Here is a 286,968-nt window from a genome sequence, read left to right as displayed (position 1 = left end):
GGGGGGGGGGTGAAACCTGGAGAAACCTAGAGAAAGTGGGATTTGGGGAGGGAAAGGGCATGGCATAATTCCATACAGCCCACCCCCCAAAGTAGCCATTTTCTCCAGGTGAACTGATCTCAGTGGCCTGGAGACCCGTTGTAATTCCAGGAGATCTCCAGCCACTACCTGGAGGCTGGCAACCCTACTGATGAATGAACTGAGCTTGCAGGGTGGGGGTGAGATGAAGGCACTCTCTAGCCCTTCCATAAAATGAACACTAGGATACGAGCCCAGTGGCCCCTTAGAGACCAATGAGACTTTCTGAAGCTTTCGAGAGTCAAAGCTCCTTCGTCAGATACCATAAAATGAGCTGCTCACCTGTGTTACTCTTCTCCCCAGACTGGACTATTATTTAGTTGTTCAAAGCTCATCTTTCCCACCCTCCCACCCATAAAAACCAACCCTCTCGGCACCTTACATAAAGTTTAAGCAACAACTGGAAAATGACAATAAAAAACAAAGCCAGTGAGCAGCCCCCAGTCTGCCTCTTCAGCGGCTCATAAAACCTAATGAAGCCATCATTAATTAAAAGCACCAGCAAAGACAATCAGAATTTTAAAACAGCAATACAGAAATCATTACTTCATTTATATCCTTCTTTTCTCCCCATTGGAGAGCCAAAGCAGTTTACATCATCCTCCTTGGGAAGGGACAGGGGCTGTAGGCTATGCTGTTGGGTACTGTCTGCTCATGTAGATATGCTCCTGCTGGGCATTTCAATGTTGCTAAAGATGTCTTGTTAATTACTTACAGTTTAATTCGGAAAGATTTCATCTATGTATTTGGCTTAATGCTAGTTTTCCAATTTGCAGCTACCATACCCTACGGTATCTGTTTTCATTGAATGTCTCAAACTGTAGATCATACTGTATTTTTTTCTGGGAATGTCCTAGCTGTTGATTATATTGTATTCACTTGCAGTATGTAATCCTGCTTGGATCTCAGTGAGAAAGCCACGCTGTAAATAAACAATAATAACAGTAACTTCAACAACAACCCTGTGAGGCAGGCTGAGAGAATGACTGGCCCAAGCTCGCTCAGCAAGCTTCCACGGCAGTCTGGGGACTGAAACCCTCAGGCTACACCGCAGAGGCTCTCGACAATAGAAAGATGCTGATATAAATGTGGTTAATCAGAACTCCCAGCTATTCATATATTCATCAAGTCTTCAAGCAATATTGTTAACAATGAGTTCAACACTGAAAATGTACTGAATTTCACGAAAAATGGTATCCTTTCTTTGAGTATTTGGAGAATAATAATATCTGGTCTAATTTGAAAGTATATAAATCTATATTTGAACTGTTATAATGAATATTTACAATTGTCAAGTGTTTCCATCTATGTTACACGTTGTTTCCTCTTCATTTTTTTGAAAATGTTGTCTGTTACTTACCAATTGTTATTAATTACTTGCTAATGGTTATCTGTTACTTGTTCTCTATCTGTTAATCAGTAATAATAATAAGTTTAAAAATCTTCCAATAAAAAAAAAATGTGGCTCCTTCAATATGTGCCCTGACCTGGATAGCCCCAGTAAGCCTGATCTCATCAGCTCTCAGAAGCTAAGCAGGGTCAGCCTTGGTCAATAATTGGATGGGAGACCTCAAACGAAGACCAGGGATGTAAGGGATGCACCTCTATTAGTCTCTTGTCATGAAAGCTCCACCAGGGGTCGCCATAAGTCAGGTATGACTTGAGGGCACTCTTCACCACCACCTTCAATATGTACTTTGCAACTGTTGGATTCCTGCCTGTTGTGGGGGGACACATGATAGCAATCAACAAATTTATGCTTGGATTGGAGAGAAAGAACTTTTTCTCCCACACTCTGGAGGAAGAGCATGGCCTAGTGTTACGGCATCTGCTCTGAAGGCAGAAGGTTCCAGGTTCAACCCCCACCCCCAGCACCTTCAGTTAAAAGGATGAGGTAGCAGGGAGGGTTGCCAACTCTGGATTGGGGAATTCATGGATGTTTGAGGGTGGATCTTGGGGAAGATGGGGCTCGGGAAGGGAAGAGGACTGGAGGGACCTGAGCAGGGTATAATCTCATAGAGTCCACCTTCCAAAGCAGCCATTTTCTCCAGGGAAATTGATTTCTGCAGTCTGGAGATCAGTTGTAGTCAGGGCTTTTTTTTCTGGGGAAAGAGGTGGTGGAACTCAGTGGGTTGCCAGCACAGGGGGCAATTCCTGGTGGGAGGTGGTGCCCCTGGTACCACATGCACGAAGTGCGCACACGTTCCCTGGACCACGCAATGACATCAGTTTGGGTCAGCTGGAACAAGGAGAGAGTTTTTAAAAGTTTAAACTGCCCTTGGCGAAAATGGTCACATGGCTGGTGGTGTGGAGGGCAATCTCAACTCCCCTCTGTCTGGAGATCAGGGGGCGGGGCCACCAGCCATGTGACCATTTTCAAGAGGTGCCGGAACTCCATTCCACTGCATTCCACCTGAAAAAAAGCCCTGGCTGTACTTCTGGGAAATCTCCAGTGGAGGTTGGCAAATCTAATAGCAGGTGATGTGAAAGACCCTGGAAAGTAGCTGCCAAACCAAGGGCCTCATTAAGTGTTAGGCAGCTTTGTGCCTTTAATACTAGTTGATGGGTGATGAATTTAAGACTGACTACAGGAAGTCCTTTACACAGTGTGTCATGCATTTGTGGAACTCGCTGCCGCAGGATGCACTGATGGTCAATGACATAGATAGTGTTCAAAGGAAATTAGAAAAATACAATAAGAAGTCCGTCAATGGCTGTTGTTAGACTCAATGGAAACTCCATGTTCAGAAGCAGCATCCCTCTGAATTCCAGTCCCCAGCAGGGGGTGGGGGCAGCAACAGAGAAAGGCCTTTATGTTCTGTCCATATGCCCAGAGGCATAAGGCAGCACACAGGGCATTGGCCTAGGTAGATATTTTCTGATCCAAAAGGTCTTCTTTATGTCCTGTCCAGTGTTTGAAGCCATGGAAGTCTTGCCAGGAAAGATGGACAATTCTATTTCGTTTGTGCCTGAAAAATCCAGAGAATTTTTTTTCCTGCCATCCCACCTATAAAGAACCTTCTGCTGGTGTCATTTTAACCCTCAGACTTCTACAGGCTCATAGGTCAGCCACTAGAGGGTGCTATGGTCACGAATACATGGGGCAGGTGTTAAAATCCAACCCAAAGGTGCAGCGTAGAAGAGCAAGCTGTGGTGAGAAAAGAGGAGTTTGTGCCTATGTGAGCCTCATTTCAGCACCAGAACCTCTTTCCAACGCCAGGAGTCAGCTGTGAAAACATCTGATTGCTTAAAAGGGAGTGCCTCTGAGCACACACAGAGTGTTTTCCCACCATGGTTGAGCTACAACTGAAACTTTGCACTGTGCTTAAATTAAACAAACCATCAATTACATGAGCATAAATCTGAATTAAAATTGGAGGCATGCACAAAATAAACTTACATCTGGATAAAAGGTGATATTGGATACAACAACTATAAGTATACCCAGTCCCCACAGGAGTCCACCCCTTCTGTTTCTTCATGAGTCCCTGTTCTGCACATCACTCTTGATATGACAGGAGCCCAAAGTAAATGACCGCAGCTGCATCTCTGGACAAGGAACTTTGCTGCCTCTCTGTCTCAGGAGTGAGTGATTAAATCACACTCAGTGCAGAATAATGGCAAAATGCCTTTCTTCCTGTCTCAACAAAGACAGGAAAAAACCCCCCACAGAGAACCGATCATGCTGAGCTGCAACAGGCAGCCTCCTCCAATACTTTGGGTTCATAGCAACCATGAATGAATTTATTTTTCCTAGCATTACTAGTTCTCTTACACATCTTGGGAATCCCCACATTATTCAGTGATAACAGATTAGTTGTCAAGCAGACATCTTCCCAACCAATGGACTAGCCATTTTCTTCCTCCCTCTTTTACCCCTGTTGCCGAACAGATTTGCTGGGATGAACTAGAAGTCTGTTCCCATCCCTTTCTCAAAGATGGCAGCCGACGACCTTGGCGGCTAAATACAAAAATGCTGGAAGAACACAGGTCCTGCTACAACTGCAGTCTCCAGCTGCCAATTTTTTAAATTCTGCACGTGTCGAGGAACGGAGTGATGCTTTTAAGAAACAGATAGAGCCATCCCTCTTTTTTTCTTCCTGTCTCCAAGACACCAGCCCATGAAAGTGTTCCGCTCTCCAGAGCAATCAGGAGCCAGAACATAAGGTCAACGCCGCTTGAAAACAGCGTCCCCTCAAATGATTTTTAATCTCAGCGATCTGAGGGAGACGGTCACAAGCTTCAAATGGAACTTGTCCTCCGCACAGATCTGCTGATGAAGTGGCAGGTGGGTGGGGGGAGCAGGTGGGGGGGCAGATGCCTTGTAATAATAACCAGCAAGTACATGGTCAGAGCAAGAAGTACCTTCTTTGCAGAGCAAAGATTAAAGGGGAAAAGGGCCCTCTGCAAATTAAATGTATTTCTTGATAAAATATGGATATCCCTTTCATTTTTATAAAACCCAACCACCTACATGTGCACCCAAGGCAGATATTAGCAATCCATGGAAGCGGATAATTCCACTTTTTTTAAAAAAAACTGCCACTCTGTATCTATTACATGTTTATCCCATCCTTCCTCCATGGTGCTCAAGTAGCGTACCTGGTTGTCCCCTCTTCCATTTTACCCTTCCAACAACCCTGTGAGGTAGGCTAGATTGAGAAAGAGTAGATGGTCAAGGGATAGCCAGTGAGCAAGAACCTGAGTGGGGCACTCTAACCAAGTTGGTGCTCATGTGAGTACTAATATGGAGTATGTAAAGGTAAAGGTCCAGGGCAATTGATCTGTGTGGTCTGGAGATCAGTTGTAATTCCAGGGCCCACCTGAAGGCAGGCACCCCTCTCTGGGACTCAAATGCTGATAGAGAGGAAGGTGAACTTCCCTCCAGAAGGAACTCCCCTGTCGAAATTACAGGCCCCATCTAGGGCTGCCAGGTACCCCAGTGGGGGATTCCCCCCCATTCACAGGCTGGCAGACAGAAAAGGTGAGGGAACAGGCCTCCTGGGCGTGCTCACAGGGTAGCATGACGATGTCACTTCCTGGAAGTGACATCATTATGCAGGCCTGGGGACCAGAAGCAGTCCTGCACTTTGCAGTGGGCCGATTTGGTCCCCAAACAATTTGGGGCCCAAATTGGCCCACCACAAAGCACATGAGTGCTCCTGTGCATTCATAATGACATCACTTCCCAGAAATGACATCATACCACTGCCCCAGGAGTATGCACTTTGCTAAGACTTGACCCCCCCTCCCGAGAGGGTAAGGGGACCTGGTAGAGATGCCAGACCCCGGCCAGGGGCAGGAGATTCCCCCGCCCCCCACACCCTGCCCCTGTTTACCTGGCCAGTGGGGGGGAGTGCACCTTCCATGTGTGCTCCCCTGTGGCGCTGTGTGTTCCCCTGCGCTGCAGCCACCTGGATTGGGCCCATTTTGGTGCAGATTGGGCCTGTTTTGAGCCGCTGCAGAGTGTGGGAGTGCTCTGCAATGGCCCGAAATGGGAGTGCTCCACAGCAGCCCGAAATGGGCCTAATCCGCACCAAAACGGGCCCAAAACGAACCCAATCTGGGCCAAAATGGGTGCCTTTTGGGCCGCTGTGGATGGCCAGAGAGCTTCCATGCTCTGCAGCAGCCGAAATCCAGCCCCCTGCGGAGCGTGGGCATGCTCCCAGGGGCCATGTGATGATGTCACTTCCCGGAAGTGATGTCATCGTGCTTGTGGGAGCATGCACACACACTTTTCGCACGTGCACCCCATCCCCGCAGGTAAGTGCCAGGCCCCAATCCCCCGGCGGGAGGTTGAGGGGGCCTGGCAACTCTAGGACCTGGCAATCCTAGACTCACTTTCCAAACACAGCAACTACAAAGGAGCTAAATTAAAAGGCTGCATTGTTCACAGAATCTCTTCCTGCTCACAGAAGTTTGCTGTCTGATGCTGGGACGGTTTTGCTTCAAAGAGCCTTGGCGGGCTTTGATGGCTGATTGACGCAGGATATGTTCCATATGCCTGACGAGAGAAAGTGAAGAGACAGAGAGAACTTTTTCTCTCCTTATGAAACGTTTCAGGAGATTCAGGAGTGATAAGACAAAGGACTTAGGAGTGTGATGCATAATTGTTTTAGGGAACCCGCTACCACCATGTGTGGTAATGGAGAGACAGCAAACATGGGAAGGTGGAAAACACGAGTATTCTGTCACCTCTAACCAGGTCCTGAGATGGCTTTAAAGTGGGATTGGATGCGTTCATGAAGGACGGGTCTGCCAGTGGCTACGAGCCATGATGGCTAATGGGCCGTCCATGTTCAGGAGCAGTTTGCAGCTGAAATCAGTTATTGTGGAGGGACCTTCCCATCGGAGAGGTCTGTTGCCTAAGAGAATGCTGGACTAGATGGGTCCTTTGTCAAATCTGGCAGGGTCTTATGGAGCTATAGAAAAACAGCTTCATTGCTGGAATGCAGCCAGTGAAAGAGACGGAGGTTGGAGATTCAACAGCTCAGAAGAAGCAGCCTTGTCCAAAAGGTTTGCTTTGGGGGGGATTTCTCTATCTCAATTTTATCTTACTCTTCCTCCGAGGAAGTTGGGCCATCATGTACCTGATTCTTCCTCGCTCCGTTGTATCCTTGTAACAACCCTGAGAGAGAGGTTAGTCTAAAAGCTAGTGGCAGGACACGGGCACTCAGTGCATCCATGGTGGAATGAGATTTGAACTCAGGTCTTCTTGATCCTAGGTGGGCACTCGACCCACTACACCAGGCTGGCTTGCTGTGCTTGTGCTTTGAAAACTCTCTGGGTATTTGGCCAGAAGATAGGTCTATTCAACGAGCATCAGTAAACAGATATTACCCAAAAAGAGACCATCCGCTTCCCCTGTTCTTTTCTCCCACAGAACCCAACCCTGCAGCATCCATCTTGTCAACTTCCTGCGGTTCAGGGAATGGGGCAAGAGTGCGGATAACAATATTTCTCCCAGTTATTCACAGGAGACCCCCCTCCCACCCCCCAAAAATATCCACCAGGAGAGATAAAGAGACAGCCAGACTGCAGGCTGCGCGAGAGATAGACAGAAACGAAGGAACAGGAGACAGGAGGAGATGGAAAAGCTGTCTGCTATCTGCAGCAGACGCTTCCTCTGTCCCCTTTCATTCCCAGTGGAGGCTGGTTTTCTAACACAGAACAGAATCCTATCTTCTCCTCCCGATGCAAAGGAGACAGTCTCCTTGATCTCTTTCGCTTTGCTGGTGCCAAGTACAAAAACCCTCTTCAGCAAAAAGCTGGTAAAGCAAGGATTCCCTGAGGATGGAGAGGTGCACTGGAATGACCTTGAAATGCCAATTTAATTATTGTTTTTTAAAATATAAAAAAGAAAGTGCTTAGATGCATTGAGGCATAGCGTTTCTGGGGAGCTGGAAGAGCTGCCGTACAACAGCTCACGCCGTGGTTTGGCGCCAGCAGTGTGCAAGCCCCTTGGGGGTATAAACCAGTCTGGTTATGCTTGTGAAATTCTGTACGGCAACATGTATGCTGGTAATACAATGACAATAATAATAATAATAAATTCTGCAAGGGCTCATTGCAAAACATTGATCTTTTGTAAGTGGAGATCCTAGGAGCAGAGGAGACATGCTCCACAGAGGAGGCCATCCAGTACATGCGGAATGGAAGTTGTAGGATCAAAGCCATTATTATTCTTTAATAGCCAATCCCTTGGGTACACATGCCAGTGTATAATTGAACCAGAGTTCAGTGCAAGAGCCTGTTTTGGATGCTGGACACTGCTGTAGAGTGCCCCCAAACATGCACAGAGTGCGTTGCCCTCAACACTACTCACAGCCACAACGTCCTTCCATTTGTGTGAGAAATAACAGGAAACAGATTTGGAAGATGCAGGGGGCCTTGGAAGAGCCGTAACGAATGGAATTAGAATAAATTCTACAAAGAGTGTTGAACTAAAATGTCCCTTTTTATCTTTGGGAGGCACATTTTCTGCAGTGTCAAAGATGCCTTCTCCCCCCCCCCCCGCCCCAGTACTCTGAATGAAAATGTTCTTGTTCCTTTAAATTGCCTTCGCTTGCCCTCGTTATCCATCTTTTTGCTTGCCTTCAATGACATCATCACACAGTTAAATTGAGAGGAGATACATAGTGCCTTGGCTTTATCACACCTGATTTGATGTGATCACTCCCATGTCTACCAAGGATACACAACAGTAGTGTGGGGGGTGGGGGGGTGTCTGAAGAAGATGGGAGGGGAGGTGAATATTATTACACTCTGGTTTGGGGGAGAAATTTGTTTGCTCTGACTCAACATTGCAAAATTGGAGACTATTCAACGCAGCGCTGTGCTAAGTGATCCAAACTGAGGAATAAATTATGCAGAATAAGAAAATAACATTCAAAATGTGCTTAATTGGCACGATTAATTTGCAAGTCACAGAATCCAGCTGTTCTTGGCACAAAATCAGGACTAAATTGATACTGAATGTCAGTTTATTTTAGCAGGAAGCCTTGCCTATGATTGTCCAATTTGGTCTATGATGCTGTAAAGTTTTCATTTAGGTACCCAGAAAACTCCTTCTCTTCCTCCCTCTCCCCCTTTCTCTCCTGCCATATACCCCCTTTCATTCAATGTGGCATAGACCACGCACCAAATTCCCTTCATCTCAGAATTCCTTTGGAACCCTGAGGCAATTTGCTTGCACAACGGCGTCTACGGCGGCACCATCCATGTGCGTGACACATCAAAAGAACTTCAGTTCAAAGGCTGCTGAGCAAACAGAGACCCGTTTTCCTTTAACAAAAATCACTTATCTTCCACTTAAATGATTTGGGGAAGGGAGAATGTTCGCTTACCTTTTTAAACAATATCTCTCTCTACTGGAGGGCAATTGATGAAGGAATGGAAAGGGAAGAATGGTGCAGGCAGGCACAGATCAGTTAAGGAATCCATGTCTGAGAAACCAATAACTTGTAGGAAGAAACTTTGTATTCTTTAATTCATTAATTTATTTAGATATTTATAACCCATTTCTTCCCTCAACAGGGACCCAAAGTGGCTTACAACATCATTCTCCTACCTTTATTTTATCCTCACAACAACAACCTTGTGAGGTAGGGTAGGCTAAGAGAGATTTACTGGCCCACGGTCAACCGGCAATCTTCTATGGTAGAGTGAAGATTTGAACCTGGGCTTCCAAGATCCCATTCCAAACCTGTAACTAGGGTTACCAGATGTCCAGTATTCACCTAGACAATCTGATATTTGGGAGGACTGTCTGACGGAAACATCCCCCAAATACTGGTCACCTGGCCCCTCCATTCCCCTTCCTCTCCCCCTCCCCATTGCCCAGCTTGACAGCTCAGCTGCCTATGGCTGCACGGTGTTGCAAAGCCTGGGGAAGTGGCCAGCAGCCTGAGCAACCAGCCTTCTGCCCATGGCGCCAGTGGAAGTGGGCTGCCTGGCTGGCCTCCTGCACACAAGAGTGGCCGGCCAGCCAACCGGGTCCCCCAGAAGTGGTCAACATGATGATGTCACTTCCTGTAGTGATGTCACTGTGCCTGCTGGGAGCATGTGTGCATGCTACACACGTTTGAGAATATAAAAGATAAGTAAGTGTACTTCCCCTGCCTGGGGTCCAGTATTGTTCTGGACCCCATCTGACAATTCTACCTGTAACCACTACACCACATTCAGGATGCATAGAGTCAAGGTACCAAAAACAACATTTTGCAAAATGCCACCCCCATCCGCCTGCATAGCCCCCATAGTTTTCCTCTAGGGAATGATAGAGATTGGAGGTGGCTGGGGACACCTTCTTTGGGGGGGGCATAAAATGGCCCCCAAAGTCCAATCTTCATGAAACTTGGAGGATCATTTTAGGACTGATAGGAGTAGGTCTCTAGCAAATTTGGTAGAATTTAGTTCAAAAATGGCTCCCCCAGGCCCCCGGAAAGTCCCGAATCGCATTTCCCATTGTAAATAATGGTCAAATTTTACTGAAATTGGCTCTGTATTGCCGAGGAAGATTTGAGCATGCACAAAGAGAAGATGCATCATTTATATTCTTTGTCTTGGAGGAAAAGGGAAGAAACCCGTGCCAGTCCAAACACGGGATTGACTGCAGTGTGGCTGAAGTGTGCGAATAAACAGGAAAGTTACGGAGGAAACACGTGCAAGTATAATCATGTTCTCTACACGTGTAATTCATCTCGTGTCATTCAGCTCTGAAAAAGGAGTCAATTTCTACCCCCCCCCTTTCCCCCCTCACTCCAGCCTACCAACCCTCATGGCTGTTTCTCTGCATGGATCCCGCAGCCCTTGGAGTAACCTTTCAGTGGATCATCAGAAGAGAATGTAAGAATGGAGATCAACGCTGGAAACCTTCTCTGCACAGATGCTTGGATACATGTCAGAGTATGGTATTGGGTCTATTTATACAAAAAGAAGAAGAAGATTGAAAAAAAATGGGCACCACTGATGAGAAACATTTGGGGCAAGGAAAGAGAAGACGGTGTGAAGATAAGATCCAAAGGTTCACTTCATACAAGGAAAGTCAAAAAGGAGAGATTCAAGTCAAAGGAGCAAAGGTAAGGAAATGGAAGCCCCCCCTTGTAGAATCCCCTCTGCATATCCAGACAGGGTCACCTCCATTTGAGAACATTTCCCCCCCCCCCGCCCCATCTTCTCTCCTCTACCTCCAGGAAGCTCTTTTCCAACAAACGTATTAGCCTTGATTTTGAGTTATGACTGTAATTGCATGCTCAGGACCCGCTCCAGTATTAAATTATTACAGCAGGACTTAATTACACAGCGAAGGTTGGCACAGATTCACACTTACCTGCATGCGTATGCAGTAATTCCCTCATCAGCCGCATTTGTGGGGAGAAGAGGGAAATAGAAGAGGGTTGGGGGTTTGCATGAGATCTCAGGGGGCTGGTTGTCACAGAACTCCTTCTGTTCAAGCCATGAACATAGCTTGACTCCAGGCAAAGGATCAGGAGAAAGAGGAAGGGCATTGTGTCCGACAAAGAACTGATCTAGAACTCAACTTCCATTAAAAAGATCTGTACTTCTCTCCTTAGACTGGGATAAAAGGTCTTTCTATGCAATAGGAAAAAGGATTAAAGACTGGCCAGATAGAAAAAAGGTAACAACAACAACATTCGATTTATATACTGCCCTTCAGGACAACTTAATGCCCACTCAGAGCAGTTTACAAAGTATGTCATTATTATCCCCACAACAAAACACCCGGTGAGGTGGGTGGGGCTGAGAGAGCTCCTAGAAGCTGTGACTAGTCCAAGGTCACCCATCTGGCTTCAAGTGGAGGAGTGGGGAATCAAACCCAGCTCTCCAGATTAGAGTCCTGCGCTCTTAACTTCTACACCAAACTGGCTCTCACTACACCAAACTGATGCATGTGACCTGATGCATGTGAGAATAGCTTTGAGCCAAGCACCTGGGAAGTGCTAAGCCACTTCTTACCCCCTGGGGAGCGGTCTGGCAAGAAGGAACAAATTCCTTTGAAGTGTTCCCAACAAACAAGTTACCAGCAGAACTAGAGGATCTTCTCAAACTCATCCAAATTTCACCTGCAAATGACCTGAAGTGGAGCCATTGCATTATTCATTATTCTGTTTTCAGTTTCTTAATTTTCATATCCCCTCCTTGCCCAACATTATCTATGCACACATACACGTGGATCAGAAAGACACTGCAAAAAAGCAATTGTGACCATACCTATGGCTGCCTCCAAATTCTTTTTGTGTGGTGTTTTGCTGATGCGCACATGTGCTCCTGAGCAATGGTAAAGCACCACAGAAAACCCTGACACAATTGTATTTGTCTAAATTAGGCACATCCCTTGCTTTTTGGCAAGGTTTTAATAATACACATGAGCAAACACGTAGCCAAGGAGGGAAGAAATGATGCAACTGAACGGAAGGGAGTCGAAAACCGCATGCACGATGCTCTCTACAAAATTATGGAATAAAAAAATGGTACAGTGAAAGATTCCTAATGCATTGGTTTGACTTTGGAAATCTGAACAAGTAATGTGGAAATCCAGAATCAAGGAAGACATTCAGATGAGGACAATTTCAGAATGTATCATGTATTTGATTGCACTACTTGGTATAAGGGTAACCTTTAAAATCCTTGTTCATTCTGATCTCTAATCTGAAAAAAAAAATCAAATTCTTAACTGATGAACAAAGACCGGCAGTCACAGAGAAGATAGCTGCTTTCTGCATCTACACCTCACTGGCTACCGTGCTATCATTATACTATAATAATAATAATTTGCAATTGCATTTTCTTGTGCTGGGCAAGACAATTCAATGGTGAACTATTCCCATGGAAAGGTTCAACCTGAGCATTTGGACCCCATAGGCAAGGCTGTCCAGGGTGCCCAAGCTGTTTTCTTTGCGAAGACCTAACTGCTAAAAAGTTAAATCCAAAATGCAATAAATGGACCACTCAAGAATCATACTCTGAAACAGGTTACAGTTTAGTCACACTAAAGGTTGTAAATTTCCACAAATGCTTTAAGTGCCCAATATAAATTGCAAAGTGTTAATAAATATATTAATCCTACTATACAAAAGGTGAGCCGCATTGGCGATGACTCACTTTTTATTCTTACGCAGGCACATTGCCAACAACTCTGGTCTTGTGGTTGCTGCGAAGTGCCCACTTACTGCTGGGAGGGGGCCCGCTGCATCAACGGCCTAAGCATTCCTCCCTGTGCTTTTCCTCAGCGCCCTCCTGCTCTGGCTTCCAGGCCGCTGCAAAGCTCCCACTTGCCACAAGGAGGGCCCCGCCAAATCAGTTTTCTAGAGCCCCTTGCATTTTTTCACACAACAGGTGTTGTGCTAGTAAATACATAAGTCAAATCCATCTATAACCAATTGTCCATATAGCCATGTCTTCAATTAAGCTGTCAACATGTAAGCCTATTAATATTTTCCTTGCTGAATGCTTTATAGTGTTGTAATTTGTTTCTTATTCTTTTTCTCACAGGGTAGGATACGCCATCCCCACGGCGCTGCATTTTGGATTTAACTTTTTAGTAGTTATGTAGTCACGGTAATTTTTTGCTTCCTATTCTGGTGAACTTCCATGATTCTCCTTTTCATTGTTGTGCTGTTGTTGTTTTCTGTAGGAAGGCAGCACCTACCCTGCAGAGAGGTGGGGGGACAGCAGGCTCTCTACAGAGGCCAAGGATACCAGCTGATGGTTAAGCCAGGTGGGGGGCAGCTGGTCTGTTCGACGCCCCCCGGTGGCTGATGCCATAGGTGAACAGACCACTTCGGTCTGCAGCTCAAGACAACTCCTTGTAAATGTTCACATGATAATCATGCTGTAAAGATCCTTGATCTTCACAACGTATTTGGCATAACTGTTTACAGGATTTCATTGGGCTGTGCCTGCTTAATTGTACATTTGGTTTATATTATGACCCATGATCGAGGCAATCAAGCTGCAACAGCCGATGATGCAGCAGAAGGATGGATGCGGCTCTTCAGGCAGCTGTTTGGACTTCCCCACCATTAGCAGCAAGTCTTCTCCATGGCGGGCTCTGCAGAGAGAGCTCTTTTACTACATACCAGTCCAATTTCCCCTGCCACGGCCATGCTCTATAGCATCCAGGCTTCTCCGGATGACATGAAAGAGAAAAAGAAAGGCATTTGCCTTAGCACGACATTATCATGACTGTAAATCTTAGGATAAGATCACATGCAGAATCAGAGTTGGGGCCATCTGCTTGTATTTTGTCTCTCTCTGGGTTCTCAGGAAGAAAAAGGATTTTTCCCATGTGCTTGAGGTCCTTTTAACTGAAGATCCAGACCATATTCATTTGCTCTATGCCGAGCATTGATGTGCCGTGCCAGAATGGCTAGTATGCCAAAAGAAGTCAATTAATTAAATAATGAAGAACCTCAAAATACCCACGCGTAGGGGAGGCTACATCCATCCCTGTTCTGGTCTTGCCTCCTTTCCCTTGCATCAGGAATGAAAGGATCATTCAACCATTCCAGACACAGAGATGCAGCAGAATGTCATGGGAGTATGCCTGTTGTGCCTCTGTATGTTCCTGTTCTGAGCTTTCCTCTTTCCAAAAAAAAGGTGCGTTCATTCAGCGCATGAGAGTGTGTGATTACCCCAAGGCCACCCAAGCAAGCTTCCATGGCAGAATGGAGATTCGAACCCAGGTCTCCTAGATCCTGATCTGACACTGTAACTACTACTCCACGCTGGCTTTCATACATAAAACATAGCCTGGAATACTTGATTGCTGCCCAATCGTCATGACCCATTAGTGCAGAGGTCCCCAACCCCAGGTCCGTGGACCGGTACCAGTCTATGGCCTGTTAGCTACCAGACCGCACAGGAGGTGAGTGGCAGGTGAGCGCAGAGCTGGCTCCAGGGCCGGCAAGGTATGTGGTCACCTATCACTCCCAGATGGGACCGTCTAGTTGCAGGAAAACAAACTCAGGGCTCCCGCTGATTGTGCATTGTGGTGAGTTGTATAATTATTTCATTATATATTATAATGTAATAATAGAAATAAAGTGCACAATTGTATCATTCCAAAACCACCACCACCACCCCTGGTCCGTGGAAAAATTGTCTTCCACGAAACCAGTCCCTGGTGCCGAAAAGGTTGGGGACCGCTGCATTAGTGGACTAGGCAATTGGTAATATTTGGCCGGTCAGCTCATCCCAAGCAGAATCCACTATTGTTCATGCCATCCTTATGTTCTTTATAAAATTTTAAATGAAATAATAAAAACACAACTGCAACCGATTCATTATGACAACCATTTTCTGGTGCCTTAAAACTAGGGATGCTGCTACACTTCTCATCTCTACTCCCTGTGTTTCGGGGTTCTGAATTACCTGGTTTGCTTTCCAAAGTGAACAACACATTAGGAATCTCCCATTTTTCCATGTTATGGAGAGCTCTGTGCATTGTTTGCCATAACTATCCATTCCTGTGCCTCTTCCCTCCCTTCCCATTATAATATCAATATACATGGGGGGGGGCACTGCAAAGGAGCAATCGTGATGTATTCATCTACACAGTTATATCAAATTCTTTTGTTGTTGTTGTGTTTACTAATGCAAAGCATAGAAGCCTAGACGGCACAAAAACAATCATACCAATGCACTGAAATGGCTTTTTTGCAATGTTTTATCATGAGTAGAGGCGAGCATGAACTGAAATACGAACCAAAGTTCGTCATGAACCAGGCTGGTTTGTGGTTTGCAAACTGGCGGTTCATGGGAGCTCATTTCTCACGAACCATGATGAATTTTAGCCTGGTTCGTTTGGTTTGTATTTTGGTTTGTCACTGCAGACAGCCTGGCGCCGATCAACCAGTTTCCTAGGCAATGGGGGGATGGGCTCTCTGCACACCTTCTGCTAACCCAGAAGTGACGTTTTCATGAACCGAAGAAACCAGTTCGCGAACCGGGGCAAGTTTGTGAACATTCGTGGCTTGTGGTTCGTGAAATGCAACGAACCATGAACTGCACAGTTCAGAATGCTCCTGGTTCGTGCTCATCTCTTATCATGAGTATGGAGTGTGTGTGTATGTGCAAACTAACTGAAGGGACAGAAAACTGCAGACAAGTTTGCATGACTCCACTGCAGGATTAACTCTAGAAATTCTCCTGGTTCAGCCAGTGTGATGCCGAACAGAGAAATTCTGGAACAACAGAGGAAGGGAATTGGGTCAGAGGTGGAAGGATAGGATCCCTAATATTTGATCTCAGCCAATCACAGCCTGTCAACAGAGCAGCAATAACTGATCAGTCATCTGATAAGGATCCTACCCTCTCTCCTATCTTACAACCATTTCCCAGTGTTTTTTCAAAGCTGAGATTCTGGCTAGCAGCCACAAAGCCTTTCTCGTTCCTTTTATTTCCTCTCAAATTTTTAGTTCCTCCTCATTAGAAGCAAAGGAGAAGAGGTTAGATGTGTCCTGCCCCCATACCCCACTTCTCACGGGAGAGCCAGGACAAGATGCTAGTTAGCTGTACGCTTTGGCTGGAGTGTTTTATGCGAAGATGCATCCGCATGCTCCATCAGGAACTATCTGAGTGATAAATTGCACCAGCGCTCTGGGCGAAGGAGTCTAAATCCAGGGACATTCATTAATGTGCTGCTTGGAAATTAGGAACCAAATTACAGGGAGTGATATGGCAGGACTCTGGGTGAGCCAGCTGAGCGTCTGGGATTATTTATGTCTGGCCCCAATGCCCTTAGCAATCTCATGTATGAGTAATGAGGTGGTCCCATCGTTCTGGGGTAGCCACAGCCCCCCCCTTCCCAAACCCCGCCGCTGAGTTTGCACATGCTGCAAATTGCTTCTTAATTGTGCAAAGCAAATATATTTATTGTTGCATCACTCATTTCCTGCTCTGTGTCTACTCTCAGCAACAACTGCCAGCATGAGGGGTAAGATCAAAGGAAGCATTTTTGGATGGGATGGGATGCCAGCAGCACTGCTTTGGGTTTCCCGGCATTTCTTCACCAGCAACTGGTCCGGGTGTTGGAAAACTAGGCAGATTAACAAGAATCTGATATCGGTGGTCGCTGGAATGCTGCTAGCAGATGCAAGAAGGGGAACACTTCCTATTGTGTGTCCTGTCTGCAAAAAAGCCCAGCAGGTGTGTCAATTGCTCCCAGGTTCAAATATCAAAACAGCCCAAAACCTCTTGCCGATACAGTCTCTCCAACCACGAGAAAAAAATCTGCTTTTGCATTGGGTGCAAGGCATCCAGTGTCTTGAACCAGAGCCTCTAGTAACGGGGTCGAAGGAACCTTATTCCCTACACCACCAGTAGCCCTGGGAAGAAGAAAGAAATGCTGGCCTGAATTCTGCAGCACCGCAGCACCACCATTGGTACAGGCCAGAGGATGTACTGCGGCGTTGCAGCACAGCAGGGATCAGATGGCCTGAAGATCACCATCTGGCCTTGTTTAATTGCCGATTCTGGCCTCACTCCTCCATCTCTCTCTGCAGATTGAACTCTTCGGAGCTTGCTTGGATCTCTAGCAAGCTGCAGGCTTGCCTACGTGCCAGCTTGGATCTACCATCTCTGCATAAAACTTCTACCCTTCTCTGCTCCCTTCCCAATACCATCGAGTAAAGTTCACTATCACTCCTTTCTCAAATGTGAAAGAATGCCCCAACAAACAAGTATAAGCAGCAAATAGTTCTATTGGGTGGTGATTAGGAGCCTAGTGGCACAGAGTGGTAAGCTGCAGTACTGTAGCCCAAGCTCTGCTCATGACCTGAGTTCGATCCTGGCAGAAGCCAGGTTCAAGTAGCCAGCTCAAGGTTGACTCAGCCTGCCATCCTTCCGAGGTCGGTAAAATGAGTACCCAGTTTCCTGGGGGTAAAGTGTAGATGACTGGGGAAGGCAACGGCGAACCACCCCATAACAAAAGTCTGACTAGAAAATGTCGTGATGTGACGTCCCCCATGGGTCAGTAATGACTCGGTGCTTGCACAGTGGGCTACCTTTACCTTTTACCTTTACTCAGGTGATAGCAGGTTATGGGCCAGCTCTCCACATGCACCCCAAGGCATTCCACTAATAACTCCCTCATCAAGAGCTGCTACTGCTTCTATATACCTCCCTCTTGCCTCTGAGTTGGAAACGAAAGGGGGTCACAGATAGTATCCCGTTGTGAGGCTGGATTTTTCCAGGGCCATCGGTTAAGAGCCCTTAGATTGCTACCGCAGTGAGGACCCCCATCTCAAGATGGTAACAATATCTGCAAGAAGAATTTTCTACATAGCTAGCAGAATCTGATTAGTAGCTACCGGGAGATGGTCGGGGACCTGACAGCTCCTTCGGGGCAGGATGAAGGATGGTTTAATCATAGCCTCGATGTGGTCAGCTCACCTGCCAGGGGAATGATATAGAGATTCAGTCAGAATGTAGGAGGGAGCTGACAAAACGGTCCAGGAGGGGAATAGACACGAGTTTCCTACTAATTGCCTGAACTTTTCCCTTTCCTGTAAACGAAGGGAGGATATTATTACGGAAGAAGAGCTGAGTCAGTTGGTGAAGCCAAGGCTGAGCTATATAGGGCGAGTTGGGTAATGATCAGACTTAGTATAGGATCCTTAGTTTAGGGCTTAATGCTTCAACTAGGCCCCAGCCTTTAACCCATGGCAACAGTGAACCGACGTGCTAGTTGGAACAACCACTGTAGGGCAATTGCTGCTCTTATGGATGCAAGTTGGGAGGCACTGACAAAGCAGGGGATGTTTCAGACAAAATCATACAAATGTATGATTGCTGACTGGCTAGCAGCCCCTGAAGCAGGATGCTGATGACAGTGGAGGGAGCTAGCCAGTCAGCAACCACCAGCGTGCACAGTTCTGATTCAAGCAGTCCCCAGCTTCCACCGCTGGACAGAATTCCCCTATGATCATCCTACAGCGAGATACGGCAGTCCCCATGCTTCCCTGACTTCTGCTGCTACTCAAGACCCTTCCTAGTTAAGCCTGGATAACAATAAGTCACATGCCTTCTACCTAGGGTAGCCAACCTCCAAGTGGGGGCCCAGAGATCTTCCAGAATTCCAGCTGATCTCCAGATGACAGAGATCAATTCCGCTGGCTGCTTTGGCGGGTGCAATTTATGGCATTATATCCTGCTGTGCACCCTTCTCTCCCCAAACTCCACCCTTCCCAGGCTCCCCCCACAACATCTACAGGAATTTCCCGACCCGGAGTTGGCAACCCTACTTCTATCTTCCCCACATTTGGGGGGAAAGTGAAGACAATGTGTTAGCAGAGATAAGTAACATTCTTCCTACACTCCTTCTCTGGTCCCTATCTAATCACTTGATGCGACGGCTTTCCTTTCCTCCGTTCCTTCTCCATCCATCTTGCAATTGAATTGTATGACATCACTACTCAGAGAGTTCAGCAGGTCAGATTGAGATAAATTACTCCAGACTTGAGTGTTGGTAGGGAACTGCTGCAGGGTAGAAACTGTCCTTAGGTAGAGCCATCTGCATTCCATTTCGAACCGCATTTCAAAGGACAGGGTCACAATCCAACAGCTTCCTTTGTTAAGATGGGTCTGCCCTATTGCCAGGCAGAGCTTCAACAAAACAAAGGGAGCATCACTGATTTGTTCGTAAACTGTGAGAGGGGCACGCCACTCTGTTCAAATCATACTTTGCTTTAAATGATGCATTTTTGCCTTCATGGTAGCATTTACCATATTGGTGCCCAGGGCTTTTTTTCAGCAGGAACACGGTGGAACGGAGTTCCGGCACCTCTTAAAAATGGTCACATGGCCGGTGGCCCCGCCCCCTGATCTCCAGACAGAGGGGAGTTTAGATTGCCCTCCGCACCGCTGGAGCGGTGCAGAGGGCAATCTAAACTCCCCTCTGTCTGGAGATCGGGGGCGGGGCCACCGGCCATGTGACCATTTTTGCCGAGGGCAATTTAAACCTTAAAAAACTCCCCCCTTGTTCCAGCTGACCCAAAGTGACATGTCATTGTGCAGTCTTGAGTTCCACCACTGAGTTCCACCACCTCTTTTCCCAGAAAAAAAGCCCTGTTGGTGCCTATTCACATTTTACAGGCAGCAGTGCAAGAATGAATAAAGTATTCAGGATCCAGTTTAGAACATTCAATAAACACAAATTGACTTTGGGACACAGGTAGGCAAAATGGACAAGGCTGGAATAGTAGAGAGAGAAATACCATTCATCCTCTCTCTGCTACCCCTGAGCAGACTTGGATGCTTGGTGTGTGTGTGTACTGCAAATATTTTGCACATGCGCATTCTTGCACTGCTTTCCTACTGCGAACCCCCCCCCCCAACCTACCAGCCTAGTTAACAGAAAAAAACTTACCCCAAAACTGCTTTTCTTGAGGCTCAGGGGTGGCAGAGGGAAGGTGGGTAGGATTTCTCTCTCTAGTATTCCAGCCTTGTCCATTTTGCCTACCCGAGTCCCAAAATCAAGAGAATTTGTGTTTATTGAGTGTTCTAAACTGGATCGTGAATACTTTGCGCATTCTTGCACTGCTGCCAGTAAATTGTGAATAGGCACCAATATAGTGAATGCTACCGTGAAGGTGAAAATGCTACATGTACACTCAAAATGTAGCTGATTTTAAACAATATATGAACCTATGCTTGAGGGCTTTGGGGCATAATAATATTTAATTTATATACTGCCCTTCAGGGCAACTTAACACCCACTCAGAGCGGTTTACAAAGTATGCTATTATTTTCCCACAACAATCACCCTGTGAGGCGGGTGGGGCTGAGAGAACTCTTAGAAGCTGCGACTGACTTAAGGTCACCCAGATGGCTTCAAGCAAAGGAGTGGGGAATCAAACCTGGCTCTCCAGATTAGAGTTCTGCCGCTCTTAACCACTATACCAAACTGGCCAGCAAGTCAGTAAATTGTGCGCATATGCCTACAGCAGCAACTCAGCCAGTAGCCACACTTGATGCTACTGGACACAAAGCCGCTCTGAAAACTGCTGGTTTTAAATAGCGACTACCAATAATCATTAATGGGAGCACACGGGGTGCTCGACTCAAGAAACATGGGCCGTTTCCAGACGGCTTACCTTCTGCCGCTCCATGCCGCAACGTTGCGGCTCGTGCCGGAGAAAACGCGAAATAGCACATTTTCTTGCGCGAGTTTTGCGCAACATTGTGCAAAACTCACGCGAGAAAACGCGATATTTCGCGTTCGCCACAGCACGAGCCGTGGCGTTGCGGCATGGAGCGGCAGAAGGTAAGCCGTCTGGAAACGGCCATGGGCTTTGCAAGGAGAGTACATCCAGTTTTTGATCGTTTTATTTTCAAAAAGTAATCATCTTTTTTTTTTTTTGCGTTTTATATTCTTATACACCACCAAATAAAATAAAATGAGAAGTGCTGTGAAGCTTTGCCCTTGTTTATCTCTGGCTTCCTAAACTCCACACTGTTCCTTCATCAAGGACATTGCCTCAGACGTCACATCAGTTGCATTCAATGAATTTTTAGCATCTCGTTGTCAGTAAAGGCCATGCGTCCTTTGTTTACCAGCAGAAAAGAAATGGAGACCTCCTCTAGTGCCACAAATCCAGAGGGGCCTTGAGTGTCACATTATCATTCGCACCACAAAGAAACTTCCAAAGCCAAACAGAAAGCTGGGATTGAAACAGCGAAATGGGGTTTAACCAGGAAAAAAAACCTCCAAAGTATCGTTCATGACCAAACCCCAGCAAAACAACCTTGGAAATACCCAGTTTTTAAAACTTCCAACACAATTAAACCAGCAGCTATTAGCCAGGACAGCTGAAAGACACCTCCAGCTACAGACGCAGTCTACCTCTGAATTTATGGTGCTTTGGACAAACAGGAGGGAGAACTTCTGTTGCCTCCATGACTAGCTGTTTAATTAGGTGCTGTTTGATACAGGATGATTGGCTAGATCAGGAGTCTCCTTCGTAGAGATCATGGGTGACATGGCACCGACTGACAACTTTCCTGGCACCCGCAGAGTGTTTTTAGAAAGTGGGTGGGGCTTCTACCCAGCAGAGCTTCTGATTGGCCATTGGGGATCTGACTGCCTATGTAGACTTTTAAAAAGTTTCTTCAGCAGCGGCTGCCACCACAGCACAAAGAACTTCACTGTGTGACTGAAGGGAAGCTGTGTAGATGCAAGAAAACAACAGTATGTTCATTAGAAAAGGTATCTTGTTAAGCATAACTTCTGTCTGAAATGTTAAAGGGGGACAGAGTTAAAATCCCCTTATTATATGCAGCTGTTACCATTTCAGAACCTCACAGTGCAATGCCTAATTTGTTGCACGGAGCAGCAGGTTAAATTCATTTTTTTTGGAGACCACTGATGGAAACTCCACTTACATTTTTCTTGTACGTCTTTAGTCAAAAAGAAGGAGGGAAATTCCTCCCCTTGCTGTTAACCAGGTACATGCACCTGGGAAGCTGATTCAGATCAAGTTCAAACATTGGCCCATCTAGTTCGGTGCTGTCTACTTTGACTGGCCATGACTCTCTGAAGGCTCAGCCAGATGTCCACAAACCTTTAGCATGGATTGAATTTTTTCACTCAGTACATATGTTCTACTGCCAAGCCAGAGCCCGCATCCTATGTTATTCTGAGCCAGCTCCTTCATCCTTCTAGCCTTATTGTGTTCTGCCCTACTATTTGTGATCCTTCAACTGGAGATCAAATCTGGGAGCTTCCCCTCAGATAGCATGTGCTCTGAACTGTGGACTGTCCCACGTGGAAAATTGGCCCCTCTGATATCTTTATCTGCTCTGATGGGCAGAATTCTCCAGGATCACAGACAAAAATCTTTCCCAGCATCTGAGATCCTTTTCACTAGAAATTACTAGGGATTGAACAGGGAACCTTGTGCATGCAAAGCAAGTGGACAGAGATGAACTTTCAGAGATGTATAATGAGACTAGCAACAAAGCCTGTTGTGTTTAATAAGACAATAGGCTCTAGCAGGACCTCAAACAGGCAGAAATTGGGCTGGTGCGGAGCACAGGAGTACTCCAAGGGCCTGTTGCGCTGTTCGGGCAGCGTTCCTGCACGACAGGTGAAAATCTGGCCGGTGTGGAGTACAAGAGCACTCCAGGGCCTGTTGCATTCTTGCACCCCACGCCAGCCCGATTCGGCTTCAAACAGGCGGAAATTGGGCCAGTGCAGAGCACAGGAGCACTCAAGCACCCGTTGTGTCACCCCAGCAGCATTCCTGAGCCCTACACTGGCCCGATTCAGCCTCAAACAGGTGGAAATCAAGCCGGTACAGAGTGTAGGAGCACTCCAGGGCCTGTCGCGCTGCCCTGGCAGTGTTCCTGCATCCCATACTGGCCTGATTTGGCTTCAAATGGGTGGAAATCGGGCTGGTGCAGAGCACAGGAGCATACCAGGGCCTATTGCATCGCTGCAGCAGCATTCCTGAGCCCTGCACCAGCCCAATTCAGCCTCAAAGGGGTGGAAATTGGGCCAGTGCATTTGAGGCTGGAGAAGGCAGCGCAGGCGAGCTGGGCATGTTTGGAATACTGTACCTGCGCCAGGATAAAATGTGAGTTGTCACCTTTTATATAGCAGTAGACAAGGTCATTTCATAGAAAAAGAGCAGGAGGAACTCATTAGCTTAACTCATTAGCATAACTCATTATTACATGCCACGCCCCTTGCCATCTCTGGAAGTGTGTGATATGCATAACTGATTTGCATATGCCACACCCCCTGACATCACCTATCCCGGCTGTTTTGGACCCAATCCTGGCCATTCAGAGCTGAAATTGGGCCCAAAATGGCAAAAAGGGGCTGAAAATGGCCGAAAAGGGACCCGAAATGGTCAGAATTGGGCCACTGCTGAGCGGGAGAGTGATCCACCACCCGTCAGAGGCCCGATCAGGGCCATTTTGGCCCCAATCCAGGCTGAAACAGGCCCAAAATGGCTGCGAGTCAGGTGGGCGGGGCCACCTGACATGTGACCTCTTTGGGGAACTGCCGGAATTGCGTTCCTGAGCGTTCCCCCTCGAAATGAGCCCTAGAAGTAGAAGATGTTGAGGGATTCAGGCAAGGAGCCTTAAAGTATGCACAGGATTTCACAAATTATGTGAGAATTCCCTTCTTCTACCGATGAAACAATGGAAGGTATGGGAAGGTAAAATGGGACTATATCCCTCTCATACCAAAAAGATCACCAGGAGAGGTGCAATTTGGCTAGGGGTCAACCTCAGGTCAATGTCCCCCACTCTCTCTCCTGTGGATTTCCACAGGCTTCTCTCTCTTTCACTATCAACCCAGTACATTTTTATCCTGTTTTTCCTCTGAAGAGCTCAGGGTGGCACACGTGGTTTGCCCTTCCCTGTTTTACCAACACAACAGCCTTGTGAAGTAGGTTACTTGTAGCTCACTATTAGGGCCAAGCTACAAGTGATGAATGACACTTGAACGGCAAGTGTATTTCTCCCTGTTCACTTGCCCTCCACTTGTGCTCCACTCTATCCACTTGCCATTCAAGTGTCATTTGTCACTTGTAGCTTGGCACCTAGTCACCTGGATTGCTTTGTGGCAGTACGGTGATTTAAAACAGGGTCTCCTAGATCTTAAAGTCAGACACTTTAATTACTCCATTGGTTTCAGTCCCCAAATGATATAGTACCATAAGCGAACAGAACAGCCCAAGCCAAAACAAAAAAAGACAAAGAAGGGGATGCTCCTACACCTACAGTGCAGTCTCTGGTCCTAGCCACCTTCCACAGTTTTTAGTCCACTAGAAGTTTTGTGGTTTAATCTTCCATATCTGTTTGCCACCCTCAGCCAGTTTCTGCATGATGCCATGGGCATTAGCAGAACTAAAGAAATCAAACATTGTACATTTTCTTTTGGATTAGAGCTTTGATGGAAATGAGGCTTTCTCCCCCTGTGACAGCAGCCCAGGAGGAAACCGCTCACTGCCCTTGAACTGACGCTGCTCGCTTATCCTCTTGTACCTGATTTGTTCCAAACCTGCACGCAAGGTCCTCCCCAGCTGCCTTGTGGGTCCAGCTGGTTTTGTTTCCATTGTGTACAAAAGGCTGCTTTGCTTCTGTTCTCCTGCTGACAGGGAAGTGACTCAACCATTCAGGTCAGGGCCGGATCTCGGTTTTTGATGTGCAAGAGTGTTTGAAGCTTGCAAGAGAAGAACCAGTTGCTGCCGAGAGGAGGGTTGCTGCTGGAATGATAGCAAATTCAAACACCTGAAGAGCCCTGCTGAAACAAAACAAAGGCCGTCCTATTCCAACATCCTGTTTCGTTCAGGGCCGGCCAGATGTTTCCCAGAATCCCAAGAGTAAGGCACAAAGACAACCTCCTTCCCGTGTTGCTTATCTCCCGGCAACTGGCAATCAGAGGTACAATGCCTCGGAACGTGGTTCTATTTAGCCATTGTGGGTCACAAGCTATTGACAGAATTTGTCTCCTCCGTCTTGAAAGTCATCTAAACTAGCAGCCATTGGTACAGCCTGTGGTAACGTATGACGCATTTGTAACATGCTGTGAAAATGTTTAACATGTATCTTGAAAAAGCATCCCCCACCTGTTTCTTTTTAAAATGTATGTATGTTTGCACTTATTTTTATGCTTTATATGACATAAAATATAACATAAAAATCAGCACCCACTAGACCAGATGATTATACATAAGTGCCAATATACACTAAACCAAGCTATACAAAGCAACATAATTAAAATCACAAGATAAGCTTCTCACCCCTGCTGTGTTTAGCTCCCTACACTGAATTACAGATTCCCATGTTAGGTCAAATATGGTGAAAGCTGCAAATTGCTGAAAGCCTGTTAGCATAATTAATTTGTATAGATCTTTTATTGTTTGAGTCACAAATGTTAAATCTTGCTGCTGTTAAAATATTTACAGCTATGCTAAATTTACCCTTTGGAATCAAATACAATCTACTAATTCTGGAAGGCAGGGAATATCTACGCCAAGTCCTGATGACAGTATCCTTGAATCTATCCTCCGGAACCTTTGTACGTGAATACAACGTGCCCGCCCCCTACAAATAAATTTGCTTTTGTTAGAATGCCAAAACCAACATTTTCTGTCTAAAGTGTTACAGATTCCCGCAAGTTTTCCAAGAGAAAGGCGTTAATGATCCATCTTTTTTCATGAAACGAGCCAGATGGTGCCATCCTAAGCGGGTCTACTCAAAATCCTACCTGGGTCTATTCAATGTGGCTTACTCCCAAGAAAGTGGGCTTAGGACTGCACTGAAAGAACATGGGCCTATATGACTGAGGACACAGCCAAGGTCTTTTGATCATTTTTCAATGATTTGTTTAACTTAATTTACATTCCAACTCCAGTAAAATATGCTACGTATGTCAGGGGTCATTTCGTAGAAAAAGAGCTGGAGGAACTCATTAGCATAACTCATTAGCATATGCCACACCCCTTGACATCACTGGAAGTGTGTCATTAGCATACCTGATTTGCATATGCCACACCCCTGACATTACCTATCCCAGCTGTTTTGGACCCAGTCCTGGCCATTCAGGGCCGAAATTGGGCCCAAAATGGCAAAAAGGGACTGAAAATGGCCGAAAAGGGGCCTAAAATAGTCAGGATCAGGACACTGCTGTGCGGGAGAGTGATCCACCACCCATCAGAGGCCTGATCCAGGCCATTTCAGCCCCAATCCAGGCCGAAACGGGCCCAAAATCGCCGAGAATCAGGTGGGCAGGGCCACCTGATATGTGACCTCTTTGGGGAACTGCCGGAACTGCGTTCCGGAATGTTCCCCCTCAAAATGAGCCCTGCATATCATAAATTATATTTGCTCCCACCTGTCAGTCGTTTTGCAAACTTAGCTCTCTTTCCACAGTTTGGCCAGCAGATAACAAATTTATTCATGAACAATGACAGACACAGATGCTATAATTTCCAGAAGTTGACACTGAGTCAAATGACATGACCTTATTACTGATATTTTACTTTATTTAAAATGTTTTTAAGCCTACGGTCCCTAAGGTGGCGAACAATAAAGGAATTAAAACAAGATTAAAAACAAATATAAAAACAATGAAAAACCATTAAAACAGAACACAGAAATATGAAAAATGTTAGAAATACTAGTATTGTTTTGTTTTATTTATGATTGGTTAATTAAGAGTTGTATTTATAGGATGCTTACGCTTATATCTGTTAACGGCTTTGTGTGTTCTTGTAAAACTAGCAACAAAGCCCATTGTGGCAAAAAATACAACGGGCTCTAGAAAGGGCAGAGGGGCTTGGCCATTGCCCCCTCCCCAGCAACCTGATCTGGGTTGGGAGGAGGAGGACAGGGCAGCAGAGCTGGGCATTGCTCCCTCCCGAGCGCCCTGATCTGGGGCGGGGGAAGGAGGGCAGGGCAGTGGGGCTGGGCATTGCCCTCTCCCCAGAGCCCCTATCTGGGGGTGGGAAGGAGGGCAAAGTGGCCTGGCTGGGCATTGCCCCTCCCCAGTGCCCTGATCGGGGGTGGGGGAAGGAGGACAGGATGGCCCAGCTGGGCATTACCCCCTCCCCAGAGCCCCTGTCTGGGGCAGAGTGAGGAGGGCAGGGAAGTGGGGTTGGACACTGTCCTCTCCCCAGCGCCCTGAGCTGGGGGGGGGGCGGGAAGAAGGCAGGGTGTCCCGGCTGGCCATTGCCCTCTCTCCAGAACCCCTATCTGGCTATGGGAAGGATGGCAAAGCGACCCGGCTGGGCATTGCCCCCTCTCCAGTGCCTGATCTGGGGGGGGCAGGGCAGCCCAGCTGGCATTGCCCCCTCCCCAGAACCCCTATCTGGGGCAGGGGGAGAAGGGTAGAGTAGCCTGGATGGGAATTGCCCCCTCCCCAGCACGGTGATCTGAGGTGGGGGAAAGAGGGCAGGGCGGCCCAACTGTGTTGCCCCCTCCCCAGTGCTGCGATGTGAGAGAGGGCACCAGGCGCCCTGATGGGCTCCTGCTCCTAGTAGTGACCACTGCCATGGTCACTGCTGGGAGCGTGCAGGGGGGGCAGTTTCAGGCGGCTTGAAGGGCTCTTCCGCCTGGTAGTTACCTGGATTGGGCCACTGCCAGTGGGGAGCGAGCAAGGGGGGCAGCTCCATCTCCTCCACCTGGCAGCCACCCAAATCGCGGCCTTGGGCGGGGGAGAGCAGGCAAGCGAGGCTTGCCCCCCACCACGCCCCCTGCCCCTGCCCCTGCCCCTGCGCCTGCCCCCCAGGATCACGATTCCAACAAGGCCGGATCTGGCTGCTGCAGGCGACTGCGGGGATGGTGCCTGTTCCCAGACTGGCTGCTGTGCCTGGCAGTGACTCGTTCCTGCCCCGTTGGTGTGGGGTGGCCACTTCAGTGAAGCGACTCCCCTTTTATCCCCTAGGGGCGCTATACCACGCCTGCGCTCTGGAATAACCGGTGAGTTGTCAGGAATACACTTACAGAATTATGTAGTAAGATGTTGTTGTAATCCGCCCTGAGCCTGCAGGCTATAAATCAAATGAATGAAATGAAAAATGAATGAAGGGGAGTAAGAGTTAAAGAGAATAGATTGGAGAATACCAGACAAAGCAAAGGTCATCACCTTCTGATGGAAGACAGTGATAGAAGGGGAGAGAATTCCATGATTTTGGTGCCATGACCATGAAGTCTCTTTCCCAGGTTGCCACTGTTGGAAGAGGAGGATTCAGCGCTTTCCCTTTCCTCAGGTTTCAGAGGGGGACAAACCAAAGAGTTAGAAAGATAGAGAGGTCAGCTTACCGTTTACTGCTCTGACTGTCCTTTGCTAAGTAGATTGCTATTTTCAGGATTTCCTCCTCCTGACTTCCTCCCTCTCACTTCTTCTCTTCCTGGCATTGTTCCAGGCAACACCTCTTTTCTTCTCTCCTTCCTCCATCTTGGCAGGATGGATGCAGGACTTGTCCTAGCGTCCACGTCCATCTTTAGATTGGATAGGTAGTTAGGATCTGTCTCTCCTCCTTTCCTATCAGAGTATGGAGTTCCTGCAATAAAACTCTTATTTCTTTTCTAAATATAAAGCAAGTGTATGATTTGTTATTTTCTCTCCAGCAGAATGAGCTCACAACCACCTATAATCATGCTTCCTATGCCAAATGATAGACTCTGCAAACGGCCCAAACATGGAATCCTTTAATTAGGTTTCGGGGGTCTTCATAACGATTTATTTATCAGCCACCCATCTAGCTTTAAGTAGTAGGGGCACCTGAAATAGGCCCTCTAATGATGATAGTAGTGGTTGGGTAAGTTCATATGGGAGTAGGCAGTTCTTAAGATATACAGGTCCCACACCATATATGACTGTAAAGGATAATACCAGCACCTTGAATGGGGAATCAACTTGGGAGCTGGTGGAGATGAAACGACTGGAATGACATGGTCCTTACAACCTACTGCAGCTGAAATTCTGGCTGCAGCATTCACCAGTTGTAGTTTCTGGACACTCTTCAAGGACAATCCCACCTATAGCATCTTGCAATAGCTTAATCTGGATGTTACCTGGGCACACACCTGGAACAGTTGTGAACAGTTTGGAGTCTACAGTAGCAAGGCAAGGATATAAATCCTGCTTTCTTAGAGGTGCAGCACACAAAGCCTTAAGACAGGCATCCGTCTTGGAATGAACCCTGCCCTACTCCCACCTTCCCCAGTATCTGCCGCTTGGGTGCATGCCCTGAATAACGCCCAAGAAGTTGAGTCTCTTTGCAGTACTTAAACGGATACAACAAAAGCTTTGTTTGGAATCTTGCTCTCTTAACCACAGAAGCCAGAGGGCATAAATTATTACTTGAAGCATCCCAAATTTCTGACAAAGCATCAATTACATCATTATCTTGAGTACAAGTTATTTATTTTTTAAAACATTAATACCCTGACTTTCTTTTTGGCACAAGGCGGTTTACAAAAACATTACAAATTAAACTCAAATATTCCTTTCCTATCCATTTTCTTTACCCGAAATCCTACTTGCAGTGGCAGTTTAACAAAAGACTGTTCTATCGAGGTTGACCAGTGGCCCATCCATTCAAGAACAGTTTGTACCTAAAGGCCTAAAGTCCTTTCCAGAATACACAACTAATATGCCATTAAAACCACAGCAGAAAACAAAAAGGATATTAAGAAATGAAAGCCAATAACCAATTCACCCTCAAAACAGCAAACAGAAATGAATTAGCAATAAGATATGGGGGAAGGGAGGTGTCTTATCTCAGCAACAGAAAAGTATTTCCTTTGTTCTGAATCGCCTTCCCGTCAATTTCCTCGTGTCCCCAAGTTCTGGCTTTAGAGGGCAGAAAGAACACACGTTCTCTCTCCCCACTGCCTGTGTTGTGCATAATTTTATTAATCTTTCCTTGTGGTCCTACCCAGGCATTTTGTAGTGCATCAAGAGAGACCAATTACTGGACTAAGCAACCAACCTAAGAGCTAAATGCACAGGGCCTGCAGACCAGACCTCCATCTTCCCTCCTTGCTTTTCCCCAAGCGACTGTACCAAAAACAAATGCTCTTTCTCTCCGTTTGTGATATTCCCCATCCGTTTCACAGGTTTGAGATTTTGTCTCAACCTCCAGGCACTTGTTCCTTGCCAGCCAAGGAGACTTTGATCGATCGGAGCCAAGTGCTGTTCCTGTTTGGCACCCAGCGGGGAGGGATGCTCTTGAATCCTCAGTTCTCTTTCTGTACCGCTGCCAATTAGCGAAAAATGGACAAAAGGAGATTACCTTTTCCCAGTGACTTCTCTCCTGCTGGGTTAATATAGGATGGTACATGGCAGAAGGAAGGAAGGAAGGCTCAAGATCTGTTTGGAGCAGTTGCCAGATGCTTCTATAAAGGCTATAGGCAGGGCATTAATGAAAGAATCCTGTCTGGTCAATCCCTCTCCCCAGTATTTGGAATTCAGAGATACACTGTCTCTGCACATGGAGGTTCCATTAAGCCATCATGGATATTAGTGGATAAATAAAATGTTAACGATTCCTCCCTATTGTCCAGAGCCGGTGCATCCATCAAGGCCAGGCCAGCAGCCGCCTCGAGCGCTAAGGCACCGGAGGGGGCGCACGCCATGGAGCTCAACTGCCCCGTGCTGCCGCCGCCACTGCCAGCACACAGCTGCAGACCAAGTGCAGCAGGTGGCCAGGGCGGCACACGGAGCAACTGAGCCAGAGGACTGGGAGGATGCATGCACGCCGTCCCAGCGGCATGCCCTGGGTGTGACATCACATGCAATGATGTCATCATGCAGTCTGGGTATGTGCGCGCGCACGCGCTTGGTCGGGGGGAACACCAGCCCTGAAGCTACCTCAGGCGCCAGCCCTGCTCTTGTCATGCTTTATTTCAGATTTCTGTAATTCTCATCCTATCACATTGCTTATTAGACATCTCATCCTGTTGACTGCGTTGACACTGGAATCTACGTTGAGTCTCAGGTTCAAACTAGACCTTACAGTGGCCACGGGATCCAACTTATAGCCACCAATGCCATCTTAAGAGAAGAATTTGAACATTTAAAAAATGCTGTGAGGTCCTGGTCAGACCTGTGGCTGCTGTAACGTCTACTTTGGTCCTCATGGAGAAAGGTGGGCAATTAATGGATTAAAACAAATAAAAGACATTGACCCACAGCTGGCCACCTACTCTAGGCCAGCGATCTTCTATCTTTCCAGAGCCCAGATCTACACTTAGATGGGACTTCTTTCCCAGAGCCAGGAAGAGGGAAAACCAGAGTTATGATTTTCCTTGTGTCGAGCCAACCAAGAGATCTAGGGACAGGAGACCAAATTGAACATTAGAAGCAAGCAAAAGAATACTCATGGAGGAATCTTTGTCACCACCAAATGACCTCACTGTACTATACTGCCGCACCTTTTAGTGTGCAAGTAAAGACGCAGGGTGTGTGGCATCCCTGTACTCCATACATGCATACATGCACAGTAGCAGCTGGTCCTTCCAAAAGGCAAAAAAATTGCACCTCTATAGGGATTCATGGCTCAGCATTTGGCGCTCCAAAGCTTCGCCCCTGAGGATCCTTTCCCTTGAGGGCTAGAAACGTTTTAAAATGAAAATGGCTATTCTCAAGATTCTCCACTAATAACAAAGCCTTACCCCATGCTTCATAATAGCACATTTGCAACTTTCTTGATTCACAAACCTCTCTGGTGTCAGTCAAATACCAACCAACAGCCCAGTTTAAATATCCAGGAATGTCTAATAATGAAATAATTTCTCATCCAGTCTTTGGCTTGAATGAATCCTAGATTTTGTGCATTTAAATTAACGTCACATAATGTGTGCCATGCATGCATACATGCCACTCTTAACAAGCCAGCTGCGAGGCAGCAGCCAACAGTCCTCTGATCTATTTTGTAATTGTTCCTTCAGGGAATTGGGCTCATAATGCTGTCCACATACGTCCCAATCAAACGCAAGGGAGACACAAGCTGGGTTTCCTCTCGGTTTGCAAGCACTTCTCCTGATAGAAGCTATGTGTGTGGGGGTGAGGGCTGCAAAAGGGAGCTGTTCTATTTGCAAGCACCCTGAGCAAACGACGTGTGAAAGTGGCATCCTGCACCAGGAAAAAGTGAGTAGGAATGTCCAGAGATATTCAAGGGGTGCTTGATACTTAGTGCGCTCTCAGAGTGTAGGAAGAGCTGCTTCATTTTTATCTTGCTGTTATTTTAACTGTGGGTGCATTGTGCCCTTTAAATTTCTGCAAACTCCAAAACTTAAGGGCAACAAGTCAACCTTTTAAATAAGACCAGCATGGCACTTGCCAGATACTGGAGCACCCCCTTCCTATCATGTTTTTTGCCAGTAGTGATGATGGGCACTAGCATGATGCTGGCACACGTCACCATTTTTCTTCCAATAGCCTTTGAGGTGCTGGTGGGTAACAAGGCATAGCCAGGCGGTCTCCCGCTATAGCAGATAGTTGGGCATTCTTCCACCATGGCAAAAGACTTGGCAAACCTAGTTTAGAAGCAGCAGTAAGAACAATAGATCTTATGGAACCTTAAAAGCAAACTTCTCTCAAAGGGGCAAAGTAGCTTGTCATGTGGGCGTTACGTGCATATTGTGACACTGGAACACTCTAAAAGAAACTACCATTAGCTGTCAATATTGAAGACACGGTTAAGCTACAGTATCTGACAACCAAAATAGGCTTTTACCCTCCTTTGGAAAAGACACCAAACTTGTTTCATTAAATTAAAGGCATTTGTGCGAGTCAACTGGGGGGGGGGGAATTTACCTCAGGAACCAAAAGTTGCTCTCCTCTGATCTATAATTTACCTCAGCACAATACAAAGTCATCTATATATATAATTGGCTGCTTGCATTTTGTCCGCTTATTTTAAACTACCATTCTTTAATAACGGATGAGAAAGGAAAAGCACCATTAAGAGGCCTGTGCGTCACAGATATGAAGGAGGGCTTTCTTCATCTTGCTTACAGAACATCTTGCCCCCCCCCAGGTGGTTTTCCCCTTCCTTACAGCCCCATTAATGGCATTACTGCAGCTTGTCTTCGACCCAGGCAACAGCTGGTAATGGGCTTTTGATTTCTGTTTTTGCCTTTCACTTTGCCTACTGTGTCAATTTCCAATGCATTAATCTCTATTCAAGAGCAATTCACTGTTTATGTCTGGATATTGTAATTGTAAGGCCATTACGACTGCCGAACAGCAGTTCAAAAGGGAAAAGAAATATTTTTATTAATAATGCCTTGCTGGCTCAGCTGTAGGCATAAAAGTAAACCACTGGCGCCATCTCACGGCCTTTGCAAGAGCTGAAGTACAAACAAAATTTGACACAATATCTAAGTAAGGTCTCTCACTGACCGTTAGTGCAGAGTTCACTCAGATACTGTTCCAGAAATGCTGGATTCTGCAAGTCTAATTCTGTAAACTATTCAAATTAAACTGAGGAGTTTTTAAAATTGTATGCCTGGTGCAATTTTTCTAGTTCCACACAGGAAGATAAAATTTTATTGCAATCCATAGATATATTACTCAACTCCTCTTGCTGAATCTGGCCATTTATATCAGCAATTTGTTTCCAGCTGCAGATGCTGCTTGGGCATTTACAAGCAAGGCACGAAGAGGAGGTTTCTGCCTCTTGGGTACTAAGATGCCGGGGAAGAACATGACATATACAGAAGTGCCATTTAGCTCAGCGGCAGAATGTGTGTCTGGAATGGTGTCATTTGCCACTTCGGGAGCCATTTTGGGAGGGGCCTGAAAAAGCCAGATAAGTGTATTAAATGCTGTGAGCTATAACAGCTAATCCAATTTGAATTTCCGTTACTTATTTCATTTGTATCCCCTTTTTGTTCCCAACGGGAACCTGAAGCAGCTTACAACATTGTCACCTTCTCCATTTTACCCTCACAACTCCATAAAGTAGGTTCAGAAGAGCGTGTGATTGTTCCACGGTCACCTGGGCAAACTTCCAGGGCAGAATGAGGATATGAACCAGGGACCTCTGGATTCCAGTCGGACACTCTAACCACTATACAGCACTGCCTCTGTTCAAAACACCAGGAAGCAGCTATGTACAGTGGCATGCTTGGGCTTTCCGAAGCCTTGTTTCTGAAAAATGTACATGCAGAAGTGCAATTTAAAAGAAACCAGCACCAAGTAGCCCTTTACTGGAAACCTCTAGCCCCCTGCCACAGCAACAGGCTCCCCCCACCACTGCTGCAGCCTCCTGCACACGGCATTCCGATTCGTAACAAGCTCATCCTTCTGCTTTTTTTCCCCCAGTCCCTCCTAGAACGTAAGAGGCATTAATCTGTCTCCACCTCTGAACTCATTTCAGCTGGATTTATTAATAGCTTCCAAAGGGCTCTACCTGCTTTCCTTTTAACCTTTCCATTAATCACTTTGCTCTTTCAAACGGGATATATTTGCAATGAACGTTCATTTTAATTTGCCATTTTACTCCAGCCCCACTCCTAGGGGAGGGGAGCAGCCTGCATAACTTCTAACTCACCATTCAGGGGTGTATGGGGATTAGAGAGCCTGAGTCCAAAACACAGGATCCAACAATAGTGCTTCATTCATGGTGTTATTAAAAAACTAGAAGTGCGAGTCCATGGCTTTTGAGGGGGGCGGGGGGGAGATGTTCTAAGGCAGTTCTAAGGCACGGTTCCAACAGAAGCATAACAAGGGGGAAATGTGATATTTAAATTTGGGACCTGCAAAGATTTAAATACGTGGGTAAATGTAAGCGCCTGGGGCGTTTCTCTGCTCCTTCACCAAGATCTCTCACCAGGTACACAGAAACCTCAGCTGTGTCTGCACCCTGACCTCCTTTTGCTGCCTTTGTGATAAGCACTTGGCCAAGTAGTATTGTATAGTGGTTAGAGTGTTGGGACTAAGATCTGGGAGACCAGGGTTCAAACCCCCACTGTACTGTGGAAGTTCACTGGGTGACTTTGAGCCACTCATAGCATAACCTCCCTCACATGTTATAAGGATAAAATAGAGGAAGGGTGATGGTTGAAGCCACTTCAGGACTCCCTTGGAGAGAAAAGCAGGATATAAATAACTAAAGAAATCCACTGTTATACTGAAAGGAGACAGGACACAACTGCATGTTCTTTTACAGGAGGGGAATTCATCTGGACATTTTTTTGGAAAAGCATGTTTAAGTCCTCATGCATTTTAAGACCACGTGCCTACAAAAACTACATTTGTCTGCAACAGTCGGTGAAATTTCAGTAACCAAAGAGAACAGCTGAATAAGGTGAACCAGAAGATGAGTCATTCTAAAACATTAATGGCTTACCACTGCCTGCATACTGTAAATAAAGGCTAGGGAAAAAAGACAAGCCACTTGCTCCCAGCCACCAACATATAGGGTTTTGGTTTTTTTAAAAGCAGTGATGTAACATGTGACTACATTGTATACATGTGTTGACAAACAGATGCTTTGTACAGGCACATGAACCAAGTGAGTTGTAGACAACTGTAGCCCACCAGAGTACAGTAGATAGCAACACAGTTAGGCATTTTCTCACGTGTAATGCAGTTCAGACGGCTGGTACTGATCAAACATCCCCCACACCCCACTGCAGAGATGGTAGCTTACTTTTCCTACAGCAGTGGGATGCCATTTGTTAGCTAGGGAAGAAGTGAGTGCCACTTACACTTCAGTATCCTGGCCACATACTCTGACCACGAGTCTCACCAAACAGGAACCCAAGCGTCTGCTTTTGGAGGGGGATGCCTCCACACACACCAAACAAAATATACATAACTATGAACACAGCCCCAAGGGGCCCAGGAAATACCCTGAAAAAATAACAGGCTGCTTTATTGAGGAATAGAATTTGAACTGACAGATCAGAGGATGAGTAATACACTTAATACAAAGGCCTTCGGACAAAACCAAAATGCCTTTGCCTGCTGAAGCCTTTTAAAGTGACATGATGCACCTTAAATAAATTAAGGGGACTGTGGTACTCTTCTTTGTTGCTTCACTTCATGCTCTTCGCAAACTCCTCTCCCTTCTTGATGGAACCTTTTAGCTCCGTAACTGCCTCGGCCACCATCTTCTCTTCAAAAGGAGTTATCTTGCCAATGCCCAAGTTCTTCTCGATGCCATTTTTCTGGAGGGAAAGCAGTGGCAGAGAAAAAAAGTTGTAGGTTAAGCACACTGAGCTTTAGACATAACCTGGTCTGAAGGAATCATGCAGCTACGCATCCTTGACCTCTTAAATGCTGGGCCAAAAGCTCTTCTACAAGGTCTCATCTTCCTATTTTAGAAACATAGACAAGATTCTAGCCCTTACAGCTATGGAGATGCATGTTCAAAGTGGATGAATATAATTGCTGGGTCTCAAAAGCCAGAATAGGGCTGCAAAGGATTTCTACTGATTAGAAGAATAAACATGATGCTACCCCAAGACCCTTAAGCAGGTTTTTTTCCAAGTGGAACGGAGTTCCGGCACCTCTTGAAAATGATCACATGGCCAGTGGCCCTGCCCCCTAATCTCTAGACGGGGGAGTTTAGATTGCCCCCCCTGAGCCAGTGGAGATCAGGGGGCGGGACCACCGGCCATGTGACCATTTTCACCAAGGGCTATTTAAACTTTAAACACCCCCCTTGTTTCAGCTGACCCGAAGTGACATCATTGTGCAGTCCACCACCTCTTTTCCCAGAAAAAAGCCCTGCCCTTAAGTTAGAGCCTTGGTTTATCAAGGTCAGTATTATCTATGCTGACCAGCGGTGGATCTCTAGGGTTTCAGGTGGAAGTTTTTCATTTCACTCCTAGATCCCTTTAACCAGAAACTCAGCATGGGACCTTCTGCAGCAAAGCAGATGCTCTACCACTTAACTCTGGCCCCTTCCCTCTGAAGCCTCAAATCTTGCCCTTTGCCATGACTTCCAAAAACCACAAACAGGAACAGCGGTAACAGCCAAAGACTGATGTGTGATAGAAGGCACACAAAAACCTGTGTAATTTTTGGAGATTGCCAAATTTTGCTTTGGGAACAGTTTCAATTAGGTATTACAAAAATCAGAGGACTTACAAGAAGTAGTTTGCATTGGAAAGCTGCCAGCTCCTCTAAAACCATAGAGTCAGCTAGGAGCTGGAAAGCCAGCAGGCAACATTTAGATGAGTTTCTAAAGCATGTTGCCGTTGACTAGACAAGCTAAATCTACCCGTAGGCTCTTGCACACCTACATACTTGCACGTCCCAGCTATTCCTTTCTTGCATTCTGCAGATAAGAAATGGCAGGCAATGAATCACTCGGCCTACATACCCCTAGTAGCAGCGGCGTGGAGAAGTACGTGCACTCCGTTTCCTCTGATCGGACAAAAGAACATTCAATAACTCCTTCCTTCCCGTTCATGGCATCCAGGACAGAGAAAACAAACCGGGCGCCGGCATATGCCATAGAGAGGGTAGCAGAGCCTATTGGAGGAAAAAGAATATTAAAAGAACACTGGCTCAGGCTTCTGTTCTCCACAGTCCAATTCTGAAGTTACTTTCTGGGACTAAAATGGAATGCCCCAGTGGTGGGTCTGCAGCACTGTGGCTTCTCAAGATATGGGTCGCCGCTGACTCCAGGATATAAAGCACTTCTAACTAGCATAACCTGCCCCCCAACAGTACCAATGGCATTTTTTACACAGTTCCAGATACAACCCAGACACAGCGAGTAGAGTGAAGTCTCACTGAAACTGAGGGGTTTGTCTCGCTTTCACAGAACATGAGCACATGCTGAACAGTGTGCCACATGGTTTCTGGAGGGAAAAGGAGGACTCCTGGCCAGCAAGAGTGCCAAGAGTGTTTGTGGCCCACTGAGGCAGGAGAGGACAGCCTGGGTTACAGCACAGAGACAGGCCTGCACTTCTGTCTGCCTCTCCTAATACTGAGCTCATGAGGCTTACGGCAAAAGTACCCCCAAGACAACTGGGGGCTGTGCATGTACTGGAGCACACACTTGGATGACAGGCTCACACTTTGGGCTTGATGTGGCCCAAAGAGACTGCGGATCTAACCCAAACAGTGGCATCATTAGCTTGCATAATTATTCCATTGGAATAATTTTTAGTTTGCAATATCCCTCCGGCCCTGGGTTACACTCAAGGCAGTGGTATTTGCTCCGAATGCTACATTAGCAACTGGCATCAACTGAAACAGCCACATTTACTTCCATCCCTGGCAAGAGGGCCTGCACCTCAAGGAGGCTTCCAGTTTCCTGCCCCTCCAGCATCTGTTCCAAGGTGGAAACCACTTGCTGATCACAGGCTCCACTAGGCAAGGGCCTTGCCCGCTTTCCCGAGACATGAGGAAGGTGCCACACTGGGGAAACATCATGTGAATTACCACTTACTGAAGCCCCATAAAAGCAGCACCTACGACAGGCAGAAAGTCTGGCTAGTGTGACGGGCTATGAGCAGTACTCATCCCATTATTCTCAGGGTTTGGGGTCAGGTTGTTAATTCACAATCTGTTCCTTTGCTATAGCACTTCCCAGCTCAGGGGTGCTTCACAGAATGCAGGCAGGGAGCTGTCATCTTGAACCAACCTGCGCCTGCCTTCGCTTTGACAACTTCCGTCCCTGCCTCTTGGATCCGTCCTATGAGTGGCACCAGCTGGTCCTGAGGGAACTCCACTTTGGGGGTGCACTGCAAAGAAGAAGACGGGGAAGGTTACCTACAGGCCCCCAATTGCCTCCACAGCGGCCAGAGTGGCACACAGTCTCTGGGTTTTTGTGGAATGGAAAGTTCCTCCTCCCTCTAAGGAGGGGAAACTGCCCACCCCAGCACCCTTTGACAGGCAGGAGTCTGCCCATAACCACTTAGGGTCCTGCTGCACAGACAGTGCAGAAGCCCTCCCAATACACTGCCAAGCTCCATCTTCTGAGCCTCTGCCCTTCCAAGCAAAGCGATCTGCAGGCTGCATCTCTGTTACACCTGGCCCATGACAGCACACTTCACTGCCCCATGCCCCTGACCTTCAGCAACTGAAGAAAACTGAGAACCATACAGAAAGCCTCTGGCTCAACTTTTCATTTTTTAAAGGCCAGAGGAACAAATAGCAGCAGCACATGCTTCTCCTCAAGCATAATACACTGGGAAAGCATGATACACTTGGGAGACGCCTCTCCTGGGAAATTAGCTGCACCTTTGACAGGTAAGAAGAGAGAACATGCCCTCTACTCTCAATTGCACAGGAGATGGGGGTGCAGAAAACCGGCTAGTATACGGCAGCAAGGCCCCCTGTACACATTTACTTCCAAAGGAAACAAGAGAGATTCCTGGTGCAAGCAGGCTTAGGGATCTCCTTCCTCCACTAGCCTGAGACTAGACTATCATTACTTGCTTATACATGAGGCTGCCGGGAAATACTGAGACCAACAGCTTTTTGGCAAATCAGATTTGCCAGAAGTTCTACCATATGAAATCCAAACTCTTTTCTCCTTTCCAGCATCTCTGCAGGTTCACTTTCAAAGTTGGCATCCTCTGTGCTGATACCCTTCTGACACCCTGCCTTTCCCAAGGCCAGAAATGCCAATCTTGGAAAATGCTGCAAGGCTTCAGAATACAGACCTGAGATATGAGCGGGATAATGGTCTTGCCTGCATGACCGCCGATCACTGGAACGTTTACACGAGCCGGATCCAAGCCCTGCAGAAGAGTTATATTTTCAGGAATGCTTTCAAGGCAAAGCCCGCAACAGTGGCACTGCGCAGACTGAAAAAATTTATTCCAGCGTAACTGAGCTTCAACTCGGATTCATTCTGTGAGTCTTTTAAGATTGCTACTGAATTTCAGTTTTGTTGCAACAGACTTAACACAGCTACCCTTCCTTTGCCAAGCTTCATAAAAAGCAAACCATCAAGCCAGGTTCCTAGTCCTCATGGAGGCCAAGAAATTCTCAAGATAGTGGGAAATCAGTTACGATGTTACCTGGCCCTTCCTTGAAGAAGCGCTATGAATGTTCTTAAATATATATATACATTTTAAATGCTTTTTAAAATGTTTTAAACACCCTGACGTTTGCCACCTTGGGGACTCTCTTTAGGCTGGGTGGAAAGGTAGCAGATAAATGTATTAAACATTTTGTGAAGGCTATCTGGTATGTAGTCAGAGATAAGATTCTAGTGCCACTTCTGGCCACCATTCTTCCCGACCTCATTTCCACATCCATCCTCCCTCTGCCTCTTCTCCACCTTCATTTGCCAAGGTATCCCGTAATACAAAATAGCATAGGTTAGCAATGGAACTAGTCATTTGCATACCAATTCAGCCATTTACACAACTAACCCTAAGCAAGGGGAAGCAGAGACCATGTCACTCAGCTCTGCCTTTGAGCTCTGCGATTTGAGAAGAGCAGGTGCTCAAAGGTATCTCAACTGCAATGGACAGACCTAGAAGGCTAACTTCTGGAGACACATCCATGCACTTTGACCACAAGCTTAACATGACCCCCCTACCCCAATGTGGATGAAGAGCACCAACCAAGCCTTAGCCTTAGCCAAACTGATGGGCCTTAGCCTAGAGCTGGGAAGATCTGCTGGCAGAAAAGGGGGTGGGGGGACCAGTTCTGTACTCAGAAGTCCTCTTCTCCCCCTTTCCTTGTTTCTAGTGTCTATTTCCTACTGTAAGCTACTTTGGGACCTTGACTGGGGAGAAAAGCAAGAAATAATTCATTAACTAACTGTAATCTTCTTCCGCCTTGATGGCAAGCTAAGAGTTCTGAAAAGGAGCTGCAGAGCACCTGAAGTCCAACAGAGTACATCAAACTGCATCACAGGATTTCTATTTATTCTCCCGGTGACCTTATGCCAAGGTGAAGAGAGGACACGCCGTGCTGCTCAGTTAAGCTCTGCAGCTGGTCAGATGCCATGGCTTTTCTTGGCCCCAGACTTGGGAACAGAAAAGGAGGCTCCTTTTAATAAGGCTTTTAGAATCAATAGAGAAGCCTGCCAATTGCCAAACTGCAAGCATCAAATCCCACCCCACTCCCACAGAGTCATAATTGGATGGAGGCTGTTTGAGTCCAGGGCACCTTTGTTAACTGTAAGGCAGCAGCCAAGATAATTAAATGCTATGTTGTCATGTGCCAACTCTGTGGCAGCCAATGGCAAGATTCTTCCTACCTGTCCCACAGGCTTAGATGCCACTAGGAATCCAGAAAAGACTCTGATATGCTCAGGATTACTAGTTTTTGTCCCTGTTCCATAGAGGTTTAGAAGAGCACAGGCTGCATTTAGATGGCATGATTATCTACTATTCTAACCGTCACGTACATGGATCTGGCTTGTTCCATGGCATTTTAATAATGGTCAAACACGTAACATGTGACTACACCTTAAGCATCTGGTCCAAGCTCAGACACTGGAGAATGAGAATGTTGTTCAGTACATATAGCAGTGCACAGACCCGTGCTAGAGTCATGTTACTGTACATAAGTTTCTTCCTCTTCTCCCAAAACCAACTTGCCCTCCAATCCTGTTCTTTCCCCCATTTTAGCCTTGCATCTCTATTCAAGCCCTCCTTTTCCTGTATGGATGTGTGTTTACACATACAAAAAGCTAAGCCCCCAAACCTGTAAACACAAACCACAAAAAAACCTGTGATAAATAATTGTGATAAACTGTCTGGGATGGAGCTTGAAAGACAATTTGGAGTCACCAGGGAAGCAAAAAATAGCAGCAGGTTTCAAGAGCCCAGGGGAGTACTAGAAAAATGTGTGCTGGGCAAAGAAGTCAGACAAACAGTGAAAGCCTAAGAAGAGCCCTGCTGGATCAGACCACTTGATCATCTAGTCCATTATAGTTGTTTTCAACAGATGTCTCTGGAAAGCCCACAAGGATGATACTAAAGCAGCAACTTGAGAGCATCCTTCATCAGTAGCAAACCAACCCTGTTCTGCTCCAGCAACTACCACCATGTACAGAGGAAGTCTTCTGGGACTTTCACAGGAAGCGTAAATTGATATCTTGCCCTGCCCTATCCTATGTGAGGGGTTCCTTGCTGGATCTAACCAAAGAAGGTACACCTACTCCAAAATTATTTCCACCACTTGGCAGTCACATGGCTACAAGATGTTTGCATGCAGCATTTGAAGGCACAGACCTTTGGGCAAAATTGCATGTGGCAAAAGCACTCCGGATCCTGGGTAATTTTTTCCACAGCTGTATTATTCCTAGCAGGAACACAGACACTAACTATGCGCTCGGGTTTGTGAAAGGCCAAGGTCGAGTTCATTTTCCAATTTGGACCCTGCACCATCAGAAAAGAGGAACCCGGGAAGCCCATCCTTTAAAAAAGCAAGTGGCACCTGAACTGCTAAAAAGAAAAACGGCACATAGAACAGCACACAATCAGCACTGAGCATATTTAACCTACCTTCAGTTCAGCCACAAAGGTATTTGCTCGGACAATGTCCAGTGTTGTGACACCGAAAATTCTGTTGGGATTGTATACTCCATGCTTCTTAAAAATCTCTGAAGTAATTGGGATGGTGGAGTTGACCTGAGAGAGTATAAACAGGCAACAATCTCAGCAGCATCCATGCAAAACGTTTCTCTTAATGACAACACAGTCACATAAAGTGCATTCCCCAATTCCTTGTGCAAGGAAGCTAATTTTTTCTTACCGGATTTGCAATAACACAGATCATAGCTTCAGGACAGTGCTTGGCGCAGGCTGCTGCCAAATTAGCTACAATAGTGGCATTCGTATTGAAAAGGTCATCACGGGTCATGCCTGAAAATCAGATTAGCAAAATTATTAGCCACGTTCTGGTCTTTCGGCCCACTTAAACAAATCACACCATGAAGAAGGTAAGATTGCAGCGTACTATGCCCATAGCTGGACATTGGAGCACACTGGTGTGCAAGAGAACATACAGCGTCTGTGAGACTGGACAAGCAATAGAGTAAGGGAGGAATTCAGCCTACATGGAAGAGAGGACTGTGCATCTTGGGGGCTAAAGACGTACTTGAAGGGGTACAGCAGCGAAGACTTAAAATACTGCTTTTAAGAACAAGGTAATATACATATGAGGTTTGTTTAAATTTTACTGAACACCCAAGAGAAAAAATTTATACATAACTCTTGATACTGACAGCAAGTCCAGATGAACAAGACGGTCATAAACAAAAATCCATCTTCCAGAATGCGAGCCACATCGCTAACACAACAGGCATGGAGAGGTCTGTAGTTCAGTGGATACGTAACTGCTTTGCATGCAGAAGATCTCAGGGTCAACCCCTGGCGTATCTAGTTCAAAGATTTCCAGTAACAGAGCTGGGAAAGGCCTCTCTCTACCTTGGGGAGCTGCTACTAGTTAAGAGTAGATGGGGCAGCACTCTGACTCTGTAGGGCAACTTCGTGACTTCTTTCACATATTCCACATCAACAACTTCAAATGTGGACACCATCCACAACAACATACACTTTGCCTAGCCATTCTCTCTAAAATGTGTTCTAACCCCCATTGAGCCTGTCCATGCGGACTATAAATTTAATAAATAACTAAATCCTACTATATATTTCCTTTAGCGTCTTTCCGACAATGCATATTTATGCTGGTGCGCCTGCGCTGGGGCACCAGGATAAAAGGGTGCCGTAGAACAATGCCTCCAGAGGGGACCGCTAGCAGCGGAGGGCAGGACGAGTCGGCCCGGCCGCTGCAGCCGGGCTTCGTAGCCAAGGAGGAGGAGGGTGGTAGCGGCGCCAGAAGGGCGGCACACCTGGAGGCCCTGGGGGAGCCGCAGCAGGGGCGAAGTGCCCACCGCCCTCTGACCCCGATCAGAGCCAAGCTGCGCCACTTTCGGCAGAGCCGGGCAACGGGGCGGGTGTGAAGCGCTCACTGCCGCGTTAGCCCCACCGGAGCCGAGCCTGCCGCCCTCCGCAGACCCAGGGCAAGGGGGCGCAAGCGATGTACCCGCTGCCCTGCAAGGCCCACTGGAGCGGCGGCGCACCACTCTACGCAGAGCTGGGCGATGGGGCGCGAGCAACACCCCCGCCACCATGAGAATCCCACTGGAGCTGGGGATGCAGCGGGAAGAGCAAGCTCACTCTGCCCGCCCTTCCTAACTCCACACCCTACCTGCCAGCCCTCCCCAGACCCCTCCTACCTCTCCACTCTCCCAAAAAAACCCTTGCCCCTCCACCTGCCAATCCTCCCCAGAACACTCCTGCGTCTCAGCCCTCCCCAAATCCCCCTTGCCCCTCCACCTGCCATCCCCCCAGACTCCCCCTGCCTCTCAGCTCTCCCCAGCCCCTGCTTGCCCCTCCACCTGCCAATCTTCCCCAGAACCCTCCTGCGTCTCAGCCCTCCCCAAATCCCCCTTGCCCCTCCACCTGCCATCCCCCCAGACTCCCCCTGCCTCTCAGCTCTCCCCAGCCCCTCCTTGCCCCTCCACCTGCCAATCTTCCCCAGAACCCTCCTGCGTCTCAGCCCTCCCCCAATCCCCCTTGCCCCTCCACCTGCCATCCCCCCAGACCCCCTCTCCAGCCCTCCCCAGCCCCAGCTTTCTAGAGCCCGTTGTATTTATTTGCACAATGGGCTTTGTTTCTAGTTAATAATAATAATCATCTAAAAAAGGTCCCTTCAACGGGTTTCTAATGTACCTGGCTTTCTAGGAACTCCAGCTGGAATCACGACAACTTCAGAGCCCTTCAGAGATTCTGGCAACTGTTCAGGTCCCAGGAAACCTGAAGTGACAAGACAAAAAGAAATATTCATGCTGTTCTACTGGCAGGTCATTTGTCTGCTAATGAAAACAGTAACGCTCTGGTGAAGAAAAGAGTCACACGCTCCCTAACTGCTTTAAAATACTTGACCAGTCATCTGAGAGGGAGATGGAAAAGATAGTGTTAGATTTTGGAGAGCTGTGGCCAGTCTGAGTAGACATCACTGACTTTATCAGACCAATGGTTTGATTCAGTATAAAGAACTTTTATATGTGTTCATGTTCTTTCACTTCTTTAGAATACGTGACCAGTAAACTGAGGATGAGTTTTTACCAGCCCTGGTCTGAGTAAAAGATTATGCTCCTACAGTTCTAACAGCAGTCTACAATCCCCAATAAGCCCTTCTGTGCAGCTACCAAAAGACTGAAGGAAAAAACCCATAGCAATGCACTGGAAGTAAACTGAGCGTATCATACCTTTGACTTCTGCTCTTGTTTCGATGTGGCTGAGGTCCGCTGCAACACCAGGAGTGTGGGCAATATCATAGAGGTTGAGGCGGCTTATCAAGGGGCTGTTCTTCAGCAAGAGAGAGAGGGGCTGGCCAATGCCACCTGAGGCGCCAAGCACAGCCACTTTAGCATTGTTCTAAATAGGAGGATAACAACAAAGGCTTAATAAAGACAGTGCATTTGGACACAGTTCTCCCAAGCCACAAAGAAACAGAGAAGAAATCCTTTTAATGCTACAGTCCTCTCGTAAATTTCTCCAGCACTGCGAGTCAATTGACATCTGTTGCTCTCTAGAATGGATTTAAGATGCTCCACCACAAACTCACTTCCTTGCCACATCTGATCTCCAATGATATTCACAGTGGCTAGAAACCTGTAGGGTTGCAGTCACAGCACAAAACAAAGGCTACAATCCATAAAACAGAACCTAAAGAAATCCATGGCTGTGTTGGGTTTTTTTTCCCCCATATTGAGAAAGTTCCTAGGCCTCATGGCTCTAGTGGAAAGTCTGGCAGCATGGTCAGTTTAGCAGCAACAAACTCCTGTAAACTAGAATTAATCTAGGTGGGGCCTTCTAGTAATAAAAAAATACTTTATACAGCCCAAGTATCTCCTCACAGTACAAAGTCCCTGACCCATTTCAGTCTTTCATATAAACCCCTGTAATAACTTAACCTAAGTCCCTGCAATATAAACTTCCCTTTTTCTATGAAAGTGCTAATAGCAAGTTACAGAATTCTAAACTGTGGAACAAGAAAAAACCAGCAGTGGTTAATACATAAATTAATTTTTCTATCTGTGACAACAGTACGGTGTGTTTCCGTCACAAAGAATTGCAGAACCCTGGCACAGTCCTATAATTCCCCCCCTCCATCTCTGTAACAAGTTGCTACCACACTTGTGCTTGAAAATGGCCACACATGCACCCTTCCCTTCAAATAAGACCTTCCCATTGGCAGCTTTTCCCTAACCACACAAGCCTCTTCCACCCCCCACCTGATTATCTCTATTCCATTCCTCCTGGAGGAGCAACCGATGATTTACCTTTGCCCCTCTAAACAGTACAGGATCAGATACCAGGAAACAGGCTACCTCATTTTTGCATCCAGTAGAGAAGCTCACCCAATATCAGCTCAAAAGTTCAGCAGTTTGTTCTTCACTCTCAATTTATTTCTGTGTTTTGTGCTAATGGGCAACTGATGTCCACTGAGGCGTTTCAATAAGCATCCTTCCAAGTCCCATTGTGAACTGCATTCTATTCAGTCAGAATGTCTTTTCCCCAAGCCAACCCTCACTATCTAACGCAACTTATACATTTACATTTTAAGATTTGTTGGGGAACACCTGCCATACAGTCTAGTCTTCAAAGCTGCCATTTCCTCCAGGAGGAATATATGTCTCTGTAGTCGAGACAGCAAATAACTCCAGATCCCACCTTGAGGTTGGTAGCCCTACTCCAACGCAGGAGAAAATGCCTTTTAAGATTCTGCTTGCTTTCATCATCTAAAAATAAAAGGTGCCATTTTCATATTCTGAGCTGATACTTGTAGCCAAATTAACAGATAATCTTAATGGATGAGAACAGGTTTGTGTCAGTGAAGACTTTACTAGTACTTCAAATTCATAAATCTCACCCACTCACAGCAAACAGAAATTACATTTCTACTCAAAATAGTTTTGCAACCCTCTTCACCAAGAATAACTTGCAAGATTATGGTTGCTAATCTCCAGGTGGGACCCAAAATCCAATTAGAACTGTAACTACTCAGAAAACTACAGAAATGAGCTGTCCTGGAGGAAATGGTGGATTGAGAGATAAAACTATACGGTATCACACCCTCTGCCGAGCTCCCTTGTGAAACTCTACCCTCCCCAGGCACTTCCTCCATATCTCCACTGATTTCCCAAACTAGGATTGGGGCAACTCTATTACAAGATCTCTTTCTCAGAATTAAAATATGCTAAAATCCTTTAGTACTTTTGTTGATTGATTACAATTAAAATAAAAAGAGAAAAGCCACTGTTAAGATAACTGAGTGACACAAGGTCAGGAATAACACAGATGGATGACCATAAACTTTAAGAAAGGAAGAACAAGGAAGTTGAAAAATTTAATGTTCTCAGAATTGATTACATAGCTACAAGCACAATTTAAACATCAGCAGCGCCTTGATATAATCTCTATTAGTTTTATGTACAGCGCTGAGTACACCGGTGGATGGAATGAACAGAATGGCTCAAGGCGCATGCGCAGTATACTCTAAAGGGCAGGCCCGGCTACCTGCGGCTTCTTCTCATATATCAAAAAGAGTCCAGTAGCACCTTTAAGACTAACCAATTTTATTTTAGCATAAGCTTTCGAGAATCAAGTTCTCTTCTTCAGATGCCTGATACAGAGACTGTATCAGGCATCTCTGTATCAGGCATCTGAAGAAGAGAACTTGATTCTCGAAAGCTTATGCTAAAAATAAAATTGGTTAGTCTTAAAGGTGCTACTGGACTCTTTTTGATTTTGCTACCACAGACTAACACGGCTAACTTCTCTGCATCTATTCTCATATATCAGTTTCTCTTTCGCCTCCCCCTGGCCCAGATACCTGCGAGGAGGTAGCCAACCCCCTGCGAAGGGTGGCAGAGGCAGGGCGGGTGAGGCGGACGAACATGACGGGACCGGGCGATGCACTTGCGGCTTCTCCTGCTCGGACGACCTCCAGGCAAAGAGGGCACAGCTAGCGGAGAGATTTGCGCAAAGTCTCGCGAGAATTTCACAGGGTCTATGCCTCAGCCCTGCGTTCATATTTCTCTCGCGATAACCTCTGCTTCTTGCCCCTCCCATTTAAAACTTGGTTCCTCACGAGACTTCGTCTGCGATCTCGCGATACGTGACTTCTGCCTGCCTTCGTATTTCCTTTCCTCGCGAGATTTTGATTGTGGCCTCTTATTTATGTCAAATCCGTTAGAACACAATATCCCCATAAGCTTTAGATAGCGAAAGGAAAATAAATCTTTTTTTTATAATAGTGCTCAAGGCTGTTTTCTCGTGCCGCTCTACAAGTTCTCGCGAGACTTCTATCATTCCCATTTAAAAAAAAATTCTCTCTGAAAGGCTTGAACCTCTTCTTCCCTTTTTTAAATCATGGTCTGTAGCTGATTAATAGGATTAGGAAAAACAAATCTCTCGAATACGACCAGCTAAAATATCTAAGGAAAAGTTGGGGCAGGTTGCTTCTCTCAAACTCACACGAGAGGTTGTCCCTTAGAGCGCCAAATGTCGCGCGAACTTGTTCCTGTTTTTGGACTAGCCGCCCGGCAAAATACCGCGAGAAACGGTCGAGTGCGAGAGCGCGTGTGTGACGTCAGGCCTTGGTTACCGCGGCGTATCCTCCATAGCAACAAGAATGTGATCGTATGGGGGTCGGCGGCGTTAAAGAAGATGGCCGGAGACCGGCCGGCGGGCCTTTCGCGTTTGCAAATGGTGAGGCGCGCGGTGCCTCCGGTGTAAGAATTCTTTGGTCCGCTAAGAACCAGCCTCCAAAGTGGGGGCGTGGTCAGGGTGCTTGTGACGCGCCTTTACTCCAGTTGGCGTCATAGAGTACAGTGGTTACCATGGCGACTGGGCTCCAGAACCGCACATTCGAAAAGAATACTTAAAGGGAGGGACAATTGGGTAATTCATAGTAATAACATTGTTTTGTGATTTAAAATGGCATGACATACATTATTGGGCGGTAGTTCTGACAACAGACCTGTAAGGTAGGCAAGAATTGTAACAATTTGTATGGCGTTCTTATGCACAAGTTGAGAAGTTCCGGGAGATTTGGGGGGGGGTGGAGCCTGGAGAGAGGAGGGGCTCCAGTGGGTTTGATGCCATAGAGTTCACCCTTCAGAGCAGCCCTTTTCTCCAGGGGAACTAATCTCTGTTTCCTGGAGAGCAGTTGTAATTCCGGGAGATCTCCAGCTACCACCTGGAGGCTGGCAACCCTATGCAACTCCTGGGCATTTTGTGCTATTCTTTTGAAATTAATAGTTACATGCCTATAGTCGAATTTATTAGTGAAATGGTGTAGTAGTTAATTGGACTATTTCCTCAGCAACACACCATCTGCAAATACTGGGATAATAATACTGACCTACCTGACAGAACTGTTTAAAGGAGTACAAGATAATTTATGTGCAATATGTTGCACACTGAAAGTCAATGTTTTCCTTTTATTGTCAGGCTGAACAGGAACCCTGACACCTGTATTTCTGCCCAGCACACGTTGTTTTGGTTTTCAGGCTGCAAGCTGAGATTTGAAAGAACTGCTTCAGTTCATGGCTGACCCATCTCAGAAACACAGATTTGCCTCCTTGAGAATGCTCTGATGTTCTAAATAATTCTCATCCAGCAAAGATGGCAGGGGTGATCCTGTGTGAACCAACTGAACTCTATAACATACTGAATCAGGCAACAAAGTGTTCCAGATTGACAGATCCAAACTATTTATGTTTGTTGGGTAAGTAACACGCAGGGTTGAAGCAAATGGTATGCCTAACCAACCTCACAGGGTTGTTATGAGGATAAAACTGAGACGAGGAGAAAAGCAAGGTATAAATATCTTAATAAAGATTAATAAATAATAGTAAATGCAACTGATTATAGGATACAGGCCAGTAATTAGATGCTTCATGTTGTAAGCTTGCTTTGAAAACAGCTGTGTTATAAAAAACTATATACACATGAAGTGCAAAGAAGAGACTTCCTAAAGTCCTGAATGTAGCCTATTTTTCTCAAAAAGTTGTGAATGCTCCCCAAGATTGGTAAATCATCCTCAACAAGAATCATTAATCCCATTCTGGTTGGTGGGGTGGCCATCTGGCAGAGGTCTTCCCTGCCCTGCTCCCTCTGATCTTTTAACTAGAGGTGCTGTGATTTGAACTGACAAATATCTTCCTGAAAAGCATGTGCCCACTGTAAAGTTGCCATTCGTTTTCCCTAATACATACCAAGCACGCACCAACCTTTTGCTCTGCAATTGAGAGAGTTTCGTCCACAGGCCCAATCAGTCTTTGGGTTCAATCCAGCAGAAGGCTTAAAAGGAGTTGTCAGAGTAGATCTTTCCTCAGCTTCCCCAAGCAACCTGCTGTTTTCCCCAATGCTCCTCTCTGAATACTGGAACAAACTCAAAGGCAAAATGCCTCACAGGATGAGGACTTATAGCAACAAGCAGGAATAATTCTTCCATTCACAGCTTGCAGAGGAAAGAGAGGAAGGCGATTTTACCTGCCTGTTTCTGAAGCTCCTTGTCCTGTGCTGCTGATTTGGCTTATGTCACTTTCCTGGTCCTCAGAGAGTGTTTTGGGACAAAGAAAAGGAAGGGCAAGGCAGAGAAAAGATCTGCTCTGCCGCTCCTTCAATTGACTTTTCCACTGGATCCAACTCTTTGAAAGAGAAAGCCAGTGCACAGTAGCACCATGTATTGAAATCTAGATCTCCTGTTTTCTAGATAGCAGGACAGAGATCTTTGCCAGCGAAGAATTGCCACACCTTAAACACTACAGGCCATTCACCCACACCCACCATAGTTTCCTGTGGACTAGAGGAGGGGCCATGGCTCAGTGGAAAAGCCTCTGCTTTGCAAGCAGAAGGTCTTAGGTTCAATCCTCAGCATCTCCAGCTGGGAGGACCAGGTAGAGGGAGATGTGAAAGGACCTCTGCTTGACATCCTGGAGAGCTGCTGCCGGTTGGAACGTACAATACTGACCTTGATGGACTGATAGTTTGATTCAATATAAAGGAGCTTCCTGTGTGTGGCCAGTGGTCCTATGGAAACTGCCTGTCTTTGGCTTACAAGGGCTAGTAACTTGTTGAATTTAAAACAAAAAAAGTAAAACTACCCAAGTTCTTGGGCTTCCACACTGCATTCTCAGGGGCCATACTTGGGCCTATCCTTCCTTCCTAGGAGAGGCTGCTGCATTTCCAGTTAAAGAAACGAACAGAGAATCAGTGCTAACCAAGCCCAAGTACCTGTTTCGCATTTTAGAATCTATTAATTCTTTGCATCATAAATAAAAAAGCAGTTACTTTTTACTTCTTGATCCGAAAAAGGGAGCTTTGTCTCTCAAAAGCTTATACCTTGAAAACCTTGTTGATCTGTAAGGTGTCACTGGACTCAAATCCTGCTGTTTTTCACTTGGGAAGCTTTTACATAGTTGTAATGAACTCATTCCTTGTATAAACAAATAGCATTTGTTTGCTTAGGATTTATCTAAAATGCTGATGCTTCACAAATTTCAGCTTAGATGATCCTTGAGTTGGTTTCCACTTGATGATTAGAATAAAAACCAAATTTAAAAAAATCCGATTACTAAAACAACCCATAAATCCACAATGAAAACAACAGCCCCACAAAAAGTCCAATGCAAAATTGAAAATATGAAATCAGTAACAGTGTCCAATGACATAAAAAATCAACAGGGCAGGTAAAAACCTAACATCAAGAATCTATGTAAAAGAAATGTTTCTGCTCACCTACTCACAGTGCTAAGACAAAGTGGATCTTGGGGGAGAGGGTGTTTTAGAGGTGAGGTGGAATCACAGCAAATGACTTATAATTACTGCCTTAAAGAACTGAATTTTGCTCTTTTATAATAGACCAACACAGCTACCCACTTGAAACTAATTATTGCCTTGTTACCACCGGACACCCCCTCCCCCCATTTTTCTCTCAAGTGAAAAGATGGATTTTCAATATCACTCTATCATAAAAGGTAGACTGTGATCTTGAAAAACCTACCCTCAGCCTGTGGGATTCTTGGGAAGACAGACCTGAGTAGCTCAGGCATGTCCAGTTTAGAACCATACCACATGAGAAAGGGGAGGTGGGCACCGGTGTTTGTGGATTGTTTTTTAAAATAACTCATTCTCAAAGCAAGCTCTGAAACTAAATGGAAGCTGTCGCATCTCAAGTTTCAAAGTCTGTTTATTAAAAACCCGGAAGTGGGTCAACCTAGTGCTGGGGTGGCAACGTTACTGGCCTCACCACTGCTACAACCGTATAGATTCCACATTAAAAGCTATATTCCATGTTACATGGCAGAGTTGTTCCTAAACAATAAACACAACACACAACCCAAATATCTATCTGTCACATCAGGGCGGTGTATGTGGTTCTCATATATTCCAGCCATCCCTATTTACCAGGGCCTATCCCTGTTTTCTGGATCCTGCCCCTGATAAATTTGCATCTATACGTTGTTTCTGTTTTCTGTCTTTTGGGGGATGCCTTGTTGAAATGTTGTTTGCACGAGACACCTTCTCATTGTTGATTTAGCTCCCTCTCCAGGCACCCTAGAAGTGAAATCTCTGAGTAGGCAGATGGCCTTTTGTCTCTAGCAGGCACACAGGCGTGCATGCAAACATCCAGAAACTAGGCAGTGCACAACCTGCCAGTTTACATGCTGCAGCTGCTGCGGTATGTTCAGATCTGTTGATAAGGTATTGTAGGACAATTATGGTTTTGCCAAGTATATCTTTAACTTAAAGGGAAAAAAACACCCTTCTGGCTTTGAAATTGCTGGAAGACTAAATGAATATGACATAAAGAAGTCACAGCAGAGGCTTTGCTTCATTTCCTTAATTTATACCGTGTCTTTCTTCCACATGAGGACTCAAGGAATCTTACATTGTTATCTTCACAACAACGGGTGAGGTAGGTTAGGCTGAGAGTGTGGGACTGGCCTAATGTCACCCAGCAACGTTCCGTGGCAGAGTGGGGAATTCAGACCTGTGTCTTCCAAACCTTAGTCTGACATTTTCAGCACAGCACCAAATGCTGTGTAAAAGGGGAGCTCAAAACAGTGATGGGTATGAGAACTGGGGATGTTAAAAGGTATTGTTTATGATATATTGGAGGGTGTCAGTCTTCCTTTCACTTTATCTTCACAACAACTTTGTGGCTTAGGTTAGTGTCCAAGAGAGAGCCACAGTCCACTCCCGGGTTCTCCCAGGCACCTTGACTGAGCGTGGATTTTAACATGGGTCTCCTGGGTTCAGTACTGCCCTTCACTGAGTCCGTGGTTGAGCCTTGGCATTTGCACACAGCTGCTCATTGCAAGGGCCCAACATGGCCACTGTGGTCTCTTGATCGCATCGGCGAGAGAATCCCGGGACGGGTGTAGTGACTTGCCAAGAGGGAGCTCAGGAGTGAGCAGGCTGACTGCATCTTCTCCCTCTCACGTGTGACAATCGCCCTGTAAGCTGGCCGATAATTCCTTGCAGGCACTGAAACAATAAAATGTATCGGCCTGTTGAGCTGGCTTCTTCAGCTGCACCAAAGCCTCAGGGTTTTTTCTTTGACTCTTTGGACTCCCTGCTGCAAATTCCTCAAATGTGTGTTGGGGGAGATCTGCAGGTGCATCACAAAAGAAACAAATTAGTCATTTGTCTGTGTTTTTGACTTATAAATTACTTCAATATGTGTATTTTTTTAAAAATGGTTTTCAAACCAGTTTACAATACACTGCACTCAGGGACTGGCTTGATTCCCATGACTGATTTCCTTCATTATCGTTGTTTAGATATTTATACCCTGCTTTTCTCCCCAGTGGGGAGAGCCGCTTACAACATCATTATCCCCTCCTCTGTTATATCCTCACAACAACCCTGTGAGGTAAGTTAGGCCGAGAGTTACTGGCCCAAAGTCACCCAGCCGGAGCAGGGAATCGAGTCTGCACTTCTCAGCTCCTAGCTCAACACTCCAACCATTATTCTGCACTGATTCTCAGAAGCAGCTGAAATTTCTAAAGTGGAAAGTTTGAATGGTTTTGAATGTGGTCGACTGGCTTTCGCACTAGCTATAGAGAATAAAAGGTAAAGGTCGTCCCCTGTGCAAGCACCGAGTCATTACTGACCCATGGGGAGACGTCGCATCATGATGTTTTCTTGGCAGACTTTTGTTACGGGGTGGTTTGCCATTGCCTTCCTCAGTCATCTACAATTTAACCCTCAGGAAACTGCGTATTCATTTTACCGACCTTGGAAAGATGGAAGGCTGAGTCAACCTTGAGCCGGCTACCTGAACCCAGCTTCTGCCAGGATCGAACTCAGGTCGTGAGCAGAGCTTGGGCTGCAGTACTGCAGCTGGTACCAATCTTCCACAAGTTGCATTGCTTACCAGTTAGTTTTGAGGCCCAGTTCAAGGGGTGCCATTTAAAATTTTCAGATTCCTAAATGGCAGCGGTCTGCTGCTGCATCTCAGCAATGTTTAAATCAGGCCCCTCTTTATAGAAGCCCAAAAAATTTGCCCTCAGCATAGGTTGACTAGAAGGGGGTAAATCCAGAGTAGTAAGTCAAGAGATGTAGCAAGAAGCTTCCTGTATGGTTGGGTATTTGGGGTATGCTTTATACACAGTTCTGCAGGCTGAACAGTCCCGTCATTCCAATCATCTAGGAGGCAGAAGTGGGGAGCAAAGAACCAGCTTTTGTCTCCCTCCTGCTTTCTGGAAAAAACATCAGAGTGATTGCTGACAGTTTAATGGGGCGTTGGTTATACATCGGCCTCTTTTTCTGCAGGTGTTATCAGTCTATCTTGCAGCTTGGATTGTGTGTATAGAAATCTGCTTCCCTGCACACATCTTGTCAGGGTGTTTCCCTGCAAACGGCTTTTTAAAAATCATGAGTTCAAGGCCCATCTGTACTGCTGCCAGTTCAGGTTTTTGAAAAGAATCTTGACGGGAGAGACTCTGTTGCTTTCAGCCTAGCATGGGAAGAGAAAGGGGCTTAGAGGAATCAAAATGGACCCAGATGCTGCTTAGGCACCACCAGTTGCTTTAGGGGATTGATCAGTTGACCTGTCTGCATTTCTTCTTTGTGTGCTGTCATTTTCAGATGCTCGTACTAAGCGGGAATACAACGAAAGTCACCTGGTAACAGCACTAAGAGTGAAACAGGCGAGTTACATTTTTGGACTTGCTGACCATCTGTTTGTGTTATCTGTGGCTTGGCTAGAATCTGAGTACATGCTTTTCAGCTTAGCTAGTGTTGGCACTGCTCTGAGGCAAGGCGGTGGGGGGGATGGAGTAGACAACAATGCAATCTGATTTGTAAGCCAACAGGAAGTTATCCTGCAGGACAACTGACCCATTGAGAGGGCATGCAAAATCTGACTGTACTTACAGCCTTTGTCTTCTGATTTCTGTGTCTGATAAGGCATCATCCTTATTTCTCCCTGTTTGCCGGAGGCCTTCTTAAACCTGTGTTAGGGGGAGAAGCTGGAGTTCTTGTTCTTCAGGCTTTAGCTCCCTTCCCTTGATGCAGTCATACATATGATGGCTTCCTGAGGTTGATGTTGCAGTGCACTAGTGGTACATACATCCTCATTGGTAACAGTCAGAGGGGGGGGGGGAGATGGAGCAGTACCCCGAAAAACTGTGGCAGAAATTCCAGTTCTAGAATTAATTTGAAAAATCCTTCCAATGATTCCCAAATTAAAGAAGGATAGAGCACAGTGAACTTCCAAAACAATCCAAGCAGGTAAAAGGTAACGGTAGTCCCCTGTGCAAGCACCGAGTCATTACTGACCCATGGGGGGGACGTTGCATCACGACGTTTTCTTGGCAGACTTTTTGCGGGGTGGTTTGCCATTGCCTTCCCCAATCATCTACACTTTACCCCCAGGAAACTGGGTACTCATTTTACCGACTTTGGAAGGATGGAAGGCTGAGTCAACCTTGAGCTGGCTGCCTGAACCCGGCTTTCGCCAGGATCGAACTCGGGTCTTGAGCAGAGCTTGGGCTGCAGTACTGCAGCTTACCACTCTGCACCACCAGGTAGCCAGCTTGCACAGGGGACTACCTCTACCTTTAATGCAAACACAGAACCAGGGAAACACTCTCTTCCCTAAAATACACATAGTTTGTTTTAACCTCTGGGACCTCTTGGGTACAGGCTTCTCACTGAAAAAGTCTGCTAAATTAAAAATCAGTCCACAGCCATGTTTCACCATTTTTCTACTTTGTGTTTTGTTTGACTTCATTTACACCCCGCTTCTCTTGCCAATGGGAACCCAACGGGTCTTAGCACAGTACTTAATGCTCTACTTTTTTTCTGTTTGTGCTTTAAAGAATCTGTTGGGCAAATACACGCCTCCTCAGTCCATTGATTTGGGGTGCGTCCGATACTGCATTGTGTACGACAACAAAACGGATACTTTGGAAGCTGCTTTTGATATGGATTATGACCTACCTGAACTGGATGAAGAACTAAAAGGTGTTCCTGCTTCTGCTATTCCTATTGCTGTTAAGCAGGCTGACTGATTGTGTGTAACAGGCTTCCTTCGCGCAAGACATGGAGTTCATTCTCACTGAGGTGGTGGTAAATATTTTTCTAGGCTGTCCCACTTCTGACTGCAGGTAGGGGATCATATGAATGAGTAGGGGGGGATTGCAAGAACCTAGAAAACTAGCTTATCAAGTTGAAACATTCCAGCTCAGCCTTCTCCCTGTCATGTTACTATTTCATATGGAGGATGAGGCATAGCTTTGCATGCAAGAAGTGCAAGAGTCATTCCCAGTTGATCTCAGCAGCATTGGGGGATAAAAACCCTTTTTCTGCATCTGGATTTCATGGAGGAAGCTGTTTGTTTGGCTATTGTATGAAGTGGAATGTTGTCTTCAGCCTTTCCAAACTTAGGGCTTAACATTAACCCTGATCAGTAGCATGAAACCCAGTAAGCTGCAGGCTACTGGAATATTTTCTTGTTTTATTTTACACAAGTTTGGTGTGGTTAAGAGCGTGGGACTCTAATCTGGAGAGCTGGGTTTGATTCCCCACTCCTCCACTTGAAGCCAGCTGGGTGACCTTGGGTGAGTCATAGCTTCTAGGAGCTCTTTCAGCCCCACCCACCTCACAAGGTTTTTTGTTGTGGGGATAATAATAACACACTTTGTAAACCACTCTGAGTGGGTGTTACGTTGTCCTGAAGGGTGGTATATAAATTGAATTTTGTTGTTATACTCCACCTTTCTGCCCTCATAAGGGCCACCGAGGTGGCTCAAATTGAAACACATAATAAAATCAGGTCTTTAAAAACATTAAAATCAACCCCGAACACATCATTAAAACAATTAAAAAGCAGAGCAAAATCCATAGGAAAACATAAAAACAAAACATTGGACAGGAGGAAGGAACACTGAGGAACACCAAATGAAACAAAAAAAGTCTTCGCCCACTGGCAGAGGATGGCAACAGAAGGGGACAGATGAGCCTCCTGGAGAAGACAGTTCCAGAGTTTTGGGGCCACAACCAAGGGGGTCCTTTTCTAGATGGCCACCTACCTAATCTTAGAAGGCAGGGGCTCCAAAGATGACCCTCATGGTCAGGTAGGTCCATAAGGGAGTGGGCGGTCTTTCAGGTATGACGGTTCCAAACCATATAGGGCTTTAAAGATCAGCACCAGCGTATTGAATTGTGCCCGGAAACAGATTGGGAGCCAGTGTAAATAGGGCAATACTGGAGTGATAAGGTCCCTAGGATCCATTCCTGTCAACATCCTGGCGTGCAGCGTTCTGCACCAGTTGAAGGTTCCAAACGCTTTTCAAGGGCTGATCTTCGTAGTTCACATTGCAGTAATCTCATCTAGATGTAACCAGGACACGAACCACAATGGCCACATTTTCTACCCAGGAAAGGCTACAGCTGGCTAATCAAACAAAGGTGGTAAAAGGTACTTTCAGCCACAGCTGTGGCCCTGCTTTATCCAGCAGTAGGCCTGGCTCCAAGAGCACCCCCAGACTACGGACATGTTCCTTCAAGGGGTGCACAGCCTTATCGTGAATGGATGCTTTGCTCTCTTCCCATGCATGCTAGCAGCAGATCCTCCCAAAGAGTTCCTAACAAATCTCTTTTTTCTCCCCCACTTAGACTGTGAAGGAGATCCGGAAGCCTTGATTAAAAAACGCAAATTGTCACCTAAACAAAGTAAGTACAGTTTTGTTATTGCAGTAGCGATCCAAGAGTTGTTACGGAGCTTGAGGGCCAAACAGGTGTGACGTTGTGCCTCGTGAGTTCCCCAACCCAACTCCCATGCTCTCGCAGTCAAACATGAATAGTAAAAAGTCCAGTAGCACCTTTAAAACTAACCAACTTTATTGTAGCATAAGCTTTCGAGAACCACAGCTCTCTTCATTAGATGCTGATGAAGAGAGCTGTGGTTCTCGAAAGCTTATGCCTCAGTAAAGCCGGTTAGTCTTAAAGGTGCTACTGGACTTTTTACTATTTTGCAACTACAGTCTAACACAGCTAACTCCTCTGGATCTACGACCAAGTCAAACATGAGATTCCAGAAATTAAGTACGCAGAAGCCCGATTTGGATTCAAACTACTGCAAATGGAGGAAAGAGGCATCAACCTTCCCCCCATGCCATTTTCGTGACCAAAAATGGCTTGGGGGGCTGTTTGTCACAGTTCGCAGGGAGGTAGCCATGTAGTGGGGAGAAAGTGGCCCATGGACACCTGGTGCCTAAGGGCTTACAGAAGCCTGAAGCCAGCCTTGTAGCAAACAGTAGCTCTTAAACACATTTCAGGCGAAATGTGGCTCTTGGTTCATCTCTCGGCGGTGGAGGAGTCAAGAAGGATGTTGGGTGCGAGGGCAGACATGATGCTAAGGCCTTGCTCTCCAGGGTTCCTGCTGTATTTGCAGCTGCCTGGAGGAAAATAGCCCCTCCAGGGAGCAGGCTGGCAAGGGGGAGCCATTGCAACCACCACACCTTTGCTCCTGCCTGCAGATGCCAAACATGGATCCGCTGCACGCTGTGCCAGAGTCATGCAACGATATACCCGCTTCCCTGTCCAAGTCCTGAGAGGTGGGTATGAGCAGTTCACTGCCAGTTACCATTTCCTCAGGACCCAGAAGGTATTCTGGATGCCTCAGGTAAGAGGAGATTAACGTCACTTCTGTCTTTCGTTCAAGCAGAGAGATGTATAGAACGGAGTCTTTTGTTTCTTCTGCTGGGATGCTGCCCTCCGTTTCACGTTTATGTATATCTGTGAGGCAACTTTTACTCCTTGCATCCCCTTTGTGGGATGTACAGATGGAGTCAAGCCGAGGAGGATCAGACCGCTCAGGGTGCTGACAGGCTAGCCATTGCAACAGGCATAAAACTTCCAATCCTGCTGTGCAGACTGTTGATTGGCTGGCCATTGTGCTCATCACCAAGTCACCTCCCTCCTTCCTTCCCATCTGGCCGTGCAGACTGTTGATTGGCTGGCCACTATGCTAATCGCCAAGTCACCTCCCCTCTTTCTTTCCATCTGGCTGTGCAGAGTATTGATTGGTGGTCCTTCTTTCCGCGTCTTCTGTGTCCACTCACCCATTGTTCTGAGTGACATTTCAAACAGGCCAATTCCCATGCTGTGAAGTCCTCATAGCTGCCAGATGATCATATGTATAGCTGTTAGTACACGTGTATCCCAGAATAGTGATTACTCAGGGCTGTTTCACACCAGGACAGCTATGCCGGGAGGGGGCAACTTATGCTCCCTCTCCCTTCACTCCATGGTCCTGATATGGCAGAGATCCAGATGTGGCCCTCTCTCCTCCTCTGCTGTTATTCGTGGCGCTTAGCCATCAAACCACAAAACCATTTGTCAGGAGTGTCTGCCGGCCGATGCTGTAGTTTAGTAGGCCAATACTTCGGACAAGTTGTGTAGCAGCTTGAGGGCCAGCCATGTGTATCCCCTGTGGCCATAATTTGGCCACTTAGAGACTTGGGGAAGGAGACAGAAAAATGATAACACTAGTAATTCTCACTACAATTATGACCAGGTGCCAAGATGCCACTTGCCAGCTTCTAATGGCAGGGCTCCTCCCAATCCTTCCTGGTCCCCTGCCATTGCTTGACTTGTAGTTTGGCTCTAAGCAGCAGGAGAAAGGGGGGAGGGGAAAATAGTGTCACACTATGCGTGCTGTCACTTTCGGCCCCCAACCCCCAGGAATGTGGTGACATCACTTCCTGTTTTTCCACCTCTCCATCTCCCCAGAGCCTGGTGAGGCTCCTGCTAGTTGTCAGCAAGGGCTGCCAGCCCTAAAGCCGCCATCCTCCCACAAAAATATAAAAGGAGGAAAAGGGAACAGCGATTGATTAGGGTGGAGACCAGAAACTAGGCACCGTCCCTGGTGAATGGGGGCAGTTGGAGTATAGGTGCTGCCTTCGTCGTGCTCTAGATGCCATCCCTATTTCCTAAGCAGCTTCTTCCAATTCATACACCACGGCCGCTCCCTGAACTTCCCGAAGGACACCCTACAATTTTAAAGCCGGGCCAAGCCTGTAACAGAAACCACCTTGTTCAATTAATTTGTTGCTCTCGGCAGCCACCTCTTTGATCGCCTCTTGCTTGAGTCAATCTTTACATTAAAAACAAAAGTTGACATTCCTTATGTTGTTTCTTCTCACACCCCCAGAAGCAGATTGATGATCTGCTTGAGGTTGGGGCTGTGCTAGAAGAGGAGAGGAAAAGAATTTGAATGCCAGAACAGTTGCATTAAGCATGCAAATGAACCTTGAGGTGCTGGTGTTGCTTAATTGTTCCTGCTTCTGTTACTCGTGGGAAGGTGCACCAACCCTCTACCCTAATGAGCTGATTGCCTGTAGGGCAGTTGCAACTCTTGAGTAAACTCAAACCGACAAAACAAAAATCGGCTGCTGGATAGACTTGGGTTTTAGAGCAGCTTTTAAAGTACCGGCCAGACATGTCATACTGATTGAGAGCCCGCAGGATATGGTGGGTAATGTGTCAGAGTAAGATCTGACCCAGATAGCCCAGATAAGCCTGATCTCGGCAGGTCTCGGAAGCTAAGCAGGGTCGGCCTTGGTTAGTAATTGGATGGGAGACCTCCAATGCAGACCAGGGTTGCAGAGGCTGGCAATGGCAAACCACCTCTGTTAGTGTCTTACCATAAAAACCCCTCCAGGGGTCGCCATAAGTCGACTCTGACTTGAGGGCACTCTCCACCACCAAAGTCTGGGAGGCCTGAGTTTAAATCCCCACTCACCATAGAACCTCCATGGGCCAATCTCAGCCTAACCCACCTCACTGGCTTGTTGTTATGAGGATAAAAAGGAGATCGGGAGAATGATGGTGTAACAGGCCTTACACTTTGGATCCCCATTGGTGAGAGGGATATAAATACCTTTTCATGGATTAAAACAACAACAGTTCTGTGGGTGAATGCATTTTTAGTCTTCCACTGAGGTTATGTTCAAAGAAATGAATTAAGGTAGACAGATGGAAGGCGAGGTGGCAGAGCAAGGTATGCTGCAAATGTTTGATTGAATGAACTAAGATCTCCAGAGGGACTGTGGATTCCTTTCCCATTACGTGATGAAAGAAATTAAGGGGCTGTGGCTCAGTGGCAAAGCACCTGCTTTCCACAGTAAACAGAACTGATCCACATGGATCGGGGTCTGACATCATGTAAGGCCTGTTCACTCCTGGTTAACACAAAGAATCCACTGCAGCAGTTTCTTCGGGAATCGAAAAAAACTGCCTCTTATAAAGCTGCTTTATATGGATTCAAATCATTGACCCACCTAGCCCTGTTCGTTCTCCTCTGACCAGCAAGCAGGCCTCCGGGGTCTCATCTCATCTTCCCAGCACTTTGCTACTTGAGATTCTTTAGCTGGAAGTTCAACCTTGAACCTTCCTCACGCAGATCGTTACTGCTGGGCCGCAGCTTCTCCCAAGAAAACATTAAGCAAGAAAGGCTCGGCATCTCCCTTTGATGACTCTGCAATGCTGTCTTATACCCATCTAGCCCCATATTGTTTTCTCTTAAGTGGCAGTGGCTGTACAGTGGTGGAAGCCCTTTCCCCAAGATCTGTGGCCTTATGGTTCTTTGACTGGGGATGCCAGCCCCAGACCTTCTGCTGTCAAAGTATATGCTGTGCCCGTGAGCTGCAGCCTCTTCTCCCAGCTTGCTTTCAGTCAGTAGTCAGGGAGCCCTCATGCTCTTAACATGTTAGTTTTTAAAGGGCCGTGATGACCTGGGTGCACAGTCCAGCCATATGCAAGCACTTTTGGTCCTATTGGTTGCAATAAGAGAATTAAGTGTCTGTTTAGACAACTTGAAAGCTTTTGAGTGGACTGCATGTGAACCTTTTAAGCCCATGGACGCAGCCCAGGACTTAAACTTTATGGAATTGGCAGGATCCCAGTTTAAGAGCTGTGCTCTTCATTGTACCTTTTGGTTCTTCTCCAGGAACTAGAGGAAATTCTACCTTACCCGGTTGAGATCGTTCCAAGCAAGCTGTACATGGGAGATTACAGGCAAGCCTGTGATCGGCAGATACATAAGGATCTGAAAATCATAGCCCATATCAATGTCTCAGAGGAGATGGACACACTGTGAGTTGCACGGTCTAGGGTGACAGCACTGAACAGGGCTTATCCTGTAGCCTTGCACAGAAGCCCAGAAAAGTTACTTTTCCTTCATAAAAATGCTTATTGGCTTGCATGTCCACAGAAAAGAAGCCAACTGTTGTAGCATAGTGGTTAAATGGTTGGGTTGGGAGTCAGCACCCTGCTGGTTTGATTCCCACTACTTCCATGAGCTCTGCAGGTAGCCTTGGGTAAGCCACTCCTCTCAGTTCCCCAGCTATATTATGGACTGGAGATAATGACACTAATCTGTCCAGAAGGATAGTATATGAGCACGTTGTTGTTATCATCATCTAGTGTGTAAATGCCATCGTTTTAGCCTTTGGTTGGCATGGTGTGGTGGTTATAGTTTTGGACAGGGACTCGGGAGGCCCAAATTTAATCCCCACTGCCACAAAGCTTACTTAGTGACTTTGGGCCAGGCGGCCTCTTTCTCCATGTAAACCCTCTCCCTCTGAAGATAAAAGGGAGAACCGTGTATGTTACTCTGAGCTACTTAGTGGAATGGTGGAGTAGACATGTAAAAGACAGACAAGAGCATCAGGACATATTCAGCAAATAAGGAGTGTTGGTTAAAAGAGCACGGGATGAGACCACATCCCCAAGTCATCATTTTCATTAACGTAGGAAGGCATCTAGGACATATTCAGGGAGGGGCAGTTCCTTGGTGGAGCAGGTGTTTTGCATGCAGAAGATCCCGTGTCCAATCTTCAGATAAGAGATCATTAGAAAGAGTTTCAAAAATATAAAAGTTATATAAATATAAAAAAGTAATAAGTATATCACAGCAGCAGCAGGTAAAGATGACAAGCCTATCAAGACCAGAAAGGGCTGATTCAGACTCCGTTGACATGTTTGGAAAGAGGGAGGAATGCAGCTGTCCTGTTGAAGGGCGTTCTGTCACTCTGGAGCTGTCCGCATACAGGACCTGGGACACATACAAGCCAATCTGGCCTGTCCCTGTAATGGAATTCAGAACAGAACCTTGCTTGCTGATCTCAGAATATGGGGATGGTGGAGGCCGCCACATAAGATTAGGTGCCCTAATATACCCTGGACCCCGTTTTTGTTAAGCTTTAAAAATCTAGTAATTTAATAATAAATCTACCTGGACACTAAATGCATTCGCTCAAGGTGCAATGCTCCAGGCTGGTTATCAGAAGGCCTGCAAATTCAAGTCTACAGTTGTAGTCCATGCTGTCCAGAGTGGCCTCTTCCTTATCAGATTTGAAAGCCCAGAAAGATGCTGTAATTTTTAAAAATTCTTTCTTTATTATTTTTAAATATAAACAAGATACAGATACATATACATATATATATATATATATATATATATATATATATATATATATATATATATATATATATATGGTATATATATTGGTATATAACTATATACCAATATATATAACTATAAGTGTTAGTTAAGAAGCTTACAGAGTTCAGTGTGTTGTGAAATTGGATCTGTCTGTAAGTAAGATAATAGAACTATGTACCTTTTACATAAAATAAAATTCAGTTTGTAGAATATTTTCTGCTTGTTTAAAAGGTATTATTAACTTTAAAGTATAAACAGATGAGTACAAGCCTGGTATTAAGAGTTACAAAGCACATTCCTTACTCAAAAGATTTTTAATATATATGAACATTTTTTGCAAAGTCAACTAAGTCCCCCTCCACTAATTGTGTTATCCTATCAATTTTCCTATATAGAGAGATGAATAAACACAATAACAAAAAAATAAACATTACTAACACTAAAGGAACCTTATACATGACTACCCTGACCTATTGGAACCAAAGAACATTTTCTTCTCTTGGATTTCTGGAATAATTTCCAGAGCTATTGGGTCATTTTGTTCTAGGAGCAAGTTGATGATACTATTTTCCCTTGTCCCTCCCTCAAACCTTTATTCTTATGATTTTGTTTCTCTCTGCTTATTGAGAGTTCACATACATACATCTTCTAAGATTAAACATTAAAGTTGAAGTTTAGCAGTGCAGAGAAATAGAAAATAAGAATAAGAAAAATGTCTATTAGTTGTGTCTGACTGGAATCTTGCTATTCTTTTGAGGAGTAGGTGGTTTTGATCTTTTCCTCTTGTTAGATGCATTCTCAGAGTCCATAATTGGGTCTAGGTTGATGTTTTGTAGTAAATTTAAGCATGACTCCTGATCTTCTGCCAGATAGATTTTTCCTTTGTATTTGAAGCTTTGTGAAGTTTGACCATCTGTAGTCTATTTTTGCTTTTCTGAGGGTTTCTGTTATCTGTTTGAGTTCTTTCTTCCTGCTCAGAATTTCTTTAGGCAAGTCAGTGAGTACAGCAGTAGGGGTTCCTTTGTAAACAAATGAATTCTGTGATCTGGTCGTTCCTAGGATCTTCTTTCTTATCCTCCAGTCAGAGAATGTTGCCAAAATGTCTCTAGGACCTCTCCTTTGTTGGTTATTTGGGAAGCCGACTCGGAATGCTTTTTTGATTAACGGGGCAATATCTTCTTTTAACTTTTAAGCATTTTGTTAGCCAATTTGCTAGAAATATAGTTATATCTTCATTTGCTGTTTCTTCTTCATCAATCCCTCTAAATTTAAGATTCAATCGACGAATTGAAAGTTGTAGGGATTGTATCCTGTTTTGCATTGAGTCATTTTCTTTTTGCATAACTTTAATCTCTTTTTGCAATGTGCTACTGAGATCCATTGCCCAATCTGTCTTTTGGATAGCTTTGGTAATGTCAAGTTTTATTCCATTGATCTGTTCTGTTAGATTTGCAATTTTATCCAAAATACTATGCTCCATAATTTGGTTTAGTACAGGCGGATAAACTTTGGGTAGAGGTTTATCTACCAGTATTGCCTCCGACGCCATTTTAGCTGCGTCTTTTCCGACCCTGCTCTGAAATTCAGGCAGCTGCATCATGGGGAAGAAATCCTGGAGTCTTCTGGAGATTTTATTATTTTTTCTTATTCTCTGCATTTTGTTTACCCATGTCAAGGGTGATCATAACTCAGTAGTGTCTCTTAGATATTTAGTTAAGTTGAGGGGGGAGCGGAGCTCAGATTTTGAGTCCATCTTCCTCCGAAGTGGCGCCATGCCCCCCCCCCCAAAGATGCTGTAATTCATTCTCATGCATGCCAAGTAGAGCTTTGCCGTCACAAAAACATCAGTTGGAATCTGCCTGTTCACACACCTGAACAGATCTTCTGTATGCTCTTTCGTAGCTTCCCAAAAGATAGCAAGGACCTCCTTCACATACCCATTCCAGACTCTCCAGAGGCAGATATATTCACGCACTTTGGTGATATTTGCCACTTCATCGGTGAGTAAATCAAGATGTTCCTCCTCCCCAGTGCCCTGATTGCTGTGGGCAAGGGACACGTATTCTTTAAACAGCATGATCTTATTCCCCTGACTTGCTAGCCACAGATGCCCCACAGAATGTCCCAAGACCGGAGCTCGCATAAACCCATGGGTTTTCCATTGGGAGTCCCCAACCTTTTCAAGCATGTGAGCAACTTTGGAATTCTGACACAGGGTGGTGATCACAACCACAAAATGGCTGTCGCAGCCAACCACAAAATGTTAGGATTGAGGTTATACATAAGTAATGGCAACACTTAAACAATTCAGGCAGAATTTCTGTTTAACAGAATGCCTTTTAAAATGAACATTGTTTAAAAATCTTTTCTTGCCTATGCAGCTTACCTTCAGTCGCACGGTGAAAATCCTTGTGCTGTAGGGGCAGCTGCTGCTGAAGCAACTATTAAAAATTCTGCACAGCCCGGCAGATCTCGGGGGGCTAATCAGAAGCCCTGCTGGGCAAAAGCCCTACTTGATCCTGCCCACTTTCTAAAAACACTTGGTAGATTCCAGGAAAGGTGTCTGAGGGTACTAAGGTGCCCATGTGTGCCCTGTTGGGGACCCCTGGAATAGATAGTGCTCCCAGCCAATGCTAGGCCGCATACTGGTCAGAATCTGCGAGATATAGCCACAATACAAGAAACTGCCTAGGCTCCCTGACTGGCTGGCTTGTTGAGGTCTTTTATTTTGGACTTGAGTGTTAGCAGGCAATAGAGACTTGAACCAAAGGTTCTTTGTGGAGTAAGTGGATGCCCAAGATGGTCAGCAAGAGGCAAGGCAAGATGTTAGCTGGATACCAGAAGCGCTCTGCTGGATCAGCAAAAAATTGTTCTAGTCTAGAGTCCTGTTTCCATGCATGTGTGTCCAGATGCGATCTTTAAAAGGCGAAAGATTTATGCGATCTGAAGAGAAACCAGAGTATGTGTCCAGATGCTTCTGGGAAGCACACAAGCAAGTCACCAAGATCGCTGTCGTGTACCATTGTTTGTTCCCAAGCAATTGCTGACCATGGAGATTTCCATTCAGCCCCCATTCAGGTGACTTCCACAGTGACTTCCACATGATGGTTTCTGTCTTGCATGAAGGACTTCCTTTCATCTATCCTGAATCTACTGCCCTTCGACCTTCACTGTGTGACCCTAAGTGGGAGTACTATGGGAGAAGTAGGAAAAATTCTCCCCATCCAAGTTCTCTACACAAAGCTTATTAAAGTCGCAGGACTTGGACAGCTCCCAGGCAGATAATCTCCTTCCAAAAGCTTTGGGAACAAAACTGAATTCCAAAAGCTGGCTCATGCCCCACCCCTAATGACTATTTGCCAGGGTATATACATAGAACCTTCATGTTCAGAAGCAGTCTCCCTCTGAATACCAGTTGCTGGTGGTGGTGGAGCATGCCCCCAAGTCATAGCTGATTTATGGCAAGCCCTGATGGGGTTTTCATGGCAAGAGACTAACAGAAGTGATTTACCATTGCCTGCCTGTGCAGCCCTGGTCTTCACTGGAGGTCGCCCATTCAGTTACTAACCAAGGCTAACCCTGCTTAGCTTCTGAGATCTGATGAGATCAGGCTCTCCTGGGCTATCCAGGTCAGGGCACCAGTTGCTGGAGGCAAGGGCAAATGACAGGGGAAAGGCTGTCGGACGTATGCTAACCTTTTCTCACAGTACAAGTCGACTTTAAAAAAAAAAACACCTCTTTTCCTAGAGTTTGTGTCTTACCACTTAGCACCCAAGCAACGTAACAGACATTTTTCTTTTGTTCTTTCCTCTAGATAGTCGTATACCTCATGGAGGCGTCCTGGTTTTCTCCGTCTTAGGAATAAGCAGGTGCAGCGCTGTGGTGATGGCCTATCTCATCCATTCATGTAGGCTTTACTTAAAGGTGGGTGCATCTACAGAGGAGCGGTTTTCTAGTTTTCATCTTGCCTCTAACCACTATCAGGCTGTGCAAAAAATCCAGACTTCTTTACAGTAAACAATAAAACCACATCAGCACAAGTCAACCGCAACAATTCATTGCATGACGAATCAGCAGCACACCAAACTGGATGGATCAGTGCTTAGGATTTGCTGTCTCACTTGGATATCCAAATTGCTAGGGTACTTCCCCATAATCTGGAAAGCGGAAATTTTGATATATGTATGTAGTTCTAGGACCCCCCAGTGGCTGAAAAAACCCTACATGTTGGACAATGTGCATCTTTCTCAAAATGGGGACCATGAAGTTCACCACCACATGGTTTGCTACCCAAACAGCTGATTACTAAAGATATGCAAAAAAATGTTATTTGTCGCTCTGGCAGTCACCTTGCTTGGAGATCTAGATTGCATCCACATGGAAGTCTTGCTCTGCACTCCTCCATCAAAATAAGCCCCGGAGTGGATTTTGGTGAGAGGTCTTCCACGTAGCATTGTGCAAACATCATCCACCTGGGCTTTCCCTAGTTCTGTTGCGTGTTTTCTGAAATTTGCTTTGGTATGATCTTTCCTGAAAGATCGGACACAAATAGATTCGGGGAAAGCATGGATGAGTGCAGATTTCCATTATCTGCTTGCCCAGTCCAGATGCCATTTCTCCCCTCCACTGCCGAGATGCTTTTTACTGTCTTTTTTATTGGAAGTGTCAGACTATGCTACTTGAGAGTTGATAGTCTGTTTCACTCCCTTCTGCAAGAAGACAAGGTCTTTCTGGTTTCAAAAGGTTTATTGTGAAAGATAGCATTCATCTCCAAGTATACATAATCCAGGATAGAGATCCTGGCCAACCAAAGGATTGACAAGAATAACTCATGAAAAGAAAGTGGTTACATTTCACACTCCTAAGCCCAGCCTCCCCCCTGAATTCACATAGCAAAGCTTCTCAGAGGCGTGATGTGCTGGCCAAGGTCGAATAGATAAGAGAGTTTCCTTTCCCATGGATTCGGCTCCTTGCAGGTGTTGAGGCCTGGAGGAAAGAAAGACTAAATACTACAGAATTAAATATGGCTTTACTCAGGTTAAACAGGCTCTGACATATCATTGTGGCATTCGTACATACATTGGTGGCATTAGTACATACATTGGTGCCATCAAGTCGCAACCAACTTCTGGCAAGCCCAGCATGGGGTTTCCAAAGCAGGTGAGAAGCAGAGGTGGTTTGTCATTGCCTTTTGCAGAGTCTTCCATGGTGGTTCCCCATCCAAGTTCTGACCCTCGTAGCTTCTGAGATCTGACGAGATCAGGCTATACCAAGCCACCTTCCCAGCTGTAGATCATTACATTATAGTAATATACTGCCAGGGCTTTTTTTCAGCTGGAACTCGGTGGAACGGAGTTCTGGAACCTCTTGAAATTGGTCACATGGCTGGTGGCCCTGCTGCCTGATCTCCATACAGAGGGGAGTTTAGATTGCCCTCTGCGCCGCAGGACCGCCCCCCCCCAGTGGCTAAAATCATGAACTAAGGGCACCTGCACTTTTGATGGAGAGATCTGTTATGCGCTTCTTTATGACTAACCCACACACTCTAATTGTCTTTGTAGGACTCCTGGAGTTACATCCAGAAGTGTAAAACGAACATTCGGCCAAACCGAGGGTTTGTGCAACAGCTGTCGAAGTGGGAACATCGGATCTACATGACAACAATCACTGATATCTCTGAGCCATTTTACTGACAAAAGGCAGATAGCAGCCGGAACACTGATTGTAGGGGCAGCAGTCGGGTGGGGGGGGGGGGGGTGAGTTGTGCTTTTGGGAAGCTTTTTTTAAAAAAAAACTCTTTAAACACCTTTCTGTGGTTGTTGCCTTGAACTGTTTACTATCTGTGCCGCAGGTGAGCAATATTAAGGCTTTCTCTGAGTTTCACTGAGGAATAAATACATGGAGTTGTAGCCCAACTACATTTTCCATTAGTGGAGGGCACTTCTGTCGATGGGATGGAACTTTTCTAGCCCAGCCTCCCTGCAGCTCACTGATCTCCCTGAAATCCTGCTCCTGTGGGACAGTGAGCCATTTCAGGGAGACCACTGGGTTTGGATTCAACCTCTGAGATTTTAATAGATTGTGAGCTTTGGCTGTTGGGGACAGCCAGGGTTTGAACCACTAGAGGCCCATTAACTTGTTGAAGAGGGGGCTTTGCTCAGAGGCAGGGGACCTCCGTCGACACTGGGAAGGATCTTGTCTTGCGAGTCCAGAGAGCAGCACCTGGTCAGATTAGGCAATATTGTGCTAGACAGATCAGCAGTCAGGCATAATTGCACAGACACTGGGGGGCCTTTCTGTGTATTTGTGGGTTGGGGAATGACAGTTCAGCATGGCTCCACCAGCAGATAGCTCAGTGGCTTTCTTGGATTGTTCTGGCTGTGGATGCTTCTGGGTTAGGCCCAGGTAACAGATTAATCTCTTGGCTTTGCTAACCTTCTGTACGTTAGCTTCCCTGCTTCCAGCTCTCCTGGGAATCATGTTGGGCAATAATGTCTTTGGTTTGGGGCACTGAAGGATTATACTTATTTATTTCTTTAGAGAATGTACATGCTTGTAACCTGCTTATAACCTGCTCTGTTTTATCATGTGCTTTCCCTGCTGTAAGAAGGTGCAGGGAATGACTCCCAGCTGACACCAGCCCTTGGTTGTTGCGCACAGGCTTCCTGGAGAAATGCCGAGAGACGGCGTGATGTTAGCAGGCAGCTTTTTTAAAAAGCTTGATTTGGCCTATGGAGACCTGGGTTCAGATTCTCCTTCACCACTGAAAGACCTGGCATGGCCTTGGAGATGCTCCTTGTCTCTCAGTCTAGCCTACTTTGCAAGCTGCTTGTAAAGAGGATCCCCCCATGTACGCCGCCACCCTTCGAAGGAAGGACGGGGTAAAAATCAGTTTGATAGAATGGCTGCTGTCGTTAGTGATGCTTCGCTCTGACCATCACCAGCTTATATGGGATTAAAAGGGAAAAAACCTTGGTTAACAACGCGTGTTTTCAGGCCAAGGAGCTCTGGGAATGGTAATTGCATAATTTGACCAGTGGGCAAAGGTAGTCTGGTTGTTCCTGCTGTTATCTTGGACATAATAGCAAAGGGCTCTGTCCATTGCCACTGGCCAAAGGATCAAGGGCCAAAGGATCAAGTGAGGTTGCTGCTCCCCACTTCAGTTCCAGCAAGGGACAGATCTGCTTAGCCCCAGACTGATCTCCTCCTATTCCACTTCATGTTACATCTCATCTTTTCGTTAGCCTGAAGTCAAGGACTTGTATCGTTTCTGTGCAGCATCGTGTATTAAATTATAACTGACATGATCCGCTTGGGGAGATGTTTTTTGTTGGGAAAGTAGGACCAAAATCCAATAAATCAATTGTGCAGTGTGTTGGAAATTTAATAAATTGTGTTGTTTTGAGAGAATGGAGGACTCTGAGCTGGCATGATGAAAAGACTTGTGTTTTTAAAGCTTTGAAGGGATGGTGGAGTGAATGCGCTTGCAGCATTGAGGGGCCAGTATAGTGTAGTGGTTAAAATGTCAAACCGAGAAGACCTTGGTTCAAATCTATTTTCAACTGTGAAGCCTTGGACCAGGTGCTCTCTCAGTCTAACCTACATCACAGGGTTGTTGTGTTGATACAATGGGGAGGGGAGCTGCCCGGAGCTCTATGGAAGAAAGGTGGACTAAAAGCAGAAAACATCGATAAATGGGCTCTTTTCAAGATTGATATTGAGGAGGAGGTTATCCACTATTGTGTATAGCTCTTAGTGCCTGTTGCTGTACGTAGGATCCTATTACGTAATTTTTGCATTGTTTAACGTGTCATGTTAATGCTTTGCTTCTGTTCTGTTCTCAGATTTCCTGGTTGGCTCCATATTTCCACTATTCAAATACTATTGCATTGTTAATTGGATGTTTCAGTCAGACTGTACTTTCTTACTCTGTGTAATCCGCCTTGAGTCCTAGTGAGAAAGGCGAACTATAAATAACATAGTAAAATAAAATAACATTATTTCATATTAGTTCTAAAATGCTTAGGGCTAATGAAACACCAAGAGTTGTTTCTCCCTTACAGTTAGAGAACTATCAAGCACCTTATCAATTGAAATGTGCTATATATGTAATCCAAGATACTCAGATATTTGTATGAAAAAACAGCTGGGCCATGCAATAGGGCATTTCTGCATGTTTTTTTCATCAGTTCTGGCCCCATACAGCTTCAATTTATTCTCTGATTTCTGCACACATTTTTTTGCCTTTAGTTTTAATTGGGGGGGGGTCCCCCCCTGGTTATTTCCCAGTTCTCTTGAGACCACTTTTACCCCAAGTTTTTTTTAAAAGTTGATTCTGAGTCACCTTTGTTCCTTGTGTGGAATGTTTCTTTTGGTTTGTCCTGCCCACTCCCACCCACCTTCAACCCATTTTCTGATAATTGGTTGTTCATCATAGTCAAACCACTCCTCCCGCCTTCCTTCCCCGTCCTGGTTTCGTGTTCAATCTTTTTTTAAATTGTCAATTTCATAACATTATAACCACCTTACATTGTAATAATAGATGCAGCAGGTTCTCTGAATCTCCCACTTTCATTTTTTTTTAAAAAGTAAATCTCTAGCCCCTTTCATTGCAGAGATATAAGGGGAAAAGCATAACTCTACAACAGAAGGAGCTAATAGAGATTTACTGTTTTTAAAAATGAAAGCTGGGGATTCAGAGAACCTGCTGCATCTATTAATATGTTTTTATAAAAGCATCAGTCTCAGAAGCGGATAGCCTTGCAACCTCAATTTTGAGAGGCCCCATACCTTTGAGTATGGGATTCTGAAGAGGAACAAAATGAGGTGTGTGTTTTTTTTTCTCCCGATTGAATATATTTCTAAGTCTGAAAGGTGGTAATCATCTACATTAAAATGTTTTGCAAATGATTCTTCATCTCCCCCCACCCTAAATAAAAATATTTTAAGTATGAGAATTTCTTGTAGAACTATTTCCAGCTCTCCAAAGGGTGAAGAGGAAAAAGGCAACATCATCCCAAAAAACAAAGGCCTTTGGTGGCAGAGCCCCTGTTGTCCTTTAGAACCTTGTTTTGCTCAGATCATTTATTTGAAGATCATTTAAACAGATTTCCATTCCTCAAACATTCAGTCTGGTGGCTTCCACAAGGAACGAAAATCTCAGAATCCCAAATATGAAATGACCTTATAAACATAAACATTTATATATGGGCGGTGGTGGTGGGGTGTGTGTGTGTATGTGTATATACACACACACATACACACCCTATAGTTAGGTACATTGTTTATTCAAATGTCTTTGAAAGTGACTGCACTGATTGACATTGTGTAATTCGCCTTGAGTCTCAGTGAGAAAGGCAGACTATAAATAATGTAAATATGTTTTTTAAAGAAACCTACTGAATTAAAACAATAAATGGTTATGCCGGTATAAAAGAAGACGATAAAGGAGCTTTTAAAAACAAATATGAACGCATTAATCATAAAGCTTTACACGCACTGATTAAATCTATGAAGACTTAACTGATCGCTTAATACCATTAAGCAACTAAGATTACTTCAATGGTTTCAGCCTATATACATATTTATTTATATACATTAAATATTTACTGACATAACTCAGCTCTTCCAACCTCCTCTAAGACAGAATTCTATACGCCTCGCCCCAATTAAGCCCCGCCCTTCTAGTATCGGTTGCCCCTGGATACGGCCCGCCCTGCAGTCTCACGAACCGGCCAGCACTCCCTCCCATTGGCTGCCGTGTTCTCGGGCCGGTCTCTTCTCCTCCGCCGATTGGCCGAGGCGCCTGCCGGAAGCACTCCCCTTCTGAGGGAGGGAGTGACTGACGGGCTGTCCCGTCTGTGCCGCTGCTGGTGCCTCCGACCCCGCCGCCGTCGTGTCAAACGACGTCGACGAGGCCACCATGAGCCGCCGGCCGTCCTTCAGCGAGTGCCTGCGCGACTGGGAGGAGCTGCAGGACGGCTTCCAGCGCGTGCAGGTACCCCGGGGGGGGGAAGTGACGTCATGGGGAGGGGCATGGAGATGGGGAGGACTTGGGCTGGTGGGGGTACTTGGTCAATAAAGGGGAGCTGGCGGGGGAGGGGGGGCGGTGGAAGAGGGTCTCCGCCCTGGAGAGAGTGTTGGGAAAGGGGTGTGCCTCTGAGCACGTGCAGAGTGCTTTCCCTGCCTCCTTTCCATAAGGTGGATGATGGGGAACTGCCTCTGAGCACGTGCAGAGTGCTTTCCCTGCCTCTTTCCCTTACGGTGGGTGATGGAGACTGACTCTGAACATGTGTAGAGTGCCTTCCCTGCCATTTTTCATTAATGTGGTGATGGGAGACTACTTCTAAACTACCTCTCCCCTCTGATGTACTTTGGCAGGATCAACTCTCGGTGCTCCATCATTTCTGGCCCTGTAGGGTGGACTGGTTTCAAAAGGTGGCTCTAGAGCCTCAGCCCCATGGTCTTTAAAATACAGCTCCGGTAGCACTTTAAAGCTTTTGTGAGCTCATACCCTGGAAATCTTGTTGGTCTTTGAAGTGCTACCAGATACAAATCTTGCTCTTCTACCACAGACCAACACAGCTACCCACCAGAAACTGGCTGTCAGTTTCCTTCTGGGCACAATTCACAGTGTTGGTTACACTACCGGTAAAGCTCTCATGATCTGGAACCAGAGTACCTGAAGGGAGATCGCCTTTTTCTTTATAAGCTCATCTACGATAATAACTGGAGGCCCTTGTCTATGTGCCTCCCAAATAGAGGCTAGGCATGGCCTTCTCAGTAGTGGCACCCAAGTTCTTGACGTTGAATTTTGTATGCCTGTGTTTAGATCAACGATTCTTTAGGATCTTAGGCACTTGAGATCTTAGGTACTCCTCCCTACTTGCAGTGGCTTCTGTCTGCTGGTGGAGGAGAGGTGTTTTGTACCGCTCGCCCTCATCCTGCAGATACAGTCCTGGCTTTCTCAACCCAAACCCTTAAATAGCAAAATAGGACTTGGCTCAAAAGTTAAGGAGTTTGCTGATGGGCATCAAGTACAAGGATCTCACTAAATGCTTGCTCTGTATTGTATGCATGTGAGATAAATATAGGCATGTAATAAAGTTCCCTTGTTTGGAGTGCTGTTAAATGTTCTAATTTTTTTTCTACTTTGGGGGACGTCTGAGGATAATGTTGCATACTTGGTGGGTGATAGTGGATTGAAGGTTGAGAACCACAGTTTTAAATATTCCCCTTCCGTCTTGAAGCTGCTCTGAGTTTTATGCCGCTGCTGTTTTAAAACTTTTCCTCCCTGTGTTTTATGCTGTGACCTCTGAAGGGTTTTTAAGACATCCTCCCATTTTTTGATCTGATGGTTTGTGTCCGCTTATTTTTTCTGCACTGTTTTTGGTTGCCGATTTTATTGAATTTTATTGCTGTTAATTTTTGCTGCAATCCACCTCCTGGTTATTTGTATAGAAAGGCAGGGTAGGAAGACTTTAAATATAAATAATAATGCAGCGTATTGTTCCCTACTTATTCTTCAGACGCATGGAGAGGAAAGAACCTCTGAGCAGGTGCAAAGTGCTTTCCCCTCCGAACTACATTGGGCTCTTCTTTATTTTCCCGTCAGCATGGAGATGAGGGGAAGGTCTTGCTGGTTTAAACTTGTAAATGAAAACCACCAGTGGCAGGAGGTAGAGAGGGGGCACAGGGTGGAAGATCCTAGTAGAGGGCATGAGAGTGATTAGGTTTTATTATTATATATTAAACTGTACAAACTATATTGAACAACTTTTATTTTAGAGTTCAACATGCATATATTATCTCAGTTATACTCCATCAAGTAGGACAACGTAACCCCCAAATGGGATTCAGGTCACACATGCTTCTGAGTTAAAGCTAAGAGATGCGTAGTTTCCCGGTAGCCCCCCTGTGAACTTACAGTGGAGGTGAGATTCAGATGGGGGAGTTCCTGGCTCACAGCTCAGTCCCAGCCACCTCCCATCTGGGTACCAGTTCGAGTGGGTGGCACTAAGGCATGTGAGAGGTGGTTTGAGAGGTTTGGACCAAGCTAAAGGTGACTAGGCTGTGAGGGTGTAGGGTGCTAAGATGGTTGGTTTGTTTGGGAAGGATCGGGACTAGGTGTGGGATGGGGCGGGGAACCTGTTGAATTAAGGGATAAGGTCATCAAGGTGGGAGCCGGTGATCCTGGAATTGCAGTACCAAGGATAGGATGGGAAGGATGGAGTGAGAGGCACGGCCAGCGGGGCTTTTGAGGCAAGGCTTGTCAGAGTGGGGGAGAGTTTTTTTCTCCCCAAAGAGCATGCCACTTAGCTGGGGGACATCTAGGTCTCTTGGCTGAGTGAAGAGGTTTTGAGACATTTGCTCCTCCCTGGTAGCCACTGTGATCCGAATTCAGAGCTCCATATGCAGCTTGCTGGGGCTTTGCACCCCAATGGGGGTGATCTGACATCGCTGTAACCGCCTCCAGGATTTTCTTCTCTGCCCCCCTCAGTTCCCTTCTTTGCCCCACGAGTGCTCAGAGGAGTCACACATCATTTCCATCAAACCTCACCTGTTCTAGAAAGCCTCCGGCTAAATCATCTTCCTCTCTGAAATCAAGTTGAAATACATGTGAATGCACGCTTACGCTAACCCTTGACTTGTTTCTGCCTTTCCTTTCCCCAAATGGGGATTGCTTGGGGTAGAGAACCCACTCTTTGCATTTTCTTCTCCCTCCCCCTTTAAAGATAGTTTCTGAGTAACAGAACTGAGTCTTATGTGTAGGGGACCAAATTGCATTACTAAAATCTCAGCTGTCTGGATAGATACTGTGTTTCATGTACCTAAACCTCATGGAGTAGCTAAAGTCATGGATGGATGGAGGGTAGGAAGGAAGGAAGGAGGAACATGCAGCGCAGTCATTGCGCCCACCTTCCCATTGGTTGATGAGGTAGCCTCAGAAAGGAAAGAAATTCTGCTTCCCCAAATGTAGCGCATTTAGGAGGTCCCAGATTTACCTCCAAATTAAAAAATCTTAGGTAGCAGAATGAGTCTTCCCGGCCAACAGTCCTAGAGAGTTCCTGCTAGAATGGAAAATACTGGCCTGACTCTATATAAGGGAGCTTCATAGGTTCATTATTACTTACCTAGGTCTTAATAACCTGCTTTTCGTCCCCATGGAGACCCAAAGCAGCTAACAGCGCTGTTGTTCCCCGTTCCATTTTATCCCCTGTGAGGTAGGCTGTGTTGAGAGTGAGCGATGGGATCGCTCTGTGAGTTTCCAGGACAGAATGGAGATGCAGACCTGGATATTCCAGATCCTAGTGTCACACTCTACCACTCTACACCACACCAGGTCTGTTGTACTTAGCGGCTCATTTTTCTGCAGTCCAATAGCCGGATTTGAGTTGGGTGGGGAAAGCTCATACCTTGAAAACCTTGTCGGCCTCTAAGGTGCCTCTGGACTCAAAACCTGCTGTCCCACTGCAGACCGACACCCACCTAAAATTGCTGTCCAGTGTTTTTGATAATGAACAGAAAGGAGTTAGCACTATAAATATCAGAGTCTGTTTTTGTATTGAACAAAAACATAACAAGGAGTGATTCCGCACACGTTGGATAATGCACTTCCAATCCTCTTTATAGATCATTTGGAACGGATTCTTTTGTGTGCGGAACAAAAAATCCACCTCAAACGATTGATAAAGTGCATTATCCAACATGTGCTGAATCAGCCATAGTGGGGCAATGCTAGTTTGCAAAAGGGACAAGTCCGTCTTGTATGACGCACAATCTCTCTAAAGGCCTGGGTCACCCTGCCCTAAGAGGGATGCTTGTCTTTAAGGTAACGCTGATACTTGGATAACAAGAGGTTGTACTGCACTGATGTGCTCTTGGAATGTCCTCATCGTGCCCTCTTAGGACCAGCAGAAAGCTTATTTCTCTTGCCCAATGCAGTGAACTGAGTAACAGATTGAGCAACGTCTCCCTATGCTTAGGGGGAAAGGGCTGCGTTCACAGCCATGCCAGGAGATTGCAGCTGTCCTTTGTCAGCGTTGGATTTACTAAACAGCGTTACGCACTCACAGGGTTTTATTAAAGTGGAGTCAGTGGTTGGTGGCGTCCCAGGCTTTTCAATGCAGGTTGCTGTCAAACAGCGAAATAGCGGCGATATGACGCCATTTTCAGCAGCAGGCACAATCTTTCCCCTGCCCACTATCTCCCCCTCCCCTCCTGCCATCACCATACTTATTTATGGTCTTTGGCTCCCAGCTGGGGAAATGGCACTGCCGGAGCAAAAATGGTGACAGGGGTGTGTGTCAGCAAGTATGCGCCCCATACACTGCATTGCAACTAATTTGTCATTGTCTGGCAGGCTAAGAAGGGAACCAACATTGAATGTACAGTTCACATTTCTTTCTAGGGAAAGACAGGTCCCTGCAGCTGAGAATTCTAGCCTTTTATTTTAGATTGGTTGGGGGAGAAGAGGACACAGGGCGAGTGCAGAAAGGTACTTATTCTGTTTTTTTAATGTGGAGTTCTGAATACATGTGAGTTGGGTGTCATTAACAGAGCTGCTCTTTGATATATTTGTTTTTGGCAATCAATTATAAAAATATAACGGATTAAATTTGGTTTTAATTAAAAAACAATAAATTGGATTAAAGGTCAGGGTATACGATTTTATGATGAAGAGAACACAGAATGTTATAATGGGTGTTCTTGGTGGGAGTAAGTAGAGTTGGCTGAGAGAATGGAGCCATTTAAGGAAGTTGGAGGTAGGGTGGAGTGGAAAGGTCAAAGGTCAAAGGCAAGAAGATAAGGACCGAGAAGTAGGTGAGGCTGGAGAACCTTTGCAGTCAGGGCAGAACGTCTGTGCCAGCTTCCGAGGGGGTCGTCTTGGCGTATCCTGCGGCTGTTAATTATTTCTTTCCCCCCTTGCTTAATTTCTTGTCTGCCTTTCTTGCCAAGATTCGAGGTGAATGAAAAGACAATAAATAACCGTAAAAGGTATACCTTATCATAAACGGTGCAGAAACTGGATTCCAAAAATTGGGAAGCAAAGCAGGAAACCCAAGATAATACATCAAACAAGCCGTGAAAATAAACTACGTCTGGCCAGTGGCCTGCCTGCTGTCAGCTGGGAAGTGCTAAAGGGTCTAATCCAGTTTCTGTTTGGAAGTGAAACAGCTGAGCAAGAGGGGCTGCAAAAGGCACCCTCCGTTCTCCAAACAAGGAACTTCATGTGCTTCAAAGCCTTGGCCCAGTCCACCGCCTGGTGCCCCTGCAAAGGTAGGGCTGATCCCTGGAAGTGAGGGAGGCCTTGGGCATAGCCTGAATAAGGATGCCCAAGCTGCCATTGCTAGCGCTGAGAAGGGAGCATGGCTTGTGCAGTTCCTGGACGCTCCAATGAAAGCATGTCGGGTAGCAGAGCCAGGCAGGACCATTCTCTGCCCGAGAGACCTCGGAGACTCCCCGCCAGTCAGAGTAGGCAGTGCTGAGGTAGAGGGACAAGTGATCTGACTTGGTATAAGGCAGCTTCATATGTTGTCTGATATTTCCCCAGCCCTGTTTTGCACATGAACCTGCCTTATACTGAGTCAGTAGTGGTCTGTTGAGGTCAGTCTTGTCTGTTCAGCCTGGCAGCATCTCTCTAGCATCTCGGGATCTTTCACATCACCCACTACCCGCTCCTTTTAACTGGAGATGCTCAGGACTGAACCTGGGACTTTCTGTATGCCAAGCAGATGCCCTGGCAACCGAGCTGCACCCCCATCCCATCATTTCTGGGACGCGTCTCCCCCCCCCTTCATTTATCAAATTTGGGCATGGGCAGTGCATTTCCTTTGCGTATAGGAAAAGCTGCAGTTGGGTGAAGTCTATGAAGGGAATGAGGATGCTTCATGGTTTTGCCAGCTTGTTGCTTGAACAGAATTGTAGAGCGTTGGGCATGACTCTCGGGGTCGTCATGGCAAGAATGCTCTTGTCCTATTCTTGACGCTTTATTTACAGGAGTAAATGCTTCACATCTCCAAAAAGATTAAGCTTGTTTTCACAAGACCGGGGCAGGGGGGGGGGCGGGCAACAATAACAAAAAAAAACCCTTTTGGGGACAGGTGTCTTTATATAATCGTCCCTCTCCCTAACTGGTAAATCCACTTGCTTCCCTGCCCTCAGGGAAAGTGACACTTGGCTGATTCCGCACACGTTGGATAATGCACTTTCAATGCACTTTATCAATCGTTTGAGGTGGATTTTTTGTTCCGCACACAAAAAAATCCGTTCCAAATGATCTAGAAAGAGGATTGGAAGTGCATTATCCAACATCTGCGGAATCACTCACTTGGCTATTCGGTCTTTCCATCCCCTGTAGCTGAGGTGTGACCTTTCCTACTCCTTTATCCTTTCTGGCTAGGTTATCGGCATCTCTAAAAAACTGGGTGGCTTTTCCGCTGATTAGACCTGGCGTACCCACCCTGCTTTCCCCTTTGAGCCCTACTAGGTGGTAAAAAGCATCTAGTGACCTCTAAGGATAGGTAAAGTACAGACCATTTATAGTAAACTTTGGTAGAAATCCTGGGGTGCAGGCCATTTCTTTCCATGCTACATTAATGGTTTCTCAGTAACAACAGCCCCGTAAAGTAGGCCAGACCTATAGTTATCCCCCTGTTCCATAGGCAACAGGAAGAGGATGCCAATGCCAAGCAAGAATGGGCACGTTTTTCAGCCTTGAGATGAGCAATTTTTTTCAGCCTTGAGAATGCTCTCTGAGGCCTGTCAGCTTTTAAGCATTCAGAATTGGACTCTGGCTGGTGCTAGAAACAGGAAGATCCAGCATCCAGCTCAGAGCTCTGAAAAGCAGAAGGAGACCCAGAGGTGGTTTTCTCTTTAACAAAAAAATCCAGGAGCGTTGGCCCACTAGCTGGTGCTGCAGTTTGGCAACGGATGTCCCTGTTAATTGTTAAGGGGCTCGCTGGCCTTACAGAAATCTCCCATGGGCTGGATGTGTCATGCAAACTCCCTCCCCTCCAGCTGTGATTTCCCCACCTCTGACTTACTGAGTTTGTGTCTGAGACCACATCTGAACGGGGGCTTCCTGCCATGCGCTGTTCACCAGTTCTCTGGAAACAGCAGCCCCTCTTTCCCAGGAAGGGCTTGAGCAATTCTTCGGAAGGCAGCCGGGTCTCAGGGAGAGATTGCGAGCTGCTTTTTTCAAGGAAGTCTGAAAAAGGAGCTGGAGTGCTGTGAATCTGAAGTAACCATTCAAGCGACCTTGAGTGCAGATTTAAGATTAAATTTCCAGGAGAGCCAGCGATGCCCACTAAGGTGATAGACTACAAGAACTCATGGCATGTCATTAGGTAATTTGTTACAGTGGCTTGTTATTTCCGTGGCACCAATAATGTGCTTGTTGGTGCTTTGCAGAAGATAAGGAAATGGATCCTCTTGTGGCGCTGACGTGGCACACGGTGACGGGACAGCCGTCATCAAGGAGTGAGCCAGCGTCAGGCACTCAGAGGTAGCTGATCTGTTATGTTCAGGAAGGAGCACTCACGGAGGAATCCTGTGCAGAATTACACCCTTCCGAGCCTGTGGACTTAGAAAGGGGAAATTCTGCTTAGAATTGAGATGTTGCAGACCCAAAACGATGATCGAATGGACCACAGAGGGAGATTGCTTGTGGGGTTAGGGCTGAGGGCACAGACTCACTTATATCTGCGTCCAGCAAAAGAGGTTTCCCAATGGAGGTAACTTTGGTTGGGAACATTGGCCAAACATTGCTAAAGAATGGTCTTTTTAAAGCACTGGCTTATCTCAGGGCGATGTGCAAAAGCTCCTTGAATCACACACAGGTTCGATACTTGTGCCAACTGCAAAAACATTTTAGTTTGCTGTTCTTGTGAAACAATGGCACGGACTTTTAAAAAGAGATGGGTGATCTGACGCAATGGCCTTTGTTAAGAACATAAATAAGAGAAGCCATGTTGGATCAGGCCAATGGCCCATCCAGTCCAACACTCTGTGTCACGCAGCGGCCAAAAAAACGAGGTGTTCTCAGGAGGTCTGCCAGTGGGGAAGGGACACTAGAAGCCCTCCCACTGATTGCCGCCCCAAACACCAAGAATACAGAGCATCACTGCCCTAGACAGAGAGTTCCATCTATACTTTTGGCTAATAGCTATGGATAGACCTCTGCTCCATATGTTTATCCAGTCCCCTCTTGAAGCTGTCTGTGCTTGAAGCTGCCACCACCTCCTGTGGCAGTGAATCCCCTGTGTTAATCACTCTTTGGGTGAAGAAGAAGTACTTCCTTTTATCCGTTCTAACCCAACTGCTCAGCAATTTCATTGAGTGCCCACGAGTTCTTGTATTGTGAGAAAGGGAGAAAAATACCTTGTTGGAGCCTTCTTTGGAAACGGCTTGTGCAAGTGACCGTGTCTTGGCTGCTTTGCTAGGTCTGCCCCTGATTGCTGGGAGCATGCATCTCTCACTCCCCCTTTACCTTAATGAATGAAAAGTGGCCCCGACATGTTGGCATTCTTCGCTTCACAAGACAGTGGACCACAGCCAAACTGTAGGCGAACAAATGACTGGGTGCCAATGGTCTCGCTGCTGTCCATTGACAGAGGCTGGAAACTGGTGTGAGCACAGCTGCTCCGTTGACCAAGCACAGCTAATCCAGAGACTTCATTTGGCGCAGGTAATCATAGCTGCTGAAGTTGCACACCCCTATTCCTTTCAGTTCCTGAAGAGGGCGCTGAAGCCCCAACAACTGCAATGCACATTGCACAGTAATTCATGAAGCTTGAGTTTCAGGCAGCAAAGTTCCAAGTTCAAATCCCGGTGCCCCGATGCTCAAATAGGGGGAATTTACTTGATTTATCTCTGCTGCGTCTTTCTTTGCTGCTGCTTTCCATTCATTCCTGGCATGCCCTGTAACTAAGATGGATCCCAAACTGATGCATTTGCTCTTTCTCCCCCTCCCCCCCTTTTTTAAAAAACCAGGAAACCCACAGGTTGTACAAGCAGAAGCTGGAAGAGCTGACGAAGCTCCAGGATGGGATCTCCAGCTCCATCACCCGGCAGAAGAAGCAGCTGAAGGAGCTGTCGCTGGCTCTCAAAAAGTACGTCTGGAGCAGCCGCGTCTGGCTCTGCCAAGGGAAGCCATTGCAGCCACTGTGCATGTTTGCCCCCAAGGCACGGGGAATGGTTTTTCTATCACTTCTTCTCATACCCGCTCAGTAACACCTGGATTCAGATACTGTATACGCAGGACCCAGTGACATAGTGGGAGAGCACTTGGTTTGCATGCAAAAGGTTCCAAAGACTGGGTCTCCAGCTGAAGGGTCTCCGCTTGGGAAAGAGCCTTCTCTGCTATGAGAGATCCTGCAGAGCCGCCTGCCAGGCAGAGGAGAAAATACTGAGTTGGTTGGGCCCCATATAAGGCGATATTGTATGTCCCTCTTTAAACAGGGATGAGTCGTGTCTCAGCAGCAGAACTCACGCTTTGCTTGCAGAGGATCTGCTTTTCAGGCCCTGCGTCTTCTAGGTGTTGAGGAGGATCTGTCTCTGCCTGAGATCCCGAAGACCTGGTGCCCAATAGCCAATACTGAGCTTGATAGACCAGAGCTTGTCTTTAATCGGCACCTTCATTTCACCCCCTGGGACTAAACCTTCTTTTCTGTTACTGTTCCTTCGACCCAGTGATCTCGAACAGCCGCTGAGAGTTTACATTTAGGCACTTAATAAAAGCTACCCACATATTAAAGTTCATGCAGTTGCTTTAGGATGTTTCCATATTTCTACAACGGCAGCCAAAAATCGAGCGACCCTGTATGTAACCCGTCGTGTCTTTATTGCTCAGTAGCCTAGAAGTCTCGGCAGTTGAAGAAGCAAAATCCTTATTAATTAGGGGGGAAATAAGCTCCGGTCTAAGTTTTAAAAATTCAAGGCGATTTAAGAGTACGTGATCAGTAGATTCAATGCAATGAAGGTTGCAATTAAATAGTCTTGAGTATGGAACGCCATCGTATCTACCCGACAACACTGCAGATGGTAAAGCATTAAGACGTGCCTCTATATTTAGGAAATGTTAAATCACGAAAACACGTTGGGATACAAACTGGTAGGGGAATGCCAACAGCAAAGGTTGAGCAAACTCTTCTTGACCTTATTGATGTACATTTATCGTCCAGATGTTTTAGACGAGTTTGAATCTAAATCCAAGAGTAAAGTGCTTTCCACCTGGTCTCTATGTGCTGCCTTTTCCTGTCTCTTGCTTCTTTGGCTTCTCATGTTACGAGGTGCTGGCAGTGTTCGATGAGCTGTTCTTTTCCCCTCTCAAGATGCAAGTCTTCCCTCGTCGCCGATCAAGAGGAGACCGTCCAGGAGATCCAGGATATGATCAAAGAGCGGCAGAATGTCTTCTTTGAAATGGAGGCTTATTTGCCCAAGAAGAACGGGTAAGAGGTGGCTGGGCTCCGGAACGCCTATGTTAGAGTAGAACGGGACTAGAGCCCCATTAGGAGCCACTCCCTGAAGATGAGGCTGTGTGTACCACACACCATGGGAAACTGAGTTTGCCAAACTATACAAATGGCCCAAATTCAACAAGTTTGCATAAGTGCTTTTCGTTTGCATAACTTTGGTTCTGCATCAAGCTGTGCAGAGCATTGGAGCCTCACCTTCAACCCCCCTGGACTTCATTCTGGGTTGAAGCGTGTCCCAAGGCATTGCCCCCACCCTTTAAAGACTGCCTTTGTAGCCCCGTGGGCTGGAAACTACTATCCAAATATAAATGAACATAGAGGTAGTGGCGCAGCCAAAGTCTGTGGCCACTTCCATCTCTGTAGGGTTTTTTTTTGTGCTTTGTTGAATGGTGGAACACTGAACAAGCCTTGCAAAAGTGTGAGATCACTAGCAGATCAGTGGTGTGAATATGGCGGTGGTCATTTGAGTGTACAACGGAGTGTTACTCTTTTATTGCTTTTTAGGCAGAGGCGTGGCTTTCAGCATAGCTGCTCCGGCAGGAACAGAAAACCTTTACTGTTAGAGCTGCTGCTGACTCTGCTACTAGCTGAAGAATTATCTAAAGCCAGAGCCACACGTGGTTGCGGCAGACCTGCCTATTGCCCTATTATGTGTGAAGCAGAGACTGATTTAAAGTGTGTGAGATGGAGTACTGCAGCCTCTTCTGCTTGGCACTCCCCCCCCCCCGATCTGCTGATACTGGAGTTCAACTAGGGGAATAGTGGGGGGAAATGCTGGGGGAGATTTTAACATCCCTGACCCACCTGCTGCTTTTTAAATCATACCCCTGCCTCATTTATACAGATGTTAAAATGTCCCCGTTAAAGATATGGACCTTCTGATGGGGAGAGGGGTTGCACATCAAAGCCAGACCCCTTTTCAGACCTCTCCTCCAAATGGGATAAAAAACAGAGGGGTTCTGTGCATAATCTCATCCTCCAACCCATCCTCTCCAGCCCATAGCAATGTGGCCATCTCCCTTTTTATCAGCCGCTGCCAGGGCCCTTTTAAAGACAGCACGGCAAACCTTGCATGGCAAACTGGTCTTATTTCCCCACCTTTTACAAGCAATTGTCTCAGGTAGCCTGTCAGTTGGCAAAGTATCTGCTTCCAGGTCTCGTTTGCTGGGCAGCCTCGATTGGGCAGTGCGGACGCAGCAGCTTCTTGCCATTTTGACTCTGCAGCTGCCAGAGGGATATCAGGACCTGCCTCCTGCCACAGCCCACTCATTTGTTCACCAGAAGAACTTCAGCTGACCAGTTCTAATTACACGATTCAACCACAGCGCTTGCTTGCTTCTGTGGACTTCGGGGTTCCTGTCTGCTTATAGCTGTGTAGGGTTCACTGGAGGACGTATGCACCGCAGTACATTTTTGCCAGGGAAGAAACAGGCCTGAATTGGGAGCAAATCCTGTTGAGTTTGGTGGAACGTGCTTCCAAGTAAAACAGCAAAAGACTGCTCTGTGAGTCACCCTCCCAAGCCATTCAGCCCGTCTGATTCTGCACAACATGGCAGATTTCTCCCTTGGTACAAGATGTCAGAGAATCTGACAGCCTTGCAGGGGTGTCCTCAACCTTTTCTCTCTTCTGTGGCAACCCAGGTTGTACCTGAACCTCGTGCTGGGGAACGTGAACGTCACTCTGCTCAGCAAGCAGGCTAAGTAAGTGCTTCACTGTTGTGGCTTTGGTTTTGCTCCCCTTGTGCTATTCCTTAGAAACTTTTGAAGGTGAATAGTAAACAAGTCCAGTAACACCTTTAAGACTAACCAACTTTACTATAGCATAAGCTTTCGAGAACCACAGCTCTCTTCATCAGATGCACAAAGTTGACATTCTCTGGATGCTGAATGCTGTATCCGATTCCACGCTATTTCCCTTCTCCACCCACCCCTTCAGTTAGGGGTTTTGCAGAAGGTTCACAGACCAGGTTGAATCACTTGTCCCTTGCCAGAAGGAGAGCTGGGCAGGACCAATGAGTAAGGAAATGCTCAAAGAAGCTAGATACATGATGGCTTGTTGGCATGCATAACTTGCTGTGGTTTTCCCAATTGTGAGGTGACCTTCCCCTCTCCGAAATCCCTGGAATTCTCCCTCTGCTGCCTGTCCAACTCCTGAGCTTCTGGCTACCAATTTTTCCCCAGCATACCTTTGCAGTCACAGACTTTTGTTTAAAAATGAAAGTTTTGATTCTTCTAAACCCTCGTCTCTGCCCAGTATCACATTCTGCAGCTTTTTGACTCTGTTGGGAGTTGGCAACACAGACAGCGCTCCGACCTTATCCAATGCCAGCCGCTGCAGGTCTTTCGTGAAAAGGCCTCTGCTGGGCTCCTTAAAGGAACCTGAACTGGCCTCCCTGACTTCTCCGTGCATCCATGATGCAGGTCACATGAAAGTCACCTCTGTAACAGACAGGTTCTGCTCTCTGTATCTACCTACCCTGGTTGCCATCTCCCCAGTCTGCCCTTGGCGCAGCCCCCCCCCCCCTCGTCCTGAGAACTAGGATCCTTCCATGGGTCTTTCCAGGACGTTCAAAGCCCCCGTCTGCTTCCCTGCTTTCCAGGTTTGCCTACAAGGACGAGTATGAGAAGTTCAAGCTCTACCTCACCATTATCCTTATCATCATTTCCTTCACCTGCCGATTCCTCCTCAACTCCAGGTGAGTTTGCAGCCCCCGGACCAGAGCAGTCCCCCCCTCCCCAGCAGAATAAGGTGGTAGATTTCTGTGGTGGTAAAAAAAAGGCTGCCCCACTTCAGACTGCAGGCTGGGGTATCCTCTTTGTTTTCCTCCCTTGTGTAAAAACTCTAAGCAATTTTTAAAAATTGCATATCGGGGAGCTGCATGGAAGCCTAGCCCTTTGGATGCAAGTACTGATTTCCTACTTTCAGGATGTTATTAAAGCCGGGAAATGGGCAGTGCTAGGCGGAGCCCCCCTGGCCGGTTGATGAGGGATTGGGCCCTCCCCACCACCAATACCCTCATTTTTTTAAAAAAAATTGAATGCAAAGATAGTCTGAAGTTGTTTTAAATTTGACCAGTGGAATTCTGTGCCTCTATGTTGATATATACAATTGTATTTTAACTGTATAAATTGGATGTTTTTAGAATTGTTAATTATAACAACTGTTTTATATATTTTAATCTTTATGTATTTTGTAATCCACCCTGAGCCTGCTGGAAATGAGGGGAGGGCGGAATAAAAATCAAAAATAAATAAATAAATAAATTGGGGAGGGGGGAGGGACCAGAACTGCAGGATTTGAGTCCAGGGGCACCTTAGAGGCCCACAAGGTTTTCAGAGTATGCGCTTTCGAGAGTCAAAGCTCCCTTCTTCAGATACAGGCCCTCGGAAGTTTATACCCTGAAAATCTTGTTGGTCTCCAAAGTGCCACTGGACTCAAATCCCGCTGTTTTACTGCAGACCAATAGGGCTACCTATATGTAAAAAAATGTACTTCCTCACCTCTAGTCCTGGGCTTTTTTTGTGGGGGAACTCTCACCCAAGGCAACTCCCGGGAGAAGGCGGTACCCCATCACTACATGTGTGCGCATGCTTCCGGGACTGTGCAATGACATCACTTTTGGAAAGTGACATCATCACGCAAGCTGTGGCCGCCCTGGGAGTGCTCCTGTGCTCCACGGGGGGCCTGATTCGGCCTGGATTGGGCCTAAATTGGCCTGGAAAGGGCCACTGCGGCGCAGAGGAGCACTCCCTTGCCCAGCAGTGGCCCGATCCAGGCGGTTTCGGGTCCAAATAGGGCCTGGAATGGCCGCTGCCACGCAGAAGAGCACTCCCCCACCCGGCAGCAGCCCGATCCAGGCCATTTCAGGCCTGATCCTGGCCATTTAAGGCCCAAATTGGGCCCAAACGGGCCTGAAATGGCCCAGATTGGGCCTGAATCGGCCTGGAGCGGGCTGCTGCCGGGTGGGGGAGTGTTCCCCCACCCAGCAGCAGCCTGTTTCAGGCCGTTCCCCCACCCTCTCACCATGTGTGCTCCCCTCGCCCTGGAGCAGGCTTCCCTTTGCTCCAGAGGAACTGATCTCCATCTGGAGATCAGGGGGTGGGGCCACCACACACAAAGAGGTGCTGGAATGCCGTTCCTGAGCATTCTGGCAGAAAAAGCCCTGGTGCAGTCCATTCTACCAACCTTCATGCCATCTTCTTTTGCCTCCTGGGAAGGTGTAATGTTTGCTTTAAAAATACAACTTTCAAGGCAAGATTTCCATCCATCTTAATTGAGATAACCTTTAACGACTGTTGCTCTCACTCCAGCTGACAGCCCTCCTCCTTCCTTTCTGCCGCCACAGGGTGACAGACGCAGTCTTCAATTTCCTCCTGGTCTGGTACTACTGCACACTCACCATTCGGGAGAGCATCCTGATCAACAATGGTTCCAAGTAAGCGTCTCTATCCCAGACCCCTCTGATAACATGTATAGAGTGAGTGTCATCGTGGGGTTCCTAAGAGCATACAAAGCCGCCTTCTACTCAGTGAGCACAGTTGTCCATCAAGCTCAGGCATGATTGTGATGGGCTCTCCCAGGGTTTCAAACAGTTGTTCCGCACGCCTGCAACTCCACCTCCTTTTAAGGGGAGGTGCCAAAGACTGGACCCAGGACCTCTGCATGCAGAGCAATGTCCCGTCCTCTAAGCTGTACCTTCCACAGTCCGTTGATCATCTTCCTCCTTGTACAATGCCACATCATGTGAGACAAAGCTCTGCCTCCCGTGGAACAAATTAAGCTCCCTGATTGGTCCATTCCAGCTCAGTCCTGTGAGTGGCACCAGCTCTCCAAGGTCTCACGCACAGGAATTGTCATTGCCAGCAGCGGCAACCTGACATCTTTTTCATCGGAGATGTTGCAGATCGAGCCTGATATTGGCTGCACTGGCAAAGCATGCCTTCTGCCCCTGAGCCATGCCCACCCCAGCCCCTGGCTACGAAAGAAAAGTGGTGTTTGGGGAATGGGAGCCCCGTCTTGCATTAGGGGGTACAGCCAGTGACTTCCTTGAAGAATTCAGACCAGGGAGTCTGTACCTGCAAACCCCGATTCCATCTTGTAAGAAATGTCCCATGAGTCTGGTCACCCTGGCTTAGTTCTCCTGCCCCTTGGCTATGTTACAGCTGCCTCCCGGTTCTCTTAGGAAGGCCTTCCATGAAGATTGCAAAGGGGTTGGCATGTTTGTGTGTCATAGCAAAATAAAAGTCGCCCATAAGGATAAAGTCGCCCGTAAGGATGAAGGCATTTATTTCAATATGAGCTTTCGTGAGTCCCAGCCCATTTCTTCAGACGCTGGGCTCCTGTTTTATCTCTCTAGGGAGGACCTGCCAAGTCTTACTAACAAAATAACCCCCCCAACTCGGTCTGTTTCGCTCCTCCAGGATCAAGGGTTGGTGGGTTTTCCATCACTATGTTTCCACATTCCTCTCCGGCGTCATGCTGACATGGTGAGTTGAGCTTGACTTTACCTTGTTGAGTTACAATGGCCGGCCAGTCTAGCAGCATTCCTATCGTTATGGGGGGAGTGCATCGAAGTGAGTCTTACGTATTGAAGCGGACTCTTCCAACTCCTTCATGTCCTGTCTTTCAGAGGCTGGCTGTAAATACTTGTTTTGTGTTCGCTTAGGCTTTTAGTGACTTTTAAGTTAGGTGTCTGTATTTACATATTTCCTGTTGTGGCACCTGCCACCCCTCGACTGTTTATTTATTTATTTATTTATTCAATTTATATACCACCCATCCCAGGGGCTCTGGGCGGTGAACAGTTAAAATTGATAAATTTGATAATTGTATCTGTAGTTTGATTTTTATTTAATAGCCATATTGTTTCCTACAGTAGCGCAAGGCCAGTGTTTGGCCAAAAGGTGGGAGATGAGATCTTTAAATAAATTGATATATTGCTGGAATCATTGGGATGCGATGTGGGGAACCACATGTCTTTGTTCTCTGCTTTTGATTAACCAGTTGTGGTCAAATCACAGCCCAAGGGGTCACTTTCAGCCCCCAGGAACTTTTTATCCAGCCCTGAAGGCACTTAAATTTGCTGGAATTATCAACCTCCCCCCCAGCAATATTTTAAATGTTAAAAGCGGGAGAGTGTGGGGAGAATAGGGTCACGTCTCCCACTTTTTCAAACTGAAGGCTATTATATGTAAACTGCACGCAAATGTCTCCATCCCTTCCCCTTGCAGGCCAGATGGACTCATGTACCAGATGTTCAGGAACCAATTCCTCTCCTTTTCCATGTATCAGAGTAAGTGAGGTTGGATTTCATCAGGGGCAGGGGGGGCAGAAGGGTTTCTGTGAACCCCCAGACTGCATGGAGGATGTGTTGATGTTGCCATGGTCATAGATCCAGAGGAGTTAGCCCTGTTAATCTATAGTCGCAAAACAATAGTAGCACCTTTAAGACTAACCAACTTTATTGTAGCATAAGCTTTCGAGAACCACAGTTCTCTTTGTCAAATGCATCTGAAGAAGAGAGCTGTGGCTCTCAAAAGCTTATGCATCTGACAAAGAGAACTGTGGTTCTTGAAAGCTTATGCATCTGACAAAGAGAACTGTGGCTCTCGAAAGCTTATGCTACAATAAAGTTGGTTAGTCTTAAAGGTGCTACTGGACTCTCTTAATATTAAATAAAATTAAATAAATGCATCTGACGAAGAGAACTGTGGTTCTCGAAAGCTTATGCTGCAATAAAATTGCTTAGTCTTAAAGGTGCTACTGGACTCTCTTAATATGAAATAAAATTAAATAAATGCATCTGACAAAGAGAACTGTGGTTCTTGAAAGCTTATGCTGCAATAAAGTTGGTTAGTCTTAAAGGTTGCTACTGGACTCTTTACTAAGAATACACATGCAATCCAGATGCTAGCTGATGTTCTCCACATATATTCAGATCCTCCCCCCCACCACAATGAGAACTAGAAACTTGTTTATAAAAAATATGGAAAATGGACAGAATATTGGGTTCATATGAAGTGGGCTGTCATCAAACAACTGTATAATTCAAGTTCCCCCCAAAAAACAGCTTCCTATTTTGCTGGCAGAGGTCTTTCTATAATTTGACCCGAGCTTTGAAGATGGTACAAAACTATACATCTAACACTTATATAATTCGGGAGAAGAAAAAGGTATACTGAAGTTTGGGATTAGTAAAAGAAGAGGAGCAAAGAATTACGGGGAAGGCAGTTAGCAGGTGAAAAGTCTCATCATTTGCAATAGTCGACGCTGTCTGTATACATTCAGACATCCACCCCCTCCAACACAATGAGAGCTAGGAACTTGTTTTAAAAGAAATAAACATGAACTAAATCCTAATAATGGTAAAGAACTTAAATAGAACGTTGGATCCCTCACACCTCTGCTGCAGCAGATGTTTATGCAGCTAAGAAAACAGATCTCCGTAGACAAGAAGCCCTCTTTTATCCAGGAAAGCTGGATACACACCTGTGCTGTTTCGCGGAGGAAGTCACAGAAGGTGACGTCCACCAAGGCTGCTGCTCCTTTTGCTTTTTGGATCTGCCTCCAAAGCAGTGATCTCTTCCCAACCTTTGGACAGGTTTTGTGCAGTTCCTGCAGTATTACTACCAGAGCGGCTGCCTGTACCGGCTCAGAGCCCTGGGGGAACGACACAACATGGACCTCACCGTGGGTAGGCTGCGTGTGTGTGTGTTTATTAATTTAAAATCCTTAGAACTAATTTACAGATTTCGTTGCCATAAGATGCGTTGATGGCCATAAGTTTAGATGGCCTTAACAGGGGATTAGGCAGCCGCCTTCTCCTTCCTGATTTTATCAACGGCTGTTAACTATGATGGCAGAACGGAACTTCCATGTGCAGAAGCAATGCAGAGTTGGGGGAGGGGGGGCAGGGACAATGCTAGATGTTTCACGACTCTCTACTGTCGCTGGCCTGGAATCGTGGAAGAGAATCCTCATTTACTTCATTACTGCCCTAGGCTTGCTGAATAATAGCAAAGGCAGGACACCACATCTGCCCTCCGTGGCTTCCAAAACACAAGCAAGAAGTATTCAGCTGTTGGGATCAGAGACTTTCCTTGCTGGAGGTGTCCCACTTTTTGAGCAAGGGAAAGAAGTTGGTCTGTGAGAGGCGGCCACAGTGTTCCAGTCCCGGGGGTGGGGATGTGGGGTGGCTGACCGGCTTAGCCTAACTCCTCTGTCCCCCCCCTCTCTCACTACAGAGGGCTTCCAGTCGTGGATGTGGAGGGGCCTTACGTTCCTGCTTCCGTTCCTGTTCTTTGGCCACGTAAGTGCGCGCTGTGTCGTCTCTTCCTCCAGTGGGAAGAAGGTTCTTGGTTTACCGGTCTTATCATTAGCAGTCTTATTACTAGTATTAGCATTCTGCGCTGAGATAATGTCTTCTCCCTCTCACTCCCGTAGTTCTGGCAGCTGTATAATGCCGTCACCCTCTTCCGACTGGCGCAACATCCAAACTGCAAAGAGTGGCAGGTAGGTGAGAGGAGGTGGGAAGAGAGATCCCCGTGTCTCAGTGTCAGTTTCAGTCAGGAAAGCTCCTGCCCATGGCAGAGCTTGGAGAGAAAAGGTAGGGGGGGCCTTGAGCAGGTACAGATGTATTAAGTATGGCAGTTCTAGGCCAAAAATGTTTCTGATTTGGTTACCAGCCTCCAGTGCCTCTCCCCTCCTAGTAAGGGATGGGGGTGTCACTCACTGGCAGGCCAAAAGACAGAGAAGGTCCTAGGGATCTCCAGTTCTGAGTTGGCCGGGCCTTGGAGAGCTGCTGCCAATCAGAACAGACTAAAGTGGGCCGGAGGAACCAGTGATCTAGCTCAGCGCGAAGCATTGCATTCCTTCATAGCTCCGTGCTTGCAACAGAAAGGCCTTCCGAAACCGCCGTTTCCGGTGCCAAATGCTTAGGCAGCCCTGTGGAGATCCCTTTGAATTTGTGCTCACTCAGCGGGGCGTTGTGGAGGACTGGACCACTGCAGGGGGGCAGGACAAAGGTGTGGATCACCTGGAGGGGCCTGAAAAGGCCACAACCTGTCAACAGGTGTTGGGCAGAAAGTGACTTCAGTGGCAGGGTCACCCAAGAAGCCTTGGAGAGACACGTGGCCCAGGGCTCCACTCTCAGAACGCTCGTTGTACGGGGTGGACTTTCTAAACCTGGAAACTGAAAATGGTTGCTTAAAGAGGGGGTGGGGTGATATGAGCACCTCCTTTGGAGTGTGCAAGGCAACGTACAAGGCATCCCTTTTTTATGCAGAAAGGCCATTCCTCCCTTTTATCCCTGCAGCAACCCCGAGAGGGTGCAGAGGGTTGTGAACCATTTGCCAAGCGGAGGTGAAACCGAGAGGCAGGGAAGACCATAGGGACTGTACTTGTCCCACACCGGCTGCTTTTGGATTTAGACATGCCGGGAGGTGGACTATAGGACAGTAAGGCTTGGACAGAGGCCAAAAGATGCAGAGTGAGAGTCTGTCTCCTCCGATTCCAAAGATCTGGTACTTCTGTATTTCCCCCCCTGCCCTTCCCCTTCTGAGAGCTTCCGTGCCCTGGCCCGTTCACATCTCACAGAGTATGTTCTTCTGACAGGTGCTGATGTGCGGCCTTCCTTTCTTTGTCCTCTTCGCTGGCAATTTCTTCACCACCTTGCGAGTTGTCCACCAGAAATTCCAAGAGAAGATGAAGGGTTCCAAGAAGGAGTGAGCCGCGGCCTCCCTGAGCATCCGTCCTCATCGCTACCCCCGGACGTTCGTTTCCACCTCCGCCTACCTTCCGTCGTTCTTGGCCCTGAGCCGGGGAGCTTGCGTCCCGTGCTCCTGAACTGATGATTCACTCTGGGCTGAGCATCTCCCCCCACCCCTCCAGTCTTCTCATGAACTGGTACAAATGAAGCCGAATGTGAACACCGCTCCCCAATCTGGCACGAGGCCATTCTGAGAAGCAGGCCTTTGTCCTCGGATGGTGGGTTTCCAGGACGATGGCCGCAGAGTCAGCAACCAGCAGTGACTTTAGCCCATGACTCTTGAATGTCTTTCTGAACCCTTTTCCCAGCCCGTCCCACCTGGGTGCCACCTGGAGCAGCCGTCTACCAGGTGGGGACAGGTTTAGCCTCAACCATCTTTAAAGTCTGTTTGGACCTGGCATGAGGGGCAAAGGGAGTATTTCTCCTCTGTACTGTACAGCATCTCCCGTCTTGACTTTTACGCTGACTCCTGTGACTTCTCTCAGGCTTGCGAGAGACCTTTTCCCTTGCGGGTTTGTGTTCCACTCTTCTCTGGTATTTTACCAGGAAGGCCAAAGGAGCCTGAGTCTTGGCCGTGTACAGCCTGGCTGCCTCTTCTTCAGTATCCCCACCAGCACCAAAAAACATTCTGTGATGTCTGCCCAGGTCTCTTTCCTGACCTGCTAGTAAGAACTGATGGGTGATTTTGTTTCCCAATTTTTCTATATCCCTTCAGAAGTTGGAAGGGGGGACGACTGGCCAGAAAGTCTTAGATTGTGGGTGTGGTAAAGCTGGTACTGAGCAATGGCTTGGGTGGGTGGGCTGCATTGGGCGCTGACCTCTCTCAGCCATTGTGTGACGTATTTTGAAACTGCGTTGTGTGTGTGACGTCTTTAGGAAAGCTGGAAGGAGCTGGCCGGCCTTAAGCCTGTGTCTTTGCATCTCCTCTCGAAGTGTATTGTCATTTAAAAAGTGTTGAAAAATAAAGGAAGGGAAATGAAGCACCTTCAAGCGATACCAGGGGCCATATGAACTCTCCTTGCGCTGAGTCTTCGTGGCCAGAAACTCAATCTCCTGTAGGTATAGGCAGTGCTACAGGTAGATAAGGCCTACACACAATGTGAAGGGCGAGGATGCCCCCGAAGGCCACTAATATCGTGTGTTTTAGGAAAGAACACCTCCCCAAATGCACTGGAGGCAACTTAGGTGGAGCATCTTCATCAACAGCTATATAGACCTTTATCGTTTTAGAGCCCTGCCTTTTTACTTCAGAATATGGCCCCGAGGCTACCGCTGGCCCAAGCAGGTGCTTGAGCACCATCTACACATTACCATGTCCTTGCAGCTGCTGGGGAATAACACAAGCACTTTGCGTCATGTGCACGCTTGGAATTTGGTGCCTCCCATGCAGTACAGCCCCTTTTCCGTCTGCGACCACAGCATGCAGGGAGAAGCAGCCACAGCTTCCCCCCCCCCACACTGTTTTCACTGCCACAAACTGTGTTTGTGTGACACTTGCATGTAGCCATACAAGCAACTTGGTTTTTACAATTGAGCCAAGTGGCACAATAGTGTTTGAGTACACAAAAACAGCAGGGGTTTGGGGAGCTGTAGCTGTTTCTCCCTTTGCTTTGGTTGCAAAGAGAAAAAAGCGTGTCTAGGAGGCACCCATCGCATGTGTGATGCAAAGTCCTTGTGTTCCCCAGCAGACGCAAGGACTTTATAATGTGTATATGGAGTCTAAGAGGCAGCCTTTTCAGCGTAGTGAGGTAGTGAGTGGAAGCGAATCTACATACGTAAGGCCACGTAGCACAACCTGAGCCTACACCATCCTGAACTTGAAGGTAAAGGAGGGGGTAAGGAGCAGCCACACGTCAGGAAAGGGCTTTCATCTGCCATGAAGGGGAACGGGGTATTTCAGAAGAAGAAGGGTTATTGAGATGTGCTTCTTGGTTACCTCTTGTGCAGCACAAAGTCTGCATGAACTAGAATGTTTGCATTCTTTAGCTAGCAGGCAGACGCAGGCTCAAGTTGACACTGGGTTTCCCTTTGACGTAGAATGAAAGTTGGCACGCTGGTTTATGCTGTCGGGTATAGTGGCATCTCTGCAATAATTTAAGCGGGGTAGGTATAGGGAGAGCACAGCTGGCCAGAAAGATGTTCATAGCACAGCTTCTATACTAGCTTTAATGGTTGTGGATGCTGGTGGGGAATGAAAAAACACTACTATAATGCTGGGAGGGGCAAGAGAAGGGAGTGTGGCTATTGCACAACAGACTGTGCGGCAGGAGTGGGAAGTAGCGCAGTAAAATCTTTACGAGGTCCACGTGGGTTGTTAATGCCGGTTGGCCTGAGTTCCCTAAAGGAGGAAGTGGTGTTGTAATGACTATACTTTGCCACCAGGTGGCTCAGAAGCTCTATGCTAGTGTTCTCTGTAGTCTACAGGTCACTGAAGGCTGGGACTGTGTGCCGTTACTGTGGGTAGGTGGCCATTGAATAAAGTAGCCCCGCCTTGAAGATGGTCTCTCCAACATTAAAGTGGGCCAGTTTCCAAAAAGGGGGCCACAAAACCCAGAAGTTTCCCTTTAAGTACCAACTAAGCAAAGTTGTAGTCCCTAAACTTACAGAATCAAAGAGTCCAGTAGCACCTTTAAGACTAACCAACTTTACCGTAGCATAAGCTTTCGAGAACCACAGTGATGCTTAAAAGCATGGGGCAGTCCCTGATGGAGCCACCGAGGTGGCACTGCAAGATTCAGAGGCGAGCTTTAGGGACAGAATTAACCTTTCCTCACTGCAGAACTCTTGGATTGGGTAAAAACCAGGCCTGACAGATGGGGGAAAGGGGTGCAAAGCCATTGCTCCAAGCTCTCCCTCCCGCTCCACAGCCGCTGCCCCCCAACCAACAGACAACCAAGTAAAGAATGAGTAAAAGATACAGGGGTTTTATTCCAAGAGCAAAAAGTCAACTTTAAATTATGTACATTCAATGGACAATCTGCTCTGCCGCCTCCCAAATGCACCAGATTTATTTGGGGGTGGGGGCACAGTGGAACATCTGCCAGCAGCTTCAATGTTAACCGTTAAGTGGAGGTGCGAGATGTGGCGAGCAGCCGTGTGATTTGAATGACGGACAAATCCCCCCCTGTGGAACTCCCAAGTTGCAGAGAGCCACACGCACATCCTGTGGAGGCAGCCCTCCTCGGAGTTGGACGGGGGGGGGGGGCAGGTCAGCATTCAGAAGGTGAGTAGAGACTGGAATGGTTCTCCAAAGGAAGGCAGCTGGGGGGGGGTTCCTTTCGTCTAGGTCAAAGTGCCACATCGATTCAGCGTCACCCACTGCAGGCACCCAAGCAGGTGAGGATTTAATCTTACACAGTAAGGGAACATGGACTACGCTGGGAGAAGGAAATTCTACCGTCCGAGACTTGATTCAGAAGTGAGCTAGCAATCGAACAGGGCCCTACGCGACAAGACCAGACCAGAAAAGGGAACCTCCCCAGCCAGAGGCAGTCAACCTCCAAACAGCAGGCACCAGTGGGGAAGGCCTTGGCCTGCATAGAACAGGGCGCTGGACTAGATGGGCCGCTGGTCTGATCCGGCAGGGCTGATCCAATGTTTCCGGGGGTTTGAGAACAGGATAGCCCAGGATGTGGGCCAAATGGCTGGTTCTCCCACCCAATCAGCTCCAAAGCTAAAAAAGTCTGGCCCAGTGAGAGGGGGAGGCAGCTCTGTTGCCGTGAGCCTCTGCTGAAAGAACAGTAAAGTGGGCTGGTTTTTGTAGGAGAAGCAAAGGTTCCGGTTTCTGCACAGGATGGTAAGCCGGCTGGTCCCACCAGTGTAAACAGCTGCAGGGACGGGGGGGGAAGCTCCTTTCTCCACCCCTGCCCCTCTCACAAACCTACCACCTTGCTCACACCATCCTCTACCGCTGAAGCTGAGGCCCTGGTTTCTTTATGCAAACTTCTCCTCCTGCCCCCCTCACGTTTTCGAGTTCTGGAATTAACCTGCCTGCCGCCTGCTCTGTAACCTCCCCTCCACCAGGAATTTTAATCCGCCCTTTCCCTTCCTGCTTTCCCAAGAGCAGCAGAGCAACAGAATGGCACCCCAGCGCCCCCCCCCCCCGGAAACTGCCTGTTCCAGAAGACGGCTGAGGGAGGGGATGCGGGATCGAATGCCCCCAACCTGTTTCACAGGGCCTTGCTTACTCCAGGTGGGCCTCAGAGACCTCCCAGAATTAAAACTGATCTGCAGATTGCCCCGATCAGTTCCCCTGGAGAAAATGGCTGCCTTGGAGGGCAGATTCTATGGTATTATACCCCGCTAAGGTCCCTCCCCTCCCCCAAACCGAGAAGGGCCTTGCTTACTCGGCTCCCGCTGAAGCAGAGATATCTGGGAATGGTGTTCCAGTGGGGGAGAGAGAATTGGATGGCCGAGTGAGGACGAGAGGGGCAGTCCAGTCCACAGGTGTCCCCCCCCCAGCCTCCCAGCAGCAGCCCTAAGGGCGAGACAGAGAGAAAGCCGCTGATGTTTGCAGGTGCGCCAGGAGAGTTGGTGCGGCCTTGTCTAGCTTCAAGGTCAGTCCCGTGAACACGCCACACCCTGCCCCACCGTTGGCGGGGGGGCGGAGGTGGAAAGAATGCAGAGGAAGGCACAGTCTCACAGCAGCAGCCAGGCGAGTTCCCCCCCTCCCCGCCACCTGCCCTCCACCCAGCCAACCTGGCAGCCCTTCTTCCACCCAGGCAGCCCTGCCCACCCCCTTAACTCCAGACATCCAAGGAATAGCGGCCTTTGGTCATCAGTTTCTTGATGTAGTCCACAGCCTGCTGCTGGTCCATCTTGCCGTACTCGGCCACGATCTCGTAGAAGGCATTCTGGACGTCCCGGGCCATGTTGCGGGCATCTCTGGAAGGGGGGGCACAAGCAGAGGCGGGTTAATCGGGGACTTTCAGCTGACCCACAACTGGTTCTGCTCTGCCCTCCTCCAGAAGTTCTCCTTTGCAAAGTTGGACCCTCGGCCTTTCTAGCTCAGTTTCGGCTACTCCAGCAGGCAGCACTCTGCTGAGGCTCAACTAGGGAAAGGCGTTCTCCCAACCCAGATACCTGCCATCCATTTAACTGGAGGTCATCGTCATCTCCTGCCCTGCCCTGGATAGCCCAGGTAAGCCTGACATCGTCAGATCTCAGAAGCTAAGCAGGGTCGGCCTTGGTTAGTAATTGGATGAGAGACACCCAACAAAGACCAGGCTTGCATAGGCAGGCAACGGCAAACCACCCCTCTTAGTTTCTTGCCATGAAAACCCCACCAGGGGTCACCATACATCAACTATGACTTGAGGGCACTCTCCACCACATTTGCTTCCCACTTTTTTTTTTTTTTAAACAGCTTCCAACCTTTGAGAAAATACAAATTGGTACGTGAACTAGAAGACTCCTGGTAAGAAAAGCATTGGGAAAGGTTTCTCACTCCCAACAACGTAGGAGATTAAAAAAAAAAAATCTTTGCACATGCCAGAAGTGCAGCGGGGGGTGGGGTGGGCTCATAGACAGGATAACCCCAGAGATTTGATGCGGGTGTGTGTGTGTCTCAGAATCACTCACCCGCACACGTATATATGGCAGTTTCCTTCATGGATCAGTTTCCAAACATTCTCCTTGTTTTTCTTCAGTAGATGCTGAACGTAAATCTAGAGACAAAGTTTCAGGGTAAGGGCAGGCACTGTGCAGGCTCTCTGGCCTGCGTCTCCTCAGCAATAGCTCATACCGCAGAAAGGACAGAATTTGGCACCTGTTGCAGAAGCCATCTCTCTCTTTTTTTAAGCACAGGAAGGTTTCTAGTCCTCACAACTATGAAGTTACCACACCAGAAGTCCCTGGTTCAAATTCTGAAGTCAGGGAGGGGGACGAATGTGATTACTGACGGAAGAGGGGAGGGGGGGAGTAACCTGTCCCTCTCCTTTGACCGTACTTTACAGAACTAGAATTAAGCAAAAATAAGTGCAAATTTGTTTTTCCCCCATCAACTAGTGTGACTGCAGACTCCAGGTTTTCCCGGTACGGGCTATCCATTAGCAGAGCGCAAAAACATATGCAGCCAAGGGACAAAACGCCTCCTGGTTTAGACCTGATGGCACATCCGGAGCACCGTGGTGGGCCACTTGAAGCAGATTTTGGGAGGCCCCAAGTGACTTGCAGCAACCGCTGTACGCTGCTGGCCCCACCCACAAACCCAATCTGTAGGCAGGTGACAGATTCCGCTTGGGAGGGTCCTCTCCTAGGATTCCATCTTTCGGGCCACCAAAGCAAGACATGGGATTAACCCTCCTGCCCAATCACCACGACTCCCTCTCCTTCCTTTCTCATTTACGGCAGACAACCAAGAGTCTCTCTACAGGAGACACCTGAGCACGTGTTCATCAAGTGCCAGGAGACACAATGTTAGCCGGGAAGCGTAGTTTTTAAAGACAGCGTAGTTTTAAAGATCGCACCAGAGAGGAAGGAGTCTCTCACAGCCCTCTGTTGCCTCTGGTGAGCCGGACTGTCCGGAGGCTTTGCCTTGCCGCCCTCGCTGCTTAAAACTTTAAATTCACCAAGCCTTGGCAGGGAAAAGGCTCAGGAAGGGGAGACAGTCCAGCATGCCAGAGGGCTGTGAGAGAATCTGTCCCCTCCGGAGTGATCTCCGCCGGCTCTGTCATTTAAAACTATGCTTCCCGGTTACCAGTGTGTCCCCCGACATGTGAAGAACACGTGTCAGGAGTTTTGCATAGAGAGACTCCAAGACCGCTCTGTGCAAAAGAAAACTCAGACATTTATCAGGCATTATGAATGGCCGAACCAGCAAGGAAGCCATACTTCAACAACAACAAAAAAAGGTTTTGAAGGGAGACTCTGCTGAGAAACTGTGGAGTTGGAATTAGACAATCGGGACATTGTCAAACCTGGAAGCAGGTCAGAACGAAAAGGAAAGTCATGCTAGATCCGACCACATTCAGTCTAGAGTCCTGTTTCAAACAGGGACCAACCGGATGCCCCCCCCGAGCAGGGCACAATGCCCCCAGCACTGCTATTCCGAAGGTTACTGCCTCCAGTTATGGAGGCTCCATTTAGCGATCACCTTTTCAGCACTTCTTTTCCTCCTCCACAAATCTGTCTAATCTGCTTTGAAAGCCATTGATACTCACAGCCCTCACTACCTCCAATGGCCGTGATTTCCACAACTGAATCACTCATTGAGTGAAAAGGACTTCCCTTTTGTCTGTCCTGGCTCTACTGCCCATCAGCTTCCCGGAGGGCTCCAATAATAATATGGGGGGAGAGGAAGAAAAACTTCTCTCTCTCTCCACTGTCTCCACATGATCGTACAATCCTTGATCCGATCTATCCTTTTCTGAAAATGATTAAAGCCCCAAACTCTTTAGCCCTTCCTATTAAGGAACGTGCTCCAAGCCCTTGATGATTTTGGTTACTTTTTCTAGCATGACGTCTTTTTTTTTAGATGGGGCAACTAGAACTGTGTACAGTATTCCTATACAAGGACAATGCTGGCCGGCTTGCCTTCAGTCCCTTTCCTAATAACCCTTAGCAGGGCTTTTTTTCAGCTGGAACGCGGTGGGACGGAGTTCCGGCACCTCTTGAAAATGGTCACATGGCCGGTAGCCCCGCCCCCGATCTCCAGACAGAGGGGAGTTTAGATTGAGGGCAATCTAAACTCCCCTCTGTTTGGAGATCAGGGGGAGGGGCCACCGGCCATATGACCAGTTTCGCCGAAGGTGATTTAAACTTTTAAAAACTCCCCCCTTGTTCCAGCTGACCCAAAGTGACGTCATTGTGTGGTCCTGAATTCTACCACTGAGTTCCACCACCTCTTTTCCTAGAAAGCCCTGATCCTTAGTATGCATGTTGCCTTTTTGCGTTCAGTGTTGCACACTGCGTCGACATTTTCATCAAGCGTCCTGCTACTGCCAATCACTGCTGGTTCAGATCCCACCAGCATATATTTAAAGTCAGGATTTTTCACTGCAGTGAGTACCATAGTACTTTATTCACCATGAACTTCACTTGCCGCATTATCACCACTTGCCCAGGATGGAGATATCTTTCCCCAGCCTGAATAATTTGGTGCTGTTTGCAAACGTGGCCCCCTTGCTGCCCACCCCCAATTCCAAATCAGTTACGAACTGATTAAACTGCACCACTCCCCAGGAGTAAATCATGCCCAAGCCCGCTGCAAGAACGGGTCACCTACTGTCCTCTTCCTGTTTAACCAGTTTCTAACCCCAGGAGGAACCGTCCTCTTATCCCGTGGCTGCTAAGTGCACTCTGCAACCTTGAGCCATGGGGGTACCTTCTGAGGCTGGTCTCTTGAGAAGGCCACATGGAGCTGAGTCAAGGCTCCCTCCTTGAGGAACTTGGCCAGTTCGTCCTTGTAGATGTAATCCTCTTTCTCGTGCCGGCAGCCGAAGTAGAGCACCGTCTCACCCACCTCCTTGCCTGGAACGCAACAGAGAGACACACAGGCTGAACTTGACCCCAAGTTTTGCGATGCCTCAACAGAGGTGCAGAAACACTCCAACTTGGGGTTCAAGCAGTCATTTCTAAAACTATATGCCAAGGATACCAGCGTATCACAAGAAGAACCTACTAGGATGCCAGAAAAAAATATGGCTGGTGATCCCCCAACAGGTTAGCTCACAACAGAGATCTGCCCTGGGCATCTCTACGTGGTTCACTAGTACGAGCTCTGGTACGAGAGTGTAATTCCTCCATGTATCAGACTGGATACTCCCGACGCAGAGATGCAGCAGAACTCCTCACTTTCATAGGAGGCTGCCCGGTGCATCTCTGCTCTGGGTTTGCCTCCTTCCTCAGATCGGTGACTAATGCAGAAACACTGGGGGAGTGAGGCCCTCCTGGTATAGTAGAGGGTACATTATATCAAACAGGTCTCTGCTATGAGTAGAAATGAAAGAATATTCCTGGAAAGTAACAGCAAGCAGGAAACGGGGCATCCTGTATTCAACAACAGACTTTCCCATTTGTTGCTGGTATGGCCAATCAGAGATCACCAAAGAGCAGAGCCTGTTTGGCAGGGGACTCACCTTGCTGCTTGAGCCAACCCCGCTCTTGGATGAAACCAACGAAGGGTGCGATGCCGGTGCCTGGCCCAATCATAATGATGGGTGTGGTGGATTTGAAGGGCAGCCGGAACTGTGATTTCCGGACATACAGGGGCACTGTGGATTTGTGCCCGTTCTCGTTGGGCTGCTTGTTCTTCAGCCAGGTGGTAGCCACGCCTTTGTTGACTCGTTCCGTCTTGGTTTTGTACTCTACCACCACAGCACAGATGTGGATGGAGTTTGGTTGCACCTGGATATATGATTTTGATGCAAAAGATCATACATCAATTTTCAATTCAAAGGCAGCACCCTGGTACAAATTAATTAAACACGATCACTCTAGAGCCACTTATTTAGTTAAATGTCTCAAAACACATCCTCAGAGTATCACTTATCTCTTTACGTTTCCAAACAATGCCTATGGCAGTTTTGGACAGCCACTTCAACCAAACCCTGCTGGTTCAGCGCGTTTGCATATGTGGCTCTAAAGAAATTGAGGATCCACTCCACTATATCCTCGCCTGTTCACTGTATTGCTCTCCAAGAGTTACATTCCGGGCAGCAATTTTGGACGGCTTAAAGCAATATTCAGAGGTCGAGAAAGTTTCCATATTGCTATCTGAATCAAATGCAGAAGTGTTTTATAAAGTCTCTCTATTCGCAGTTGTGGCAAGAAAGACAAGAGCAACTGTGGCATCTAGTGGGGAATCTGGATAGATAACTTTTTATCATATGGTTTTAGGATATTTGCTGTAGTTGTGTTATAGCTCTTGAAGTTTATGGAGTCGTTATCAGCTGTACACGGTATTTGTTAATGGTAAACTTGCTACAGCCGATGGCTAAATTGCAATAAACTACTACCTACCTTTTTAAACCTTTTTTTTTACCTACCTACCACCTGGAAATGAGGGAGACAGAGGGGAGAAAGGGAGCTGGTTAGCCCTTCTGAAAGACCTTGTGGGACTCTGCATGATGGAGGAAACCTTCTACCTCTCAGCACTGCCAACAGTAACAACCACATCCTACTGTACAGCATAAATCATATGCACAGGCTGTTATGTGACTCAGATGAAAAGTTGATAAAGAAAATGTATATCTTCCTAATAGAAATGAAAGAAAATGATGGGGTGGAGAAATGTAAAAGACTATGGATACAGAATTTAGGTAATGATATTGACCAAGTACAGTGGGATAAGATATGGAAAGTAAATGTTAAAATAACTAAATCTGCTGTGTTTAAAGAGAATTTATATAAGATGTTCCATAGATGGTATCTAACGCCAGTTAGACTGGCTAAAATGTTTAAAAATATGGCAAATAAGTGTTGGAAATGTAAAGAAGGTATAGGGACATTTTTCCACATGTGGTGGTCCTGCAAAGAAGTGCATAGATATTGGGTAATGGTACATAAGTTATTACAAAATATCTTACAGATAACAATTCCTTTGAAACCAGAGGTTTTTTGTATTAAACTGTATGTCGGATATGAAGAGAGAGCAAGAACACTTAGTAATCCATATAGTAACAGCGGCTAGAATCTTATTAGCAACCTACTGGAAACAACAAAGAGTCCCCCAACAAGAAGAATTAATAACGAAGGTAATGGAGACGGAGGAAATGGATAAATTAACATTGTTAATGAAAGGGCAAGTGGAAGAGGATTTTTCTGTACTATGGGAACCCTTCTACAAATGGATGGCAAACAACAATAACCAGTAAACATAAATATGATACTAAGATTAACTGTATAATGACATAATAGAGCTCACAATTGATGTAATAAGGTGGAATATAAGAGATAAAAGAAATAGATAATAGATATCGACAAGTAAAATGATAACTGTCTCATGTTTGTATATATGTGTTGGAAAACAATAAAAAATATTATTAAAAAAATCATATACACAGGCTGTTTCTGTAGTTTAGCAGCAGAGGAGAACGTCATACTGGTCATGAATGCAGCTTCCTGCCAACCAGTTTCTAATCCTGTGGTTGCGCAGATGGGCTTAGATGTACGGTAGACGGTGCTTGCCAAAATCTAGAAACCGGGATGCGACCGTTTCGGCGCCCTCCAACATCCCTCCTTGGGGCTTAGGTATAAGATTGCATCTAAACATATTTGCACAGAAATGACTGATCTGACTGTATCCTCCTAAGAATCTGGTGTCTCTTAAAAAAAATAATAAACTCAACATCCAGTAGCCAAGCACTCCACATTCCCTGTTTGGCTGAGCGGCAGCCCTAACATGGAGAAGAACTAGCCATGGAATGTCGATTATTAGTGCTGCTACTGTGAGGAAAGTGAAAGGTCAGTTTAATTGGTATGATTGGGGGGGAGGGGAGTTTTGGGGAAAACTATATTCCAAATATACTGGATTTTAAAAAAAAAAGCCTCCAGACTCAGAAAAAAAACCCTGCTCACCTTGGAGGTTGAAGCAATGGAGTAGTAGCGAGCCTGCAAGCGGGGCAGCAGTTCACACAGGTGATCGATCGGAGGGCGCAGCGAGGGAGTGTCTTGCAGGATGGCCAAGATGTTCCTTCGGGCCTCGACGACCCAACTGAGGTACAGCGACTGCACAAAAGCAAGCAAATGCCTCTGATGAACCACGGGATTGGGTGGACCACAAAGCCCACCGCTCCATTGCCTTACTCGTGTCAAGCCCCAGTTACTCTGCTGGGGTCTTGCCTGCCCCACCCCAATGCAAGTCTTTGGTTCATGCAAAGAGTTAATCTCAGACTGCTATGGGCTACCAAACGCTACTGGAACAGACTCTGTCTTTTCAGTGGGCCGGAATGGCTGTACTGAATCTGGCCCAAGCCCTCTGGAATTAAGCATTGGCCAGAAAATTCAGGAGTACAGGTGTCATGGGCAAGGCAGCTAAAAGGAGGAGGGGAGGTTGGGGAGAAGTAGAGGGGGAGAGCTGAGCATGTATGCCCTTAAGAACACACCACTCCATCCTCCACACCTCCACTAGATCAGTGACTCTCTCTCTCTCTGAAGCCCGGAAGAGGAAAAGCTTGCACCAAGGAAATGTGGCAGGTTTGGAGAAGGTTATGCATGTGTGCCGGAACCGTCCTCTCTCCTCCACTCATCGGAAGCAAACACAACCTTGAGTGTCCTGTTTTCACAGCCAACTGGTGAGCTCCAGCTCAGTTCAGACAGCCTCAGCCACTTAATTGCCCCAAGAACAGAGATACAACGTTTGTGCCACCTCAGCGGAGCTGCACAAGCCAGTTCAGCACCCACCTTGCCTTCGGCAGAGGAGGAGGCCATCTTGCGCAGTTTCTCCTGCTCGTTGGCATCCGTGGCATACTGCGCCAGCTCGTAGAGGACGTTGGTGCGTGGCGGGTTGGTGATGTCCAAGTAGTAGGTCAGAGCGGACCGGTAGGAGGTGGGGCAAGGGAACGGGTGCTTCTTGTTGGATTCCTCTGCAGGAGGGAAGAGAAGGAAAGTTCGGGAATGCCGTTATCACGAAAATCAATCGAGCTGGGGGAAGAACATCCATCGGGGTCTCTACCCACTGATGAACCTCAAGAGGTCCCAGTCCCCAATTACGGGCAGAGGTGAGTATAGGGAAAATCCCTCGCACACACACCCCACTCCCCAAAGCAACTCTGAAATGGGAACCAGAAATAAGGGTCAGGTGTCATTCTAGCCTCCCGCTGAACACTGACTACACTACCACCATTTAAAAAAAAATACAGGCAGCTGGGGAGTCCCAAATCTGCAGTCCCATTTTATGATACACACAGCTCATGCATCCGTGGCAACACCTGTCACATCTCTCTGAGGCAACGTCATGAATTCCCTTCTCTTCAGCCTCTGCTAAGTAAGTTCAGGTGTGAAAGACTGTGTGTGGCTCAAGGTCAGCCCCCAAGCTACATAAATCCGGGTCTTGGTCATCAAATTGAGAGTGAAGGGGAGGAATACAGAGAATAAAGAGGTGGCAAGCCAGAAAGCAGTTCAAGAATAAAAGCCCTGATCAGCCGATATAGCTAATAGTGCCTACATGAAAAGTACCCCTGCAAGGTTCACCCTTTAGCAACAGCTGAGCTTAGAACCCACTTGAAGAACTTGAAAGAACTTGAAAGTCACGTCCGGCAAACCTGGGGACAAGGGGACAGCACAGGCCAAGCTCAGCTTAGATCTCAGTCCCGTGCCATTAAACTACTGTGAAAACTGGCTTTTTTGGCTGGACAAACCTGTCACGTATGCCTGCCCGCACACCTGCCATTAATGTGTTTTGCATTTTGTGCTGATCACAGATGGTTGCAGAGGTTGTATTCTGTACACTGTGTTAATCATCGGAGAGTGTGTAAACTGCTAACGTGAAATGTACTGAGCCAGTGGGGGTTGGCTGTTATCTGTTGAAGGTATTTACTTTCACTTCTAAAGCAAGTGTTCTTGGATGCAAGCTGCGGACAGCGAGCAATGTATCTTTTCTCAGAGACTGAGATGATTTCATTTTTTACTATGTCTAGCCTAAACTAATCAGTTCCCATGTAACTCTTTGGGGGTTTTCGCGCCAGAATGTTAACGGACCCAAAGGGCGGGAAGTTTCCCTATAATTAACACTGTCCTTTTTTGAATAGTCACTTCTGCCAATGCATTCGTATCGATCACTTGGACTGTATAGATCTCTAATAAAAGTCACTTCAACCAATGCACCTGAGTGCTTGCTGTGAGGGACTTGGGGATCTATCTGCCAAGGACTGACATCCAGAATGAGTGCACTGTCGATCCCAGAAAGGCATCACATACTCTCAAAGGCACAAAGAGGGCAAAAGCTAAGTCTGCAAAGCAAGCAGAGGCTGTGGCAAATGTGAAGCAACCAGCCATATGCAAATGTGTTCAACACGCTCCAACCACACACACGTGCACATGTGCACACGCGCACGCACACGCACACCCTACTGAAACAGCTACTAGAGGATGAAAATTGGACAGCTGTGGAAACCTCTCATTCTCTCTTGGAGATTTAAAAGCTCCAGATGTAATAGAGGTTGGATCCGAGCTAAATTTTCTGCTAACGGATGGCACCTTCCATCAGTGGAAGGGAACTTCCTTGCCTCCCCACCACCCACTGCAGTCCACTGTTTCACCTGCAATCTGATCCCAGGGGACATGAATGGCATGTGGAGGTCTGCAGCAAGAAGGGGAAATTGGTGGAAATTACACCGCCCCTTTCAGTTAGCAGAAAAATTCTAGCTCAAAAAAATCTACCTTGGAAGAAAAAAAACCACCCCCAAAACGTCAGGTTTTCTGGGGTGGGTAGGAATTAATACTCACCATCCAGATTGTTCAGGGAGATGACCATATCCAGATCGGCTCCAAGGATTTCGCCAAGCTGGTTCACTAGTGAAGTATCGTTGGCTGGGTACACAGCAATGTGGTCTCCAGATTCATACCTGGGGGGAGAAAACGACCAAGAGTTAGCTATGTCCCATCTCTTGCTTTGGAGCCTTCCTCCAATCTAGGCACGCATTTCTGAGGACTCTCTAGAAGTTCCAGCTAACTTTAAATCCTGCAACTTTAGGGATAGGATAAGCCCCAATGAAATCACTGATTTTAAAAAAAAAGCCAGGTGTCTGAAAGTGACCAATCAGCGTAAATTATCAATCTGCACTGAAGATTGTTCACAGGGCAGACTGGAATCTGGAATCAGTAAAGATCTATGTTCAGTTTCATAGGAGCATTTATTATTCTCTAATGAGCTTTATTTCTCCAGATCTGGAGAGAAAGCATACATATTTTCTAAAAATCTGGACACAAGTTTAAAGCACACACAGAATGGTTAACTCCTCCGTAAGTTCTACAACAACAACAAAACTGTTGTTGCTAAATGAGAATTTTCACCATGTTGTGGTCCTTTAAGACTCCAATACCTTGGATGCGCCCTTTTAATTAGGTCTGACTCTAATGCCCTTTTAGTGAAATCTTCGAATTAAACCACATTAAGCCACACAGGGAGGAAGTTAAAACTCTGCATACAACTCACTCTTTTACACTGCACACAAAATGTCACAAGTCAGAGGGCAGGAAGAGGAGGTACAGTACATCTCTCTACAATTCTGGGGTCACGTATGATCTTAAGTACACAGGATGACTAACCGCACAGAAGCAAAACATGTATTCGGCAAATTCTGTGCCACTTTCCAAAATCATCTAGCAAGCTCAATATAACGCAGGCGATAAAACTCTCGACTGTCATGTTCTCCATAGCCAACTTACCGGATTTTGGAACCGGTGATGTCCAGCTCCAGGTGCATCAGGTGCCGCTCTCCACCTTGATTTAGCTTCCGGTTTATCGTAACGGGGGCCAAGAAGGGGTTTTTGGCATCAAATGGCCTGGATGGAAATAACAAGACCGGTTTGGATTGTGCAGCTCCACTTAGATTTATCGTCTTATCTGGTTGGGGGTCACTCGCCACAATGCAATAGGGATCTTTAAACTCAACCTGTTATTCTGTTTCTGTAAAGCTTCATCCCTGACTAGCGAAGAGTCCAGTAGCACCTTTAAGACTAACCGACTTTATTGCAGCATAAGCTTTCGAGAGCCACAGCTCTCTTCGTCAGCATCTGGCAAAGAGAGCTGTGGCTCTCGAAAGCTTATGCTGCAATAAAGTCGGTTAGTCTTAAAGGTGCTACTGGACTCTCTGCTATTTTGCTACTGCAGACCAACACGGCTAACTCCTTTGGATCTCATCCCTGACTGGCAACGACGCTGGCTAGCTACACACACCAAGTCTAAAGCTGCCTACTTCCCCAGTGGCCTGATCCCATATCCAGCCACCATTCCACTCCTCTCAGCCCCAGCTCCTCAGCTGTATTGTAGGGATAATAATAACACTACCTTGTTCACCACTCTGGGTGGGGCACTAATCTGTCTAGAAGAGCAGTATATAAGGGCTATTATTGTTGTTATTGTTATTTCCCTTTGCTGCCTGGAGGATTTGGATCTTGCTAGGATTTGGATCCTGTCCACCGTTGTCTGCTCCTTGTTGTTTCAGGAAGTGCAGAAACAAGATAACACCCCTCAGACGCAAGGGACACCGCCACCAACCACCCAACCTTACTCCAAAGCAACGTAGCAAGCAAACACACTAATGCACTGATGGAATTCTTATGCACAACACGCCGAATGTGTCCCTGGCAAGTATTTCCCAATGCCGGTATGCATAGAGACAGGGGCTGAATGTGTTAAGTTGCACCCAGAGATTCTGAGCTTCCAGCTATACAATGAGAGGAGCTGTGGTTCAGTGGAAGAGCATCTGCTTGGCATGCAGAAGGTTCCGGGTTCAATCCCCACCATCTCCGATTAAAAGGACCAGGCAGGAGGTGATGTGAACGACTTCTACCCAGAGACCCAGGAGAGCCACTGTCAGTCGGATTAGACAATACTGACTTTGATAGACCAGTCATTAGGGCCAGTATAATGCTGCCACATGGGCTCACGTGCATTTTTCTGGTCTCACTGGGTAACGAGAACTAGAAATTGCAATCTTTAAAAAAAATCAAGATCCAGAGCACATTACCAAAGCTTCCCATGGATATTTTTTTAAAAAATTAAAACTTACGGCTTCTGATTCTCGTAGCTCTTGAGACGGCCCATTTCTCCAGTGTAAACCTTGTTCGCGTTGATGTCTTTGTGGATCACCAGCTCATACTGACGTATGCTGCGGGAGAACAGGAGAGAGGGGAGGAGAAGGTAACAGTAAGGACAAAAGGGAATTAAGGGGACAGCAGCAGCCAGTGGTTAGAGGGCTGGGGATAGTTCTGAGTAAGCTGCAAGCAGCAAACCAAGTCTGCTGTGCGTGGCAACATGCAGGAAGGATCCGGGGCCCCTTCCTCGACCCTCTGTATCCAGAAGAAACATACAGAAGAGGCTTCATTCAGGCTGTGGATTTATTTACTTATTTTATTTATACCTTGCCTTTCACCCCAAGGGGGACACAAAGCAGCTCATGTGTCATTCTCCTTTCCTCCATTTTATCCTCACAACAACCCTGCGGGGTAGCTTAGGATGACAGGGTGTGACTGGCCCAATGCCCCCTGGTGAATTTCCATGGGGATTTGAACCTGGGCCTCCCAAATCCTAGTCTGACACTCTAACCACTATGGATAGATTTGGCCTTTGTTTGGGCCAAGAATGAGCCTCAGACATCTTCGGGCTCGTATATGGTTCAGTTTCCCAAAACTTCCCAGGGGGTAACAACCTTGGCCATTTGTACAGGGGGAGACCACAGCAGAGATGCAGGAAGGACATATGTCTCCTGGATCCAAATCAACTCTCCATCCACCGGAACCATGGCGGCTTGCAACACCACTGCTGCCACCATCTCTTATCCCTGCACTCACCTGGATTCATCTCCCGTGGCCTCCACTCCAAAGTGCTCACACACTGCTGGCCAGAACTGCTCACGCCATGTGATGAAATCTTCTTCCAGGCTGCCAGAAGGAGAGGGGAAAAAACATGATGAAGGGAACTAACATGCCTTTTCCTGCCTAGAAAAGATCTCCCCCACCCCCATGTCCTCTTCCAAATTTTCTATACCACCAAATGCTTAAGAAGAGTCATGCAGAATAGAGCCCAAGGCCCATTGAGCCCAGAATCCTGGTTCCTGGAGAGGCCAAGTAGATGCCTTGGGAAGCCCACACAGGCCCAAGTCTCCCCCTGTTGTTACTATTTGCAATGGGGCAAAACGGCTGCAGCTTATTGGTACAGTTTAGGCTCTTCGTGTGGAAGTCCTTGAGTTCAATCCCCAGCTCCTCAGTTAACAGATCTCAGGAAGTGGGTGTCAAGAAAAACCTTCCACGCCTTGAGACCCTGGAGGCCTGTTGTCAGCCAGAAAAAAAGCGCTGACCTAGATGAACCAAGAGACTGATTCAGTAGCAGACAACCTTGTATTCTCAGCTTCAAGGACTGGGTCGGCAACATTTTTCAGTCTTTCCTAATCTAGACTCTAAAATCTCTATCACGAGTCAGCAAGAAGGCTTTAAGCAACAATTGCCTGCAAGCACAGACATCGTTTCGAATTGGATACAGAATGCAGTATTCTACCTGCAACTAGAAACAAAAGTTAGCTGCTCTATCCGGATGCTCTACAACCTTAAACATAGCACCTGGAGAGAGAGGCAATACAAGCAGCACCCAAGAATCACCCCTCTGGGGGTTTTGATTTCATGTGCAAAGTTTCTAGTCCTCAAGGCTGCAGAAATGGGTTTGAATGCAGGTAGGCATGGCCTGATGAAACTTTAGTAACCAAAGCAAGGGCTGAATAAGATTTCTAGTGGTTGTGGAGTTTCTGTACCCTGCAGCTCCTCTACTTCCTGCCCTATGAGCAGAAAAAAAGTATAGAAAATAAGCATATTTATGCAAAGCTAGTTTAGGGGTGCAATTCAAAGTCCGGGTTTTTACCTTTAAGCCCTAAATGAACCAACAGTCCACAGGCTGTGCTTCTGCTACCTGGCAAGAACATGTTCAAATCCTAAGTAGTAGAAATGCCATACTTTGTTACCTCTCTCTTTCAAGTTTTATTTAAAAAATATGTTAGGTTATGCACACATCTACACAATGTTTCCTTACCATTAACTGATTTAAAAACCCTCAACAATTACACATTGTAACTAATATTTCAGCTAACCTATGCCTTAGTTAAGAAAGACAACTATGAAAGCATTACAGTGATATGTCAAAACCCTGAATTGCAAAAAAAGAGAAGTAATGCTAGACTGGCCCGCCAGCCAACTGGCGATCCTCGGTCCACATGGCCACTCACTTCCCATCATCGTCCCCTAGGCCGAGCTCAAAGATCCGCTGGGCACCGAGCTCCTCCAGTCGCTTGTCCACATATTTCCCCATGGCGTTGAAATGTTCATATGTTTTATTTCCAAGTCCAAATACCTGGAAGGCACCAAAGAGGTTGGCCAGTTCAGATGCAGCCAAGTCCAGAGAAGAAAAACTGGAATTCCAAGCTGCCAGGGCACTGTGACATGATGGAGCTATAGCAGTGATTCACAATCTGAGAACCAGCGAAATGCGGCAGTTAGAGCATCGGACTAGGATCTGAGAGATCCAGGTTCGAATCCCGAATCTGCCACAGAAGCTCGCTGGGTGACCTTGCCCATCACACACTGTCAGTCTAACCTACCTCACAGACTTGTTGTGAGGATAAAACAGTGGAAAGAGTGATGTGAGATGCTTTGGGTCCCCATTTGGAGAGGAAGGTGGGGTATAAATAAATAAACTGGATTTTCCCTGTGTAGGCAGAACAATTGTGAGTAACAGCTACAGTGCTCCATGATGGCGCAATATCCCAGCAATGTGTGGATGTAGCTCTGATTGCAAATTGGCCAATACATTGTTTGCACAAGTGGACGCTGGGAGTGACCAGGCCCATGCCAAAACTGAATTTCTGCTGGCAGGATATGACCCAGCCCTTCTGCGGCCTACCCGTGGGAGAAAGAAATGCCCAGAGCATTTCCCACCTCATACAGCATCAAAAGACACCAGCCTGCAGGTGCAGCTGAGAGACAGCAGGGGGCATCTTGGCATGGGTGAGACCCCCTCAGGCCCCTTCAGGCACATGAAGCCCCCTCTAGTTCAATCAATGCCCAGGAGCCAGCTGTATGGCATCATAGTTGGATAAGAACAAGGAGACCCAGGTTCAAACTCCTGCTACACCACGAAATTTACTGGGGGACTTTGAGTCAGACTTAAGAGTCCCTACATGAGATAAATTGCACAAGGACACTCAAGTGAAGGGAGATGCAATGTTAGCTGGGAAGGGTAATTCATCTCTCTAGAGCTAGCAAAGATTGCTCCTTAGAGGGTTTGTTTATTTCATCTTGGCCTTCCTGAAGTTTCTGTCAATTTCACCTCCCCTTGGGAGAGGTGAGGAGGAAATATACAAACCCTCTGAGGAGCATCTTTGTGCCTGCTCTAGAGAGGTGAAACTGATGGAGCCTTCCGATTTGTCTTTTAAAACTTGACTTCCCAGACAACATCGCATCCTCCTTCACATGAGCGTCCTCGTGTAATTCGTCTTGTGTAGAGAGAATCTCAGTCTCTCTCTCAGCTTTTTTATTAAAAGTTTTATATAACTGAAGACAAACTTTTAAAAAAACTACAATACACATATACTAATCAAACAAACAAAAACAACTAATCAACAACTAAAAAAAAGCATACATAATGCAGAAAAAAACCAGAAACAGCAAAAACAATCTAAACGAAAAGATTTCCGATTTTCTCCAAAACAAATACTCGTATCATGTCAAATATACACTTTTTCTTCGTAAGGATTTAACAGCTCTCTTTTTTCTAATGTCAAAATCCCTTAATCCAGAAATCCAGATATCATCAAATGGTTATCTATTTCATATAAGTAGTCTATGAAGGATTTCCATTCATCAACAAATGAACTTAACTGACTTTTAATCAGTGAAGTAAACTTTGCCTTCAGTTTTGTAAAGATAAAATTAGGGAGGGGAGAACCCTGGGCAGCACCCTGAGCTCTATGGATGGAAGGCAAAATTTTTAAATCTCATCAATAAACGACAAACCTAGCAGAATATATTCTCTAGTGCCAGGAGTACACACCATGCTCCAATTCTGCCAGAGGACAAAGAAAAGTGAAAAATTTAGAGCTGGGTGCAGAATTCACCTCTCCTGTAAAAGAAGAAGCAAGTTTCTAGCCCTTATTAAGACATGCTTGGAAGCTCAAAGACGTCTCAATAGTTAGGGGTTGGTGTCTAGCAGAGCCCCTTTAAGTTCATTGCCTACATTGGCTTCAGGCTTCTAAGTTTCCAGAGGCCCAGTTCTGGCTTAACACCCTGGGAGCGGAATGTCCGGCTCAGCTAATTAACTGCACCTGCAAGCTGTTGCCGAGGGAAAGGGCCTTGAGAGACAAGGGAGTCTCAGCTCTGCAAGTCCTCCTCTCAGTTCTCAGGCTAGTAACGCTGATTGCAAGAATACCTCCGATTGGCAATCAATCATAGAAATGATGGCTCCTCTCAGCCCTCAAAAAGAAGCTCAAAGAAGCTCTGAACTCGAACAACACACTCACTCGAGACTTCGTTGGACTCCATGCTAACCTTTCCAGCAGCACGTGAGAGACTCTGCTCTGTGCCAGGCCTGATGACCAGAACTGCCTGGTATAGTTTATGGACTATGGTTGTGAGTATGAGCCTCAAGCTTTCTTCAGAGAAATGCTAAGTTAGCCAGCTTTATGTTTTAGTCAGTTAGCTACAGTTAGAATAGCCAAGCTTTTATTGTTTTAAATGCCTTTTGCTTGTGCCTTAATAGAGTGGTCCCTGCTCCCTGCATACACTCTTCTGAATTAATAAATATCTTTATATGTAAGCCTTGTGTCTGTGAGTGACTGACCGAGTGTGTGCAGAGTCCCCCAGGTTGGAAAAGAACCCGGAGACCGGTGAGTCTCAACAGAGGGGTGAGCAATTCTTCCCGGAGGCCTGCGAGGGGTCCGAGTGGCTGTAAGCAGCACTTGAAGCGGCAGGCGGGAGGTAGCCCTTTTGACCCCCCCCCCCCCGCCGCCCCCGGACAGTTGGTTGAAAAACGTCAGCGGTTGCAGGAATAACTGAAACTCTCCTGCGTACCTCCTGTATGATTCAAACGTATATAAAATTTGCGTACGTTGCTAAACTGAGCTTTTTATAGGACAGTTTAGATTGCCAGCTTGTAACTCTTTTTGTGCCAGACAAAAAAAATCAGGGCAGAGAAGGTAGGAGGTGCATCACAGGGTCAGAAGAACAGCAGGATTTGGGTTCAGGGTCTGAAGAAGGGACTTCTGACTCTCAAAAGTCTACACTATGAAAATCTTGTTGGTCTCTCAAGATGCCACTGTACCCCAATCCTGCTGCTCCACATTGTTTTATGCATCGTGTGTCATAATCGAGGCTAAGGTAGGAGACAGCAAGGGTTCACCCACAGGAGCACGACTCCAGCCACAGAACAGGCTAGCTAAGGCAGGTTCCTGGGTAATGTCTGGCTGAGCTTATGAACAGCTGGCGGCATAAAAAACAGATTGTCACAGCTCATAATTCAATTGCAGAAAGGAGCAGATTAATTTGGGTAAGCAGATCGGATTCGGAAGGGACAGAGCAGGCTAAATACTTCTCTCAAATTGGCCAGGGATGGCAGGGGGTGGGGCTTCTTCTTTTAACATTAACAAACAGCCAAGTAGGGTTCTGTATTGATTTTGCAGAGGTCTGCTGCCCAGCATCCAATGCCCTGAATCCTTCCCTCCAGCCTCGCCTCTCGCCCCCCTGCCAAGCACAGGTGAAAGAGCAAGACTTGCACTCCTCAAAACGCTCCTCGGCTGTGCACCCAAGGCATGAGCAGTCGAGCACAGCTACGAAGAGACTCACTGCATATTTGATGCCTGAAAGGTTGGCGCTTGTCTCCTGCAGCCAATCGTAGAAGTCTTGGGCATTGTCCGTGGGGTCTCCTTCCCCGTAGGTGGCCATGCAGAAAACCGCCAGCGACTTCTCTATCTCAGTGAGGCGACTCAGGTCAGACTAGGAAAGAGGGGAACCAAAAACAGAGTTATTTCCTGAGCGTATTGCAGTTCTTTTCATCAAGCCAGTGCCTCTCCTTATCAAGTCCCCTGGTGGTGCGCGTGCATGTGTGTGAATTTTGCTACAGGTTTTGATCACTATCAATTATTTTACACCCCCATTTAACCGTTTAATAGTTAATGACTGACAACTAATTGAATATAAGCTCTTTCTACTGAAAACCAAGCCTTGAATCTTATAAAGTACTGTGCACACTAAAATATGGATTGATATTTGAGCTAAGCTAAAGGCAAGGTTTTGAACTTCACAAGGCTGAAGTTATTTAGTCTGAATGGGCCACCTTTCCTCCATCAAGGAATTCGAGTCGGGGGGGGGCAGCATCTCATCAAGGTGGCCACACCAAGTCCCCCTGCCCCCCCCAAACACACCGGGATCCAAAAGGGATTCTGAAAGATGTTTGCATTGGGACATGCTACTTTAGACAGCCCTCATCTCAAAAGGGAATTGGGTCATAATTGCACAAAGAATTCCTAAAAGAGTCAAGGGGTCTTTTTTTCACTTGAGAAGACACAGCGAGGCTTATAAAATTATGAACCGTGGCAAGAAACTTTTTCGTCATATAATATGTGGCGTCAACCAGGGCCAGAGCCATTTTGGCTCTGCCTCTGGCCTGGGGGAACGCTCTCCCAGTCGAGACCCGGGCCCTGCGAGACTTATTACAGTTCCACCGGGCCTATAAAACAGAGTTGTTCCGCCAGGCCTATGAGAACAGCTGAGGAACTGGTGAACTACCCTGCAGGTCCCTGGCCTGTTTCGTTCCGCTCCACTGTCTGATGAGATCGGTTATGCCTTCCCAGAATATGTATTGATATTTTATTGTTTTATGATTTTAAACTGTAATTCATTGTATTTATCATATATATATCTTTTGAAATTGTGGCTTTATGATGTTGTGACCCGCCCTGAGCCAGCTTGCTCAGGTGTGATATAAATCCAACAAAGAAATGAATGAATGAACGAATGAACTAACAAAGGAACAAACAAACGAACGAACGTAGCTTCAGGATTTCCTCCTGCAACGTACTCAGGGATGTGCCACCACCAGAAGCCTCTAGTTTCAGCACGTTTTCAAGAAAAGGATTAGACAAATTCAGCAGTCTAATTGGCCCAGCTGAGCCTCAGCTTATTAGAGCTCGGAGACTAAGCAGAGTCAGCCATGGTTAGAACTTGGACGGGAAACCACCAAGGAAGACTAAGGTTGCTACACAGAAGGCCACGGCAAACCACCTCTGCTCCTATCTTTCCTGGAATGTCTTGTGGATGGGGTTGCCACAAGTTGGTTGTGACTCGACGGCACGTTCCTCTTCTAGACAAATTTACAAGGGATAGAGGTCTATAGTTAATGGCGGTCAGTCCCAAGTGGCTCAACCATCCTCCAGAAATTTGCCCACAAGCACCAGCTGCAGGGAGGGCAGAGGCTGGAAAGGCCATTTGCCATCATTCCCCACTTGCAAGCTTCCCAGAGGTACCGGAGTGACCACGGTTGAAAACCAGATGCTGGACTAGAAGAATCCACTTGGGTCTGATCTGGTGAGGTTCTGACTTATTAGACAGCTTACTCTGAAGGATTTGCTTTCAGGGCTGGCCCACGGTCAAGGTAAAAAGCTGACGCTGCTAGGAACATACCAAGTCGTACTCCTCTGGGTCGGCAGACATGCCCCGCATGCCGTACCGATGGGCATCTTTGGCCAGGCGGTTGGCGAACTCTTCACCAGTCCCTGTCTGAGAGCCATAGAACACCACAATGTTTCTTCCCTAGAAGAGGAGCCAAAAAAGAATTGGGAGTTAGCAATGGGTCCAAAAATGTCTGTACTGGAATTGCTCATTCACACTCAGCCTTTGCTATTCCAGGGTCCTGATATGGGAGGTGGCAAGCCTGGGTCAAGGTGACATTCTTTGCTTATCAGTCCTCCAGGGCTAGAACAGACTTATCTGCAGGAAACAGGAGAAGAATGATAAAGTGCTCCCTGGACTGGAATGCTTCGGACTGCAGGCGAAATCACAAAACTTCTTGTATACGCTGGTTTTTAGGTGTAGGTATCCCCCACCCACCCCCACACATGCAGTTTTGTGATTTCGCCTGCAGTCCGAAGCATTCCAGTCCAGGGACTTTAGCCCTGACATGCTAAATTTCTACAAAATAGAAGAGTTCAGTAGCACCTTTAAGACGAACCAACTTTACTGTAGCATAAGCTTTTGAGAACCACAGTTCTCTTCGTCAGATGCATGCATCTGACAAATGCATAATTTGTGGTTCTCGAAAGCTTATGCTACAGTAAAGTTGGTTTGTCTTAAAGGTGCCACTGGTCTCTTTTCTATTTTGCTATTGCAGACTAACACGGCTAACTCCTCTGGATAAATTTCTACAGGCAGTGATTTTTTTTTTAGCTGTACACTGGGAGAGTGATGGAGGTTGCATGTTTGAAACCCAAGAATTGACATCCCCATATCTGCTACAAGGGCCTCATCTACCCTTTTTTATGCTTTCAGGGCACCAGACTTTCCATGGTTTTACTTGAACGCCTCTACAGTTGCCGGTTAATCATCCATCAAAGTGATTTCTTCTGTTGCTTTGTGGAGTCGGTTGGCTTTACTGACTTTTTACGCATGTATAAAGTATTTACTTTTGTCATAAAATGATTTGGGCATGTGTTTTGGAAAATGTGGCTTATATCCCAACTAGCCACAGTTACCCCAAAACAAGGGAACCGGGCTTGAAGGTGAACCCCCTTGTGACATCAGCCAAGGACAACAACACAAAAGAGTCCAGGACTAACATACCGTCTTCTTCATTTTTTCAATAAAGCTGCTCTCAGTGGTCGATGCTGATCTGGAAGACAGAAAGTGGAAGAAACACATTCAAGTGTCTGTATTCACTGCCATACATCAAAATGGTAACGCTAGGGGCTGGATCTCTGGTAGACCAAGATCCCAAGAAATTCAGCAATTCAGTTCTTTCTATTTCTATTTTTTAAAAATGCAAAGGCCAGACAGTCATTTACCTGGTCTCCCCCATCTCAATCAGAGAGCAGACTCAAACAGCCAGTCACCTGGTCACCTGCAGAGAACAGAGCACTACCTCCAGGTGACCAGACAAGGACACGTCTGTAAACTGGAGAGACTGATTCCCATTTTGCCCCCTTTTCAGTCTGCTCAAGGACCACTTGTTCGTAACATAGGCACGGGTTAGCTGATGGGCTAGTAAAACCTTTTGTGGGCTAGTAATGTCTATATACTAAAAGCTATAACTATGGTTACACTCTATGACATTACTATTATAAAAAAGATCCCCAGGTTCAGACCTACCACAAATTCATTGGACAGCCTACCGGCCCAGGGGTGATGAAAGGACAAGCTAACACAAGCTAAGCACTTCTAACATCATTAAGCCAATTTATCTGCATGATTTTGAACATTTATATTCCGCTTGGAAAGCAGATCTAGGTGGCTGCACATGGGAGTGCACACAAGAGCCCTGTGAGGTAGGTGCCTACAACGGCACCTAGGGAAATTGGTCCAGAGGAGTTAGCCATGTTAGTCTGTAGTAGCAAAATAGTAGAGTCCAGTAGCACCTTTAAGACTAACCAACTTTATTGTAGCATAAGCTTGCGAGAGCCACAGCTCTTTTAGTCAGATGCAAGAAGATGCCCAGAACAGAGGCCTAACACCAGGTCATCTGACAAAGAGAGCTGCGGCTCTCGAAAGCTTATGCTACAATAAAGTTGGTTAGTCTTAAAGGTGCTACTGGACTCTCAACTATTTTCCTAGGGAAACTGACAGCCAAAGAGGGATTTGAAACTGGCATCTTCCAGTCCAAATTTGATACTCTGTGCGCTACACTAGAGTGGCTGCCGGTATTAAGTATATTAAATACAGTCATATTGAGTTTCTTTGACTTAAAACCCAGTGCCAAGCTTTCTTAGTCTTATTTTGTAGTAATTTCTTGAATGCCTTCATAAAAACCATTAGTACTTTTATTTCTGCCATAAAGTCTTCTGGAAGGTATGGGAGCATCTTGAAATCACAAGGAATCTTTTAAAAGGCTTTCCTGCACAAGTCGCAGCCTAGAAGCATTTGGAAAAAAAACACAGGTACATAGGGAAAGTAGAGCAATCCCCCGAGGGCCAGCTGTCGATTGGAGGGCAGAGGAGCCTGGACAAGGCGCACCCCTCCGGGAGGAGGGGAAAAGATACACTTCTTTAAGCAAGCCTCCTTCCTCTTCTGTCACTACCCCTAGTGTGAAATAGGAGATTCCCCCAGAAGCCCCCAAGGTAATCCCCAATTTCTGGAGGGAGTGGGTGGGCAAAAGTCTCCGAGTAGCATGGTGTACTCTGCTAGGCCGGGTGCCTCTACCCGAAGGAGAGCTATTTCTGGAAGACCATTGCACATGCACACACACACACACACACTAGCCCGTCCAGCCTCCTCTGCTTCCTGGACACATTTTGGGCAGGCTGGGGAAACTGGAACGAGAAGCCATCTGGGTTGCATTAGCCAGGTGCTCTTTGGTTGCAGAACCCTCTGGGAAGACTGGTTTGCTCTAGCCAAGTTCTCTTGAGCAGACCGCGGGTAAAAACAAGGTGGGGCCACGGCACCCATTCCGCCAGCACTCTCTGGCCTCCTACAAACACAGCCCTATACGCAAGAAGGCCAGCTGGGCCTGGTCAAACGAGTGGGTTAAGCTTCCAAACTCCACTTCTAATGCAATGGCCGAAGCCAGCAGCCCCTCACAAGCACTGCTTCTGATGGCACAGAAGAAGGGCGAGCCACGTGACGGCTCTCCGAAAGCTGGTCCTCAGCTGTAACACATCTGGCAGTGGGAAGGAAGCGAATCCCGCAGCAGGGCCTTGAGAGTGGAGAACCGAGGAAAGGGGAGGGGGAAGGAAGGACAGCTTCATTTGATCCCGTTTCAGGCAGTGAGCCCGTTTCTCCCACTCCCTTCTTCCTATTGGCTAAAACGCAGCAGTGGAGCCAAGAGAAGGGACGTGGGATCTGTGCCTCACTCACAATGGAAGAAAAAAATGTGTGGTCCAGCTTTCCAGCAGGGAGCAGGAAGAAAACAGAAAGAGGGCCAGCTATGGATTTAAAGGGGAGGAACCAAACTAAGCAAGAAGGAGCCAATGTCAGAACTTGATAGAGAAGGACGGAGCCTGACTGGAATGGGGAGGACACAAAAACTGAAGGGCACCACGGAAAACTGCAGTAGTGGAAAGATACAAGATCTTCCACAAAGAAAGTTGCTTACCTTTAACCGTTTTAAAATTAAAAGTAAACCGTGCTACTAAACTTGTACTCTATTGACATAAGAACAACACAAGTTACTGTTGAAAGTGCACTGTGCTTTAAGGTCAATAAATACAGCAATAAATACTAAATTCAGAGAAGTATCTGCCTTATACACTAACCATTGAGCAATCAAGTCATATACAATCAATATTAAACAATGTTCCCATCCAAATAGATTTCTCACATCCAATTTTATAGCATCGTTCTGCAAAGGATCAAAAGACCACGTCCTGCTGAGAAGCATCTCTTCTTCCTGCTTAGGCGTGTGAACATCCGGCTGGCAATGCATACGGTAATAATGGGTGGGCCCAGGTCAAGGTAATTCTATATCAGTAGGTCTTGTGTAAATACTTTCCTGATTTATATCTTCTTTTCTTTTCTTTCAGATGTGTGTGAATCTCTCCCAGAAATGTCCAAGAATGGGCCACCGGTCCAACGGGGAAAATCCCCAAAGGTGCTTGTTAAGCCGTCAGAATATTTCACAGTCCAATATAGACCCCGACTATGCATTTTAAGATCCGGCACAGAGGACATTGCAATAGAATATACCAGGGCTGCAATGCTGGAAGTATTTATTGACTCTTTGCATCCTTGAAAAAGAACACAATTCGAAACAGGGAACGAGCTAGCAGCCTGTTGGACGCTGCGTGGAGATTATATGGTTTGTGTATATTGGACTGGACGGCTTAGCAAGCACCTTTGGGGATTTTCCCTGTTGGACCGGCGACCCGTTTTTGGATATTTCTGGGAGAGATTCACACGCATCGGAAAGAAAACAAGATATAAATCGGGAAAGTATTTACACAAGATCTACCAACATAGACTTAACTTGACCTGGGGACACCCATTATTACAGTATGCATTGTCAGCCAGATATTCACGTGCCTAAGCAGGAAGAAGAGGAGATTCTCAGCAGGACATGGTCTTTTGATGCTTTGCAAAATGATGTTATAAAATTGGATGTGAGAAATCTATTTGGATGGGAACATTGTTTAATATTGATTGTGTAGGACTGGATTGCTCAATGGTTAGAGTATTAAAAATATATTTATCTGAATTTAGTATTTATTGACCTTAAAGCACAGTGCACTTTCAACAGTAACTTGTGATGTTCTTATGTCTATAGAGTAAAAGTCTGGTAGCACGGTGTACTTTAATTATAAAATGGTTAAAGATCAGCAACTTTCTCTATGGATAATCTTGTATTTTTCCATTGCTGTGGAAAGGGGAGGAGTCAGGTCAGAATTTTTGTAGATTCAAGGCACTGTGGATATATATAAAGACCACGCAGGACTGGGGTATTAGAAGCTATTCCAGGAAACGCTGCTCTAGTTTTACTGACCATTTGCAACCAAAAGCATGCCAGAGAAGCCACATGCAGAAACATAATTGCCCATGCTCCTGTTTACCAACTGCAGAACAGCATTCTACAAAAGAGAGGGTGCTTTTTTGGTACCTTCTAACATTCTAGCCAATGGATGCAAAGACAAGGACTCAGGCAGACAGCATTGTTAAGATAACCACTAACATTTTAATATCAGCGTGTTATTAAACACATCAGTCTACTCTGACCAAGGCATCTGCTGGTTTGTGCTGATTTCCAGTGCACCTCCCCTTCAAATCTCAGAAGCTAAGCAGGGTTGGCCTTAGTTAGTAATTGGATGGGAGACTTCCAACGAAGACCAGGGTTGCAGACGCAAGCAATGGCAAACCACCTCTGATAGTCTCTTGCCATGAAAACCCCACTAGGGCTCACCATAAGTCAGCTATGACTTGAAGGCACTCTCCACCACTACACCCTTTAGTTCAGAAGGAAAACTTTAGGAGACCAACAGGCCACGCTCTTGGTTGCTTTAGAGGCCAAGCTGAATCAGGAGACAATGGGTGTGGCTCTGGACCCCAGGTGACAATCAATAATATGTGGCAGCAACAGCAGTGCACTAGGACTGAGGAGACCTGGGTTCAAATTCTCCCACAAAGCTTACCAGCTGACCTTAGGCCAGCCATGCTCCCTCAGCCTCCACTTCCTCACAGGGCTGTTGAAAGAATGAATATGGAAGCAAGGAGAACCACATATGCCGGGGTGGACAACCTTTGGGGGCCCGCAAGAACCTTTGGATTTTTGAGAGGGGATAGTAAGTACCACGGGAAGTCGAGTTAAACCTGAAATGGCTGCCTGAGGAAGCAAAGCTGAACAGAACAGCTTCCTCCTCACATCTCATGGGAAGGAGGAGATCCTGAAGAGGAAATAGAACCACGCACTAAGGAAAGTAAGAGATTAACAGATCTTCTTCCCTGGCTGATGCCTCAGAGTCCTCAACAGGGATCTTGGCTATTTTCCTGAGAATTCAGGGTCCTCGCTAGAATGTAAGAGTCCCAGTGGATCAACCTCCTCCTCAGAGGCAGCTCCCACAGGAGATAAAATGTGAAAACCTGCAGAGGATTTTAACAAGCACATGTACCAGATGTGACTTGATACAAAACTCCTGGCAGCCTTGCCAACAACCATTCAAGGCGGCTGCCATTCAGAGGTCCAAGCAATATACTTGGTGGTGTCCTCTGGAGTTAGACAAGAGGTTGGGTCAAGATGGGTAGGCGTGTTAGTGTGTCTGTAACAGGAGAAAAGACCAAGAGTCCAGTAGCACCTATAAGACTAACAAAATTTGTGGTAAGGGATGAGCTTTCATGGGTCACAGCTCACTTCTTCAGATTGTTTGGGTGTTCCTGTGGCTTGGTCATAGATCCAGAGGAGTTAGCCATGTTAGTCTGTAGTTGCATGACAGTAAAAAGTTCAGTAGCATTTTTAAGACTAACCAACTTTATTGCAGCATAAGCTTTCGAGAACCACAGCTCTCTTTGCCAGATACATGGATGTATCTGACGAAGAGAGCAGTGGTTCTCGAAAGTTTATGCTACAATAAAGTTGGTTAGTCTGAAAAGCGTTACTGGACTTTTTACTGTGTGGCTTCGGGGACTCATTAGCAGAGGGTCCCTGGGCTTCTATCCCTGACATAAACACGGGGACCAACTTACCAGTGGTTTGCAAACTGCCTTTGTAGAGCTCACCTCCAAATGGAAGAGATTTCACCTGTTTCCTAGCAGCCTTGGTTCACCGCTCAGTCGATTTCAAGGGTCAGGATGTTCCACCCACCTAGCCTATCGACTCCTACCTTTGTGCCACTTAAAAGCCAATGACACTTACTCCCACCTCCCCTCTCCAAACTTCAAGAGCTTCCCTCCCAGGCCATATCGCCGACACTGTAATTACACACACGTTCTTGAAACATGGGCTTTTCACTCCTCCTTTCTTCCTGAGTTCTGCTTCCGTGAATTAGAACAGCCCTACGAGTGCCTCACCAAACCCAAATACTAGTCAATGTAGTACATTAATATCCTGTTCCCTCTCCAAGAAACTAAGGGGGGGTGTATATGGTTCTCCTCCCTTTTATCCTGCAAGGTAGGGCAGGCGGAGTGTGAGTGACTGGCGAGTTCCATGGCCAAGTAAGGAGTGGAACCAAGATCTCCCCAGGCTCAGTCCAGCCCTCTAATCACCATACCTAACTGCATCTCTACACACGCATCTCTACACTAGTGGAGAACAGAAGAGCCACTCCTCCAGTTCTTGATCCCCTGCGTGCAATTCCAAGTCACCCCAGGGGAGCAGGCATCTTACAAACCCCCAGGAGCTGTCTTATAGGCCTCTTTTGAAGAAATGGGGGAGAGATACCGCCCCCTTTAGCATTCTTGGACCATCTTAACTGTCATTAAGAGAGAGTATTAAAGGCATTGAAGGAGAACTAGTCCAAACAAAATGATCCTGGGAATGTGCCCCAACTCTATAAGCATGTAAAGGGCCTCTAGGGCAGCAGTGGAGCAGCAACTTTAACCTGCTCGCTGCCAGCTAAGCAAGAGACATGTATGGGCACGCGTGCCTCCGAGAGGAGCAGGTGGAGTAGACGAGAACGAAGCAAGGCAACACGGTTAGGTTAGCAAGGGCAGCAGAATCACAGAGTTGGAAGGGGCCATACAGACCTTCTAGTCCAGCCCCCTGCCCAATGCAGGATGAGCCTAAAGCATCCCTGACCAATATTCATCCAGCCTCTTCTTGAAAACTGCCAGCGAAGGGGAGCTCTCCACCTCCCTAGGCAGCTGATTCCACCTTTGAACTACTCGGACCCTGAAAAAGTTTTTCCTAATATCCAGCCGGTACCTTTGTGCATGTAATTTAAGCCCACTGCTTCGAGTCCTGTCCTCTGCTGCCAAGTGGAACAGCTCCTTGCCCTCCTCCAAATGACACCCTTTCAAATATTTAAAGAGAGCAATCGTGTCCCCCCTCAATCTCCTCTTCTCCAAACTAAACATTCCCAAGGCCCTCAGCCTTTCCTCATAGGGCTCAGTCTCCAGACCCCTGCTCATTCTCGTTGCTCTCTTCTGCACCCTCTCGATTTTGTCTACATCCTTTTTGAAGTGAGGCCTCCAGAACGGCGCACAGTACTCCGGGTGCGGCCTGACCAGGGCAGTATAAAGAGGGACTATGACCACCTGCAATTTCGATGCAATGGCCCTTTTGATACAACCCAAGATTGAATTAGCCTTTTTTGCCACCGCATCACACTGACTGCTCATATTTAGTTTACAGTCCACTCTTACCCCAAGATCTCTTTCGCATACACTACTACCCAGAAGTGTATCCCGCCCATCCAGAATTTGTGCTTCACATTTTTGTGGCCCAGATGTAATACAGTGCACTTATCTATGTTGAATTGCATCCTGTTCACAACCGCCCACTTCTCCAGAGTATTCAGGTCTTGTTGAATTTTAACCCTATCTTCTTGGGTGTTTGCCACTCCTTCCACCAGAAGGCGCCTTGTCCAAGGGCCCCGCCACCACCTAACTTAAGAGCTGACCCTGTTCCTAAGCAGGATACCTAAACAGAACCTCCATGTGCAGAAGCAGCATACCTGAGTGTACCAGATGATGGTACACAAACCACAAAGTATGGTTAATGCCCTCCTGCTTCGCTTGTTTCTTTTAGGGGGTGTGCAATTTTACTGGCTACAGTTGCCAACAGAACCCTTCGGATTCAGCCACCTGAGCATGAGTGCAGAGTTGCTGTGTCACAGCTAGAAATTTTAAAAAAAAACAACGCTCCAAAAAACTCCATGGAATTTGGGAAAGCAGTGCCAGTTTCCACATCTACTGACTTGGCAAGGACCAGTGACAGACGGGTTTTGAGATTGGGGGCTGGGTTTAGATGCAGAGCGTGGGAAGAGACGGGGAGGAAGAAATACTACACGTGGTCCCTGGTTTCCAGTTTGGGAGGGGATGTCTTGCTCCCAGAAGCAAACTATTTGAGCATGTGAAAGAGAGAGAGAGAGAGACGGCATGAGTATATTGGTATGTATTATGGCTGGGGCTGACCACAGCTGGTACTGCAAGCTGTAAACTGTAAACCACGGCTGGTACTGCAAGTTGTAAACTTGGCAAGGCAAGAACGCTGCCCTGCACCATCTGGGCAAGAGTTTATCACAAATATCAACGTAACATAGAGGCTAAGAAACAGAGCCCCTTCCTATATACAACAAGTCTCAGCCACAGATTTCTTAGGCAGCCTGAAGCTTATCAGAAGATGCAACTCACAAACGCTCGTATTGAAATAAATGGTGTTCATCTTTAAGGTGCTGCTTAATCTCTGTTCTATTTAGCCTTAAGCCGCGTCATTCCCCCCCCCCCCAGCCTCAGCCCTGTATAAAACAGTGACAGCAACACCAATCACCCTTAGAGGGCTGTCAGGAGAATACAGGCAATGCATTTTTTAGGCAGGATAACGGTTATTAAGGCTGGGGAGAGAGACTTCCGATACCGAAACATTCGATACTCTTCCCTGCACCAGACTAGCATCCGAAAGACATCATGATGTGACTTATAAATCTGGAGACACATTCCTCGCCCTTAAGTTTAGCTCTCCATACACTTGGAAGATAATTGGTCGGGGGAAAGGAAAGACAGAGAAATAAAAAACGAAATCACCCCCAGGAGCTGCCGTCATCCATGCAAACTCCTGAAGTTCAAAACTATTTCCTCAAGTGTAAATTCCCCCAACGCCTTCCTCCTGTCCCTCTTAACTAAGCCGCATTCTCGAACCGGCCTGGCATCGGAAACAAGCGACACACTGTCCAAAGCGCTGCAAGGGCGGCAGCTGCACTACTTGGAGGAGGCTGAGAGGGATGCTCGCAAACAAAAGAGAGACTCACCCCCCTGGAGAAAACTCCTCCTGCAATCCAGAGAATGCACATCCCATGACGATTCTGGAAAGGCTGGGGAGGGCTCCTGAACCCCTGCAGTTTCATGCCAGTTGCAGGGAGCTGTGAAAGGCCAAACTTGACTCTGCAGAGGGGATGCCCAGAAAGTTTCTCATCCTATCCCTCTCGGATCTTGCAGCCAGAAGTCGGCCTCCTTTTGTTAAAAGGCAGCGGGGCCAGCAGACCAAGGCGCTGTGGCAACTTCGTCCACTGGGACTTGTGCCGGCTGCTTTTAAAGTTACCCAGAGGGTCCGGCACGGTCCCAAGAACTGCAACATCTGGCAGCAGCAGAAAGGAATGAGGAGAGAGACTCAAGAATGAAATCTCCCAGGGTTCCTTGCAACCCAAGACACCCCCTCCTTCACTTTTGCCATTCAAAAGGGGGGGACAGTTTCCCAGCAAAAGACTTGTGTTACCCAGGCAACAGTTTGTACATCCGTGTTTTCTTTTAATTAGAAGAGAGTGCTTTTTTTTTCAATTAAAAGCAACTCTCTTGCTCCAGTGGTGGAGCTAAATCTATTTGGCCGCAAAATCTATTTACAAGAAGTCCAAATGGACTTACTACATTAAGAAAGGAAGATGCCTTGCTGTTTCTGTGCTAAGTTTATTATTGTCTGCTCCGGCTGGCAGCATTCGCCAGGGTCTCTGGCAGGGAAGAATCTCCAGAGATGCCGGATATGGAACCAGAAAGTTTTGCATGCAAGCCAGGCCTTCTAGCAGTGAGCCATGGTTTCTTTGGGCTGGGGGGGGGAGGCGGGAAGATGTATGTTAACATACCTGGTAGTCATCCAAATACTAGTTTACTCTTATCTTGTGTCCCACCGGCCCCAATCCTTGCTTTAGAAAACCCCTTTGAAAACAGGGCTTAATTCTTTAACATTCTCATCCTTTCTACAAGCGTGTAAGGTGGGCCAACAGAACCAGCCCCAGAGCACAAATGGAAGAGAAACGGACTAGCCAAAGACTCCCCAGAGAGTTTGTGGCCATGGCAACATTTGAACCCAGGACTTTCTGGCTTGCAGGTCACTCTTCTATAGCAGACACGTTTGTCAAAAACACACAACAGAAAAGTAGCGTACTGCTCAATGCAAGTCCGTGAGACAAAGACGAGCAAAGCAGCGAGGGGGAAACACGAGCCCGCAACGATGGAGAAAGGAAGAAGGTCGGAATAACCGGAACCAACTTGTGCCTGTGTACAGGAAAGGCCCCAAATGTGCAAGCTGGTGGGTGCTTCTGTGGCCAGATCTACGTGCCCTGCACTGCCATGAACAAGGTCCAAACAGACCTCAGAATGGTCAACCGCTGATCAGCTTGAGATTTCTAAAAAGGGGCAAGCCCGGGTCTAAAAACTGGAGTAGAACCTCCCAAACTGTGTACTACAAAAAAATACAATTAGAAATAGAAATTTTAGATAAATGCTAAATGTATTTTTCTATGTCCTTTACATTTTTACTCTGGATTTAACTATTCTATTGATTGCTAAGGATGTATTGCCATTGTTATGGTCTCTGACCGCAAATAAATTCATTCGTTCAATTAGAAATTCCTGCCAGCCCCGGCATACATGGGCAGAAGAGGCAGAATGCAGCATCTCTTCGTGATTCACTGCTCTGTTCTTGCCTCCCCTTCACCAGGGGACAGTCATTCCATCCCATTTTTATGTCAAGCATGAATACAGATCATTCAGCCACTTCAAGATGCAACAATGTGACCTGGTTTTTATAAGCTTCTTGTTGCCTCTCTGCATGAGTCAGCGCAGAACATTGATTTCAGTCGGGGGGGCTGCACAGAAAATGGGTACAGAAATAGCAGGCTTCTCTGAAGGCGTATCAAATATGAATTGTGCCTCCAACTTTAAATTTGCAAACGACAGCTCTCAACAACCAAGCTTTTGGAAAACGTTACTTAGCACTGGGACAGACCTATGTGGATAGAAACGGAAGCAGCCCTGCCACGTTTCCAGGAGGGCAAAGACAAAGCAATAGTTACAAGCTTTTCGCTTCTCAGCCCAGGCTCCAGGAAGTGGCCCTATGGAGAACAAAGAACTTTTGCTCGGAATTGCAGCTCTCCGAGAAGAGAGCGTTCCACTGTTCCACAGCTTGCTCTCTGAACCTGCTATGCAGCCCCAACCCACGACAGTTACCTGGAATATGCATACCTGGGAAGTGCTACCCACCTGCTTTCCTCTCAACATTGGTTCCCCTCCATCCCTGGCCACAAGTGTCACCCTGAAGCCTTTGGTGAAAAGGCAGGAAGGGGGACACACGTAAAACGAACCAGTCAATAAAGCTAGCTTATTAAAAGATTCCAGCATGCGGAAGGCATATGCAAGCCTGGAGAAAACTCACGTGTACATGCGCACTTGTGCATAGGCGGTCAACGTCCCGATCAACTGACCAGTCAAATACTGGCATATATGACCACCTATCGCGTGACTTTGCCCTGACCTGGATAGGCCAGGTGAGCCTGATCTTGTCAGATCTCAGAAGCTAAGCAGGGTTGGCCTTAGTTACTAATTGGATGGGAGACCTCCAGTGAAGACAAGGGTTGCAGAGGCAGGCAACGGAAAACCACCTCTGTTAGTCTCTTGCCATGAATACCCCACCACGGGTTGCCATCAGTCAGCTGTGACTTGAGGGCACTCTCCATCACCATCATTTGAACTTAATCTAATATTGTCAACTATTCTCTGAAGTCAAGACCACCACTGCGTAGGTAAGGTAGATTCTCTTTTCAATTTCATTCTGGTTTCATTAGTTAGCTTACCTTCACCCCGCTCAGTCTGGCAGCAGGGGGTGGGGGGCGCTGACCAAACAGCTGCGCAAAGCTCCTCCTGCTGGCCACTTGCCAGAATTGCAGGCGTCTCCCAACAGGAAGAACCAGTTTGCTGCCAAATTGGCACGACTGCTTTAGTTTTAAAAACCTGAGATCTGCATTTCACCAATAGCTATTGTTTTTTGGCATTTCAGCAAGACCGATTGCTTTGCTTTATTTCTGTACAATTTTGCTTTTTAAAAAACAAAATTGTAACTGAAAGACTGGCCCTGGTAACTTAGGATAAAAGCCAAAAGACTTTTCACTCTTTCGCAATCGTAATTCCAGAGCACACGCCCTATGCATCTGGTGCAGTAAAATTCAACAGAAGCCCAGCAGCATCTTAAAGACTAATTAAACTTTGTTAGCCTTAAAAAAAACCTCCAGTGGACTTCTGCTTAATTTCACAATAATGGCTAACCTATTTAAGTAGTAGCAGTAGTAGTAGTAGTAATAATAGCTGCGCTTATATACTGCTCTTCTAGACAGATTAGTGCCTCACCCAGATCGGTGAACAAGTTAGTGTTATTATTATCCTCACAATACAGCTGGGGAGCTGGGGCTGAGAAGAGTGGCTTACCCAAGTCCACCTACTGAGCTCATGGCAGTAGTGGGATTCGAACGAGCAGAGTGCTGATTTGCAGCCGAACCATTTAACTACAGTGCTACAGCAGCAGTACAAGTAACAAACCCACTTATGGCTAAAGCAACTTTGTTTTTGAAATAGTATGTATTTGTCCCTTATTGGACAGAGCATATGATGCTGCTTTCGGCCAAGGCAGCCCATTGGTCTGTCTAGCTCAGTCTGGCTTTCTTGGACTAGTAGTGGCTCTCGGGGGGCTCAGGCCGAAAGGGTCTCCCCCAACAACAGGCAACTGAGACGCCTTAGATGGAGATGCCGAAAATGGAACCTTGAACCTCTTTGGTGTCAAGCGCTTGCATTGTCACAGAACCATGGACCCCTGCGATTAACCAAATCTCCTTTGACTGGCCAAAGGCCCACCCCTGCATCAACTACTTACGTTGTTGGGTGGATAGTGGCGAAGTCTGGGACCTCCTCTTTTTTCTTGCGGAAGAAAAACCAGTAGGTCAAGAGACCAATGATGGCAGCTAAGAGGAACATGTCTATTATCATGCTCGAAGGATCAGAAGCTTGCAGGCACTACGTAGAGGAAGATTCTCCTGGGGGTGGCGCTGTTCTCTTTGCAGTGAAAAAGCTGGAGAGAGAGAAAGAAGCAAAGGCATCAGTTTCGTTTGGCAAACTTTTAAACCGACCCAAAATGTTACTGTTTAAACATTAAAAAGCTCATGATCTAGGTCATCCAGGTGCACATGCTAACATATTATCAGATTTCCTACTGACTGGACCAGTGGAACTCACCGACACAAGCTGTAGTGACAGCTACTGGCTTAGATGGCTACAAAGGGGGTGAGACAATTTCATTGGTGGTGGTGGGGTCAATCCAAGATTATTAGTTAAGAAAGTTAAATAGAACCTCCATGTTCAGAGATACTGTTCAGAGACAGTATTCCTTTAAATACCAGGCGCTGGGGGAAAACAACAAAGTGGGACGAGGACAGTTGCAGGTGGAAAACAAGATGCTAGGCTTAGAAAGCCCTTTGGCCTAATTCAGCAGGGCTCATCATCTAGATTTCCTTTTTAACATGTGAGCAAGGTGTCATGCTTTGATGACTAGGTGCAGTGTGGGCTGTATCCTGGCTGGCAGCATCACTTGCATCACATCTCATATGCTTTTGCAACAGGATACCTGGAAACAGGAATTGCAAGATCACGCTGCAGCTCTGACCTCTGCTCCAAAAGAAGAACTCTCACGCACCCTGATCGATCTTTGTTCCTTGTACGGATGCCGTTTCTCCCAACACCACAAGCAAACTCAAAATATTTCTATCCTGCCTCACCACCCATGTACTTGAGAGACAGCTAACATGTTTTCCAAAACAAAGGGAGAGACCGCAACAGGAAATCGTTAGCAAATGCATGGGGAAAAACACACAGAAGACAACTGACTTCATTAACCCACAACAGTAAAATAATATCTTGCTCCTACTTAGGGATTGCAGGCATTCAAAGTGATTCAACACATATTTGTAATCCTGGTAACAGCCCTGTAAGGGAGGCCAGGACAATTTTCTCCATAAGATTCGATCTGCCACATCACAGACTGACGCCGATGCTGTAGGCCTAAGCAGAGACACAGACATTGTAGAACTAAGCAAAGTTACATCCTTCAAAATCACTCATTTCAATGGATTCAGAGCTAAACTACACATCGTTTTCTAATTATTCGGATCTGGACTCCTCAAACCTCACACACCTTCCCTGCTGCTGGGACGGGATTTTAAAAGTCCACAAGGGCTCGATTTAGATCAAAACTACAATATGGGGGAGGAGGGGCCCCTGCCTTCCCTCCCACTCCCATGCTATTTTCACAAACTTAACCAACCCGTTATTTGTCCCATTATTGATCTGTAATTGTGTAAAACTGTCGGGGGGGGGGAGTTATGAATGAGTCAAGAAGAATCCTATCTGAAATGCACAACCACAATTGTTTTTTCTTTAAAGAATTCTGAGCTTCTTTTGGCTGGGAGTCAGGAGGACACAGCTGGAGAGAGCTGCATTTCCAATTTTTCGCTGTGGGTATTTCACATAATGCCTCAAAACACTACTACACACACACTGTTGGTGCAATCCAGACAACAGCCTTATAAATTTGGCCAGTATTTTCAATCTCACATACTGCAGAGATTCAAACTCGGGACTTACCAGTTACTTTACCAGTTCGCCACTCTCAATACACTTTCCTTGAAGTGTCAACATCGAGCTGTTTGTTTCAGCCTTCCTGCAGCGACTGCAAACCTTGCAAAGGTTTCGCCCCCCTCCCTTCATAGCCTTCCCCTCTGTACAATCAGAACAGCTCAGCCAATGGGTCTCATTTGCTTGCAGTGCCCTTCTGTGACACTACAAGTGCACAGCCAATCACTGTCAGGGGCTACTAAACACAGTGGGGCTCTGAGTTATTATAGGAAAAATCTCTCCTGTGATTTGAGAAAATACTCCCAGTCCACCACAGCTTCCGGCTTACGCACCATGGGGCTAAGATAGGGTGGCAGCAGTTTGCCTGGCCAAGCTCAATGGGGAGGCAAGACTTGAACCCCGTGCTCTGGGGCTGCCTTGGGCCTAGGTTTCAATAAAGCCACATGAAGGTCATTGCCTCTCAGTCGCCCTTTAAAATTGCAGAACGGCAAAGCAACGCTGAAACAAGTTAAGCAACGTTCCTTCTCATCTTTTCAGACATAATGTAGGTTAACGCCAACGCCAGTCATTGACTTGCGTCGCAGAGTTATTCAAAAATGACAAGAAGGCAAAGCTTTTGGAAAAGCCAAGAGGTCACGAGCGAGACCTACTAAGGGGGCAAATCTGCCTGATTTACACAGATTTAACAGATGCTTCCCTACCGCCAGTCATAGGATAATCTGTCAATCCTTAAACGCCTCCTACATTAGGTTGGTAATTCTGGGTTGGGCCATTCCTGGAGATTTGGGGGCCAGAGCTTGGGAGGGGTGGGGTATAAATGCCCTCCAAAGCAGCCATTTTCTCCAGGGGAACTGGTCTCCATGGTCTGGAAAGCAGTTGTAATTCTGGGAGATCTCCAGGCCCCACCTAAAAGTTAGCAACCCTACTTCCTATCTATATCCCTCTCCTGCACGAACGCCTTAGACTTACCCTCAAAGCCTTCTGTGGCCTTGACCCTGCTCATCTGCTTCCCCCACCCCACCCCTGCCTGCGGCCTTCATGTCTCATGCTCCCTTCCATGTCTCCTCCCTTTTGCCCCTTCAACCTAAAACTGCCTCCCAGAACAGCCTGCACTACACTGCCAGCTTGCTTTCTTCAAATACCTCCCCAGAACCCACTTCTCCCCCACCTACCCACCCACCACGAGGCCTTTAACAAAACTCCTTCATCTCTCTATCCTGCTGAAACTGAGACAAGAACTCACAAACTGGAACAAATGCCGATTTGTCTTTTTGATTATCTCTCTCGACCAGTTCCCTCAGTGTTGAATCTGAAGGTGCAGGTTCCTTGGGGCAGAGACCTGTCGCCTTGTTTGCTAAAGACAAAACTCTTAAAGCCTTCCCTCTTCTGACGGCCTTCCCTTCCCACCTTCCAAATATCCATCTGCTTAAAAATAAAAACCCTCCCCTTTTCACTCACATGCAGGACACCTTCCCATCCAAATTAATAAATCACATCAGGACAGGTCAACTACAACTAGAATGAGCGTGATGAAGCTGAATTAGATTTGAGAGGCTCTGCCTCAAATCCCTACTCTGCCAGGGAAGCTCACTGGGTCTTTGGGCCTGTCATCTTTTCTCAGCCTAACCTACCTCGCAGGATTGTTGTGAGGATAAAGTGGGGGAAAGAGAAGTATGTACACAGCCCTCCAGTTTGTTTCTGGGCTCAATTCAAGGTGCTGCTATTGCCCTTTAAAGCCCTAGATGGCTTGTGGCCAGCATACATTAATAACCACCTTCTCCCATATGAATCTACCCGCCTATTCCGGTCATCTTCAAAGGTCTTGCTTTAGATGCCCCCACCGGCTGAGGCTAGACAGGAGGCAACCTGAGAAAGGGCCTTCTCTGTCGTGGCACTAAAACTTTGGAACTCCCCTCCCCAAGAAGATGTGCCTGTCTCCCTGCCACTTTCTTCCGTCAGGAGGCGAAGACTTTTGTAACATTTGGTGAATTCCCAATAAACTCTTATTGGCCTTCCTCCCTGGTTGCGTGTGCTTGTATGTCTCTAGGCTTTATTGTATTGTTAAATATTTATACATACATTTTAAATGCTTTTTTGGTTTTAAAGATTCTAATGCTTTGATGCTCGCTGCCTTGGGGGACCGTATTTGGATAGAAAGGCGCCATAAAAAAGTTTTAAATAAAATCAACAACATAAATGTGCACAGTGTTTGATGGGGTCTCTGATCTGCTAATCCAAACCAAACTTCATAGGAACGGGGCCCAGACAGCAGCAAGTCAGCTGTGCCGGTGTCTCCTTGCAACTCTCGAACCTTAAATCTTAAGGGGGGGGAATCAAACACTAGGGAAGCCCTCACCCACCCAATTCCCACCCTCGGGCTTTTAAGTGGAACGGCCTGCCTGAGGAGATCAGGAGAGCCCCCACTCTCCTAGCTTTCCACAAACGACACAAAACTGAATTATTCAAAAAGGCTTTTTGCTCAGCTAGGAGGGCTGTATTGTAGGTAGAGGGTCTTAGATGCTTCACTCATGAGTTAAGGATCATAGACTTCATTACGTTGCCTTACATACTGTTGCTTTAAACATGAACTCCTATATACTACCTGTGCTTCATGTTGTCTAATGTCAGTCCTAGAAATGCTTATGTTCTGTTTCAGCATTTCTTCTACTCTGTATTGAATTCTCACTAATGCAATGTCTTTGTAAACTTGTATGTATTTACCCTAGGGCATTGTTTGTAGAAATGTCCTTGATATTGACTGCACCACCCTCACTCTGTGTAATCCGCCTTGAGTGTCGGTGAGAAAGGTGGACTATAAATAACGGTGGAGGAAAGTGACCTCAAGGCATAACTTATGGCGACCCCTGGCGGGGTTTTCATGGCAAGAGACTAACAGAGGTGGTTTGCTATTCCTGGTCTCTGCAACCCTGGTCTTCACTGGAGGTCTCCCATCCAATTACTAACCAAGGCCGACCCTGCTTAGCTTCTGAGATCTGACGAGATCAGGCTCACCTGGGCTATCCAAGTCAGCGTAAATGACATAAATAAAATAAGCTGCTCAAACCCTGCACGTGGTTTGTTTGGGGAACCTGCGGCCAAGAACAGCCACAGAAAAGGGAAAGGGAAACGCTGAGAGCGCCTCGAAGCTGGTGGGCTGCCCAGGATTCTCCCTGCCATGTGTGGGTGACAAGTCACAATGACTCAGCAGAATGGAGATGCAAGATCTGGCTCGCTGGGCCATTCATAGATAAAAAGGAGAAATGCAACCACAGCAGATGCTATATATTAAACTCCTAAATGCATCGGGGGTTCCAGAGCAGCCTTGGAGAATATCAGGATTAAAATTTGCAGAAACCAGTCGGTAGGCCAGAGACAAATGAGAGAGGTGGGGTAGAGGAAACGTACACGGCCCCGCTTTACATTGTTTTCTCCAAAGATCTGGGAACACTTTGAAAAAATGAAGCTTTCGGGAACTACAAGGGCAGCAGGCAAGTGGAAAGGTTTAATTCCCAGCATCTTCAGATAAAATGGTTAGGTAAAAAGGTGATGTGTAGAGCCCAGCTCCTGGAGAGCGGCTGCCGGTCAGAAGAGGCAACACTGACATTAGACCCGAGGGTCTGACTCAGTATACAACTTCCTGCGTTCACGTGTGTTCAGGAGTCCAGAAAAGTGTTAAAGCCAGTGGACACTGCAATTTTAGCTATCTGCCTTCATAAGAGGCATCAAACTAAGCCTGCAGTGCTATATATATAGTCTTTCCAGAAAAATTAACAACAGAAAACAGGAGCTGATGTAAAATCACTTGAAGCTCATTATAGATTATGTCTGGAGAACATTAGCCAAGAAGAGTTATTGCAAAGAGAAGCATTTATTTTATTTTATTTTCAGGAGATGCTACAATTTTCCACAGCCCAGGGGAGAACGGGAAACGGGCTCACAGGCAGAACTCCCAGAGCTGGAAATCACTGAGAAGCATCTTATGCCAGTAAGCTCTTATCGGAATTGCTTGACATATATGGAAACTAGGGCAAACGGCACAGTAATTCCCCGTCACATAAAGGCTCCCAAAAGCCCCAAATCACCTAGCCAGAGGAGGCTTCCTGCTGCCTCTCTGCATGAGTCACCCCATGTTCTTGCACAGTTCCCATTGACTCTGGGCACCTTGCTTTTGAGGAGCTTTATTAATAATAATAACAACAACATTTTATATAACGCCCTTCAGGACAACTTAACGTCCACACAGAGCAGTTTACAAAGTGTGTTATTATTATCCTCACGACAATCACCCTGTGAGGTGATAATATACACTGCTGCTATTTCAGTGGGGCTTGATGCAAGAGAGCGTCCTTACTGATTATGCTGGGCAAGTCGTCTCAAACTGCCTTGTAACAAGTCAGGCCACCAAGTCGAACCGTCTTGCTCAGGACAGCAATCCCCCCGCCCCTTTACATTTCCCAGAATCCCCAGAGCCTTAAATATTGCATTTAGGGTACCAGGGAAGAGGAGGGTGATGCTGTGATGGAGAAGACAACCACAAACTCCTCATCACAGTCTCTGGGAGGGAGAGGAGACCTCTCTCCATGTCGCTACTGAGGTTAAAGGGTTTGGGGACTCACAGAAAAAGGGGTACAGGGGCTTACAGAACAGGCCAGCCATTTCCCCTTCAGCGTTGAGCAAGACTGTTCATAATCTGCAGAGCCATTTCATATTCCAGCCTGGGAACGCTCACTTGCTACTCCACTTCAAGGCCTCTCAAGCGGAGGGCCCTTCCACGCTCTGCTTGTGCACAGCATCTACTCAAATGCAGCCGCCTCCTCTAAATATTAAAGCGATGAAGCTGCCTTATCTCAAGTCACGCCATGGATCCACATAGCAGGAAAAGGTCTTTCCACAACACCTGCAACCTGTAAGAGGAGGCACCAGCGATCAAGCCTGGAATTTGTGTGTCGGGTTGGACCGATTCTTGCAGCTCTGTGCTGTTTAGGCTTGATCTGTTTCCACTCCTGGGGGATCCAGAAAGTTCTTCTCATGAAGTCTGCAAACTTCGTTGGAGCAGATTCAGGTGGGTAGCCATGTGGCTCTGCAGCAGAGAAGCAAGACTTGATTCCAGTAGCCCCTTAAAGGCCCACAAGATTTCCAGGGTGGAGGCTTTCAAGAGCCAAAGCTCCCTTCCTCAGATACTTGACAAAGGGAGCTTTGACTCTTGAAAGCTTCCACCCTGGAAATCTTGTGGGCCTTTAAGGGGCTACTGGACTCGAACCTGCTTTGCAGAGCACAAATTCAGGGGAAAAGAGGAAACAGTTCTCCCTTCCTGCCCCTTCCAAAACCCTTGGGGTGGGGGATTTCTCCCTTTACTGTCTATACAGACTGCATTCACTGGGACTGCACCACCAACCCAAAGCCATGCATGCATACTGCTTTGATTTCACAATTTAGAGACCCTGGTCAATGCACACACAAACATGAGCACACAAACAAAGCTGCCTTATACTGAATCAGATAATTGGTCCATCAAGGTCAGTATTGTCTAAGACGGGCAGCGGCTCTCCATAATTTTATATAGAGGTCTTTCGCATCACCTGCAACATGGTTCTTTTAACTGGAGATGCTGGGGGTTGAACCTGGGACCTTCCACACGCCAAGCAGACGCTCTGGCACTGAGCCACGGCCTTTACCCCTCAGAGAATCTCTGGGAACTCCTGGGAGCCAAGGTCCCTGTACTGCAATACTGCAGAAGCACAAGATGTGTGTGCGCAGGGGAGAGGGCTCCCAGAGAACCAGTTTGGTGTAGTGGTTAAGAGCAAGGGACTCTAATCTGGAGAGCGGGTTTGATTCCCCACTTCTCCACTTGAAGCCAGCTGGGTGACCTTGGGCTAGTCACGGCTCTTTGGAGCTCTCTCAGCCCCACCCACCTCACAGGGTGTTTTGTTGTGGGGATAATGATAACATACTTTGTAAACCACTCTGAGTGGGCATTAAGTTGTCCTGAAGGGCGGTATAGAAATCAAATATTATGATGTTATTATACAGCACAGTTTGCTCTCTCCACTGGCGTCTGCTTTTCTAAGTGTCAAAGAGACTCCATGGAGCCCTGTCAGCCCTGTGTGTTTAAGGGGCTCTGTGAAGGCCAACACTAAAGAGCTCCTTGAACATTGACAGTGTCTTTTCCAAGCATTGGTAGAGCTCTCCAGAACTCTAGGAAAGTTTTGGAAGTGCATTTGCCAAGATTCCTAAATCACAAGGTCATTTGAGTGTGCTCCTACGGGACAGAGGGGGGAAATGTCTAAGATTCCACGCACGGTACTCACTTCTGACAACCTCACAGTTTAGGGACAGCAGCAAAGGCACTCCCCATGGCTTTTTGCCACCATGGGGTGTGCAGACAGTAAGCTTTTTTTAAAAAAGGAAGGAACTTGTTCAATCTACTCAAGTCCTTTGAGCTGGGGGGAGAGCAGGTTTATTTCAGCGCAAAATTTAATCAGACCTCGCAACCATCCCTACCTTGGCATCCAAAGCATGTGCTCCAACCACTTACCGACAGGCCTTCCCTTAAAGCAAGTTGGTCTTTGCACACCATCACCTGGAACAGCCCCCCTACCACCAAATCCTCCATGTCTCCTAGTTTTTGCAGTTAAACGCTTGCCTCTTTTTGCACCGGTGTGTGGATTCCTTTCCCTTCCCACATCTAAGTTCCAAGAAGCACTTCCCCTTTGGAACGCCCTCCCCCTTGAGGCCTGCCTGGACCCTGTTTCTTTTAGATGCCAGGCAAAACCCCATCTTTTTACCCAAGGCTTTTAATCAGGGGTTTTATCTGATCAGCTTTTCCAAGGTCTGCTTCTGTTTTATGGGTCGTTTTTACACCGCTTATGTCCAGTGGCTTGTCTTTTAATGGCGTCTTCTTTTTTATGCTGAAGAGGTGGCATAGAAATATTCTAAATAAAAATGTAAGAAGCAGTTTACAGATCTCATGTCCCACTTCTCAACTTTCAGTGTGAATTCCAGAAAAGCTGCCATTTAAGGCATTTAGCAAGAAGAAAAAAACCTTAGGAACAAGTTGCATAACCCAGACTATAGAGATCTACCTATGTTACGTAAAATCCTTTCTGCCAATTGGCAGGGATTCAGTCTCCGCTCACAGTGCAGGTAAGCCGGGAAGGGATTCTTCCGTTCAACTGAGAGCCCCAAAAATCTGGAGCCGCAGGTGGGGCCACCTTCCTGCTATCTGGATGGTATTATGAAAGGGGGGTGGGTGGAAGGCTTATCTTGTAAATAGGAAGAAACAGGCAAGGGGGGTGACTCGTAACAGCAAAGGTATGCATGTTCTGTGCGCATGTGCAGATTCATGAGGGTGGTATAAAAGCCCACAGTGGTGCCAACTGAACTACCTTTGGAAAGTTAGCCAGAGGGGACTCTTGACTGCCATTGGTTGAAGTGCTGTGATCTCACAGAGGTTCAGGAAAGGCAAAAGAGACCAAGAGTGAAAAGAACAGTGAGCAAGGCCCACAGAGGCTAAATGACATGTGGGGAAGCTCAGCAAAAAACACCGGAGGAAAGAACGGCCCACAGGAATGAAGAGGCAGCCAGATAGCGGAACATTTGGCCAGGAGATAGAGTGGAGGAGAGGTTCAGTCTACATACCAATTTGACATGATCAACTAAATATATAGCTGCAGGTCTTTAAGACTTCTGACCTACCCCTGAAAAAGAAATCTTAAGTTAGCCACACTTCCTAAACTTATTTTACTTACTACATTTTTATTCCACCCTTCCTCCCAGAAGTTCATGGCAGCATACACCTGTCTCCCCTCCTCCATTCCACTCTCATAAGAACCCTGCAAAGCAGGTTAGGTTGAAAGCATGTGACTGATCCACGGTCCCTCACTAAACTTCCAAAACAGAGTGGGGAACTGACCTTAGATCTCCCAAGTAGTAGCCCGACAGTTTAACAACTGCACCATGCTGGCTCTAAACAGATGTGATCTGGTGTTCTATCAGCTCTCAGGATCTCCAGAACAGCCAGTGGTAGTTAACAGTAGTAGTACTGGCTACTAGCAACAATTAAGTATTCGCATACCTTCCTGCTACCTAGGCCTAGAACTGCTAGGTAGTAAGAATGCAATGGTTACTACTATTAGCTACTAGTGATTACAATCAGCATCTAACAGTAGCAACTATTAGTAATATTGACTAGCAATAGTGACCAGTGGTGAGGAGTATTATTATCAGAAGTTCCTAATAGTAGCATACATGGAAGCATTTACACTATTCCTATTATACTAGAAGTTCCAACAGGCAGTGTCAACTCAGTGCAGAGAAGCAGTTCCATTTGCTGCTCTGTAGAAATTGCACACAGCTATCATTTTGCCCAAGAATCTCACAAGCATCTCTGGAAGCACAAGGACTAGAAACTTGCCACGTTAGAGTTAGCAGCTTTCCATATCCATTTTCTCTAGTCACACTGCTAGAAGCAGGAAAGCAGCGAGAAAGCAACTGAAGGCTACACCTGTCCTAAGCAACAACGAAAGCCTTAGCAGGCTTGTACACTCCTGTGACTGGTCACACACAATGACAACAGTCAAATGCCTCACTTCGGAGTGCACCTTGGGACACAGATTTCAGAGTGAGAAAAGAGCAGCAGCTAAGGAGAGGGAAAGCTCCAGGGCTTTGAAGTATGATGCTGAAGTCTAGAAAACCAGCATGGTTTTATGATCATTATTACATTTTAACTTTTTTTAAAAAATGGAACATGCACCAAGCTAGAACTTCAGACTCGGATGCTGACTCAAAACTCTCTTATACCAAGACAGACCATTTGTCCATCTCGGCCAGTTTGGTGTGGTGGTTAAGAGCGCGGGACTCTAATCTGGAGAGCCGGGTTTGATTCCCCACTTCTCCGCTTGAAGCCAGCTGGGTGACCTTGGGCTAGTCACAGCTCTCTGGAGCTCTCTCAGCCCTGCCTCACAGAGTGTTTTGTTGTGGGGATAATGACATACCTTGTAAACTGCTCTGAGTGGGTGTTAAGTCATCCTGAAGGGCGGTATATAATTCGAATATTATTATTAATATATTATTACCTCAGATCCTTGAGATTATACCCTGCTTTTCTTCCTAAAGGGGAATCCCAAAGTGTCTCACACCATTCTCCACTCCTCCATTTTATCCTCATGACAACCTTGTGTGGTAAGGTTAGGCTGAGAGTGTTCTCCAGTCCTCCATTTTATTCTCACAACCACACTGTGAAACTTTTGTGCTGCCTCGTTCCAAGCCACAGATGGGCCAGTGGCCAAAATGGGCACCAGATGGTCCAGTGGCCAAAATGGGACACATGGAATTTTCTGCCGGGTTGGGCAGAGATCGGGATGGAAATACATCCTGCCTCAGCTCTCCTCAAGAAGTGAGCAGAATTCAGCTTCCCAGTTCAAGCATCTCTTTCTTGCCACCTGTTTGCATCATGTCGCTCTGGCATACGAGAAGCCAACGTTGCGCAAGCGCACCTTGCATAACCTTTCCGCAGCATAATCAAGGCTTATCGTCTGAGAACTATTTGGAGCTTGGGAGGTAAATGTGGTCATCTTCCATGAGACCCAAGACCAAGCCAAACATCAGGAAGTGTCATGTACAGTATTTGCTTTGCAAGCCAAAAGCCAGAGCAATCAACCGATCAAGGAAGAGAGACAGACAAGGCTCTGGAGCCCATTTTCAGTTCTGGCCTGCAAAGCAAAGCTCTACAGATCCTGGCGTGGCATAACATTAATGTCTTACACATGGGGTAGTTTCACAACTCCAAAAGGATGAGCAATCAGTATAAAAGAGCACCACCCGTATGAGTTATTAATACGAGCGTGGCAACAAACTGGGTCATAAAAGCCACAAAGCCAGGCCACCCAAAGACAAGGAAGAGGTTTCTATAAACTTAGGGACTCCCCAAATTACGCAGAAAATTACAACTGTGTAAAAGTTAACAAAACTGAGGAGCGAGTGCACATCATGAGATCAGAAAACCGAGAACGGCTGAAAGTCAGTTAAAAGGAGAGGGACTAGGAAGAGAGAAATCAGCAAAGAAACTGGTCCTTGAAAGTATAGCGAATCCCAGGAGGATTAGGAGACTGTGTAAAGATATCCTACACACACACAAAACGCACACATCACTTTGTTCCCGTCCTCCCCAGCAAACTTCATGATCAAGTGGCTCTCCATACGGCATTGAAAGGGGGCCCACCCAGAGAGAACATAGGGATTTCTGTATATTGGGCAGACTTCATAGTAGTATTTTCCTGCATGCTATGTTTTTTTGTTTTTTAAAATCAGTCTAGGCCATTAAGAAGGGGCTAAACCTGGGGAGACCATGACATCACCAGCAGCAGATTTTGTCTCAACCCCCCTTCCCACAGTGGAGCCACCAGTTCCAGATACAGAAATTCACTCCTAAATGGAAAAGGAAAACTCTTTGTTTAGGGAAACAGCCGATCTCTCTTATACCCGCAGGGGATTCCTATCGGGAAAACACTGTGCACTTGTGTGCACCCTCTCTCTCTCTCTCACACACACACAGAGCCTTGCAACTCCCTGGATCGTATGGGCCCTCCTCTTATCACCTCCCTTGCATTATGAACCAGGCGTTTCTCATCCATCTTCCAAATCAGCCCTAACCTGATCGGCATGCACCAGAAGTCACTCTAAATAGCTTCCAACATAAGCTCATTACCAAAACCAGCACTGCAGGTAATTTTAGGAGTCCACTCATGTGCAGATTACCACTAAGTGAGGACTGGGTTTTTAGAAGGATTAATGGGCCACAAGTGCTTATTAGTCAGACCAAATGCTCAGGTAGTTGTGAGTCAGAATAGCTATGTGGAACCTCCGCATTCATGTGGTTATTAGTCAGGACAGGTTAATAGAACCTCCATATTCAGAAACAGCCTACCTTTGAACACTAGATTTGGGCTGTCGGTCATTGGTAATAATGACCAGACAGGCTTTGGTCTGAGGCACTCAGTTTTGAGACGGTAAACAGCTATAATGATGGCATCTGGAATTTCATCTCTTTCTCACTACCCAGATCCTCACCTTAACTAGGGGTAAAATTGTTATCTCCTATTCCCCATCACCCCCAGTCATAAATGGCTTCTTGCTCAGATCAGCAGGCGAGGAAAGAAATGCGTAGGCATCATTATAATACAAACCGGCTCTACCCAGAGAAAAAGCATGATATAAAAATCAAACAAGATGGGCAGAGCTGGTTGGCAAGAATACACAGGGCTGGCGCTGCCCCTATTAGCCTCACCCAGTCCTGGGAGTGAGTTCTGTCCAGCACGACAGGCGATGTAACTCGATGTCACGAGGAAAAGCTCTCTCCTCCTCTTCCCAAAATAGGCAGCAGAAGTGTATCAGGAACACCTTTCACCCACTTCCAGCTCCGAGCCACCCTGGGTGCCGCATGGCAATTAACTGGATAATGCTGCTGCCAAGGTGCAATCATGCAAGCTGCTCATCAGGGCTCATTCATTCTCCACTGAAACTAAGCCTATGTTCTTACATTCCCATCTACCACACTAAGAAGTTAGGCTGCATTCTCCTTGGGGGCAGAGACTTGCCTATTTCCTTACAGAGGCACAACAGTCTTGCTCTGTGGCACCAGCTATGTTTATTCCAGAAAGGCGGGGTGGATTAAGACTGGATGCATCATGTCATGTGCTTTAACATTTATAGGCATGGTGGTGCAATTCAACACCCGTTTGGTCTCCTTGGGGTGGGGAGGAGAACCGGACCCAGAGCACTTGATCTGCAGGAGAGCCACACTCATCCAAATCTAGCTCTTTGCTTCCAGAGCTTTCTGGAGCAGGTGAATAGAGCAGAGCAGAGCTTAGAGTGCTTGAGATCTGGGTTCAAGTCCCCAGTGAGCCATGAAGATCCTGTGGGCGGGGGCATAGCTTGGACCAGTCACTCTCAGCCTTCTTCACAGGACTGCTATGAGAAAAAAGCCAAGGAGCCATATACTCAGCTCGATGGAGGAAGGGAGAGAGAGAAATGGGATAGATACCTGAAGGACCACTGGGTCCCAAAGGAGCCAACCCTCCAAATCAAGATCTTCTGCAGAAGTCCTTCCCCAGGTGTTCCCACCTTTAGAAACAAGGTGGGCAGAGCCTTTTCTGCAGTGGCCCCATGAATGTTCTACTTCTTCCCCCACATCTCCTGGCTGGAGATCAATCTGTTCTAGCTTCCTGTGCCAAGCCATTTAAAATTCCCTCAAGCTTTAGCTTGAGTTTGGTTGTGTCCAAATAGGTGACATCCCACACCCCGTTTTTTCATATTTGGGTGGTGCTGGTGGTGGTCATCATAATGCTCCTGTTCGGATGGCTGTTTACTGCAGTTTTTTTATTGTTAATTATTTCATTGTTGATTTTTGCAGAAGCTCTGCCTTGAGTTGAGAGTTGGCGTAATAAAGGTCAAAAATACGGATATGCCAACATATGGGCTAGCAGCATTGGCAAACTTCCTTGCAAAGTTGCATTACTTCGCTCTAGAACGTCCAAAGCACTTTTGTTCACAATCTTCCCAAGAGCCCTGTAAGGTAAGCCAGTAGTGTTTATCCTCATGCTGCAGATTAAGAGGACAGGCAGCTACAGGGGAGAGAAAAAGACAGGCTTGCTTGGGACAATGTGCTTTGCTCCCTCGAACAAAACACAAACTGGGGACTTACAGCTCTACTGTGAATGACAGTGCCCTCAAGTCATAGCTGACTTATGGTGACCCCTGGTGGGGGTTTTGTGGCAAGAGACTAACAGAGGTGATTTGCCATCGCCTTCCTCTGCAACCCTGGTCTTCAATGGAAGTCTCCCATCCAATTACTAACCAAGGCCAACCCTGCTTAGCTTCTGAGATCTGATGAGATCAGGCTCTCCTGGGCTATCCAGGTCAAGGCTCAAGCTCTAGTATGAACATACAAAGCTACACCATGTCAGAGCCTCGGTCCATTCAAGCTCAGCTTTGACTGGCGGCAGCACTCCAAAGAGGCAGAGAAGAGAGACTTACTTGGTACCCTTTAACTGGAGCTGCCAGAAAACTGCATGAAAAGTAGGTGCCCTGCCACTAAGCCACAGACCTGTCCCCGAAGAGGCTCCAGATTTCACATGGGCAGTCCTCGTGGAACAAGAGCCACCAGCCGTATATTTTTGGAGTATAAACACCACATTGTGAGAAGAGGGCAACACATGTATTTTTATGTGAGTACAGCTTCCATTTGTGGTAACAAGAACCCCCTCCCCTCGGAAACCCACAAGGAAAATCTATGTGTTGCTCTGTTTTTACTGCATTCCTGATGCAACCCGCTATCTGCAGAGAGCTACACCGAGAGTCCAATGTGCTCGTCACTGGAGTAGGGGAACCCACAACACTACACCAACCCACAAGGACCAGCAATCTCTTTCCCACAGACCCAGTCCGGACCCAAAAGTTACCTGCATCTTAAATACCTCTCCTTCTCTGCCGATGATCAACAGAGAGCTTCAGTTAAAGTTGTGAGAATAAGATGGAACTTGGAAAAGTTTTCCAAACACGTGCAGCCAGAAGTCACAACCATGTGCTCACGTTGCATGCACATTGGCAGGGCAGGGCATTTCGTAACCATAACTCCCAGGTTTGAAAAGCCGCACTGCTTTGGGTATTCTTTCAAATCAGAAACAAGCACACCTTTTAATTCAGCTCTCGGGCAAACCGCCTCTTGAGAAAACTTTTTTTGTTTAAAGATTCCCTTGAGCCTCCTATTGAGTTACCTTCTGGCTGAAACAACTTGTACAAGAGCTATTCAGTTGGACTCTCTGTTCACTGGCTTGTTTTTAAAAGAAAAAAGAAAAAAAACCTGTCTTTCTTTCCCCTCCCTTATTGCCAGAGGCAAAGTTCATCCAAGGCTGGAGAAAAGTGAGAACACATTCTCTGAGCTGCAAATGCTCCCAAGAGATAATTGCCTTTTGGAGGAGAGACTAGAGAGAGGGGGGAAGGAGCCCAGAAAAGCCTGGAGAACATCCACAATTATGTGCAATAAACAGTCTCCCCCTCCCAAATATGTTCCTACTCTAGTGTCAAGATGACTTCCTAGGGGCTTGCTTGATTGGGGAATAGGCACATCTTCTCCGCTCACCATGATTGAAGGCACAACTCTGATTTGTTGTGACATCCAAATGCGGGAACCTGAGCAAACTGAGGTTTGTTTTTCACTCTTGAGTTTCGAAAATTCTTAGCTACAGTAGAACGCCTGTTCCCGGGAGGCATGGGGACAGAGAAAACAGCTAAGTTTGATTTCTTAAGGCACCCACATTCGGATGACACAAACATACTGGCATCTTTAATCTTGGCAACACCACACCAGGAGAGAAGAGACAAAGAGCACAAGCCTAACAGTTTATCAGATCTGCACACCTCCCAACCAATTGTGACATATTTGGATTAACTTATTTATTTCATGGATACCCCTGTTTCTTCCCCGATGGGGACCCAAAGCGGGGTACAACAGTGTCCCCTTCTCCTTTTTATCCTCACAACAACCCTGAGAGATAGGGTAGGTAATTATAATCATAAACTGGGCTTATGATTTAAGATGCAACAACAAAAAGCCACACTCTGCCATTACGCAAACAAACACTGCAGATCCCTCAGGCTCATGGGCTCCCTTTACCTCCATGACACACAGCCACTGAAATGAAGATTCTTGCCATCGTATCCGGACCACAAACCGTGGTGTGCTTTGTTTCCTAGAAACCAAATTCCACAAAATGATTAAAAACTAACTGGGAATCCCAGGAATCCCGGAAGTCTTTAATTAGATCAAAGTATGTGAGAGGAGGAAGTGGGTGTCAGAGCATCCCCCAAGTTGATCCGCTGAGCTGCAAAACTACATTAGTGCTTCTGAAACACGTCACTGCCTCTCTAACAACTCAGACCTTTTTTTGAAAAGGATACATTTGGTAGCTTATCAGTGCAATTCTAAGCAAAGTTACGCCACTCTAAGTCCATTGAAATCAATGGTCTTAGACTGGAATAACTGTGCTTGGGACTGCACTGTTAATTTCTTAAAAGGAATGACTGAACACAAATATCAACACAATCCAATTTAAAACATTTTTGATCCTGCCTCTCCACTGAAAGAGTTTCCAAGGCAGCTAAGAAATTCAGGGTGCTCATGTGAACAACTTCGAATAAGGACAGATTCTGAATGGGGTTACATAACGTAACATGGGGTTTTTTTAACATATGGTAAAGCAATTAAGAAATTGTATTCTGGGGATCTGAAAAGCCTCATGTTGTGTGAGAGACGGATGGTGCGAATGAGCAAAACTAGAGTTTTACGGTACTGACTTGATATCCTCTGGGTGACTCAGGTCAAAGTGGAATTTGGATAATTATATGTAAAAATATTAAATAAACTTTTGGGTATGTTCTATGGCATTGTTTATGGAAATGTCCTTAATACTGTACTGAAATGTACTTGATACTGATTGTACTCATCTCATACTGTATAATCTGCCTTGAGTCTCAGTGAGAAAGGCAGACTATAAATGACATAAATAAATAAAAATAAATATTCAATAAAGCAAATGTCATCATTACTATACATGTTCTGATTTAATATTTATTATGATTCAGAGTTGTAAAGGTTTCACATATGGACACCCTGTACCAAGAAATGGGCAATGAAAAGCCCATCCAACAAGAACCAAAATAGAAAAGAGTCCAGTAGCACCTTTAAGACTAACCAACTTTAAGACTAACCTACTAAAAAGAGCCCCATGGCCAGGGTGGATTTGATTTAAATCAAACTGATTTAAATCATGATTTAAATCACTAGTCATTAAGGCTTGATTGAAATCATTTCTACATAAAGACTAATTCTTGCTGGTATAACTTTAATATGCAAGTAGATGCCTGCCTTACCGATAGGTAAAGGAACTTCATTAAAGTATTCCCAAACTGGGTCTCTTTTATGGCCTGCTGCCATTATAGGTTTTTTCCTCCAAGGAAAGAATGTGATAAACCTCAGGTCATACACACAAAAGATCCAAAGACTTGTGCGGTATTGTGCTCAAAAAGTTTCACTTTCATTTTGTACTGCTTGCCCCTCCCTCCTCACACTTAGTTTCTTCTTGTGCAGATCTATTCCACTCCAAACAATCAGAAAAATATTGTTTCTATTCACTGAACTTCTTGAAACTTAGCACTGGAGGGGTTGATTCTGTCTCCATAGGTTTGTAGAACAATAGGATTAAGGCCTTTTTCTCAACTCTGTTCATGTTATAACATTTTTGCTGTGAAGAAGAGGCATGTGATCTCTGCTGAGCTGACACAAATTCAGTTTTGAGAACTGCAAAACCAAGCATCTGTGATAATATCTTGTAGGCAGAGAAACTGCCCAATAATCTTACAAAAACCTCTGGAAGAGCATGACATTGTGAATGGATTAATGGAATTTATTTACCAAAAAAATTAAACATATACAGCCTTATTCTACATAATTAAAAACTAATCTTTATTTCATGATGGAATAACCTTTGGATGGTAATATATTTTCCTCAAAAAGCATTTTATTTTAAAAAATCCGATTTAAATCAAAAAAATCCGATTTAAATCAAAATATCCACCCTGCCCGTGGCTCAGAGTGGTAAGCTGCAGTACTGCAGCCCAAGCTCTGCTCACGACCGGAGTTCGATCCCGGCTTCAGGTAGCCGGCTCAAGGTTGACTCAGCCTCCCATCCTTCCGAGGTCGGTAAAATGAGTACCCAGTTTCCTGGGGATAAAGTGTAGATGACTGGGGAAGGCAATGGCAAACCACCACGTAAAAAGTCTGCCAAGAAAACGTCGTGGTGCGACGTCCCCCCATGGGTCAGTATGACTCGGCGCTTGCACCTTTACCTACTATAACATAAGCTTTACTGTAGCATAAGCTTTCAAGAACCACAGTTCTCTTCGTCTGATGCATCTGACGAAGAGAACTGTGGTTCTCAAAAGCTTATGCTACAGTAAAGTTGGTTAGTCTTAAAGGTGCTACGGGACTCTTTTCTATTTTGCTACTACAGACTAACACGGCTAACTCCTCTGGATCTACAACAAGAACCAGCGGCAGCATAAAACAGAGTGGATGCTGGCTCTATTCAGACAGCACATACAAACCAGGGAACAGGAGATGTTATAGGAGTACCACCACCCATTTCCTGGTTTGTAATGGTGCATAGCACTTTGCAGGGCAAGAACTGTCCCTGCTTCCAAGGGTCTCGACTGTCAGAAATGGGTGACTGTAATGTCACAGCGGCCTGCGGCAGCATAATCCCCCATTTCCTGGTGAGAGGGCTGCTGCTGGAGGAGGAAACAAGTGATCCGTGTTTGCAAAGGAGATCAGCATTCTACCATCTTCCACCCTACTCTGGCATCTCTTCATACCATGAAACAGATTTGATTTAAATCTAATCGATTTAAATCATAATTTAAATTACGATTTAAATCACTAGTCAGTATCATGGCTTTCTACATAAAGACTCCTCACATTTAGCTTCTTGTGCAGGTCTATTTTACTCCCAACGATCTTCTATTCATTGAATTTTTTGAAACTTAGCACTTAAGGGTTGGTTCTGTGTACAAAGATTTGCAAAGGAACAATGGGATTAAGGTCTTTTTCTCAACTGTGTACATTTTATAACCTTTTTGATGTGAAGAAGGGATGCGTGATCTCTGCAGACATAAATTCACAGTTTTGAGAACTCTAAAACCAAGCATCTGTGATAATAAATTCTAGATAGAAAAACTGCCCAATAATCTTACAGAAACCTCTGGAAGAGCATGACGTTGTGAATGGATTAATGGAATTCGTTTACCAAAAAATTTAAACATTGAGTATACAGCCTCATGCAACATAATTAAAAACTAATCCTTATTTCATGATGATAACCTTTAGACTATAATGCATCTTAAATAGAAAACTATAATGCATCTTAAATAGAAAACTATAATGCATCTTAAATAGAAAACTATCTTTAGATAGGTTTTTCCTCAAAAAAACATTTTATTCAAAAATCCGATTTAAATTTTAAAAATCCATTTAAAAAAAAAACCATTGATATTTATCCACCCTGAGAAGCAGGCCTAATAGGCTGCTAAGATATCCCGCACAGGTAGAGTGGAAAACTTTCCAGTCTCTAATCCCCCCCCCCCCCCGCCTCGGAAAATTTGCCTGTTTCTAAAGGTGTTTGGTTTCAGGAAAGGAAGTAACAATTAACGGGCGTCAATGTCAACACAATATTAGGCAAAGTGGGCAGATTGAAAATGGCAATTAATGCTTTTCGGGTAATTATCCCTGGGACTTGCATAAGGCAGTACTCGTATGTCTTACTAAACCAGGAATAGGAGAGAGAAAAGCTCAAATCCATATAATAACATAATTTAAAATATTTTCAAGTTACACGTTCACCCGATAGGCCGTGCAGGTCAAATCAAAACCAAAGTTGAAGTTCTTATTGAAGCATTTCTTCTCACAGGGTAGAAGGGAAGAGATATGGTAATCACCACCAACCTGATATCCAGCAAAGCAAAAGATACTGCAACTGATAAAACTAAGAAGCCGCAGTGATCTCTATGGGGAAAAAGTTAAATTCTGTTGAAATAGGTGAGTGGACAGTTCACTGGGCGTGTAAAAATTAAGAGTGTAAACAGGCTACGTTTAAGTGGGGAAAGCCACAGTAAAGAATGTAACTGAAACATGGACAATATTGATTTAACATTTTTACAAGTATTATGCAAATAAAAATTATTTCTAAGTAAAGTATTGAATTTGGGTTTTTTATTTAATTAAAAAATATTAATGCAAAACAGAAAAAAATTGTAAAAGCAAACAGGAGAGGAAAAAAAAGTAAACAGTGCTGGCTACAAACAGCATTTATTGGCAAATCTATGTACAGGTACCTACAATTTGTTTGAATGTCACATTTAAGCCAAACTTGATTTGTGGCAGTTTTTCCTCATCAAACATTTCAGTTCAAGCATTTGTCGCTACTGGGACATAAAATTAACATGGAATCGTTTTTTAAAATGGTGTTTACTAAACACAAGTCAAATGTGCTAAGCCAGATGACACTCTATTAAGGGCATCAAAGATTTTTCTAGAACATTTTCGGATTCACGTTTTTTCTGGAAAACCCACATTGTTGCAGACTCCTCTGCGGCAGCCTCTCGTTTCTTCAGAGAGCTGCTGAAAGACTGGAGCAGCCATTCTTTCACTTAGTCTTCCTAAAGAACTCTACTCAGAATCCCACCCAGGTCTATTCAATGGGGTTTACTCCCAGGAAAAAGTTTCAGGTGGGAAGCCATGCCGGGCTGCAGTAGAAGGGCAAGATTCGGGTCCTTAAAGACCAACAAGATTTGCAGGGTATAAGCATTCCAGAGTCAAGCTCTCTTTGTCAGATAGGCAGCTCCCTTCGTCCAGATATCTGATGAAGGGAACTTGACTTTCTCAGTCAGACATTTATTATTACAGCAAAAGCCAGTAAAACAAAACAAATCTGCGATAAAAAAGTAAGTTATTACATCAGGGCATAACAATAAGATCAGGGAATTAGTGATGGAAGAAATGATGAAAAAAAAGAATGAAGATTAAAGAGTTAAGAAAAAATGCAAAAGCAATTATACCACATTTTCAGCTAAAAAGAATCTGGTTTGACTTTCTAAAGCTTATACCCTGGAAATCTTGTTGGTCTTTTAGGTGCTACGGGACTCAAATCTTGCTCTCCCAGGAAAAGGTATTCTTAGGACTGCACTATAACTCTCTTTAGCCCTTCCTCTCCCTAATAGAAACACAGAGTGTTTCTCCATACATGCGTGCGGATGCAATGGAGAACGATGAAGCATGGTGACATGCTGGAGGGGGGTGGGCATCAAAGGACACTTTATGTTGATTCTGTCTCATGGATCCAATAATCAAACACACACAGAAAGTAAAGAAAGAGCTGCTCTTTGCACCTCTCCAGGAAACTTCCAACTAAAAGCTTGCATGAAAGCTTACTAGACGTAAGTGGTATGACTGTTAGGTAACCCTAAGGCAGGCGTTTATGCATTTCTAACAGCAGAGAAGGGAGAAGCTCTTTCAAAACCAGGGTCTCAAGAGGATCTATTACACTCCAACTGTCCTAGGTGTGGAACAGAACCTGCTCAGTTTTTTCTAGATCACCAATCACGCCTCTGATTTAACAAAAGCTGAACAAAGGCCTCTATTAAGAAATGACTGCAAATATACTCTTAGGGGCTACTTTTCATAGACTTAGATCCCGTGGCAAATTTCCACCAACAGAAAGGGGAAGGAGATTTCTGCTGATTCTTCTCCTACGACTCCTTCCTCATGTCATTCTGGGAAGGGGGGGGGGTCCCTTGTTCCAACGAAACAGCAGTTCAAGGATTATTTGGGGCTACTGTGGAATGAGGGTAGGCAAGGAAATCCCATTTTGCTGATGGAGATGCCTTCTGTTAGCAGAAATTTACCGTGGGATCCAAGCCGCAATGCTCCTAGTTGATCCTCACCTTCAGAATTTTTTTCCTAAATATGGAAGGGGGGAGAGATTCCCTCAGCTGCTTGTCATGATGGACAGGAAGGCTTTATGAGAGCCCCTCGTCACTCGGGGGCTGTTTCCCTTTCCCACTTTAACCTTCAAATCTCTCTTGATCAATTCACATTGACAAGTCAGTATCTGAAATGAATGCAGGGTTGGTTATTACTATAGGAGAAACAGACCAGGTGAGCAAACATGTGGGGCACCATTAAAGGTGGTCTTGCCAATAATGCAAATACACTAACCAGCCCATGAAAATTTACAGTAGCCAGCCCAGCCACCTATACCAACCCAAGTCACTGGGGCCACGTCAAAAAGCCTGGACATAAAAATAAGAAGCTTGTTTCCATTTATACACTCCAAAAGAGAATTTCTGGTTGCCCCAATACAATTTCTGCATGGCACATCTAAGTTATCCGTTGCAGCTGTACATTATGGTGAAATGAAGACTATACAGCCATTTTTGCCAAAACGTATACCACAAAGGGGGGCAACATGCAGCCCAGACTAGCTACAACAGATATCTGTTATAGTACGGTCTAGCAATATACACATGGTGCAATACTGATGACTGCATGTTTTTATCTTACTACCACCAAGAGGTGGACACGCTAGAAAATAATGCCAAATCCAGATCAACACCTCACACGCAATGTACCCAGGGCTCTGCCAAATAGTTGTTCACGAAAATTTGGGGGAATGCATAATGCTTTCCGCCAAAGAGCTCCTTTTACATATTCTCCCTGCTCTGCTGTTCACAGCAGCTGCTTCTCTTCTCTGTCACTGTCCTATCCGTTTTCTCCACCCCCAATGATCCAATCCAAGCAAATCAGGGATCACACAATAAATACATCTCGATAAGGGACTTGAGGGATTTCTCCAGAGTCTGTCCTCTGCTGCAGAGCAGGGGTGTTTATTCCCACCCACCAGTGGTTAGCTAGACCAGTGGTATATGTACCACCGGTGAGATACAGCATTTTCATAACAATTACTAATAATTCACTCTCCATCATTTCTCATGTCCGCTTGCAAGCCTGACATGCCAATTCCTGCCAACGCTTCTTGCCCAAATTATCTAACTGTGACCTCTAGGCATGCTAGTAACAACCTTGGATCGCCTAATCACACTCTTTCCCCTTGCCCACCAGCAGGTTCTATGATGTACCATTTCCTGCCAGGGCTATCTGCCCCAACAATCCGTTGTGCACCTGCTCTTCCACATGCATTTAACAGTATCGAGGGGGAAAATTATACCCAACGGTATTATTACAGTTTTCAACTAACAGAAATGTGTTTGTGTTTTAAATCTGTAGCAATAAAATTAACTCTCCCAGCAATCCCATTGCATTTTTTAAAACCTCCGTCTTACCGAGAAAGGATAAATACAACAACAGAACGCAATTCCCAGAAAAGAGCAGGCTTTTTGTTTCTGTCATGGATAGCTCAGATCTTGTCAGATCTCAGAAGCTAAGCAGGGCCAGCCTTAGTTAGTAATTGGACGGGAGACCTCCAACAAAGACCAGGGTTGCAGAGGCAGGCAATAGCAAACCACCTCTTTTAGTCTCTAGCCATGAAAACCTCACCAGGGGTCCCCATAAGTTAATTATGACTTGAGGGCAGGATTTCAACCCAGGTTTTTTGATAGAACGATTGATGAGAAGTAGAGCTAGACAATGGTATGTCCCAAATAAAAAGGTGATGGATAATATAATAAAAACAGTGTGCTTATATACCGCCTTTCCGGACAGATCAGTGCCTCACTCAAAACAGTGAACAAAGCCAGTGTTGCTATTATCCTCACAATACAGCTAGGGAGCTGGAGCTGAGAAGAGTGGCTTACCCAAGGCCACCTGAGAGCTCGTGGCAGTAATGGGATTCGAACCAGCAGAGTGCTGACTCGCAACCAAACTACATAACCACCATGCTACAGCAGCTCTCTACTATATGCGCTTCAATTCAAAAGTTATGTGTGGTACCACAATGGTCCCCAGGCTGTGCGAGTACGTGAAGATTGCATTCAGAGATTGTGGTAAGCTTTGGTTTGCTCAAACTCCGAACAGCGGCCGCATCCAAATGCTGCTGGTCCAAACAACCAGGGTCACTGGCTGGTTCCAGACCGAGACTGTGGTTTGTTGCAATGGGCGACTTCAACAAACTGTGGTTTGTGAGCAGCATCACCCATCACAAGAGAGGCGGCAGTCTAAGGAGGTGGTAAAGATGCAAGAAGCAGATAAGCAGGCATCAGCCACTTGCATTTGGTAGTCTAACCAGTTCCTTGCGCAAACACCAGCTTATCAAAAGACCTGAACGCAACCTAAGAGAAGATTTTGCTACTGCTCACAACAAGCTGTGCAGCCATTCCCACACCAATACATACAAGATCACTGTTCCTCGCTCAGTAAAAATCCCACGGTTACAACCTTGCTTGGAGGTAGGAGTCCTCATTTGAATCATAGTGAACGGCAGGGATAGAGTTAGTCTCTTTCGCTTCAATTACCACGATCGTATCCAACAGGGTGGATACGAGTACAAGCCTGAGCAGAGGAGTCAACAAATATTGGCTTAGTTAGTCAGCCGCTGTTTCTGCACTCCAGCAGCCAATCCTCTTGTGCCCACCCACTCCTAACTCTTCTAAACATACACAGATGTCTTGCAGGAGAGGCAGAGTTTTCTCCCTTCTGTGCTTCAGTGCAGAGCCAAAAGGAAACAACAGCAAACGCGTTCTCTGGCTGCTTCTTAGGTTTTTCAAACTGCACTGTAAGAGAGAGAAATCCGGAGATGGGACATGGCAACTGTCCCTGGGAAACAGATTTGCAGAACCTAAGTGTCGTATGAAGAGCCCCGTGGCTCAGAGTGGTAAGCTGCAGTACTGCAGCCCAAGCTCTGCTCACGACCTGAGTTCGATCCTGGCAGAAGCCGGGTTCAGGTAGCCGGCTCAAGGTTGACTCAGCCTTCCATCCTTCCGAGGTCGGTAAATGAGTACCCAGTTTCCTGGGAGTAAAGTGTAGATGACTGGGGTAGGCAATGGCAAACCACCCCGTAACAAAAAGTCTGCCAATCAAATGTCATGATATGATGTCCCCCATCAGTCAGTAATGACTCGGTGCTTGCACAAGTGTCGTATGAACACACGAAGACACCTTATATTGAATCAGACCACCAGTCCATTACTGTCAGTACTGTCTGCTCCAACTAGCAGCATCTCTCTAGGGTTTCACATCCCCTAGAATCTGATCTTTTTAAATCGGAGATGTCAGGGTCAGCACCTGGGACCTTCTGTATACAAAGCACAGGCTCTAGCAGTGAGCCACAGCCCTTCTCCCCTGATTTATGGTTACATGAAACTGCCTTATACTGAATCAGACCATTTGTCCATCACTGTCAGTACTGTCTACTCAGAAGGGCAGATGTTCTCCAGGGTCTCAGGCAGAAGTCTTTTTACTACCTCATCTTTTAAAACGGAGACTGACCCTGGGACCTTCTGCCACTCGCCAGTGCGTCTCCAGGGAGTGACCGCTGTGCCTGTCGAGCAGAACAGAAGTCAGCTAATGCTACCTCCTGGTGTCCATCGGTCAAGTAGGAGCGGGATCACCAAGAGACACGTCCCCAAGCCCCATGTCATCGAGAAGGACCTGACGGTCAGCTCAAAAAGCCACCAAAAGGTCAAGGAACATCTATACAGCCACGGTCCTCTCCACAAGCACTTGACTCACAAACTGGCACGAACATTATTCAACACGGGCCACGGAAAAAGACGTTTCTTCCAGGATGCCAGACCTGCACAACCAATGTCCATCCTTCAACTTTGTTCAGAAAAAGGAGACTTGATACACCATCTATCGATTCAATAAGCAAAGAGGGTTCAGCTGAGGGAAAGCAATTGGCCCCAGGACACCTAGCAGAGGGCTGAGAGAAGATTTGAACTCAGGTCTCTTCGACCATAGCCTGACACGCTAACCATTCTATTATACAGGCTTTCAGTATCCTAGAATCTTCCGTGTTCATTGGGCTCAAGGTGACTTTTATGACGTTCCGCCTCTTTTAATCACCTCCTCATACAAGCAACACCCTGCCTCTTACAAAATGTTGCCTCAGTTTCCCACTCTCTTCTGTACTGCCATCTTCAAGGAGTCACTGCCTTGATCTTCAACTCCAGATCTCTATCCTTCAAGAGCAAAGCACATACATACTTGGAGTTCATACCCAGCCCCAAATCTATTCCGAGGGAACCCATGCCGCTAGTAACAATTCCCTTTTCTCCCCCTTGAATTCCTAACAACCCCAGTTCTATTACCCACAAAAGAAACTGAGTTAATCCTGGCCTGTGTGTAAGGCATGTGGGTGTAAAGTGTTGTCAAGTCGCAGCCGAATTATGGCAACCCCGAAGGGTTTTCAAGGCAAACACAGATGATCTGCCATTGCTTGCCTCTGCACAGCGGTCCTGGATTTCCTTGGTGGTCTCCCATCCAAGTACTAATCGAGGCCGACCCTGCTTAGCTGCCAAGATCTGGTGAGACTTCTCCAAAAGGAAGTGTTTAGTCCCAGGGACCAGCAAAACCCATACTCCAAGAAGACCCCAAGTTGCCTTATGTCCTACCAGTTGCTTTAAGTATGTCCTCCTATGTACTACCTGTTGCTTCAAGTATGATCCTACTGGGTAGTTCTATGTTATCAAATGTCAGTCCTAGAATTGCTTATGCTCTGTTTCAGCATTTCTTCAACTCTGTATCGGAGTTTTGCTAATGTTATGTCTTTATAAACTTGTATTTATTTACCCTATGGCATCATTTATGAACATGTCCTTGATACTGGTTGTACTAATCTCACACTGTGTAATCCGCCTTAAGTCTCAGTGAGAAAGGCGGACTATAAAGTAAAAAAATAATCCTAAAGGGATTGCTCAAGTTCTTCTTAAATTATCAGAATGATTCTCAAGAGCCCCAGAAACCCCAACCAGCTATATTCTAAGACTACTATCGAGCAAAGGGGAGGCCAATTTAAATCAAAATGACTTCACTCTGTGATTTAGAGAGTGGTTTAAAAATTACCAAGGGCGGGGGGGGGGGGGAAGAACCCAATTTAAATAATAGGTGAAATTTCCTGTTTTCAAATTCATACAGCTTAATGGAGTAAGTTAGTGGGATATTAATTGGAGGGTAGGCCCAGGGCCAGGGAGGCACAAATTCCAATCGTCACCCAGTCTTTATGTTCACTAGGAACAGACCAGTTGTTCTGCGTCGTAAGAGCATCAGAAGAATGCTGTTGAATCAGAGGAACATTCAACCTAGCCCAGCTCTCACAGCAGCCAGCCAGATATCCAGAAGGCCCACAGCAAAGGTCAAAGTTTCTCCCTTGCTCTTGCTCCATAGCACGTGGCACTCAGAGGTACACTGTGACCGAACATGGAGGACCCTTCAGCTATTATGGTTAATTGCTGTGGATGGAACTTCTCGCGCAGCCTAACCTACCTCACAGAGCTGTTGTGAGGACCAAAGAGGGGAAAGAGTTTTCCCAAGTTCCTGTCTTGAGTTGCTTAGAACGGTGGGATCAAAATGAGATCACAAACAGAAAGCAAACACCCAGCCAATAGTTAAGAGATCCATTAAGAGAACATGAAGAACACAAAATTGTTCATATGAGATTCTCACAGATGTATAGGATGAGGGCCTCCTCTAGGTCCTAGGAGCTGAACACTTTGCTAGGGCTACAGTCTACTAGGAAGCCGCAGCCTCAATGTGTGACTTATAGTGCCACCCTAATCACACCTTCCTGGGAATAAGCCCGACTGAAGAGACTTAAGTAGGATTCTCATTAGACCTGCTTAGGATCACTCTCTTAGGGAATCATTTATAATGCTTGACGGAAGATTTGAATTTGACAGATTATCACAACTCAGTCTGCGGGGTTTTTTTAAGCACTGGTTTTTAACCTGCTGGAAGCAGAGGAACCAATTCTGTGAAGTGCTTTTAAAAAAGAAAATAAGCCCGGTGTCTAAAACGTACTTCTTTCCTTACTCCAAGGGAACCCAGGAGACCGGCCTTTCCCCTTCTATATCACAGATACCCAGGAACCCTGGTTCTACTTACCCCATCAGTCCAAGCCGACCTCCTTAGCTGTCTGAAATCCCTAAACACCATTCAGCCAATTGAAATGTTGTGCAACTCCAGGTGCCCCAGCTTACTTCCTTTGCTATTTCAAAGGGGCTCCAAAGGCTGGCTTTCCCCGCTTTTCAAAGAGGATAATCTAACAGAACCCAGGAGCCTTCCATTCCCTGCTTCCAAGAACTCAAAAGTCAGAGCACTTTTTTTCTTCTTGGCATTTATTACAATTAATAAAAACTCTAAAATGCTACATAACTTAATAGCACAAAAGGACACATCAAAGATAACACAAAAATAGTCATAAACTTAGGTTTAATAGAGAAAAAAATTATCCATGATTGTTCACCAACAGCCCACGAAACCTCACAGCGGCTAAAAAATACTTCCCTTCCTATGTTAAACAGAACCCAGGAGTCTGACTTCCCTCCTCCCTTCCAATGCAGGAGGAACCTAGGAGTCCATTCTGCCCATTCCTTTTCACACAAAACTGATTGCGGTTTTTTGCATACACGAATCTCTACTTAGTACAAGTACACTTTGATGCATCTGATGAAGTGAGTTCCGACCCACTACACCTTCTGCTGGAATAAACTGCATTACTCTTTAGAGCGTCACTGGGCTCCAGTTTATTAGGGACACATGAGTTCTGGCTTCCCTGGATCAGGAGCTTGGCTTCTTTTCTTTTTCCACGCCGAAGGAACTCCATTCCAGTCCTCCCTCTATAATCCTAGAAGGGACCCAGGCGTCCGAGCTCCACTCCAGCCCTCCCCCCTTTATAACCCTGGAAGGAATCCAGGCGTCCGAGCTGCTTAGCCAGTGCCTTCTCCCCCTTCCAAGAAGCCCGGCCTCGACCCCTCCCCTTCCAATGCAGGAATGAACCCAGGCATCCGAGTCCCCCCTCTTCTTACCGGGCACTTGCCTCCCCTCCAAAGCGTCGCTGGCAAAGTGGAACCGGCAGCGGCAACAGCCGGGCCTCACGAAAGGAAAAAGAGGAGCGGGAGGGGAGGGGTGGAGCCTACCACTGAGCGACAAGTAGGGGGAGAGGCTAGCCGTCCCCACCCCCTCTCTGCCTACCCGCCTTCCTCCTCGTGCTGATGTGTTCCCAGGACAACGCAAGGTCCATTCTGGCTCTTCCGTTTCTGACACGTTGAACGCTTTCTGCGCTACTCTCGTTTTTCCCTCCCCCCCCCATCGACGCATAATGGTACATCCCGACCGGCGTCTACCCGCAGGGACGGGCGTTCAGAGCTGGCGCATGCGCAGAAAAAAGATACAGTGACAGGCCCAGAAGACTGGCAGGGAAACCCCAAGAGGTCCCTTAGTCCTAGGGTTGTCGTTGTCAACCTCCAGGTGATGGCTGGAGATCTCCTGGAATTACAACAGGCTGTCAGGCCACAGTTTCCCTGAAGGAAATGGCTGCCTTGGAAGGTGGACCTTGTGGCATTGTGCCCCGCTGAGGCAACTCTTTGGGTTGCCAACCTCCAGGTGAGGCCTGGCAATTTCCCAGAATTACAACTGATCTCCAGGCCACAGAGATCAGTTCCTCTGGAGAAAATGGATGCTTTGGACATTGGACTCTGTGGCGTCACATCTCTATTGAGGTCCCTCCACTGGCCAAACCTTGCCCTCTCTAGACTGCACCATGAAATCTCCAGGAATGTATTTATTTAGAACATTTATTAGCCACTTTTCTACCTTGCAGAAACTCAAAAGCGTTTTACTATAAATAAAGCAACTAAAAACCAAGTTTAAAAGCGCTGTTTAAGACTTCCAATAAAAATAAACACAATGTAAATTAAAAGCAGAACTAAATAAGCTGCCTAGTGCCTACTGAAGATCGGCAGTGAGGAGGCCGGGTGCACCTCCCTGGCGATGGTGTTCCAGAATCGGGGGGCTGCCACCTAAAATGCTCTCTAGTGTACCCACCAGGTGAGTGTCTTTAGATGAGGGGACAGTTGGGAGGGCCTTTTCCTGTGGTCTTAATTCTGGGGCAGGAATATACTGGAGGAATCCAGGGTGGCATGTGCTACTTTTCAAATGGCATTCTCTATCTCTCCCTCTCTAGATGGAAGAAAATCCTTGAAATCTTCTCCCCCTCCCCCATCCTCAAGTGCCTTCATTTCTGCTCTTCCCTGTTTCCGAAGGTGTCATCCTTGAGCTCTCAGGCTGCCCCCACCTCCTCGAACCTCAGATTACCTCACATAGTTGGTCACATGAAAAGGTTTTTAACCTTCAGTGTAAATCATTGCAATCTCCAGGCATTACATCTAAAGCTACTTCTGTGATAACAGCTATTATTAGAGCTGATGTAATTCCTGAGATTAGGTAAAGAGTCATATCGCTAATAAGACTCAGATTCTGCAAATCTATCACAGATTAGTGACCAGTTCTGTGTACTTTCTCCTACTAGCAATCAAGTGTCTTGATACAGTAAGAGCCACCTGATTGGCACCTACCTGGATTCTTGTTGAATCGGCATGAAAATATGTAAATGATGAAAAATCCTGTGTATCTAATCAATTCTATAGGTTTAACAGAAAGAAATATCAACATTCCATGTCCTCTGCAATAGTGTAATATTCCATTTTATCTAGAAAATTGGTTGAACAAGATGGCCAGATATAACCAGCAGCTTTGAGCAGCTGAATCCTGAATTACTATATAGTTCCAGCATGAAAAGGATGCTTAAAATGTTATCCAGACAATATTGGTGGTGGCATGAGTATCTGATTTGGTGCAGCCTGTTGCCTCTTTGGAGTGCAGAGGTGTTCTGATATCATTGAGCCAGTTATGAAATTAGAAAGCTCAGATGTAAAGAACTGGAAGCCAGTTCCAGCTTCAAACTGGAGTAAGTGGAGTTACAGCAGCAAAGAAGAAATAGAAAAGAGCAGTAGCAAAAGACACTTGTGTTAAAATCAGGATTTGCTATGTGGAAGCTGGAATGGAATCCTAGATGGGACTTCTGTGCACACTTTCTTGGGAGTAGATTCCTCTGAACTAGGTGTGATTTATTTCTGAGTAAACTTGCATAGAATTGGGCTATAAGGCTATTATCCCAACTATATCTAGTTAAAGGTCAATTCCGCTTAAGTCAATGGAATCTGCTTCTGCATATACATGGTTAGGATCATGCTGTATGCTACAATGGTTAACTTGCATACATGGAAAGAAGACCTAGTGAAATCGATGTGACTTAAAATGTAGTAACGTTTAGGAGCGGGACCTTGTGGCACGTCAAAGACTAGAACAAGTCAAAACATCTATGCGCCCAGTACATCAGGGATATAAACAGTGTACGACTTTATTTTGCCCAGTGTTCAATACTGTTCTGCACATTTGTTTTACTTAGTGGGATGCGAAGTTATTTTGTCCTGTCTACACCACTGTCTTGCATATGATGTACATATGCATATCATAATTATGTTGTTATTCCTTGTGATTAATAATATTCACACACTATTCAGGACTTTTCTTACTTTCTTCCTTTGTTTTCTCTGGTACTGAGTACCTTTTGCCCTGGGTCCTAAAAAGAGTTACACTGCCGTCAATGGGGTTCAAAGTTGCCAATTGGGTTGGGAAATTCCTTGAGATTTGGGGATAGGGCCCAGGAAGGACAGAATTTGACGACGGGAGGGAGCTTAGCAGAGATGCAATGCCATAGAATCTATGCTTTGAAGCTGCCATTTTCTCCAAGGGAACTGATCTCTGTAGTCTGGAGACCAGTTGTAATTCCAGAAGTCCAGCCACCAACTGGAGATTGGCAACCCTAATAGAATTAGGAAGGTATAACGGTTTAGAACTGTACTGTCTACGTGCCATATGTACTGGAGGCACTTCCTTAGACTCATTAAGTGTGTCCTCAATTGGTACATATATACAGATGGACATAAAAAGAAAGAAACATAAAAAATGTAAACACTAGAGCCAAGTGCTCAGAGCTCAGTAGTTCTCGTGGCCCCTTCTTACATGCCCAGAGTAATGCTGATCGCCACTTTGGGGTCATGAAGCAATTTTCCCCAGGCCAGTTTGGCTAGGGATCCTGATGGTGTTTTTTTTTGGGGGGGGGGGTAGTTGTGAATTCCCTGCACTGTGCAGGGGGTTGGACTAGATGACTCTGGAGGTACCTTCCAACCCTATGATTCTATGTGGCTCACCTCATGACATTTCTATGCAAATTTCAGATGCATACAAGTTGACCACAGGGCCCATTCCCAATTTCAGAGATGCATGAAAACACACCCTTGCTAGTTTTACTAAATCTGACATCTGTAACAAATGAGAGAATCTTAGTGTCCGTTAAGCCCTAAAGCAAAAGACCTCAATTTGCTGATTACCATCCATAGGGATTGAAAACTTGGTCTCAAGCATAATCAAGATGAAAGCAATCAAACTTGCTGATAATTTTCTATAACCGTTTAGGCTGGCTCCCCGGCACCCTCTCTCTCACACACACAGCACCATACTCCAGGAGTGGGAAGATAATATTGCAAGGTCAAAGAAAAGGCCACTAACCTTCTTCTGATACAAAAACTCTTTTCACAAGTTGTAGAAAATTCTTGCACAATCCAGCTGATGTCACTCAATTGCCCAAGGTTGTAAAGTCCACAGCAGCAGTGGGGGGGGGGGGATTACACCAGACCAAGTTGGCTCCTAAATATTTCTTTCCGTTCTCTGCTAACCACAAGTCTATGAAAATTTGCTTCTTGACACACAGGTAACTTCTCTCAAGCTTCCTATTTATCCCTGGATCTAAAGCTGCAGGGATCAACCTGTGGCAAAGTCAGCTGTGAAAAGGGGTGGAGAGAAGAGGGAGGCGGGTTTTGTGGGCTGCCACCCTTGGCTTTCTCCCAAGGGGAAGGGCCTCTGAAATGAGAAATGTGATAACGCTCCCATATTTCCCAGAAACCACCGCTGGAACAAAGAGTACTCCCTTTGCTGTACATGCTCAAGGGAGACCTTTGGTTGGCACGCTGCCTTGAAAAGAGAAAATCTAACTTTCCCTGTAGCTAAGAAAAACAGATTACACAATTCAGTTTAAAATAATGCTTCAGCAGCATAACAGGCACTGTTCAAAGGCTGCCAAGCAAAAGCTTCTTTAATGTTTTAATGCACTGAAAAGCATAAAGCATACAGATAGCTCTGTAAAAGCATTACATGATATTTACTAGTTTGTACAGAACTTTTGGGCCTGGCCTGAATGGCTCAGACTAGCCAGCTCTCAGAAACTAAGCAGGGTTGGCCCTGGTTATTATCTGGATAGCAGACTACCAAGAAAGTCCAGGGTCACTACACAGACAATGGCAAACCGTCTCTGAATGTCTCTTCCTCCGAAAACCCTACAGGTTTGCCATGAGTGGGCTGTGACTTAATGGCACTTTCCACCACCAAAGACCTTTTGAGGGTTCAAAGTGTTTCATCATGTATTACAGGGTTGTAACCTTTACAACGCCTCTGTAAGGTTTAGCAGTGTTAACATTCCCCTATTGCTACTAGGGGCTGAGGGCCAACTTGCACATTACAAAGTCCATGTGGACTTTTGAAAGACATGTTCTGACCATTCCTAGGTATACACACACTATAATCCCGATCAGAATCAGGCCTGCTCATGGTTAGAACTTAAGCTCCTTCCAGTGATGTATTGTTGAAGGCTTTCACGGCCGGAGAACGATGGTTGTTGTGGGTTTTCCGGGCTGTATTGCCGTGGTCTTGGCATTGTAGTTCCTGACGTTTCGCCAGCAGCTGTGGCTGGCATCTTCAGAGGTGTAGCACCAAAAGACAGAGATCTCTCAGTGTGCACTGAGAGATCTCTGTCTTTTGGTGCTACACCTCTGAAGATGCCAGCCACAGCTGCTGGCGAAACGTCAGGAACTACAATGCCAAGACCACGGCAATACAGCCCGGAAAACCCACAACAACCATCCTTCCAGTGAACTCCCAGAAACATCGGATTGAAAGTTAGGGTGGATTTTGTCCCTGAGGCCACCTAAAGAGGTTGTAGCAGAAGTGAAATTTGACTCAGCCGCATCCTGAGAGAGAGCTTACAGCTTAAAGCTGCCCTCAGCTGAAGCCATGTTTGATCATTGCCTTGAGCTATTTTTTACACAATAACCTTTTACGATTATATATATTTTTACACATATTCTTTGACAACAGTAAAGACCGGCAGCCAACATAAACTGGGTTGGGCCTGCCATGAGGTAGGGTAGGGCAAAGGTCTGCCTCAAGATGTGAACTTAGGATGCAATTTAGGGGGGAAATTGTGGCATTAGGCAGCCATGTCCATCATTCATTCATTCATTCATTCATTCATTCATTCATTCATTCATTCATTCATTCATTCATAGTCTGCTTTTCTCACTGAGATTCAAGGCAGGTTACAGAGCGTGATACATGTTTCCCTTGAATAATTGCTCTTGGGTGGAGTTGTATTGAGCAAAATGGCTCCACTCCAGAATGTTCTATAATTATTAGATTTCTTCCACCACCCTTCCTTGAAGGAGCTCGAGAGAGCGTATATAGTGAAACCTCTGCATTTTTGTTCAGTCTTCTGTGGTGGGTTAGGCTGAGAGTAGGAGCCTCTCTACACAATACTTTTGACACGTGCTTCACGTGTTGGGAGATGCAGTATTAGCCAGGAAGCATTTTTTTAAAAGAGCCAGCAGGGATTGTTCCAGAGTGGATGGATCCTCTCACAGCCCTACACAGAGCCTTTGCCCCTGCCAAGGCTCGGTTAATTCAAAGTTTTAAGCAGCAAGGGTGGCAGGGTAAAAGCTCCAGAAGGGGAGACAGTCCAGCAAGCCAGAGGCGACTGAGGGCTGTGAGAGAATCCGTGCCCTCCGGAGTGATCTCTGCCAGCTTGGTCTTTTAAAACTATGCTTCTTGGCTAACCTTGTGTCTCCCGGCACTTGATGAACACGTGCCCAGGTGTCTCATGTAAAGAGACTCTAAGTGACTGGCCTTTGGTCACCTAGTGAGAGAGATTTGAATCCATTTCTCGACAGTCCAAGTCCGACCCTGGTTCTTAACAGTGACGATCTATAAATATTGGGAGACATTTGGGATTTTAGGAAGCTCCTTCTCCCCACTTGCAATGGCTTCTGATAGCCTGAAGAGGAGACTTGTTTGAAACTGCTCACCTCATTTTGATAGGGCTGGAAACCCCCAGAACACTGAAGGTGGGATAGAGAGTCAGCTTAAAAGCATCCTGCAATGTCACAATGTCAATTGCGCCTGCTTAACAATTTTTTACCATAGAGTTCTGGGTGAACTGTAGAGCATCCTGCAACATGATGACTTCACTTCCAGTCACATAGCCAGAAGTGATGTCGTGGCACTATGGGACACCATTTCAGCCCTTATGGTATTCCCATGCTGCCTTATCGAGTGAGACGGGACAGGAGGGCAACCTGGCCTGACACTACATCTTGATGATGAAATCCTAGATCCTCAATTTCTCTGCCAGATTCATAAAATGTGGTACACAGCAAATAGAAATAAAATATAATGTTAAAAGAACTGCCTGCTGTCCAGGGCTTTCAGTGGGTTGCCCTTGGAGAAAATGGTCACATGGCTGGTGGCCCCGCCCCCTGATCTCCAGACAGAGGGGAGTTTAGGTTGCCCCCAACTCCATGTGACCATTTTCAAGAGGTTCCAGAACTCAGTTCCCCCGCGTTCCAGCTGAAAAAAAGCCCTGCTGCTGTCCCTTTGGCATAGCATCTCATTGAATGTATGCTTGAAATCTGTATTGTACAGATATATCATAAATATATTGAGGTAAATAAAGTTGATCTGTCTGAAGTTATGTTTTAATGTCCTGGCACTTTTTCCACCTGTAGTTTGGGGGGCATTCAATAATAACAATAATAACAGGGTGTGCATATTGGGTGGGCAGTAGTGTATTAAAGATTAAGAACCACTGCTTTAATCATCCTCAGTCTTTATTGCATTAGCAAAAAGCCATAGCAACAATACAAGAGAAAATTAAATGTCCATCAAGAGAAAATTTAAAAATAAAATAATCTTTCTGGACATTGTACAGAAAGATAAAATACAGAATCACCCTTTCAATATCTGATAATAAAAAAGCACCTAAAGGCTAATCTCAGCATCACATTCTAGGATTAGTCCACAGTGCTGACAATTAATACACATCAGTGTCATATCTTTGCATCCTGGCATGTCACTGCCTAACCTAATCGATGATAAAGATAAATTAAGACAGTATCTGTTGGAGATCTCAAAAGCTAAACATGACTATTGTCTTGCACATGAGGGGACCAGTGGACTGGAAAAAACTGAGTATTAATAGATATTAAAAACTGTATGGGGTTTCCCAGGGTTTTTTTCAGGGGGAACGCAGGGGAACGGAGTTCCGGAACCTCTTGAAAATGGTCACATGGCTGGTGGCCCCGCCCCCTGATCTCCAGACAGAGGGGAGTTGAGATTGCCCTCCGCGCTACCAAGTGGCGCAGAGGGCAATCTAAACTCCCCTCTGTCTGGAGATCAGGGGGCAGGGCCACCAGCCATGTGACCATTTTCTCTGAGGGCAACCCACTGAGTTCCACCACCTCTTTTCCCAGAAAAAAAGCCCTGGGGTTTTCCCAATTTTACCAATTATATGTATTTGAGGTTTTTAAAAATTATTCTCTTTTTAACTTTCCCTGGATACTTTTCAAGTAGAAGGACAATGTAAGAAGCATGAGGGCTCCCTCTATCATATGTGGTGGTCATGTGAGGTAGCTAGGCAGTACTGGGGGGAAATAATAAGAGAAATGAGTGAAATTTTACAGTTTCAAATAAATAAGAACCCAGAACTCCTGCTACTAAACTTGGGAATGGAGGGAATTCCAGCCCATCATAGGACGTTAATATTTTATATGACAGCAGCAGCTAGACTTTTGTATGCGCAAAAATGGAAAGTACGAGAAGTGCCAACTATTGAAGATTGGATCTACAAATTGCTGTACATGGCCGAAATGGACAAGATGACAAGAAAACTGAGAAATCTGGACTCAGGGCAGTTTAACACAGACTGGGAGAAGCTGAAACAATATTTGGAGAAGAAATGGGAGGTGGGAGGAAAACTGTGGCAGTTTGAGAACTACTGAAGTATAATAAAATGTAGAGGGGGGTGACTTTACCGGGGGAGGAAGAGATAAATGTGAATTTATAAGCAGTTAGATTAACAGATTGATATATATAGGTTAATAGATAGAACATTGATAGAAAATAATTAATGATAAGGTTTAAATATAAGGATTGAGTAACCAACAGTATTTTCTTTCTTTGATAAGATCTATATAATGCACCAAACTGAATATACAGAAGAGTCAAATTGATTGACTATGCGATGAGCTATATAGAATTACCACAAAAAGATAGAATGAGTAATATATAGAAAATAAGTCAAATTGTTTGATTTAAATGTAAGATTTTTATGGTTTATGATATATAGGTTTATGATATATAGAAATATTTAAAAATGGAAAATGGGATAAATTGTTTATCCAAGATGGAAACAAAGACTTACAGTTTGGGTATATAACAAGAAAAGTAGTTAAGGATGTACTGCTTAATATAATGGAGAATGTATATCTGTTTTAGATAGAGGAAATTAATAGAAGTAAGGGAAAAGGGACAAAGGGTGGGAAAGCTGTTGGAAGTCAACAAAAGGGGGGGAAAGGGAGGGGGTTAGAAATGAAAAATTTGGGAAAAACTGAATGTAAATGTAAAAACAACGGATTCTAACCCAATAAAATTTTTTTTCAAGTAGAAGGACAAGATATAAATCTTATGAATAAATAAAATTACTACTCTCCATGGCAAACTCAGCTATCAAACATCAGCTGTCAAATACCAAAGTCAAATATCAGATGTGTGTATGTTTATGTGTGTTGTGCCATCAAGTTGCTTCCAACTTATGGTGACCCTATGAATGAATGCCCTCCCAAACATCCTATCATTAACAGCCTTGCTCAGGTCTTGCAAATTGAAGGCTGTGGCTTCCTTTATTGAGTCAAGCCATCTCTTTTCCTATTGCCTTCCACATGTCCTAGCATTGTTGCTTTCCAATGAATCTTGTCTTCTCATGATGTGACCAAGGTACAATAGCCTCAGTTTAGATATTTTTGTTTCTAGGAGAATTCAGGCTTGATTAAATCTAGAACCCACATATTTGTCTTTTGGGCTGTCCATGGTATCTGTAAAACTCCTCCACCACCACATTTCAAAAGAATCAATCTTCTTCCAGTCAGCTTTCATCATCGTCCAACTTTCACATCCATACCTAGTAATGGGAAATAACATAGTATGAATTATCTTGATGTTATCTTGATTTTGGTTGCCACCGACTTATTTGATCAATACAGCTGATCAAATAATGATGAATAGTTGAATCACTGGGGAATGTCTTAAGGAATTTCATCCCCAATATTTTCACTCCTCCTTAATTCCAGGTTAGCTAGGAAAACTGCTAAAACTAACTTGGAGTTGGACGATGTACGCTTTGCCATCGCCTATGGTTTGTATCTTTCCCCCTCTACATTACTGATAAACATTGATAAAACACTGCAATAGAAATAAATCTTGATGTCATTGTTTAACTCACGTGCAGAGGCACCTCTTTGTACTGGCAAGACAACTGACAAAAGAACCTTAGTACAACCTCTGAGCAATTGAATCAAAATAGCTCTTTAATAGTGTTTTATTCAAGTACATGTGCACATTGACAATGTAAAAGGAAGGAAACATACAAATGAACTAAAGGAACTGAAAACTGTGGTAAACTGTGTATGTGCAGAAATCTGTGCAAAAGTCAGAAATAAAAACCAAAACAATGGAGGATTTATAATACATTGGTTCCACTTGGAGGTTGGTATTAATTCATATTTTAATTGTACTATTTATATATTTGTTGATGGAGGGAGGTCAGGTTGAACAGCAAAGAACTCCTACTTTGGAAACAAGCCAAGTAATTTGTTATTCCAAAATCCAGGGAGAAATTTGAAGGGACAGAATTTCAGAAACATCCCTAATAAAAGTGAGTAGAGGCATAACATTTAATTTAAATCATAAGTTGATTTTTATTTATTTATTTATTTTCAATTTATATTCCACCCTCCCCACATTTCTAGCAGGCTCAGGGCGGAGTATTAATTCATACTTAAACGTACCATTTATATATTTGTTGATGGTTTTGTGGAATTTCTGTCATGAACCTCATCTTGTCATACAGGTCTTTAGCTTATTTATTTATTTATTTATTCAATTTATATACCGCCCATCCCAGGGGCTCTGGGCGGTGATTTGTTATTAACAGGATGTTTTGCTGGTACGCGTGACAATTGTTCCTTGGTAAATTGTGATGGATTATTATAGCTAAACAAATATTATAATTATCATCGTGAATATAATTTAAAGAGCACTGACAGTGGTTCTCGACATGTGTTATGAGCCCAGGTTCCAGTTTGCGTAACAAGTGGATGTTTCAGCAACTCTAAAGCAGCCCTTCATCTTAATCTTCTGTTTGTACATTAGGCAAGGATTGCCTTTGTCAGACAAAAAAAGGAGAAAATCTACATTTCTATGTCTACCCTTCACCTCACAATGAAAGGAACATCATAAATCTTGAGAAGACAGTTGCAAAACAGATTCAAAGACTGGTGGGGGTGATTTCACATTTCTCATATGTGCTGTTTCAACCTGAAAACCCGCATTTCGGTTTTGTTTCTCCCTCATGGAAATCAAACCGGTGACTATTTTTTAATTTTTTTTAAATTGTGCTGCTTTCTGACACTGATATTTCCCCAACCAATCTATGTATTTTTCAGTTCTATTTGTGCATCAGTAAATCACCTTAATGAGCCCCGCGGTGCAGAGTGGTAAGCTGCAGTACTACAGCCCAAGCTCTGCTCACAACCTGAGTTTGATCCTGGCGGAAGCTGGGTTTAGGTAGCTGGCTCAAGGTTGACTCAGCCTTCCATCCTTCCAAGGTCAGTAAAATGAGTACCCAGTTTCCTGGGGGTAAAGTGTAGATAACTGGGGAAGGCAATGGCAAACCACCCCGTAAAAAGTCTGCCAATAAAATGTCGTGTTGCAACGTCCCCCTATGGGTCAGTAATGACTCAGTGCTTTACCTTTACTTAAATCACCTTTATGCATGATGCATATAGTGTATATATAAATGATGTACATTGTATGCATAAGCACCATGTACCCTGCGGCTAAAAATTGTGTAAATTGAGTACGCAATATAAACAAATCTACAAAACTAACAGTGAAAAGTAGAGAGCCCAAACTACTGACAGTAATATGTAAACAAATAAAAAAAGAAACAAAATATGGAAAATTCACCTGTCTCAATCAGTCTCTCTACACAAGACATCTTACACGGGGATGCTCAATTGAAAGGTCTTACATTTGTTCTCCCATTGTGGATATCCAAGCACTGCTAGGGAGACAGAGTACACTTGAATATAAACCCAAACAGAAAGTAAGTCACTCGAGTGTCCCTGTGTAAGATGTCCTGTGCAGAGAGACTCTATGAGGGACAGGTGTTAGCGGCATTATAGGTACTGGACAATAAGCAGAGCTGCCTTCTTCCCACTCTGATATGGTATTTGAGCTGATCCCAGAACAGAAAAGGATGTGTTTGTGTGTTAAATATTGCATAACCTCTGGTCATTTCAAATTTTCTACAGAATCTATTCCACGCTGACTCAATTGTCAAGAAGTTCCTACGTCATGATTACGCCAGAACTCTTGCGCATTGCAAAAGATTCTGGGGCACGTTCTAAGTTAGTAATTCACAAGAAAGCTGTGATGGTTCCTTGAAAAACAGATATGTTAATTAATGTGGCACCCCAGTGCCCATCCTCTTGTTGTCTGTCGTTAATGAGCCACTGAGGAATATCCAATCGGCTTCCAAGGAATCCAGAATTCCCTAGGATCCATTTTGACAGCCATTGCTTTCACCCATCCTGGAATGTCACATACTTTAGCATTTGCATCACACGGCAGAATAAAATCTTAACACCTTCATAAACTTGGGTGCTGAAACTGCTCCTGGTCTCTCGGGAGAAAGCTCTCAGCGCCACCTCAGCCAAGCATGGCAAGAAGGAAACTGATTCATCACCCAAGCTAGAATCCATTGGCAAGCCATTAATGAAATATCCCAGTGTGGTCAGAGAAGACTTGGAGTTGGAATGTCATTAAAAACAACAATCACCATCACACAGATACAGTTTTGCAACCATTACTGATCAAATATGCATGTAGGCCAGGGCATTAGTCATGCCTGCTTAAATGCACTCCTCCAGAGTGTTAATTAAGCATTATTGAGATGATCAGTTCCATGTAGGAACATCAGTTGGGAGGGACCAAAAGGGGATTGCATCCATCTCTTGGTTCCATCAGCTGGGCTAGAAACCACCCAGTATATCAACCTACACTAGGGATAAGCAGCTGGCAGCTCTTGAGATCAATTCAAAACACAGGGACTTTTTGCTTGGCCTTCACCAGGGCCTTTTTTCAGGGGGAACACGGGGGAACGGAGTTCTGGCACCTCTTGAAAATAGTCGGCAATAGTGCTTGAAAATAATATGATTTCAAAGAATCCCGTGTGTTTCTTCCTCATTTCCCTCTTGAGAGTTCCACCACCCCCAGAAAAAAAACCCTGACCTTCACCATTCCCTTATTATTAATCTCAACCAGGGCCTTTTTTCAGCTGGAACGCGGTGGAACGGAGTTCCGGAACCTCTGGAAAATGGTCACATGGCTGGTGGCCCCGCCCCCTGATTTCCAGACAGAGGGGAGTTTAGATTGCCCTCCGCGCTGCTCGGCGGCGCGGAGGGCAATCTAAACTCCCCTCTGTCTGGAGATCAGGGGGCGAGGCCACCGACCATGTGACCATTTTCGCTGAGGGCAACCCACTGAGTTCCACCACCTCTTTTCCCAGAAAAAAAGCCCTGATCTCAACCACATTGTCTCACCAAATTTCAGGCAAAGGGCTCTTTATTTAGCTCTTCCTCTGTGAGAACAATGATAGAGTCTGACAGAAATTTCCTCAGCTGTTCCTTCTGAGATACAGGCAAAGGGCTCCTTAATGCCCTACTCGTAAGTGACAATCGCAACAGGGGCACAGGCACAGAATTCTTAACCCCTTATATCTATGGCAGGAGTTCCCAACCTTGTTGAGTCTCTGGCCACTTTTGGATTTTGAAAACAAGCACCACAACAAAATGGCTGCCATGTGGGGCACCTCTAGGTTTGCCAGCTCTGGCTTGGGATATTCTGGAGATTTGGGGATCATGCCTGCGGAGGAGGGAATTTGGGAAGGGATTTCGCCTAGATTCTATAGTGGCCGTCGTCACATGGCCATAAATTTAGCGCCATACTAGCGCCATCTCCCACTGAATGCTCACCTTATTCCGGCTCTCTTACAATTTCGCCATTCTCCCCAATTCACGCTTTGTGACTTTTTATGTCGTCTTTATCCACTTACATGTGAATGCCCTGGATCGACTATGAACGCTTTGCAACACCGAAACACTCACTCTCCCCGATCATCTGTCTCACCTAACACTGATTCTCCTGCCCTACACTCCCACAAGCCCCAGCGCAACCCGCAATTAAGCCTCAAAGTAATTTTTTTTTTAAAAAAGTCAGCCTTATAGCGCTGTAGCGCTATTCTGCCATGGGCGGAAAACCTCTGCTACCTATCACGGTTGGCTTTTGGGTTGGCCCAGCACAACATTGATATAATAGAAGAGTGATATAGCACAAATATGTGAAAATAATAATAAAAAAGGGGCGGGATTTTTAGGGCCCCGTTTCCAGAGGCACTTTGACTGATCATCGAATTGTGCTTTTCCCTTTTAATGTGACTGACTGGAAGCGCAAGCAGTCGTCAAAAGATGGGAGAATCCGTTCTAATAATGATAACAGAAGAAACTATTTCTAGTGCTAAACTGATGAAATGAGGGCCCGTGTGACGACGGCCAGTGTGTCATTGCACAAAAAACTTAATTGCACTGTACATACAATCTCATGAAGATTCTTATTGTTTTACTAATGTGTGCCAGGCTAGCCTGATCTCATCAGATCTTGGAAGGCTTTCCACCTAAATCTGACAGAAACCAGCGGCACTAAACAGTCTTAAATCCAGATTCTTCTATTTTCCTAGGTTGTGGGACTAGGTAATGTCCAATTCATTTACTTATTTACGTTATTTATGGTCTGCTTTTCTTACTGAGACTCAAGGCGAATTACAGTGTAAATCAATATGATCTATGGCTGGGACATTCAATAATACAATAGGGTATGAACTGCATAAATTTGAAAACAAGCAGAAAGCTGATAACACAGCCAAAACAAAACAGAAGCAATTTAACACGACATACTGTTGGTCTCTTGACCATTTAAGTCATGCTATGCAAAAAGCTGGATGGAAGAGTCAGCAGAATGCAAAAAAAAAAAAGGCTGTGAAGTAAAGATCCCTTATAAGCATCTCCTTCCCATTTCCCCATTGACTGAACACAGACTCCACTTGACCAATGAAGCTCCACACTTAGAGAGGTTGACACCAGCTCATGAACTGATCTTTGCTGAAACATTTTATCCTTTTTAATTCCAAGTTTCGGAGTGTTTTCACTTTTAATGTCTAATTTGTGATCATTTGTTCTCTTCCATCCTCTCTCCTAAAGACCCCTCACCCCAAGAGGGGGGCTCATAGAACAACCCCCTCTACCAGGAGGGAGGGAGGAAGGGAAAGGCCGGGGAAGCAGGTGGCCCGGGAGAAGCTCCACCTGGGGAGATGGCCCACGGGTCTTTGGGTGCCAGGGGCGGGGCCACCAGTCACATGATATTTTTTCAGAGGTGCCGGATCTCAGACCTGGGGAGATCCCGCTGAAAAAATGCCCTGGTCAGCCCTGATTAATACTTGGATGGGAGACCAGCAAGGAAGTCCAGGGTTGCTGTGCAGAAGCAGGCAAAGGCAAACCACCTCTGAATGTCTCTTGACATGAAATCCCGTAAGCGGTCACCATACATTGGCTGTGATTTGATTGCACTTTCACCACGCATGTTCTTTGGGGCAGACTGCTGTGGCAAACAGCACATAAACAAGACTCTATACAAAATTTAGAAATTAACAATGCAGGATTCCGAATGCATCAGTTTCATTTTGGAAAGAAGATCAGGTCATTCAGAAAGCCAAAACCCAGGGAGAAATTTTAATGAAGAGGATTTTGAAAGCTTTCCTAGACTTAAGCCCACTTTTCACCTGAGACGACGACTTGCCTGCGCTGATGAATCCCGCTATTTCCTTGAGGCGCATTTTCCACCTTAAGTTACGCAAGTTTTAACATTCATTTTGCCTCCATTGCATATAAATGGTGTAAACATGGAAGGGAAATGGCATTAAAATACCATAAATGAAGCAGATGAGCTCAGGAGCACCAGTGACAAATATGGTGAAAACAAAAAGACTGACAATGACAGCACACGAGAAAGAAAAGACACAAAAAAGGACGTATCCATGCATCCCTAGATCAGGGTCAGTTTGGGTGCCTTGCCCATATACACAATTGTTCATTATTTACCCAAGCAGCACCTGTTTCCAGACCAGCCTGATTACAGGTGACACTACCTGATGGAGTTTGCAAGAAGACACTGTTTGGACAGTGGGATCCAGTTGATGGGCAGGGCCACCTCCAAAGCGCTGATGTTACATCCATTGTTCTGCACAGTTGATCCAGGCCAAGGGACTGTCCTTACCAGCCACTTGCAGTAAGCAGCAAAGTTTCCGGCTTAAGAGCACTTCTCCACCCCGGTCTTCTCTGAAGACTCCTTTGCTGACTAGTTTTGCATCCACTGGAAGGTAAGAAAAATGAAAATGTTTGCTTCTCTGGTTGCTGTTTACCAGCGACACAGAAGGTCTTATAAGATTCAGTGTTATACAAACATGCGGTACTAAATCTGATCTGTACAATTAATAGGAGGGGATTTTAAAATAAATTTATTCATTTATTGAGTACATTTTTACTCTACCCTTCTTCCGAAAAGCTCAGGGTGGCTTACATCATTCTCCCTCTTCCATTTTGCCTTCACAATAACCCTGTGAGGTAGGTTAAGCTGAGAGAGTGCGATGGGCCCACCCTAGGGTTGTCAGCTCTAGGTTGTCAAATACTTGGAGATTTAGGGGGTCGAGCCTGGAGACGGCAGAGTTTGGGGAGGGGAGGGACCTCAGCAGGGTATCATGCCATAGAGTCTACCCTCCAAATCAGCCATTTTCTCCAGGGGAACTCATCTCGGTAGCCTGGAGATCAGTGGTATTTCCAGGATATCTCCAGCTGTCACCTGGAGTTTAGCAACCCTAACGGCCACCCAGTGAATTTCAAGGCAGGGTGGAGATTTGAACTTGGGTTTCCATCCAACGTTTTAAACACTGCGCCCATCTATAAGAATTACAAAATTAATAATTTATTTTTATTTGTTTGTTTTATTTATCCCCCACCTTATCCAATGGTGACCCAAAGCAGCCCACATCATTCTCGTCTCCTCCATTTTATCCTCACAACGGCCCTGTGAGGTAGGTTAGGCTGAGAGACTCTGGTTGTCCCAGGGTCACCCAGTGAGCTTCCATGGTAGAGCAGGGACTCGAATCTGGCTCTCCCAGATCCTAGTCTGACACTTTAACCAGTACAGCACGCTGCAATCTCATTATATACAACACATATTTTAAATCTGTCTATTGCGAACCTTATTTTGCCAAAACGAGTTCAAGTTTGCCCATTTAGATACACAAGTCTGTTGTCTACCTTCTTTCGCTCCCTTTCCCCCAATATTTTCAATAGCCTGATAGTCACGTAGGTTATTGATTCTTTGTATTGTAGTATTCCTTGTATCATTAAAAAAAATAGGCTCCAACTGGATCTCTGACCCTGCAATGCAATTTATGATATTGTTCTGCTCTAGAACCCTTGGTAGTTCTAATCAGAGAGATGCACACTTCAGAATCAAGTAGTTAAAGAGAAGAGGGGAAGGGACAGAGGGAGAGACAGTGTGGTGGTGGGTCTGAAGTCAGGGGTGGGCCAGCAACTCGGGCCCCAGCAACTGCTCAATCATGCCAAATTCTGATGCCAGATCTGTCCACAGGAGCCCCCTTGGCCCCGTGAAGGTGTCTGGATTTTTTATTTCAAGAGATGGCAACCATAGCAAAGGCAAAAATTACTAGGTGCTGAAAGAAACATCTTAACGCCATCTGACTCCAGAGACATTATCCAAGCATGGGAATAGATTTTTTTAAAAAAAAGAGTTGCTGACTAAAGATCTTGCATGGTAGAACCAGCATGCGGAAAGTCAGATTTGCATTGCGTCGTTTTCTGTGCTTAGCCAATTTCACCTTTGTTATCTTTCCAAACTGACTCCTGGCTGTTCCTTCTCCTGTCTTAACATCTCCCTTTATGCTGTTTTGCATATCCCAAAGACAAAGTGTGCAGGTGGAGTACGGGATTTATGAAATTATGAAAAATAGGAGTGGATAGAGATTTGCTCCCTTACTTTCCTGAAAGATTTAAACACAAGATACTTTCCTAAAATATTAGACACAGGATCACCCAACAAAGTAGATGGGCAGAAGGTTTAGGACAGGCAAAAAAGAAGTATTTTTCTTACTATTCATAATTCACTTCTGGGACTCACTGCCACAGGATGTAGTAATATCCACTAGCTTAGATGGCTATTAAAGTTATTACCTATGTGCATGATGAATGGGTCAATCATGGGAACCTCCTAATCATGAGGCAGCATACGTCTGTATATCAGATCATGTAGGGAATATCTAAACAGGAGGTGCCTTACCTTCGCACCTTGCTTGTGAGCTTCCCAGGAACATCTGGCTAGTCACTCCTGGGAAAAAGTTACTGGATTAGATCAGCCATTGTGAGGCAGTTCTCATGAAGAATACCTCCATTGCTGGCCATGATCAGTGAAAGCTAAATGAAACCTCCATGTTCAGAGGCAGTGTACCTCTGAACACCAGTCACTGAGGGACAACAACAGGTGGAGACAGTTGCCTTCGTGTGGCCTGCCTGTTGGACTTATTGGGAGCCCCTCTGGGTGGGCACCAGCCAGGCCCTTTTAAATAAACCAGGGGTCTCTGTGGGATCCCCGTAGGCACCATGTAGGGTTGCCAGCTCCAAGTTGGGAAATTCCTGGAGATCTGGGGGGTGAAACCTGGAGAAAGTGGGGTTTGGGGAGGGAAAGGACCTTGACATGGCATGATTCCATAGAGTCCACCTCCCAAAGTAGCCATTTTCTCCAGGTGAATTGATCTCTGTGGCCTGGAGACCAGTTGTAATTCTGAGAGATCTCCAGCCACTACCTGGAAGCTGGCAACCCTAGTACCATGGCAGCCGCCAACACTTTTCCTGGTGGCCACCAAGCATTTTTAGGAAGTGGGTGGAGCTTTTGCCCAACAGGGCTTCTGATTGGCCATTGGAGATCTGATTGGTTGTGATTTTTTTAAAAGGTTGCTGGCAACAGCTACCTTCACAGCACAAGGATTTTCATAGGGCGACTGAGCGTAAACTATGTGCATGCAATAAAATATTTTTAAACAATATGTTTATTTTAAAAGGCATCATATTATTATTAATAATAATAATATTTGATTTGTATACCGCCCTTCAGGACAACTTAACGCCCACTCAGAGCAGTTTACATGATTATCCCCACAACAATTAGGGTGGGGCTGAGAGAGCTCTGGAGTCACTGACTCAAGGTCACCCAGCTGGCTTCTGCTTGAATGTTGAAGAATTACTATTAGAGTTATTCATAACCTCACTCTCTGATGATTGGTGGTTGTTCTGCCTCCTATGATGGCCATTTTGTGGTTGGCTCCAGTTCCACGTCCCATGGCAGCCATTTTTTAGCTGCACCCACTACCCTGTGTCACAACTTCAGAGGGGCCTGCAGGCTCAGAAAGTTTGGGGACCCCTGAAATAGACAGTCCCTAAACTCATCACCTGTTTCCCCTTATGCTTCCTCAAGACCAACTTGTTTAGCCTCATTTTATTTGTTTTTTCTGAGGCTCCTTATCTATCTATCTACCTAATAAATTTTTATCCCGTTTCAGAATAGGAATATGTTCGGGTTTAAACCAGGTACCCTCCAAAGCTGGTTGTGCCCTACCTAACTAAAGTTCCGCCTTTGTTCTGGATGGACTTTTCATGATAACTATTACCTTTATGCATAAATCATTCTAAAATCAATCCTTTACCTGTTTAGCCAGGTGCTTCAATGGCATAGTTTGTATTTATAGCAATCATTTACGTAAGGCAAGTATTTTTTATTTATTTAAAGAAGACTTAATCAGGGGAAACCTTCTGGAATGTTCCTGACAATGAACCGTTCAGAGACACTAAAATGAACTTGGTTTCAGCAATAGGAAGGATGGACAAACTTGATGGGTTCTTCAGCGCTTCTTTAATATTTCTGCCTAACCCTTCCTGAGTTCTTTCCCCCAAATTCTGATTTTAGAGGTGTCTATTACACTAGTTTGTTTTATGCCGGTTTAAAAACTTTTTAAAGCTGTCTTGATTTTTATTGAGGGAAACACATCCCTTTATGTGTTCAAAGAAGCCCTTTCTCCTTCCCAGAGGTATAACTGGTTGGCATTATGCTCTTGGTTTCCCTCCCTATAGCAAGTTAGAAGGATTTTAATCTCTCCTTTGGAAATCAATGAGGCTTAAAAAGATCAGCCCTCCCTCCTACACTGTTACCAGAGGATAACATTGCAAACTGGTTTACCCCTCTCCACCTAGAATTAATGTTTGCATGGCCATTCTTCTCGTTTTCTTTTTTTTAAAGTCCACACATTTCTCTTCAGAAATAAAGTTGCCTAGATTTTTGTAGTTGACTTTTATTAATCGGCAGTCACCAAAGGGTTTAATTATTCACACAACCTGATTAATTTTGTATTGTCGAAGGCTTTCACGGCCGGAGAACGATGGTTGTTGTGGGTTTTCCGTGCTGTATTGCCGTGGTCTTGGAATTGTAGTTCCTGACGTTTCGCCAGCAGCTGTGGCTGGCATCTTCAGAGGTGTAGCACCAAAAGACAGAGATCTCTCCGTGTCACAAGAGAGATCTCTATCTTTTGGTGCTACACCTCTGAAGATGCCAGCCACAGCTGCTGGCGAAACGTCAGGAACTACAATGCCAAGACCACGGCAATACAGCCCGGAAAACCCACAACAACCACTGATTAATTTTGTTTTAGTCAGGAGTTACAGTCTTTACGCTGGCATACTGGAGTATTTATCTTTCACATGCAAATATGCACTGTAGAATGACAGTTTGACAAAGAAAGCAGGAACCTTTGCATTAAGGTTGCAACGCTGAGATGAAATTAAAAGGAAATTTATTTCATTTGTCATTGTTACTAAAGGACCATAAGAGAGAATGCATAATCTCATTCCTAAACAGAACCGTTTTTCACATCCTTTAACTTGTAGTAGTGGGACAACAGGAGCAGAAAATAATTTTTAAAAATACTGTTACAGATAACAAGGGGAAATTCAATCTGTCTTTCAGCCCCTGAGGGAAAGCAAACAACGTTGTTCTTTGCTACAGAAAAAAGAAAGAAAACATTCAATGAGAAACTATCACCTAGTTAGCAAAAGAAACAATGACAGTGAAGGAATGTTTAAAAAACTCTTAAACGATACCATAAATTATATGCTTTAAATGCCATGGAGGATGTCTGTTTTCCTATCAGACTTGGCTTGGAAGCCACACAATTGAGGATCTCTGTGGCGGCTTCAACCCCACTGAAAACAAATTGAACCACCAAACCCAAGAATTTCTTTTCCTTCCTAGGAAACAGGCTCACAGACATTTCTGTAATAACTGTCCATTAATTTATTTGATGCCCAGACTGGAAATGTGGCAGCCCCTCCTAGTTTAGCTATGAATTCAACCATATAAGAGATGGAGAGGGAGAATATAGATTGGTTAGGGTTGCCAACCTCCAGGTGATAGCTGGAAATCTGCCAGAATTACAACTGTTCCCCAGGTAACAGAGATCAGTTCCCCTGGTGAAAATGGCTGTTTTGAAGAGTGAACTCTATGGCATTATAACCCACTGAGGCTCCTCCCCTCCCCAAACCCCACCCTCTCCAGGCTCCACCCATCCAAATCTCCACAAATTTCCCAACCTAGACCTAGCAACCCTATCTTTGACCCCCAAAGACTCTGCAGAACAGGTCTAAGAATGATTCTCCTTTTTATTAATTTACTTATGTACTTAATTTATCATCCACCTTTCTTATTGAAACTCAAGGCAACAGAGATTGCGGAGTGCGTCCTGCCACTTTTCTCAGCACAAACATATAACAAACCAGCTTTACTGGGGCTGGAGAGATATTGAAAGCACGACCTGTTCTCACACCCCTGTTCACTTAACGCTTCTCTTTATGTCTCAATTACACATTGCTTGATCTTTGATCTATTAATTCACTCAGCAATAGTCTGGTCTTGCATTAATTTTAACAAGAGTATATTTATTCTGCTTAAAAAGAGGCTACACAAATATAATCATTCTCTACAATCTTGTTCCAAATATACTTTGGATGTTGTGGTGCCTAAAACCATAAACTGTATCCTGCTTGGTGCATGCTGACTTTGTATTCATGTGCATCCAGGGCTTTTTTTCAGCTGGAACACGGTGGAACGAAGTTCCGGAACCTCTTGAAAATGGTCACATGGCTGGTGGCCCCGCCCCCTGATCTCCAGACAGAGGGGGGTTTAGATTGCCCTACGCACTGCCAAGCGGCATGGAGGGCAATCTAAACTCCCCTCTGTCTGGAGATCGGGGGCTGGGCCACCAGCCATGTGACCATTTTCTCCGAGGGCAACCCACTGAGTTCCACCACCTCTTTTCCCAGAAAAAAAGCCCTGGGTGCATATGTGCTCAGGCGAGACATAACACCTTGTGAAGGCATATCCAGGTTAGGGTTGTCAACTCTGGCTTGGGAAATTCCTGGAGATTTGCAGGCAATGACTGAGGAGGGCACAGTTTGAGGAGGGGAGGGAGCACTGAGAGGTATAATGCCATAGAGTCCTACCTCCAAAGCGGCCATTTCCTCCAAGGGAATTGATCTCTATAGTCTGAAGATTCGTTGTAATTTTGGGAGAACCCCAGGCCTAACCTTAAGGCTGGTAACCCTGTGCTACAGCTGGGCTCCTTTTTCATCAGTGAATGTTGGAACACAGCTCCAAAGTCAGCACTACCATGTTTAGTTCTATTTGGATAAGAGAACCCTGGAGATTTAAGGTGTCTTTGTAATATAATTAGGGATATGTGGTCTGGAGCTTCACAGCAATGTGTTTGGAGCGGATAATTACACACAACTGTTGTGTAATTAGCATCTAATGTGCAGGCGGCTGATCTGGTCATGTTGCTTTGTCATTTCCTGCCTTTCAAATCCACTTCCTGTTTGTCGTGAGGATGGCTAGGCTGTCGAAGGCCCAGACCCTGAGATTCAAGGGGAGGAGCCTGGGAGCTAAGGGATGAAGGCTATGGGGTGGAGTCTAGAGTGCAAGGGCAGAGTCTAGTAACACCTGGTTGAACCCGGTACCTCAGGGGAGAGGAGGACTCCCCGAGCCAAGCAGAAAATAGCCTCCCGTTAATTTTGCTGTCTCGACCTGGGTGGGGGGGGGTGTTGTTTGATTGAATATGTATATGTCAACACCGTCTCTCAGCCTTGGCATTCCACCGCACAGAACCCCAGCTTGCAAATCAATATGATCTGTTCACTCTCTCTAGATCTTGTTGTACTTCTTGCAATCTTTGCTTTATTTACACATCTACAGAGACAGCACCAGTGGAAAGAAAGAGGCGCTCTTCCAGGACAGCAGATCCACTATTTATTTATATATTTACTTCATTTACACCCCACTTTTTCCACCGGTGGGGATACAAAGCGACTTACATCATTCTCCTCTCCTCCGTTTGATTCTCACAAATAACCCTGTAAGGCAAGTTAGGCTGAGTGTGTGTCACTAGCCCAAGGCCACGCAAAAAATTTCCATGGCAGAGTGAGGATTCAAAGCCTGGTTTCCCAGATCCTATCCCTCTCTAACCACTGCACCACAGTGGCTTTCCACTATCCCACATCAGAGATCCAGCAAGAAGGATCCTGAACCCCCAAGGGTGCTTCACCAATTCGCACTAGTCTGTCTCGGCCCAACTCAAAACTGCTGTTTCTTCTCTGTCACATGTGCACCTACATGCCCCCTTCCCTGAACTGGAGTCATTTCTTCCTAATTCAAATGGATCATCTTCTTACAATTATCCTCCAGTTAGAAAACATCTTCCCTCATTAGGGAACAATAACATTCTTTAGTTACAGAACCTGGTTGCAATCCCAGCTTAAGCCGAACTAATTCGCTGTTGTCATAACTTGTAAACCAAACATGCCTGCCCATTCTGTCTCTCTAATAATACCTCTCAACATTTTTTTATCCTACTATTCTTCCAAGGAACTTGGGTTACATAGTTCTCCCATTCTCCAACACGAGGTGCAAAGCAAACAAATAAAAATTAATTTTCGTATCAAAAACCTCCATTCGTTTTAATTTACAAGAGAGACAGATAGCATCCTGTTCATTTTCATTTCCGCGAGTTTCAGTGAGAAACACATTTCTGGCTGTAGCCAGGGCCTGCCTGCCCCAAGTCAGAGAAGTGGCAGAAAGGATTCCAGACAGACATTTCCAGAAGTGACATCTTTGTTTTCCGTACAATTTCTCAGGGACCGGCACCCCTGATCATTGATCACACCCCTGCCAAATTTCAGAGATGGGAGTTTTATAGACAATTAAATGCAAATACATGCAAGAAACAAAATGTTTTGGGGGGTGATTGACTGAATGTTACCTGTTTCTCTTGTATACAATCAACAAAACAAACATTCCTCTTTACAAGAGTGAGAGGCAGCATTATAGAGCAAACAGAGACAGTCTTGGGGGAATGCAAGGCAGACGGCCTTCTCTTCTGCTGCAAGATGCTTGATAGTTATGCTTGGAAAGCTCCACGGTCAAGGTCATCTCTCCTGACTCCCTCCAGTCTCCCCTCGCCGTTCAACTCCTCTTTTGCTCACTCTCAGTCCAGCTGTAGAAAAAACAAATTATTTGTTTTTATTCCCATATGTTTTGATTTAAAAATTAACGGAGCTTTTGCCTTTCTTCCCCGCCCCCACCCCCATGGCCATTCATTTGAAAGCATATGTACATTCGTGGCATGGATCTAATCGGCGCATTAGATGGGAGTAGGGTTGCCAACTTCTAAGTGGGGCCAAGAGTTCCCCCAGAATTCCAGCCAATTCCAGGCTACGGAGATCAGTTTCCCAGAAGGAAATGACAGCTTCAAGGGTGTTCTCTGTGACATCACATCCATTCTGAGCTCTCTTCCCTCCCCAGGCTCTCCAAGAATTTACCAGCCAGGAATTGGCAACCCTAGATGGGAAACTATTAATTTAACCGAAGAGAGTCTCTGGAGGTAGAATAGAAATCTCTAAATCTAATACAATAAATGTTTAAATTTTTAAATTTTAATTTTATCAAGTAAAGTGAAAGTGCTGTGCAATAATAATGTCAAGTATTCATAAAGATAATAAATAGGCCGCTCTACAATGAGAAATACAAAAATATAGGTAGAATAAATATTATAAACAGTTACATGGAATGCAATAAATGTCCAATCACAGTCCAACTGGTGAAAAGTACATAAATGAATACATTTTCACGTTTCTTTAATACATGGCATTTTTCGTTGCAAGAAAAATTTTCAGAAAAGCGAAAATATATTCATTTATGTACTTTTCACCAGTTGGACTGTGATTGGACATTTATTGCATTCCATATAACTGTTTATAATATTTATTCTACCTATATTTTTGTATTTCTCATTGTAGAGTGGCCTATTTATTATCTTTATGGATACTTGACATTATTATGGCACATAATTAGCACTTTGCACTTTAATTGATCAAATTAAAATTTAAAATTTTTAAAAATTATTGTATTAGATTTAGAGATTTCTATTCTACTTCCAGAGAATCTCTTGGGTTAAATTAATAGTTTGTCATTTCTGGTGGAGCCTGTCTTGGTTAGCAACCCTAGGCCATTTCCAGACGGCTTACCTGCACCCAGGACGTCGCGCCATGTTTCAGATCGTGCCGGGGAAAACGCGAAATATCGCGCGATGTCGCGCAAAACTCGCGCAAGAAAATGCGATATTTCGCATTTTCCCTGGCACGATCCAAAACATGGCGCGACGTCCCGGGTGCAGGTAAGCCGTCTGGAAACGGCCCTAGATGGGATCCTAATGCAGCAGTGGAATATGTACAATGAATCATTTTTGAGACAATTTGTTCCTTATGCAATTCCTTAATTTCAGCTGCGGTTGTCTCCGGCAAGTTCTTCTAAGCCTTATCAACACCGTCTCCATTTCAGCCACTTGACAGTTTTGCAGGAAGCCAGACGATGCAGAAGGTATCACCATTGCGTGTCTTTGTTTGGGGCGGGGTTCATTAACTGAAATAACTCATTTTGTCACCCGTTCTCTACTTTTGTGACCGTTGCTTTTCCCTTTGCTCCGACTGATAATGATGTTTTGTTCCCATGGTCACCAGTTGTGAGCAGGCATAGGATGCTGCTGTGTGATCCTTGAAAACAGATCGTTGCTTTTGCTTCGGGTCAGCGTAAAACAGATTCAAGCCGAGTCTACACAGGTCAGCATTCCACCACCACCCTGATCATCTGCAACAGATTTGCCACCATGAGTAGTCACTCCAGCTGCTATGCAGCTTTCTCCCAGCGTTTCTGGGAGTGCTTATAGCCCAACTTTAAAAAAAAAAATCTGCTTTGCGGTAGAGCTGTTTTCTTGTGTATATTCTTTATACCATTTTAGTGTTCCACCCTCTTCCCCCCTCTTCCACCTCCTCCCAGCCCACCGTGTGAGGTGAGTGGGGCTGAGAAAGCGCCAGAGAGCCGGGAATAGCCCAAGGTCACCCAGCTGGCTTTGAGTGGAGGAGTGGGGGATGAAACCCAGCTCTCCAGATTAGAGTCCAGCGCTCTTAATCACTACACCAAACTGGCTCTGAGACAAGTATTTTTTTTAAGTAAAGGTCAGCATCAATTTTTCCCTACTGCACATGTTTAAATGGTTTTCCTCTGCATGTACTAATGCTTCAAGTGGGGGAGCTCAGCTCCAGCATCTAATATCACATACTCCAGCAGGTGCAACTGATGCGTGCATGCGTGCAGTTTCCTCGGTGTGGCAATGACAGGTTAGGGGAATTACCTACACCCACTCAACACCTTGGATGAATTGCTCACATGCACAAACTCCCTTTCAGTGCCCTGCACGTAGCATTTGAACTCAAGCATGCTCTCAGCCAATCAAGCCTATTGACACCAACCGCTGAAGCAAACAGATAGCATTCACTGTTAGCTCCGCCTCCTGACCCCATCCAGATCCTATAATTGTTTAAGCTACAAACTAACTACCTGCCCTGCCCCAATAATTTAGAGGCATACATTCAGCCCTGCTCTGAAAGAATAGCTATGAGTAAGTGCTATATGACCAGCTGAATCAGGTTGTCTAACATGGGCAGTTTTCTTTCTAAAAAATTGATTCATGGATAATATATATTTATCACTGTCTATTAGCCATGGAATTTAAGTGGAACATCCAGGTGCAGAGGCAGCATACTTCTGATAGAATCATAGGGTTAGAAGGGACTAGACACGGGCATGGACGGGGAAAAAACCCGAACAAGCTGTTTGTTGTTCGTTGCCATCCACGAACAATGAACAAACAGTAACGAACATGACCCTGTTCACAAACATGTTCCTTGTTGATCCCTTTAAACTATCAGCTGGCAGGTGGCAGGGGGAATTCCCCCCTGCCCTGCCAGCTGATAGTTTAAAGGGCCCTTTCCTGCTACATGCAAGGGGCAGGGCCCTTTAAACCCCCCACAAACTGACCTTCCCAATGTCCAATACCCACCAAATTTGCAGGAGACAGACTCCTCACTGTCCTCTGAAGACCCCCCCCCCAAGTTTCAGAGATTGCACCCCAGGAAAGGCATGATCCATGGATCATTCCCTTTGTTGTCATTTTCTCTTCACAGTAGCAAAAATTGGACTCTCTGGTGGAAGCTACTTTGAGGGGTTACAAACTGACCTTTCCAATGTCCAATACCCACCAAATTTGCAGGGGACATAGCAGCATATTTCTGATAGATTCATAGAATCATAGGGTTAGAAGGTACCCCCCAGGGTCATCTATTCCAACCCACTGCACAGTTGAGGAAATTCACAACTACCCCCCCCACACACACACACAGTGACCCCTGCTCCATGATCAGAAGATGGCAAAACACTGCCAGGATCCCTAGCCAAACTGACCTGGGGAAAATTGCTTCCTGATTGCAAAGTGGCTATCGGCATTACCCTGGGCATATAAGAAAGGGCCATGAGAATAAGCACTGATGTAACTCTTCCTGCTTTCCAGATATAGGCCAAATATTGGCTTGGCTGCAGGCAGCTTTTTCATTCAGTCTTTCTCAGTTCCCTTTCTTGCTACAGCCCCCGTCCCACATAGCTTTTCATCCATGCATGTTCCATGATCTCCATCATACCCTCTGTGGTGGTCAAAGAGCACCCCTTCCTCTTTGAAGGAAAAATGCTGGCTGAATCCAATCCATTGGGGGAAGCAATAACCATCCGACACCGCATGCAAGCTTCTTAGGGGCCTCTGGCTGACCATCATTGGGAAAAGTGAGCTCGTTTAGATGGGCTGATCCATTAGTACAGGAAAAGCTAGGCTGGCATCCTATTCTTCTTTCTGGTGGTTCTTTCCTCAGGCTAAGAAGAAGTCTCTGCACTGCTGCTATTGCTGCATCGAGTGTCTCAGCGGATTCCTCCTTTTGATGCTAGTAGCAAGCGTCATCACTCTCCTGCGGTACTTTCTGGGTATGAGCCGTTCTATAATCTCTGTGCCTGTCCTGGACAAAAGGGATGCCAAAGCCCACCGATTTCCCATCTCTGCCTGTAACTTGGCAGGGACTGGATTCCATTGGCCAGCCTCAGGTACCAGTGTCTGTGGTACCCAGCCTTTCAGCTGAGGATGGGATGTGTCGGGGCATTCCCATCAGTTGCATTTCAAAAACACAAGACCCACGGCGTAAAGGGAGTAAAACACAAAGAACCACCATGTACACAAAAATGATACAGATCTATGAATTCTCTTGGAATGAATTTTATATGCTCTTCAAGATAAATGTTATCGTTCAAGCACAAATGGAAGTACAATGGGTTATCTTGAGTTATAGTGCGGGAGTTGCACTAGTCTGTATTGCCTAATATTGTTTGCCACACAGTCGTTCAGTGATAGTAATTTGAATTGTACAATTGTGGTTTTGGGGGAGGGTTTTTTTGTTTTGTTTTTTAGTAATTGCCATTTTGTCCATATTTATTTTGTCTAGTTTTATATACTGATTGGGTCAGAATGTAACTGCTCTGTTTGGTTGATGATTTTGATTGGAACACATTGTTATTGCTCTGCATGGTTGAGGATTATGACCATTATTAGGCATTGTTCTTCATATTTTCATTTGTGTTTGAACAATAATAGCTATCTTTAATAGCATATAGAACTCGTTCAAATATAATTCATAGTTTTGTATCATTTTTGTGTTTTACTTCCACGAGTTGCATGGCATTTTATCTCATAAAGCTGTTTTCACTCTGGCTAATTCACAACGCAGTCCTAGAGTTGCACCTTCTAAGTCCATTGACTTCAATGGATTTAAAAGGGCAGGGCTTTTTTTCAGCTGGAACGCAGTGGAATGGAGTTCCGGAACTTCTTGAAAATGGTCACATGGCTGGTGGCCCCGCCCCCTGATCTCCACACATAGGGGAGTTTAAATTGCCTGATGCTGCAGCGTTGCGGAGGGCAATCTAAACTCCCCTCTGTCTGGAGATCAGGGGGCGGGGCCACCAGCCATGTGACCCTTTTCGCTGAGGGCAACCCACTGAGTTCCACCACCTCTTTTCCCAGAAAAAAAGCCCTGTAAAAGGGTATCATTATGCTCAAGATGGCACTGTGAGTTGCTGGTCTTTGCTAGATGCTTTATTATTTGGAATTTTTGTTTGGCTTTTTCTGTCCAATTTTGTTTCTTGTTTAATTTGAACTTTAAAAACGATGAGTATGTAACAGTGCAGTCCTATGCAGAGTTAACATCCTTTTATGCCCATTGACTTGAGTGGATTTAGAAGGGAGTAACTCTTCTTAGGATTGCATTGTAAGCCCATTGAAAAGGATGGGGCTGAAAGATAAAAGATTAGTTTGTGAAAGGTTATCAAGTTGTTGGATGCATTCAAATAAAACAAAGGACTTCAGCAATGTTAAATTGCCATTTCAATCTTTGTGGCATAGTTCTTGTTCAGGGGGTTGACCTGTGTTTTAGGCTATTCCCCTTCAATGTTCCTCCAGGAAAATAAAACCCTGTATGTAGAAAGCCAGCTAGGCAGAATTTGAACTCATTTCCCCACACATGCCAGTTATTCCACTAAGCCAAGGTGTTGCACTTCCAGACATATCCCCACTATTTTGAGAGCCTCTTGCTAGTAAATACAGACTATGATAGAATAAGAGGTTACAATATATGAAATGAATCAGTTAATTATTATGGCCACATCTGTTTTAAGAATGAGTTTTGAAATTCTCATCTCTGCTGTTTCATCGCAAACATTTCCATTTCTTTTTCATTTTTTCTTGTTGGAGAGGGGTTGTGGCTCAGTTAGGGTTGCCAGCTCTGGGTTGGGAAATTCCTGGAGATTTTGGGGGGGGGGAGCCTAGGGAGGGTGGGGTTTGGGGAAGGGAGGGACCTCAGCAGGATATAGTGCCATAGAATCCACCTTCCAAAGCAGCCATTTTCTCCAGGGGAACTGATCTCTGTTGGCTGGAGATCAGTTGTAATTCCGGGAGATCTCCATCCACCACCTGCAGGCCAGCAACCCTACTCAGTTAGGGTTGCCAGCTCTGGGTTGGGAAATTCCTGGAGATTTGGGGGGGGGGGATGGAGCTTGAAGTGGGTGATGTTTGGGCAGGGTGGGGACTCAGCAGGGTATAATGCCATAGAGTCTACCCTCATTTTCTCCAGGAGAACTGATCACTGTTGGCTGGAGATCAGTTGTAATTCTGGGAGATTTTCCAGCCACCACCTGGAGACTGGCAACCCTAGGCTCAGTAGCAAGGCATCTGCTTTGCATGCATGCAGAAGGTTCAATCCCCAGCATCTCTCCAGTGGAAAGGATCAGGCATTAGGTGAAGTGACAGGCCTCTACCTGAGACCCTGGAGAGATGCTGCCATTCTGAATAGACAATACTAACCTTGATGGGCCAGTGGTCTGATTCAGTATAAGGAAAATGAAGAATCATGTTCGATTCACACAAGGGAGAAATGAATATGTGAAGTATTCATTTCTCCCTTGTGTGAATCGAACATGATTCTTCATTTTCTATTGCCTCACACCATATTTTCCTCATAAAATGTATGGTTTGTTAATGATTTGTGCAACAATAAACAAGCATTATATGTTACACGCATACTGCGTATATGTATAAATAACTGTATGTATAAATACTATATAAATTACATAGCAATTAATATAAAAAGAAACAAAATACGGAATGTTTATTTACCTAACCCATTTCTTTTCCCCCACAGAATTCTCCGCGTGGATCCCAACATACTCTGGGAATAAAACAAATCTCTTGACTAATATGACTACAAATGGAAAGCCCAGCAGTCAGCCCTTGTTGCCTGAAGCCTTCGCATCTGCTGAGACGCTACCTCAGTCCTCAGCCATGACCTTCAGAGTTTCCCAACAACTAACATCACCCTTAACCTCTTCATCCGCTCGAAATTATTTACCAGCATCTCCCCCTTATCTAACCACAACCACACAACCACCATCTCAACAAAGAACCACTACCTTAGCACCTCCATACCGGTTAACATCTCATCAACAGTTCTCAGCTATATTGTCTTATTCACAGCAACCAATGTCAGCCATTAAATTGAGAACTTTGCCTCAGAAAACGACAGCTATGAATCTTCTTTCCCCACAACAGTTCACCTCAACCTTGGAACCTGCTTTTCCAAAGAAGCAAAGCGTAGCAGTGAAACCAAGCTCTCCACAGGAAGAAAATGAATCCAACCAGTACTTCAAGGGCTCATTTGATCTGGTGAACGAGACCTACCATTCCAACTACGGGAATTCCTCTTCAGATGATTTTAAGAGTGAGGCTTTGAAGCTGGAGAATATGGTAAGCAAAATTCTTGATATTTTCGCTACATGTACTCTACTGCCTGCTCTTCCTTTAAAGGCTAACTCTATGGAAGTGGGAGTCCCTGACTGTCGACCTATTTTTATCAGTTGCATTTCATTTTCGATGACTGTGCTTTAGATTTTATTGCAAAATCACCTTGCATATTTTTTAATTAAAAGGGAAAAAATTCCTCCCAGGTCAATTATTCAATCATTCAGTCAATTACTGTCTACTTGCCCCACACGTTCTTAAAGGGACGGCCCACTCACCAAACACGAGTGGCTTTTCCACTTCATTCCAGACATCCACATTTTCAAAATGGTCACAGGCTGTTTGGCTTCCATCTTTTCAGCGCCTTTTCTGGAACGGCACTTTCCCTCAATGCCAGAAAAGGCGCTGAAAAAACAGAAGCCAAACAGCCTGCGACCGTTTTAAAAACATAAATGTCTGGAATGAAGTGGAAAAGCCGCCTGCGTTCAGTGAGTGGGCCATCTCTTTAAGGACATGCAGAAACAGCCCACATCTTGCTCTTTGGGTCTTTTTCAGTTGTTTTTGTTGCCACTCCTCATTGGTTTCAGAGTTCTTTTTGATTGCTGCTATTTTTAGCTTGATTTTAATGCTGGCAGTTGGTCGCATTTCTCTTGTATTGTACATTCTGGTCAAATGTATCTTACTCTTTGGAAATCACCTCAAGAATTCTGTTAAGCGTGTAGCGTAGAAATATATTTCTTACATAAATTAATGCTATTGCATGTAAACTATCAAAAATGGCAAGCAATCAAATACTGAAATCAGGAGTTAAAATATCAGTTTTCAACATTTGGTGAATATTCATCAAAAATTCAAGTATCCAGTGATGAAAACTTGACCCCAACATTTCCAGGAGAAAATTCTGAAGAGAATTTCGGGTGGAGCGAATTCAGTTCCATCTGGGGTTGTCAGCTCCGGGTTGGGAAATTCCTGGAAATTTGGGGGATGGAGCCTGCGGAGGGCAGAGTTTGGGAGAGGAGGGACCTCAGCTGGGTTTAATTCCATAGTGTCCATCTTCCAAGCCAGCAATTTTCTCCAAAGGAACTGATCTCTGGAGATCACCGGGAGGCTGGCAATCCTAGTTCGAGCAAACATGGCCACCATTCTGCATGTTATCTTTCAGCTCTGTATGAATTTTCTTGTCCATCCTAAATCTCCCTTTCTCTTAAGCATTCCTTGATCAAGTGATCAACAAATCTGTAGCATGTTGCACTTGAGCGGCAATGCCTCTGATAACAACTTGGCCGTCATCACATGGCCATAAATTTAGCGCCAAACTAGCACCATCTCCCACTGAATGCTCACCTTATTCCGGCTCTCCTGCGATTTTGCCATTCTCCCCAATTCACGCTTTGTGACTCTTTATGTCGTCTTTATCCACTTCCATGTGAATGCCCTGGATCGACTATGAATGCTTTGCAACACCAAAACGCTCACTCTCCCCGATCATCTGTCTCACCTAACACTGATTCTCCTGCCCTACACTCCCACAAGCCCCAGTGCAACCCGCAATTAAGCCCCAAAGTAATTTTTTTAAAAAAATGTCAGCCTTATAGCGCTATAGTGCTATTCTGCCATGGGCGGAAAACCTCTGCTACCTATCACGGTTGGCTTTTGGGCTGGCCCAGCACAACATTGGTATAATAGAAGAGTGATATAGCGCAAATATGCGAAAAAAATAATTTAAAAAGGGGCGGGATTTCTAGAGCCCTGTTTCCAGATGCACTTTGACTGACAGTCGAATTGTGCTTTTCCCTTTTAATGTGACTGACTGGAAGCGCAAGCAGTTGTCAAAAGATGGGAGAATCTGTTCTAATAACGATAACAGAAGAAACGATTTCTAGTGCAAAACTGGCAAAATAAGGGCCCGTGTGACGACGGCCCTTGTTGAACAAGCATGATGGCACATAATGCTCATGGGGAAAAGCTATTAGAATATCTGTGACCCAGCTTCTGTGAGGGAAGGGATGTGAGTCAAGGAAGAGACTCTGTTTAATGGAGGTGGGGTGTGAACTAATTACCATTTTGAGAACTGTTGCCAAAATTAAGATAGCAACAGAGATTGAGAGAGAACCCCTTTTTGTAAGACAAAGACTCACATGAATATATGAAGTTGCTTTCTATGGAGTCAGACCATTAGCATCAGTATGGTCTGCTCCAGGTGGCAGCAACTGTGCAGGTTTTTGCATCCCGCCTATCTGAGATCCTTTTCGCTGGAAATTGAACCAGCATGGTGTAGTGGTTAGAATGCTAGCTTAGGATCTGGGAGACTCAGGTTCGAATCCCTGCCCTTCCAGGGAAGCTCACAAGGTGACCTTGGGACATTCACACCCTCCCAACCTAAGCTACCACACAGGGTTGTTTTGAGGATAAAATGGAGGAGAGGAGAAAGATGTAAACTGCCTTGCATCCTCATCGGGGAGAAAGGTGGGGTATAGATGAAGTAAATAAGCATAGGACCATCTCCATGCAAAGGACATGCTCTGCCACTAGGCTAAAGCCTTTGGGCAATCTGTTATGAAACTGAGTTGATGGATGATATCAGCTGATCATATCTATCACCAACCAGTCTTGATTGCTGTTTTCCCAAGTTTCTGTGCATCACAGACCTCCAGTTTCTGTACCAGTCAACATACCATATATCACCCAATAACAAAGCCCTCTGTTCAGGCTAACTAAGGTCACAGCTTTGTCTTTGCTAAAGCATTCAAGGTGAAACTCCTCCAACCAGTCCTACAGCCAGGACGCAGCAGGAGGCTTGGTTGCCTGCCTGCATGGAGACAAAGGCTGGATTTTCAGTGTACACAGAGGGAGGCCTATTACATTTCATTGCTTCACTGTCTATAAAAGAGCTCTCCTGGGCTCTGTTCAACTGAGAAAACAAATTGGCAAAGACATGTAGCCCCATACCAGGGAATCCTGCGCACTTCTGAAGGTTGCAACATGCCTACCCATGCTTTCACCACAAACTCCCAGCTAATATTGTTTTATCTCGCACATAACAACAAAAACAACAACATTCAATTTATACATCACCCTTCAGGGCAACTTAACACTAGAGATGGGCACGAACCACAAAAAAACCGAACCATGAGGTTCGTGGTTCATGAGTTTTCATGAACCAGGAACCACAAACTGGCACGAACTGGGGCAAGTTTACAAACCAGTTTGTGGTTTGTGGTTCGTGGGGTTTAAATGCCTCTTTCTGGCCTTAACAGCGGCAAGGGAAGGGGCATTTAACAGTTTAAAGGGCTCTTTCCTGCCTTGCAAGTGGCAGGTCCCTTTAAACTATCAGCTGGCAGGCGGCGGGGGGGGGATCCCTTTAAAGGTCCCTTTAAACTATTAACTGATAGTTAATAGTTTTAAACTGATAGTTTAAAGGGCCGCTTGCAAGCCGCAGGGCCCTTTAAACTGCCCTAGCCCCAGACCCCAGCCCCAGCCCCATACTTACCTTGCCCTGCAGGCCTGCGGCATCCTCCCCCTCCTCCCACAAGGGATAGGAAAGCCGTTTTTGGCGTCTTCAGCCGCTGCGTGGACCCGCAGGCTGGTGGAGGAAGCCGAAAATGGCTTTCCCGCCCCTCAAATGGCCGCCACTGTTCATGTTGCCGCAGCGGCCATTTGAGAGGCGGGAAGGCTGTTTCTCCCTGGAGTAATGGCCATTTAAACTGCCCCTTTAATATGACCTGAATGAACCAGTAGACCAGTTCATGGAAGTTCGTGGAAACGAGCTTCCACGAACCACTGATTCGCAAACCGCTAACCAGCCTGGTTCATGCGTTTTTTTGCATCGTAATTTGATTCGTGCCCATCTTAACTTAACACCTACTCAGAGCAGTTTACAAAGTATGTTATTATTATCCCCACAACAAACACCCTGTGAGGTGGGTGGGGCTGAGAGCTCTGGGAAGCTGTGACTGACCCAGGGCCACCCAGCTGGCTTCAAGTGGAAGAGTGGGGAATCAAACCCGGTTCTCCAGATTAGAGTCTCGGCACTCTTCTTAACCACTACACCAAACTGGCTCTCAAGGATGCAGGCCATCGACAATGTCACCAATGAAAACAGGGTTCGCCCTGCTCAATTCTGTGGTTTACAAGCATGTCTCTGTTTTTGTCTGTGATATGTTGGAGGGTTTGACACAGGCAGGATGTTTTGTAAGATATCTTGATTTCTCATCTCTTTTGCCTGGAATATTGAAGAGGCCAGAAGTTACTCAAATGGTAGCCTCAATTGTCTTTTACTCCAGGTCCATTTCAAGTAGATGAGTGGAGAGAACCAGACCTGAAGCTACCCAGAGCACTGATTCACCCCATCCAAGGTTTAGTTTTGAAGCACAGGATGGGAATTCCAGGGAACTAGCCAATCGTGTCAATGCATCGTTATACTGATATCTCACATCGTGCAATAGCAGTTGCCGATTCTTTTTAAAAGTCTCCCCAAGCTCTTGGGTGACATGGGGAAAATTGTGAACTGGGGGCTGAGAGAAGGAAAATGGCACCAACATGAACAGAACCTTTTAATGGACACCTTTCCATCTTCCTAGATGGCCTGATAACACAGTTGGACTGCGTTCTTGCCAGAAAGACTGACTCAAACCAGGTTTGAGAAAGAATTTGATGGGGGGGAAGCCTAGAAAGTGGACCATTAGTACATTTTCATCCTACTCTTCCCCCCAAAGAGCTCAGGGTGGCTTACTCGGTTCTCTCATTCCTGCATTTTATCCTCTCAACAACCTGTACTTTGTAGGGTTGCCAAGTTCTGGTTTGGAAATTCCTGGAAATTCTGGAGGTGAAGCCTGAAGAGCGTGAGGTTTGGGGAGGTGCTTCAGTGGAGTAGCTACTCTCTCTGAGGGAACTGATCTCTGACACCTGGAAGTCATAGGGTTGCCAGCTCTGGGTTGGGAAATTCCTGGAGATTTTTGGGGTGGAGATTGGAATGGGTGGGGTTTGGGGATGGGAGGAGCCTCAGCAGGATATAATGCCTTAGAGTCCACTCTCAAAAGCAGCCATTTTCTCCAGGTAAACTGATCTCTGTTGGCTGGAGACCAGTTGTAATTCCAGGAGATCTCCAGCCACTACCTGGAGGCTGGCAGCCCTAGTGAGGTAGGGTAAGCTGAGAAAGAGTGTCTGGCCCAAGGTTACCCAGTAAATTTCATGCCAGAGAAGAGATTTGAAACTGGGTCTCCCAGGTTCTACTCTAACACTGTAACCACTATACCACACTGGCTCAAAAAAAGCCCCTGCTGTGATATAGAAGCCCTGAGTGGGGGAAAAACCTGTTTGAAGGCAGCCAGAATCTCAGGACTCTGTTAGAGCTTTCCCATTTGAAGACAGACGGAACAGCAAGGATGCCTGTGAGTGAAAGGCTAACCCCTCACCTCCAGTCTTCTACTTTCCAGGATGCTAGAGAAGACATCACTTTGATAAAAGGCAATGGAGAAAGGTGAAGGGCATCCCTGCTGCCGGGCTGATAAATCTGGCGCGGGATGAGAACCTTGGCCTTGAAGGCCTCTGAACACAGACGCAAATCTTGCCGCATGCTCTGAATGTGCATTTCTGTACACATACATTCACACACACACACACACATGCCAAGGCTAAGAGCTGCTTTCCGAGGTCAAAGCATGCATAGCAGAATCCTTCCCACTCTCTGTCCTGTTTTAGTGGCAGCTGGCAGGGATTGATTAGGGCTATCTGGCTGTTCTCGACGAGTTGCATTTCTTTACTGAGCCATTGCTGTTAGGTTTCCTCCAGCTCCGTGATGCAAGTGTGTGTGTCTGTGGGAGGGGCCTTCCATCTTGCATTTGATCTTGGCCCTGGCCTCTCTCCACTACCATTCAGCATGGATGGCTGAATCGTTCAAGGCTCCGCCACTGCTTGTTTACATCACCAAATCTTCACATTAGCAACTGGGGTGGGGAGGGGTTGCAATGCTGTCTGAACAGATTTTCCAAAGCCTCAGGAAGGGAAAAAAAGATTTGAATGCAGAGATATAAAGGGAAAGTCACATCTTGGCAAGGAAAGAAACTAAAGATTTACTTTAAAAAAAAAGAAAGGCGAGAATTCAGAGAACCTGTTCTACACATTGTTGTAATGGTATATCGATATAACACTATGCAATACATGATTTTTTAAAAAAAAATGAAAAGGGAGAGAGGATAGCCACTACTGGGAGACTAGGGCATGGAAACGACAGTGGAATGTGCCACGTGGAAACCCTGGCCATTTCCACACAGCTTACCTTTTTCCGGAATACAGCGAAATCTTGCGCGAAATCTCGTGAGAAGATGCTGTTATCGCATCTTCTCGCGCAATAACAGTGTCTTCTCGCGCAATTTCATGTGATAACAGCGTCTTCTCACAAGATTTCACTGTTTTCTGGAACGAGGTAAGCCATGTGGAAACGGCCCCTGTTGCCACTGCGTTGTAGCGGCAGCTGCATCAGCAACAGGAAAGCCACACAAGCCTGTTCACACACGGAAACTACCGAAATTGTAAAGTTTGTGAACCATTGGTTTGCTTTGTTGCATGGTCCTTGCTTTTTGATTACACACACACAAAATTGCATCCTCCTTAGTGATGCAAAATAGTGATGCAAAATAATTGACTTGCAGTGCAATCCTAAACAGAGTTACTCCCATCTAAGCCCATTTAAATCAATGGGTGGAGACTGGTGTAACTCTGCTTAGGATTGCCCTGCTGGTGTCTCCAGGTTGGCCAGTATCTTGGATCCAAGAAGCCCTCGCCGCCATGATACTGTACAAACGCCATTGCATCGGTAGAAGGTAGTTATGGAATGAAAGGGAGGAAGAAGAATTACAGGAAGGAATAGGCAAAGGTGGACTCCACCACCTACATACTCAAAGCAAGGCGATCAACTCCACCATCTCATAGCTGGCTCTGCCACTTCATTCTTCTGCATGTGTGAAACAGGTCTGGGGCAGCTTTTGCAGAACAGATCAAAATGACAAGCAGCCAGAGAAAAAACTCCTGTGTTGTGTAATTTTGGAGGATCATGGCTGCTTATTTTTTAATATGAAAATCATGTCATCATTCTGTTTCTAGAAGGCCTTCATGGTTCAGGTACATAAAGAACTTCCTTTCATCTGTGAAATATTGGCCATTTGGCACCAGTTGGCGCCTTATTCAGGGCTTTTGTAGGAACCCACTTAAGAAGAACCCAGCTAGATCAGACTAATGGTCCATCTTGTCCAGCATCCTGTTTTTCACATTACCGAAGCAGGTTTACAAGTGGGTCACAAAGGCCAAAACCCTTTCTCCATTGTATGTTCCCAAGATCTAGTATTAAGGTATATTGCTCCTGGACATGGAGGTTCCATTTTGCCCTCCTGGCTATTCGCTGTTTTTAGACCCGCACGCCTGGGAATTTGTCTCTTTTTAAAGACATTTAAGCCATTTCCAAATCTTGTGGCAATGAATTCTGTAGGTTATGTATTGTACTGAAAGCCAGTTTGGTGTAATGATTAAGAGCGACAGGTAGGGTTGCCAGGTCCCCTCAACCTCCTGGCGGGGGATTGGGGCCTGGCACTTACCTGCGGAGGGGGGTGCACTCCTGCAAGCGCAATGACATACTTCTGGGAAGTGACATCATCACGCGGCCCCTGGCAGTGCACCCACCCTCTGCAGGGGCCCGGTTTGGGGACGCTGCGGAGCGCAGATGTGCTCCTGCCCTTCACAGCGGCCCAAAACGTGCCCGTTTGGGTCCAAATAGGGCTTGTGCCTGTTTCGGCCCAGATCGGGCTTGTTTTGGGCCTGTTTTGGTGGAAATCGGGCCCATTTTCAGCCGCTGCGGAGTGCGGGAGTGCACAGGAGCGCTCCTACGCTCCGCAGCAGTTCAAAATGGGCCCGATCCATGCCAAAACGGGTCCGAAATGAGCCCAATCTGGACCGAAACAGGCACGTTTTGGGCCGCTGTGGAGGGCAGGAACGCTCCTGCGCTCTGCAGCGGCCCCAATCCGGGCCAAAACGGGCCCAATCCAGGCAGCTGCCGCGCACGGAAGCATGCAGTGCCACAGGGAAGCGCTCATAGAAGGTGCGCTCCCCCTGCTGGCCACTCCTTCACTGGAAGCCAGGTGGGTGACCTCGGGTCAGTTACAGTTTCTTGGCGCTCTCTCAGCCCCACCCACCTCACAGGGTGATTGTCGTGAGGATTATAATAATACACTTTGTAAAGCGCTCTGAGTGGGCGTTCAGTTGTCCTGAAAGGCAGCCCATAAATCGAACATTATTATTATTAATTGCTCAGTCATGTGTAGCAAGATGAGAAGGAAATCAAACAGTTTATTAAGAACAAGTATAATTACAGAGAGCTAATTGCCCTGTGTTTATTATTACAAACAGTGATGGGGAAAAGGTTAGGATTGATTAATGGCTGTTAGTGTCCCTGATTATCTCATATGGCAGTTTTGGTTGCGAGAACAGACACGAAACACAGCAGAGTAATTTCTCAAACAGCAGATTCTTATTAGTACTTAAAACAAAATAATATACACTTCCCTTGGTAATCTCTAGCAGACCTCACCTTAAATGTTAGATTGCCACAGTGGGCCCTGAGATATCACTGGAGCCTCTGAGACAATAAGATGGTAGAGAATGACTCTGAGCAGAGCTTTTTTTCAGGGGGAACGGAGTTCCCGAACCTCTTGAAAATGGTCAAATGGCTGGTGGCCCCGCCCCCTGATCTCCAGACAGAGGGGAGTTGAGATTGCCCTCCGCACCGCCAAGTGACGTGGAGGGCAATCTAAACTCCCCTCTGTCTGGAGATCAGGGGTGGGGCCACCAGCCATGTGACCATTTTCACCGAGGGCAACCCACTGAGTTCCACCACCTCTTCCCCCCCCCCCAAAAGCCCTGACTCTGAGGAAGGCCTGGTGCTTCTCTACCTCCAGGTGAATCTCCTGTCAAGAAATAGAAAATCAGGATGTTGCAGGTATCCTGGGATGAGCTCCCATTTCCTGCTAGGAGAGATGCCAGGGACACGCAGCAAGAGGGCTGCCTTTGCCCAAAACAGCTCTCTCTCTCTCCCCAGATGATTTTTCCCCTAGGAAGTATGGAAATCTCCCTTGCCACATCACCAATACCTGCAAGCCAATCTCTCATTAGAGGCAGTGGAGTGGCAACTCTCCAACTCAAATCAAGCTTGCATCACCAATCCCAGAGAGAAAGCTAGGCAGGCCACTCCGAGAGCAAATGGAACAGAGGAAGGTTCACCATGACAGCGTACTAAAAGAAAGGGCACTAAAGGACATCTTTCACAAGAACCGCCATCACCGTCCCAACCTGGAACTGGCCTTGATCAAGATAATATGTTTCTCATCCCCGATATCAGAAATGCAAAGTGCTTTTTTACAAGGACAGTGTGGGGTAGCAGTTAGAGTGTCAGATTAGGATCTGGAAAACCGAAGTTCAAACCCCCAGTCCACCATATAAGCTTCCTGGGTGACCTGGGCCCAGTCACACACTCTCTGCCTAACCTACCTCAGAGGATTTTTATGAGGAGGTAAGGTTGCCGACTCTGGGTTGGGAAATATGTAGATATTTGGGGGTGGAACCAAGGGAGGCCGAGTTTTGGGGGGAGGGATCTCAGCAGGGATGCGTTGCCACTGGGGCTTTTTTCCAGCTGGAACGCAGTGGAACAGAGTTCTGGAACCTCTTGAAAATGGTCACATGGCTGTTGACTCTGCCCCCTGATCTCCAGACAGAGGGGAGTTTAGATCGCCCTCTGCACCACAGCCCTGGTTGCCACACAATCCACCCTCTGTAGCTGCCATTTTCTCCAGGGGAACTGATCTCTGTAACCTGGAGATCAATTTTAATTCTGGGTAAACTCCAGGCCCCACCTTGAGGTTGGCAATTCTATGAGGGGAAGAAGAGACCAGTGTAAGCCACTTGGGTCCACACTGGGAGAAAGGTGGGATATATATCAAGTAAATAAATAAGGCATTGAGGTGGCCGGAACATACTCAATTTTCTTTGCTTAAGATAGTTTGCTGCGTTGTTAGAAAATACTTCAGATGCTTGTTGTGTCCCAGACTTTCCTCATTAACTGACATACTCCTCATTCCTCAATTAAACCGTCCACTAATTGATTCAGTTGACACTGAGAGATCTCTGTCTTTTGGTGCTACACCTCTGAAGATGCCAGCCCCAGCTGCTGGCGAAACGTCAGGAACTACAATGCCAAGACCACGGCAATACAGCCTGGAAAACCCACAACAACCATGATTCAGTTTAATTCCACTCATTTAATTGAATCGATTAGAACTTGTGACTGACTTTATTAAAGGGCGTGAGTTGTTTCCTCTGAATAGATCAAAGCTGAGCGGTGGGCTCAGAGAAGAGAAAAGAATTCCCTAACTCTTCTGAACCTAATCTCTTTTGTTTGTTTATTTGCAAAATAGAACAGGAGTTGAATAGCACCTTAAAAAACGAAGAAAGTTTATTCCCCTTGAAGCTTTCCAGAGCCAGAACTACACTTCGTTAGATGTACAGGGGTGTCAATCCATCAGGCTGTATTTATACACAATGGAATGTGGAGGGGGAGTTACAAAGAGAGGGTTCAAAACAAGTCCTTTCCGCACACCCTTATAGGGGCGGCCCACTCATGAAATGCTGGCAACGTCTCCATTTGCAAAACAGTTGCGGGCAGTTTGGCTTCTTTTGGGGGGTCTTTTCAGCGACTGCGGAAAGTGTGTTCCCAGAAAAGGTACAGAGAAAATGGAAGCCAAACAGCCTGCAACTGTTTTGAAAACAAAGATGTCTGGAGTCAAGGGGAAAAGCCGCCACAGCATTCGGTGAGTGGGCCATCCCTTTGAGGATGTGAGAAAACGGCCTTAGTGAGAAAGTGAGGGAAAATAAACTAAAGGAAGTCAAATAATATAAAAAACAAAATAGATTCAAAGAGTGGGTATGAGATATCTTCAGGCTAGTTTCAGGTAGATAGCTGTGTTGGTCTGAAGTAGAAAGGCAACATTTGAGTCTAGTAGCACCTTAAAGACCAACAAGATTTCCAAGTACAAACTTGAAAGCGTATGCCCTGGAAATCTTGTTGGTCTTTCAGATGCAGCTGCTAGACCTGAATCTTGTACTTCCAAGCTTGTACAGGATGAAATAAGGCCACAGATACACAGGGGCGGCACCAGGGTTTCTGGCGCCTGCCCCTACATGCGCCCCCCGGACTGCATGATGACGTCACTGCGTCATCACGCAGCAAGCTGACCCCATTGGCCGGTGGGTGGCTGGGATGGCGTGCAGAGGATGCCCGTGCACCCAGTTGGGCACAGCGGATGGCTGGGGACGTTCTGCATACCACCCTGGACGCCTGCCGTGCCTGGCCCGTGGCTGTTGCGCCTGGCCGGGGGCGTGTTGGTGGCAGCAGCAGTGGCATGGGGCTGGTCAGCTGCAGCAGCTACAGGCCAGGCACGCCAGCTCTGTGGCGCACCTCCGCCCCCGGCACCCCCTCCGGCGCCTCAGCACCCGCCTCACTGTCTCAATATTGGCGCCAGCCCTGTAGATACAATATGAAATTATATCACTGAAGTAATTGGACATTTGTATGGTGTGGGAAATGCAAGAGTTTGTTGGTGTGTCAATTAATGTGGAAAGACCAGATAAACAGGTTTTGGCTGAAGTGGATGAAAGCAGCAGGTCCCATCAGAGATTCCAACCTGACCACCAGAATGGGGAGTTTTCAGCTGCCCTTCCAGTTTTAACCCCATCCCTTTAGCTATGCCACCTTGGTAGTCACACACATCTCCGTTTTTGTTATTTGTTTACAGGGAAGTGGGAGGGAGGTACACTGGCGTCTGGACAAACTGCTGACCTACACAGCTTGACATACTAAGGTGAAAGCCCCAAAGGGTTGCTAGTTCGTGAACCAGCAACCCCTGTAGCTGTGCAGATTAGTTGATCTCCCACCTCGAATCCTTTACTTGCTGATTTTGCAATACTCCCTAACAGTTCCCTGACAAAAGGCCGAGCCAGTCAATAATCCTATCTATAACAACTGCTAAACATATAGCTGTTAAATGCGCAGGAGCAAGGGCTGCTAAAGAGAGTGGCAACGCTAGTATACACTCAAAATGTCCCTATTTAAGAGGCACAGTGTGTATTTTCTGGTTCCTCTCAAATCACTGACATGAATCCAACCATGAAATTCCTCCTCCACAGCAGGCATTTCTGTTATCAGAAGCTGGAACAGCGATTGCCACTGCATTCTCCCCTTCTGCTACAGACCCCCAAACATTGTCTCTGTGGTGTTCTTGAAGGTCTGCTGACCCCCCCCCCCCGCCCCGTACAACTTTTAGGACACAGAACCAGGAAAATTCCATTTTGTGAAGTTTGTGGATGTTCAAATACAAACCACACTCTCCCTCTTTTGTCTCTATTTATTTATATTGATTTATTCATTTAGCTTATTTGTAGCCTGCCTTTCTTACTGAAACTCAAGGAGGAAAACATTAAAATAGAGAAAGTAATCATTGAGCATAGCACACTGAATGAACGATGCAATAAGAATAGGAATACATGGCAGAAATGGACAAGATGACAAGGAAGCTTAAAGATCTTGACCTAGGACAATATATTGCTGATTGGGGGAAATTGAAACAATATTTAGAGAAAAAATGGGATGTGAAAGGTGAACTGTGGCAGTTTGAGAATTTTTAAAGGGTGGTGTTGTAAATGGAGAAGAGAAGTGACTTTACCATTAAGGGGGAAATTTAATTATAATAATCTAAGCTAATTTTATGATTAAGAAAATTTGATTTAGAATATACAGTTTAACAAAGGAAAAGTAAAATTGATACATTAGAAAATTTATACTATATACTATATATAATATATTATGATGTATGGTGTTAGTATATCACATTGCATACTATATTGGGATGTTATGATATGCTATATTATAATGCATGCTATGCTATATTGTATGGTATAGTATATAACAAATACTATATTGATGGTATATTTGATAGAGTATATGCATAAAAGAATTAGAATATGCTTAGAGTAAGAGATATTATGATTTATGTGTTGCAGATAAATATATGTTATGTTATATTACAATGCATGCTATGCTATATTGGATGGTATAGTATATAATAAATACTATATTGATAGTATATTTGATAGAGTATATGCATAAAAGAATTAGAATATGCTTAGAATAAGAGATATTATGATCTATGTGTTGCAGGAAAATATAAGTGAAATAGAATTAAGCAATAAAAGGGGGTAAGGGTTGGAAAGCTGTTGGAAGTCAATAGGGAGGGGGGAGGAAAAGGGTGGGGAACAGAACTAATTAGATATGAAGGGAATGTATGTATCAAATTGGAAAATTCAAACTCACCAATAAAAATTAAAAAAAAAGAATAGGAATACAAAACTTAATGATATGTGAACATATAGTTATAAGTTATACAGTGAGCAATGCCAATGAAGAATAGAACTAGGAATACAAAGTTGAATGTCAGTACCAATGCGATAGGACTAGGAATACAAAATAAATTGCAATGATTTGCCAGTTTGGTGTAGTGGTTAAGAGCATGGGACTCTAACCTGGAGAGCAGGGTTTGATTCCCCACTCCTCCACTTGAAGCCAGCTGGGTGACCTTGGGCTAGTCACGGCTTCTAGGAGCTCTCTCAGCCCCACCCACCTCAGAGGGTGTTTGTTGTGGGGATAATAATGACATACTTTGTAAACTGCTCTGAGTGGGCATTAAGTTGTCCTGAAGGGCGGTATATAAATCGAATGTTGTTGTTGTTGTTGCCATTGTTGTTGTTGTTATTAATGTAAATAGCAAAATGCCCATAGTGCACAGAATGTGGGATTTCAAATCAAAAATATAAACCACAATAACCTTTTATTAGGAAAATAGAAAAGAGTCCAGTAGCACCTTTAAGACTAACCAACTTTACTGTAGCATAAGCTTTCAAGAACCAGTTTTCTTCGTCAGACGAAGAAAACTGTGGCTCTCAAAAGCTTATGCTACAGTAAAGTTGGTTAGTCTTAAAGGTGCTACTGGACTCTTTTCTATTTTGCTACTACAGACTAACACAGCTAACTCCTCTGGATCTTTTATTAAGACTAACCATAATGACACAAAACAGTGTGTGAGCCTTGGAGTGCACCAGAACTTTTCCTCAGGCTGGAGATTACAAAACACATCACCTCCCACCCATGCTATTTACATTTGCTGAGCAATCCATATGGCTGGATTGGTTTGTCCTGTTCTGGCCCCCCACAATTTAATGTCATTATTTGGACACTAAGCAAGAATCACTATATTTGAACGCTAACTTTTGATTGAAATCCCACAACCCAGGGCTTTTTTTCTGGGAAAAGAGGTGGTGGAACTCAGTGGGTTGTCCTCGGAGACAATGGTCGCATGGCTGGTGGCCCCGCCCCCTGATCTCCAGACAGAGGGGAGTTTAGATTGCCCTCCGCACCCCTGCTCCCAGTAAGAGTAATTAAGTTGTCAGAGTAGGCATTCTTCAGGGTCCAGCCCTTAGTCTCTCCAGCAATTGCAACTCTGTGTGTGCATGTATGTAGGCGAACACAGGTATGTACCTATGTATCAGTCCATAAGCCTTAGTGCTGTGTAGCAAGCAGCCTGTCATTTTGTCCTTTACAGCTGCTGAGGTGTCTTTGGAACGATCGATAATGTAGGACAGGGGTGTTTTTCTAGTGTACCTTTTACCCAAAGAATAGACGCCCTCTTGGCTTTCAAATCTTTGGAGGAAAGGCTATCGCAGAGCAAATTAGTACAATACTACAATACCGTACAATACTACAATACCAGGTGTTGTAGTATTGTACAATACAATACTACAGTGCTGTAGAGCAGAGGGAACTGTGCCATCAGCACGGCACAGAGATGGGTGTGAGAATCAAGGTATTACACGTGGGAACCCATGAGATTCATGGGAAAGACTAATCCTATCTCCAGTGGAGAGAGGAGATTCTCCACCCTGCTGTTTTTGCTCACTTTCTCTCCTCCCTGCCCTTTCCCGCCCCCCCCCCCGCCTTGTTTTCTTTCCTTCTGCCTCTTTTCTTCACCCCTCCCTATTGCTGCTTTCTAGTCCTTTCTAGGTGAAAAAACATCTATCTTCCTGGAGTTGCTAGGCAACCCCCACAATTAGACATGCCAAGCTTCAGGTGGAGACTGGGGGTTCTTTTGGAATTACAACCAATCTTGGGACTACAGAGATCAATTCCCCTGCAGAAAATGGCAGCTCCGAACGGTGGACTCTATGGCATTACATCCCTGCTGAGCCCCCTCTGGTTCCCCAAACTCCGTCCTTCCTAAAGGCCACCCCCAAATTGGCAGGAATAGTTGTCAGCCGTACCCACAATGCTAATCATGATCTTGTGAGATTTTGTGAGAGATCAGGTGACTTTTTTATGTTTTGAAGGGGATTTTAAATCTCCAAATTAAAGAAAAAAGTCTTAGGAGTCTCCTGCAAAACTAGGGGCTCCTCTGAGTTTACAGAAGTGTCTCCTTATCTGTATCTTGCCCCATTTTGCAGATTTTTGAATATGAACTCTGTGGGTCTAGCTCAGAATTAGCAATATAGATAATGCATGCAATATTGTAGGGTCATCCCAGGTTGCCACACTGGGGAATAAGCAATCTGGCTTTTCTTCTGTGACTTTTTACAGCTATCTGCTAGGCAGAAATCAAACAGGTAAAGCTCTTGTCATCTCACTCATCACTGTTGCCTGTTAATTGCTGCCTGTTAAAGCCACCTGGAGTGGGGCCCATTAAAGCAAAAGATGCAAACCCTGTTAAAGGTAGGGGGCAACCATGGTTACAAGCAGGGCTTTTTTTCAGCGGGAACACAGTGGAATGGAGTTCTCGCACCTCTTAAAAATGGTCACATGGCCGGTGGCCCTGCCCCTTTATCTCCAGACAGCGGAGGGCAATCTAAACTCCTCTCTGTCTGGAGATCAGGGGGCGGGGCCACTGGCCACGTGACCATTTTCGCTGAGGGCAATTCAAACTTTTAAAAACTCCCCACTTGTTCCAGCTGACCCAAAGTGACATCATCAGTTCAGTTCAGTTCAGGATTTATTGCATTGGGCCAAAGGCCATTGCAAACAATAAACCAGTAGCAAAAATATAAGCCACGATACAGATGAAATATACAATACAAGCTGAATAAAACACTATAAGCCTAATGCAGCCTAATGACAGCCCTGAGCTGTCACCACCTTCTCTCGAATTTTCCCTGCTGCAAGGGCAAAAAGAGCGACCTTGTACGAGGTCTCTGGGTCCACATCTGCTAATATGGCAACAATGTTTGCATTACCTTGTCTGGGTCCCAACCTGGCTAAGATTGGGCTTAGAAATTTCTTTCTAGGGGATGGGTAGAGTGGGCAGTGTAGCAGATAGTGACACAAGTTAAAGGTAGGGGGCAACAATGGTTACAAGCAGGGCTTTTTTTCAGCGGGAACACAGTGGAACAGAGTTCTGGCACCTCTTAAAAATGGTCACATGGCCGGTGGCCCTGCCCCTTGATCTCCAGACAGAGGGGAGTTTAGATTGCCCTCCGCGCTGCCGAGCGGCGCAGAGGACAATCTAAACTCCCCTCTGTCTGAAGATCAGGAGGCGGGGCCACCGGCCACATGGCCATTTTCACTGAGGGCAATTCAAACTTTAAAAAACTCCCCGCTTGTTTCAGCTGACCCAAAGTGACATCATAGTGTGGTCTTGAGTTCCACCACCTCTTTTCTCAGAAAAAAAGCCCTGGTTACAAGGAAGTTGGGGTAAGCGAAATTGACAACTTCAAAGCCAAGTACAATTCTACATGTGACAAGATGAAATTTGATCTTTGAGGCAAAGGCGGGTTCAAGAGGAATTCTCCCCTCTCCTGCCCAGGCAGTTTAATCCTTTGCACCTGGAATTTGGTTTTCTGGACACGTGAGAAGCCTATCATTAATTAGGATTATACTTTCCTTGGCTGTGAATGCCATAAGTATATAATATATTGTATTACGTAAAATCTAGCAGTTTGGATTCCACGCTCTTCATATTTTTTAATGAACCAGAGGTTGGCCTGTTGTGGTTTTTTTTTTCAATACAACCCGTATTAACTGCTGCATAAGCATAGATTTATCCTGCTCTTTCTTTAAGGGGCTACACATGCCACACATGCTCCGAGTACCACAAATGGTTGTCCTGTCCTCGGCCGTTTCCACACGGCTTACCTTATTCTGCAAAATAGCGAAATCTCGCGCAAAATCTCACGAGAAGACGCTGTTATCACGTCTTCTCGTGCGATAGCAGCGTCTTCTCGCGTGATAGCAGCGTCTTTTCGTGAGATTTAGCTATTTTGCAGAATAAGGTAAGCGTGTGGAAATGGCCCTCCTCTGAACAACCCTGAGATAGGTTAGGCTAAGTGACTGACCCAGGGTCACCCAGCCAGCTGTGTCGCTGAACGAGGGATTTGAACACAGTTTTTCCCAGCCCAGGTCTGACACTCAATAGGGTCGCCAACTGCTTGGAGAAACAAAAATGCTGTCTCTTGAACAGATGCATAATGGGATGTTATTTACCAGGTTTTAGTCTTTACCTGCATGCCGTGAAAATCTTCAACTGCCCGTTTCCATGCATTAAGATTCCATTCAAGAGGCTGAACATTTTTCTCCAGACAAGTTAGTATCCATAGCCATTCTAATTCGTGCTCCACAAAAAGAAGCAGAATAGAAATATGTACAGGCTTGGTAAACAATCCATGCAGTTCTTGCAGATCATAAAACATGACTTGCGTTTGCACAGAATACTGGGGGGCGGGGGGGGGGGGATTCCAGAACCGAATGTGCACGGCCCTGTTTATTTCTGTCCATTTGTATCAAAGAGACAAAAACATTGCTCAAACTAGATAAGACTTTGGAAGATCCACGAATGGATCTTCTTGGTGTGTTTTGTTTTTTTAAAGATACACTGCAGATAAAGAGCAGGGGCAAAGGTCAAATAAGGTCCATATTGCAGGGGTGACACTAGGGTTGCCAACCTCCAGGTGGAGCCTAGTGTTCTCCCAGAATTACAGCTGATGTCCAGTTGATAGAAGTTTGTTCCCCTGGAGGAAATGATAAAGTACAGACTCTATGGCATCACTTCCCCATTGAGCTCCCTCCCTCCCCAAACAATGCCCTCCCCAGGCATTGCTTCCAAATAAAGTTGCCAACTCTGTGCTGGGAAGTTCCTGGAGATTTAGTGTTAGAGCCTGGGGAGAATGGGGTTCGGGGAGGGACCACAGCAGGGTATAATACCATAAAGTTCATCCTCCAAACCAGACATTTTCTCTGATCTCTGTAGTCTGAAGATCAACTGTAATTCTGGGAGTTGTAATCATTTGTAATTCCTGGCCCCACCTGGAGGTTGGCAACTGTGCTCCCAAATCTCTAAGAGTTTCCCAAACTGGAGCTGACAGCCCTAGATATGGGTCTTTAATACACACACACAGATGAATGTTAGTAAACATTGCATGAAATGGTGGCATGAAAATGAGAATCGCAACCCATATAGAGGCACCCCTGCCGCTTGGCACCAGGTCTTTTGAGTGTTCAGCATCAGACCTGGCCTTGGCTTAAACTTGATGCTGACTGAAGTGAAAGCCCTCGCTTTTGAGACTTCCTTTTGCACAGCCATCTTGCTGAAACTGGGCAGCTTCACATCTTCAAGGACTTGAAGGGTTGTCATGTAGAGGATGCCACCAAGTTGTTTTCCACTGCCCCAGAAGGTCGTACCAGAACCAACGGGTTGAAATTAAATCAAAAGAATTTTCGGCTAAACATAGGAAGAACTTCCTGACAGTTAGAGCAGTCCATCAGTGGAACAGGCTTTCTTAGGAGGTGGTGGGCACTCCTTCTTTGGAGCTTTTAAAGCAGAGGCTAGATGGCCATCAGACAGCAATGCTGATTCTGTGAACCTGGGCAGGTCATGAGAGGGAGAGCAGGAACGGTTATATCAGCGCTTAGTTCTTGTGGCCCCTTCTTACATGCCCAGGGTAATACCGATCACCACTTTGGGGTTAAGAAGCAATTTTCCCCAGCAGGGCTGGATCCAGGGTGGGGATAGTCTGCCCCCAGCAGCACCAAGGAGGCAGTGCTGGGCACAGCTGCCAGCCGCCAGGAGCGCGCGGGCGGCAGCACAGGCAGCCTCCCAGTCCTCCGCGCTGCCTTTCGCCTGCCCCGCAGGACGGGGTGGCCGGCTTGCTGTGCACCCCCTGTCCTATGGGACAGGCAAAAGGCAGCACGGGGAGCTGGGAGGCTGCCCGTGCCATTCGCCTGCCCCATAGGAGGCGGCTGGCCGCCCCCTGTCCTGCGGGGCAGGCAAATGGTGCGGGTGGCTTCCCAGCCCTCCATGCTCCCTCCGCCAACTCCACAGTGTACCAGGGCACCCGGCTTGCCGCGGGGCGGCACGCTCCACCCTGTGTGATGATGTCACTTCCGTGACATCATCACACAACGCCGGAAGCTCGCATGCAAGGGGCCAGACTTGGGTTGCCCTGGGCGCCAGCAACCCTAGATCTGGCCTTGTTCCCCAGGCCAGTTTGGCTAGGGATCCTGATGGTGTTTTGCCATTTTCTGGGCTTGGAGCAGGGGTCACTGGGGGTATGTGTGGGGGAGATAGTTGTGAATTTCCTGCACTGTGCCTTGGGTTGGACTAGATAACTCTGGAAGTCCCTTCCAACCCTATGACTCTGATTCTATGATTCCACATGTGCAAATCTGCTATGCACATCGTGTCATGCCTACTTTAAGCAAGACATGTATAAAGCTCTGCCTCAGCCAGCATCCTATTAAATCAGGGCCGTTTCCAGACGGCCCCCCGCCTCGCGAAACGTCGCGCGTCGTCGCGCGTCGTTGCGCAGAAAACGCGAAATATCGCGTTTTCTCGCATGAGTTTTGCGCGACATCGCGCAAAACTCGCGCGAGAAAACGCGATATTTCGCGTTTTCTGCGCAACGACGCGCGACGACGCGCGACGTTTCGCGAGGCGGGGGGCCGTCTGGAAACGGCCCAGGTCTAAGACTTTTTCTTCCAGGCATTTTTGTTTATTTGTTGAGTATAGGTGGGTGTCTTTTCCTCTGCTGTTTGCCTTTTAATGATGGTATAATTACAAGATTATTATAATATTGATGTTGCTGATTTTTTATCAGTTTTATTGTATTTTGGCATTTATATTGTAAGTATCCTTAAGAACCACATGTTGCTAAGAACACAGGATACAAATGAAGAAAGAAATAATTGGAGGGGAGGAAATGCATCATACCTGCAGTTTACATTATAAAAAATATTACTGGGCCAATCAGTTCTCAGATGTGCCAGCATCTCTTCTCATTTAGACCTAATTGCAATCTCATTTTAAAATGCAATTGCATGTAGAAAGAAATTCTTCAGAGGCTCCTTGGGAAGGGCAATTAACGTTGCTGGAGATGTATGGTTTGACAACTCTCGGTTTTGAAATTCTTGGAGATTTGTGGGTGGTGTCTTGAGAGGGCGAGGCTTGGGCAGGGGACGGATCTCAGCAGGTATAATGCCACAGAGCCCACCCTCTGAAAAGGCCATTTTTTCCAGGGGAACTGATCTCTGTAGTTTGGAGATCAGTTGTCATTCTGGGAGATCTCCAGGCCCTACCTGGGGGTTGGCAACTGTAGGCCTGTAATTCTCCTGGAATTAACAGATGTCCGGAGTAGAGATCAGTTCCACTGGAGGAAATGGCAGTGTCGAGGAGGGGGGGGTGGAAGTACACCATCACATATCCACCTGAGCTCCCTCTCTAATTCCAGGAATTTCCAGAGCTGGAGATGGCAACCTTTTGCACTCTTTCTAATTTCTGTAGTCCTATTGCATTGCTTATTAACTGTCTCATGCTTTTGGACTGCATTGTTTCACACCATGTAATCCACCTTGAATCTCTGCAAATGAATAAATAAATCCTATGCAAATGGTGGAGATGAGGCTGAAAGATAAGATTCAAACTAGAAACTTTCTGAGCCACGATAGAACAATCTCTTAGGGTCAACCTACACGTTCCTTCTGTTTTTGTCCCACCCTTCTTCCAAGGAGCTCCAGGCAGCATACACAATTTCCCCATTCTCCATTTTATCCTCATAAAAACCTTGCAGAGTAAGCAAAAGCTTTAAACTCACTGGCTTGTCATTAAGACAAAATGGAGAGACAACGGTGCAGCACTCAACCATGAAACTCACTGGCTGATCTTGGACTAGTTACTATCGCCTACCTTGCATTGTTGTTGTGAGAAGAAGATGAAGAAGGGAAAACACACTGGCCAGAGCTACTCGGAGGAAGGACCGTACAAAAATACACTAAATAGAGGTATAAGAGAACATTCCACAGGGCTTACCTGAAGTCGGGACGTTGCGGAACATGCTGGCAAAAACGCGAAAGATCGCGTTTTCTTACGCGAGTTTTGCGCGACATCACGCAAAACTCGCGCGAGAAAATGCGATTTTTCGCGTTTTTGCCAGCATGTTCCGCAATGTCCCAGCTTCAGGTAAGCCGTGCGGAATCGGCCCATAATTGATCCAAGGTCAGCTATTGAATTTCATGGCAGAGGAGAGATTTGAACCCAAGTTTTCTGTTTATAGTCCAACATAGTAATAATTATACAACACTGGTGGGAGGTCCAGTCTCCTGGCATTATTTTAACTTTAAAGCAGCCAGTCAGGAAGGGGGGAGGTTGAATCTGATAACCTGATACTGAAGTAGGAAGTGATATTGTGTCCTGTCATTGTCGTTGTCGTCGTCCCCTGCCCCCCGCCCCCCGCATGAGAAAATACAAGTTACTCATTTTTCCCCCTTCACCTGCAGGGTTAATAGCAACCTCCAGGGAGGAAGTGATTTAAATCAGGAAAACAGCACAGAGGGGAAAGGGGTGGGGTGGGGCTGGGGGCAATCCCCCAGTGCCATTTGATATGATCAAATCTAGAGTTCCTACGTAACTACTTTTAAGTGGAAACAGGAGATACTGTTGTGACTCTCTCATGTTACAAGATGTTTGGCCTTTAGCCACTCTTCTACACCAAGTGAGTAAAATGTTGCAAACCAACAAGGGATGAATATCCAACAGCAATCTTAAGTGCATTAACTGCACACATCCAGTAACCTTGTATCAATCAAGCCTATTTTGTTCTGAGACTATTATTATGTTGTTTGGGTAGGTCACCTAAAGCCAGAGGGGTGCAATAAATACCATTGGTATGAATGCATATGTTTAGGTTGGTAGGTGCTGAGTTAATGCCATTGGGGAAGGCTCCAGTGTTGGCAACATCGACAGGCAATTATAGTTGTGGTGATGAATTAGGTGTAGACTGTACCACTCTGGGGGTGAACAATTTCAGGAGTGTGATAGCTAGAAAATGGCAGGAGAGAAAAGGGTTAATTCTGCCATTTTTAAAAAGTCATGTTTTCCCCCCTGCAAATCTAGAGATCTTCCAGGTTTGTAGAAAACTCTCCCTTGTCTATACCTAGCCCCATTGTGCAAATTTTTTGATCCACACATTAGGGCCCAGGGTCAGAATTTGCTATATAGAAAATATATGTAGTTGAGCCATTAAGCACCAAACAGCACACGGCCTCCCATTTCACACCTTGCCTGCCGCTGGTGAGACATATTGGCCATTTCCTCACAGCCAAAGCCTCCGGAAGATCACGCAAAACTCACGAAACGAAGCGTCTTCCTAGTGTGATTTTCTGGCACAATCCCATTTAACGGCACGATTTGTGACATCATCGTGCCATATTATGCAGACCAATATGCAGATGACACCCATTGCGCCAGCTGCATTGGCTACCCGTGGAGTACCGAATCAGGTTCAAGGTTTTGGTACTAACCTATAAAGCCTTAAGTGAACTGGGACCATCGTACCTGCGGGACCGCCTCTCCCCATATGAGCCCCAGAGGACTCTTCGCTCGAGCGATAAACATCTGTTAAAGATCCCTGGCCCTAGGGAGGCCCACCTAGCATCAACCAGGGCCAGGGCGTTTTCAGCCCTGGCCCCAAACTGGTGGAACGCTCTGTCTTGCGAGACCAGGGCCCGCCAGGACTTGTTATCATTTCGCCGGGCCTGCAAGATGGAGCTGTTCCGCCAGGCATATGGGTGATGCTGGGCGGTGCCCCTCCCCCCAGTGGGGGGAGGTGAGTTTCTGTGCCCTCCCACCCAAAGTCATCTCACATCATTATATGATCGTCTATAGGTGAATGTATAACGTGCTGCTATGTTTGCAATTTTGATAGCTGTATTTATATGGTGCCAATGTTTTAAATGAATGATTTGTATGATTTATATTTTAAAAGGCTATTGCTGATGTATTGTGTACTGTTTTTTAAATTGTTGTAACCCGCCCTGAGCCCACTTGGTTGGGGTGGGCGGACTATAAATCTAAGTAAATAAATAAATAAATAAATAAATTAAAGGGGATCGTGCTGGGAAATTGCGTTAGGAAGGTGCTTCATTCCAGGAGTTTCACGCGATCTTACAGGTGTGTGAAAAAAGCCATTTTGAAAAACCTCATGTAGGACAATTAAGCTTTTTGTGTCTTTAATAAGAAAAGAATAACAATCACAATGATAATAAAAATACTGAACTTTCCAGTATTAAAAGCATTTCACAGACGTCATCTTGTATTTCTAACAACAGCCCTGTCAAGCATTGTCCCCATATTTCAAATGGGAGACTAAGAGCCAAGCTACAAGTGATGAATGACACAGGCTGGACACTTGTCAGCTTCCCTCAAGTTTTGGTGCGAAATGTAGGCGTCCTGGTTTTACAGCTTGGCTCTCCGACTGCTGTCCAATGGACTTTTCAACTGTCACTTGTCCAACATTCCGCCCAGCTGCCTACATTTCCCATCAAAACTTGAGGGAAGCTGACAAGTCTCCAACCTGTGTCATTCGTCATGTGTAGTTTGGCCCTCAGACAGAGAGAGTTACTTTTCTAAGGCTACCACGTGACTTTGCAGGAGAGGTGAAATTCGAATTAGGGACTTCACAAGTGCTGCCTTTCTGGATAAGCCCAAAGGGCCACTTGTCCCTGCATTCTGTTTCCCATCGTGGCCAACTACATGATCCCTCATCCGTGGCACACGGCATGAGACCTCCCTGTTTATTGCCCCATAGCAAATGGTATTCAGAAATAGAGGACCCCTAAACATGGAGGTGCCCTTTACCCATCAGCATCATGTTACCAGACTAGTTACCAGACTAGTTCATAGTTCTCAGTTACTCCTGGCTTTTAAAGGAAAGCAAACAATTCCCAAGTCAGTGAATGAATGCTTCACGTAGAAGCCAAAGTCCAGTCTTTAAGCAATGTGTAACAATTGGAATGGGGCCCTTGGCTAGTGATCCATGGCATAAGAAACTCGGTCTAGGTCTCTGTTTTTGTCTCTGAAATGTTGGAGGGTGTTTAGTTGCTGCCGTGTTCAGCTCAGCCACGGCAGCTCCAAGCTTATATGGCCAGATGCCCTCTGACAACATGGAAACTGAACTGTTGGGTGAGGCTAAGCGGCCTCTTCCCCACTGAACTCAGGTGATCCTCCTAACTAAACTCGAAGCAGCCTTGGAGAGGGGACAAAGTCCTCTGTTTGGTACAGAGAAATGCAAGCTTTCGTGACAACGGGCAGTGGGTCACTGGAGTTTGCTGTGATTAAAATGTCGCTTCCAAGGAAATGGGCCCCAAAGGATGTTGGGAGACAATCCTGACTCCTCAAGATATGAGTAATATAGCTGATAATATTTTTTTTGGCTGCTCTTGACTCTTGGTAAGGCAGAGGAAGCCGGAAATGGCCTCTTATAATAACCTTGAGCACTTTCCATGTTCAAAGCATTTCATACTCATTAGCCTATAATCCTTACAACTTTCCTGTAAGGTAGGCCAGTTTCGTAACCACCACCACCCCCATATTGCAGATAAGGGTACTTAGAAGGAATGGCTTGCATAAGGTTCTCTCTACACAAGACATCTTATCTAGGGATGCTCAAGTGAACCTCATTTCATGTGTCCCCCTCCAACTTTCCATGCACTCGCTCACACATTTCAATGTATCCGCACATTTGATATCAGTTCCTCCTCAACATCTAAAAGTTTCCCCCACATGCATTCATTGAAATGCAGATCTTGACACTTTTTCACAATGCAAGTTGTAGGCAAGTCAAAGGAGCCTACAGTACTTGTTCTTGCAGCCAAAACAGAGCTGATTTGGCACTTTCCCCTCTGGAATCACTTGCAGATGCAGTCACACAAAGGGAACTCTCGTGAAAGTGGCATTAATGTGCTCCAAGCAAGAACAGCCTGAACGTGAATTGAGGACCCTACATATAGTCCTGCACTTGAGCATCCCTAGGTACTCAGTAACATGTATTTCCACCCTAAGACTAGCTAGGGAGTTGGTACCAAGATTGGAACAGGGGACATCCCTGGTTCACATCTATTAGCCAGTTTGCTATTTTTATTTATTTCTTATTTATGTTGTTTATAGTCTGCCTTTCTCACCGAGACTCAAGATGGATTACACAGTGCAAAACCAATATGATCAACAGCTGGGACATTCAATAAACAATACAGTCAATAAACGATACAGTGCTAGGGGCTAAGCGGGGCGGTTGTATCCGAGAATAACCTTGGTCGGGCCTCACAGAGGGCTGTCAGGTGGCAACTCAGAAATGCTGCAGAGCCCAGAAATGAAGCAGTTGTTGTTCTTCCCTTCCCATTCCTTCGTGGATCCTCCACATTCAAAGGCAATAAACCTCTGAATACAGGAGACAACATCAGGGGAGAAGGCGTCCGTGTCGTGTCATTGGCCCTCCATAGTTACTGGCTGGCCACTGTGTGAGACAAGATGTTGGATTTAGGCTTGCCATTCAACCACCGGGGCGGGGGATCCCCTGTTCCCACCTCCTCCCCCTGCCCCCACTCACCTGGCCAGCGGGGGGGGGGGTGATCTCTGGAGCACCCCCCTGGTGGCGCAGCGCACCCCTGAGCGGTGTGGCATGCCCCCACACCCCACCGCAGTCCGCTCCTGCACCCTGCAACAGGTCCGTTTCCTGCGGGGGAGCGATTCAGCCCTTTGGCGAGCGCGGGAGTGTTCCCGGGCCACCCTTTGAGCCGTGTGATGATGTCACTTCCTGGAAGTGATGTCATCACACACGCTAGGAACGCGCAAGGAAAGACGCTGAAGCCTCCACAGGGTGAGTGCCAGGTGCCCAGTCTCCAGCCGGGGGACTCAAGGGACCTGGCAACCCTAGTTGGATTAGTTGGACCACTGGCCTCATCCAGCAGGGCCTTTCTTACGTTGTTATTGCCTTGCCCACCTCCGGCAAGAGCTGTGGGGGCGTATCCTGCTTGCTACAGCCCTAAGCCGATGGATTGCCAACTTGCAACCCAGAGATTTTTCTTGCACTTGTACTTTAACAGATGAATTTGAGATGTCACAGACTCTGTTGTCTGTCCATTCCCCTTTTTTCTCATCCACCGCTACCAGTTGCCAGCAGGAACACTGGGTAGGAGGAGATAAGAAGAGCAGGGGGAAATGGGCAGGAGAAGCTATAGCTATCAATTTGGTATCAACCATAAAGGCACAGGAGGGAGCTCTGAGTTATTATGACCTGGCACCCTGGCTGTTGTGGGTTAAAATGAGGTTGCCTGCTTGCCCAGCCCTCTTCTTTAGCTGTTCCTTTAATCATAGCTCAAGCACAGAAGTGAGCCAATGATAACATTTTTCTCAGTGCATATCAAGCAGCTGATAAAGGCACAGCAACAATGGCTGGCTGGAAATTTGGCAACTCTATATTAAATAGGGACACTGGGTTGGGAAATTCCTGGAGATTTGGTGTAGGGACTGGGGAACGCAGGGTTTGGGGAGGGGAAGGACCAAAGCAGCCTTTCATGCCCCCCCCATCCCTGAGGAACTGATCTCTTGTCTGGAGATCAGTTGCAATTCTGGGTGATCTCCAGACTCAACCTGGAGGTTGGGAACCTTAATATTAAACCAGAGGTCTGCTTGTCAGGAAAGGAAGTTGGGTGGGCTGATGGTGGAAGTGCGAAACTGCTGCTTTGGGAGATCAAAAGCAGTGGTTAGGCCTGGTTCAGTTACCTGCTTTTACTTCTTTGAGCCTCTTGTGCATGGATCTTTGGTCAGCAGCGCTCGCATCCTGCTCTAGGCTCTCTTCCTCTCCAGCCATGCCAGTTTGTTTCTCTCCTTCGTTTTTCCCATACTGTACCTGGAATCAAACCCTGCCTTGTCTCTACCCAAACCTACTCCACTGACCCTGGTATTGTGAACATGCAATGGCTAATATCGAGAGACGCCAATGTTTTAACCAGTCTCTGCAGCTGTCCCCCTAAGAGCAGTTTATACTTGCACAAGCTGATTCTGTTTTGCCCCATGGAAAGCAACAACTGCTGATTTCTGCAGCTCAAACCAGTTAAAAGCAGAGAAGCAGGTCTGGATGTTAGCAACAATTTTATTGAGATAACTTTTATTGGGTTTTTTCCCTCCCCTCCCCCCCTTTTCCTTGCAGATTAGTAATGCTTTTGCAAAAAGTACATTGAAACAGCATTATCAGGACTCATCTATAATGGCACTAATGTGAGTACATGTATTTATTTACTTCCTTACTTCCTTTATACCCTGCCTTTCTCCCCTATGGGACCCAAAGCGTCTTGCATCATTCTGTTGTCTTCCTTTTTATCCTCACAGCAACCCTGTGAGGTAGGTTAGGCTGAGACTGAAGGTCTCCCACAGCTTCCACAGCAGAGTGAAGACTTGAACCAGAGTCTCTCAGATCCTAGTCCAGCACTCTAACCACTCTACCATGCTGGGATTTTAAAACTAAATAAATCTAGCAACAAGAATATTTAAAACCAGGAATAAAACAGGCAAAAAGCAGATAAAGGCAGCAGTTAAAATAAGAAAAATAGAAAATCATTAAAAACAGGGCTTTGGGGGGACGGGGGAAGAGGTGGTGGAACTCAGTGGGTTGCCCTCGGAAAAAATGGTCACATGGCTGGTGGCCCCGCCCCCTGATCTCCAGACAGAGGGGAGTTGAGATTGCTCTCTGTCTGGAGATCAGAGGGCGGGGCCACCAGCCATGTGACCATTTTCAAGAGGTTCCGGAACTTCGTTCCACCATGTTCCAGCTGAAAAAAAGCCCTGCTTTAAACTCTGAATTCAAAGTCTACTGTGTTGACCTTTTTAAAAATGCCTTTATATTCACGTGCCCTTGAATCTCTGTGTGTTTGGTGTTTAAGAACTGAGCTCTCCACTAGACAGGGGTCCCAGACAGTGAGAGCTCTTGGACATCCCCAGAGTTTCTGTCTCCACCATTTGTGGGGAGGATTAGGATAGGAAGAAGATGATGGCTGCATTTTCGAACTGGCTGCTCCACATCCGTAATTTTCTTTCCTAAAAGATACAGGCTGCTTTTTACAAACTTCCAAATCAGCAGACAGGATAAAAACATGACAGTCAAAAACATGTATTTCAACAGTAATTAAAATAGCAAGAATAAAATGTTTTAAACAGGTCATTTCGTAGAAAAAGAGCTGGAGGAACTCATTAGCATAACTCATTAGCATATGACACACCCTTGCCATTGCCGGAAGTGTCATTAGCATAACTTATTTGCATATGCCACACCCCCTGACATCATCTATCCTGGCTGTTTTGGACAAAAATGGCAAAAAGGGGCTGAAAATTTCCGAAAAGGGGCCCAAAATGGTCAGGATCGGGCTGCTGCTGAGTGGGAGAGTGATCCACTACCAGTCAGAGGCCCGATCTGGGCCGTTTCAGCCCCAATCCAGGCTGAAACGGGCCCAAAATGGCTGAGAGTCAGGTGGGTAGGGCCTCTGGGGAACTGTGACCCCCAAAGAGTCATGTGACCTCTTTGGGGGACTGCCGGAACTGCGTTCCTGCACATTCCCCCTTGAAATGAGCCCTGGTTTTAAAATAATGTGAGAGGTTATAGCAGCAAAATTTCTAAGAAGGTAGCACACAACCTAAAAATATCAATTCAAAAGGCCTTTGGGGATTTAAAAAAATGTCTTCAAATGGCTTTGGAAACATTTGAAAACAGGAGCTTACTATCGGTGGGTGCCTGGCAAGTGAAGGGGTAGAGTCTGGTGCCTTAGGGGTGGAGCTTGATGAATGTGGGGCAGAGCAAATTGTAGATGTTCTGTGCTGTGTTCCTATCCTTAACAAGGAGAATGTCTAAAATTAATGCCAGAATTGGGAGCTGGTAGTTTTCATGTGCTCTGTGTTACTGATGGATACTGATAATATTTATGATAGCACTGAGTTTGCTTTTTTATGGTCTTTGATGCGCATATGCACTCCTGTGCATTGGTGAAACACTACAGAAAAGCATCTTGATACAAGCATTCATACAGTTACATCAAGGTGGCTCTTTTGCAGCTTTTGTTCAGTACACACACAGACACACATTGGTAATACAGAGGAACCAAAAGTTACGTTACACTGCATGTGCACTGCACTCTGTTCTAAACTTGGAAGTTGGAAAACGGAACAATGGAGGATTCCTAATTCCTTGGCTCATCTTTGGAAACTAGATACGCTGGTGCTCCAAATCTGGGGAGAAGGTCTGAAGCATCCTTAGCTGGTACTCTTGGTTTCTTTTCCAGGTCTAGCCCCTTCAGAGCACATTTCATACTGAGGTTTAGCAATGGCATCCAAGAATCGAAGCTCAGCCACAACACTGTGGCCCAGGAAATGATTCAAGGGTACCAGGAAGTGCCGGGCAACAAAGTTCTGATGGATGTGGAGAGCTTGCAGGTGGAAGGTGAGTTAACAGCATCAGCAGGCATTAGGGTTGCCAGGTGTCTGGTTTTCACCCGGACAGTCCTGTATTTTAGGGGACTGTATGGGGGAAACATTCCCCAAATACCAGACACCTGCATGCTGCCACCAGCCTGGGGAAGTGTCCAGAATCCTGGGCCCCTGGGCAGCCCCCTGCAGCTGCACAATGTTGCCCGGGTGTGACCCAAATCCTGGACACTGAGACAGTCTCCTGTGGCTGTGAGGCACGGCCCAGGAGTGGCCAGCCAGCCTGGGTGCTTGGAAGTGGGTCATCACAGTGAAGTCACATCCGGTAGTGCCAGCAAACAAAAGAGGGGGAATAAGATAGCCGTCCTTGGTCAGACACACTGGGATCATGCTAAATCCCAGCAGAGCCTCAGGGGCTCACCTTGGTCCCGGCTGGTGGCTGTGCAGATCTGGAAGGCAGTAATGTGTGTAAGCAATGCCTGTTACATCCTCCCATGTGGTCAGACCTAGCAACTCTGCCAGAGTTTCAGGGACTGTTCTTGGTTGCCTTGGGCAGGAAACTGGTTTTGTGTGCCAAGAAAAATGGTGCAGCGTGCTCCTTTTAGGCACACATGTGCAGGGTCACTTACCCCTGTTTTCCTGTGATGGGCCGTGGTTTTCTATGACCTCAGACAGAAAAGGGCCATTCGCCAACATCTGCTATCTCTAACTGGAGATAACAGAGACTGAACTGGGGGCCTTCTGATCTTAAAAACTGGTACTTTACCCTTGAGCCACAGCTCCTCCTTAAACCCATACATACAAAACTGCTTTATATTTGAGCTTCTGGTCTGCTGTTTCCTAGCCTTTTAACTGGAGGTGCAACTTAGGACTTTACGCGTGCAAAGCATGTGGCCTGGCAAGCACCCGTGGTCCCCCCTCAGAGGAGGAGCTTGTGGCAATTGACAGTCAATCATCAGTTTGCACGCCTTTTTAGAAGGAAGACCTGGATTTTCTCCTTCTCAATGATGATGACATGGGCGAGTTCACAGATATTGATCTGGCCTGGCTCGGTATGCAGATACTGCCAGCGTATTGGCCTAGGTCCCAGACCCTTAAAAAAATGATTAAAAATAGGAAATAAAGAGAGACCTACTCAACCGAGAGGGGAAAGACCCAGCACTGTGGACTTGAGAGCCCCCAAATGCAGTGAACTATTTTTTGCCCAGTCTGTTGATAAGATATTCATCCAAAGGACTCAAAAAACTCGTGGAGGGAAAATTTGTCTTTATTACCTATGGTGGCTGGCTACATGTTGGGAAGCAGTGTGCCTTTGAACACTTGTTTCTTGTGGGGACGTATTGGCCTTTGTGGGAAATAGGATGCTGGACTAGACAGACCCCCCCCCCCCGGTTTGATCTGGCAGGGTTCATTTTGGATTCTTATATGCAGTCCCTTGCTGGCATTTGCAGATATTGGGCACAGAGTTCAACACCTCAAGAAAAGCAGTGTTCACATTTTTCACCTTCTATCTACCCTAAATTTCAAATCCTTATGTCCATGGAAACAGATTTGAAAGTATTGTGGCAACACTTGGGGAAATTTCCAAAACCGGCTAGTCTGAGACGTGGAGGCTGAGTAAGCAGCATTTTCCACAGCCACGAGGGTCTCGTATGCTGATTAGCAGAAACAAATCTATGCAAGTACAATTCTTTGCATGTTCCAGTTAAAGAGTCTGCAGTAGCAAAGATGGAAAAGAACTTTTCATGACGCTCTGGAGGGCCTGTCTCATTTTAAGACAATTCTATGTTAAATGGACAAATGGCCTCACTTGGTATAAGGCTCCATTGTATTGTGGGTAGAGGTGGACCAGTCCCTGGGATCTCTGTTTAGGGACTGCAGGCTTTGGGAAAGATCCCTCTCTGCTTGCAATCTTGGAGAGCTGCTTCCTAGATACAGAATACTGACCTAGCTGGACCAATGATCTCACAGCATAAAGCAGTATCATAGGGTCAGAGCTGTTTATCTGCATAGGACTTGAAGTGTGCAAAATTCAGATATTCTTTGCCCAAAGACTGAGGTTCTCTTGGCATAGGTTTGATAGCATGTGCAGCCCTTTTCAGACATTATGTTCACCCATATTGGGAGGCCAGAATCCATGCTTGTTGGGAGCATGCTCCTCCCGATACGCACAATAGCCATGTTATTTGAGCAGCGCGAATTTTGTGTGCAAAATTTGGCATGCGCAAATGAGAGCTTGGAAAATCCAGTGATCGGTTCACATGCATCCCAGAACCATAGACACATGCAAAATACACACAGTACCCGCTAGTCACACAACATGCCAACTGAGTGTATTGGGAGGAGCACATTTCCAATACACACAAACAGCCTCTGAGTACACATGTGCATCCTGCCTAAAAAGGCCTTTGGTGGGTTTGTTTGTATGCATGCAGAATGTAAATGGTTACCAACAAGAAACTGTGAGGCTTTATTCAAGCTGGTTCTTCTGCTCCATCATTAGATTACAGTGGATTTTGCCTTCTGAAGCCATCATCTCCGTTCCTCCATAATGGGGCAAGTGACGGCCAAAGCAACTACCAGGGTAATCAAGATAACAACCAGAATGACAACAACCTTGGTGATAAGGAGGGCTTTCCCTGGCACATCACAGTGTTGAAGGATGGAGAGCCTGCTTGCGCTGGGAGCATGATCACTGAGAAGTGGGTTCTGAGCACCAGCAGCTGTGTGATATCCAGGTGAGTTTCTGGCATTCTGACCAGTGGAGGCTTCTTTCCTATACTGGGTTTGGGGCGGGGGGGGGGGATGTCCTCTGCAGTGACGAATTGTAAAAACACCCACACCACAGCTAAAGCAATTGTTCAAAACACATGTGCAGGGGTCAGTGAGAAAGCTGGCAACTCTGCCTTCTGTTTCTGGCCATTTGATTTCCCTGACATAGTCTGGTTTTATTCTAAAGGGTTTACCTTGTTTAAGCCTCAAGAGGTGGTGGCAGCTTCAAGCATAGACAGCTTCAAGAGGGGATTGAATAAACATATGGAGCAGAGGTCCATCAGTGGCTGTTAGCCTCAAGGTATAGCTGGAACTCTCTGTCTAGGGCAGTGATGCTCTGTATTCTTGATGTTTTGGGGGGGGCAATCAGTGGGGGGGGGCTTCTAGTGTCCCTTCCCCCTGGCAGACCTCCTGAGGACACCTGGTGTTTGGCGACTGTGTGACACAGAGTGTTGGACTGGATGGGCCATTGGCCTGATCCAACATGGCTTATCTTATGTTCTTACGTTCTTAAGTCAGGTTGTTGATGGTTTGCTTAATGCTTCCAAAATTCTCTGCATCTGGATTTTGGAGTTCCAGCTTACAGTGTTGGTTTCCAAAGTGAAACCAATGCAGTAAGAAGCCTCCACCCTTTCTGCTTGTTTCTGAATGTTGTACTGATCCTGTGTTCGTTTTTGTACTATTTTCTGAAGGTTGTTGTAGGCAGCAAGTGTGGTGTAGCAGCTTGCTAGGATTTGGGTGACTAGGATTTAGGTGACCCGGGTTCGATTCCCCACTCCGCCATGGGAGTTTGCTGGGTGACCCTGGGCCAGTCACATACTCTCAGCCTAACCTACCTCACAGGGTTGTTATGAGGATCATATGCAGGAGAGGAGAATAATATAAGCTGCTTTCAGTCCCCGTTGGGGAGAAAGGCAGGATATAAAGGAAGTAAAATTTAAATTCAAATTCAGTTTTGTCAATAAAACAGTGCAGTAAAACACTGCAGACAAAGAGTCTTGATACAGACATAATTGCTTCTTTCCCAAGGGTGTCAGTGAGCATTGATCAAAAGAAGGAGGGCAAAAGATGCAAATAAACCAAAAGGGACTAAAAACCTGTAGCAAAGTGTGCTCACCCCAGTCTCTTCTTCTAACTAAACCAGATTTGAGGAGGAGTGGAACGCAGAAGAGAGGGGAATGCTAGAGCAAGAACAGAACAGGAGAAATTTCCAAAATCTGTTAACTCAAGGTGTTCAATGCTCCTACACAGTAATATGGAGGGAGGCGGCATGGTAGTTATTTATGTTATTTATAGTCCACTTTTGTCACTGAGACGCCAGGTGGATTACACAGTATGAGATTAGTACAATCAGTATATCAAGTACATTTCCATACAGTGTTAAGGACATTTCCATAAACAATGCCATAGGGTAAATGGATCCAAGTTTACAAAGACATAGCATTAGCAAGAATCCAATACACAGTAGAAGAAATGCTGCAACAGAACATAATCAATTCTAGGACTGACATTAGACAACATGAAGCACAGGTTGTACACAGGAGTACATATTTAAAGCAACAGGTATAGCCCAATCTTGTCAGATTCTCTGAAGCTAAGCAGAATCAGTACTTGGATGGGAGACCACCAAGGAAGACTTTGCAGAGGAAGGCAAGGGCAAACCACCTCTGCTTCTCACTTGCCTTGAAAGCCCCTTGCAGGGGTTGTCACCATAAATCAGTTGTGACTTGCTGGTGCCTGTGTATGTACACAGTAGTACAGAACATGTAAACTCTTCCAGCACACTCAGGAGAGGGTACAAACCCCTGTTTTTAACACTACCCAGAGGGAGACGAAGCATTCCTAACCAAAACAAAAAAAAAACTCATTGGGAGTCAGAAATCACGCTAGAAAGATGCTACACTTCCATAAGTTTAGCGTCAGAAATCACGCTAGAAAGACGCTATACTTCTGGAAGTTTAGCGAACGTTTACCGCAACGCCGGGATGCGCTGGGACACGTGGATTTGCCCAGAATTACACCCCACCTTCCAAGACCACTGAAGTCAGTAGGCTTAGACATGTGGATTCTTGCGCTTTCAATTGCTGATGAACAGAGTGGGTTTTTGTAGAAGGCGAGGAGTGTTATGGCTAGATGTGGGTCTATGGGAAATGGAAGAGTGCAGGAAAATGACCACAGGTCCAATGGGAGGATGAGGAATTCCTGCATTTTAAGAACTGACTTGCAGGAGTTGATCAAGGGCCATGTACCCCGTATTTTTCTCCAGCAGTGGCCAGCTCGATGCCTTTGAGAAGTTCTCTGTGTACATACGTGTTGTTATGGCAACCACAGCAAGGAGCTTTCAAGGTAAGTGAGAAGCAGAAGTGGTTTGCCATTGGCTTCCTCTACAAAGTCCTCCTTGTACCGACCCTGTTTATCTTCTGAGATGTGACAAGGTTGGGCTGAACCATGCCACCTTCCCTCCGAGCACAATGGGAAGAGCCCTCCCTTGTTTGTCCTGAACCACTAATCAGAGGTATACTGCTTTTATATATGGAGGTGCTGCTAAGCTATTATAGTTCATATGTTTCCAAATGGGATCCTCCCTGCCTAATCCCTTAGGAAAGTCACCTAGGAACCAGTGGCTATCACCGGATCTTGTGGAAGTGTCTTCCAGAATGTAATCATGTGTTGCATAGACACATCAGAGGCATGCGTAAGCCCCACCCACGCAAATACTTAGAGTTGTTCATAGAGAATTTTTTCCAGATTCACCTCCACAGCCCTGGAGGCGAGAGTGTTGCTTTACCAAATCTAGCACAGACATGAACCTGCTTGTAATCTGCATGCAGTAGACACACGAGAAAATCGGGATGCATTCAAAAACTGCCGATGTCTGGTGTTGACCTTCAGAGGTGGAACAGTCCACCCACCAGTCTCCTAACGATAACACTTACGCGACTGAGAGCACAGGTAGCAAGAGGGCTGCTGCCTGCCTGTATTTATCTGGTTTGACCAGTCCCCAGGTCTGAAAAACCAATACATTCCAGTTTCTTCCAGGCTCTAACCATAAACCCCCTGACCTACACTGCCGGCTGCTCTGTTGCTATCATGGCCTCCGTACAGGCCAAGCCCATTGCACCTTAGGAGAATCTGGAGTGGGAGATTAGTATTATCTCCACATTGTAGATAAGTGTGGGAGCTGAGGCTGAGAGAAAGGGGCTTGCCTATGGCCACCAAGTAAGTTTGTGGCAGAGTGGAGATGCAAATCGGGGCCTTCCCGGTTCACAACTGAAGATTCCAAGGCACTTATTTGTTCCTAAAGATCATTTTGGGTGGGTAGCCGTGTAAAAGAGCAAGACTCAGGTCCTTAAGGAGACAAGGGAGCCCTGACTCTCAAATGCTCATACTCTAGAAATCTAGTTGGTCTTGAAGGTGCTGCCGGATCTGAAACTTGTCCCTAAAGGTCTCCACTCTACTTTTCCCATCAACTGAGATCACCCACAGAAGCCCTTCTCCAAGGTGCCCGTGTTGTCTGCTTGAGGATACGGTCTTCTCTGTAGTTGTACTGATTGTGGAGCCCCCCTGCTAGGAAATCTTCACTTGACTACCCTCTTGGTCCTTCATCTAAGTACTGGTCAATGCCTGTCCTGTTTTCTCAAGTCTTCTGTGGTTGCAGGTTTGTTTGGTTTTTTGCTGGAGCAGTTGCTGTTATGATGCAGTTTTTTTGACTGCTGCTGTTTTGGGTGGGTTTGTAACTTTTTGATTTTCTGGTTTGATGTATTGCAAGCAGGGGATCTGTGGGGAAATTCTGGGGTAGGGGAAATTCCACCCACCACTGCTGGTCCCACTCCCTTCTTCTGTTTCTTTCAGCTTTTTCGCCATTTCCCGCCACCTCCTCCTCCACATTCTTTCCGCAGTGCCCTTCTTATTATGCCACTCCTTTCTCCTTCATTTAATTGCTTGATGTGCCACAGCTGCCTTCCCCAGTGTTCCTTTACTGCCTCTGCTTTTTTATTCATACACCACCCCTCTCCCCTCAGCTGCCCCTGCCTTGCCACCATTCTCCTGGTGGTAGCTACAGCCACTTTCAACGATATTTATAACCTTGCTAGGCAGCCCTCAAAATGGGGGTCAGATTTCAAAATGTAACATTGTGAAATCAAACCACCACCACCCCACACACCTATATATGTTGCTTTTGGGGGGAGGGTTTTTTAAAACTAAATTTTTCATTCTGGGGTTTTTCTGTAAACCTGGGGATTCCTCCAGGTTGGTAGAAAAATCCCTTCTACTTTTACTTGGTCCCTTTGTATAATTTGATCTGTACTCTGGGGCCAGTTGCAGAATTAGATATATTGATATGCAACTTTAAATACCAGTTTGGATAAGAAAGTGGCAGATAAATCTGAGAAATAAATAAAATGTATGCAGAGGCCGAGTCCTCTTTTTTTTTTTTAAATGGTCTACTGCATTCCTAGTGGCGCAACATAGCTTAAAGCAAATGAATGCAATGAATAGTTTAACAGCACGCCCATTTCTGTACTATTTTTCCCAAATATACTAAAACTTAAAGAGAAAGCATAGACAACGAATAGCATCTGTGGGCTTCGGCTGGCAGAATCCCCTGAGAGAAATGAATAGGAATGCAGCCCCACGGATTGTGCTGTTATAGCCAACCAACCAGTTCTGCAAGGGAGCAAAAGCAATGGAACTCTTGCCGTGCAATCTTGAGGAGAGTTACTCCAGTCTATGCCCATTGACTTCAATGAGCTCAGACTGGAGTAACTCTCCTTAGGACTGCATTGTCATTTTTCAAAGGTTCCATTTCTCATAGAACTAGTAATGATGCTGATGCAACCAGAGAGATTTCAAGTCTTTATGACACGTTGATACTGCGGTGCTAGTAAAAACGCAAACGTATCAGGGAAATCATATATATATATATACAGTATGCTTTTATAATATCCCCATTAAAAATTGTTACACTGATTCTGAGTGTGTCCAAATTGCCAACCTCTCACTGCTGAGAAGTAGATTTTTAAAGTAATTAAAAACAAGGGCAGGGTGCCTCTGAGCATGTGCAGAGTACTGTGGAGATCGTGAAAGAGTGGCTTTCAGCCTGTGCAGAGCATGTACTTGAAAGGTAACATTTTAAAACATGAATTTAAAAAATGACAACCACAGTCCCAAATGTTATTTTTTCCCCACCTTCTTTCTGGCCTTTCTGTTAGCCTAGGCAAGAGGATGAGGGAGTAACAGTCTGTTGGGTTGGCTGCCTTGGTCACAGAGAATCAGAGGGGCCTGGCTTCATGAAAGCGATGGAGCAGCGGGTTCCTTCTCTCCCCTCCTTCCATCTTTTTTCTTGCAGTGAAGTCTCGTCATATTCCATTCAGCTTGGCACAGGCAAAGAGAAACATGATCCTGAGGATGAACTGTATTCAGTCGCCAAGATTGTCTCTCACTCCTTAGAGGATCTCGTATTAATCCAGCTGGCAAAATCTGCCCCGATCACGCCTTCGGTCCATCCAGTTTGCCTTCCTGATCTGTCCCGTGTTGCACCCGCTGGGACAGAGTGCCAGGCTCTGGGATCAAAGAAAGTCGGGGGTAAGCTAAAGATCTTTCTGGTGCTGAGAGCTGATAACAGCCCTACCCAAAATAGCTTCAGGTAGCTAGCCATGTTGGTCTGTAGTAGAAGCAGGGCTTTTTTTTCAGGGGGAACGCGGGGGGGAACGGAGTTCCAGAACCTCTTGAAAATGGTCACATGGCTGGTGGCCCCGCCCCCGATCTCCAGACAGACTCTGTCTGGAGTTCAGGGGGCGGGGCCACCAACCATGTGACCATTTTCTTTGATGGCAACCCACTGAGTTCCACCACCTCTTTTCCCAGAAAAAAAGCCCTGAGTAGAAGAGCAAGATTTGGCTCCAGTAACACCTTAAAGGCCAACTATATTTCTAAGTCAAAAAGAGTCTAGTAGCACCTTTAAGACTAACCAATTTTATTGTAGCATAAGCTTTCGAGAATCACATTCTCTTCCTCAGATGCATGGAGGGCAGAAGGAAACTGGCCAAATATAGAGGAGGAGAGGGGGGGAAGGGGGGAAGGAGGAGAGGGGGGATGTAAACAACTCCTTTGATATGGAGATGCAGACCCCCCTTTTGGTGTGGGGATCAGTTTGCTTGTGTAAAGATTCAAAGGAGTTAGCCGTGTTAGTCTGTAGTAGCAAAATCAAAAAGAGTTCAGCAGCACTGCAGCACAAGCCCTCGATAACCACAGAGGCTTGTGCTGCAGTGCTGCTGAACTCTTTTTGATTTTGCTACTACAGACTAACACGGCTAACTCCTCTGGATATATTTCTAAGGGATGAGCTTTCAGGAGTCAGAAGGGAGTCTTGGCTCTCGAAAGCTCATACCCTGAAATCTAGTTGGTCTTTACGGTGCTACTGGACCCAAATCCTGCAGTCCTACATAAGGTTTCTGTGGTCAGCCACACTTGTTCTCTGACTGACCAAGAGCAAAGTACTGCTGAGATCATTCAATGTGGCTTGAGCCAACTGGCAGCTTCTATTAGATGTATGGTTATACTGACCCCTGTGGGTTACGTTCAAATAGCTTCTTGTAGACAGGGTCCTGTTCAGAAAACATCAGAAACATATAATTGACCGGATCGTAGATGGCATTTCTAACTCTCTGGCTCCTACCACAGGATCATTTGTGTACTGCACCTTTACATTCAAAAACAAGGTAAGCAAGAGAACAGACTGCAGAGAGAGAGAGAGAGAGAGAGAGATCAAGATGGGTAGCCGTGTTAGTCTTATCTGTAACAGCAGAAAAGAGCAAGAGTCCAGTAACACCGATAAGACTAACAAAATTTGTGGTAGGGCATGTGACTCACAAAAGCTCATACCGTACCACAATTTTTTTTAGTCTTATAGGTGCTACTGGGCTCTTGCTCTTTTCTAGTGCTGCAGGGAGATAAGGTTGCCAACCTCCAGGTGAGGACTGGAGATCTCCCAGAATTACATCTGTTCTCCAGCCTACAGGGATCAGCTCCCCTGGAGGAAATGGCTGCTTGGGAGAGTGAACTATATGGCATTATGCCATGCCGAGGTCCCTCTCCAAACTTCACCCTCCTCAGCCTCCACCCCATATGATTTCCCAGCCCAGATTTGGCAAGTCTAGGAAAGAATGAGGGGGAAAGAATGCAGATGTGCCTTTTTCTGTTCACCATAAGAAACATAAACGTCCTTCCTCCTCCTGCTGCCCCATTTATACCAAGCAGAGGCTATTTTGATCATTGTTTTATTAAGCAAACAACGTGCCCATATTCACACTCTCTGCTGCTGGCTTATGTGGGTTTCATGTCTATTTCCCCATGTTTCATTAGGGGGTAAAAAGCTAAGGATTTAGCATCCTCCCCAAACTACAATTCCCATGATTCTTTGGGAGCAAGCCATGACAGTTACAGTAGTATGAAACTGACAGAGGTTTGCCGTGTAAACGGGCCTTGGGGCATGCAGATGCGATGGGAAATAAAAGGAAACTTAAAAACATGAACCTATGGAGTTGCCTTATATTGAATCAGACCATGGGCAAATGGTACATCAGGGTCAGTATCCAGTATGTTGAAAACTGGCCTGTTGGGACATAGGCTCTAGCCTGTGATTTAAAACAGAGGCCCCAAACAATAATCATTTATTCAGATTTGTGTATTTGTGTATTTATTCAGATTGTGTATTTGTAAAGCAGAAGAAATAGGAACAACAACAACCATAACAGTGTGCTTACATACCACTCTTCTAGGCAGATTAGTGCCCCACTCAGAGTGGTGAACAAAGTCAGTGTTATCATTATCCCCACAATACAGCTGCAGAGCTGGAGCTGAGAGGAGTGGCTTACTCACCTACAGAGCTCATGGCAGAAATGGAATTCGAACCAGCAGAGTGCTGATTTGCCGCTCGACCACTTAACCACTATCCTACAGTAGCTTTTCCATAGGAAAAGGTAGCCGTTCAGCAACTTATTAAAAAGCTCAAAGAGGAAAAAACCTTTATACCCATAAAACATGAAAAATAAGAATGAATGAAAAGTCTATTTAGAAGACACATACAAATGCATAGATAAATATGCACCAGGGTATAAATAAATCCAATGACTAGTCGCAAGAAGACATGAATTGGAGGAATACGTAAAAAACTGAATAAAATCATAAAGTCAGCCACAAATCAAAAAGCTTAAGGTTTAACAAATAACATATATTACAGCTGCTCAGGAGAACATTTCAAATGAACTTCTTCAAATAAATAAATGATGTTCTTTTCTGCAGACATATGGCATATGCTTCTTTCTTTCTTGCATGGAACCAATGAAATGGAGCTGAAGATAAACAGTGTTTCTCTCTCAGGCCCATGTTCACAGCTGACTTTATGATTTTCATTACTTTGTCCGGTTCCACTTTTTAATGAGGTGTATTTGTAAAACAACATCATGAAACATGGCGCTTTTAGGAGTGGTATAGGCAAAAGTTAGGTCCCTGCCCTGAGGAGCTTACAGTACAGATTTCAACAGCATAGGGAGGATGCTGGAGAGAGAAGGGGCAGCGGTGACATGGGACTGAGATTTCAGTGCAGTTGGCCAGAAGGGCTACATATGTTGATACCAAAGGTTTAAAGGAAGAAGTAACATTTGGCGCCTTGTAAATGTTGCAGGGGGGGAGTTCCAGTCAAAAGAAGCAGTGAAGGCAAATGAGTGGAGAGTTGTGTAAGGCCAATGGATTAGGGGTAGACAAGATCCGAGGCAAGGATATAATGAGAAACTAGGACAGAACGACAGCATGGATCAGATACACAAGTACTCATTTTTTGAGTGTGTTGTTTCTTTCCTTCTATAGACGTAGATGTCCTTCAGTGGATGGTAACTTCCCCATCTGGCTGCCTCCTCTCTTCCTCCTCCACATCAGTGTGTGCACAAATGTCGCACTTCAAATACAACGTGCAGGTAAATGGCAGGCTGCTGTAAAATGGCATTGGACCATACACTCCAGAAGTCTGTATCAAGAAAAGTGTTTAAAATCTCACTTTCAAAAAACTCCCGCTCTTCCTCCAAGATGCCTGGGAGATTTCTCCCTGTCCCCATTTTATCATCACAATAACCTTATGAATTAGGTTAGTTGAGGGTCACTTGGTGAGCTTCATGGCTGAAAGGGAATTTGAACCCAGGACTCTCTGATCTTCGTCTGCTACTCTAACCTCTATACGATGCTGCTGCATATCAAACAATTAATTTGCATGGGTGGGTAGGGCAGCTCAATCCTTCCTGCAAGCTACATCATCTGAAATGCACAGCACCTCTCCTCATCTCAGATATACTGGGCTAGGCTGCAGTTACTGCAAAAGAACTTAGCACATGCTCAGAGGCAGTTTGCTATTGTTTTATGTTGCAGGGCTGTTGAACTGGCATATTAAACAAGCTTGGGAGGAGTGGCCTCAAGCTAAACAAAGTCTTTATCCAAGTGTGGTGGCTATGTCTGAAAAAAAAATCAATTCCTCAGCCTGCCCTTTGTCTCTAAGGAACTCAGGGCAGCATATATGGTTCTCCCCATCTGACCATACAGCAAACTTGAGAGCAACAAATGCATTTGGTAGAGCCCCTCCCAAATCTCAGTCTAACTCTATGTAAATGAAACAGATCATCATCCATACACTAATGTGCTGTAGTGGTTAGAGTGTCAGCCTGGGATCAGCGAGACCCCTGACACTCTGCCAGGGAAGCTTGCCGGGTGACCTTGGGCCAGTCATGCAGTCTCAGCCTAGCCTACCTCACAGGGTTGTTGAGGATAAAATGGAGGTGAAGAGAATGGTGTAAACTGTTTTGGGTTCCCGCCAGGGAGAAAGGCAGTGCATAAAATAAATAAAAATGAATTTGTCTCTGTTGTGTATGTTGTTTCATCTCTGTAGGCTCCTTGGGGCAGGGTTCTGTCTCCTTGTACACAGTCTCTCTGTGGTGCTGTATAAATAAGTTTAATCTTTTATGATTGGTTTTGATCCTAGCAGTTGATCTGTTGAAATTTTGACTTTTTAATGATGTGGTAATGAAAGAGTTTTACATATTGATTGGTTTAAAGGCTTTCAACGGGATTTGTTTTTTAACTTCTGCTATTTAGAGTATTTTAAAATATAAACAAAATGAATAAATAACATGATCACCCCTCATCTGCAGACTGCAACCTTCATATGTTTCTCTCTTGCTTCTAGATGACCCCTGGAGGATCTTTTGTCTGTCCAGGAGAGACTAAACAGCTTTACTTGGAGGGAATCATCCCATCTTCCACAGAGAGCCAAAGCTCATCCATGAAGAAAGATCAAACGGCCATCTTCACTCGAGTGGCACCTTTTGTTCTGTGGATAAAATCTCAGGTTCTCCCTTGAAAGGGAGCATGGGAGATGGGGTGCAGAGTTCAGGAGCTGGTGGAAAGGGAACCTTTAGGCTGTCTCTGGAGATTAAGAACTGACCAAGGCTGAGTGCGTTCCTTGTGTTTCAGTGTCATTCACTCAACTCGCCTCTAGTGAGTACAAAATCAACTCCAGGTGATCAGGCAGGTTTTTTTTTAGGTTTTAGATTTGTAAGCCCCATCCAGACAATCAGTTATGTACACATGTACATATATGTGTATGTTTGTGGACCATCCTCCACGTTCCCAGGTATACAGAGGCCAATACAAGCATTGCATACATGTGTGCACACACGCACACACCCTACATTGGCTCTGTACGCATGACATATTCTTTCCAATTTTGTTGGCCATGGACTGCACATTGGGAACCTCTGTGCATTGAAAGCATATGCACATAGGTCTCTATGGAACAAGTCCAAGAGGCAGGTCATTTGGGCTAGCATGTTCATTTTATATTAACTAACAAAAGTCCACCAGCTGATTTTACATTTTGTCTAAATATCTCAAAATATTTGCCAATAATCAAATTGAGAGTTTTATTCTTGGGGAGGATGTGTGTGCATGCAGTGTGGTTTTAATGTTTCGTACATGTGTCACATTTCATATATGTTTTGTAGGGATACCTACCTGGGGGGAAACTAGGTGAATTACAACTTTGAGACTTCCAGAGAGGTAGCCGTGTTCATTTACTGTAGCAAAATAAAACAAAAGTCCAGTGTTGGCACCTTAAAGATTTTTATTCTAGCATGAGCTTCTGTGAGTCAGAGCACACTTCTTCAGATGCTTTGAAACTGCCCAGCTTGACTGGTATTTTATTTATCTGTAACATTATTATTGATATTTTCTGTATCTAACAGTAAAGTGGGTGGCCTGTTTTACAAAAAGTAAAATACCAGACCAAGCACAAATAAGGCTGAGGGTTTCTACATACTAGAGGGCTCCTGAATGATGGAGAAAAACAAGGCTTGGTAAATTAACTGAAAGAAACTCCCTCCCATTGCCCCCAAAACTCCAGCTAAAGACGACTGAGCATGCTCCAGGAGGCATACACTCCCAGTAACGAAGAATCAATTAAAGGAGAGGGAAATTGACCAGCTGAGCCTCAGAATTTAGGATACTAGAGGTGTAGTTTGCGTCAAGGTGGAAGGGAATTTCTTTACCCATCACTATACACCACTATGCCTGATACTAGTTCATGACACTGTTAATTTGATACAACACTGTATCTTTCAATGGAAAGTGCTTCACTTCACCTAACTGCTTGGGAGAACACATAGCCATCATAGCCTTCCAAAGTCATGATAAGTACATTTTGGAGGCACCCCCAACGGCACACTTCTCCCCTCGTTCAGTGTGATTAAGGTATTGTTGCACTTTCAGTTGCTTGATCCAGCTGAAGACAACACATGCATTGTGCTAACTGTTGGGTATGGCGGCAGAACAAAACTCAGCCCAGTCCTTGATCGCTGGCAGACCACCAGATGGGACTGCAGAAGGTAAAGACAAAGTTAAGAGACTGATGGACAGCCATTATGAAGACTTGGAAAAGGGCACAGAAGTAGGCAGAAACAGCAGTTATCTTTTTATTATTTTAACTGTCATGATAATCTTGAGGTAAACAGGCAGTTCGCATTATGCTGATTTCCCAGTTAATCCGCATGTCAGTAGTCTTTCTCTTTTTTATGGTAGAATAAAACAAGGATGAAATCCAAAGAATGGTTGAAATACAAAAGGACTTAGGGAGGAGAGGGAAGGTCAGGGCCAATGGTAGCCAGTGAATTGCAGTGGTTAGCATTGGACCGCAAAGACCTGGGTTCAGATTCCAACTCAGCCCCTATGTTCAGTGGGTTGTTTTACCTCTCAGCCTAACCTGTTGCTGAAGATAAAAGGATGGAAGGGCCATCCACATATACCACCCTGACCTTTTTGAAGGGAAAAGGAGAATGAACATTTGAGAGCTGTAGAAAAGAGCAAGAGTCCAGTAGCACCTATAAGACTAACAACATTTGTGGTAGGGGATGAGCTTTTGAGAGCCACAGCTCTCTTCTTCAGATACAGCTGCGGCTCACGAAAGCTCACACCCTGCCACAAATTTTATTAAGTCTTACAGACGCTACTGGACTCTTGCTCTTTTCTACTGCTACAAACACAAGACTAACGCGGCTTGATCTATTTGAGATCTTGATCTATTTGAGAACCGGTGGCCCTCCTTCAGACATGAGTAGGTTGAGGGAACGATGCATGACATGCTTTGAAGGCCTGCTCTTGCATACAGTCGAAGCTGGAGTGCAAACAGGCAGTGTACTTTCAAAGCATTTATAGTGATTACTTATATCACCTAAGAACAGGTTTATGGCTTCGGTGTGAATGTCTAGGCTGGGAGCTTGTTAAGTTGTTAAAAGTCTTTTAGTGCATAGATCCAGTGAATTACCCCTGATAAATCATCACATGTAATCTGAAGCAGGGAGGGGGACGGAGGGACTGCTACAGTAGAGCATAGCCTAAATGTTGTTTCTGTTAAGACATCTCTTTCAGATAGCGCTGCATGTGAGCACTGAATTTGCCTTGAGCAGCTGGAAGTCAATAACCATCCACTGTGTAAGAGAAAGCCTGCCCATTGGGCACTCCGATAGTAAGAGCTGTTCATCTATACATGGTCATGTAGCCTGTAGCCAGTGGCACATCTTGTGGCATTCAATTAATGGGTTACAGGGGAGGGGCGGATTTCCTCCATCCTAATTTACTGCACTAAGGAAAGCACTCTAACTCTGTGATAATTTGGGGCACTAGGAACCGGCTGATTGGCTCTGGGAAAGGGAAGAAGCAGTATCACCCTTGGAGCCCTTGGAAGTGGGCAGAGACCTAGAAGGGGCCCACCTGGAGGCTCTCAATGGCACACAGCCCTTGAGCTGCTTTCACAGCTTTCGGGGAACATCTGCCCACTAGCTGGTGCTGCAGGCTAGCAGGCCAATGCTCCCAATGAGGTATAAAGTAGTTTGAGGTTAAATATGGGTAATTTGCCTCCACCTCTAAATCCTCTTATTTCTAGACTAGCAATAGAGCCTGTTGTGAGAAAAAATACAACGGGCTCTAGAAAACTGATTTTGCAGGGCCCCTGCTGCGGGGCCTTGGGAGAGCGGTGCTGCCATGCAGGGCCTCTCTGCCGCTTCCATGGCCGCATTGGGCAGCTCCAGAGAGTGGAAGCGCTGCTGAGGGCAGCATGGGCCCTGGAGCACTCCTGTGACCGACAGCCGCCCAATTCGTCCCTGCAGCTGACTGCAGAGGTGAGGAGCACTGCTGGGGTGGGGGGGAGCAGCAAGGGCCCTGGCATGCTCTGTGTCCCACAGCTGGCTGCAGAGCAAGGAACGTGGGGGCAGGGGGCGACAAGCCCCACGGCATGCTCCTGTGCCCCACAGATGCCCGATTCAACCCCAATCGATGCCAAATTGGGTACCTACAGAGGCAAGGAGTGCTGGGGAGGGGGGCAAGAGACCTGGCATCTCTGGGTCTAGCCCTATAAAGAGGCCAGGTCTACCTGGCAAGTCCAGAAGCCAGGCCTACCAGCCCAGCCAAGGAAAGGGAAAGTAGACCTGGTCTCTGAGGGAATGGGAAAGGCCAGGAGGGGGAAGGAGGAGGCAGGCACCCGGGGCTCTTGAGAGGTGGAAAAGGGAGTGGGGGGAGGCAGCAGCTGCCCGGGGCGCTCCTACATCCATTGGGCAGGTGGAAAGGCAGGAGAGAAGAGGAGGCAGCTGCCCGGAGCACTCCTGCGCCATCGGGTGGGTGGAATGGCTGGGTGGGGAGGAGGAGGCAGCTGCCCAGGGCGCTCCTGCACCCATCTGGCAGGTGGAAAGGCCAGGAGCACAGGGAAGAGAGGATGCAGGCGCCCTGGCAGTCTCGTGCGTGGGCAGTGGCCCGTTCTGGCCCCTTTGGGTCTGGATCCGGTGGCTGCAGACAGGAACGACTCTCTGCTTATCCTCACTAGGGGCGCACTATCATGCCTCTGCTCTGGGATAATCGGTGAGTCGTCTGGAACACGTTTACTCAATTAACGTAGTAAAGATTTTTCCCAGGTCTGCTCTTGTTTACAGGAGAAACCAGAGTGGTGGAAGAGGTTCCAAGCACATCTGGTATGAGGAATTGCTTAGCTCAGAGCATTAATTTAAGCAGCATGCAGTCTGCCTTTTTTATACAACCTGTACTGGTCTTTGATAAAATCAGAGTTGGGCTCAGTTACAAGTTGTTGCAAGTCACCTCAAGAACTCACCAGTAGGAAATTAACCAGCAGTACCATTGGGGCCCAGCAGCAGAACATCTGCTTTGCATACAGAAGGTCCCAGGTTCAATCCTCTCTTAAAAGGACCAGGAAACAGGTGATGTGAAAGATCTCAACTGGAGAACTGCTACCAGCCCAAGCGGGCAATACTGACCTTGACAGACCAAGGGTCTGATTCAGTATAAGGCAGCTTCATGGGCTTAAGTCACAGCATTATGACAAAAGGCTCACTGAACCATGTTGGACAGGAGTAACCTAACTGAGGGAAGGGTAATCTTCACCAGGGCCTGCCAGATAACACTCCACATCATGACTGTTACCCCTTTATCCCACCTCATTTCAAAGATTCAGGACAGATTCCAACTGAAGAGAAGCAGACACTTAGTAAAAAGATTAACAATATCCCACCCCATCCAGATCCTTCTAAAGATGACTCTCTATAAACTCTCAGCAATACTCCAAAAGAAGTTTAAGTGCAATCCTTGTGGGGCAGCCACAGAGAACTGCATCAGGAACATTTACAGTGCACTGATGGAAGAGTCAAGAGAATATCACCACTTGATGCAAGGAGAGGTCGTCTCTGCTCTTCTGGACCCTATCTGGACATTCAAAACCCCTTCTTCCTCGGGAGGAGGTGCCTAATTCAGCAAGGCACTTTGTGCTGACCCTCACATGAAGCAGTAAAAAAAAAAAAAAATTCCAGCTGCCTGCTGCAGTCAACCAACGTGAACCCGACAAAAGTCTGCAGTTCCTGAAACTGCTCCTGTTGTTGGAAATGTTGCCGTTTGGTGGATTCCGGATACTGTATGATCTGTCATCTTAGGCACTTCTGGCACTCCCAGATGCTGAGAAAAGGGGGAGGAAAAGGAGGACCCTGCAGGAGTGTGAAAGTGGTGCTGGATGTACAACTCTCCGAAGGCTCCAGTGGCTGGGTTCGGCACAGGTGCATTTGGGTGACCCAGTGGGTACTGTGGCCGTGATCCCAAGGCATGAGCGTTAGGGTGCATTTGAATGATGGGCACGGCGGAAGGAGGAGAACTGTGATAGCTCTGAGTGGGATATGACCCTGGCACTGGATTCAGCCTGAGCAGAAGAGAAGAGAACACACATTTTACTCCAGAAGCACACAGGACATTGGTAACAGTCCCACCAGCTAGCTAATACAGAGATGATAGTAGTAGTAGTAGTAGTAGTAGTAGTAGTAGTAGTAGTCACATTTGATTTATATACCGCCCTTCAGGACAACTTAACACCCACTCAGAGCAGTTTACCAAGTGTGTCATTATTATCCTCATGACAATCACCCTGTGAGATGGGTGGAGCTGAGGGAGCTCTGAGAGAGATGTGACTGACCCAAGGTCACCCAACTGGCTTCAAGTAGAGGAGTAGGGAATCAAACCTGGCTCTCCAGATTAGAGTTCTGCTGCTCTTAACCACTACACCAAACTGGCACTCAGATATGACAGCCCAGACAAAAAAGTGAATTTTGGAGGTTTTTCCACCCTCAATGTTTCAGATGGGAAAATGGGGAAAACACTGAAAAAAAACCCCTGCTTTGAGTAAAATGCTTAAGGCAAGGTTTCTCACATTCAAAATGTATAGCTTGAAGAAATCTGAGGACTTTTAATTTTTTTTCCAATGGAAAAATTGGAAAATTTGGGGGAGCACTAAGACACGCATACTGAGCAATGTATTAGAGTGATATAACATGAACTTTTTTCCTACCCCTCTTTATTCTGTATCCCCCTTTTCTTAGTAAAAAAATAAACTTATTATAAAAAAAAGAAACTCATACTGTAGACATATAAAAGATTTTCATTCTTTTGTTTAAATGTCAATAATTTGACAAGTTCCATGTTTTTCAATGTAATAAAGTTTAGTCTAATATCCAAACATGTTGGCAGTCCTACCTACTGTGACTGTATGACAGAGTTCCTGTCCAAGTAATATACTTCCAATTACTGAATTAGTTTTCTACCAAATTTGTTTTCTATTATCAACTTTTATTTTTTTCCTACTGCTTAGATGGCAAAAATTAAAGATACATGTGCTATGGTAGCATAGGGTGCAACAGTTTGCAAGTATACCCAATACTTGAGAAAGCGTTAGTTTTTGCCAAATGGGCAATTTTACATGCTAGGATATAAATGCATGCAGAACAGATACCAGGTTCAATTTCCCAGTTCAGTCTTCTTAAGGGAGTAAAGGCTCAATGGGAGTACCAGAGGTACGGCAGACAGGCATGGGATATCCTCAAAACATTGCCACTTGTTAAAAATACAAGGGAATCTCAGAAACTTTCCTATTACCCAGAAAACAGTTCCCATCCCTGAGGGACCATACTCCAGTTGCAATGACGATGCCTGCTTTTGTTTCAAAAGCTAACTGATAAAGTGTGTGTTTTATATATCTGTTTCAAGTGGTTATTTAAAACTCTTGGTGATTTAAAACTACCAAAGTATGAGAAAACACTAATTTGAGTAAGCATCAGAACGTGCATACTTACTTTCTACTCTGAGAAGCTCTTCTTTCAGCCAGAGACCCTGGAACATACTTCAGTCCTTTTATTCTCTTCAGTAGTCGGAAAGGGAACTTCTGGTCCAGCCGAGAGACCGCTGATTCAGGCAGATCCAAGCCAAAACAGTAGCCGTAGCCATCTGAGCATGGCAGAGTGTTAAGGAGAATTACAGAAAAATTTTAAAAAGGGGCAGCCATGGGAAAGGGAAAGAAGCCCGGGCATCTAATCTCTTAAACACATTTCTTCCAAGAGAAGGCCTCAGTTGTCCTGCGAATGAAAACTGTCAGTTTCAAAGGCAGCAGAGGAGAAAAGGATGGCTCCTGAAGCTCTGATATGGATCCGGCGCACGAATGCTTCAAGCAGTGACAGTCAAAATATATTTTAGGGCCTAAACTAGGTAAAGGTACACATGGAGCTGCCTTATTAAAGTCAGAACATTGGCCTACCAAGGTCGATATTGTGCGCTTAGACAGATAGCAGCATTCAGGTAGAGATCTTTCACATGAGCCTTTTAATTGGAGATTGGGCCCAGGGATTAGGGCTGAGAACATCTGCAAAGCAGGTGCTCTGTCACCGAAACACTGCCCCTGCCATCAAGTTAAAGCTACTAAATACTTGCAAAATGAATGCTCCCTACCGAGCCACACCATTAGTTCTTCTAGCACAGTGCTCATTATTCACCAGACATGGAGAGATTGCCCTTTCCCAGGCCTCCCAGCTGAGACCCTTTCAGAAGAGACGTCAGGAACTGAGCACGGGACCTTCTGCATGTAAAGCTACTGAGCAATGATCAGCCTCTCCCCGCACAGATGGCTTTGAAGAGAAACTGCTTAACACTAATTCTCATTTCGTTGATTTTTCTTTTGCTAGAAGTTTTAGGTGCCCTCATCAGAAACTGTAGTAACCAATCCATGTGCCTGCATTTCACGGTCAATTCCTTTCCATCCATATTTTTTTTTCATTTAATAAGCCCCATCATTTAAATCAGCACAGCCAACATGACAAACTTCTAGGACACCTTTTTTCTTCTCTCATGGTTTAAGGCCCTGTGGGAGATCCCAGGTACAGTCCCCTTTATGTCCAGTGATAGGGTCCCAGTATGGAGGCCTTGGGAAAGGCTTTTCTTTCTACCTCCAGGTAATAAATAACACAACCTAGAAGACCCAACAGCCTCACTCAGCACAGAGCATTTGTCTGTTATGTATTTAGCTTCACAAACTGTGTACTTCATGGCCATAGAGATTTTCCACCCCACCCTGTTGCAGTGAAAAAATGAGAGGCATAACAGGAACCAAGGCTCTTGCTTGTTAAGAGCGTTAGACTAAGATCTAAGAGTTCCAGGTACAAATCCTCACTCTGCCATAGAAGCTCACTGGATAACCTTGGGCAAGTCACACTATCTCCGCCTATACCTCACAGGGATGTTGTAAGGATGAAATGGAGGAGAGGAGAATGATGTAAGTTGCTTTGGGTCCCCACAGGGAAGATGAGGTGGGATATAAATAAATACAAATATTTTTTTAGTTGGTGCTTCATGGTACACAAACACATGATCTGCCAGCTGGAAGACTACATTTCAAGTCTCAATTTAGCTTTTACCTCTCAATCTCAGACCCAAAGATAACAAATTGAAGGTGCCTGAGAAATTGTTGGGCAAAGAAATCATCTTGAAATTTCCCTCAATCCAAATTCAGGATTGTATGAGCTCTTAAGAAACTAAAATATCCCCATTCACCGAGTTTCTTTCTCACTGCCCTTCCTCCTTTTCTTGGGACTCATCTGCCCTTATCATTCTGTGCCTCCTAAAACACGCTCAGCCCCCATTAACTTACTTGAGGTGTGTTTCATTTTATAATTTACTAAATAATATTTTCTAGTATATCCAAAGCATGCAGAAATCCCAAACTTGTCAGTGGGTGGCTTCATGTTGCTTCCCTAATGATAGGCATTCAACCATTATGCTTCCTGTTAAGAGAATGATACCACTCAACTTTATAGGTCTATAGCAAGGATTACTAAGAAGTGGTCAGGATTCAGTAGGTGACAACACTGGCTTTTAAGATTTTGTTCAAAGGATACAGATTTCCCCAATTACGAGGCCAGAGATATTCCCCAGGGGAGAGGAGTGTGGAATAAGGCACGACACACAAAGCAGGAGCCATGGTATAAGCAACATAGAGAAGTAGAATCCAAAGAGCATTGTCCTTTTCATTCGGGAGCGGGTGATGGAGACACCAAGCATAGCAAAAGCCACAGGCATGAATCCTTTGGCATCTTCTGTTTCCAGGAATCTAGATACAATGGCCCGGAGCAATATGTACAACAGGGCTGAGGAAATGGCAAAGGCCACAGTGCAGAAGCAGTGTTTCACAGTACCCATGTTCTTCTCAAAGCCACTGGCAAAGTACCAAATGATGACAACACCACACACCAAGGAGATCACATCCTCATATACAAAGATGTATGTCACCAGCCTATGAACTGGACAGAAAAGGCTGTTTTAGAGAAGGCATCCCTAACAAGAAAGGTCAAGGGATAGAATCAATTCAGAAGGGAGGATTATTTAGCTAGCATGGTGTTAACAGAATGGGGGGGGGTGCTACCTGTCCTTATGACGTGTTTGGGGGGCAGAACGTCATATGGACAACTTGGTGATCTGCCCACACTTCCATCAAAGAAACTGAGCTCTCTGCACATATGCATTGTCAGGCTATGCATCTGGCATAGAACAATATTAAGCTGGCAGAAGATGCAGCTCATAGGAGAGGGAGTGTGAGACTAACCTAGGGCAAGTGAGAAGGTAGGGGGTCTAAAGCTTTGAGCGACAGTCACCACAGGGAAGCCTAAAATAGGTCACTATGAGAAACAGGCTGAGAAGATGGAATTAATCAGAGAGAAAAAAAGAAATCCTTTCTTCTTCTCTGGGACCAATTCCTTCCTCCTAGCTTTTTTGTAGACTGATTCCTGTTTAGATTTCCTTGTACTGGAAAGAGAGGAGTTAAAGAATAGCTCAAGTCTGCAAGGATTTTGGATTGACTGGGGCAAGAGGAGGGGGAAAGAGAAGGAATCACTGTTGAAACAGCAATTTAATCAGACCCAGGGTCCATTTAAGCCCCACTTCCAATACTGCCCAACTAGAGACTTCTAAGAAAGCCAGAAGCAAGGCACGAAGACCTCCAATTCCCACACTCCATTTCACCCTCTGGCCAGTTAGGAGCCACTTCTAAGAAGCCCCTGAGGTGTGACACGAAGGTGAGGCCTTCGCCCCGCACTTGGGATAGACTGCAGTTTTAGGTGGAGGCTCTACCTCGGTTTCCCAGGACAAAAAGCCCTTCATATGCTACTCTGATACAACCTGGAGGCAACGGTCGGGGTCTTAATGGAGGAGCTAAGATTGCCAGCTCTGGGACGGGAAATTTCTGGATGTGGAGACAGGAGAGAGAAGGGTCTGGGCAGAGGAGGGACCTCGGCAGGGTATAATGCCATAGAGTCCACCCTCCAAAGCAGCCATTCTTCTCCAGGGGAAGGACCTCTGTCTCCTGGAGATCCCTTGTAATCCCGGGAGATCTCCAGCCACCACCTGGAGGCTGGCGACTCTAGCACCTGTTCTCACCTTGCCACTCCCACAAGGCCTCAGGCCGCAGGGAGAGGGCAGAGTCTTCGGGCGCCACTTCTTCGCCCCTCCGCAGCAGCCCCGGTCCGGAGACCAGCAAGGAAAGCAACACAGTGAGGCAGGTCGCCACAGGGATCCGCTCCATCCTTCAGCGCCCTCTTTGCTTTACTGCCGATTTCCCTTTTCTGGTTGTTTTCCTTCCGGATCAGGCTACGGCGTTGCCACGGCAACAGGAACAAAGAGGCCGCCTCCTCTTTGGAAACAGCAAAGCCAGACTCGCGGGTCCCCGCGTTGCCATAGGAACGCCGTTTGAGCGACTCGTGTAAGCCTCGCCCACGCCGCCCGACTCCTCGCAGTACGCATGCGTGGAGTTTCCTCGCCGATAAGCTTCTTCCCACGGTGGTGTGGGTGGAGCTTCCTGCGGCCCGTGGACGGTTGGCTGGAGAAACGGAGCGAAGCGACTGGCCAACAAGGAACAGCAGAGATGCTCTCTTGAGAGCTAAATCAAAAAGAGTCCAGTAGCACCTTTAAGACTAACCAATTTTATTGTAGCATAAGCTTTCGAGAATCAAGTTCTCTTCGTCAGATGCATGATCCGAACTGGTCAAATACAGAAGAGGAGGGGAGAGAGGGGAGAATATGCTACAATAAAACTCTTTTTGATTTTGCTACTACAGACTAACAGGGCTAACTCCTCTGGATCTCTTGAGAGCTGTTTCCCCCGACTAGATCTGTCATTTTGAAAACAAAGCGGCTCTAAAGAAACAGGAACAAAAAATCTATACTTAATTATAAACAGAATCCTACTCTTTGTACTCCCAGGAAAGTGCTCTAAAGATCACACTGTTAAGCAAGGGAGAGTTACTGCATTCTAAACCCATTGAAATCAATGTAACTCTGCGAAGAACTGTCCTGTTAAACGGTTGTAAGAAATCATTCCCTTTGGGGGGATTGTAGGATGTGGAATGGCAGGGTATAGCTCAATATCGTCAGATCTCAGAAGCTAAGTAGGATGGGTAGTTACATGGGGGGGGGGCACCGAGGAAGACTGCAAAGGAAGGCAACCACCTCTGCTTTTTCCTTGGCCTTGACAGCTCCTTGCTGGGGTTGCTTTCAGTCAGCTGTGACTTGATGGCACATACTTACTGGGAATATAGTTTTATGAAAGGGGCAGGGGCATTATAGTTTAGGGAATTCTAATTCTGCGCAGGGCACTGGAGATTTGCAACAATCCTCATTGTTTTCATCAAACGGTAATTTCCAGGGTTCTTCGCAAGAACTCAGGATAGCAAGAAGATAGACAACATTCTAATGGGGCGGGGCTTTGAAGGTGCTTTCACAGCATTCAACACAAACACAAGGTCCTGCCAGTTTCCATTACAAACAGTTTTGAACCGTTCCGCTCTGGAAGACATCTATTGGCCAATACAGGCCCAAGACACCTTAAGGACCCTCTTGTGCAATCCTATCTGTCTGCTAAGGGCATCAAGTGAGACCCTGCTGTGTGTATTTCTACCTGCAAAAGTTCAGCATGTGATGAGATGCAAAAGAGCCTTCTCAGTGGTGGCACCAAGACTGTGGAATGCTCCCACCTGAAGCACACACGGCCACTTTTTAAAACTCCTTTTTCCACCAAGTACTTAGGCTAAATTGAGTAAGAACTGCTAGACGGCTGTTTTGCTTTTTTTTTTTGTGGAGGAGGGATATATTTAATATAGGATTGCTGCTTGATATTTGCAGCATTTTGCATTTATTGTGGTGGTGGATTTTATGTATTAACTTATGGCTTTTAGTAAGCTAGTCTTGAGGCACCTGGGTGTTGCAGCAAGAAATATTCTTATAAATTACAGAACTGTGAAAAGGACAAAAATCCAGTATGCAGAGGAGAAAACAACAGTGCGCATGTTGGGGAAATACCCTTGAGCTCCACTGTTCCCAAGGTAAGGTAAGGTGTGCACCCCAAGGTAAGGTAAGGTGTGCACCTGTGCGAGAAACAGGCCATCTTGCTCGTGATTCTTTTTAAAATATCCACTGTGATTCAAAGGGGCCTCTCCTTTTAACAGAACGAACAGGAACAGTACTTTACTGCAGCAGCCAAAACTTGCTGAGCAATTCCTTCCACCAAAGTTAGGAAGTCTGAATATTCCTTCACTTGCCAATCCAAGAAAAAAAATCTATCAGCAAGAGAGAGAAAGAAACTACAGCCACAGATCAGAATCCCCCCCTCCCACTTAACTGACAATGTCTTGGCCTGTTGAAATTTTCCCACTTTACCTTCTAACATTTCCGATTGTGTTCAAAACAGCCAAGAGTCTTGGGACAGATTCAAGATTAACAGATGTATTGTGACAGAAGCAGAAGGGGATTCTAGGTAGTAAGTGCTTCTGCCCAATAACTTTAAAGATGCCATCAAGCTGATGTGGCATAGTTAACTGATATGGGAGGTTACCAGTTCAAATCTCACCTTAGCTGCAATATTCATTTAGTAGCCATAGGAAACTACAGTTCCCTGCTCACCCATTTACCCTGGCATCTGCAATATAGCGAGAAGAACATCAATGTTATTTCTATGCCAAGCTTATTTTTCCATTTATTTAGTTAGATGACAGTTGTATGCTACTTTTTGGCTCCAAAGCAGCCAAAAACCACCATAAGTAACCTCCACCCCACTCCCCTAATATTCAAACATTAAAATATCCTCATAAAACCATCTGGACAATACATTAAACAAGGACAGAGGAACCATTGAACAATCTCAAAGGCCTTACCAAAAAGCAAGTTCTCTTCAAAAAGCCTGCAGCAAGGGAACCAGCTTCAACTGTTAGGGCATGAATGTTCCACAGCTTGAGGGATGCCACGCAAAAGGCTCTGACATGGGTTTCTGGCTTCCAATTCCTGCAGGGGAGCCTCCCTCATTTACATTAGGGTCCAACCAGGTTGAGATAAGAGGCCAGCCTTCAGATACTTTGGGCTCAACCCATTTAAACCTCTGAGGGTAAAAACCAATACCTTGAACTGAGCTCAGAAGCAAACAGGAAGCTAGTGTATCTTTAAGAGAAACTGGCATTGTATGTTTATTTTGACAGGGTCTAATAAGGATCCTGGCAGCTGGGCTTTGAACTAGATGCAACTTTTTAACAGTCTTCAAGGGCAACCCCACATACAGCCCATTCCAACAGTCAAATCTAAGTGTTAATAGGGCTGCAGACTTCCTGCACTGACAAAACACACAAACAAGGAAAAAGGCACCTGTACATAATGGTCAAAGTGGGAGAATCCTGCAATAACTCATATGCGCTAAACCCCAAAATATGTTTGTGTTTTATTTATTCATTCTTCTACTAATTATATTTTTCGCCCTGCGACGCAGCCAAATGTGGCTTCCAAAGCAGCTTCTCCTGGGAATTAAAAACTTGCACAAATAACTATTAAATGTAAGACAGATGTTTCTTGTGGAGGAGATTCTGTCTCTTTCCATTTCCCTCTGTACATAACAATGTTTGTGGTTGTTTCTGGATTTATCTGTTTTGTGAAGCTCATAGTAAATTTTGAAATTTTATTATTAGTTTTGCTGTTATTTGTTTTGCTGAGTAAACTTTTGCCTTGTATTTTGTACTGCTCTGCACTTTAAACATTGATAGATAAAATGTAGAAGGGGGACATGTACCTTTTGGGAATTGAATGCAGGAATGAAGAGGCGGGGAGTGCCTAGTTGCTTCCTGCCTTCTCTGTGATGGCCTCAGCTGTGGCAGTTAGAAGTTCGAAGAATGTGTAGCTCTGATTACCCAGCAGAATCCTGAGTGCACTTTGCACATGCCCAGTGGCGCACCCACAGGCTTACTCAAACACAACTGAAAAACAAACTCTAGTTAAAATTTTGCCCAGTACATATTAATAGTTCAATTTCTATTTTTTTTATTTATAGCCTGCCTTTCTCACACGGTTCGCCAAGGCAGATCACACAATGCAAGTGAATACAATATATTTATTTTGGAAATATATATATTTAGAACGCCAGTGTGGTGTAGTGGTTAGGAAGGCCGAAGTTCAAATCAGATTTGAGCCAGGAATGCAATGGTCCCTCAGCTTAAACTACCTCACAAGGTTGTTGTAAGGATAAAATGGAGGGAGGTAGAGAACCATGCTTGCCACCCGAACCTTTTCACAAGACAGGCGGTATATAAATGTGACAGAGTCCCTTCTCTAAAATAATTGATTTCTCACTATTTTTTTAATTTAAAATGTTAATTCTTCGCTCACTGGGAATAATCATCATTTCCCTCAGGTCACAATAGCGCATCCTACTTCCCACCCCCCACCTCTGAGTGGTACAGCCCACTTTGGAACCTCGGCGGTCATCGTTAACAGTTATTTCACTTTCACCTCTCCCCATTCCGCCGGTAAAGTGGTACATTCCACTCCTGCTCCTCCCCCCGTTCCTTAGCACGCCGTTCCAGGTGGTAGGCGCCGCGCGCTCTGATTGGTCGCGCCAGCCCGCAGTCGACGCCGCTGCCGCCAGAGAGAGTCAGTCAGTCTGCGAAGGGAGCGAACGACGAGCTGGTCGCTTGGCGGCCGCTTTTCCTTCTTTGCCTTTTCGCCCACGGGTACGTCGGCTGGCGATGGCTTCGGGTAGGTCTTCTCCTTCTCAGTAACCGGACGCCTGAGGGGAAGCGGCGGCCAAGAAGGGAGGGGGGCGTGGTGTGTGGCGCAGGCGGCGGAGTTGAGCGGGGCCTGAGCGCCGCCATCTTGGATAGGGCTACGCCTGCGCACTCAGGCCCCTCTTAGCTCCTCCCATCAACTCAAAGAACCCGCCCCTTGGTTCATGGGCTTTAGTTTGGGTTTGTGTTGTACAAAACAGTAAATAATAAATACATACTTTGTGGTTGTTCAGGCCTTTTGGAGAACACAGTTAACGCTTTACAAAGCAAAAATGCAAAAAAATAAGCAACAGGACTTGGTTAGTGTTCTTAAAGTATTTGTAAAGTGTTGTGCATTATCTGGTAAATATAACAGCAACTCTGTAAGAGGGTGAGTATATTAGTAGTGGAATGAGCTGATGCAGCAGTGGTTGAGTTGTAAATCAGCCGCTGGTTCAAATCCCACCCCTGCCATGAACGTAGTAGGTGGTCTTGAGTAAGCTGCTCCTCTCAGCCCCAGCTGTATTGTGGGGATAATATGACTTTGTCCACCGTTCTGGTTGGACAAAGAGTGGTGTATAAGCATACTGTTTTTTATTATTCTATCACATAGTTGTTTCATTTATGAATGAATTGAGTGAATTTTTTTTTATTCATGGTCAATGACCAACACATGGACTGCTTGTTTTCAGAGCAAGAGTGGTTTTGCATAGTGTGAAATGTTTTGTAACGATAACAGCCTGTATGGTAGGTCTAGAGTCCAGTAGCACCTTTAAGACTAACCAACTTTTCTGTAACATAAGCTTTCGAGAACCACAGTTCTCTTCGCCAGATGCATCTGACAAAGAGAACTGTGGTTCTCGAAAGCTTATGCTATTGTAAAGTTGATTAGTCTTAAAGGAGCTTCTGGACTCTTTACTATTTTGCTACTACAGACTAACATGGCTAACTCTGTAATGATGATATTTGTTTATATGTGCCTGTTTTGCAGGGATGTTATATAAGTTATAATGAGAGGATATGAAACCTGCTTTGAGCAATCTTTATTTAAAATATGCCATTGCAGATGTGTAGAAACCATCTTATATCTAAACATGGATTCAGTTATAGAATAGAATCAGAACATTATTAGTCAGTTTTAAATGGAGCTGAACTCTAATGGTTAGAAAAGAAGGGAATAAAGTTCAGTAGAGGAAAACTAGCAGCCTCTCCAGAACTCTCATAAGCATCCACTTTAAGTTTGTATAGACTTGTTATAACAGCCCCCCCCCCCGCCCCATAAAGCATTATTGTTCTGTAATGCCATCAGTGGATACGGCACTTCACAAAGAAAACGGATCCCTGCGTCTTAATGTTTTTGTGATCTCCTTATTGCCTTTCTCATCTTGAATTTTAGGAGGGGAATAAACATGGATGCACACCTTTCATTTCAAACTCTGTGAAGGAGTCTCTGCAACCAGTTCTCTCTCTCTTTCTCATTTTTAAAGGAGCCACATTTCTATAAATAGTTGTGTTGCTTATCTGCTTCCAACACTCCTGAGTAACAGCCCAGCTGAGAAATTTAACAAACTAGATTCCTGAATTTAAAAAAAAAATCTTGAGGTGGTGTTGAATAACCTGATGGACCCTGCTGAAAACAAAGCATGACCTGATTCCCCCCCTCCATTTCGTTCCGTGTATGCATGTTCTGCTCCATGTTTTGTCCACTTGGCTCCCACTATCTTAGAGAACTTCTAAAATTAGTGTTGGAAGTGTTGCATACATCATCATCGAATTAATGTACATCAGGTCGCTTCCTATGAGGATGCTCCTGAAGACAAATAAAAAGCACCCTTTCCATCTGCTATCACAGAAATAATTCTGACACCCCTGCAGTGCAGGCCTGTGCTGTTATGGCCCATTGTAGAGGGGAGAGACAGGGTGCTGAAGCTGAGAGACAGTCGATTGCTGTCTTGCTCAGAGATGAGGCAAGATTTGAACTGGGGAGTCTTGGGTCTTCTGAGATAATATAGTGCCTGTGACTGACCTCAGAGGGAAGGATTCTGCGCTTCAAATTTTGCCTCTTCCCTGCAGTCACATAGTTGATCTTAGGCAAACTTCTCAACATTACTCCTCTCCTGCGTTTTGGGGTGGGGAGGGAAGAGGATAATATATCTGAGATGCTTTCTGCTCCCAAGTGCTCTAGAAATGCAAAGCTATTGTGCTTGCTCATGTGAAGGGAGTGTTTATGCTGCTCACATTGTAGTGTTTGACAGTGGTCAAATGCAGACCGTCCACATGACTGTAGCCCTTTTTTTGCAGTAGATGATTCAGATGGGTTTTGGCTTCTCGTGGAAGCAATAGCTAACCATAAGAAGAGCCTTGCTGGATCAGACTAGCGAGTCCATCTGATCCAGCATCCTGACTCATACAGTGTTCAACCAATTACCCTGGAGTTCCAACAACAGGGCATAGAGGTCAAGGCCTTCCCCAATGTTACCTTCCTGCACTGATATTCAAAGGTTTACTGCCTCTGGACATGGAGGTTCCCTTTAGTGACCATGGCTGGTAGCCACTGATGCACCTATCCTCTGGTTCTTAGAGAAGTCTCCCCAAATGCGTGCACACATTTTGAGTGGGATTCTTATCTTGTAAACATGTGCGACAGTGCCTGGTCATACACAGTATTATATGGTTATTGCAGTCCAAGAGGAGTTATTTATAGCGGCAGTATTTTTCCTCCCAACCTCATTCATGGTGTCTAAAATTGCACTTGAAGCAAGCAACAGTTTATCTCATTAACATCTTCTGCTGTTAACACTTCTAGCGGAGGGCAAAATAACCCTTCTTGTGATTTGCAACCATGTTGTACCCAGTGCGTTTGTGTGAGAGAGAACTTCCTCCACGTTATGCTGCTCCTACGCCATTTAAAAATGCTTGAGATCTTTAATCTGTTCCACAGATTAATGTCTTGAGATTTCTCGTGGAATTCGATACCAGCTGCTGTATGAGAGAGTCCCAATTGTGGTATTAATCCAGTACTGGGAGAAGAATTTAACCCTGGACTCCTCTTTACGCCATATGTCGGAGGACTATCAGTGGAAGATTGCAGCACATCTTCCTGGGTGCCCTGATAAGATTCTGGAGATCCAATCACACCTGCATATCCATTGGCGTTCAGTGCAGGTCCGGTGCCAGGAAGGCATTCAACTCGCCCACGTTTTGGCTGATGTGGAGACCAAGCCTCCACCTTTGGTATCCTGTTCTCCCCAGTCATTTGAACCCTGCTTTCACAGTTTGAACCCTTCACCCTCGCTTTGTTGCAGCTGGTGCTGAGTGGAGACATAAGGCCATAGATCAAAATTGCCACACCGGCATCCCAGAGGCTGCCCAATAATTCTGTGTGTCCCCTTTCTGCTTCTCCAAACTTGTGAGATTAGGGTGAAAGTAAAGGCTGCAGTTTCAAAGCTTTTTTTTATTAAAAGGGTTATTGATACAAGAAGTTCTGTTTGCATTGCTTCTTGTGAAGCAAGTTTGGATTTGCACTGTTAGCCTTGTGGTGGGCATGGCTCATAATTTCCTTCAGAGATCTTTAGTGTCACGCATCACATATGTGTATACGTCTCTTCTGCCCTTTAGCCCCCAAAGTGTGATTTTAACATAGAAATAATTTCTGTTTTTCTCTGATGTGTAAGTTCTCAAGGCAGTGAACTTCTGTGTTTGGCCTATGAAACTGTTTAAGGTTCTTTGTACACTGGTGGCGATGTACAAAAAATGCAGTTTAAAAAACTGATATTGGACACACTTAGCAGCAGCAAAATATGGTTTTAAGAGCAACTCATAAGATCTTTGCTGGTCAGTAGAGAGGCATTTTTTTAAAAATGAGAAATTGCTTACAGGCTTCGTGGGAGCCTGTAGAACATAAACAAATGGAAATCTCCGTGCACCTGAGACTGTTTTTAGAAGGCTTGCCTGGTTGCTTGCGGTCTTAAGCTTTGTTCTTGGCAATCCCTTTTGACCAGCCTAAAATCAGGTTTCTAATCTGTGAGGTCATTTGCATTATGAGTGGTTGTTAGCAAAGGAAAGCACAAGCGCTTTCCAGTTCACCTTTTGCGTATTGGTTAATATCCTGTAACTGCTGTTCGTCTTAGACTGTTGTGCCTCCTGAGGTTCTTGTGCTAGTTGACAGGGCCAGGAACCAATAGAGCAAGTTCCTACATTTTAATCCTTCCTTTCTTCCACCACGGCAGTGTACACAGATTTCTCAGGCTATCTCCTATCCTGGCAAGACATGTTTAGCTCTAGAGAGAAGACTGCATCACATGCTTTCCAAATTTTCCTTGTTTCCATAAGTAGCACACACGCATGTTTTATTTTTCGGGTAAACACGTCCTTATTCCTCCTTTCCGTGCTGTGTTATGGTGGGGGTTAATTATCCAAGTATAAAAATACCCAAACAGCTCTGAAATAGCACATCAAATTGAAAACGGCAGCAAAACAGTATGCTACAAATCCAGTCAGAAGTCCCTAATCCTCAGTAAGTGCCCAAGTCCAAGCGGTGCTGAAATAGAAGCAGCTCGACCTGGGGTAGGAAGTCTTAACAAGCAGAAAGCCAACAGAACTCCTTGTTGCAAAGAGTTCTGAGGACCAGGTGCCACCACTAAAGAAGTCTTGTGCTACCCACAAACTCAAGTGGTAGTGGGCATACTGATAAGGTCCTGTGTTGACACGCTCAACGTGCAGTCAGTCCATGTGTCCTGAGCAATTGCAAGATAATTTGTAATGAGCAAAGGAGAATCTTTCTTTCTTAACACTTTAGCCCTTCCCCGACCAGTTTTGTTTCCTTGAGGTCCATATTGACCATCCGGATCCTCTGGAGCAACAATGAACTTTCGAAGCCCAGTTTCTCCTACCTGTTTTTCTTTTCACTTGAATGTAGTGGTGTCACTGTGACAAAATTTCAGCAGCCCCTGTTTCTGGGTAGTGGTGGAAGCGCTGCTGCAGCGCACGTGTCCCAGACGATTTTTCAGCCTCTGAATATGTCACCTCAAAAAACAAACTAATACTTCCTCATCTGTTTTGGATATAAAGTTAACTTGTTGGATGGATTTTTAGTTGGACTCCTATTTGGTTAAATCAAAAATATTTCCTTTTATTTTTAAGATTCTGGAAGTTTCGGCCATTCTGGTGGTCAGCAGCAGAGGTATGTGTGTCCAATAAAAAAAAATATTATAAAACCTTTTGGAGGAAAATGGGTTTCCCCCTCAGAAGGTATGCTTCTATATGTTTAGCTGGCCACTTGGATTTTGTGTTGTTGCTGTTTACAATTCTTGTTTGAAATCCCCTTGGGCCCAGTGCACACAGTGCAGACTGCAGTGTGAGACTCACACCTTCTGTGCACCATTCCTCTCCCCTCAATGTCACACCAGAATTTCCTGTTCAGTCTTCTCTCAGGTGAAGAATCATTTTTTGGGGGGGGGAAGAAGTATGGATTCTTCTTTGGCCTATCACAGAGTGACAAAGCCAGCCAGTGAAGCAGCTGTGCCTTGGGCTGGCAATGCTTCGAATCCAGGGAGTGCCCCAGAGAGAAGAATCTTCTCAGATGCATTTAATCTCCTTGCTTCCCCAAATCCCATTGTAGGTAGCTGGAGGAGAGGACTGGCTGTGACCCATCTTGTCAGTAGGCTGCCTTCAGGGCAGCAAGAGCTTGTCCCCCTCTCTTGTTCAACTTGGATTGACAGTAAGAGCCAGAACAGCAAATGTTAGTTAATGCCAGCGAACAGTTACAGTTTCATGGTTGTTGGGGGTTTTCCGGGCTGTATTGCCGTGGTCTTGGCATTGTAGTTCCTGACGTTTCGCCAGCAGCTGTGGCTGGCATCTTCAGAGGTGTAGCACCAAAAGACAGAGATCTCTCAGTGTCACAGTGTGGAAAAGATGTAGGTCATTTGTATCTACTCAGGAGGGGTGGGGTTGAGCTGAGTCATTCTGTAAGAGTTTCCCAGGGTGTGGAATGCTAATGGCGGGAGGCTTCACTGTATCCTGAGGAGGTTCTTTTGCATATGGAAAAGAACCTCCTCAGGATACAGTGAAGCCTCCCGCCATTAGCATTCCACACCCTGGGAAACTCTTACAGAATGACTCAGCTCAACCCCACCCCTCCTGAGTAGATACAAATGACCTACATCTTTTCCACACTGTGACACTGAGAGATCTCTGTCTTTTGGTGCTACACCTCTGAAGATGCCAGCCACAGCTGCTGGTGAAACGTCAGGAACTACAATGCCAAGACCACGGCAATACAGCCCGGAAAACCCCCAACAACCATCGTTCTCCGGCCGTGAAAGCCTTCGACAATACAGTTACAGTTTCAGCTGCTGAGTCCCAGCGAGGTTCCATATGACAATAGCATTCATTTGAAACATCCTACGTTTCTCTTGCAGCTATGCAGGGTATGGCAATCAAGGAAATCAGAACTTTGGACAAGCGCCACAGGTAGGCTAACCCAACTAGCTTTGTGCTGTTCCTTTAAAGCAGCAAGTGGCCCTACGTTCTTACAGGCAGAAAAGGTTCTGTTGCCAAGAGTTAGCTTCTCTTGAGAGGTTTGCAGGGGGACAGTCGGAACAGCAGCCTAAGAGAGATCTTTACTCAGGACCAGGAAGAGAGCTCCAGTGGATGAAGGGGATATGGTCACTCTTGGGGCTAAGACAACAAAACAGGCATGGATTACTCTTGCACATCCGCTGTGTTGGTGGCAAGTCCCCCAATTTATCATAGCTTGGCTCTAGGACAACTGGCCAGCGTTGAGCAGGCGTGGTTGTATCGAAAAGCTGGGGCTCAGGCATCTAATGACTGTCAGACGTGGTGAATGATTGGAAGACAGGTGTTGGGAACAGGCCAGACTCTCACTGAGCAACTCTACTTACCTTTGAATGCACAAGTGCAGTTAGCACTCTCAACTACCCAGCCTGTGACAAAGTGCAGCTCCGGGGCCTTATCTCTCCTTTGCCCTCTTGCTATTGATTACAGGGTTACCCTGGCTACGAGCCGAGCGGGGAGAGTTCCTCTTACGGGCAAGGGTACGGAAGCTATCAAGGCAACTATGGACAAACACAGACAGGTTTGATGAGCATGCTGACATTTTTGCACACGTGCACAGTTCGGATGTGCCCATTTTACTGAAAGCGTTCCCTGTTGGCTCTTCAGGTTATGGGCAAAGTGGCCAGCAAGGTTTTGGCGGTTATGAAAATCAGAACCAGAGCTCCTACGGCCAGGAGTCCTACGGCAATCAGGGGCAACAGAAAGATTCATCAGGAGGGTAAGGAGCTGAGCTTTTAGCCCAGTCTCAAACTGATGAGGATACTGCTAAGGTAACAGCAAACATATCTCAGCTGCTGTAAAGCCTTATCCTTTGCTTGCTTAAGTCTTGTACTGAAAAGGGGCATAAGAATAGGGTTGGCATGCTTCCCACACCCTTCTGAACCCTTCCTCACTGGAAGCCTTGGAAAGAGGGAAGGAAGGTTGCCAAACAACCACACTTCTTGTTTCCGAACTATACAGAAGATTCTTCCCCCTTGGCCTCTCCCTCCTTACGGACAGCTCTCCCCTAAGCATACTTCCTGTTAAGAGCATAAGAGCTCTGCTGGATCAGGTCAAAGAGCCATCTGGCCTAGCATGCTAGTTCCCACAGCATCCAGCCTGATGGCTCCAGGAATCCCACAAGCTGGGCAAAAGTTTGCAGTCTTCCCAGCAGCTGGCTTTCAGAGGTACACTGCCTCTGGATGGTGGGGGTGGGGGGGGAGTTCCTCTTAGCCATCATGACTAACGGTTCAAACAGTGGCAGTCTGTGTCTGAGTCAGTAGCCCTCTCCACGTTTTGTGTTGCTGAATTGTGCTGTGTGTGAAAAAAACATTTATGCACCTCCCTACTCATGAGTACAAGACACTCAAATAAGATGTTAGATGTGCTATGACAGTAATCCCAAGCAAGTCTATATTTAGAGTCCTACTCTGGTCTTTTCAGTGGGGCTTACTCCCAGGAAAATAATTCTTAGGACTGTACAGTGTGGCCAGCAGTGGTTTAGCTGCTGGACATCCTTTCCCCTTAGAATCATAGAATCATAGGGTTGGAAGGGACCTCCAAGGTCATCTAGTCCAACCCCCTACACAATGCAGGAAATTCAGAACTACTTCCCCTTGGCCACTCCCCACACACTCAGTGACCCCAGCTCCATGCCCAGAAGATGGCAAAACATCGTCAGGATCCCTAGCCAAAGTGGCCTGGGGAAAATTGCTACCAGAGCCCAAAGTGGCAATCAGCATTATCCTGGGCATGTAAGAGGGGGCCACGAGAACGAAGCACTGATGCAACCCTTCTTGCCCCCTCCCTCTCATGATCTGCCTAGGTTCACAGAATCAGCATTGCTATCAGATGGCCATCTAGAATCCACTTAAAAACCTCCAAAGAAGGAGAGCCCACCACCTCCCAAGGAAGCCTGTTCCACCAAGGGACTGCTCTAATTGTCAGGAAGTCCTTCCTAATGTTTAGCCAAAAATTCTTTTGATTTAATTTCGATCCGTTGGTTCTGGTCTGACCTTCTGGGGCAGCGGAAAACAACTCCACGCCATCCTCTGTACGAGGACAGGGACTCTTCTTCCTGTGTCTTCAGTTTATTGAAAGTAGCCCTAGCGCCTCTTTTTTAGCACCACCTTCCATTTCATTGACTTTTCAGATTTATTCTGCCTGTCTCTGGGCTAGCTTGTATATGTTCAGTGATTTCCCCTCCCCTTAGCTGTTTGCTAGCTGCTGGCAGCATAGGCTGTCAAAGTATGAATGACTTAGGTGGGATTCCCTGGGTAGTCGTGAAGAATTACTTGTGATAACAACGTAGTTGAGAATGACAGAAGATCCCAGATTAATGGGATTTTGTACATTCCCATTCTTTTAACTGAGCTTTTGGATCTTTGCTAAGCTAAAACATTTATTTTTATTTATTTACTTCATTTATGCCCCACTTTTCCCCCAAAGAGGACCCAGAGTAGCGTGTATCATTCTCCTCTCCTCCCTGTTATCCTCACAACAACCCTGTGAGGTAGGTTAGGCTCTGTGAGTGAATGATCCAAGGTCACTTATAATGGAGATTTGAACCTGGGTTTTCCAGATCTTTGTCCAGCACTCCAAGTGCTATATTACACTGGCTCTGAAACCTTGCTATACCAAAGGATCATGAATGCTTGAAATGCTCGTCCTTGTTTCTGGTGGATGGGGGAGCCTGCTTTGTCTTAGTTTGAGCTGACTTGTTTTCCTTTTCTTAGTAGCAGAAATTGGGAATGACAATCACTTGGACTCATAGATGCATTTCTGGCCTTAGAATAGTGGTTCTCAAACCAGCAGTGGTCTTGCATCACCTAAGGGGGGGTGTAAAATTCTGGATGAGGAGGTCCTGAGGCACGTGGAACCTACTTCCTTCATCAGTTAGCACTTGGATAGATTAAATGGCCAAGGGCAACTGGCCCTCAATAATGCACATTGGACTTGTGAGGGCATCTGTTCTGTTGACTTAGTTTGGCTAGGGAAGAATGGAGCGCCGAAAGAGCTGCCACTTTGCTCTGTTTCCTTGTGCAGGATTCTTAGAAGTCAGGCAGAACTTGTTCTGTTCCTCTACCCAGTCCAGCGCTTGGCTCAGGAACTCAATCCACATATGCTGCTGGAGGCTGCCTGAGGGTCTCTGTGTGCAGTCCTATGTGTCATTCTCAGCCAGGGGAGAATAGAGAAAGCTTCAGAGCAAGAAAGCCGAAATTTTGAATTGCTTTGGAGGACACCCAGGAGAACTCCAGTGATAATTGGGGCGGGGAAAGCTGTCTCTTTGGGTTCTAATATTGGGTATCCTGAAACAAGCAAACCAAAATGTTTGTTTAATGTCTATGTGCGGTAGCCCGCCTTTCAACCGATAACCTCCCAGTGCTCCTACAATAAGATCAAATGGAAACAATCAGTTGCTCGATCGCATTTAGTCCTCCCCAGCCCTCTACATGTTCTAGCTGGTATTATTTTCTTCTTTACAGTATCTGTGGCAAAGCCAGGAGAAGGGAGAGGGGTTATGGTTCATCACTAGAGGCATACTTTGTGTATTCAAAACCCCAGATGCAGTCCCTGTTATATTCATTTAAATGGTCCTTGATAGGAGAAATTGACAAGGATCCTCCTTTTGCAGACTTTTGAGAGCCACCACCGATGAGAGCAGACAGTACTGAGTTGGATAGGCCACTGGTTTGCATCAAGCGAATTCCTGTTGTTGTAAATCTCTTCTTCCTGTCCTCTTCTCAAAACTCTTGAGGAGCAGAGCCCTTCAGAACAAGATGCTGATCTTCCATAGTGGACAGGGCCTCTCTTCTCCTGGTGGCCAGTGACAACACAGCCCTAGTTATCTGAGGGGATCTCAGATGCCATCACTTTAAATTTCAGTGCATGCTTTGGATCAAGTAACTAAACTGTGTGTTTTGCTGCACCTATATATAAAACTAAGAGTGCAATGATGTTTCTGTTTTGTTTTAGTGGGGGGTCTTCATACGACCAGAAGCCCAGCTATGGGCAACAACAAGGTTCGTACGACCAACCCTCCAGTTACGGTCAGCAGCCAGGGTCCTTTGACCAACAGTCAGGTTACAGCCAGCAGCAAAGGCAATTTGACCAGCAGTCTGGCTACGGCCAACAGGGACAGCAGCAAAGCTTATATGACCAGCAGTCCAGCTATGGCCAAAATCAAGACTCATATGACCAGCAGCGGCAGGGCTTTGGTCAGCCGCCAGGCTCCTACAACCAAAAGTCAAACTACGGCCAGCAACAAGGATCATATGGCCAGAACCAGCCATCCTACCAGTTACAGCAGAAGGAAGGTTTTGGCCACAACGTGCAAGGTAAGCAATACACCCAGGAAGCTTAACAAAAGTAAACAGCCGATGTTGTCAGTAGTGCTTATGCTATGGGAACTAGGTCGGGGGGGGGGGGCATCTGCAAAACCATCCCGGAACACTTCGGAATGGGAGACTTCTTTCAGTGCATGAAGCTCCAGGTTCAACTGATGGTGTGTCTAGTTAAGGGATCTTCCGTGCAGTCTAAAGCAAGGTTCCACGGAAATCAGTGCGTTGCTTGTATAGCAAGATTGGGAAAGGCTTTGCTTGAGATAGGGAAGAATTCTTAACAGTCACTGTTAGATAGTAGTGGGTTTGGCTTGGAGCTTCTTTAACCCAAGCATGGCATGAAGAAATGCCGTCATTGCTCTCTGCTTTCTAGTTTGCATCTTTGCTCAATACTGGAGGACAGTGTTCTGTCTTGCATGGGCCCCACTAGTTTTGACAAGGGTATTGTTTCTGTTTTATAGGTATTCCTTTACAAAAAAACCCTCCTGTCTGCTGAAACAGCACGCCAGGCGTACACATTTGAAACGCTCACAGCAAAAATGCCAGCAATAGTTATGGTCTATTAAAGAAATGGTACCTTCAGGCTGAATATTACTACAGAAGTCTTGTGGACAGACTTCTCTTGGTGCCTAAATGTGTTAAAACAGATGCCAGGCCTGCTTTATTCATTTGGGATATTTCTGTCCTGTATTTCTCTTGAAAAGGCATTTGAGGGAATTTCCAGATAAGGATATGAACTTAAAGCAAGGGTGGGGAATCTTCCATTCAGAAACTGGAAACCTAAAAACATCAACTAGAAGCAGCACAGCTAGGATTAGCATTTTTTAAAAAGTTAAATCCATGATTGGCATTTAGAACCAAGGAGTTGGATCCAGCCGACGTTTTCACTCAGTCTCACCTAATTCCTCTCCCTTACTATGACCCCAGTTTCTCATGGCTTTTGTTCTGACAGGCCCCGTGATTCCCAGCATTGCCTTTTGGACAGTGCTTCTGTTTTCAAACAGTGGAAAAACTGGTTGGATCCAACATATAAAATAGCAGTAAAGCCAACAGGGGAGAGGAGAGTCGATCACCATTGTTCATTTCACCAGGTGACCATCCGAATACAAATACGACACAGGAAGTTCGCATGTCACATGTAAGCAAGGCACTGTCTTCATCCAGTCCAATTACTCCAAATGGCTTTGTAATTCTGCAGATGAACGCCGTGAAAAGAGCAGGTATGGAGAAGACAACAGAGGTTTTGGTGGGCCTCGAGGAGGTGGAAGCAGGTTCGATGCTGACAGCAGAGGTCCGATGTCTGGGATGAGGTAAGAGTTTTACTCCTAGTACTCACTGGTGATGGAGTGTAGCTGCCTAGCTGATCTGTTCTCCATGCTTGCAAATGCTCAAAAGGTGTTTCTGCTCAGAGTTCCGATCTGAAGGTAGTTAATTTTGTCACTGGATCTAATTTTATCACTGTTGCTTTCAAATTTTCTGTTACTGAGAATGTGAGTTGGGACTGAATCAAAACCAACGTTCTCTATCTTCTAGCAAGATAGTGTTTTACAGTACAATCCTGTGCAGAGTTACTCCAGCCTAAGCCCATTGATTTCAGTGGAATTACACTGGGGTAACTCTGCATAAGGTTGTGCTGTAAGTGGGCCAAATCCAGTGCCTGGTTTAGTTGGTAAGAGTCAGACTCAGTCAGACTTTCACTGGAAGATTTCTTGCATTCAGCTATCAATAAATATGCAAAATGTACATAATAATCCTTGCTCATCCACATGACATAACTTTGAGGTGGGTGATCCCATTTAACTAGTGGGAATGGGCATAGCCAGCCTTTTACTGAGCTCTGCTCCCATGTCTTTAACAGCAGCTTGTGTGCTTGTCAGACACCAGCGAGACTTCTTTCTCTCCAGGTTGCGAAAAGGTTCACCAACTGATTTCAGCAGATAAAGCTGCTCTCCAAAAGGTGCAAGAACTGGCCAAGCTAGTCTTGTCATTTGGCGGCTCTTGTGGGAATGGAGGTGGGGAGCGGCTGTGGTTTGCCAAAGGGCCCTCCTGAGAACGTGTCTGGATTTGAACTGGAGTTTCCTATCCCTGGCAGCGTTTAGCCCCAGATGTATCTTGAGCTACCTGTCAGCAAGCAAAACTTATGTATTAATTTATTTATACCCCACTTTTGTCCCCACTGGGGTACCAAAGTGACTTACGACATTCTCCTCTATTCTGTTTTTATCCTTACAACACCCCTGTGAGGTGGGTTAGGCCGCTTGTGTATGGCTGGCCCAAGGTCACCTGGCAAGATTCCAGTACAGAGTGGGGATTTGAGTCTGGGTCTCTCCCTTCCTAGGCCCACACTCTGACCACCGGTCTGCAGTGGCTGACCCCACACTGTCAAATTGACTGCCTTCCTTAAAAACATTATAGTAATGACACTTAAATTAAATTACAGCATTTCTGTAGCACGTTCAGTGTTCAAGGTGCTTCACGTGCTCTCTTGCTGTTATCCTTACAACAGCCCTAAGGTGAGCCAGCACAGTTATCTCAGTACTGCAGATGGTTGGCTGAGGCTGAAAGAGGGCCATTGCCTAAGGCCAGGCTTGAATTGAGCAGCTAGTAGATCACAGGCCATTCTCTAAGCAGCTGCACTACCACGTAGTTTTTCATTCCTCTAACCTAATTTCAAGTAATGTCAGAAAACAAACACAACTCACTTCTTTCTCAGTGAGTGGTGAGATGCTCTTAATGCGGACACTCTCAGATTCATTCTTCATCATTAAAGTTACTGTGAGATGTGAGAGAGGTTGGTGGGGAAGATGGTGCAATTTGCTTAGAAAGCAAAATAATTGATTGTAGTAGCTTAATGGAGGGCAGAAAGGTGTAGTGTCAGGTGTATGCTGGTGCTGAGAAAAGGGGGGGAGGTTTTGAGATGCTTAAGTTCAGGCTAGATTCAAGAAGGGGCTCCTTTCTAATTGGAATGGAGCTCTGACTTAACCCTTTTCCCTGCTCAGAGTTTGATGAAAGCTGTGTTGCTTGGCAACACGAATGTAGCACACTGATCCTATTCACAGCTCCAGAAACAGTCTTTGTGAAATTAAAACAATGGGTTCGAAGGTGTGAGAGAAAGAGAAAGCACTTAGGGTTCTTGGTTTGAGGGGCTGTTTTCCTCCAGAGTTTAAAGAATTAAATTGCTGTCTTGCTGATCAGGAGTGGAGGCTGAGCTTCCAAATAGGTTAGAATACTGGGTCTACTTGGGCAGAGCTGGATGCAAATTACAGGCATGCTGAGACTGGGCTGTCCTACGTGCCCGTCAAAGAACTATGTCCAGGAAAGCGTGATGGCAGAAACCAGAATAGGTTGCTAGGTATATTGCACCTCTGCCTGCATCAGTTACAGATCATTTTAAATCAATATGGAGCATTTATCTGTCCACGTGTCTGTCAGACTGTGGATCCCATTAATTTATAGATCTCTTTTGCTTGTTTGCCGATCAAGTTATTTCTCTGTAGCTCAGGCCTTTGTTTGCCTGATTTTCTGGATGTAACTTTGAATTTCCTGTATGAACTGAGGAAGGCCCCTGTCTCAATGGTAAAAGCACACACAGCCTCACACATAGAAGGCTGAATCTGTAGCAACCAGGTTGGGAAATGTCCCTCTCTGCCTTGTGAGCTGCTGCCGGTTGGCATGCACAGCATTGGGCTCGGCTGACTGGCGATCTGACTTCTGGTATAAGGCAACTTCACATGTCCACAAGCAAAAGTGAATCCTGAGAATTAGGGCTGCTATGCGTAGGATCGGGTTTCAGCAAGGCATTCCTGGGAAAAGAGGTTTGAGAAGAATTGTAGAACTCAAGAGAAGGAGTGCTAGTCTTTCAGATACCGTTTTCTAGAGGGGAAACTCCTGTTACAGAAGGCTTTATAACGAAGAGTACAGAAAGCACAGTAGCAAAATGGTCTGTAACACAAACAATCATAGGCAGCAGTACTTTGTGAGCTGTTCGCAACCACACCTGTGGGAAGGGACTAGCTATCTCACTTTGTGACCAGTCAATTGAAAATGTTCCGTGAGGCATTAGTGTCTTTCTAGCATGAGGTGTCACCGGGAAAATAGTAGGAGCCCTTACTTGGGGATGGCAGAGTGCAGGTGGACCGAAGGAAAGCAGGAGAGCTGTCACCCAAAACTGCTTTGAAGCTTATTTGGGTTGGAGATGTGCACATGGTGGAGGGGGGGGCATAGTTAAGGCTAGTAGGCCACGAGGATTAAAATAGCAGTTTTACAGCGTGGCACAATTTTTTGTTGTGTGTCACTGTCCCTAAATTTAAACCTTCTCTAATGTCCAGTGAACGGCCATGCCCTTTTTAGACTTCAGCTCGTTCCCAGTCAGTATGAATTGGAAATATTTCCATTTACAAACTTGAAATTTGTTGCACCTCGACTTGTTGGTGGAGTGTTTTAAAATCTGAAGTCTGTTTCAAGAAGTTCAGAACTGAAAACCTGTGCCTGTTGTTCTTCCTGCATGGAAGTAGCTGTCCTGTATGTAACCCGTAGCCCCTTTTTGCTGGGCTTAAAGTTAGGGTTGCCACGTGTCCGGTTTTCACCCGGATAGTCTAGTATTTTGGGAGACTGCCCAGGGGAAACACTCTCCAAATATTGAACACCTGGACGCTCTCCTCAGCAGCTCTGTTGCCCAGCCCGGGTACCTGTCTGGCCTCCTGCGGCTGCGTGGTGCCGCTGCCAGGAAGTGGCCGGCTGGGCCGGCCTGGGCACCTGCCCTCCTGCGCAGCACCAGTGGGGCTGCCCAGCTGGCCTCCTGCAGCTGCACTGCGCCACCCAGGAATGGCCGGCCAGCCCAGGGACCCGGCCAGTCTTCTGAAGCTGCATGGTGCAGCCCAGAAGTAGCCAGCCAGCCTGGGTGCCTGGAAGAGAAGTCGGCCCAATGTTGTCACTTCCAGTAGCGACATCATCGCATCGAGGTGTAGGAGCGCATGTGCACTATGCACACGCAAGCATATTTTTATTTTTAAAAGTGAGTGCGCGGTGTCCAGTATTATTCTGGGCCCCATCTGGCAACCTAGCTTAAAATCGGACCTGCTGCCTTGTGGGTGTACCTGAATGGAAGGCCTGCAGTACATATCAGGGGCTGCTACTAAAAAGAAAAATACTGACTTGAATCCTTTTTCAATGGCGAAAAATCCTGAAGCCAGAGATGAATTTTCTGACCACCATTAGTCTTGTGCACCTGCCTGTTTTGATGCACCAGGTTAATGAATGTCTTGGAATAGTAATTAAATATATGACATTTTTCTAGTTCTTAACTTAAAACATTCATGTACGCACATGAATTCACAGTTTGCATTCTTAAGGAGCATAGGGCAAGGCTGACATCTCCATGAACTTGGAAATCCAACTCTCTTTCTAAAAACCAGATCACAAAACTATAGTGAGCAGCTTCAATTTTCCTCTTAGCTCTCTCCTCTCACAAAGCATCCCAATGTATTATTTTTGAGTCTAGAAAAATGAGCACAGACTCAGTGGCAGTTCCTTAACTGGGTAGGAAAGCATCACCTCTGCAGGCATGCACAAAAAGCAAATCTGACCAGGTTGTGAATTTCAGGGGTTCCACGTGTTGTTGGCTATTACGACATTATATTGCAACATCCAGTGCCATGCAGATGCCCTGATAGATAGAGAGTGGTCAAAGGGAACTGATCAAAGCCAAGTGATCTGTGGGATCTGTTAATTTTGTGTGAAGGGAAACCGCATCCATTTTTTTAAAATGTCCTCGAGTGGACGGTCTAGCATGTGCAGATGCTGGTTTAAGGGAAACGACTTTGGAAAGCAGTTCCCTGTCTACTAGCACATATATATTCCCCTTCTGCAAATAATGTAAATTAGTCATAACAAAGAAATCGCTTGTGGGTTTTTGTTTTAGTCTGTCCGTGTATCAGAAGTAGAGTCCTGCTGGCTTGGATCGGATCCTCTGTTTGGTCAAAAGATTTTTCTGTTGCCTTCCGAGCTGTAGAGCCCTGGAATGCTATTCCCGAGGGTCTAAGAGAACTGCAACAAGAAAACGGAATTGGCAGAAATGGGCTTACAGGAGCAAAGCCTCACGCCTACACTAGCGGAGAAGTGGAATGTCTGCCAGTTTCCCCTTTCTGACTGCGCCCTCTTCCCGTGCTCACCAGCTTTCAGGAGCAACATTTCTTGGGGCTGTAATATAAGGGTAATTAAGCAAAAAAAAAACACCCTTCCACCAACTTGCTCTATAAGTAGAAGGGTTGGATTCAACCTGATGTCTCCAGCTTTCGTGAATACCTCTTGCCTACATCCCCGGTCTCAATTTGTCTGTGGGGATTGTGGGATCGAGTAGAATGTTTTTGCACGTACCACGTAGTTTCCTTTCTTTGACTGATGAGACAAACAGGTCTCCCCTGGGAAGGGGCTGTGGCTGAGCTACTGCTGGATCTGCACCCAGCAGCGCTTGATGATTCTTAACACCTACACAGTAGCTTTCTAAATTAGTGTCGCTTTTTGAGCCTCTGAGCTCAGCTTGTAGAGACTGAAGGAAGAAATCATTTCTTCAATTTTTCCTCTGCAGTGGTGGTGACCGAGGGGGCTCCAAAAATTTTGGTGGTAAGTGCCAAGCATTACAAAACAAAACAAAACAAAACAAAACAAAAACCTCAGTGGAAATTCTCTAGATTAAAAAGAGAAAAAAATATTTTTAAAACCCACCTAATGCCGTCTTACAATGTGTTAGAAGCATTTGTTTCCGTTTCTGTTTGTTTACCCCTCTTTTGGCCAAGGGTGGTATGCTTTTGACACAAAAAAAGAGTTTGTACATTTAAAAAAAGAGATTTCTGCTTTTTTGTTTTCTTTTTGCTAGTTGCATGAAAAAAATTCTTTTGTCATAACTCTTGCTTGCCACAGGATGGCCAACCCAAACGTCTCCTAAATGTTGCATACCATCTAAAGAGTTATTTCTTGCTGCCAGTGGCTAGCCCACTCTCACAAGACCACCAGCACAAACCTGACCGGCAAAAAACCACAGTCCGAAAACTTGAAAGACTGTGATATCTTCTTCTGTCAAATTATTTTTAATGACAGTATCTTCTAAATCTTTTTTTAAAGTGTCGCATATCTTTCCCCCCCTTTCTTTCTTTCAAGCATTGTTGATAGATTTTTGCATGACTTCTGTATTTACTGAATTACCCTTTGCTTTCTCTCTTTGGTTTCTTTCCTCAGGTCAAAGGGATTATGGTCCAAAGTCAAATGCTGGTAAGCAAAAGAGCCACATAGCCAGTTTTCTTCAGCCTTGGCTACTGCAAGTTCCATCTCTCCAGCCTCCTATTGTCACTCCTTGGCCTGTTCCCCCTCTGTCAAATACTCTGCCACCAAAGTCACTCACTGCTTGTGTCATTCCAAACATGTGTGGTCCCTCCTGGATGGCTTCCTTCATTGGTTTCCTGTTGGCTCCTTTCGCCAGCACAAAAACTTGTTTCCTTCATGGTCTTACCTCCCTCTTTTAATATACTGATTATATCCCTGTCTGCAGCCTTTATTCCACCACCCAGAGCCATCCAGATGCCTCCTGGTCCCTTTCTTCCTTGCTGCCTCTTATGCTCAGAGCCACCTTTCAGAGCCTCTGTATGATCCCATCTTCCTCACCTTTTATCTTTTCAGTGAAGCTAGGAGCAGGAACCTGTTGTCTTGTATTCTGTCAAAAGCCATGTACATTGACAGTGGTATATTTAAAAGTGACAGTTTTGCGGTTGTTGGTTCTCTGCTTTGGCTGGGGGGGGGAGTTATTCAATGATTGGTAGTTTCAGGATGGATGAAAGAAAGTACTTCACTCAGTACAAAATGAACTTTAAACTTGCTGCCACAACTCATGATAGTTTAAATGGTTAAAAGTGGGATTAGACATGCTTATTAAGAATAAATCCATTGATGGTTATTAGCCATGATTAAGAATAAAACCTCCATGTGTGGAGGCAGTGTACCTCCTGAGTACGTTGGAAACATAACACTGGGCACAGGATAGATTTTTTCCCCCGATACTACTTTCTGTCTTCACTAAGGATATGCTTTGGGGTTCTGCTAGGGATCAAAGAATTGCTGCTTGCGGCTGTAGTCCCATGTCAACACAACTTTGCTTTCCAGAGTGTGTTCAAAGCTGCCTGCAACAGGAAGTTGCCAGAGCTTTTTGTTTTTACATGCAAAATGGCAGTTGCACTTTGATTCCCAGCATCTTGAAATAGAACTTTTGGCTAACCCACCAGAAGGCCTTCTGGTTTAGAACTAACTTTCTCTCCCCCTGCCCCTTTTATTTTAACCTAGATTCAGAATCTGATAACTCTGACAACAACACCATCTTTGTACAAGGACTTGGGGATGATGTTTCAACAGATCAAGTGGCTGAATATTTCAAGCAAATAGGTATTATTAAGGTGTGTAACGCTTAAAATTTACCGGGGTGAAGAGTAGCAGATTGTGAGGCGGAAGTGAGGAAAGCTACTGGATTTACAGTGCAATGTCAGGCCGTGCCAGTCAGATCCCCAGATACTTCACTGTAGACACTCCAAGAGTCCAGTTAAAGTTTCTTTATTAGAGATCCATCAGTATCAGTGCACTCAAACAAATCCATTGGCAGAAGTGACGTAAGGAAGAAAAGCAATGTTAGTTATAGGGCAAGGTTCCCACCCTGGGATAAGTACTGTTAGAATTTAGACGTGCAGGGCCTAGAAGGATGGAGCGGGGAGGGGAAGAGGAGGATGAGCTCATTCCATGTTTCAGGGGGATACAGCTCCGACCGACACTTCAAGGACACTTTCCCATGCCAACCGAGAAAGTGAAAGTAGCCACCTGCAAGATAAGCGATTCTCAGCTACATAGTTATCATCTACACAGATATTCCTCCACACATTCTCAGAGGCCCAGAATATAACACAGAGTGCAGTAGACATACATGGCAGATAAGCAGGGCGCATCTGACAAGTTACTCCAGTCTAAGCAAATTGAAATCAATAGGCTTAGACTGGAGTAACTCTTCTTAGGATTGCACTGTTAGTTGGGATAGACATTTTATCTGCAAAAGGGTAGCCATTTTAGTCTATTATAACAAAAAAAGCCAGAAACCCAGTGGCACCTTAAAGGCAAATAACATTTATTCTAGCATGAGCTTTGAAGACATGAGCTCTGACTTGTAAAAGCTCACTCCAGAATAAATGTTGTTTGTCTTTAAGGTGCCACTGGATTTCTGTATCAAATTTCAACCCCATCCTGGAGACACATATCAAGAAACGATTTAAAACCAATAATGAAACCAATCAAAACAATAGGAAGGTATGGAACCTTGGTCTGGTTTTTTGCTATTTCTGAAAGATGCTCAGGTTTTGGACTTTGGCAAGTCTCTGGGAGAAAGTGATATACTTGTTGGGCAGCCCTCATAGATAACCCTGTGATGTGCCATTACTATGTAAGTTGGATTTCTCTCTGCTAAACTCCGAGGCATGTTCTCGGTTTATCGAAACAGCCAACTCGAGTTACAGAGCGGACGGTGATCTCTTGCGCTGGGTGGGGTCCAAGCATTTAGTATGTCACTTCATTTCATGACCAGGAGCCTCTATTATTATTATTATTATTATTATTATTATTATTATTATTATTATTATTATTATTAGCAAATTCTTCAACATCTCTTTTTTTTAAAAAAAAGAATTTTTATTGGATGGGTTTACAAACATAAACATAATAATCATTATCATTTTCCACCCCATTGCATTTTCCCCATCCTTCCCCCCCCCCTTTTCTAATGACTTCCAACAGTTTTCCATACCCAACTTAATAAATTCCTCAACATCTCTTTGGCAGCACAGGATTCTGCTGCAGTTTTTCTGTATTTCCGTGATGAAAAGAGAGACCAAGCTCTGAAAGCGAAGGTGCCGTGCTAATCTAGAGCTGTTCTTCTTTCTCCTCCTCTCCAGAAATACACCTGGCTCGTTCCTTCTCCACCAGTGGGCCTCGACATAGAGGCTGGCCTTTGTCAGGTGGTGGTTGTTAAGGACAGCCTGTTGGTTAGCACAAGTGTAGAAGGTCTTAGAACTGAACAGTTCTTTTTTTAAAAAAGCTTGATAGAGAAGGTATGAACTGTACAGGAACATACAAAGCTGTCGTGTATTGAATCAGATAAGTGGTCCGTTCATCTGGGCACTGGCTCCTCTGACAGGTGGTGATTCTCGAGAGACTTGGGCTTTACCTGCTGCTTGAAAACCCAGGACTGGGGGGGGGGGGGGTTGCAGCTTTAACCTGTCCTTCTCCTAGTGTTTTCTTGCTGGAAAAAGCCACCACCCTGCAAGCATTTACTCCTGTTAAGGAAAACTTAAAGTTATATGTCTTTTCCCCAAACAGAAGTAAAAACAGCTTACTGGTAGCTTTTTCCAGTGACAAAATGGCAGGGAAGGAAAAGCATTTCCACCTTTCTCTCCCCCTCTTTCCCCTCGTTTTCCTCTTCAATCAAACAGTCCTGGAGGCTGCATTTGCTAAAAACAAAAACTTCATTTAAAATAAACATTGGGAAGGGGGTATGCATTAATTGACTTCCCAGATCCTTTAACTGGAAACCCTTCTACTGCAATGCATATGTCCTGTTTCTAAGCTATGCCCCCCACACCACCATCCTGTATAGTTGTTGCAGTTACTGATGCCCTAGAGCAATGCAGGAATTGGGGGGAAATGAATGGGAAAGGATCACAGCTGAGATCCATATCACACAAATTGCAAGGTTATCCTACTTGTGTGTATGTGTTGCTGCCGGCTGGCCAAAACAGTTCTCAGGAACATCTGTAGCAAGGAAATGCCATTTACCTCTGTGTATTTCCCCCCACCAGACTAATAAAAAGACAGGGAAACTTATGATAAACCTCTACACGGACAAGGATACCGGCAAGCCGAAGGGGGAAGCAACGGTGTCTTTTGATGATCCTCCTTCTGCTAAGGCAGCTATTGACTGGTTTGATGGTAAGGGCCTTCCTCTTCTGTACATTGAGTGATGTGTGTGTGTTCATGTACTAGTTTCCTCTTCTAACGCTTAATAAAATGGTAAATGATGCCCAGTAAATAATTAACACCAGTCACAAGGGACTGTGGCAGGTTTTCTCCAGACCTGTCTCTGCAGAGCTAGGAAGCTTGGCTGGGAGGTTTGAGACGCATTTCCCTCCTTGCAACAACCACCTCCCTCTCTTACAAGACCCTGCTTGGTCTTCCCAAACATATATTTTGTCTAGATGTTTTGGGGATGCGGGGCCCAGTGCCCAGTTCTGTTACCTGCCTGAGGGCTCTCGCAGTTGCCTTTCTCAATAGGATTCCAAGCTTCTCTCCCCCTTTCTGAAATTGCTTTTACTGAGGCAGACGCAGAGTGATCTCATCTCCCCATTTCACTTTCTCTTCCTCTAGGAAAGGAATTCAATGGCAGTGTAATCCGGGTTTCTTTTGCAACTAGGCGGCCTGAATTCATGCGAGGCGGTGGTGGAGGAGGCGGACGCAGAGGTAGAAACAAAGCAGGGGGACCTTTGATATTTATTTATTATTTATTAGCGCTATTTTTGTAGTTTGCCTTTCTCATCGAGGCTCAGGGCAGATCTCTCCTGTCTCTTTTTTTAAATGAAAAAGTCAGCTCACAGAGAAATATTCCATAGAAATTGGTGAAAACCAGCTGGAGGTAGGAGCTTCACCATCTCCGCCCCCCCCCCCTCCTGTCCTGTTGATGGAAGGATGACTAACTGGGGAAGCAGCAAGGCTCTTTCCAGTGGCCCGCGGGAAGGTCCTTGTTCATTCTCTCTTCACCTGCTTTCTGCTAAGCTGCAGGATGGCTGGCTGTTGATGGAGTCTAACAGAGCTGCTGAGAAAGGGAGATGGGGTGTGAAAAGAAGACGTGGGAACAATGCTTTAATGAGCCAGCTGAGCAGGGGGAGAGAGCGGGTTTGGACAAATGTGTTTCTAAAATAAGGAATTTTTACATTGACTGTGAGGAGAGCCCTGCTGGATTAGACCAAAGACTTTATCTAGTCCTTGTTTCCCACAATCGCCAATCAGATGCCTCTAGAAGTTCACAGACTGGGCTTGTAGGCAGTGGTCTTTCCTCCATAGTCCTTCCCCAGAGAGATAGAGTCCCTGATCAGAGAGGTTCCATTTAGCTATTATGGCTAAATAGCTGCTTCAGATATTGTTTAGAGAAGCAATTCATGTATCCATAAGTAAAAACACAACTGTTATCTAGGGGATAATGGACGGAGGCTTGCCCTGTCAGAGATTAATCACATTGCACAGACGAGTCTTCACTGCACTGCACACACTTCCTTGCTTTAACTCTGTTGTTGTCCCTGCAGGTTCACGAGGAGGGGGCTTCGGAAGAGGCGGGGGCTTCCAGGGCCGAAGCGGGGAGCCCAAAAGTGGAGACTGGGTTTGCCCGAATCCGTAAGTCCTTTTCCTTCATGCTACATTGGAATCAATAGCACAGCACGTGACATGGTGAACATATGAAGCACATATTCAGCTTCCATGTACTGAGCCCATCTAACCCAGTATTGTGTGCCCTTACTGGCTGGCAGCAGCTCTCTAAGGTAGAATATATATATATATTAACAAGAGAGAGGACCCACGAGGACTCAGAGAAGAGGGAGGTCCCAGGAGGTCTCCTACTCCCCAGCTGCCCTCAGCTCTGCTTCCCATACTTCCCACCCTGCTGGCTTGGACTCTGTGTCCTTTCCTCCACCATCATCCACTATTTCTTCACTCCAGCTCTCCTTTTCTACCCCCTCCAAAAACTCCATGGTACCTCCTCTCCCTTACTTGAGCTTCTCTTCCCCCACCCCTTTCTGGTGACAGCTGTGTGATGTTGAGCCCCATTTTGGATTGCTACAAGCAACTTGAAATGCTACAGTGTTATTCTCTAGACTAGAAACAAAGCCTGTTGTGCAAATAAATACAATGGGCTCTAGAAAGCTGGGGCTGGGAAGGGCTGGTGAGGGGCGGGGTCTGGGAAGGGCTGGCAGGCAGGCAGGGGGGTCTGGAAAGAGTTGGCAGGCAGGTAGGGGGGTCTGGGAAGGGCTAACAGGCAGGAGCTGTCTGGGGAGGGCTGAGACACAGGAGGGGTCTGGGCAGGACTGGCAGGTGGAGGGGCAAAGGGGTCTGGGGAGGGCTGAGATGCAGGAGGGATCTGGGAAGGGCTGGCAGATGGAGGGGCAAGGGGGGTCTGGGGAGGGCTTGAGATGCAGGAGGGGTCTGGGGAGGGTTGGCAGGTAGGGGAGCAAGGGGGGTTTGGGGAGGGCTTAGATGCAGGGGGTGACGCACCTGCAGCCTTGTGAGCCCCTCTGGAGCTGAGGTGTGCCGCTCTCGGCGGAGCCAGGGCAATGGTAGTGGTTGATTGATACTATTTTTTGATACTTGGTTGATACTGTTTTGATACTATTGATGGTATCAGCCACTACTACTAGTGGTTGATACTATTTTTTGATACTATTGTTTCTCTCAGGAGCTGTGGTAACATGAATTTTGCCCGCCGGAATTCCTGCAATCAATGTAACGAGCCTAGGCCAGAAGACTCGCGTTCCTCGGGAGGAGGTATGTCAGTAACCAGCTTGCAGTCAAGGTGAGTACTGCACCCGAGTCCCCATGTTTCTTATCTTGCGTTTCTTCCTTGCAGACTTCCGCGGCAGAGGTGGCTTTGGAGGCGATAGGGGTTTCCGAGGCCGCGGTGGCTGGGGCGGCGGCGGCTATGGTGGCAAAATGGGAGGAAGGTACGTGTTGGATTTCAGACCAATGGAAGTATATGCTATGAGGGATCAAAGTGCTATGCTACAGTGCCCTTGTGTGCCCTGGTGGAACTGCCAGTGAGTTCTAAGGATAAAATTGATTTCAAGGTTAGCATGATGGCTAGACCCCATCCATCAAGGAGACTGCCTGATGCATGTCAGTAGCGGAGTCTTTGCCTCTTTCCCGTTTGCCTCCACTGGGGATGGGAAATTCTGCCCTGTCTGTGCATCAAGGGGGATTGGGAGCCCTTTGTGGAGGCTATCCATCATACCTCTGCCTGAATCACTGTTCCTGACTGGGTGCCTACCAATCAGGAAGCACTCCCAGAATGACTCATGCAGAAACATGCCTCTGAGGGCAGATAATCAACATCCCTCACACCCAACTGAAAAATTTTGCATCACGAAAGGTGAAGTGTTCCTCAACTCTTGCGCACGTTGGTGATTGCTGCATTAGGCTGTAAAAGCAAAGATTCCTTAGGTGTCCGACATAGTGAAACATACCTCCAGAAGTATAGTACTTAGCATTTATGTAGCACTAAAGTTTCAATGCTCGGAGCACATCACATGCATTATCATGCTGCAGTCCTTACAGCGGACCTGTATAGTTGGTCAGTCTGTTGCCGATGAAACCGTGCTTCTGGTAGAGAGTGCCCTTGACTAAAACCACCTAGGGAGTTTGTAGAATTTAGCCTGTCACACACACATGCACTGACAAACTCACAGTCTCTCCGTCTCTCCAGATCATGGATTTTTTCCTTACCTGTTCACAATCCCAGTTTGCAAGGGACTTGTGGATTATATCAGTTCTCCAAAATGGACACAGGCTCCCTGGCATTCTGAAGACACCCCAAAGCAATTTTTTTTTAGATATATCAGTAAGAAAATTGTCTGCACCGTAAACAGTGTGTATTTCAAAGGACAACTTGCCTTTTAGTAAGATGAGAGCTCGTTTGTTTTAAAAAGATGCTCAAGTATTCATTGTAGCTCGGAATGCGCTGCTTTGTTTGTAAATTAATCAGTTTTGCTGCGCAGATGTTTCTGTTACATACATTATGTTTAGAGGATCTTCCTTCTTGCCAAACCTTGAGTACATCTGGGCTGCTTTTTAAAAATGTAATGGTCATGGCTCCCTTCTTGCAAAGAACCTTGGGAGGTTTTTTGTTTTTGAGACAACTGAGGGACTGTAACAATTCTTAATAGAGTTCCCTGCATTGCCTGGGAAGCTGTGACAGTGGAAATAGGACTCAAACCATCTTGGAAGTATAGGCAGGTGCCACTGAACTGTAATAGTGTAATTCGCTTTGCTAACACGCCAGATCTCACGCACCTTGGAGACACCGCCTGCCTCCCTTTAAATTACAGAGTGGCTTTCATTGTGAGGTTGAGCCAGCAAAAAAGATTATGTAGCTTTTAAAAAATTAAATGAGGGTCTTCTGCTGGCAATGGGGCAAGGGCTTGTTTCAGTGGTGATGGGTCACTTATCCCAGATCATTGGCATAGAAATGAGTCGCCTCTGGTACCAGCTTCTAAATTAATAGTGTCCAAAGGCTGTGTATATGGCTGTAACCTTTACCATTTCAGGAGAGGGACAAGAAACGGGTTATGAGTTAAAAATCTCTTTCTGGGGACTGAATGTCAGAGGAGATTCTGTTCTCAATAGGCAGCTGCTCCCACTCCCTCCTGCTCTCCCGTGTTCCTTGGCCCTGGATCTTGGCTGTTCACAGTGGGTCCACCAGCAGCCCCAGCCAGCCAGTGCTTGGTAGCAGACTTGGGGCTAACTTACTGCAAGCAGCCAGTGGATGAGATTGCGTTAGGTACTGGGCCAGAACTCGTGTCATTGTAGACATGCGAGTAAAATAACTCCTCTTTCTTTTCTAGGAATGATTTCAGAAGCGATCAACGTAACAGACCCTACTAATAATGGTGGTGAATATCCCCTTCGTCTTTCTAATGGATTTCTTTTGGTGAAATTTGCCATGTTTCGCCTGCTGCTTTATGCCCTGTGGCCTCTTCTGGATAATGGAATTAAAATGTGAAATCGGCTTTTTATTTTGGTGGGAGGGACTGGGCCAGAGGCTCAATTCATCTTTTTCTTTCTTTTTTTTTAAAGCAAGTCCACTGAAATTTCATCTTTAATTTCCAACATTTCCCCTCCCCCCTCCAGTATATAATTTATCCCCACCTCACCCCTCTGCCAACTAAATTTTTCCATGGCCTCGGAAAGAAGGAATTAAATTGTAAAATATTTGCCAAAAATCTGATTGTTTTATAATACAATAAAAGCTGTTTATTTGTGACATTTTAGCTTGGTTTCTCCCCTTTCTTATTTAGTGAATTCCCATTCTTTTCCTTCGTCTCTGCTGCAGTAAGAATGAGGTGTGCTTAGAAAGGCATGTTACATACAATTCAGTAGCAAGAAAATCTGAATAATGCCACCTGTGCAAATTGTACTTCTCATATTAGTATATCTCATTCTGCTTGTTATGATGAGGGGATGCATGGCATTGAAGCCCTCACCCCTGAAAATCGTACTGACACCTCCACCACCACCCGCCCTTCACTAGATATTGCTCATACACTATAAATCTTACCTTTACATCCATGAGGACTAGGAACTCGTGTGTTAAAAATTGGCAGTTCTCAGTTTTGTTTTGTTTTTTCATTTTTATGACATCAGCCACAGAGCGTTCCATATTGGATGAGAATAATGCTTCGGGGTGGGGGGGGGAGATCCCAGCTCTCTGTGTGTTGTTTCCCCAATCTTTCTCTCCTCAAAGCTTCTACTTAGAGCCAAGCTAGATGTTACCTTTTACCAGGTTTATTTATTTTACTTATTTATTTATTCGATTTTTAGCCTGCTGTCCCTGCAAGCAAGCTCAGGGCAGGTAACAATAATATAATGAGTACAATAATATAAATTAGCACGATGAAACTTTTAAATACATTTAAAACCAAAGCAACAATACGTATGCAATCAGAGTCTCAAGATGGCAGCCCCCTCCATTCTCCCAACCACAATATAAACACAGAGGAGGGGAGGGGTGCAGTTGATGTCATTTCTGTGGCTTTGCATGTAAGGGAACAGATGGTTTTATAGGTCCCTGGTGGGAGACCAGTAGGGAGGCTTCCAAAACCTACCATGGGGACTGCAGCTGCCATTCTGGGTGGCAACTCCCATGTAAAAAAGCACAGACCAACACTATTCTGATTGAAACAATGGCAGCGGGGGGGGGGGGATGGGCTCCTGCTTCCTCCCCCCTCCCCACGTGCCATTTCCAACAGTTGAATTAACTGGAGGCGGGTATTATTTACTCCATCAGGAGGCTGCACATGCAGTATGGCTGCAGGTCCCTGCGGCAAACTCATGTAAAAAGTAACATCTAGTGTGGTTCTTAGCCCCACAGTTAAAAAAAACATAAGGTAACAGTTTTATCTACTTTTAGTATTGATAGCAAATTTGGGATGGAAAATTGTTCCCATGTTCCCAACTCTTCTGCTATAAAGAGGCATAGCTCTGTGCAGTCATTAGACAAACTGGGCTCTGATCCATAATTGCTTCTGCGACAGCGGTTCTGTTATCTTTTAAAAGTTGCCCCACAATTTGTGGGTTTTTTTTTTTTAAACCGTGGATCTTCCACAGTGCAGCATAACAGCTGGATTGCTGTGCTGTGTCTTGCCTGTAGGTGGTGCTGTCTTTCAGCAAACCAGTTGCACATTTGCGGGAGCTGCTGACCCTCGAAACCAACCCTTTTCCTTCTTTCCCCAAGGCGAAGCTGGAAAGATCTTATAACAGCAGCTCCTTCATTGTTCATCTGTTGTCCCTCCCCTGCCATATGGAGGATGCAGCAAAGCAGACATATGAGAATTGGCAGGGAAATTATCTCAAAGCTCAATCCCATGACGGGGGTTTCTCATAGGTTATGGGGGGGGGGGGTCCTCTAGCCCCTTTGCAGACTGAAATCATGTTTGAAAATTGCTGAATTAATACTCAGCAATGACATTTCTCCTCTATGTTCAGGATCCCACAAAGTTTGTGTACCCAGTGTGGGGGAAAACCATACACACTGCAGGGACTTTCTCCACGATTCTTCCTTGCCTTTGCTTGCTCGTTTCTTCGACAGCACAGCTTTTCAACGTGGGGCTTTAAAATATAAAACTGGATTGTCACTTCAGCTCCCCAGCATTTTCCTCCGTTGTTTTTGTTGCAGTTCTGGGAACCATCTGAACATTCATCTGTAAACGGTGGTGGTCTTCAGACCACAAATCAAGACAAACGGGACACTTTTTGTGTCATGAACAACACGAACCTGATGCCTTGTTTTTTGAATTACTGAATGTTTCCTTGCTTGAGGTTAGAGCTGTTGCTTCCCAGAAAGCAATTCAACCAGCATGTGCTACCTTAAATTAAGAAAACAACATTTCTTATTTAATCCAATTTACATTTGTACTGTGATTTACGGAAATGAGAGGCCTTCTGCAACTTTCCATAGTGGATGTGAAAACCATCATCTGTGTGGACACGGGACCACATCAGCCTGTGGTGGGGCCACATCACCCTGTGGTGGGGCCACATCGCCATGCGGTGAGGCAGTTGCTCAGGTCCCTCTGACAATTCAAGATCTGACTTTGGATGGGCCAGTATTAGCCTGCCGTTTAAGAACACGTGCGCAGCTTACCTATGGTCGTGTAGCTGGATATCGGCGCAATCAAGGATTTAATGTGGCTGCTACATTGGATAAATCAGAGGCATGACAAGAGGTTTGTTTTCCTTGTTGAAAACTGCCACAGCGTCCAATTGGAGACAATAAGACAGACTTACCAGTGGCAGCACCTGCTCGATTGGTGGACTAGCGTAAGACTGCTAACTAGCTGCTATCTAGACATCGACGCTCAGGAGCGCATAAATAGAGGTCTCGACAACCAAAATGAGAGCTGTCTGACTCAAATCGCCCTTGATGGGTGTTCCGTCTGTTTCAGAGCTAGGGCACACCCTGTCTAAAGTGACTCACTAGGGGCTTAGAAACTGCTGAGCCAGTGGCCTTCACCTGGATCCAGATAATACATCATTTTCTGCTCGCCCCTTCTAAGCTGCCACTCCTTCCTTATCAACTAAAATAACTTCGTACTACCCTATATCCTTCCTGCTTTTGTAACTGACAATTATAGAGTGGTAGGAACTCAGCCCCTGTGTACTTGGCAGTGGCTCAGGTGTGGATGGCACACTTTTCATCCTCCCAAGTTTCTTTTGCACTCCTTGTAGAGAGATTTCAGCCCAGTGTGTATAATCCTATCTCTTTTCTCTCCCCGCCCCACTTCATCTTCAAAACAGCCCTGTAAAGTTGGTGAGGCTAAGAGATGTGATTAGCCCAAGACCACACACTCCGTTTCATGTTAAAGGTTGGGATTGGAACCTGGATCTCCCCGTTCTTATGATGGACAGATACTAACCGTTCCACCATACACGGCGAAGGCATGACGTCTTTCTCCGAACATGATAACTTTATAGGGCAGATAATTAAAAACAAAGGTGCTGGGATACCTGCTCTAGACGTTCAAAGTAATTTAGTGTAGAGACTGATGGCTTTAGATACTGGTCCAGACTAAATTAGTTTTCATATAGTGACAGCAAATGTGAAGATAAAAAGAAGCAGAGAGGAAGGTCAAGGCATCACAGAATGAAGTGGCATGAGACGGGGGTGAAAATGTCACTTAAAAACGTACCCCTTTGAGCTCGCTCCAATGTGTCTGAAGGTTATAAGCTTTAAAGCTGTGATTTCCCCACAGTGTAGCATCACAGTGTCCCTCCCTTTTAAAAGAAATGAATAGGGATAGATACAAATGCCTCTGAATATGTACAGGATGTATTTCGCATGACAGCCAGTGTTGTATAGTAGTTAGGACATCAGACTAGGATTTGTGAGACTCAGGTTCGAATCCTCACTCTGTCATGGAAGCTTTCTGGGTGATCTTGGGCCAGTCGGACACCCTCAGCCTAATCTACCTCATAGCCTTGCAGAGAGGAGAATGATGTAAGCCACTTTGGGTCTGCATTTATTTATTTATTTTTCATATCCCACCTTTCCTCCCCGATGAGGACTCAAAGCGGCTTATATCATTCTCCTTTCCTCCATTTTATCCTCCCAACAACCTTGTGAGGTGGGTTAGGCTGAATGTGTGACTGGCCCAAGGTAATCCAGTGATTTCCTATAGCAAAGTGGGCATTCAAATCTGGGTCTCCCAGATCGCAGTCTGACATGCTAACCACTGCACAACACTGGATCTCACTGCGTTGGGAAAGACGAGATACAAATGAAGTAAATAATCATAGGAAGTACAACCTATCTGAGCCAGGGCTCAGAGGGGTAGCACTGACCCAATCGAATACAGATTGGCCCCACCTAGGGATTTTTCTCAAAAACAGACTTGCAACATTTCCTTTTAAAAAATTGCATGCCCCCTCCCAAACAGGAGCATTTCTGATTTTTTGCAAAATAACAGGTCCCCAGCAAAAGGGCTGGAGTTCCAAGCTGCTCACCTGACCACCTAAAATCTTTATTGGCCTTGTGATGCTTTAATTATTCTGCACCATTTTGTTTAGCTACTGCCTGAAGCTGGCAGGGGAGACTAAATGATTCATTAAGATGTTAGGATTGGGCAAAACCTTAAGAATTTAACTACTTTTATTCAGTTTTGGGCGGGGGTGATGCTAACAACAGAGATGCTAAAATACGCATACCTCTCTGGGCTTGGCAAGGGAGTGATAGTAACAATCTCTGTAGGAAATAAGGAAATCACTGCCCCACAGACACACTGATGTAGTGGTTAAGAGAATGAGCTGAGATCATCCCATCCACAAGATAACTAGGTGGCTTTAGCGAGACACAGTTTAAGCCCTGCCACCTGCAATAAGAACAGGGCTTTTTTTCAGCAGGAACGCGGTGGAACGGAGTTCCGGCACCTCTTGAAAATGGTCACATGGCCGGTGGCCCCGCCCCCTGATCTCCAGACAGAGGGAAGTTTAGATTGCCCTCCACGCCACTGGCGCGGAGGGCAATCTAAACTCCTCTCTGTCTGGAGATCAGGGGCGGGGCCACTGGCCATGTGACCATTTTCGCCAAGGGCGATTTAAACTTTTTTAAAAAACTCTTGTTCCAGCTAACCCAAAGTGACATGATTGTGCGGTCCTGAGTTTCATCACTGAGTTCCACCAACTCATTTCCCAGAAAAAAAGCCCTGAATAAGAGAATAAGATTCAGTGTGGTATAGTGGTTAGGGTGTTGAACTAGGATTTAGGAGACTCCAGTTCAAATCTCTGTTGACCTGTGCAGCTTGGGCTAGTCACCCTCAGCCTAACCACCACCCAAGGTGGTTGTGTGAACATAAAATGGAGGATGGGAGAAGCAAATAAGCCAAGTGTTAACACTTCACATATTTGATGAAAGAGGTCTAGTTCATAAAAGTGTTCACTGCAGAAAAATCTTTAAGGTGCTCCAAGATGCCTTTTTGAGTTATGCAGACCTCCCTTCTCAAGCTATTGTCAAGATGATACCAAAATATGTATTCCAAACATAGAAATTGCTATAGAAATGCCATGTATTATTCTTCTGAAGGCCCACCTAATAAGGAAGATTGGCCATAGCTAGGGTTACCAATTCTGGTTTGAGAAATTCCTGGAGATTTGGGGATGGTGTCTGAGGGGGGCAGAGTTTGTGGAGGGAAAGAAGTTCAGCAGAGATGTGGTGACAGAGCCCACCCTCCAGCGCTGCCATTTCCTTCAGGGTGACTGACCTAGGTAGTCTGGCGCTCTGCTGGAATTCTGGGAGAACTCGGACCCACCTGGAGGTTGGCAACCTTACAGCCCTGCTCACTTAGAATTAAAGATCAGGTTCTAATATGGATTATGACCTCGTCTCTTTTTAGGAGCTCAGCACCATCTCCACTTCCCAAAACGTGCTGGCTTATGGATGTATGTAGACAGAACAGCTAAACTTCCCTGTTTACGTTCTTTCCCTGTTCACTTTGATGGTTGGGACATGAGGTATGCCATAGCTGAGAATTTTCACCAAAGCAGTCAACTTTGCTCTGGTTTCTTATCTCAGAGGCCTGCCTCTGGAGTCCAGATTGTCTTCATTCCTCCCTCTTTGTTTAAGTCCAACCTCATTTCCTGCTTTTGTGTCTTCGCAGGGGGATGCTCGCTTTGGTATGGTCACTTCCCCATATCACAGAGTGTACCTCTTATATATCTCAGTTTTACACTTTCCCCCACAGGTATCTGTCTGCAAAGTGTTAACACTTCACATATTTGATGAAGGAGGTCTAGTTCATAAAAGTGTTCACTGCAGAAAAATCATTAAGGTGCTCCAAGATGCCTTTTTGGGTTATGCCTTTATGTAAGCAGATATTTCTCTCCTTCAAAACCCCCTTTTGGGGGGCCTCTGCTGGTAAATGTGCACCTTAAAGCCATTAAAACAGCCCTGTGGCAAGAATCCTTCTGGCTGGACTGTTTGACCCTGGCAGCAGCTGGCCCTATTCATTTAATTGGATTTGTTTCAAACATTTATATCTCGCCTCAAGGCTGCTAACAAGACACCACCAGGTTGCAAGAGCACAGAACCTGATAGTTCAATTAACAAGGTTTTTAAACTTCCCAAATTAAAACATACAACTTTTTTTTTAAAAAAAAAGATTACATTCAACATCACAAGGCGCCCATAATTAAAACACAATTTTTTAAAAAAGCAAACAGAATTTTTTAAAAGGCAACCAAGCACTTGAAAAGTTCACCCTCTACCACCTCAGGGCAGCCTAAAGGCAGCGCCTGGTGGGAATGATACAGAATTTCTCACGTTGGCTGTTTCAAGCTGGAAACCCACTGTCTAAATGTTACTCTTCCCTTCCTCCAAGCAAGTCAAACCTATCACCTACAAAGGCCCTTCTTGTCCAGTACCCACTTATCTAAAGGACCGTCTCTCCCAATATTGCCCCACTGCGGCAGATTTGCTCATCCAAACAGGGCCTTTATTGTGCCAGCCTGCATATGAACAAGATCAACAATTGCCCAGTTGTGTGTGCGTGCGCGCGCACGTGTGCGTGTGCATACCTGCACATGCGCACTCTGTTGTGGCTCCCGCTTTGTGGAATGGCCTGCCTATGGAGATCAGAAAGGCTTCCACACTTCTTTTATTTTTCAGAAGGTATAAAATGGAATTGCTCAGGAGGGAATTTTTATAACTGTGGTAAAACGGAATTGTTCAGGAGAATGATAGGATTGTAGTTCATGACACTGTTTATTGTGTGCATTTCTTGTTTCTCCTGCATTGTTCCCTAACTTTTGTAATCCAGTTTTTGCATTTCCTATATATTATTCTGTTTTATTGCATTTTTCTAACTTTGTAATCCAATTTTATTACGATATTGTTAATATGTCCTATACTGTTCTTATTCCCTTGCTAAATTTTGTAATCTGCCTTGGGTCCCAGCAATACAGACAATAAATCAATGCCACTTTGTTTCCTTACACTGATTTTTTCCTGTTAACTGTACTCATTTCTTAACATCATTTTTCATCAAATCCACATCATCTTTAAAAGATGTACATTTTACATATGAACTTCATGTAGAAACTGTGTCTACTGTCTACACAAGACAGACAAATCTCCCCCAAACTGACAGGGAAAAGCAAAGAACTGAAACTGTTGATAAAATCAGAAACAAATATAACAATAAACATAGGCTGAATCCACATTACCTCAGTGCGTCCCGGTGTTGCACTAAATGTTCGCTAAACACCCGGAAGTATAGCGTCTTTCAAGCGCGATTTCTGAATCGCGCTAGAAAGACGCTACACTTCCGGGTGTTTAGCGAGAAATCGCGCTTGAAAGACGCTATACTTCCGGGTGTTTAGCGAACATTTAGTGCAACACTGGGATGCGCCGAGGTAATGTGGATTCAGCCATAATGGGGAACATACAGTCATTGCTATAGCAAAGTAGATGGAGAAGCTATCCCTTGTTTAGCCACAGCATCTGGTACTCTGAGACTGACTGCCTTAGAATATGGAGGTTCCACTTATTTAATACAGTTTACTGTTGTTGTTAAGACTTATTCACTGTGCCATTTCCTAATCCTTTAAAAAGACATGTCGGACAAAAGCCATCCTTATGGCCTGGTGAGGTTCACACATGGTTTTGTGTCTCTTGGTTCCTGGTTGCCTGATAACTGAATGCACGAACCAGTTTGAAAAGCAAGATAAAATGATACAAAACATGTTTTTGAATCTTGCAAGGCAATGGTGACCACTCCTGAAGATTTTTTTTTCCTGTTGGTGGTTCCTTCTTTGCACAATTCCTTCCTGCAGGGAGGAAAAGAACAGATCTGTGCTCTACTGAGCATTTTAGGAAGGCTAGGAAAACAGTATTTTTCTTTTCTTTTAGCTAGAGGCATCTGGCCCTTAACAATGTTATTTTAGAGCTGCCTCCCTCCTGTTTTATTGATTTCACCATCAACACTTTTAATGGCTTTTGGACTGGATCCTTGTATTTCAAAAGTCACTTTGGGGACTATTTTGTCAAAAAGCAGGGTTAAGAAATGGACAATTACATCAATGCAACAAGACAAAAACACCCCGGAACATACACTTTTTATGTGTATTTTTATCCTCCAAAAATGCCACTATTTAAAACAAGGATGCTCTTTGGTACATGTAGCACCCCTGTTCTTACACCACCTCCCTACTGAGACCCTCTTTTCCCTACTCCATGTCACTAAAGGGCTCTCCTCTTCCAACTGAACGCTACAGTCTTACTCTGCACTGCTTCATTTTCTGAAGCAAGCCAAGTTCGAGCTTAACGTGCAACTGTGTACAGTTTGCGCAAAAAATAAAAGTATGCTGCAGGACCGATGTTTTTGCAATTTGGCATACCA

The 286,968-nt window shown here is 45.7% G+C and overlaps 7 protein-coding genes across 8 annotated transcripts; 4 read left to right on the top strand and 3 right to left on the bottom strand.

The window, feature by feature from the left end:
- Nucleotides 1-35,925: 35,925 nt before the first annotated feature.
- MDH2 (malate dehydrogenase 2) lies at nt 35,926-48,062 on the bottom strand. The gene is made up of 9 exons (XM_055002063.1): nt 47,909-48,062; nt 45,279-45,447; nt 44,740-44,823; nt 42,758-42,867; nt 42,508-42,633; nt 39,703-39,780; nt 38,679-38,778; nt 37,407-37,558; nt 35,926-36,246 (listed from the first exon to the last, which is right to left on the bottom strand). The coding sequence occupies exons 1-9, from the start codon at nt 47,972-47,974 to the stop codon at nt 36,115-36,117; spliced, it is 1,017 nt and encodes a 338-aa protein (XP_054858038.1). The 5' UTR covers nt 47,975-48,062; the 3' UTR covers nt 35,926-36,114.
- A 1,548-nt stretch (nt 48,063-49,610) lies between these two features.
- Nucleotides 49,611-69,798, top strand: STYXL1 (serine/threonine/tyrosine interacting like 1). Its single transcript, XM_055001545.1, has 9 exons — nt 49,611-49,807; nt 55,180-55,241; nt 56,415-56,559; nt 58,213-58,269; nt 59,076-59,221; nt 62,549-62,694; nt 65,948-66,045; nt 67,860-67,969; nt 69,607-69,798. The coding sequence occupies exons 1-9, from the start codon at nt 49,705-49,707 to the stop codon at nt 69,736-69,738; spliced, it is 999 nt and encodes a 332-aa protein (XP_054857520.1). The 5' UTR covers nt 49,611-49,704; the 3' UTR covers nt 69,739-69,798.
- A 4,083-nt stretch (nt 69,799-73,881) lies between these two features.
- TMEM120A (transmembrane protein 120A) lies at nt 73,882-95,285 on the top strand. The gene is made up of 12 exons (XM_055000962.1): nt 73,882-74,042; nt 83,039-83,157; nt 84,379-84,495; nt 86,164-86,223; nt 87,123-87,218; nt 88,869-88,958; nt 89,944-90,009; nt 90,754-90,815; nt 92,124-92,216; nt 92,767-92,831; nt 92,966-93,034; nt 94,136-95,285. Exons 1-12 carry the CDS (start codon nt 73,968-73,970, stop codon nt 94,247-94,249), a joined length of 1,026 nt encoding a protein of 341 aa, XP_054856937.1. The 5' UTR covers nt 73,882-73,967; the 3' UTR covers nt 94,250-95,285.
- Nucleotides 95,286-97,197: 1,912 nt separating this feature from the next.
- On the bottom strand, nt 97,198-165,626 carry LOC129344422 (NADPH--cytochrome P450 reductase). Of its 2 annotated transcripts, none has more exons than XM_055001036.1 (16): nt 165,355-165,626; nt 132,409-132,603; nt 119,766-119,814; nt 118,611-118,739; nt 116,775-116,924; nt 113,165-113,289; nt 111,744-111,833; nt 110,963-111,061; nt 109,617-109,733; nt 108,675-108,793; nt 106,632-106,813; nt 105,807-105,956; nt 103,367-103,634; nt 102,613-102,758; nt 99,870-99,955; nt 97,198-99,173 (listed from the first exon to the last, which is right to left on the bottom strand). In XM_055001036.1, exons 2-16 carry the CDS (start codon nt 132,519-132,521, stop codon nt 99,029-99,031), a joined length of 1,968 nt encoding a protein of 655 aa, XP_054857011.1. In that variant the 5' UTR covers nt 132,522-132,603; nt 165,355-165,626; the 3' UTR covers nt 97,198-99,028. The 2 variants fall into 2 exon arrangements, with proteins under 2 accessions (XP_054857011.1, XP_054857012.1); XM_055001037.1 differs by lacking the exon at nt 165,355-165,626 and adding an exon at nt 161,751-161,822.
- Nucleotides 156,722-236,281, top strand: LOC129344909 (transmembrane protease serine 11B-like). Its single transcript, XM_055001824.1, has 9 exons — nt 156,722-156,770; nt 158,237-158,379; nt 193,046-193,240; nt 220,844-220,911; nt 222,963-223,120; nt 225,608-225,842; nt 231,227-231,462; nt 234,745-234,851; nt 236,108-236,281. The coding sequence occupies exons 1-9, from the start codon at nt 156,722-156,724 to the stop codon at nt 236,279-236,281; spliced, it is 1,365 nt and encodes a 454-aa protein (XP_054857799.1).
- A 2,107-nt stretch (nt 236,282-238,388) lies between these two features.
- On the bottom strand, nt 238,389-246,868 carry RHBDD2 (rhomboid domain containing 2). The gene is made up of 4 exons (XM_055001018.1): nt 246,712-246,868; nt 245,178-245,579; nt 243,087-243,237; nt 238,389-241,663 (listed from the first exon to the last, which is right to left on the bottom strand). The coding sequence occupies exons 1-4, from the start codon at nt 246,854-246,856 to the stop codon at nt 241,297-241,299; spliced, it is 1,065 nt and encodes a 354-aa protein (XP_054856993.1). The 5' UTR covers nt 246,857-246,868; the 3' UTR covers nt 238,389-241,296.
- Nucleotides 246,869-251,033: 4,165 nt separating this feature from the next.
- TAF15 (TATA-box binding protein associated factor 15) lies at nt 251,034-278,349 on the top strand. The gene is made up of 16 exons (XM_055001737.1): nt 251,034-251,340; nt 256,491-256,530; nt 257,768-257,819; nt 258,354-258,444; nt 258,531-258,642; nt 261,879-262,240; nt 263,442-263,553; nt 268,830-268,864; nt 269,477-269,509; nt 270,572-270,681; nt 273,121-273,250; nt 273,686-273,778; nt 274,618-274,705; nt 275,763-275,851; nt 275,934-276,027; nt 277,924-278,349. Exons 1-16 carry the CDS (start codon nt 251,331-251,333, stop codon nt 277,961-277,963), a joined length of 1,491 nt encoding a protein of 496 aa, XP_054857712.1. The 5' UTR covers nt 251,034-251,330; the 3' UTR covers nt 277,964-278,349.
- Nucleotides 278,350-286,968: the final 8,619 nt, after the last annotated feature.

Source organism: Eublepharis macularius, chromosome 17 (genome assembly GCF_028583425.1).
Source record: "Eublepharis macularius isolate TG4126 chromosome 17, MPM_Emac_v1.0, whole genome shotgun sequence".
Taxonomy (NCBI): Eukaryota; Metazoa; Chordata; class Lepidosauria; order Squamata; family Eublepharidae; genus Eublepharis; species Eublepharis macularius.
The sequence above is the reverse complement of the archived record's forward strand: the minus strand, read 5'-3'. Positions and strand labels throughout refer to the sequence as shown.

What these genes read in the sequence shown, in the direction of transcription:
- TMEM120A (XM_055000962.1), top strand. Translation starts at nt 73,968, where the DNA reads ATGAGCCGCCGGCCGTCCTTCAGCGAGTGCCTGCGCGACTGGGAGGAG. An exon ending in CTGTCGCTGGCTCTCAAAAA is followed by an intron (nt 83,158 to 84,378) that starts GTACGTCTGGAG and finishes TCCCCTCTCAAG; the next exon opens with ATGCAAGTCTTCCCTCGTCG. An exon ending in TATTTGCCCAAGAAGAACGG is followed by an intron (nt 84,496 to 86,163) that starts GTAAGAGGTGGC and finishes GTGGCAACCCAG; the next exon opens with GTTGTACCTGAACCTCGTGC.
- STYXL1 (XM_055001545.1), top strand. Translation starts at nt 49,705, where the DNA reads ATGGCAGGGGTGATCCTGTGTGAACCAACTGAACTCTATAACATACTG. An exon ending in CAAATTGTCACCTAAACAAA is followed by an intron (nt 58,270 to 59,075) that starts GTAAGTACAGTT and finishes TCCTGCCTGCAG; the next exon opens with ATGCCAAACATGGATCCGCT. An exon ending in AGGTATTCTGGATGCCTCAG is followed by an intron (nt 59,222 to 62,548) that starts GTAAGAGGAGAT and finishes GTTCTTCTCCAG; the next exon opens with GAACTAGAGGAAATTCTACC.
- LOC129344422 (XM_055001036.1), bottom strand. Translation starts at nt 132,521, where the DNA reads ATGATAATAGACATGTTCCTCTTAGCTGCCATCATTGGTCTCTTGACC. An exon ending in ATCACCGGTTCCAAAATCCG is followed by an intron (nt 108,794 to 109,616) that starts GTAAGTTGGCTA and finishes TTCTCCCCCCAG; the next exon opens with GTATGAATCTGGAGACCACA. An exon ending in CCTCCTCTGCCGAAGGCAAG is followed by an intron (nt 105,957 to 106,631) that starts GTGGGTGCTGAA and finishes GCTTTTGTGCAG; the next exon opens with TCGCTGTACCTCAGTTGGGT.
- LOC129344909 (XM_055001824.1), top strand. Translation starts at nt 156,722, where the DNA reads ATGGTCCCCAGGCTGTGCGAGTACGTGAAGATTGCATTCAGAGATTGT. An exon ending in AGCAGCTGTGTGATATCCAG is followed by an intron (nt 225,843 to 231,226) that starts GTGAGTTTCTGG and finishes TTTTTCTTGCAG; the next exon opens with TGAAGTCTCGTCATATTCCA. An exon ending in GGGATCAAAGAAAGTCGGGG is followed by an intron (nt 231,463 to 234,744) that starts GTAAGCTAAAGA and finishes TTCCTTCTATAG; the next exon opens with ACGTAGATGTCCTTCAGTGG.
- RHBDD2 (XM_055001018.1), bottom strand. Translation starts at nt 246,856, where the DNA reads ATGGAGCGGATCCCTGTGGCGACCTGCCTCACTGTGTTGCTTTCCTTG. An exon ending in GGCCTTGTGGGAGTGGCAAG is followed by an intron (nt 245,580 to 246,711) that starts GTGAGAACAGGT and finishes TTTTCTGTCCAG; the next exon opens with TTCATAGGCTGGTGACATAC. An exon ending in CCTCGTAATTGGGGAAATCT is followed by an intron (nt 243,238 to 245,177) that starts GTATCCTTTGAA and finishes TGCCATGCTCAG; the next exon opens with ATGGCTACGGCTACTGTTTT.
- TAF15 (XM_055001737.1), top strand. An exon ending in GGGCTCCAAAAATTTTGGTG is followed by an intron (nt 268,865 to 269,476) that starts GTAAGTGCCAAG and finishes TTCTTTCCTCAG; the next exon opens with GTCAAAGGGATTATGGTCCA. An exon ending in AGCTATTGACTGGTTTGATG is followed by an intron (nt 273,251 to 273,685) that starts GTAAGGGCCTTC and finishes CTCTTCCTCTAG; the next exon opens with GAAAGGAATTCAATGGCAGT.
- MDH2 (XM_055002063.1), bottom strand. Translation starts at nt 47,974, where the DNA reads ATGTTCGTCCGCCTCACCCGCCCTGCCTCTGCCACCCTTCGCAGGGGG. An exon ending in TGGAGTTCCTAGAAAGCCAG is followed by an intron (nt 42,868 to 44,739) that starts GTACATTAGAAA and finishes TCTGATTTTCAG; the next exon opens with GCATGACCCGTGATGACCTT. An exon ending in CAAAGCGAAGGCAGGCGCAG is followed by an intron (nt 37,559 to 38,678) that starts GTTGGTTCAAGA and finishes TTCCTCCAATAG; the next exon opens with GCTCTGCTACCCTCTCTATG.